The sequence below is a fragment of the Pteronotus mesoamericanus genome, unplaced genomic scaffold (assembly GCF_021234165.1).
Source record: "Pteronotus mesoamericanus isolate MK-2021 breed Mesoamerican mustached bat unplaced genomic scaffold, CSHL_Meso_final contig_27, whole genome shotgun sequence".
Classification (NCBI taxonomy): domain Eukaryota; kingdom Metazoa; phylum Chordata; class Mammalia; order Chiroptera; family Mormoopidae; genus Pteronotus; species Pteronotus mesoamericanus.
In genome coordinates this window covers 24,448,411-24,736,768 of record NW_026555115.1, presented here as the reverse complement: position 1 = coordinate 24,736,768, position 288,358 = coordinate 24,448,411, and the positions used below count along the sequence as shown (strand labels likewise).

Sequence of the window (288,358 nt, the reverse complement as noted above, 5' to 3'; positions counted from 1 at the left end):
GGGTAGGTGAGTGGCCATGGCACTGCCACCCGATGTGCCGCCCTGAGAGGAGCGGGACACCACTTCCGTGGTGTTCCTGCCAAGAGTGCATGGCTTCAACTAGTTACGAGGGAACACTGGATGGATCTAGGTTGAGGATCACTCTACAGAAATTAAGGCCTTTACTCTTTAAAACTGTCAAGGACATGAGAGACAGAGCGACGCTAAGAAGCTCTTCCAGAAGGATGGGTCTGAAGAGACCTGACAGCTGAATGTAACACATATGTGGCAGGAATACCACAGCAACCATGTTGCTCCTTTCCCCTAGTGCTCACTGTAATATCTGGAATAGGGAAGATACTTAGTAAGTATTTGCTATTCTGAAAAGAAAATAAAAAAGACTTTGTTTGGATAGTTAGAAAAATCTGAATGGGGGCCTGTTGTATCAATGCTGGCTTCCTGCCTGGAGGCGAGCGTCTGAGACATGCACGTAAGTGTCCAGGGTGACGGGACATCAAGCACAGCTTGCTCTCCAGGTTCAGAACAAGACGAATGATAATCGGTGTATAAATGCGGAAGAGTAGGCCACAGGACAAAGGCAGTAACATGCCTATAGTGAGGGAACCTGAGTGAAGGGAATATGAGAGGTTTTTGTATTGTTCTGGTGACTTTTCTGTCCATTTGAACTTATTTCAAAAAATCATTTAGGTACTACTAAGCATCCACTCTGCAGGCAAACATAGCCATCGTTTTGTTTCTAGATGTATTGTTTTTGATGTGAAATCTTCAAAACTCTTGGAAGAGCCAGGCAAAATAACCCAAAAAAGGCATAGGACATTTATAACAAAACATATAAAGAAGAACGTATTAAGAGAGGGTAACTTGAAAAGGAATAACAGATTCAATGCTGACCCTCAATTTGTATCAACATTACTATTATCTTAGACAGTAAATAGTACCCTGACAGAAGGTCCATTAAACTGCTTTGAAGAGGGATTAGCTTAGTTACAAGGCAAAATCAAATTTTTAATAAATGTTTTAGATTAAGGTAATAATTATTAAGATAATAATAAATCCCATTAGCAGGGCTAATAATTCCTTAAGTATGATAAAAGTAATTATGTGTAAATTTTCACCTGCTAACTGTAAAACTATTTTAATAAGTACAAAAAACATTCATTTCTACATGAAAAATCAATTATATCTGTTTTAAACCTGGGGACATAGAAAAGAATTCAGCATCATTGTATAGAAATTTGTCACTAAATTTTTTTTGGAAAGATTAGGTGACATCACAGCTAATATGTAGCTCCCACTGACTGAGCACTTACCAAGTGCCAGGTACTGTTCTAAGTGCTTTATACATATTAACGTGCTGAGTCCCCAAGACCCTCCCCGCCTCCCTCCATGAGGGAAAACTGGAACAATTCCTTAGGAACTGCAGCAGGCTAGTGAGGTCCCTCAACTGGGGCAGCTGAGGTGTGACGCGTGGTCCCAGCACCCTGTCCTTCCTCTGCCCTACCAGTTATCCCACTATGTAGCACTGCTGTCTGTTTTTGTTCCTGCGCGATGCTAGATGTTCTGTGAGGGCAGCACACATGAATTTCCTTTTTTAACGTGTCCTAATGCTTAGCACAATACCCAGAGCATAGATAATACCAAATAGACATATGTTGAGAGAACAAGAATGGATCAATGGATACATAGTGGCCCATCTGCAGTCTGAGCCATGGCTGGAACAGTCTTGGGTGAGATGGCCACCTCCCCAGTGAGAGTGAGGCCGGGGATCTCAGAGCTGATGCCCGTTGTGATTTCATTTGAGGGCTTGGGCTGGAGGGCAGGACAATTCTGACCACAATCCTGGCCCTTCCTATAATTTTATTAAGCTTTTTGAACAAAAATGTAACTCATCTATTTCTCTTCTTAAAAGCAATTTCATCCTTGATAAGAAAGAAGTTGAAATGTAACAAATATTGACATGTGGTGTTTTTTAAAAAAGGATGTTTGGATCAGTATTAGTCTTTCCACATGACAATTCATGATTAATATTTATTAAAAATCCATGACAGGGTAGATGGAGACCAAACCAGAAAATACTATTCCTTTTTTATGGAAAATGTGAGTTACACTTAAAAAAAAAGATTTTATTTATTTTTAGAGAGGGGAAAGGAGGGAGATAGAGAGGGAGAGACACATCAATGTGTGGTTGCCTCTCGTGTGCCCCCTACTAGGAATCTGGCCCACAACCCAGGCATGTGCTCTAGACTGGGAATTGAACCAGCGACCATTTGGTTCTCAGGCCAGCACTCAATCCAGTGAGCCACACCAGCCAGGGCAGTTACACATTTTTAAGGAGAGAAAAATGTACATCTACATAGGTTTTTAAAAAATCTACAATGACAAAGAAAACTGGCTTTAAAATTCTATTTTAACACAATAACTAAGGACAATTTTTTGACCTAGTTAAATGTTTTGGCTTACCAAAACAACTCTCGGTCCTGAAATCAACTTTTCTGAACATGCAATGAGAAAAATGTATAAGCATGCAATCTGCAAACAATACTCAATCAATTCTGCATTTATGACAAAGTCAGACATGCAGACCCAAATGCTAAAATGTTCCCATTAGTCCAACTTTAATGTATCCAGACCATGTCCTGGAAAACAAGAAGTTAGGGTGGAAGGTTCCTCAACAAGCCTAGCTAGTTAATGCAACTCACCTTTCCTACCATCAGTGCGACTTCCAGGCTACATGTTCTGAGGCAAGGTTCTTTCTCTCCCTGAGTCTCAGCTTTCTCCACAGACTCAAGGGAGGACAAGCATGGCTTTTGCAGGCTTAGGAAAATGAATGAAGTGCTTAGCAAAGTGCTAGCCATTTAATAAATGGCAGTTATTCCATGAGAAGAAAAATTCAATTCAACAAATATTTATTAAATTCCTACCATTTATGCTAGCCATTGCTTTGACACAATACAGGCTGCTGGCTGTCTCTTTGGCTTAAATAGCAAGACAATGACTTGTTTTGCTTTTTGTTATTTAAGAGTTGCCATCACTCCCTCTTCTAGAAGGTTAATATACTTCTACCAGCTTCAGGCTGTCTATGAATCTCACCAGCTGCTAGCCTTTCCCAATATTCTTCCTGAGTTCTGTTTGATGATCTCACCTCCAAAGAGCATGTTATTGACTGAAAAGTTTTCATGCAACTATTTCCTTCAATGCAACTCAAACATGGAGATCTTACCAGAATGAAATCATATTTAGTCCCAGCCTTCATCATATTATTTAATCCAGTCTAGGATCACAGTAATAGGTTACGGTGGCCCCATCGGGAGGACTGGGCACACTCGCCCCACAGTTTGTGCTCCCAAACCTCCAAATACAGTATCACAATGTGTCCACCCAACATTCTAGAGGGTAGAGGATGGCTCATAAATGTAACTAACATGTCAAAAGGACATGAAAATGGCCACATATATGTGAAACATCATGGTTCTTTCTTTTCTATTAAGACAGGTTAATAATTGCAAAAATTCTAGTAAGACAGAAAATAATAACAAAGGCTATGTATACCATCTCCTGGAAAAGAAATATTAACACAGTGGCCCAAGGTCCTGGACCACTGATGTTCTCTTTGGGCACATACAGTGCTTTAAAAATATTTGATCCCATTTTTAAAATTGGGAGAGTCCACATTTTTTAAAAAACCATCTGGATTTCTGCCTTTTCTTTAAAAACTTCAGACTGCATAGCCCTGGGTCCATTCAGCACTTGCTGGCTCTTGTGCAATGGCGCATGCACCCTCTAGTCACTGTTTTTCCTGAACTTTTAAAACCCGTCTGTGCAACAGATACCTGTTGCCAGTTGATGACCTCTGCTATAGATGGCAAAGTACTGCACAAATGTAACATCTGAAAAACTCACGTTTGAAAACCTGTAAAATATTATTTTAAAAATTTGGTTAGTTTGATTAGTCCTTACACGTGAGGCTTTGAACATACTTTTCTTTGAGGCAATGACCTCAACAAAAGATTACTTAAACTTGATCTAACAAGACAGCACCAATGCTGAAGGCAAAAGAGAAGCACAATTTTCAAGTTTTTGGTTATTCTGGTCATTTTTTTGCCAGGGAAAAATAGAGTAAAAGGGAGAAGATGCCAAAACTCATCCTGTTAAAAGCAAACGTTTATGGTAGCAATCTGAAGAAAACAAAAGTCTTTAAGGCATCAAGCTTAATAATTAGTTATTCCCCCCTCTAAAATGCAAAGCTCACTCTCAGCATGCACCCACACGGGGACATCAAGTCACATCTTACACATTCCCGAATGGCACCGGGGTTTCACTTCAGACTCGAAAAGGGTCCTCTCTCTGGAAAATGCAGACAACTTAGTAACATACTTCATTTCATCCATGATGCATCACAAGTTGTAATGAGAGCTTCCTGACTATATAGGGCTTCTTGATATGGGTAAGTAAAAAAGGTTAGTGAACCCTCTTCCTGGAAAAAACTGAAATATGCTTTATATATATTGCATAGGAGAAGGGAAAACATGATGATTTCTCCAAGATTCCCAAAGAGACCAGTTACCTGCTGTAATCACTGTACAGACCAACTGTTGGGAAGGTAGATATACTAGTACTCTTGTCCATTTATGTATTTTTAATTCAACTGTTTGATACTCCATATTCATGCTTAAAAATAAAGTCATATTTAAAAAGCTACAGTATATAAAGGACCAATTTGGCAAAGGAACAGGTAATTTAAGAGACAGTTCCTCCTGCCACATATTGCACGTTTTCAAATATTAATCAATGCTTTAAAAATGCCACTGATGGTACTGTGGGGCACACCTGTTTATAAGCAATTTATAGGTAATGATCTTTAACTTTCTTTGACTTTGCTGACATGTGTTAGCAATGCTCATGAGGCACGCCAATCATCTCACTTTTACAGTGTGAAATGAGAATCTTTGAGCTCGTCAGGATAGTAACATTGAATAGGCATCTTTTAACCGATGAGCGAGAAAAGGGCTGTGAAACAGTTTTCTGCAAGGGCAAACCTGGGGACACGTTATCACGGTGAGCCCACTGCAGAGGCCAAGCTGGAGGCCTCTGAAAGGTGGCGCCGTGCGGCCTGCGGCCTCCCCAGCTAATCGGCTGCCACCACTGCGGACGGCCCTGCCATCCACACTGTCTCCCACACTTGAAATTAGGATTTTTAAAACAATATAGGCTACTAAAAACATCCTCAGATTTAGAGAACACAGCATACCATATAAATTTGCTTTGACCTTCTGATTTCTTTCTTTCTTTTTTAAAAGATTTTATTTATTTTTAGAGAGAAGGATGAAGAAAGACAGGGAGAGAAACATCACTGCACGGGAGAAGTGAGCGAGAAACATCTCACATGTCCCCAACCAGGGACCTGGCCCCCAGCCCAGGCACATGCCCTGACGAGGAATCGAACCAGTAACCTTTTGGTTCGCAGGCCGACGCTTAATGTACTGAGCCACACCAGCCAGGGCAACCTTTTGATTTCTTAAATAATCATACAGTCGTGTATATATATGAGATAAAATATGTGAAAATACTTAATTGACTCAATCAAGAGAATGGTAAATATTACACTGAACACTAAACATCTACAGCTGCTCTGCCCAACAGGGTAACCTTCAATCACATGATGCTATTTAAAATAAAATAAATTAAATTAAAATGCAGTTCCTCAGTCACACTAACCTCATTTCAGGGGTTCAACACATGTTCACATATAGCAAGTAGGTACTCTACTGAACAGCACAGACGGAGAATATTTCTACCATTGGGGAAAGTCCTACTGGACAGTGCTGGGAGACGGAACACCAATTTAGAAAAATTTGGTAAGCAACACGTTTCATCACTACATAGTACCAAAAAGTTATTATTGTTTGTTTGGCTTGAAATAAATGGTCTAAATAAGCATGTTCATTCATTTCAACTTCAAACCATGGATAAAAACTGATTCGAATGCCAGAATTCACTACTGGTAACTCACCACTGACAACACAACCCGATAGCACCCGTTCTGTGAAACAGAGCTCTGTCCTCCACCCCCGACCCTTTGTTATTCTTGAATTCAAGCTGATGACATAGAATAAAGTGGAAACCACTTAGGCTCCCAGCCTGCCATTCTCATGTGCTCACCTGGGAATCTATTCCACATCCCAGGTAACCATTTTTTTTCTTCCTTCACTCTCATTCCTTTTCTGTGACAGTTTCTGAATGCCGAAAGTCAAGCATCTTCGTTAATCTCAGGACTGCAAGCAACAAGATCTGGCTCTCAACAGGTTTCCTACTATTTGTAAGTAGTAGCAATACATAAAGATACTACCTGATGGCACGGAAACATCTTATACTTGAAGATGATGTGTTCCAACGAGAAACTTCTTTGTCAGAAATTTCATTAAAAAAAATAGGAGTCATGTAGGGAGACCCCACTGATGCATTTAGAACATTAATTAAATGAGGGGGCAGCACAGTATTTAAAAAGACTAATTGGGCTGTAAAATGCACTGGAAAACCTAAGATCTGGAAGTTCTGGGGTAAAGGGAACAGAAGCCAATAATGCTCAAGCCTGAACATACCAGGCAGCTACCAGGACATTCTAGAATGGGGTAGGCTGGGCAGATCTGCTTTGGCCCCCCGTCCTGACAAGACTCCCCCAAATGAAGAGAACTGTGCAGTGCTCCAGGGAGTCTGTTGAGTGTAACTGCTCTCTCATAGCAGGACTGACAACAGGAATGGTGGACGTTAGATTTTGCCGTTGGGGTGAGAGAGCAAAACAAAAGGCCCTAAGAGGCTTTAGGGAGGGGTATTTGTGGGGCAGAGTCATGCCCAGGAGCAGCACCCAGAGGAGACAAAGGTTAACATTAAAGGCAAATGAAACTAATTTCCTGATTTTGTGGAGGAACCTGGTCAACTCCAGGGTGGGGAAAAGCTAGGTTTACAGTTGTTTGTATGGAAAATAACACAATAATCAATAAATAACAGTACAAGAATAAACTGTTTCACATACTCACAGCTGTAAACCTACTTTTGTCACACCCTGTATTACATGACAAAGGGCGATCTGTAGGAAGTGGTGGCAACGCTGGCTTGCGTCGTTTAAGATGTGTGTTTTTTGTTTTTTTACATAACTGACTTAATTACCAAAGAACAGGAGCATCAGAGTATAATATATTTTGAACAAATGAATTCCAGTGGAGTTTCTCAAGGGCTACAAAAGAACTAGGACAACGGGAGCTGGATGCAACATGCTATGTCGGAAGTGAACCTACAATGACGTAAAAAGATCTAAATATTTTTCAATATTTTGAAATAAACTCTTTATATACAACTCAAGAACATGTTGGAAAGGGACAGACAGAAACACAGTAAGATAAAAGTAGATAATCTGATTTTGCCAAAATCACCCATGCAAAAGATAGGCAATGACAAAATAAACGATCTAGCTATGAGGAAAATAACTATCTTTAAGTGTCCATGGAAAGTGACATTAAAGTGCTGCAGCATTTGCCTAGGAGTTGTCTCAAGTTTGATAGTGTCCAATTAACAATCAAATAATAATGTTTTCTACCTTTAGAAGAGATGCTAGTTTTAAAAGTGAAGGTGATGTAGGAGACCCCACCTACAGAAATATTTAAAATAGAAAGTAAGGGAATAAATGGAATAAAGAAGAGAATTTTAAACATTCAGCATTCAATAGGGCCAAGAGATACTGAATGTATGCCAGTGGCCTTTGCCACCTGAGCTGGAATGTCACTGTGGAAAGGGCAGTGGGAGAGAAGACCTCCGGTCCAAGCACAATACCTGCGGAGGGACGATGTGCCCCAGACACAATGCTTCAGCTCCTCATCTGGTTGATGAGGATAAGATACCCTTCCTGTTTCAATGAAATGCCCTGTTCATGGATACTCATTAGGGATGAGCATGTGCAGCCACAGGAAATACACTAACAAGGAAAGCAACCTCAGGAGGACACAAAAGCACAAGCACGCTGTGAGCCCAGTTGGAGGACCCAAAAAGCCTGTAATGCAGCCAAAACAGGAACAGGAGTGTGAGTTAGGATATGACTTTGCTTAGTATTTTAGCTTTCACAAGAGTGAAAAAGAAGAGGAGAGGAAGAAGAGAAAAGAAGTGTTCCGCTTATGAAGGAAGTAGCATTCCTCCTGACGTGAAACTGCTTTTTATGGGATTTCAGAAGCTGCTTGCCAAAAAAATTACGTGCTAGAGACCTTGGTTTCTAAATACTGCTGTTGTGTTTTCAATATATTTTCTCACTTACTCTTCACAAAATACTCTGTGACATAAGTAGGACAGATACTAGTATTAACACTTTACAGATGAGAAAAGCAAGACTCAGGAAGCTAAAGTGCTGTCCTAAAATAAGTGTCAAAATGAACACTTACAAACTCCTCACATTAAGTTACGGATACTAAACCTTCATGTTCTAGAATACTGAGTTTGAATTACGTAGAACGTAATTAAATTGTCCAAGGAAGGTAACATTCCTGGAGAAGTCCCAGGAAGAGAGATGTTTGCACAGTATTTCCTCATGTGGAAATCATCTGCTAAACAACCTACCTGTTGGCTTTGGCCAGACAACAGGAAGCACATGCTCAGGACAGAGCTCTTCTCAGCAACCAACCCCCAAAAGTGAAGCAACTAGACCCCTATGCCTCTCTCTTATAATGAAAGTTAGCTTTGCTCTTCAATGTCATGGTTTCAGATCTTCCTCTGCCTTCACGGTGGGTCCCTCAAGCTTCCTCTTACATGCACATGAGCCCCAGGTCAGCAGACACGAGATTTTGGAGAAGGCACAAGAAAATACTTAGTACCTTTACTTAGCAGTGAAGGGACCTTGAAGGCTTTTGTTCTTCAAGAATGAAACTATGGCTCTTGGACTTAGAAAGAGATGGTAAGATTTGCTTAGGATTCAAATAAATTAAGTAGAAATGTGAAGTAAAGCCGAGAAAAGAGTAAGGTCAAATAAAAGCTTCAGCACAACATAAGGTATGTTAGAGCATTCTCAAACCTTAGAATTCATAAAATTATCTGATAATAACAATGCCTAATAACAATGATGATTCTCTGGCTCCACTCCCAAGTGTGGGCGGGATCTGGAATGTGCATTTTTAATAAGTTTTCTGGGTAGTTCTGTTCCAAATAGTCCATAAACCCCAATATGAAAAACAGTCTTTGAACTTTCATGGAAAACGGCCAATTAATTGCAGGAATTCATCACAGAGCCACTTGAGCACTAAAAAAACAGAGAAGCAAATAGGCAAAATGTTGCTGACAAGCACCCAAGGGCCAAATGATGTGCATATTTCATGTATAAATGATCTGACTGGAGAATCATATCTTAATATGCATGTAGCATGAGAAAACTGTTGAAGAGGAAAGGTGCTTCTGAATCTGAAATGGGGTGCTCATCTCCATACAAATGAAGCATGTCTAGCATGTGAAAATAAGGGTGTGTTTAAGTCCCATTTATAAAAGGTGAGCAGGAAACAGCCACTTATTGGGCGTGTGACAGTCACTTTGCCTCTCTATCTCCAAACTCTAGATGGAGGAGACTACAACTGACCTCAAGGACAGTTTTTAAGAGTAAATGATAATATTATATTTTAATAAAGCTCTCTGTAAACTATAATGCATCAGATAAACAAAAACCAGTATAATAATAAACTATTGGAGGTTACTAATTTTCTTAAACACTGGTTACAAGCTTTTAGTAAGCACCTTGCTGAGAAGTGGGCAAGAATGGCAGATTAAGTGTCATGAAGTAGCATGCCAAAAAGAAGTGGGAAACAGCTGACTGGGGAAATCAGGAGCACTCACAGAACATTCCAGAGCAATATGGGAAAACACCCATTTTTCCAATAGTGGTAAAGGGAGAGAAAGGAGTGAAGGCTCAAGATTCCAAGGTATAGTTTTATTTTATGTAAATCAACCCTAGTAAAGTATAGATACACTTGGGCTAAAGCCAGAGGGAGAGTTTAGCAACTTCTTTCTCAACTACTGCCCATGGAGGTGACCAGGGACTTCTGTCTTACACTAAGAACTCAGGAGAGAATTTGGAGTAGCTTCTTCAAAGAGGGCTGGGCCAGGAAAAGGGACAATGGCCTACTTATGTGCCCATGGATCTAGGGCTCAGTTTAGCTACTTTTGGACAAGGAAAAATATGTGAACTTATCTGTTTTTGAAGTGGCGGGGGCAGGGGGTGTTGGATGGCAGTGAAAGATGGAAGGTGGTATTTCCCACTGCAGTTCACTTTGAAAAATGACAATCCTGTTTTACTTCAACATGAAGAAAAAGAACAGACTCAAAGAGGCGGTGAGAGCACGGATGCCTGGGAAGGCCAGACATAGCAGCTGGAGTGGCCAGCTTGGCTAAGTGGTGAGAAGGAACCAGTTCAGGTCGGGGAGACAGGTGGGAAAATTGGAAACAAAAGAGGTCAGCTAGAACTGCTGACGCTCTCCTGTATCTCCCCCCAGCCTAAACTTGTTTTTGTCAGGAGCTTTACTTCACGCGCGCACGCGTGTGCGTGTGTGTGTAATCTTTAAACGGGAAAAATGTTATGTTAGATCAGGAGAAAGCTTTTGAACATAGAGACCACATTTTTTCCTTTAATATGCTGCCAATCAAGGTGTCACAGTAGCTGATGGGTGGGTCCTTATATGTCATAAAGAAAATCATCTGATCACCTTTTAGTTCTACAGTGTACACGGTGACATTTATGGGGCAGAAAATTAAAATGACAAGTGAGGAGGGCCTATTTAAAGGAAATACACCTCCACTATGAAAAAAGTAGTACCCAGTCATCAAAAGTATATGAGCTATACCTTGGCACATCATGTACAATTATAGGATAACAAGGAATGAGCATGGAAAATATGAGCTGCTCAGAGGGGATTGAGCAAGAGTCCAAATCCAAATGTAATGCTGGGAACACGAAGAGTTCTTGTCCACTTTAGGAGGGACTGTGATATAAAAAGAAACTGAGAATGAGAGTAGTATGAAAAGAATTTGAACATTACTATGAGAAAATGAAATATATTTTAGAGAGAGAGAGAGAGAGAGAGAGAGAGAGAGAGAGAAACACATTGATTTTTGTTGTTCCATGTATTATGCATTCATTGGTTGATTCTTGCATGTGCCCTGACTGGGGATCAAACTTGCAACCTTGGAATATCCAGATGATGCTCTAATCAACTGAGCTACTCAGCCAGGGGAAAAGATATATTTTATTAAGCAGCTGTTTCTAAGGTCAATTTCCTTATGCATTAGTTATGTGGTTCCCACCATTAAAATAAACATAGCTGAATATAAGGAAAATAAAGATATTTTAAATACATTTCAGGGAAAAAAAGAACGGAAATAAGTAGAGAAGTCATGTGTAATATTGTATAGAACAAACTGAATTATAGTTAATATGAAACTCTAACACAGGAAAATAGCATTTCACTAAGAGAAGGGGCAAGGAACAGGTGATAGACAGCAGATGGCCCCTGAAATGCCACAGAAACAGGCTTTTCAAGTTTCCTGTCCATGACTTAGGGTAGGGTGCTATAAGCAAAATGATGAATGAGTTCTGTCCCAAGAAAAGGGAAATGAGGAGAAAAGGACCTTGATCCTGAAAAAGACTGAATCCTACTTACATATGAATGAAGTCAACTGGTCAGTAGGGTGTATGTAAAAGTGGTAGAAAGGCAATGAAATTTACTGTATCACATTCTTAAGAAAACAATTAATAATAGTATAAACTGGTTAAGTTTGGTTACAGAGAAATAACTTTGAATATGAAAATGTAACACGTATGTAACCTAAATTATTGCAAAGCTCAAATAGACACCATCTATCAGGCAGCGTGGTTACTGAGGTCAATGGCCAACTCCAAGTATCTGTAATCCAGAGATATTTAATAGTTTTTTAAGCCAAGCAGTCTTAATGATCTGCTCAGGAAATCCTGGCAAATGTTGCTAACAGTAATATGGATAGCGGAATTGCTTGACTTGAATTGTAAGCATTTATTTACTTGCTCTCTGGAGTGCCAGAGGGCCAATAAGCAAAAGTGGTCACTGAAGCAGAAGAGAGTGGAAGCAGGGGCCATGAATAATCCATCAGCCGGAACATGAGCACCTGCACAATTAACAACTGACTGTACTGGCAAAGCGATTAAACACTCCATAGTTGACAGTACTCTGTATTCACATACCTGACATTTAATTATTGAACACACACAATTACCTATTTAAGAATGTAAATGAGTTACTGTTAGAAATAGGACACTTGAGACTATTGGGAAGTTAAAACTATCAGTTAGTTTTAAAGTAAAAAGGAAATAGCATATACAAGAAAGTAAGGGAGCAAGAAATATAGGTTAAAATGATGATTTGTATAAAGAGGTTACATGGTACAAGTACAGGAACTTTTTCTTACACCATAAACAAAAGTGAGAACAAAGGGCAATATGCTACATTTGGATTTATTTGCCTGTTTTTTCTTTTAACCTTATTTTTTTAAAGAAATGTGACCACTCAAAAAAAAAAAAAGTATGTGATTGTTTTACATTCTCCCTGCACAGAAAGTTCAGACACCTTCAAGGAATGAGAGGAGGGAAAAAAAAAAAATCCCATGCAGCTGCAAATTCCATATGAATTTAACAAAAAGAACAACTTAGTTTAATCAATTCTGGTTAAAAACTCATTAGCTATGTGCACTTTTCTGTTATCTATATCATACTCCAATAAAAAGTTAGAAAAACTCGTTAGTTGAAATACAAATGAAACTGTCAAAATAAATCCCCAAAATCAAAATGTTTGACAGAGATTTCAGAAGAAGAGAGAGCAAAAACCCCCCAAACCACCAGAATAATGCTAATGGATACATTTCATAAGCCCCAAAGAATCCAGCAATGCTGGTGATAGGTTTTTGGGACTGAAAAATGAATTGGTGGTTACAGATACTTTACCTCACGGTGACATTAGCAAGAAATAAATGACTTTTAAAAAGCAAAACAAAAAAAATAGCCCAAAAAATCATATAGGAAAACAACCCCTATCCCCAATACTAGAACGGAAAGCGTAGTTGTGACTTTGCACCTACGGTAAGGATGGCTCTCCCCTCCCTGGCTCTCCCCTCCCGGCCTGCCTGGGTATCTACCGCCCAGGCCCCCAGCAGAGAGCATTCACCTCTCGGGTTCTCTAGATTCAACACTTTCGGGGAATTCCATTAGCCCTGGTGGGCTGAGTGGAAACAACTTTGTTTCTCCTGGTCCTAAAAAGATCAGACTATTATGTACATAGAACATTTTGAGGGTTGCCAGAGGGTGGGGGTGTTGGGTGAAAAAGATGCAGGCATTAGGAAGTACAAACTGGTAGTTACAGAATAATCATGGGGATATAAAGTACAGCATAGGGAATATAGTCAATGACATTGTAATAACTATGTCTGGTGCCAGATGGGTACTAGATTTATTGGGGTGATCACTTAATAAGTTATATAATGTCTAATCACTGGAGTGTACACCTGAAACTAATATTAATTGAAAACATAAAAAAAATTATTTTAAAAAAGATGACTGTTCTGGGAATGAATTAACATCCCCTACTTTCACAAGAGTCCCACTATAAGGATGCAGTTGTCCAGATGTAAGTGTGCTGGACACAAACAAGATGCCAGAGGAATATAGCTGGTGTGCAGACTACATCCACACCACCCAAATCTCCAAGGGGTCAAAGACTGCAGAACTTTATCATTTAAAGTCTTTTAATTATTAGTCTTTTCTTTAACAACACTGCATATTTGGGGTATGTCTCCCACTAGTAAACCAATTGCAACAGTGACTATGAATTTTCTCTGGGCTATATTGATGTGACATGGAATTCCATCTTTAGCTATAACACACATATGAGAAAGAAAAGCTGACTAACATTTGTTAGTGCTAATATTATTTTATTTCAGTTTATATAAACACTTACCTCTTTGACACTGTGTGTTACTGCCCATATTAGAAAAACTCTTGACATCACTTGAAAAGAAGTCAGGACAACAGAAGATGGAACAATTCCTGAAAGAAATTTTAGGGTGGGTAAATAAATGTACTATACTAAGTTTCAACATGAAACAAATTTTCTAAAACATTCAAATTTTAATGTTTGGACACAAAACTATCTTGAACAATGGAAACTTATCTTTATTGTTGTACAGACTATGTTTTTCAATGTAGTAAACATTAAAGACTTTTCCTCCCTGAAAACAATAATATGGTTAATTACAATAGCAAACCATGGAATCTAGGTACCCTTCTTAAGCCTGACCAAGTGAAATATTTTTTACACTTATCATAAGGCAGAGAAAATAAAACCATTCCTTAACCTTTAAAATTAGACATTGAAAGTTCATTTACCATATTGGTTTCAAAAATGAATAGGCATCTGTGGAAGGGAAATCAACTGTATTTGTGTCCAATGAACACCGGAAGCTCCTGAATATTAGACTTGATATACTACCTAATGGTTAAGTTGGTAACTTTTATAATTCATTTGAAGATTTTGCCAATAAGCATAGCATAATCAAAGTTTATTATCTTTATAAACCATTTTTTCACCTTTTTTATTACAGTAAGCACTGGTACAATTATCCTCCCAATATCGTCAAGCTATAACACTGGAATTATCTTTAATTATTTTATATAATCATCAATTTCTTTGGCCTCCTCCTTCAATTCCTACCAACCACAATCTCTGTCTAGAAACCAGTGACCACCACTACATAAAATTCTTGCCTCCTTTAGGCCATCTTAGACCCAGCAATAAGCAGTACCTATAAACATCATTTTCTCTTTGTAACTTTACACTGGCAACAGGCTGCTATGAAAATAAAATCTAAAAGTAGAATTATAGGTATGCAATCCAGCAGTCCCGCCCCACCATTTCACTCTGGCCTTAATGCTGCAAGAACTAGACTTCCCAGCTTCCAGGGCCTCTCAAGTTGCACATGGGCCACGTCACACCTGCCAGGAAACCTCTCACCATCGTCACAGATTCTTCTGGCACTTTAAAACTCACCTCATCTACAGTACATTCACTGGACTATCCAAGACCAATTTCCAAGCCCTCTAAAATACACTCAAGACTTCTGAACATTCATGTAGTAGGACAAACTACAAATTGCCAAAAGGCTGTGTACAAATCAGATAGGGATAACTGCCTCTATAGGTTTGGTTATAAAAGGAAATCACTTTATATCTCATTAAGAAAAAGAGACTCTATATCCTATTAGAATGAGTTTCTTAAAGAGGATTTGGTCTTCAAGAGAGATGGTTTGGTTCCCAAAAGCAAGTAACGTGGATATGTTGAGCAATGCTTAGCAGATAAAGATGCTTAACAAATCTTTGTAAAATGAATGAAAGAAAAATATAACTGTACAGACATACAGATCAATGGAATAAAGTTAGGAGTCCAGAACTAAACCTTCACATTTACAGTTACATGATTTTCAACAAGGGTGCTAAGATAATTCAATGGAAAAATAGTTGTGTTTTTTTTTTTCTTTTTCAACAAATGGTGCTAGGACAATTGCATAGCCCCATGCAAAAGAATGGCGTTAGAGCACTTCCTTACATCATGTATAAAAATTAACTCAAAACCAACCAAAGTCCTAATGGAAGTGTTAAACTATAAAACTCTTGGAAGAAAACAGATGTAAGTAAACCTTGGTGATCTTAGGTTAGGCAATGGTTTATTAGGTATAATTCTAAAAGCACAAGAAAATATAAATAAATTGTACTTCATCAAAATCAAACTCGTGCTTTTAAGGACACCATCATGAAAATGAAAAGACAACCCACAAATAGGAGAAAATATCTGTAAATTAAGGACTTACATCCAAATTATATAAAGAATTCTTTAAAATTTTTATTTATTTTTAGAGAGAGGGGAAAAGAGGGATAAAGAGAGGGAGAGAAACATCGATGCACGAGGGATACATTGATTGGCCACCTCTTGCATGCCCCCACCCGGGGACCTGGCCTGCAACCCAGGAATCGAATCATAGCCCTTTGGTTCACAGGCCAACACTAATACACTGAACCACACCAGCCAAGGCAAGAATTCTTAAAAGTTAATGATGAAAAGACAAATAACCTAATTTAAAAAACAGGCAAAGGCTTTGAATAGAGACTTCCCCAAAGAATCTATGCACATGGCCATTAGTTATCAGGGAAATGCAAATCAAAACCATAATAATACACCCTTCACACCCACTAGGATGGCTACAGTCAAAAAGAGGAGAAGTGTTGATGAGGATATTGTGATACTGGAACACTCACACACTGCTGATGGGGTTAAAATGCTGTAGCCATTCTGGAAAACAGTCTGGTAGTGTCTCAAAGTGCTAAATGAAGAATTACTATGTGACCCAGCAATTCTACTCATAGATGTGCATATACCCAAAAGAAATGAAAACATATGTCACACAAAAACTTGTATATGAATGTTCACAGCAGTATTCACACTAGCCAGAGTTGAAATAACAAAAATGTCCAACAGATGAATGAATAAATAAAATGTGATATACCCACATATTAGAAATAAAAATGAAAATAAAAATAAATATTAAATAAAAAGAAATGAAGTACTGACACATACTACTGTACTGATGAACCTTGAAAATATTATGCTGAATGAAAAAGCCAGTGACAAAAGACCTCATGTTGCATGATTCAATTTACATGAAAAATTCAGAATAGGCAACCTATAGAGATAGAAAGTTGGTTACCTGAGTCTAGAAGGTTAGGAGGAAAATGGAGTGACTGCCAATGGGTATGGCATTTCTTATAACAGAGGCAAAGCCTATGTAATAACTGCATGTTTGGGATTTTAGAGACCCTTCAGTTTTTGCACAGCAAAATAAATTGCCAGTAATACAAAAAGGCAACCAACATAATGGGAGAAGGTATTTGCAAAGAACAACTCCAACAAGGGGTTAATATCCAAAATATAAAGAATTCATACAACTCAACACCAAATAAACAAACAATCCAATAAAAAATGGGCAGAGGACCTGAACAGACATTTCTCCCAACAAGACATAGAAATGGCCCACAGACATATGAAAAGATGCTCAACTTCATTAGTTATTAGGGAGCTACAAATAAAAAACAAAATGAAATGCCACCTCACACCTGTCAGAATGGTTATAATCAACAATACAGGTAATAAGTGTTGGAGAAGTTGTGGAGAAAAAGGAACCCTCATTCACTGCTGGTGGGAATGTGAACTTGTACAACCACTATGGAAAACAATATGGAGGTTCCTTAGTAAATTAAGAATAGAGTTACCTTATGACTCAGCAACTTCTCTTCTGGGTATTTACCCCCAAAATTAGAAAACATTTATTCACAAAGACATATGCACCCCTATGTTCATTGTAACATTATTCATGGCAACCAAGGCATGGAAACAGCCAAAGTGTCTTTCAGTATAAGACTGGATAAAGAGATAAAACATATATACAATGGAATACTGCTCAGCCATAAGAAAAGGTGAAATACTGCCATTTGTGACAATCTGGATGGATCCTGAGAATATCATGCTAAGTGAAATAAGTCAGACAGAGAAACTTAAGAACCATATGATATCACTTCTATGTGGGATATGAAATTGAAAGCAACAAATGAACAAACAAGAAAAACAAACAAAACTCAGAGACACAGACAACAGTATGGTGGCTACCAGAGGGAAGGGGTGGAGGGTATTAAAGAGTAAAGGGGGGTCAAATATGGTGATGGAAGGTGGTTTGACTTTGGGTCATGGGCACACAATGCAATAGGAAGATCATGCAGTATAGTAATGTACACGTGAAACCTATATAATCTTATTAACCAATGTTACCCCAATAAATTTAATAAAAATAAAAAAATAAAAATCATTCATTTATTAAGTGTGACTTTAGACAGGGATTTGGGAGGTCCGAATATTGCAATTTGGCTGAACACAGATTTATTACTTATTTCTTCTCTACTCTAAAGCTCTCTTTTCTAGGCAATATGAAATTATTATGAAGTCTCTCTGGAAAAATCCAGCCATTGTTAATAGAATGAGAATGGTTTGTATGAGATCAATGTAACCTGGCAGCCAGGGAGAATGGACTGGAATGCGCATGTGTGAACAATGACAACTTCACTGTACTAGTCAGTGGGGGGTGGTAGACGCCAATGAGTAACTATGTGTACTGTGTGGCCCTCGCATTCAAATTGACTGACCGAGTAATGACTCTCCATCAAATTTTGTGTTAAGCCTGAACATTCCTTCATGAAAACTATCCAATTGATTCAGAAGGCTTTTAGAGATGATGCAATAAATGCAGCACAAATAAAAGTGTGGCACAAACACTGCAAAGATGGTCAGGAATCTGTTGAAAACGGCCCACATTCTGAAAGGCCTGCAACAAGCAGAACACCTGAGAATGTTGAACATGTATGGGCTACAATCAACAAAAACTGGTGGCTGAGAGTGCAAGAACTAGAAGCTGATCTGGGGATTCCAAAATCTACCATGTCTGAGATTTTGATGCAGAATTTTGGCATGAAACATATCATGGCAAAATTTGTCCCATGGCTTCTGCTATTAGAGCCGAAGGAACATTGTGCTGCAGTTGCTAATGATTTGATTCAAACTGCTACAAATTAACCAGATTTCCTCAAGAAGGTCATAGCTTTGAAGGGGACTGAGGCATTACTGTCCTATGTACAATGTTTCTTGTATTTTCTTCAATAAATGTCTCTCTTTTTCATATTACATGCCTGGATACTTTCTGGACAGACCTCACATTTATCTTCTTTTTAAAAGTGCTAAAAAATTACCAGGTTATTTTTCCTAAAAATAAGTTTTAGTAACCAAGAACAAAGACTTAGTCTTTTGGTATTTCTCACCACTCTCTTCTTCTAAGTATATTTTAATGTTATTTTATACCTATCCTCTCTCCCCACATCCCTCTGGCAACCATCAGTTTGTTTTGTTTCTATGAGTCTGTTCTTGTTTTGTTTGTTCATTTATTTCTTTAGATCCCACAGATACAAATGAAATCAAACAGTATTTGTCTTTCTGTCTGACTTATTTCATTTAGCATTAATACCCTCAAGGTCTTTTCATGTTGTCACAAATGGTAAGATTTTATTTTTTACTGATGAGTAATGTTCTATTGTATATATGTACCATATCTTCTTTATCAGTTCATCTATCGATGGACACCTACACTGCCTCCATATATTGGATATTGTAAATAATGCTGCAATAAACAGAGGGGTGCACATATAGGGTAGGGCAAAAGTACGTTTACAGTTACAAGTACATGAAACAGTTTATTCTTGTATTATTATGTATTAATTACTGTATTATTTTCCATATGAACAACTATAAACCTACTTTTGCCCCACCTGGTATTTTTTTTTAATTAGTACTTTTGGGTTTTTCTTTTTTCTTTTTTTTTTTGATAAATAGCCAGAAGTAGAATTGTTGAGCCACATGGTAGTTCTATTTCTAAATTTTTAAAGGAATCTCCATACTGTTTTCAATAGTGCCTGCACCAATTTACATTCCTACCAACAGTGCTGAAGGTTCTTTTTTCTCCACTTCAGCACTAGCCAACACTTATTTGTTGACATTTTGATAACAACCATTCTGACCAGTATGAAGTGGTACTTCATTGTGGTTTTGATACACATCTCCCTCTTGATTAGTGATGTTAAGCATCTTTGCACATGCCTGTGGCCATCTGTATGTCTTCTTTGGAGAAACATCTATTTGTATCCTCTGCTCATTTTTTAATTGGATTTTTTTCAGATGTGGAGTTATATGAATTCCTTATATATTTTAGATTATTAACCCCTTATCAAATATATCATTTGTGAATATCTGCTCATTTAGTAGGCTGTCTTTTTGTTTTGTTGATTGTTCCTTTGCTGTACAGAAGCTTTTTAGTTTGATGTAGTCTATTTGTTTATTTTTGCTTTTGTTTTCCTTGCCTGAGGAGACATATCCAAAAAGATATTAGTAAAACTGACATCATAGAAGTTTACTACCTGTATTTCCTTCTATGAGTTTTATGGTTTTAAGTGTCAAATTTAAATCTTTAACCCATTTTGAGTTTACTCTTTTGTGCATCATGTAACAGAGTGGTCCAGTTTAAATTTTTTGCATGTGTTTGTTCATTTTTTCCAACACCACTTATTGAAGAGACTGTCATTTCTCCATTGTGTATTCTTGCTTCCTTTGTTGTAGACGAATTGACCATATAAATGCGAATTTATTTCTGGGCTCTCTATTTTGTTCCATTGATCTATGTATCTGTCTTTTGTGCCAGCACCATAGTGTTTTAATCATGGCTTTGTAATATAGTTTGAAATCGGGAAGCATTCAGTCTTGTTCTTTTCTCTCATTGTTGTGGATATTCAAAGTATTTTGCAGAATTTTTAGGATTACTTGTTCTAGTTCTGAGAAGAATATCATTGGTATTTTGATAGGGATTGCACTGAATATGTAGACTGCTTAGATTAATGTAGACATTTTAATGACATTAATCCTTAAGTATATATTTAAGTACAGTTCAATTCTATTGTTTATACTCTTTGTATTTTCCTTTTCTCACTTAACATTTCAGTATATAAGCATGACTGGTTTAATACACCCTCCACAGTAAATTTAAATCTTAATAAATTAGGGAATAAGAAACGAGTACATTTAAAACTTAAGGCCCTGTTCAGTGTAGCTCAGTTGGTTGGGTGTCATCCTGCAAAGCAAAAGGTTGCTGGTTTGATTCCTGGCCAGGGCACATGGTTGGGGTGTGTACAAGAGGCAACCGATCAATGTTTCTTTCTCACATTGATTGTTTCTCTTTCTCCCTCCTTTCCCCTCTCTGGAAAAATAAATAAATAAATAAATAAATAAATAATCAATTAATCAATCAATCTTTTTAAAAAAACAATCTAAAACTTAAGTTAGGAAACAAAAAGTTGATTAATGTTTTCTAATTTGGTTGAGATACAGTAATGTTTCTGGCTTTGCCTGTAGGTGCTCTTGCATTGCCTATTCAGGGAAACTGCCTAGTTAGGCCATCAGGTTTTACCCAATTGATATCATTCATGCCAATTCTCACTCAGTTTCTAAGGCATATGAACCTACCTTACCCAGTCACATAGTCAACAGCAGTTCAGACCCTAGCTTGACAACCCAATCTCCAAATGGCTGCTCTACTGGACCTGTCAAGAGGCCAGCAGAGAAAAGGGACCCTTATGTAAGAAAAACTATCTGAAGGCCAGAAGCTCCAAGTTTATCCTGGAGTCAAGCCGGACAAACAACAGATAGCCACACAGGTGGACCATCTTATCTAGCTATAAACAGAACTGGCATCACCGAGTTGGGTTTATTGTTTTATCAGGTAGATTTCATAAGACATTGTTAAAAATTATCTTATTTACCATAGAAATGATATGCAGTGTAATATCCACCCTTTCACTCAATGTTCACTATATAAAGTCCCAAGTGGGAGATTTGTTTTAGAATTTAATGTTAAGAAATACTTGCTCCTCTCCAATGAAAGGCATTACAAAAATCAGCTGTCCTTTTCAACTTGGTAGTGACAAAATTTAAAGCCACATGTGAAGCATGCTAAATTATTTTATTTTGTATATGTGACCATAAATCCTTATAGAATGAGGTGTATAGATAGATCAGACAGGCCAGGCAGATTTTCTTTTCTAGACTCCCATAGTCAAGTCTACTATTTACATTTATTATGCCATTATCCCTTCTTTGAACACAATGACATAGAATGTTAAAAGTACCCGCACTCAAAGTTTTTTGTTAATTACTTAAATTGGTTGTTTTCAGATAACAAAAGAGATTCTGAAATCTTATCAGTGAGCTAGATCAACATTCATTCACAAAAGATTTACTAGGCATCTATTATTTATTAATTTAATTCAAAAAATATCTTTGGAGTACCTACTCCATGCCATACCAAGCACTGTTCTCAGTGCTGGGGATCTAACCATGAAGGAGACAGTGCTCCTACCCTCACAAACTTATATTCTCAGGCTATAACTGATTTGCTTTGGGATAACTCTTATTTTTAGGACTTCTTCCTCAAGATGGTGCAAGACTTCTAAACATTTGTAAACAGGGACTAGCAAGATTACCTCTTGGTTTCAGAAAGATACCTGTCAGCAGTGTAAATCTTTGGCAGCGTGAGGTTATAACTTGAGAAATAATATGGGAATTTATGTTGAAAGGGCAATGAGCTTTTGAAGCAAAACATGAGCAGATAAAAGAAATATGCATGTGTGTATGTGTGTATAACAAAAGCTGTATAAAGTGAATCTGGCAATTGGTATCTTATTTCCCCAGAACCAGGGTAGTCTGAGGACTCCCCAGATGGCTGAGTCCTGCAAGGCCAGGCAGCACTGGAAATCTTCCCTACCTGACGCAGCCCTCACACAGACCAAAAGAGTGGGCTTGGGAGATTGACTATATATGACAAAGACCAGGTTGAAAGTTAGGTACAGGAATGGCAACACAGGGAGGGAGCAGAGTAAGATAGTGTTCAGATGGACCCTACAATCAGCAAAGGGGCCAACCATCAAGGAATACATGGGTAATGGAGGCCAGACCACAGCAAGGAAGGAGATACAAAGTTGGTCTCAGAAATTAAACCAAATGGTGGCAAGTAAAATCAGAATCTCCCTTCCTTCCCAAATACAGGATCCACTGAAATGAAATTACCAAATTCAAAAACAACAGAAATCACCAGCACAACCGAAAAGAAATGGGGTACAACTTTATGCCATATATTTTTAAAAGTGCTAACCAAGAGAGGAAAGATTATCGCACACCTCTTATTCTAACTCCATCCCCCAAAAGTAAATCAATAAAATCTGGAAAATTTTCAATATTAGGACCAGGTTTAGAGAGAACTATAAATTTATGACTGGAGTGTGACAAATATGGAGAGTGATGAAGATATAGGGAGAAGTGACTACCCAGAAGCCATCTCATCAAGGTCAAGTTTTTCAGGCCCTACAGAGTTGGAGGACTGGTACAAAGTTCCCTATGGGAATGAGATATACTTTCTACAGGATTCAGGAACCCAGGATGGAGCAACTAAATCTCAGAAGAGAAAGAGCTCACATGTTTTTACATAATTCATTTACACTGTTCAAAATTTTAAAAGTATAAAAAACATATGGAGAAAAGTCTTCCCACCAATCCCATCCTGCTACCACTCAGGTGCCTTTCCCATAGGTAATCAATTATTATTTCCTTGTCTATCATTCCAGGTCTATATTTTAGATATATAACAGCAAATATGTAAGTGAATGTATAAAGATGTATTTACATACATTTTCCTCAATTTATACATAATAGCAGTATTTTATACACGGTTCTCTAGCTTGCTTTTCTTCCCTAAAAAAGATCCCAAAGATCTTTTTATACCAATACATATATACATTGTTTTAATTACTGAAGCTTTATGTTTTAGTATCTGCATTTTCCCAAGTTCTACCCCATGCCCTCAATGTGTAGAAAAATATATAAAACAGAAAAACCCCAATCCTTAAACTGTAGCTCACAGAGGAAAACATTTAAATCTTAAATATTGTGGAAATGCAGTCAGGGAGAATTCAGTAACATCTATAGCAGAGCAAATAAAATGGCTGTATACTTTAGTAAGGTGAAAAGGAAAAAGGAAAAACAACCATACATACATAATGCAAGAAAAAAATTAAAGCATCTAGGGGAAAGCCGAATATTAAAGCAACTGGAAGGAAGATAATAATTATGAAAAATAAAGACAGTCCAACACAGGGATAGCGCTTATCCCCAAAGTAGAGAATCCAATACATGGAACAGCAAATGTATTCAAGGGTATAATCCAAGAAATGAAAGAATTCAATTTGTACTGAAAGAATACACTGTGTTCCAGAAAACAAGTGATACTAAATGCGTAAAAACCAAAAAATTTCTTGGTTACAAAAACATCTCATGAGTCCAGACAAAAAACCAAGTTACCTACAAAGTGGCAAGAAAATCAGCCTGGCTTCAGACTTCTCCACAGCAACATCCAATGTCAGAACACAATGAAGCAACACTATAAAGGTTGAAGGGAGAGAAAGTATGTTCAAGAATATTATACCCAACCAAGATAGCATTCTAGTGTAATGACAAAAGGTAAACATCACTAAATACTGAAAGAGATTGTCACATAATGCCTATGCGACTGACCTTCTTGAGAAACACCTTCTCTCAGACATTCAGTCAAACAAGAGATACATCAAAATAAAGAATTCAGGAATGGAGAAATCATGGTAAAAGGGCCTATAGTAGGCAACGAATCCATTCAAATATATCACTAAGATTTAAGAATTACAGTAATTATGGTCATAGAACATATTGTAAATGTTTATAAACCACAATACTAAATTAATAATATAATTTAAAAAATGGGAGTCAGGGAAAAGGAGGTTTAAGGAGAAGTGACAATACTAATTTCCTTAATAGAATTGAGATATTGCTGAAAACTGAAATATAGCTGAATTCTAAGCTAAATTTTTCATAATCATTTTGTTAAAGGGACCTTTTAATAAATAATATTTATCTCATGGTAAAAACAATTTTTATAATTTATTTATTTTTAAAAATTCTCACCTGAGGATGTGTTTATTGATTTTAGAGAGAGCATAAGAGAGACATCAATTTGAGAGAGAAACATCAATTGGCTGCCTCCCAAATGGGCTCCGACCCAGGATTGAACCTGCAACCTCTTTGGTGTATGGGACAATGTTCCAACCAAATGACCCAGCCAGGGCCAATTCATTTTTATTGCACTCTGACAAAAAAATTTGTGTACTACACTGAGTGCAATAGCAAAATTATGGCATTTATATAAGCTCTGGATTTAAGGTTAGCATTTTTTTAAATTTTTTCAAATACATTTGTCTTCATTTACCTGCCACCATTTTCCCCTGGCCCACCCATTCCCACCTCTCCACCTCTATCCTTCCCCACCTTGTTTTCATCCATGTGTCTTCCTTCACACCTGTTTCTTGATCTGACCCTTCCTCTCCCCTCCCTGCTACTCCCCCTCCTTCTCTCACAGTCGGTTTCTTCTTTCTTTCAATGTTGCTGGTATTATTTTCCTTGCTTGCTTTCTTTGCTGATTAGGTTCCACTTACAGGTAAGATCATATGGTATTTGTCTTTCACTGCCTAGCTTATTTCACTCAGCATAATGCTCTCCAGTTCCATCCATGCTGTCGCGAAGGGTAGTAGCTCTTTCTTTCTTCCTGCTGCATAGTATTCCATTGTGTAAATGTACCATAGATTTTTGATCCACTCATTTACTGATGGGCGCTTAGGTCGCTTCTAGCACTTGGCTATTGTAAATTGTGCTGCTATGAACATTGGGGTGCATAGGTCCTTTTGAATTGGTGTTTTGGGATTCTTAGGGTATAATCCCAGCAGTGGAATTGCTGGGTCAAAAGGCAGTTTCATTTTTAGCTTTTTGAGGAAATTCCAAACTGTTTTCACAGTGGCTGCAACAGTCTGCATTCCCATCAACAGTGTACTAGGGTTCCCTTTTCTCCACAAGTTCACTAGTGCCTGTTGTTTGCTGACTTATTTATGATGGCCATTCTGACCTCACACTTCTGACCAAAGTGGTATCTCATTGTGGTTTTAATTTGCATTTCTCTGATGGCTATTGATCCTGAGCATCCTTTCATATGTTTCTGGGGCCTCTGTATCTCTTCCCTGGAGAGCTGTCTGTTCAGGTCCTTTGCCCATTTGTTAATAGGATTGTTTGTCTTCTTGAAGTAGAGTTGTGTGAGTTCTTTATATGTTTTGGAGATCAAATCCCTATCTGAGGTATCATTGGCAAATCTATTTTCCCATACGACTGGCTCCCTTTTCATTTTGCTGATATTTTCTTTAGCTGTGCAAAAGTTCCTTATTTTGATGAAGTCCCATTTGTTTATTTTTTCCTTTATGTCCCCTGTTCTAGGGGACCTAACACTAAAAATACTGCTACATGGGATATCTGAGAGTTTCCTGCCTATGCTCTCCTCTAGGACTTTTATGGTGTCGCAACTTGCATTTAAGTCTTTTATCCATCTTGTGTTCATTTTTGTGTATGGTGTAAGTGGGTGATCAAATTTCAATTTTTTGCATGTAGCTGTCTAGCTCTCCCAACAGCATTTGTTGCAGAAGCTATTTTTACTCCATTTTATGCTTCTGCACCCTTTGTCGAATTGACCACAGAGACATGGACTTATTTCTGGGCTCTCTATTCTGTTCCATTGATCTATGTGTCTCTTTTTATGCCAGTGCCAGACTGTATTGATTACAGTGGCCTGGTAATATAGTTTGATGTCAGCTACTCTGATCCGTCCAACTGTTTTTCTTCCTCAAAATTGTGGCTATTCAGGGTCATTTATGGTTCCATATACATTTTTGAAATGTTTGTTCTATGCCTGTGAAATACATCATTGTATTTTAACAGGGATTGCATTGAATCTGGAAATTGCTTTGGGTGCTATGGATATTTTGATGATGTTAATTCTTCCAATCCATGAACATGGAATGTGCTTCGATTTATTTGTGTTTTCCTTAATTTCTTTCTTCAGTGTTGTGTAGTTTTCTTCATACAGGTCTTTTATCTCCTTGGTTAAGTTTATTCCTAGGTATTTAATTTTTCTTGTTGCTATAGCAAAGGGGATTATATTTTCCTGATTTCTGATTCTGATATTTCATTTTGGGTTTACAAAAATGCCTTTGATTTCTGAATATTAACTTTGTATCTGCTGTTTTGCCAAATTCACTTATTAGGGTGAGTAGATTTTTGGTGGAGCCTATGGGGTTTTCCATGTATACTATCATGCCATCAGCAAACAATGATAGTTTTACTTCATCCTTTCCAACTTGGATGCCTTTTATTTCTTTTTCTTGTCTGATCACTGTGGCTAGGACTTCCAATACTATGTTGAATAGAAATTCAGTAAAAGCCGACATCCTTGTCTTGTTCCTGATTTTAGTGGGAAAGATTTTAGTTTCTGCCCATTGAGTATGAGGTTGGCTGTAGGTTTTTCATATACGGCCTTTATTATTTTAAGGTATGCTCCCTTTATTCCCACTTTGCTGAGTGTTTTTATCATAAATGGGTGCTGTACCTTATCGAAAGCTTTCTCTGCATCTATTGATATGATCATGTGGTTTTTGTCTTTCCTTTTGTTTATGTGATGTATCACATTTATTGATTTGCAAATACTGACCCATCCTTATGTGCCTGGGATGAATCCTACTTGGTCACGATGGATGATCTTTTTAATGTATTGCTGGATGTGGTTTACCAGTATTTCGTTGAGGATTTTAATGTCTATGTTCATCAGCCACATTGGCCTTTAGTTTCCTTTCTTGGTTGTGTCTTTATCTGGTTTTGGGATTAGGATGATGCTGGCCTCATAAAAAGAGTCTGGAAGTGTTCCCTCTTCTTGGATTTTTTGGAATAGTCTGAGGACAGGGGTTTGCTCTTCCTGAAATGTTTTGTAAAATTCTCCTGTGAAACCGTCTGGTCCAGGGCTTTTGTGTGCTGGGAGTTTTTTGATTACTGTTTCGATTGTACCAACTGTTATTGGTCTGTTCAGACTTTCTGCTGCTTCCTCATTCATTGTTGGAAGGTTATATTTTTCTAGAAATTTGTCCATTTCATCAAGGTTTTCAAACTTCTTGGCATATAATTCTTCATAGTAATTTCTTACAATCCTTTATATTTCTATGGTATCAGCTGTTATTTCTCCTCTTTCATTTTTGATATTACTTATTTCGGTCCTCTCCCTTTTCTTCTTGATGAGTTTGCTGGTAGGCTTGTCCGATTTTGCTTATCTTTGCAAAGAACCAGCTCCTGGATTCGTTGATCCTTTGAATTGTTCTTTTAGTCTCTTTGTCATTCAATTCTGCTCTGATCTTATTTCTTTTCTTCTACTCACTCTGGGCTTTGTTTGTTGTTGTTTCTCTAGTTCTTAAAGCTGGAGGGTTAGGTCATTTATTTGAAATGTTTCTATCATTTTTAGGTAAGCCTGTATTCCTATGAACTTCCCTCTCAGGACTGCCTTTGTTGCGTCCCATACGTTTTATACTCTTGTTTTTTCATTTTCATTTGTTTCCAGAAACTTTTTGATTTCTTCTCTTATCTCATTATCGACCCACTCATTGTTTAATAGTGTACTATTCAGTCTCCATGAGTTTGAATGTTTCTGAGTTTTTTCCTTGAGGATGTTTTCTAGTTTCAAGCCTTTGTGGTCCGAGAAAATGCTTGTTATGATTTCAATTTTCCTGAATTTGCTGAGGCTTGTTTTGTGTCTTATCATGTGGTCTATCTTTGAAAATGTTCCATGTGCATTTGAAAAGAATGTGCATTTTGCTTCTTGGGGATGAAAGGTTCTATATATGTCAGTTAAGTGCATTTGATCTAATGTATCATTCAGTTCCACCATATCCTTGTTTTGTTTGGAAGATCTATCCATTTTTAACAGTAGGGTGTTAAAATCCCCTACTATCAGTGTGTTACTGTCTATATCTTTCTTGAAGTCCCCCAAGATTTTCCTAATATATTTGGGTGCTCCTATGTTGGGTGCATATAGGTTTACAACATTTATGTCTTCTTGATGGATTCTTTGAGTATTATGAAGTGTCCTTCTGGGTCTCTTTTTATGGCCTTTGTTTTGAAATCTATTTTGTCTGATATAAGTATTGCTACCCCTGTTTTTTAATTCTGCCCATTTTCTTGGAATATTTTTTTCCATCCCTTTACTTTCAGTCTGTGTAGGTCCTTTGTTCTGAGGTGGGTCTCCTGTAGGCAGCATATGTGTGGGTCATGTTTTCTTATCTATTCAGCTACCCAGTGTCTTTTGATTGGGGCATTTAATCCATTTACATTTAAAGTTATTATTGATAGGAATTCATTTTTTCCTCTTGTTCTTGTGAAACACTTTCTCTCTCTTTTTCTTTATCTTCTTAAAGCAGTCCCGTTAGCATATCTTGTAGTGCTAGTTTGTTAGAGGTGTATCCTTTTAGCTTTCTTTAGTCTGGGAAACTCCTTACTTCGCCTTCCATTTTAATTGACAGGCTTGTGGGTTGAGTACTCTTAGCTGCAGGTTCTTTCTTTTATTTACTTGGAATATTTCCTGCCATTCCCCTGTGGCTTGTAGTGTTTCTGTTGAGAAGTCAGCTGCTAGGCGTATCGGGGCTCCCTTGTATGTTACTATCTGTTTCTCCCTTGGTGCCTTTAGGATTCTGTTTGTCTTTGAATTTTGCCACTTTAATTATGATATGTCTTGGAGTGGGCCTCCTTCAGTTCCTCTTGAATGGGCCCGTCTGTGCTTCCTAGACCTGTGTGACTTTTTCTCTCCTCAAATGAGGGAAGTTTTCCATCATGGCTTTTTTCAAACAGGTTCTCTATCCCTTGCTCCTCTTCTTCTCCTTCTGGAATCCCTATTATACCAATATTACTGTTTCAGGTTGTCGTAGAGTTCCCTAAACATCTCTTCATTCCTTTTTAGTCTTTTCATTTTCTTGCTCTTTCTGGGAGCTTTTTTCTACCTTATCCTCCAGCTCACTACTTCAATCCTCTGCTTCATCTAGCCTGATTTTGATTCTTTCAGAAATTGTATTCTTCATTTCCTCTTGCCTCTTATTGATATTTTCCATGCCTTTTTTTCATGCTGATATAGTTTGCAATAATTTCCTCATAGTTTCCCTGTACTTTTTTGGTAATTTTCTTTGAGCTCACTGAGCTTCCTCAGAACCATTATTTTGAACTCAGTATCTGATAGTTGACTTGTCTCCATTTCATTTAGTTCTCTTTTTGGGGATTCCTCCTTTCCCTTCTTTTGTGTGTGTGGGGGGGTTCTTTTTCTTCCCATTTATTGCGAGATTCTCTTTTTTTGCTTCTGCTTCTTAAATTGATCTGTCTTGACTTTCTGACTTTGTCGTGTGAACTTCTATGTAAGGAGACAACTTTTTTTTTCCTTTCTGGATCTGCCTGTGATGATGTCTGCTGTTGACCCCGTCTGATCTTAGGCAGTCTTTTAGAAATTTCCAGGAATCTACTGCCTGTGTCAGTCTTCTTCAGCTGTTAATCTAGTCACTCTGCCCTCAGCAGTCAGAGTGGGGCAGAGTCCCTTCTGTGGGAGGGGCTATCATGTCCCTTTGTGCTGCTGCTGATGCTTGGGGAAGTGGTCTGCCTGAGCAAGATGTCCGCTGTCCTTTGGGGGAGGAGTTAGCACCAGGATACCCCTGGCTACTCCCTCAGTTCTCTCCTCTACGCCTCCATTGCCAGACTCTCCTCATTCATCTCTAGACCACTCTGCGTCCCCTTTAACCAGGGATCTACTATCTGTGACTGCTGCTCTGTAATCAGCAGTCAGGCTTGCCCAACACCAGGCCGGGTGAGGCTAATGCGAGCGTGGCTATTGTGTCCTTTCACGCTACTGCTGTTTGTGGGAGTAGTCTCCCTAAGCAAGATGGCAGCTGCAGAATGGGGGGTGAGTTAGCACCAGGACCCCACCATCTACTTTCTCAGTTCTTTCCCCAAAGTCTCTTTGTGCAGTCTTTCCTCAGGTGGCTTCATCCCACCCTGCCCCTGCCTCTCCCGGAGCCCATGGTAAGTGGCTGCCACTACAAATTTTTGTATTGGCCCTTTAAATGGTTCTTTGTGTCTCCAGCTGCCTGTCTCTGGCAGAGAGCACCCTGGCACTTTTCATAGTTTGCTGCGATCTGTGTGCCTTTTGGGCTCCAGTGCTGTAGGCTGGAGATCCCCACTTATGGTTTAGACCCTGCTCTTCTCAGGGGGTCCAACTAGCAGTTTCAATATCCCTCTGGTGCTGCTGCCCGTGGGTTCCTAATCCACCTTCTCGAGCCTCTACTGCACTCCTCACCAGCTAGGTTGTGCCAAAGCCGATTCCTTTGTTGGTCCGAGGTTTTAAGGCTCCTCTCCCACTACTGTTCAGTTGTTTTCCAGGTGATTTCCCCACAATTTAGTTTTAATTCTAGATTAGTCCTGGGAGGAGGACAGTGTGACTTCCATTCACTCCTCTGCCATCTTCAAGTCCTCCAAGGTTGGCATTTTTAAAATATGTACTAAACTGTAAGAGGGCATTGTGTTTCCTTTGTGCTAAAAGGATAGTGTCACTAAGTGCATTTGTGCTTATTGTTTACTAAATTGAAATAGATACTTCAGGAGTTAAAACCATATATACACACACTTCATGTTCATGGATTTTCCTGGAAAAAACATTTCGGAAGGCAGGGGGATCCATTTGACACTGAAACAAAAAAAAGGGGGGCTTCAAAAGTGTTTCACATTTATGGCAGGCTACCTGGCTTTTAATCTCAAGCCCCCAGGGCTGGATCTATACTCCTCTTAGACATTAGGAAAACTTGAAAAAAAACTGGACGAACACTAAGATATTTATTAAAAATATACGGTAGAACGTTGGGCATAGGGAAAATAAAGATAGAAAAATATCTTGAAACTGTGGGAGAGATTAATACCAAAATAGATGTAGAGAAGGCCTGTATACTTATTTGGGGCAGACCACAAACTTGGCTGAGGTTCTTTACAACCAATACAGGAGAGAAAATAGTCCAGTTGTATAATTCAGTGTACATAAAAGAAATAGAACCAGGTGCTCTATATATTAAATGACTCTGACCATATCTCTACACAATAAATGGTTTTAGCCCTGACTGGTGTGGCTCAATTGGTTGGGAGTCATCCCACAAAGGAAAAGTTTGCCAGTTCGATTCCCAGACAGGGCACATGCCTAAGTTGGAGGTTCGGTCCCCGGCCATGGCACCTGAGAGAGGCAAATGACAAATGTTTCTCTCTCACATTGATGCTGCTCTTCCTTTCTCCCTCCCATCCCCTCTAAAGAAAAAAAAAAAAAAAGACTTTGACTGTAAGTAGTTTATGGTTTACTAGATGTCCTTTATACAGTTTTCTATTTTTTTTTTAAAAACCATTTCCTCTGTTTCAGATGGCCAGCTGTCAAAGTGTCTGCCACGGGCTCTTCTTCCACTCAATTAAGATTCTTACATGTAAAACATAACAATAAATTGACTTCAATTGGAGGGCTCACAGGCCTCTGAATGAAATTAGATCTTTGAGGGCTTTATCCAGAGGTTTTTAATTTGTATGTTTATTTTGGGGGTTCCACTCTTTAAGAATAAAGTTACTGAAAGTCTAATCTCTGAATGGGAGCAAAATATAGACATGAAAAACATGGTATGTTTCCCAACCTTTCTGAAAATAACACAAAGGGGTGTCACATTTTGAAAAAGATGAAGACATAAAAAAATATTAGAAACTATTCTCTAAGAGGACACAAAGAGCCAATTATAAGTCATGGAAACTCACTCAAACCTGTATATTGCAGTTAGCATTCCAATGGCAAATTCACCAACCTATTATTTTATTTTTATTATTTTTTAATCCTCACCCGAGGATATGTTTTTCTTGATTTTAGAGAGAGAGGATGGGGTAGAAGGGGGAAACAAGAGAGAGAGAACATCACTGCGAGAAAGATACATTGACTGGTTGCCTCCCATATGTGCCCAACAGGGGATCAAACTCTGCAACCTAGGTATGTGCCCTATCTGGAAACTGAACCAGCAACCCTTTGGTGTACAGGATGACACTCCAAGCAACTGAGCCATCAGCCAGGCCTGCCAACCTGTTATTTTTTATTGTTCATAGAATTCCAGGTGTTAGACCAGATGGTTTATAGCAGCCTTGAAATATAGATGGTTCAGTATCTATTTTACCAGCAAGAGTATATAAGAAGTTTTTCTTTAAAAAACTTCTAAAACTGTCAGGGCCAAATAAAATTGATAGTTCAACTCATATTTATAGCTATTTTTTGCTAACTTGTATTAACAATCCTTAAGTACTCTGGATACTGGATGACAAAAGCACATTTTATTAATATCTCTATTTTAAAATTTTATTACATTTTGTCTTAATATACTTCAGAAAATTCTTATATGTAAAGCTTTTCAAAAGGCTGAACCCTCCCTGATTGGTGTGACTCAGTGGGTTGAGGGCCGGCCTGAAAACCAAAGGGTCGCTGGTTCAATTCCCAGTCAGGGCACATACCTGGGTTGTGGGCCAGATCCCCAGTAGGGAGCGCTCAAAGGCAACCAGACATTGATGTTTCTCTTCCTCCCTCCCTTCCCCTCTCTCTAAAAATAAAATCTTTAAAAAAAGAAAGGCTAAATCCAATCCAGTGGTCACTTGAAAAAATACAAGGGGTAACAAAGTTGAGGGAATAGTCATTCCCTTGTCTTGTGACTTGAAAGAACCAACAATCACAGGATTTCACTTAAGCAAACCAAGAAATATACTTTTACAAAACATGTTCTTTCTGTGAGTTCTACCATACCATATGGGTAGTGAAGGAAAACTGAAGGAGATGAAGTTTAACTTTGCCAGAAGGTTGTAAAAGGTTTTCCAATGGCAAAGATTCTTTATTTAAAAGAGCAAAGAACTACAGTAGTTATTTAAATTGGTGATTGTTAGCTAAGAAAATCTTGGCTGTCAGAGCTAGAAAGGATCTAAGAGATCAAGTTCAACCCAATACTTGATAGATGAGGTAACGGAAGTTCAGAGAAGTGACTTGCCTCATAGATAGTTGAATACAACAAATTAATATGTTTATGTTTAAAATCTGGTAGTACCTCTTGAATAAGGTTAATTATTGGTTAATATAAAACTAAAACAATTAAAATATATAACACCATTATGACAAAGGTTAACATTCAAAATATATAAAAAACATAAGTTGTTTTTTTCTTTAAGAAAAGTCAAGACTCTAACTGGCAAATAAGCAAAGGGCACAGACAATTCATATAAAAATGAACTTTATACAATAAATAAACATGAAATTATTTTAAATTTCATAATTAACAAAATATGCAACAAGAGTACTTATGATTTTATATGACTGACTTAGTGAATATTAAAAATAATCAGAATGCATAAATGTTGGCATTATATTAAAACTGCCTTACTCATATTTTGCAAAGGGGCACAATCCTTTTACAATTCAATTTGGCAATGTTTTTCAGAGTAAAAATAATATTCATACTCTTGAATTAGTAATTATATGTGAAAATATACACAAAGGGCATAAACCAAAGACTAAAAAGTCTATATATCAACAGAGATACTGTTGAAAAATTATTAATAATATTTTAAAATGGGAACAAGCTGAACATTCTCCACTAAGGGAGACATGATGATACATCTATTTTGATGAGATATTTTACAGTAACTTAAAAATATCAGTGAATACAAGATGACCCTGAAACATCTTATATCGGAAAGCAAGGAAGATATCAAGGATGACCGGTGATCCTGTCAAAAAGAACTTGGAAGACAAGCTAAAGATGTTCCCAATGGCCAAAGATGGCCAATTTGAGAATTAAAAAGAAGAGCTGCAATGGACTGAATCATATCAAATATGTTAAAATTCATGAGTTCATGATGATAAAATAAGAAGCAAAAACCTTCACTGTCACTCTGACATGCTCTGATTTTCCTTCGTTTGGGGGTGGGGGGTGGGGGGAGAGAGAGAGAGAGAGTGTACATTCTGTGCTCGCACTAAGAGTGCACGCACAGTGTCTGTTGGTATTGGTGCCTGCCTGAGTTAGGAAAATTTTATCTTTGGTTTTGTCTGAGAAGAAGGGTACATAAGGTAACACAATATTAGCCCTCATTTTGTTTTAAAGATTTTATTTATTTATTTTTAGAGAGAGAGGAAGGGTGAGAAACATCTATGTGAGAGAGAAACATGCATTGGCTGCCTCCCGCATATGCCCAGATGGAGACCCAACTCACAACCCAGGCACGAACCCCGACAGGAAATCGAACCAGGGACCCTTTGCCTTGCGGGATGATGTCCAACAAACTGACACAGGCCAGGGCCTCATTTTGTTTTAATAGTTCTCAGAGCTGGATTTTTTCCCTCAAAATTGAAACCTATTTCTCCCTTTTGGATTTAATTAAGTATTGTTAGCTGAAGCCAGTTTGACATGTGAGAGAGATGTCAGACTGATGAGAAGTACCTGCTGCCTGATTAAAAACCAAACCCCAAACCTTTTTAAAGAACAATTAAAAAAATATTTTATGTGGGGAAAACCCCTACAAACTTCCACTGGTCTTAATTAGAGGATTCTGAGAAACCAATACATTATTCTGAAAACTGGTAGAGGGGAAGGATCAAGTTTTTAAAAAAGTCACAAAGAAAGCAGCAACTTCTGGGGAAAAGGGATGGGAACTAGATAGCTGGAGAACCAGGGTGGGACAGGGACTTTCTTCTTGCTGTATACCCTTTTATATTTTTTGAATTTTGTACCTTGGGATAAATTACCTATACGAAAAATGTGAGTATCACTACAGAAATTATGTAACAAAATAGAAAATAATTATATTAAAAGAAAAATCTTAGAAATCAAATAATAGCCACTCTTGAGTATAACAAAGTAAAAACTGCATATGCATACAGACCAAGCCTGGAAACACAGAAAAACAAAACTGGTCACTAGAATTGCAGAATTTAAAGGAATTTTTTCTTTTCCATTAAGTGAATTGCATTATAGTACATAATGTTATTTGTCCAATAAATAACATTAAAGTGGCATTTAAATGGAAAACAGTATTTTTACTTTCTGTTACCCAAACTTAAGCCTAGCTATTGGATCCTTGAGCCAACAATCAAAGCACCAAGAACCATTTGGGGGCAACTTGACTCTTATTGCAGGTAAGAGATCTAAGAAGGATAAAAGAAAGGGTCAACTGAGGACTGTTCATAGAGTAGATGTTAAAAAATGCAATGACTGCCCCGCTTTATTTTCTCATCCCTGCACTACTGCAGGGGTGGAGGTGGTGGCGGCATTCACTGAGGAGGAGGCCAGTAGATCATGGAAAGGGCCTGTTGACAGCGCAAAAAAGACACACTGAAAACACTACTTGCAGGAGGAGTGAAGCTTGTCAAAGTACTGCAGAGGCTGGGAAAGTGAAGAGAAGAGAAAGAGCAATTATAACCTGAACCTAACAATTCCTCAGCTAAATTTAACTAGAGAGGTGGAATGTATCTGCAGCTTGAAAATGATAGGCAAATGAATGCTCAGGTATAGAAAGACCCCAACCTACACAGAACTTTAAATGGTCACAGTAAAAAAACCTGTATTTTCATTTCAATCATCTGCTATTATTCTGATATTTCAATAGTGAGTCCCCGAAATAAATAAATGGCCTCAGGGAGGAATAAGGATATCCTAGGCTCAGAACAAAAGCTTTTACTTCTTGTTAGATAAATCAAAATCAGTAAGAATTAATGCCAAACTTTTCCAAAAACATGACTTTAAAAATTTTCAGTTATAAATGATGAAAATTAAATAGTAACTTTTATTTATCTTTTGAAGGCTGAAATGGAGTTATTTATCCAATGTTTTATGTCAAGAGATATCTCAGTTAACATATTTATTCACAATGAACTCTGTCTACAAATAATTTCAAAATCTATTACCTAAATCCTAAAATATATTATCCTAAAACACATACTTAAATATTTTTTTTATTTATTTTTAGAGAGATGGGAAGGGAGAGAGAAACATTGATGTGTGAGAGATACATCAACTGGTTGATCCTCACATGCCCCCAACTGGGAACCTGGCCTACAACCCAGACATGTGTCCTGAGAGGGAATCAAACCAGCGATGTTTTGGTTTGCATGCTGGCACTCAATCCACTGAGCAACACCAGCCAGGACCACATACTTTGTACACATAGAAATGTATATTAAAATGGTAACAATAATTACTTCTGGGTAATTAGATTACTTTCTTCTTTTTGTCTTTCAATATTAGATGAATTTCTTTTTTACAATGTTCACATGTAACTTTTAGATAGGAATAAGATTACTTTAGGAAATAAGGCCTTTTCACTTAAGAAAACATACAGCAAGTTGATTTAATATTGCAAATTCTGTCAAAATAAAAAATGGGCCCTGGCTGATATAGCTCAGTGGATTGAGTGCCGTCCTGTGAACCTAAGGGTCACTGGTTCGATTCCCAGTCAGAGGAGATGCCTGGGTTGCGGGCCAGGTTCCCAATACGGGGCATGTGAGAGGCAACCACACATTGATGTTTCTCTTCCTCTCTTTCTCCTTCCCTTCCCTTCTCTCTAAAAATAAATAAATAAAATTTAAAAAGGGTTCAATTTCAATTAAGTAATGTTTAATTGTTTTCACACAGAGCTGATTTACAATAGCCAATTTACAATCATTTCAGCAAACCTAAAATCACATATAATAAAAAAAATACAATATAAATAGCTTTTAAAAGAGTTTATTCAAGAACCCCCTATTCTAATGAGTTTTTTGCTAGGAGGAGGAGATCATATATAAGGTCATTACTGAGATTTACAACTATGTATATTACTTAAGGATATGCCTATAGATGATTCTGCATCTGAAATCCAACTTTAAAAACATAAAGCAGATTAACTATTCACATGAAGTACTATAATGTCACTATGTTCTTTTTCCAAGAGGATAGATTCAACAGGCTCAAGACTTCAGCAACCATCCAGATCCTTTGTGGCAGCCACTACCTAGTTGCTTATTCCTGTGTGTTCTCCCTCTGTTCCTTGTTAACAGAGCTCTTATCTTATTTGGGGTAGCAGTGTACATACGCTGCTAAAACACTCACTTCCTTGGAATCCCTTAGAATTGGAGGAAGCCATGTGGCACAGTTCTAATCAATGAAAAAAGTTAACTGAGAGTTTCTGGAAAGCCTTGCTGTGCAGCCACTTTCTACTCAAAATGTGACATGACACCATAAGACTCATCATAGCCGTCTTATAACTATGGATAACCATGGAACCACAGGCATTGAGACAGAAGTCACACACTACTGATAATAGAGCAAAAAGACAGACTTCTTATTACATGGAAAAAAGAGATCTTTATTTGGTTAAAGCACAGCAGTTAGAATCCTGGCATGTGCTGCCAATGTAATCCTACTTATATACTCTTTCTTTTACAGTTGAGAAAATGAACCCAAAATCTGAAAGGAATTTGGGTGGACTTAAGCAATGTATATTCGAGTGCAGGGCTAGGTAACACTTTTTAAAGAAGTTACTTCAATTATACTTTTCAGCCATGAAGACTATTGGCATAAATAATGAAATATGACAGAAATTTGGTGTAAAAATTCCTCTGGTTAGCAATTTTCTTTGTCATCTATGAAATAGAGTTCATATTTAAAAAAAAAAAAAAGATTGGTGTATTATGCCCAAAAACAAAAACAGAAACTTTTTTTTTTAATTTTTGCAGTTTTGACATGTGGTATTTGTGAGTATCTTTTAAAAACATCTTTTTGGAGCCAAGAATGTAGCAATAAATGCCAGGTCAAGATCCACCAATATAAGTGCAGTATTTACTGAGGTATTTAACTATCATAATAGTCACTTGCTCTTTAATAAATCAGATTCTTTGAAAGTGTTGGATTTGTAATTATCCCATTCCCTTACAGAGGTTTGGTTCTCCACTCCCTATTTTTAGAGGGGAAGGGAGAGAGAAAACAAGAGAAAAGAGAACTATTGATGTGAGGGAGAAACATTAATCAGTTGCCTCTTGCATGTGCCCCAACCTGGGACTGAACCTGCAACCCAGGCATGGGCCCTGACTAGGGAATCGAACTGGCAATCTTTAGGTTTGCAAGACGATACCCAACCAATCAAGTCACTCTGGTTAGGGCCCCAGTAAAGAGATTTTAAAAGAAAAACTCCAGCCATGAGAACCATACTCTAATTAAGCAAATCAGCCAAAATTTGAAATGAAAATGTTACAAAAAGGAGATAAACTCCAGAGAACTAGGAAATATGTAATTTTACTTGATTCTCTACAGTAAATAAAGTACTGTGAAGGGTCACTTTCCTTTGAACTCCAAAAAAATTTATGAATATTTATGGGCTGAATATGTGAATGAACCCTAAGAATAGCTAACAGAGATCACACATCCCAGAGCACGTTCCTGTTAAGTTGGGGGAAAGCCCTTTCCAGGCTAGAGTTTCAGAGTGCAGAGGGTCACATTTTCTTCCTGGTGTGAAGCTAGAGTCCTTGCAGGATACTCTACTACAGGTGGAATCTGCACTGAGAGCCACCAGCTCACTTTCCTCCTACATTGTATTCATGTATCCTAAAGAACTTGCCAAGATGACCAGAAACTCTGTAATAGGTGGTACCTGTTCCGGCCTGCAGCCCTCAGGCCACACACTGCCCAGGATGGCTAGGAATGCAGCCAACACAAAATTGTAAATTTACTTAAAACCTTTTATTGCCTCATCAGTTTTCACTAGTGTTTGTGTATTTAATGTGTGGCCCAAGACAACTCTTCTTCCAGTGTGGCCCAGAGACACCAAAAATTTGGACACACCCAATATTCTTCAGATTATACAGAAATGAAGGGAGAAACAAATTAGACTATATTGTTGCTCAAACTACAACAATGATACTGCAACCTACTATTTATTGAGAGCATTCTATGCATCAGCCACAGTTCTATATCTTGTACTTACATTAACTAGTATACTTTGCACACATTCCCATGAGGTAGGTGCTATTATTTTCCTCATTGTATAGATGAGGAATATGAGGTCCTGAGAAGGTGAGTAACTCGTGCTAAATCATGCTCTGTAAGTGGTAGAAAACCAGAATCAAACTAAGGCAGTTAGGCCTCAGAGTCCATGCTCTTAACTACTAAGCTATACTAACTCCAACCATAGGAAGTATAAAATCTGGCAAAACAAGCCTGTGGTAATTTTAAACTATGCCCACAAATTCTTTCCTACTCCTCCCTTCAAGAGGTAGAGCTTGGTTCTCCTCCCCATAAGTGCAAGCTGGACTCTGAGACTTGCTTCAAACAAATAGAAAAAAGAAGTATTGGTATGTGACATTAGAGACTAGATCATAAACACACTGTTGCTTCCTTCTTGCCCTGTCCATTGGACCGTTCATTCATTCTGGGGGAAGCCACTTGCCATGTCAGAGGGACATTCCAGCAGTCCTACACGGAGAGGACCGAATGGTGAGAAACTAAGGCCTCCTGCCAACAGCCATGTGAGCGAGTTATCTTAAAAGCAGATCCTCCAGTTCTAGCCAAGCCTTCCAGTGACTGCAGTCCTGGCTGACATCTGACTGCAAGCATGAGAGAAACCGAGCCAGAACCAATGAACTAAGCGGCTCCTGACATCCTGACTTACAGGAATGAGGCGACAAAAAATGTCTGTTGTTTTAAGCCACTCCGTTTTGGGGTAGTTTTGATGTATTAATAGATTACCACAGAATCTTTCACCAGAACCGTATTTTCAATATAAAATTACATTTAGGTAAGCTATAAATTGTGTAATTACTTAATGATTTTGACTGTCCATTCATCCCCCGAAGCAATAATCATTTTGATTATTGCAGCACAGCAAACAACACATTCATCTTATATCCCTTCAAAAACCATAATAAAGAGCTCTGGCCAGGCAGTTCAGTTGGTAAGAGAGTGATCCTGATACAACAAGGTTGCAGGTTTGATCCCTAGTCAAGGCACATGCAAGAGTCAACCAGTGAATGCATGAGTAAGTAGAACAACAAATCAAAGTTTCTCTTTCTCTCTCTAAAAAAATAAAAATCAATAAAAAAATAAAAAGAAAAACTTAAAGTAATTATAGTTTGAGAATCTACCCTACTTCTTTTATCAAAAATTAAACAACATATATATATTAGACATATATATGTACAAAAATGATTCATTTCTTAAATTGTCACATACCCTTTGGTTTTTCCCTTTTCTTATAGGTCAATAGTTTTTCTCTCTTCTTATAGGTCAATAAACAATATATTACAGTTTAAAAAATCTATCTTTAAGAACAAGCTGTCTATTTAATTCCTGACAGTCTATTCAAGGTGCTAATCTGCCATTTATAGATTCCTGCATCCTTTCTGAGCAGCTGTCATTAACAGAACTTAGAAGTTCAAAACACTCTTTATTCAACTCAACTGCCTCCTGAAATTATTAGTCACACTTATCAAGGCTAAAACTCTGAGAAAAGGTAAAGATTAACCAAATCTCAAGAAGCCTGTGAAAAAGAGCCACCATTAAACACACCAAGATTAGCTGACACTGACTGATTGACATGCTTTTAAAGCCCTTATTCCTGATTATTCAGGTTCCTTTTTATCAGGTTTGAGGCTTTCTGGAGGTGCTTCCTGCATCAAGCTTTAACTGTGGCTTTCAAGGCACCCCAAAGCTGCCCCTTGGGAACCCATGTATGCTCAGAAGACAAATACAGGTCTAACTCTTGGTGCAGAAGGGAAAGGAAGAAACAGTGAATTGGCTTCTAGTCTAGAAGTGCTTGATACTTTCTGCCCACCCCATTCTCTGCCCCACCCTTTAGAAACAGTATTCTGGCCGCAGGCTGTCCCATGTGAACATTAATTCTCTAAAGGAAGAACAGGGACACGCCCAAGACCCATACATGGGCAGTGAGGGTGCAGGAGAATCTGAGAATAGGGAATGCAGAGGGAATAAATGGGGAAGAAAGTGGGAAGGGGAATGGAAAAAAATGAGCAAAAATCAAGAAGTAGGAAAAATAAATGGGAGGAAGAAAAGGTAAGAAGGAAGAGAAAGAGAGGTAGAGAGATTTCAGAGTAGGGCATGAGAACAAAAAGAGACAATGAAAATATGGAGAGGCAGAGGAAGGATTTCCTTGAAGGGAAAGATAAGCAGAGGGAGAAACGTGAAAAGGCAAAGTGGGAGTCAAAGTTTATGTGTCCAAGTTTCTAGGTAACTAGTAGAAACTGGTAATGCCACAAATATATCCAGAGAATAGGAGAAAGAGCAGGTCTGGGGTAAAATGATGAGTTAAGTTTTGTACATGGGGAATTTGTGGTGTTTGCAGAGTAACCAAGTAGAAAGGTCTAACTGGGAGGCTGGGATGGAAACTCAGGAGATAAATGTGGCCCAGAAGGGAGTATGTGGGAGCCACTGAAGGTACAGGAAAGGTACGATGAAGCCACAGAGGGAAACTGTATGGGGGAAGAAAATGAAGGCTAAAGCGAACACCAACATGAGGGACAAAGAGGGAAAAGAGAACCCATGAAATAATCTAAGGACAGGTGCTAGTGGCCCAAGAGAAGGGAAGAGAGCTCAGAGAGAGACTGGGCAGGTAGAAGAGTGAATAGTCCCACCTTGAGGGGCAGCAAGGGATAGCTATCCTCAGGGAAAGCCAGGTTTCCATTATTCTGAGAAAACAGAGGTGAGCTTGTTTACAAAAAAAAATGTTCCAAAAAGCACTCACTTCTCCTTTTGTGCACCTATATTCTGAACTTACTCTTTGGGCAAAGTTTTTGTCACAAATGTGCTTCATGTCTATGTCCCTGACAGAGAGCACAACTGGGCCTGCTGATGCTTGTATTCTTAGTGCTTAGTCAGTGCAGTGCCTGCTACCCAGCAGAAACTTAATAAATGTTTGGAGGTTCTCTAAAGGGCAACTGGGAAGTATGCATTAGTAAACGCCTTAAAATTTGATATTACTGTTTACCTACTTTTAAGAATTTATTCATTAGAGGCAAGTTACAGTTGTACAAAGATTTAGCTATAGGCATAGTTATAATCTGCACATTTTAAAACTACCTACATAGTCAACAAACTGAACACTGTTTAAAACTCACCATATGTCTATATAACTGAATATTATACATCCTCCGAAAATCTATTCAGAGCAACAATAACAAAGCCAAACAAAATCTACACCCTAAGCACAACTAAAAGACATAGAAGACTACAGGCTTAAATCACTTGTAAGTAGAAAAACAGACACCAAATTCCAGCAGAGCTACCTCTTGAACTCCCACTAAAAACATTTGTGGAAAGTGAGAAGTTTGGAAAAAAACATATAGAAAGGAGAAGAATGGTACAGAGGGCCTAATTTAAGCTAAAATCAGTCCAGAAAGAGGCAGTTTACCCTAAGTACAAAAATAGTGAAAAACACCTTGTCAATCAGAACACTTACTACAGGGAAGGGACTTAAATCTATGGAACTTGAATGACAATCTCAAAAAGGCATTGCAAGGGGTTAATATCTAAAATTTATAAAGAACTTATAAATCTCAACACCAAAAAAGCAAACAATCCAATTAGAAAATGAGCAAAGGACCTGAATAGACACTTCTCCAAAGAGGACATACAGATGGCCAATAGACATATGAAAAGAGAAATGTCACTAATCATCAGAGAAAGGCAAAGTAAAACCACAATGAGATATCATCTCACAGCTGTCAGAATGACTGTCATTAATAAATCAACAAACAAGTGCTGGTGAGGATGTGGAGAAAGGGGAACCCTAGTGCACTGTTGGTGGGAATGCAGACTGGTGCAGCCACTGTGGAAAGCAGTATGGAGATACCTCAAAAAATTAAAAATGGATCTGCATTTTTGATACAGCAATTCCACTTCTGGGAATATATCCAAAGAAACCAAAAACACAAATTCAAAAGAACATAAGCGCCCCTACGTTCATTGTAGTGTTATTTTCAGTCACTAAGGTATGGAAGCAGCCTACGTGTCTATCAGTAGATGAGTGAATATAACAACTATGGACATTTACACAATGGAATACTACTCAGATGTAAAACAAAGAAAATCTTACCCTTTGTGACAGTATGGATGGACCTGCAGAACATTATGCTAAGTGAAATAAGCCAGTCAGAGAAAGACAAATACCTTATGCTTTCACTCATATGTGGAATCTAGTGAACAAACTGAACTAACAAGCAAAATAGAGATGATCTCATAGATAGAGAGCAGGATGACAGTTATGGGGAGGGGTGGTACATAGTGGGAGCAGAGACTAAGCAAAAAGGAAAAGGCACTCAAGGACAGGGACAACAGTGTGGTGATCGCGGGCAGGGAGTAGGAGTGCACAAGGAGGATAAATGGTAATGGAAAAAAGTGCAAAAAAAAAAAAGGGGGGGGCCTGCTTCTGGGGAAGAAATGGGTAAAAAGGGAAGGGAGAGGTACCTTTTGGTGACTAAATGTTGAAGTAAAAAGAAACAGGAGAAAATTTAGACTCCTGCAAAACACACATACAAGAGCTAAAACAGACAAACAATTCCTATCCCCACTGACCTTCTCAAACAATGAGCCATCCATTGAAGAGAGACTATCCTTCACTACATTTACAGGTAAAAGTGTTCTCAAAATAGAAATCCTATAAACCAACTCAAACTTCCAACTCTATCCACACAATAGGTAGATGAAAGCAATTGACAACTATCCAAAAGTACTATCAGAAGAAAATAAAAAAAGAGAATCAAAACATTTCAGCAAATGAAAATGCACTTCAGAAAACAGTCACAAAGAAAACTTTAACACAAGACCCCAAAGTAAATTAAATATGATTTAATGAGTATTTAGGAATATAAAAATTATTTTTAATGAGAAGTTCAAAAATGCAGAACAGAAATGGACGAAAGCAGACAGAAGTAAAAAATTGCTTGAACTCAGGGGAGAAAGGAAGACAAAGACAAAAACATACCTGAAATGAAGATTAAATTTCAGGGTGATCAAGGAAGAACAAATTTAAATGAAAATTTAATAAGAACATTGAAGAGAGCAAAACAACTAAAAGCATGAAAATAAAATATAAATAAATAAATAAAAGGGATCAGAGAGAAAGTGGTTAAAAGAAGAGATAGAGAAGATCCAACAGACGTATATTTGGAATCCCTGTAAAGCAGAAACAGATTAATGAAACAGAACTAAAATTTAAAACTATAATACCATAAAACTTCCTAGAAATAAAAGGTCTAAATCTATACATGGAAAGGGCATAGTAGGTACCCAGGAAAATTGTCCTGCAATGGTCAACTGTAAGGTAAATTCTAGTAAAACCTAAGCTTTAAATATTAAAAAAAAAAAAAAATCCTCAGTGACATCAACAAAATGGAAGAACAGTATTATTCAGCACTTGTTCCTTCACAGAAACATCAATTTAAACAAGTACTCATACCTAAAAGTACCTTCACAAGAGCTAAGGATTCCAGGTGGGAAATTATAGTACCTGGGAAATAAGAGAATACCTATTGAAGAGAGCAGGAAGAAGAATTTCACATTACTTGTGCCACCCCGACCTCAAGCCCAGGCAGCAGAGCACAGGAAGAGATACCCTCCACATGGGGAGAGGAGTTAAGTAAAAACCTAATTTTGCCATATACCCGTCACCAGGCCTGTGGCTACAGCTTCAAGATACAGGCCTGTCCTAGTGCCAGGCCAGCCCCTGCAGTCCCGGGGTTCAGGCCAGCCCCACAGTCATAGGCTGCTGTGCCCTCAGGATCCAGGCTGGCACTGGGCCAGCCCCCAATGCCCTAGCCTCTAGAACCACCCCAGGGCCAGGCAAGCCTTCATTGCTGCAAGCTTCAGGACATGATCCACAGGCGGAGGACTGAGACCCATCCCACTGCCCAAAGCCCCTGAAGATCCAACATGCCAGGTGGCCTAGGCACCAGGCCCACCCACCTACCAACCCAGGTATCAGGCTAATCTGCCCAGCCTGACTGGTGAAGGGCTTTCTCTGCTGAAGCAGTATATAAAGACTAAAAGAGGTGTCTACTTCTTCAAATGTGCAGACATCATGAATAATCATGAATAATCAGGGAAACATGACAATACTAAAGGAACAATATAAAGTAGCAGTAATACACCAAGAAGAAATGCAGATCCACAAACTGTCTGACAAAGAATTCAAAATAATTGTTTTAAAGAAGCTTAGTGAACTACAAGAAAACACAGAGGGAAAATAAAATAAAATAAGGAAAACAATACAGGAACAAGATGAGAAAGTCAACAAAGAAACAGCATAAAAAAAAAACCAAATAGAAATTCTGGAGCTGAATTAACACAGTAACTGAACTGAAAAATTCCATAGAGAATTACAACAACAGACTCAACAAACAGAAGAAAAAATCACTAAGTTTGAAAACTCAGAAATTTCATGATCAGAGATACAAAATGAGAAAAGAATGAAAATAAATGAAGAAAGACTATGGGACACCATATATTGGTTAATATATACACATTATATGAGTCCCAAAGGAGCAGAAAAAGGGGTAGAAAGCTTACTAAAAAAAAATAATGACAGACCTGGCCAGGTGGCTCAGTTGGTTGAAGCATCATTCCATGCACTAAAAGGTTGAAGATTCAATCCCCAGTCAAGGCACATACCTAGGTTATGGGTTCAATCCCCCAATGGGGTATGTACAGGAGGCACATGACTGATGTTTCTCTGTCACATCAATGTTCCTCTTTCTCTCTAAAAATCAGTAAACATATCCTCAGGGGAGGATTTAAAAAGAAATAAACTAGCAGTGAATTTCTCAGCAGAACCCTTGCAGGTCTGGGAGACAGTAGGATGATATATTCCAAATGTTGAAAGAAAAGCTGCCAAACAAGAATATTATACCAGGCAAAGCTGTCCCTCAGAAATGAAGTTGAAATAAAGATTTTCCTTGATAAATAAAAGCTGTAAGATTCATTATCACTACAGATGCCTTATAAGAAATGCTAAAGGGAATAAATACTTCAAGTTGAAATGAAGGGACACTAACAACATGAAAATTAATGTATAAAACTCACTATAGAAATAAGAATATAGTCAAATTTAGAATACTGTGGTATGTAACAGTGGTACATACATCAGTTTAAATTCTAGTTTATAAGTTAAAAGACAAAAATATTAAAAATAACTACAGCTACAATAATTTTTAAATAACACAAAATATATAAAATATGTAAATTGTGATATTAATAAAGTAAAATGTGGAGAAAGAAGTCAAGATGTAGAGTTTTTACATGCAAAGTTAGGTGATTATCAGCTTAAGAGGCTGTTATAAGATGCTTTATGTAAACCTTATAGTTATGGCACAAAGAAAACTGCATCAGATACAAAAAAACAAAAACAAAAACAAAAAACCAAAAGGAACCAAAGAGACCAATATAAAAAATCATCACATCACAAAGGAAGACAGTATGAGAGGAAGAAAGGAACTACAGAATAGCCAGAGAGCAATTAACAAAATGGCAACGGTAACAGTATCAATAATTACTTAAAATGTAAATGGATTAAATTTCACAATTAAAAGACACAGAGTAGCTGAATTTAAGAAAAAGATCCAACTACACGCTGCCTACCAAAGATTCACTAAAAATGAAAGACTGAAAAAGGATATTCCATGCAAACGGTAATCAAAAGGGAACAGAGTTGGCTAAATTATATTAGAAAAAATAGGCTTTAAATCAAAAAGTATCAGAGAAAATCATTATATAATGATAAAGGGGTCAATTCATCAAAGGATATAACAATTGTAAATATATATTCACCCAACAGCAGAGCACCTAAATACATAAAACAAATATTAAAAGAGTTGAAGGGAGAAATAGACAACAATATAATGATTGTAGGGTACTTCAATATCCCACTTTCAACAACAGATAATCAATAAGGAAACAGCTAACATCATAGACCAAAGGAAGCTAACATACACATATAGAACATTCCATTCAACATCAGGAGAATATAGGTTCTTTTCAAGTGCACATGGAACATTCTCCAGGATAAATTACGTTAGGCCACAAAACATATCTCAAAAATTTAAGAAGAGTAAAATTATTTCAAGTATCTTTTCTGACCACAATGGCATGAAACTAGAAACCAGTAACAGGAGTAAACTTGGAAAATTGGAAATTAAAGTGGAAATAAAAAATATCTTGAGACAAATGAAAATGAAAACAAACAGCTTACTAAAACTTATGGGATGCAGCATAAGCAGGTCTAAGAGGGAAGTTTATAGCAATAGCACTTATATACTGAATGAAAATCTCAAATAACTAGCTTTATACCTCATAGAACTAGAAAAAGAGAAGATCAAACTAAACCCCAAGTTAGCAGAAGGAAGGAAATAAATAAAGAACAGAGCAGAAATACTTGTAAATAAAAGAGACTAAACAAAACAATAGAGTGCTGGCTGGTGTGGCTCAGCTGATGGAGTGCTGTCCTTTGAACCAAAGGGATGCCAGTTCAATTCCCAGTCAGGGCACATGCCCAGGTTGCAGACCAGGTCTCCAGTAGGGGGCGCGTGACAGGTAACCACTCAGTGATGTTTCTCTCCCTCTCTTCTCCCTTCCTTACCCTCTCCCTAAACATAAATAAAATCTTAAAACAAAACAAAAAGAAAATCAATAAAACTATAAGTTGATTTTTTTATTAAAAAACTGACAAACCTTTAGTTAGACAAAAAAAAGTGAGAAGACTCTAATAAATAAGATTATAAATTAAAAAAAGAGACATTACACCTGATACCACAAAAATACAAAGGATCATAAGAGACTACTATAAATATTTAAGTAAAAAAGGAATGAGCTATCAAGCCATGCAAACAAGCTGGAAAACCTAGAAGTAATGGATAAATTCTTAGAAATACAACCTATCAAGACTGAATTGTGAAGAAACAAAATCTCAACAGACCAATAATGAGTCAAAGAGACTGAATCAATAATCAAAAACCTCCTGACAAAGAAAAGCCCAGGACCTGATGGCTTCACTAGTGAATTCTACCAAACATTTAAAGAAGCGTTAACACCAGTCCTTATTAAATTCTTCCAAAAAACTGGTGAGGGAATACTTGCAAACTCATTTTATGAGGCCAGCTATCTCGATACCAGAGACAAATGAAGAAACTATCAGAAAAAAGACAAATTGCAGGCTAATATTTCTGAGGAACACAGATGCAAAATCCTCAACAAAATACTAGCAAATCAAATTCAACACCACATTAATATATATATATATATACTGTGATCAAGTGAGATTTAACCCTAGGACTCAAGAATGGTTCAACATACACAAATCAATAAATGTAACAAACCATGTTAACAAAATGAAGGATAAAAATCATATGATTATCTTAACAGATGCAAAAAAAGCATCTGACAAAATTCAAAATCTTTCATAATAAAAACTTAACAAATGATTTATAGAAGGGATATATCTCAACATAATAATGGCAGAAAGGACAAGCCCACAGCCAACAAAATACTCAAATGTGGAAAGCTGAATGCTTTCATTCAATATCAGGAACAAGACAAAGATGCTCACTCTCACCACTTTCATTCAGTAGAGTACTAGAAGTTCTAGCTAGAGGAATTAGGAAAAAGAAATAAAAGGCATACAAATTGGAAATTGTTTCTGTTTGCAAATTGTTTCTGTTTGCAAATGTCATAATCCTATATGTAGGAAACTCTAAAGAATCCACCAAAAAATTGTTAAAATAAATGAATTCAGTAAAGTTGTAGGATACAAAAATCAACATACAAATATCAGTCGCATTTCTATACACTAAAAATTAACTCTGAAAAAGAAATGTAAGAACATAACCCATTTACAATAGCATCAAAAAAATAATAGGAATAAAATTAACTGCAAAGTATAAAACGCTGATGAAGAAATTGAAGACACAAATAAATACAAAGATATACTGTGTTTATGAACTTAAAGAATTAATATTATTAAAATTCCCATCTACCCAAAGTGATCTACAGATTCAATGCAATCCCTATCAAAATTCCAACAGCATTACTCACGGAACTAAAGAGAAAAAAATTCCTAAAATTCACATGGAACCACAAAAGACACCAAATAACCAAAGCGATCTTGAGTAAAAAAAAAACCCACAAAACAAAAATGGAGATATCACACTACCTAACTTCAAAATATACTTCAAAGCTATAATAATAAAAATATTATAGTATGGCTTTAAAAACAGATTTACAGACCAAAGGAAAAGAACAGAACCCAGAAATAAATCCACACACTTAGTGAACTGATCTTCAAAAAAGGTGCCAAGAACACACAACGGGGAAAGGATAATCTGTTTAATAACATTTAATAAGTGTTGAGAAAACTGAATATCCACTGGTGATACAGGGATCTGATCAGATCACTAGGGAAGAGTCGGGAGGGGCTGCCAGGAGGAGGTTGCTGGAGGCAATGGTAAACAGTCTCGGACTGATTGGCTGAAAAGCTGAATGCCCTCAGGGCTCATGGAATTATGGGCCAGAAGATTTAAAATAAAAGAAGGGCAGAGACTGGCTTTCTAGCTCTTACTGGAAGATGTCACGCTGCAGCTGCCTGTTTCCCAGAGGATGGTATTTTGAATGGATTTTGGATGGGAGAAGAAACTCCAGGTGCAGCCCATGATCAGGTACTCCGGGCAGAGGGCGGCAGAGGGCCGCAGGGTTGTTCTTTGAGCGTTCCCGAGGGGAGGGGCTCTGAGGCAAAGGCCTGCCATTCTTCCAAAATTGTGTAGCTTTTGTATCTTATGTTGTTTCAGTTTGTAAACTAATGCTAAAGAAATAAGATAATTAAAAACTAACAAGGGGAATGATAGGGAAACTCAGGAATTATGAAGTTTAGCCTTAATCGATGGGCTTAAGTGATTAATGCAAGTGTAAAACTGTATTTCCAAAACTGGCTTTTGAATAAAAACTCCTTTCCTTTATCACCAAACCTTTGCCTCTGGAATTCTGCCCAGAGGGTGGCAGCAGGCAGCAGGACCCTACTTGCTGTTCTGTAACAAACATGCAGAAGAATAAAAACGAACTCTTACCTCATACAATATAAAAAGTCAACTCATAATAAATTAAAGGCTTTAATGTAAGATCTGAAATTGTAAAACTACTAGAAGAAATTATAGGGAAAAGCTTCTTGGTATTGGTTTGGGCAATGATTTTTTGGATATAAGCAGTAACAAAATAAAAAACAGACAAAAGGGATTGCATCAAACGAAGAAGCTTCTGCACAGCAAAAAAAAAAATCAACAAAATTAAAAGTCAGCCTATGAAATGAAAGAAAATATTTGCAAACAATATAGTTGATAAGGGGTTAATGTCCAAAATACATAAGGAACTCAACAACAACAACAAAAAAACACCATATAAATGGGCAACAGATATATTTAAAAAATGCTCAATATCACTAATTATCAGGAAAATGCAAATCAAAACCACAATGAAATACCACCTCACATATATTAGAATGGCTATTAAAAAGTCAAAAGATAAGTGTGGGAGAGTATACAAGAAAAAGAGACGCCTTGTACATATGCTATTGGTAGGAATGTAAACTGAAACAGCCACTATGAAAACAGTATAGAGGTTCCTCAGAAATTTCAAACAGAACTACCATATGATCCAGCAATCCCACTTCTGGGTATATATCCAAAGGAAACAAAATCAATCTATCAAAGAGATACCTACATTCGCACATTCGCTACAGCGTCAGTCACAATAGCCAACATAGGGAATCAACCTAAGGGTTTATTGATGGATGAATGGATTAAGAAAATGTAGTGTAATATATACACAACACAATAGGATATTACTCAGCCTTTAAAAAGAAGGAAACCCTGTCATCTGTGACACGGTGAACTGGAGGTTCACTTATGGTAAGTGAAATAAGTCAGGCAAGAAAGAGAAATACAACATGATCTTACACGTGGAATCCACAAAAGTCTAACACATAGAAGTACAGAATAGAATGACAACTGCAAAAATCTGGGGGAAACGGGGTGATATTGGTCAAAGGACACAAAGTTTCAGTTAGTCAAGAGTACTCATGTATAACATGGTGACTATAGTTAAAGACACTATATTATATAGTTGAAATTTTCTAAGCAAGTAATAGGTCTTAAACGTTCTCACTATAAAAAGATGATAACTATGTAAGGTGATAGGTAAGTTAATTAGCTTAACTGTGGTAATCATTTAATTATAATTGTATACTATAAATATATATATAACTTTTATATGTCAATTATATATCAATAAAGGTGGAAAAAATAGGTTTTCAGGTAAAAAACCCAAATATCTTAAAAGGGCACAGTAATGAAGTTGCTATCAGATTTCCCGAAAGAAACATCTAAGCAAGATAATAACAAAGTAGCATTTTCAAGAAAATCACGGGAAGAAAGTATGAATGAAGGAGTTTATCAAGTCAGTATTTCCAATATTAAGGCTATAAAGAAGTTTTAAACACAGGATTCCTAGGGGAATCCTGTGCTCGCAAGCTCCTTTTTTGAACCTGCTTTTTGGGAAAAGCAATCTGCCATGGGCTAGAGCAATCCCTGCATATTCCTGCTCGGTATGCCAAATAGGCAAGGAGCTGACTGCTGTTTTATCCAGGTCATTTCTAAGGTCTGTGTTTGCATGGTATAACCTTCGGAGATAAGTGTCTACCCACAAAGCAGAGCAAGTTTGCTTCCACTTAACCATAAAGGTACTAGGTTTCCCAAACTTCATTTTCTTCCCCTATAACACAAACCACTGCTCACTGTCAACATCCATGTAGCACTAACGCACTAACTTACTAAGATTACAAGCAGGGCAAAACCTTAGACCCTCAGTAGTCCTTGACACTACTAGAGGATCAGTTTCATCCAAATAAAGGGTGATAGAAAACTTCAGCAAAAGAACTGACAATGAACATTTTATATATGTAAGTATGAAATTAAAAACAAAAGTGAGCACAGGGCAGAGGGATGTTACATGCTCTGACAAAGTATAAATAGAAAATAAGCAAGTAAAAAGATGGGAGAAGAAGTGAGTGGGAAAAACAAAAGTAGAATAAGCTAACTGCTGTATTGGCAGTAGGCAGGAGTCAAAAGATATCCTTAAAAACTGACAAACTAGAAAGTATAAGGTTAAATAAACAGAGGACAAAGTGCCACTAGAATGACAAAATCTTCTAAATACCAAAATATAAAAAATAGAAGCAAACACATCTTGTAAATAAACACTGCAAATATAACATAGTACATGTAGCAATTATAAATGTGACAAAGGCCAAACAAGTTGTGTTAATAACTATAAATGGGCTTAACTCACCTAATAAAGGAAAGAGATTTTCAAATTGCCTCATGAAACAAGATCCAACTCAATAGGAATACAAAAGTGATTCAGAAAAATCACAAATAAAAGATATTTTTAGTACTAAAATCCAAAATTCACAATGAATTCGTAACAGCAAGTAACACAACAGCAACCACCTTTGCCCAATCAGAAGCTATAGAAGGGAGAAAAATTAGAAACACATTAATAATTAGAGACTTTAGCATGACCACTCTCAATGTAAAGCAGGTCCTGCAAATAAGGCTAAAGAATATCTAAAAAGAAAAAAATCCAGGACAATCTTATAATTATTGAATTTCACACCTTGATAGTAAATATGAAGTCTGAAGTGTGCATTTCTTCAAAATGGGTTGTGAAGAAAAACTAATCTGGGAATAGCTTTATCTTATTTAGTAAAGAACATAATAAATGCCAAAATGAAAAGCCCAGCTAGTGCAGTAAGACAAGAAAAAGAAATAAATGGTATACAGATCAGAAAGGAAAGAGTAAAACTGTCTTTATTCACAGATGATATTACTATCTATATATAAAATCCCAAAGAATATACAACAATACGCCTGGACCTAATAAACAAGTAGAGCAAGGGTGCAGGATAGCACGTCTATATGTAAAAGTCAACTGCCTTCCTATATCGTAAAAATGAAGAGCTGGAATTTGAAATTTAAAAATAATTATAACAATATCAAAAAAAGAAATACTTAGGTATAAACCTAAGAAAATAGGTACAGGATTTGTATGTTGAAAACTGCAAAATAATGATGAAAAAAATCAAAGAGCTAAATATATGGAGAGCTATTCCATGTTTGTGAATTGAAAGACTCCATATTGTGAAGATGCTAACTCTTCCCAAATTGATCTACAGAGTCAACACAATCTCAGTCAAAATCCCAGAAAGCTATTTTGCAGATTTTAACAAACTAGTCCTAATGTTCATATGGAAAGACAAAGACCCGTACAATACTGAAGAAAAAGAACAAAGTTGAAGGACTTTATACTATAGGATGTCAAGATGCTATAATCAAGGTACTGGCAAAATAACAGACATACTAAACCAAGAGAATTAAACAGGGAGCTCAGAAACAGACCAACATAAATATAATCAACTGATACATGCCAAAGGCACAAAGACAATTCAATGGAGAAAGGATAGTCTTTTCAATAAATGGTGCCAGAAGAATTAAACATCCATTAAAAAACAAAACAAAACAAAACAAAACAAAAACCCAGACACAGGCTGGACATTTTTCACAAAAATTAACTCAAAACGGATCATAGACATACCTGTAAAATGCAAAACTATAAAATTCTAGGGGGGAAAAATACGACAAAATTTAGTCTATGTGATCTTGGGTTTGGTAATGAATTGTTACATACACCACCAAAACACAATTCATAAAAGACAAATTGGCCCTGGCTGGTGTAGTTCAGTGGTCTGGGTGCTGGCCTGCGATCCAAGGAGTCACTGGTTCGATTCCCAGTCAAGGCACCTGCCTGGGTTGCAGGCCAGGTCCCCAGTAGGGGGCACACAAGAGGCAACAACACACTGATGTTTCTCTCCTTTTGTCCCTCCCTTCCTCTCTCTCTAAAAATAAAAACAAAATATTTTTTTAAAAAGACAAAATTGGTTAAGTTGGACTTTATTAAAATTAAAAACTTGTGCTCTGTGAAAGATACTATTAAGAAAATGAAAGTCAAAGACTGGGAGAAAACACTTGCTAAATATAAATCTGATAGAAGGTTTGTATCCATATCTAAACAAGAAAATAATCCAATTAAAAAATGGGCAAAAGATATAAACATGCACCTCACCAACGAACACAAAAAGATGTGCAACATTATATGTCATTCAAAAAATGAAAATTAAAACAAAGGATACACTACTACTGCACATATATTAGAATGGCTAAAATCCAAGATACTCATTGGGATGAAGGAGCAAAAGGAACTCTCGTTGGTTGCTGACAAGAATGCGAAGTGGTAAAGCCACTATGGAAGAGTTTGTCAGTTTCTTACAAAGCTAAACATAATCTTACTATACAATTGTGCTACTAGGCATATACTCAACTGATTTAAAAATTCTTTTTTTTTTGTCCACATAAAACTAGCACACATACATTTACAGCATCTTTACTCATAATCACCTCAAATTGGAAGCAACCAAGAGGTCCTTCAATAGGTAAGTGTAAACTGATACATACAACAAAATATTCAGAAGTAAAAAACGAATGAGCTATCAAGCCATGCAAAGACATGGATGAATCTTAAATGCACGCTGCCAACTGAAAGAACACTGTAGGGTAGGAGCTGTTACTAAAAGAAGAAAATCAGTGGAAAGATATTCACTCTAAATGAAGAAAAAATATCCTCTCTCAGGAATCCTATAAAAGAACTATAAGCCCTGGCTGGTGTGGCTCAATGGATTGAGTGCTGGCCTGTGAACCAAATGGTCGCCAATTTGATTCCAGTCTAGGGCACATGCCTGGATCGTGGGACAGGTCCCCAGCAGGGGGCACATGAGAGGCAACCACACATTCAAGTTTTTCTCCCTTTCTCCTCCCTTACCCTCTCCCTAAAAATAAAATCTTTTTAAAAAAGAACTATAAGACATAGCAATATTATCACATATTCCTAAGCATTCTTCCTCCTTTTATTAATATATTTAACCATTCAACTGCCACAGAATCATGAATCAAATGATTCTTTTGTTAAAGATGACTCAAGCTTTCACCTTTCGGTTCAATGGAATTTACTTAACTCAGTCACTAGACGGTGTTTCCAGCTTCACTGGACTAAGGTTTTAGATTTATTAACTTTAGACTGTCGTAAACTATCTTACCAGAGAACTTCTGAAATATTTTCTTTGCCTCCAGCTTTTTAATTTAAAAAGTTAATTTAAATAGTTAATTTTAATGTTAAAGATACCTTATGCCCTATAATTAAGAAATATTTGCTTATAAGATAATATCCTTCAGGGCAATGTGGAACGTTCCAGGTTTTCACTACTTCAAATATCTAATAATTGCAGAGTAATAGAAAAACATCCATTTCTCTTTCCTCGCGTTAACTTATTCCTCAGTTTCAGGTATAGATTCATGACTATCTGTTTTTATTAGAAGTCCTCCAGAAGTCCTGTAATTTCCAAGAGGAAAGTATCTTATTAATCCAAGAGTGCCATCTAGTGATGCAGTGGGCAAATGTGTGCTGAGGAAGATGTGTGTGGGTGGGTGTGTCCTTTTCCATCTGCTTTCTGTTTTGGCTTTGAGAGGAAAAAAATGTACTGAAACTACTGTACTTGAAACAAACTTCCTAATAGTCACACATTTCATCACTGAGCATATTCTCCTTTTATATTACTAAATTGACATTCATCTCTGAAGTGACATCATAGGTAACAGTTTGAATGGCACTTCAGAACATCCAGCTGAAAGGAATGTTAGAGACCATCTATTTATTATCTAGTCCAAACTCCTGCTTTTCAGATGTGAAAACTAACACCCAGAGGGAGGATGTCTGACTTGTCACACAACTAGTGTTTCCTACAGGGTTGGTTTGCCTTAGCTTGGTTCCTGATGGACTGAACAGCAAGATACTATTATCTTATAGATAAGTGTCTCAATAACAGGTTTCCATTCAAAACAGCAAGTACAGCAGAGGGCAAAATTCCCTGGTATAGGTTCCCTTCATGGTTTTCCCTTCTGAGCTCCAAGTGGGCACAGAAACCCGCAGGGATTATGGTTTTTTGTCCGGTAATCATCAATGGAAGAGCTGCCATAGCTTACTGAGTGTTTGCTAGGTTCCAGGCGGTGCACATGAGCTGAATGCACCTTCCGCTTTTCCTTGATTAGGCACTTAGGGCTTATGAGCATGTCCTATTTTTCCCTTCCCTTCATCTCCATACATTCACATGGAGCAGGAAACAACTAACAGAGCTGGGCATTCCAGGCAAAGGAAATTGTATGTACAAAATTATGGACATGTAAAAGGGCAAGGTTTATTCCGAGAACAGGGTCTGCAGCTTTGTGTATCAGGAGCACAAGATGCAGGTGCTAGACCTACCTTTTCTTCCTCTTCTCCCTATCTACAGAGGGGGAAAGCAAAATCTGATCAAGAAGCAACACAATGAACAAAGAGCCAAGGCAGAGGAAGACTAAGTCAGGCCAATGCGTAGGGTTTGCCTGATTTGGGAGATCATGGTTTGAACATGGTCACATGGTCTTGATACAGAGGTCTGGTGTCAGGATGCTGACCTGACACCAGATGTCCTGAACCACCACCAAGGGCAGGATTGCAAGGAGGTGAAGGCTGACTTTGGAAGCCTCCTACCCGTGCCTCAGACTGCACCACTGCACCCAGGCTGCTCTCCAGGACACAGGCTGGCCTGCTGGGAAAGGTTATGACCATCTCCCACCTCCAAGGGCTCCTTCTTCCTGCTTTACCACTCTCTGGCAGAACGCAATGTCTGAATCTGAATCAGAAATGGGTTTAATTCATACTAGTAAGGGAGCCAGAAACGCAGGCTTAAGGAAGGGGTCCTCAGAGCCCAGCATGCTAAGAACACGGCGGAAGAGTGCCAGCAAGAGCCACATGAAATTGTGTCAGCTCCCAGTAACACAAAGGGAGTTAGAACTCAGGATCACAAACTCATACTTTGGGAACATGACTATTTTTATACTGTTTATATTTTTGAGACATTTCTTTTCTGTTCTTCCTCACTATTTGGTAAAATTCATTTTTAAAATGTCAACTAAGCTAAGTGGAAGCAAAGAAAGCAGTTACATTTTTGTGCTTGGGGTATACCCATGAAGGCTGGGTGAGGTGTGAAAGCAGAGTTCCAGGTGAGCAAACCGGGAGGCACTACCCTTCCCTCAAGAAAGCCTCCCTTCCAGAGGTCTCTTTGCTAAAACATGAAGGGCTCTGTGTCTGATTTTAATAAGTGATAGCACTTCCATTATAGTGATGCACTACAAATGCCTGATAATAGCTTGACCCTCTCAGAGTGGGGTGTGGGGATGGGGATGTTGTAGTTGAGAGAGGATTTAGTTCAACTGAATTGATGGGAGGAGACGGGGTCTTCTGGTGCTTGTCTCCCCAGCAGCTGCTCCCCCTTTCTTCCTGGCACCATTTGTTACCATCTGTGTGAAAAATCAACCTGAAGCCATATGCTGCCTGCTAATATTAAGGTGACGGCGAATTTCTTAAAATGTGCCAATAAAAAAATAATTTTAAACAAAGTGCCATAAATTTGAGAGAGGAGTGCAAGCTGGCACACAGCAAATGTTTGAAACCACAAATCCAAGATATCTAAGTGAAAGCCTTCTGCCCTTGTCTGTTGAACTTTAGACATAATACCCTTTGAACTATGACCAAGCTCCTATTCAGGTATCTGTTCTAGTTTTCAATCAAAAGAGAACTTCCAAAGTCATTTATGTTGACAGTATAATTTCCAACATGAAGGTTCACCAAATGTGCAATGTCTCATCTTACCAAGAGTATCTTCAGTTCCAGTCCTCCTACCTCTAATTTTCATCCCAACAAAGGGGGAACCATACTCTGGAGTTACCTGAGAACCACCCCGTATGACACATGGCTCTTTCATAATCTAATAATCTTGAACACAACATGAAAAAATAGATTACACTTCTCTCAATACAAACTGTGCCACACGAATAAAGCACAATTCTTCTATATATGCTTGTGAAAGATACGCCTCACAGTGGGTTTCTAAAAAAGTAAATAAATAAATCCCCATTCCCAAAAAGGAAACTATTGCATAAATATAAAGCCCTACAAATCTTAGGTTGAGGGCTCCAATGACATCATTTGAGAAGTCTTGTCCTTGCACCATCAATGGAGAACAGACAACATACTTTGAAGTTGGGCCATGGGAACCTATTCGCAAGGGCAGAAGGCTTGACTTCCTCACAGAAAAGATCCTCTCAAATGCAATTTTAATTTATTGTTTCTGGATATTATTTTTGCCAAGTTGCATTGTCACAACCATGAACAAGAAGCAACTGCAACCCATACCAAAAATAAGCAAAACTATAATTTAAGAGAGTATGTAAGAGTTACACTATATATAAACCTAAATATTAAACATTACATTAGGAACAGAATAAAACTTTTAACATGCTATAACTTTATATTGCTTTAGTCAGCAACAGCTGCCACTCTGCTGGGGAGCTTTCTGGCAGCGTGCTGCTTGCAGGCATTGTCCCATTTCATTTTCACCACATCCCTCCACAAAGCATTGCTTTAGGCCAGCAATTTTCAGCCCGTGTGCTCAAAATATGCAACACCTGACTATTTGGTCTGGGGCACTGTCCTCTTTTTCCTTAGGTTGTCAAGTAAAAGAAGTGACAAGAGCTAACAGAACAATAGCCGTGCGGGGTGACTGAATCAAAATTATACCTATTTTTTTTTTTGGTCAGACTGACAGAAATACACTTTTTGGTATACTGCAGAATTTTAGTAATTCATTTATGTGTGCCATGAGAAGAAAAAGGTTGAAAAATGTTGCCTGAGGCTAATGCTACAAACTAATGTATTATTACTCTCATTAATTTTTTAAGGAATTGAAAATATTTTGAAGTTTTGGAAATTTTCACATGAATTTGGTAAGAGTATGATCAAATGTTCACTGAGTCCCCACTAGGTGCCATGTACTGTTGTTAGCTATCAGGATACAGAAACCCCTAAGAAAGTTCTCGTTCTCAAAAAAACTCAGCAGTGTTGATGGATACAAGTACAGTGTTAAACCATATTACACAGTGGAAAATATAATAAACAGTGAGGTGTAGGGTATTATAGAAGAGAAGAATGACATCTAAAGCCAGTGGGTGGTAGGGGAGTTTACTGGAGGAAGCGTAGTGAACAGCTGTCAGCGGCAGGGGGTGGGCTGCTCATTCCAGGCCGACTGCAAAACCTGGGCACCGACCAGAGGCAGGAAGCAGTGCAGTAGCATGGTCAACGGAGGGCCCACACGAAGGTTAGGGTTGCTGAAACATGGAGTGGGAGGCAGGAAATGGTCACAGGTACGGATGGGGAGGTAGGCAGGATCGAAATCGTGAAGTTTAAACCAATGAAGGGTTTGAAGAAGGGAAGTGACATGCTCAGAATTATCCGCTAAGTCCCTCAAGGGTTGTGTGAAGCATGGACTTGGAGACAGAGCCATGGGTTTCACCTCCTGGCTATAGAGCTCATTAGCTGTGCGAACTTTAACAAGATAGAAAATCTTCCAAGCCTCAGTCTTGTCAACTGTAAAATGAGAAATAAATGAGGTAATGAATGTAAAGCACTGGAACACAGTAAATGTTTAATAAATGGTAGCTATTATTATTAATATTATAAGCTTAGAAGTTCAGAGATCCATGTGGGAGTCCAGATGAGACATACTGAGACCTTGAATAAGAGTAAGAAAACAGGAAAATGTGAGATTTAGGAAAAAGAATTGACAAACATTGATAAGCAGCAGATTTTAAGAATGTGGATAATTGAGACTGAGGCACCACTGATGAACTGTAGGTCTAGAAAGGGCGACTGAATGGCTGGTGACTCGTTGTGCCCTCAACAATATGACAGGCGCAAGTTTGGGAGTCTGAGTTATGTTGAGGAGAAGGTGTGTTTTCAGGAATGGGTGCCCAGAAGACCAATGGATGAGTCTGGAGTCTGGGGTGCAGGTGCAGTTTGGAGTTAGAGAAGCAGGTATCATAAGCCTCTCATACCATGAGAAGGGAAATAATCACCTATACAGGGTGTGTTCAGTCAGAAGAACAATGAGCTAGATCACACCCTGGGGACCCTCACAATTTAGGGACAAGGGGAGAAAGAAAATCCCCAAAGAAAAATAAGAACCACAGAAGACAAGAAAAGCTGGGAAGGCTCTTTCTAGTGCAAGCTAAAGGAGCAGGATCTCACAGAGGGACTCAGTGGTGGTGCCCACTGTCGTTCAGAAGTCCAGTAAGTTCCACGCATCCTGAGAATTTAGCAGAAACTGCTGATGTTAGGGGGGCAGTTTTAGTGGGACAATGAGGACAGAAGCCTGAATATTAGGTTAAGATATAAATGGGAGTGAGGACGTAGAGTCCAACATAAAATTTGTAAAAGTTTATGAAGAGTAATTGTAGAACTGTAAGAGAGGAAAGTAGGGTCAAAGGTTACGTTAAAAATCATTTTTAGGATGGAGCACTCTGAACGTTTTGTGAGCAGAGAAGGAAAAGGCAGATGACAAAGGGTGATGATGTGGGAGACAGAATCACTGACAGACAAGGTCTCTGAGGGAATAAGAAGAAATTTTTAAGCATCAACTGTGTTAGAGGCACCTGTCAACAAACCATCAGAGCGGAGTCTGACATGGATGCTGGTCTGTGGAATGCCTTCTGCAAGAGCACTTCAGAGGGGGGACTGAGTTCCCTGAACCCAAGCCTGTGCCTGCACACCCCTTTATTTCCAGTGCCCAACACTGTGTCTGGCACCCACCTGCTAGACATTCCATATGTTTTTGGTATGAATGAATAACTATTCTTGTCAGAAACTTTACTTCAAGGGGCAGAAATTTTGAGAGGCATGAGACTATACTCTAAGACAAATAAAGAGAATATGCATATTATCATACAATAAAATATTAACTAAAATAATAGTATACATGCTCAGAAAACATAGGCATCTAAGAGCTTTCTAGGTAGCTGAAAGTTCAGAGAGTTGGGGAGAATGGTGGCACAGGGTTCAATATGTGGAGGACTGAAATGGTTCCAGAACTCTCTATGGCCAAATATATCTCCTACTCTGAAAAACTTATCCTTAAAATTCATTTAATGATTTAAGAAGGGACGATTTTTTTTCATCTTCAAATTGTAGATAAAAGATTAAAAAGGAAATACGTGTGAGATTATACATCAGCAAAAAACCATTCACCATAAAATCACATCAAACAGGTTCTCCTCAGAATGGTCTGGGTCCAAGTGAGGCGCCACTATTTGCTGGCTGTGTGACCTGAGTCAGGACCCTTAACCTTCTCTGGGAAAGCAGACCATGTGATAGATGAGTCCCCAAGTTCCATTCAAATCAATTGCTCAAAGGTTCTAAGGCAGCAATTCTTAACCTTCTGGGATCACACACTCCTCTGAGAATCTAATGAAAGCTATGAATTCTACCCACCCAGCCCCCAAATAAACATAGAAAACGCATACGAAATTCTGCAAACCATTTGAGAAATCCCTGATTGTAGACAACTCTTTATGACAACGATTATGAAGGTACAACTCTTCATAATGAAGATGCTCTGTCTTCCTTAGTAATGGAGTCAGGTACCACAGTGACCCCTACACAAGACCCATGGCAAACATTCCACCTGAACTATAACTTTCCTCATCTCTGAACTCCTCAGTGGCAAATGTGGTGCCCTGAATACGTTAAGAACCCGCTTAATTTGTGAATCAGGGCCATGAGGGTTTGAGAGCATAGTTCTTGAGTTTTCAGACCTTTAGTGCTTCTGAATGAGTACCAACTTTAAACCTTGCCTTCAACAGTGGAGTCTGGATGCATGGCAACCACTACGAACTTACTATAAAAGGTCTGTCAATTTCTAAAACTGATTTGCATTTAATTAAAAGGGTTCAGCTACCCCACTCTAGAAGCTATACCTCAGTTCCAATGACCCTTACCTTTCCCCCAAGAGAAAACACACCATATCTGCTTTTAGCAGAAACCCCTTATATTTATAAAACCCTTCATACTTACAGGTTTCCAATCCCTCTCAGATATATTAAATATTCTTCTGGGATGTAGGCAATATATGCAGTACTCCCAATTTACAGGTAAGAAAAGATAATATAGTGGTTAAGTGACAACAGAAAGGGTTTTCTATAGCACCAGGACTCCAGGTCACATTTTTATAAATAAGCTAGTATTTCTCTGTTACCCTTGTTATGAAAAGGTAGGATAGGCCTCTTTAAATTGAAGAGCAAAATAGCTGTGGCATTTTATGAAATGTCCAGTAGTAACATCTAAATAGTACTTATGATTTTAGAAACAAAAACCCATACCAATTTAAGCAATTTTATACATAATAATTAAAGTTTGGCTTTTTCAATAAACAGTAACAATCAAATCAGCCTATTATTTATAACTTTAAAAAGAACCAGAATCCACAGTACACAGTAAGAGTGATAGTTCTGTACTTACCTATTGCACAATGTAAAATCTAGAGGGAAAAAAAAAAGGGGGAAAAAAGAAATTTAGAAAAGATAAAAAATATTATAGCTTTATTTGATATAAACTAGTCTTTCAGGAAGTACAGAGCAGTATCTGCCAGGAGTACTGAATATGAAAAACAAACATTCCATTTTTAAACTTGGCTGTGGGCTATTTAATAAAATGTAAATTCTTGTTCAGTTTTTTGTTTGTACATTTTTAGTTTATTTATCTACAGAAGATTTCCTCTGGAGTAAATATCACCCAGTAGTCTATTAGATGTCAAGGACCTCTAATAATATATAAGCTTATAACAGTAGTTTCATAAGTATGTATCTCCCACATCTCATATTCTACAGAACAGAATTGTCACAGATGATAGAGCACAGGCTCAGAAAAGCCTTGCTGGCTCCTCTGCCTTCAACACAGACATTCATTCTACAAAGCTCCACCCTTCATTCCTGTCTTGTCTCATTTCAGGACATCCTTACAGGGATGTTCCTGGTCTAATCTCTAACTCTGCATCTCTTTGAGCTGCAGATTTCAAACAGTCTGTGACGTCTCCGTCCAGCTGTACTAGCAGTAGTTCAAACATGACAGGCCTCAATGATAAGCAACCAACCTCCTAGTCTCTCAGGTCCACCTACTCTTTCCTTCCCCTCACCTGAAAGTCCAACTGGTTTCCAAGTCCTGCATACTTCCAGCATCTATCTTCCCTGTTCTTTTAAATTCCAGTGCCTGGGAATTTAAAATTCCACTACTATCTGTTCATCTCAATGGCCATCCCACAGGCCAATTTAGGTTCTTCTAAATCCCCTTCAAAGACTCCTATATACGGCATTGCTTTAACCCTGGTGACGGTGGTAAAGAAATAATTTGAAGCCATCTACAACACTGAATGACCAGTTTTGCTAAATGACAGGGCCTGTCAGCTACTATAGTGCATCTTAGAATTGTACTTCTCTAGCAGTCGTCATGTTGTTTGACCCTAACAATTACTCTGGCAGATGGGCAGGGGGTATCTCTACAAGCAGATGAGAAAACCAAGGTTCCAAGAGGCTGACAACTTGCTCAAGATAGTAAGTGTTGTCTAGGGTCAACAATCTGGGTTTTATTTTACTCTACCGACTTCCCATCATAGTATTTCACTGTACATTAGCTTTTTGAAAAAAATCATGTTTATTCTATTAGAATAGTTTCAGTTTTTCACCCTTTGCCCTCCTCTGCCCATCCCACCCCACCCCCTTCTCCCACAGTCAGTTCCCACTTTGCTGTCTATATACATGGGTCATTTATACATGATTTTTGTTTAGTTCCTTCTCCTTCTTTCCACCATTGTCCTCCTTCCCCCATCCCTTCTGGTCACGTTTCCATGCCTGTGGTTTATTTGGTTCATTAGTTTCCTTTGTTGAATAGATTCCACTTATAGGTGAGATCATATGGTGTTTGCCTTTCACCAACTGGCTTATTTCAGTTAGCATAACATTCTCCAGTTCCATCCATGCTGTTGCAAAAGGTAGGAGTTCCTTCTTTCTTTCTTTTTTTTTAAATGCAGATTTATTTATTTATTTATTTATTTATTTATTTCAATGTCAAGATCCATTATAAAATATTAAAAAATTTAAATCCATTATGAAGTCTCAGCAATCATGACACCTGCACAGAAATAATCAAGTAGGTCAATGGAGTATAACGAGCATTCTGGAAACAAACGTATATATCTGTCTAACGATGTAATATATGATTCAATTGATACTTCAAAATCAATGGGGGAAATATGGCTTATTCAACCAATAAGATGCATGGACCACTATTACTTGAAATAAAACAAATACAGAGCCCTATTTCACACAGTACACAAAAAATATTCAGGTGAGTGAAAAATCAATATGTAAAATCTAAGGAGTTTGAGGAGAAAATATAAAATAATATTTTTCTTACCCTGAAGTAGCATATTCAAACCCAGAAGCTATAAAGTAAAATATTGACAATATGACTATATTAAACATTTAAGACTACACAGTAATATTCATGTAAAAAAAGTTAAAGGACAAGCAATAGAATACAAAAGTATTTCTATTCTTATAGCTGCAACACAGCTATAAAAGGGGTAATAGTTTATTTGGGGGGGGGTTTTGTTTTTGTTTCTGTCTTTTTTAGGGAAAAAGAAACTATAAACATTTAATCAAAAAAGGGATAAAGAATACCAGAAAGTCATTGAAGGCTTTTTAAAAATAATAGAAATAGGCAAGAAATGCACAAAAACAGGTTTAGTGTCAACAAATAATAAAGTAACAATTAAAATAACACGTCACTGTCACAGTCAGATTAGTAAGTATTCAAGATACTGGTAATATCAAGTATCGGTGACTGTGAAAGGAACTGGGTATTCATAGACTTCTTCGTCTTCTTACAGCAGTCCCTTTAGCATACCTTGCAATGCTGGTTTGGTGGAGGTGTATTCTCTTAGCCTTCTTTGGTCTGAAAAGCTCCTTACTTTGCCTCCCATTTTAATTGAGAGCCTTGCTGGGTAGAGCAGTCTTGGTTGCAGGCCTTTGCTTTTCATGACTTGGAATATTTCTTGCCATTCCCTTCCGGCTTGCAGTGTTTCTGCGGAGGAGTCAGCTGCTGGCCGTATCGGGGCTCCCTTGTATGTCCTCTTTCTCCCTTGCTGCCTTTAGGATTCTCTGTTTGTCTTGGAAATTTGCCTTTTTCATGACGATGTGTCTTGGAGCGGGCCTCACTGGGTTCCTCTTGAACGGGACCCTCTGTGCTTCCTGGACTTGTGTGACTTTTTCTCTCCTCAAATTAGGGAAGTTTTCCATCATGACTTTTTCAAACAGGTTCTCTATCCCTTGCTTCTCTTCTTCTGGAATCCCTATTATTCCGATATTACTGCGTTTCAGGTTGTCCTGCACTTTCCTCAACGCCTCTTCGTGCTTTTTGAGTCTTTCTTCATTTTCTTGCTCTTTCTGGGAGCTTTTTTCTACCTCACCCTCCAGCTCGCTGATTCGACCCTCTGCTTCATCGAGGCTGCTTTTGATTCCTTCCATTGTGTTCTTCAATTCAGAAATTGTACTCTTCATTTCCTCTTGTCTCTTATTGATAGTTTCTATGTCCCTTTTCATGCTGATATAGTTTGCAGTAAGTTCCATGTAGTTTCCCTGTAGTTTTTGGTAATTCTCTCTGAGCTCACTGAGTTAATTGAGCTTCCTTAGAACCCTTGTTTTGAACTCAGTGCCTGATAGCTGACTTGCCTCTATTTCATTTAGTTCTCTTTCTGGGGATTCCTCCTTTCCCTTCGATGGGGGGTGGAGGGTGTTGTTTCTTTGTCTTCCCATTATTTTTGAGACTCTTCTTTTTGGCTTCTGCCTCTTACATTGATCTGCCTTGAGTTCCTGACTTTGTGGTGTGAACTTCTGTGGTAGGAGACCGCTGTTCTTTTTCTTTCAGGATCTGCCTCTGATGATGTCAGGTGTTGATCCCGTCTGACCTTAGGCAGTCTGTTCAAGACTTCCAGGAATCTACTGTCTGGTTTTCTCCTTTAGCTGTTAATCTAGTCTCTCTTTATTCAACAGGCTGGCTTAGAAACACCACAGGGCGGGGCAGAGTCCCTCCTGGGGGTGGGGTTATTGGGTCCTCTCACCCTGCTGCTGCCACTCAAGGGAGTGTGTGCTGAGCCAGATGGCTGCTGAGGTATGTGGGAGGAGTCAGCACCGGATCCCACCAGCTACTCTCCCAGTTCTCTCCCCAGAGCCTTCTTCCCCAGTCTCTCCTCAGGCATCTCCAGTCCACTCTGTCCCGACCTTTGCTGGAGGCCTGGGTCAGTGGCTGCAAAGAAAATTTTATGTGTTGGCCCTTTAAATGGCTCTTTGCGTCTCCAGCCGCTTGTCGCTGGCAGAGAGCAACCCTGCTGCTTTTCGCAGCTGGCTGTTATCTGTGTACTTTTTGGGCCCTGGTGATGTAGGCTGGAGATCCCTGCTTACAGTTTAGACCCCGCTCTTCTCATAGGGATCCAACTGGCCGTTTCAATATCCTTCTGGTGCTGTGGCCCGTGGGGGCCCCTCCTGCCTTCTCGAGCCTCTACTGCATTCCTTACCAGTGAGGTCGTGCTGAAGCTGATTCTTCTGCCTGCCTGAGGTTAAAAGGCTCCTCTCTTGCTATTGTTCAGTTGTTTGCTCCAGGTGATTTCTCCACAACTTAGTTGTAATTCCAGTTTGGTCGTGAGAGGTCAAGTGTGTCTTCCACTCACTCTTCTGCCATCTTGATTCCTTTCCTCATTGTACATTAGTTTTATATCGACAGAGGCCATAATTTGACAAGGCATAGCTATCTAAAAAGCTTGACAAGACTCCTCAAAAGATATTACAGTAGTTTCCCCTTATCCATGGTTTCAATCACCCATGGTAACCACAGTCTAAATACATATTTTAGAAATTCCAGAAGTACCATATTTTGCTGGGTTTAATGCACTCCTGTGTATCATGTGCGCCCATGGTTGTGGGCATTATAAATGGGTTTATTATGCCCATTGTTATACCCACAGTATGTAATCATTATACCCACATACATTGTACATCCTTATCTTTCCCTCAAAAATCTGGGCAAAAAAATACACATTATACACAACAAAACACGGAAATTCTTAAGTTTTAAATTGTGCACTGTTCAGAGTACTGTGATAAAATCTCTTACTGTCCCACGTGTTCTGCTGATGTGAATCATCCCTTTTTCAAGCATTTCCACGCTGTATGTGCTACCTGCCCATTAGTCACTTAATCGTCTTCTGGGCTATCAGATTTACTACTGTGATATCAAAGTGCTTGTATTCAAGTAACCCTTATTTTACAATACTTTATTTACCAATGGCCTCAAAGCCCAAGAGTAGTGGGGCTGGTTATTCAAATATGCCAGAGAGACGCCATAAAGTGCTTCCTTTACATGAAAAGGTGTATGTGTATAGGAAAAACAGTTCTGTCCAGAAGGTATCCAGCCATGTAATATGAAAAATAGAGAAATTTATTGAAGATGATACAGAAAACAAGAAACATAGTACACAGGGCAATGATACCTCAGTTCCCTTCAAAGTAGACACCTTGGGACCTCACACGGTTCTTCCAATTGCCATCATTTGCCCTATCATATTTTCCTGAACCTCATCATCAATCTCAAAATCTCTTCCCTTTCAAAGGTGATTGTAATTTTGGGAAAAGCCAGAAGTCACAGGGTGCCAAATCCGGACTGTAGGGGGACTGAGTCACCTGGGAGATTCAGTATTTCACCAAAACACTCTGCACAAGACATGGTGTATAAGTGGGTGCATTGTTGTGATGAAGCTGCCAATGACCAGTTGCCCATAGCAACAGCCTTCCAAATAATCCAAGTAATTTCCACGGAGGAATGTTCAAGCTTAACACAAAATTTGATGCAGGTTTGTTGCTCTACTCACTCAGTCATTTTGAATGCAATGGCCACACAATACACATGCTAATTCAACAGTGTCCAGTCTCCCCACTGACTAGTACAGTGATGTTTTTGTCATTGTTCATACATGGGCATTCCAGTCCACTCTCCCTGGCTGCCATGTTACATCAATGTTATGCAAACTGTCCTCATATTAACAATGGCTGGACTTTTTCCAGACAAACCTCATATATAGGGTTCAGTACTATTCGCAGTTTCAGGCATCTACTGGGGATCATCCCCTGTGGATAAGGGGGGTACTACGGTATTTCACTAAGTTGCTTTTTTGGGCATGGGGGGGTAGGACTTAGATTAAAAAAATTAGGCTGCACAAATTTGTTGGTAACAGATAAAAGAATTACTATACTGCAAATCTTATAATTTTTCCTGAAAGAAAATACTAATAATCAGAAATGTATGAATATTACAAGTGAACGTCCTGTTGCAAAGTTGAAGAAAACTAAAAGATGTATGTAGATTAAAATGAGTAATGGCAGAGATGAGTGAAAAACATGCTTTAAGGCAAGACAGAAGGCAGTGCCCAGACAGAAAACCTGCTCTATCCATGTATGTGCCTAAATATCCAGGCTGCTGATTAATGATAGGAAGTAACAGGACTTTGCAGAAAGGATATATATAGTGCTTAGGGGCTACTGTATTTTCTTCACATGATGGAACACTGGGTCTTAGTCCTACTGGACTCAATTTCCCCTGTTTAATCACATATATTTTTTAATACCTACTTCCACAAAAATTTTCAGAAAAATAGTGTCCTAACTGAATGGAAAGAAGAAATAAAAAGAGAGTAATTTATAATTTATTTTATTAAAAAATGTTTATTTCAGCCCTCTGCATATTGATCAGTTGGTTAGCGCATCAATCTGATAGGCCAAGATTGTGGGTTCTATCCGTGATCAAAGCACATACAAGAATCAACCAATAATGCATAAATTGATGGAAAAAACAAGTCAATGTTTTTCTCTCTCTCCCCTTCTCTCTCTCTCTAATATCAATAAAAAATTATGTATTTCAGTATATAAATATTTGGGGACAACATATGACATAGGAAGTGGTCAGATGTATGTACCAACTTCTGGTAAATAAATCTGAACTTAAAAATAAGAATATCAAAAACCACTTTGTAAAAGTAGAGGAAAATAAAAAAGCAACCCTACTATAAATATAGTATTAGGATAATAATGAAAATAGGGGAGTAATCTTAAATGAAGAATAATATACCAAAGTAAATACCAAAGTAGAGAAAATGAAGAAGTACAGTATTATTGCAAAATGAGCTAGGTCTTACTTGTAAGTGTGGTGTCAAAATAATCCCCTAGGTTATGTCATGGGATGGGGTAAAAAGCACCTATCCCAGAAAACTTATCCTTCTGCATGAAACCCTCTGAGACATACATACAATCAGTGTCTATAGTTTGTAAAAAGATCTTGGAGACCATTTTCTTCAATTGGTATGACAAGGGATAGAAGATGGATTAAAAAAATACAACCTGTAACACAAGAGGCAATAAAGCAGTTATGTAACTGACTGGAGATTACTTTAGGATAAAACATAAAAACTACAGCAATCCCCCACAAAAGACATTAAAATGAAATATCATTAAAATAGCCCATATTTAAAAAATCCAGTAAGATCCCTGCATTTCATGTGTCTCCACTAATTTAACAACCAAAGTCTGAACAGGAATCTCAAATCTCCTGTTCCATATTTTCAATGTTTCATTGCTTTTGGAATAACAACACTATTGCATTGAAATCCTTTTCAACTAAATATGCAAGCTGGAAATGCTGTAATACCTACAGAACAGAATGTAACAAATTACTCAGTTATTTTGAGATGGTATCTTTATTTCACTTAGGTTTCCTCCTCACAATGTAGTAGGCAGAATTCTAAAGATAATTCCCCAAGATTCCTGTTTGTTGGTTATGCAATTAAACACTAATCTAGGTAGAGGAATTTTGCAAATGTAGCTGAAGTCCCAACTCAATTGATTTTAATGTGGTGATTATATGAGTAGGTCTGACCCTACCAAGTGATCCCTTTAAAAGCGGTCTTCTCACCCTTGCTGGTGTAGCTCAGTGGACTGAGTGCCAGCCTGCAGACCAAAAGATAGCTGGTTTGATTCCCACTTAGGGCATATGCCTGGGTTGCAGGCCAGGTCCCCAGTTGGGGGTGTGTGAGAGGCAATTTTCCCTTCCCTTCTCTCTAAAAGTAGATATTCAAAGAACAGGGATTCTACTGTATGAGCCATTGTTGGCTTCAAAGATGAAGGGAACCATATGAAAGGGGGCACATGCACACTGAAGGGCAGCCTTTAGGAGCTAGGAGTGACCTCTAGCTGACAGCCAGCAAAGAAATGGAAACTTCAGACTTACAACCACAAAGAACAGGAGTCTGCAAAAGCCAACTGAGCTGAGAAGCAGATTCTTCCTTAAGCCTCGAGAGTCAGCCTGGCTGACACCTTGATTTCCATCTTATAAGACCCAGAGCAAAGAACCCAGCAAAGCCCAACTTCTCACTTAGAGAACCATGAGCTAGTAATAAATGAGTGTTGTTTTAAGCTGCTAAGTTTGTGATATTTTGTTATGGAGCAACAGAAAACTAAGACAACCATCTTCTAACGTTTTTGTTTAATTTCTTAAAAAGATGTTTTAGTATTAACATGTACTACAAAACTATCAATTTGTATTTGTAAAGGAGTTATCCTGGGTGTGGGGGGCGGGGGGGAGCATAGAAAGTCAGGGAAGATGCAGAACAAATCATCATTGAGTTGCACATAAACACTGTAGGACACCTAGTCAGCAGCATCCTATTAATTATGGCAATCAAAACATCCTCCCAATTTTCCAAAGAGTACTCTGCGGGGTAGGAGTGCTCTTGTTGAGATCTGCTGAGAATCACTGAACTAAAATAAGCATATTGGATTGGGAAAAATTTAGAAGGCTTCATATTCAAATTCTCTCTGGAAATTGTGTGGTAAACAGCTCTCTCCTCTTGAACCCTTACATTACCACCTACTGGCAATAAGCTGATTTTAGTTTTAAAATTTAACCTCAATGCTGAATGCCATTTTCCATAGCAGGGTACACAGAAACTTTTTCTTTTTTTGTTTTTTTAAAGTTTCTAAGAGTTATACTAAGGAAGTTATTTTTGTAAGCTACCAACAAATTTTTTCAGTTTCATTTTTTTTAAGACTCCATTTTTAAAGTAGTCCTAGGTTCACAGCAAAACTGAGAGGAAGGTACAGAGGTTTCTTGTATACGCCCTGTCCTCACACATGCATAGCCTCCCCCATTAACAACATCCCTTCCTCACCAGAGTGGTACTTTTATTACAACTGATGAACCTACCATAACACATCATTATGACCCAAAGTCCATTAGTTTACATTAGGGTTCACACTTGGTGTTGTACATTCTATGGGTTTGGACACATGTATAATGGTATGTGCCCATTATTACAGTATTGTACACAGTAGTTTCAATACCCTAAAAATCCTCTTGTGCTCCACCTATCATCCTTCAATTTCATTTTTAACCTAAGGTAAAACAACAACAACAAAGCCAAAAAAAGTTTAGCAAGTAGGAACCAAAGCAGCTCTAGAGACCTCAGGTGATTTGTTTGGCTAGAGTGGGTTCCAATCTCTTTTAATTCAAAAATTCCAAATTTTGTAGGTCAGGGGGAGGGGGTGGAATCTGACCAGCAAAGTTTGGACCAGGTATGCAACTTCTCGATCATCAAGCTATGGCCTGAGGCAGAGTCAGGGAGCATAGAGGTTTGGCTGCAATGGGTCCAGCTATGAGAACCAGGAAAACTTCCAGAGAAGATAAAATCTCCTGAGCTGGGCAGCTCCACAGGGCATGCCTCCTACACTCATGTTCCCATGGGGAGGTCCAGAACAAATGAGTAAGGTTTACCAGTATTTGGTTAGCTTTGAAAATTATCATACTATACATATACATGATTCCATTTTTGCTTAAAACTTGTGGTCTTGAAGGACAGACACCAAAATGTTAACAGTGGTTATTTCTAGGTGTGAATTTAAGACTGATAGGCATTTTCTTCTTTATGCTTATTTAGGTTTTTTCTACAAGGGATATAATAGAGCTTATAGTTAGAGGGAAACACCTTTATCCTGTCCTCTGGTTTCTATGAGATTTTTTTCCCTGAATATTTCTGGTCTGCCCTTTAATCACTTTACCTAGGGAAAGAAGGATGACTCATCTGAGCAGGAAATATGGGAAGAATAAAAGCAGCATATTCAACTTAGCTCCACCCTAGGGTTTCCACAAAGAACCCCAAGTTCTCTGGTTTCCTCCAGGCCACTAAGACCACTGCTGCCTTGAGGCTGAGTGGTGAGTCTAATTCTGGAGTTCAGTTAGCAAACCTTTTGGCTTAAACCCTTACACATGGCCTCCAGCTAGGCCTTTATCACTAGTAAAGGTGATTCTGGGGATTCTTGTGCAACTCCTTTGAATCATCTCTCAATGTTCAGAACATAAGCAAGAAAAAGAACATAAAGTTGTTGACTGGCCTCCATCAAAGATTCCAGTCCAAACTTGTTTCCAAAGTCCTTTTACATCCATTTTTTTTCAAAGGACGAAATAGGTGAGATTTCTTTAATAACCATGACTTTCTCTCTGTCACTTAATTTTACCTTTCTTGCTATATTCAGCTCTGTAACTTATTAATTCATTATCTGCTTAATTTTATATGCTGATAGTGAAATACTCAAGTCTTACAGAATTTAAAAGTGGGAAAGAAACTTAAAGGTCCTCTAACTCAGCATATTCATTGTAGATAATGAATGAAGGCTCACCCTGGTTAAGATCAAGTGGCAAAACCAAGTTTTAATACTTAAATTTCTTACCTCCAGTGTTCTTTTACATGTACTATGACACCTCTTAAGTATAATTCTATTTGTACTTCTACAGTATTTCTATCAGCTTCCCTGTAAGGACCATTAAGCCATTAACTAATCCCATCAACATGTGTCTCCATGTTCCTTCAGCACGATAAATTGCAAACTTAAGAGTTTTCTCTTTGGCTTCTGCTCTGAAATCAACTTTACCTTAAGCTGTGACTGCGCTGTCTTGCTTTTCTTGCACGCACAATCACGGGAGGCTGGTTTGTCCTTTAGGAAGCTTAAATCAGTCCTATAGGCAACAGACTGTTGGATTTTATTTAAACTGGTAACCACCACTATACTTTTTTTATTTTGATAAAATGAACAAGTCTATTTGCATAGCCATGATGTACTGGCGCTATCCTCATTCATTCGATAGTTTTATTATTTCTCTCATCTTTTTCTTTTTCTAATTTAACAGGATTTTTACAGCAGATGTAAAATTCTATACTTTGCTTTAAATCAAAAAGATAACCTAAGCTGCCTATTTTCTTCCTTTTTCAAAGAACTTTTAAAGTTTATTTTCCTCATTCATTTTTTGTTTTTTATATTTTATTTTATATTTATTACATATTACACCTATTATATTTATTTTAAGAATCACAGAGTGATATATAAACAAATACTAAAGTGTATAGAGTAAAAAGCAGAAATCCCCTTTTATTCCTCCCAAATACCACACCCCTCCATAGAGGTAAACACTAGTAAATGTTTGATTTTCAGTATCTGTAATCTGCTAGGTTTTTAAAAAATTTTTCTAATCTGAAAATGTCAGCATATTTAATAATTATTTTCACTATTTTTGTCATATGAGTGAAGAAGTTATAAATTCTGGAGTGACATAGAACATTCATTGTTAGGTTGATCTTACTTTATTTACTTACTACCCTCCTTCTCACTTAATTATACCCTGGTAAAAGCTGAAACATCTCATGAAATTCCACATGGACACTTTACAACATGTACCATGCTCTAAAGCTGTATTGTCCGGTGCAGTAGCCATTAGCCACATGTGCCTATTTAAATTTAAATTAAAAGTAAATAAAATTAAAAAGTTTTTCTGTACCACTAGCCACATTTCAAGGCCTCATGTGATGAGTGGGTACTGTACACAGCAGAGATTTGGAATGTTACCACTGCAGAAAGTTCCACTGGACAGTGCTCAAGATTTCTTTCTTTCTTCCTTCCTTCCTTCCTTCCTCCCTTCCTCCCTTCCTCCCTTCCTCCCTTCCTCCCTCCCTCCCTCCCTCCCTCCTTTCCTTCCCTTTCCTTCCTCCCTCCCTCCCTCCCTCCCTTGCATATGATTCTTTCAAAGTTCCATTACTTTTTGTGGATGTTTTCAAAATGTCTCCACCTGTAGGAAATTTCATGGTCTGTTGTCCAGAAACCTAATGCGTTCTCCTGACTGTGGATTTTTTTAATTCTTCAAAGTCCACGGACTCAAATTGTTTTACTATTACATTTTAACATCTCTTTTCTGCTGGAAATCACTTATGTTTAAGTTTAAAAATTTAACTAACAGGTGCCTTGAAAGGGAAGGGATTTTTTTTTTCTTCAAAAACAGCTCCCATGTGGACCTCCACATGCTCTCAATAACCATACTGAAATGGTCTTTCAGTTCAGAAAAGTTTTTTACTATTTTCCCCAATTACTTATGAGTTATGTATTCCAATCTTGTCTATTTCTGGTAGCCGTACTTTTTGACAGATGTATATCCTCAATCTGTTTTCTAGATATGTTTTATTGAATTATTATTAGTCTGTTGAGTTTTACCAGTTTTTCACATATTTTGTTTTTCTGTTGTTCAGAAAATCATTCATACATTAACTAGTCCACCAAGACATACCGTATTTTGCTATGTGTAATGCACTCCTGCGTATACTGGGTGCCCATGTTTTTGGCCCAAACTTTCAGGAAAAAAAATCTTTCATTTTTATTTTTTAATTCAATTGTTTGTTTATTTATATTTAGAAACAAAACTGATTATTGTATTCCAGGGTATTATTTTGCATACAGATATCATTATTGCTTTCTAGAGTTACACTTTTAACAATAAACATAAATAAAAGAATTAAAAACATTTATATAGATATGGAGTAAGTACTACCCATGTATAAAGCACATCCTTATTTTTCCCTCAAAAATAGGGACAAAAAAGTGTGCATTCTACACAGCAAAAATACGGTAATATATCTGATGTGCTAGGCACTACTATTTTGTAATGTTCTCTTTTATATTTCAAATGGTAAACTCCCATTCCCAACAGCTTCAGCTCTGTCATCTACTTTATCTGAGACTGTAACTGGGAACACCTGCTTTTTCTTGAGTCTTTACCTATCTCTCTGCACTGAGGCCCCCCTTCCTGCCTTGGCTGCCACTGTCAATATTTTTAGTGGGTTTTGTTTTTGTTTTTTTTTTAATTTTAGCACATTCCCTTCTACAGCCACTAACTACCTTACCTTTTTGAATACCATTAACAATTTGCTTTTATTTGCTTGAGTCGGCAAGCTGCGAGTAAGGTTTGTTTCGCACAGGCTCCCTTTTCCCTTCTCATGTTGTGACACAGTAATTACACCCAAGCTCTATTTTCCTTCTGATTTTCATGTTGTTTTTGAAGTGGTTTGTTTAGGTTTGTTGTCTCTCCTGTCTGTGTTAGATATCCCCACTATGACTTGCTGTGCTGGCTTTTCAGAAGTCTCTTTTAGAGGTCTGTTTTCTTAAAACAGATCTTCAGAATACAGATTGTTTGAAATTACTATTATTGGGAAATGAGCATGTTTCCAGAGGGAGGAAAACTATTACTGATGATAGTTATGGCCACAGATGAGTTCACAAAGCAAACTTAAGACATATTGTGCGTGAAGTGTATCACTGTACTAACACCACCACCGAACCTAACTACATAGTATCTCCGTGGGAAAAAATATCATCCAGATATTAAAACTGGCAGGGAGACAAGATGGGATCCCTCTTTTAATGACACTTCAAGTTCTTGAGATTCTACTCTATTTAAGAGAAATATCCATAAGTAGATTATTGGATATTTCACTGAAGTATTTGAAGAGAGTTTGAGGTGATGCATGAAAAGTTAGGCCAGAATATAGACAGAGGCCTTAGAAAATGGTAGTGGGGGGTGTGGGGTTAGAAAATATACCAAAAGTTCTGGAGAATTCATTTTAGATCCAGCCCTACTAGATCAACTCCAGGGAAAGATCACATATAAGATTGTTCCTCATCCCCACTTTTCTTTTTGTAGATTTAAGGTGGTCCCAATAGATCAGAAAGAGGTCGTGAAAGAAAGGGAGTTTCTGTGGTCCATCAGATGGTCCAAGATGGGCAGTGGTAGGTAAATGACATAGAGAGTGATGTACATATGTGGCAGATGGGCTGTACCAGCCTCAGTAATTAATGCCTTTGCAGAGACATCCTTAATCCACTGGAATCCTCACTGTCAATCAGAGAGGCACATCCAATCATAAGTATTTGAAAGTGTCTGTTATAATTAGTCTTATGTTAACTAAACATATTCAGAAGTCTAAATTCTCTCAAAAATTATTTTAAACTGACATAATGTAGCATCAATCTACTAATTTCTAATCTTTCACTCAACTCTAACAAAGCTGCAAAGGTAAGAATCTGTCTTTACTTGTGATTATCATGAATCCAAAAAAAAAGAATAAAATAAAAAGAAAACTTATCCACAGCTTATTATAAATATCATTTTTAAGAAGTTGAGATATAATTCACATACCATAAAATTCATCTATTCAAAGTATACAATTCAATGTTTTTTAGTACATTCACCAAGTTGTACAACTGCTACCAGTATCCAATTCCAGAATATTTTCATTACCTTAAAAAAGAAACCCTGTACCCATTAGAAACCTGTACTCCCCACAGCCCCTGGCAACCAATAATCTACTTTCCGTCTCTACAGATTTGTCTATTCTAGACATTTCATAAAAATGGAATCACACAATATGTGGCTTCTTGTGTCTGGCTTCTTTCACGTAGCATGTTTTTAAGATTCATCCATGTTATAACGTGTACCAGTAATTCATTCATTTTATCGTATGGTGACACTGCATCTTGTTTACGCATGCCAGTATCTTTAAATACAAGATATTTTTGCTACCTATGTTAATGAGCTCTCAGAATTACTCAATACTCTATTTGCAACACACACTCTATTTGTTCACACATTGATCTCTTGACCCACAGATTATCAGCATTTTACTTTCTATGAATTTAGAAATCATTTCATATACTATCACCTTCCTTGTATTGTGTCTCAGTACTTTGGTAAATATTTCTTGGGCTATCTAACTTACACCCCCTTTTCTAGAAATTGCCCCTTCTTTCCAACTTCTATATAGTTCATGTGACCTTGCTCCTATATACACATGATTGGTCCAGGAATGAACCTGACTGAACTGGATACATGAGGCCCTTTACTGGGAATGTAGGATTGGGGGTAAGATTCTGTTTCCAACTAGCTGCTCTCTTGATTGCAGGAGCTGTACTGTTGGGGAATTTTCTGTTACCACTGTCTGCTGTGTAGACTAAGAAACCAAAAAAAAAAAAAAAAAACTAGTCTGCAGGAAGGAAATAAAGAATTAGAGACAGAGAGAAAAAAGTAGGGATAAGAGACTGAGCCAGAAGCCCTGGGTTCCTTATGGTGTCCCATCCCTGACTGTAGGCCGTTCCTAAGGCCCCATGACATCCCTGCCCTTGGATTCCATGGAACATCCTATACCTTATAATAAACCTCTTGTATTATATAAGTTAGTTAAGGAGGTTTCTATAATTTCCAGCCAAGGGTCCTATTATAACCATCTATCCAATAAGATTATAAGCTTTTTATTAGCAAAGGCCCAAACTCCACATAACCCATTATAGTGGCTCAAACACATAATTATTTACAATATCACCTATGAAATAATTTGTCAAGTTATCTCTAAAAAATGCATATGACATTCTTAGATGAGTGTGAACAAAAAAATTAGGATTTGTATCCATTTTATAAAAAGCTACATCATTATAACAAAAGAAGTGCAGTTCTGGTAAGCCCCCTCTATTGCCCCAGGCCAAGGCGTCTCCTGCAGTCAATGTTAATTCCCTGCATATTACAGGGAGTCTTCAGTTCATTATGTAGAGTTCTTTTCCCAAAATCAAAACCCAGGATTTGCCACCTGTTTGATTCTCAGCTGGAATAACAGAGATGAAACCAAAAATGCAACTTATTTTCTTAAATACGTATTAAAAATTCAATAGGGATAGCCCTGGGCTAATCCTTCAAAGTCTAAGATTTGTTTTTTGTATCACGTTATTTAATGTCACTACCTTTCAAGACATACTTACATTTTTTAAATAATACCTCCAATATTATAAAATCCTACAGAGATACAATCCCCTTTAAATTATAGATGTATTCCAACTTCTTACTATATTAAGCACTGGGGCAGTTTCTGATGCTTTTGAATCCAAACTTGCTTCTTGATAGCTTGAAAGATGTATTGGCTTAGCGCTCAGAGAAAAAGAATACTACTCACTCACTACTGCCCCGTTCAAAAAAATTCCAGATTCTAAGTTCAAAATATGGATTTGCTGCTTTCCTCAGGTTCAAAGGATTAGGGTGAGAAGGGGCTCTGGAAATGTATTTTAACCTAATTATTTTACAAATGAGAAAATGAGATGAACAAGAGATAAATGACTTGCCCAAATTCAGAGTAAAGTTGGTAAAACCAGCATACTTAGAAGAACGGCACTCAGACTCCAGTCAGAAGCTCACCTCATCATACTATCTACCAAAAATGTGTAACTGTAGGTAGTACTGAAGTCTCTGTTTACTGAGAGAAAAAATAACAATTCTACAATTTTCTGCTTTCAAATGAGAGGATGAGAGGTTGAGGTATTACATCTCATTTCATTTAAGTAAACTTTTTTTTTTAAATATCCTTCCAAATGTTGAAATCAAGATGGCGGAGGAGTGAGTGTAAGACACACGGACCTCCTCTCACGACCAAACTGGAATTACAACTAAGTTGTGGAGAAATCACCTGGAGCAAACAACTGAACAATAGCAAGAGAGGAGCCTTTTAACCTCAGGCAGGCAGAAGAATCAGCTTCAGCACGACCTCACTGGTAAGGAATGCAGTAGAGGCTCGAGAAGGCAGGAGGGGCCCCCACGGGCCACAGCACCAGAAGGATATTGAAACGGCCAGTTGGATCCCTATGAGAAGAGCGGGGTCTAAACTGTAAGCAGGGATCTCCAGCTTACATCACCAGGGCCCAAAAAGTACACAGATAACAGCCAGCTGCGAAAAGCAGCAGGGTTGCTCTCTGCCAGCGACAAGCGGCTGGAGACGCAAAGAGCCATTTAAAGGGCCAACACATAAAATTTTCTTTGCAGCCACTGACCCAGGCCTCCAGCAAAGGTCGGGACAGAGTGGACTGGAGATGCCTGAGGAGAGACTGGGGAAGAAGGCTCTGGGGAGAGAACTGGGAGAGTAGCTGGTGGGATCCGGTGCTGACTCCTCCCACATACCTCAGCAGCCATCTGGCTCAGCACACACTCCCTTGAGTGGCAGCAGCAGGGTGAGAGGACCCAATAACCCCACCCCCAGGAGGGACTCTGCCCCGCCCTGTGGTGTTTCTAAGCCAGCCTGTTGAATAAAGAGAGACTAGATTAACAGCTAAAGGAGAAAACCAGACAGTAGATTCCTGGAAGTCTTGAACAGACTGCCTAAGGTCAGACGGGATCAACACCTGACATCATCAGAGGCAGATCCTGAAAGAAAAAGAACAGCGGTCTCCTACCACAGAAGTTCATACCACAAAGTCAGGAACTCAAGGCAGATCAATGTAAGAGGCAGAAGCCAAAAAGAAGAGTCTCAAAAATAATGGGAAGACAAAGAAACAACACCCTCCACCCCCCATCGAAGGGAAAGGAGGAATCCCCAGAAAGAGAACTAAATGAAATAGAGGCAAGTCAGCTATCAGGCACTGAGTTCAAAACAAGGGTTCTAAGGAAGCTCAATTAACTCAGTGAGCTCAGAGAGAATTACCAAAAACTACAGGGAAACTACATGGAACTTACTGCAAACTATATCAGCATGAAAAGGGACATAGAAACTATCAATAAGAGACAAGAGGAAATGAAGAGTACAATTTCTGAATTGAAGAACACAGTGGAAGGAATCAAAAGCAGCCTCGATGAAGCAGAGGGTCGAATCAGCGAGCTGGAGGGTGAGGTAGAAAAAAGCTCCCAGAAAGAGCAAGAAAATGAAGAAAGACTCAAAAAGCACGAAGAGGCGTTGAGGAAAGTGCAGGACAACCTGAAACGCAGTAATATCGGAATAATAGGGATTCCAGAAGAAGAGAAGCAAGGGATAGAGAACCTGTTTGAAAAAGTCATGGTGGAAAACTTCCCTAATTTGAGGAGAGAAAAAGTCACACAAGTCCAGGAAGCACAGAGGGTCCCGTTCAAGAGGAACCCAGTGAGGCCCGCTCCAAGACACATCGTCATGAAAAAGGCAAATTTCCAAGACAAACAGAGAATCCTAAAGGCAGCAAGGGAGAAAGAGGACATACAAGGGAGCCCCGATACGGCCAGCAGCTGACTCCTCCGCAGAAACACTGCAAGCCGGAAGGGAATGGCAAGAAATATTCCAAGTCATGAAAAGCAAAGGCCTGCAACCAAGACTGCTCTACCCAGCAAGGCTCTCAATTAAAATGGGAGGCAAAGTAAGGAGCTTTTCAGACCAAAGAAGGCTAAGAGAATACACCTCCACCAAACCAGCATTGCAAGGTATGCTAAAGGGACTGCTGTAAGAAGACGAAGAAGTCTATGAATACCCAGTTCCTTTCACAGTCACCGATACTTGATATTACCAGTATCTTGAATACTTACTAATCTGACTGTGACAGTGACGTGTTATTTTAATTGTTACTTTATTATTTGTTGACACTAAACCTGTTTTTGTGCATTTCTTGCCTATTTCTATTATTTTTAAAAAGCCTTCAATGACTTTCTGGTATTCTTTATCCCTTTTTTGATTAAATGTTTATAGTTTCTTTTTCCCTAAAAAAGACAGAAACAAAAACAAAACCCCCCCCCCCCAAATAAACTATTACCCCTTTTATAGCTGTGTTGCAGCTATAAGAATAGAAATACTTTTGTATTCTATTGCTTGTCCTTTAACTTTTTTTACATGAATATTACTGTGTAGTCTTAAATGTTTAATATAGTCATATTGTCAATATTTTACTTTATAGCTTCTGGGTTTGAATATGCTACTTCAGGGTAAGAAAAATATTATTTTATATTTTCTCCTCAAACTCCTTAGATTTTACATATTGATTTTTCACTCACCTGAATATTTTTTGTGTACTGTGTGAAATAGGGCTCTGTATTTGTTTTATTTCAAGTAATAGTGGTCCATGCATCTTATTGGTTGAATAAGCCATATTTCCCCCATTGATTTTGAAGTATCAATTGAATCATATATTACATCGTTAGACAGATATATACGTTTGTTTCCAGAATGCTCGTTATACTCCATTGACCTACTTGATTATTTCTGTGCAGGTGTCATGATTGCTGAGACTTCATAATGGATTTAAATTTTTTAATATTTTATAATGGATCTTGACATTGAAATAAATAAATAAATAAATAAATAAATAAATCTGCATTTAAAAAAAAAGAAAGAAAGAAGGAACTCCTACCTTTTGCAACAGCATGGATGGAACTGGAGAATGTTATGCTAACTGAAATAAGCCAGTTGGTGAAAGGCAAACACCATATGATCTCACCTATAAGTGGAATCTATTCAACAAAGGAAACTAATGAACCAAATAAACCACAGGCATGGAAACGTGACCAGAAGGGATGGGGGAAGGAGGACAATGGTGGAAAGAAGGAGAAGGAACTAAACAAAAATCATGTATAAATGACCCATGTATATAGACAGCAGAGTGGGAACTGACTGTGGGAGAAGGGGGCAGGGTGGGATGGGTGGAGGAGGGCAAAGGGGGAGAAACTGAGACTACTTTAATAGAATAAACATGATTTAAAAAAAAATCCTTCCTAATGTCATAATGACAAGATCTCTTCAACCTGAAGGTTTTGTCACCATAACAAACTATGGCAGCTATTGACTCTGTGTGCCCAATGCTATTCCTGTTTTCCCTTTCCTAGACCTGCCTAATCATTGGCAAGAATGATTGGTCTAAGTAAAGCCAACCAGAGTCCTTCCCTAGAATGTGACACAGATGCTGAGAAAAATAAACTCCCTCCTTGTTTCCTACCATGTGGAGAAGGCACTCTGCAATAGGAAAGTCTAAGACTAACGTTCAACAGAGATAAGTAGAGGTAAGATATGAGTGTGGCAATGTTAATTCCCTGTTCCTCATTCCTGAGCTGGTTCCTTTGATTTTGTAAGTTAAACCTATATCTTAATCAACCACAGAAGCCAGAAAACTCCTTTTTTGCTTAAAATAACTTGAATTGGGTTTCTGTCACTTGCAACTCACAAATCCTTATATTCATTGGCTCTAGGAGACAGGACTGGAGGTACATTACCATTAATACAAGGAAACTAATAAGCTTTTGTTTAAATTTTTTTTTAATTTGTATGCCTTTAGACAGGCTCTACCATTTCTCACAACTACCACTTCTGACACCCTACACCCTACACCCAACAATTTTCTGTTCCCATTATATGCCTGGCCCTGAAAATATCTGAGTTTGTTAACACTTCCCTAAGATGTCCCTAGAATTTTTTTAAATCCCCATATAAGCTTGGTTAGTTTGAATTCCAGTAGAAGGTGAATGCAAAATATATTCTAGGTAATACAAGTTAAATGAGATTTTATTTTTTTCTAGAACATTAAAAAGATGGTTAGGTATCAACACTATAGTACACTATAAGGTGAGTTTTCAAAATTTAAAGCAAAGACAACAGATATGGCTACTTGAATATAATTTGGTAGCATGTTTTGTTTTATGACAATAGAATCAACAACAATAAACCTCAGGACCTACCTCCAATAAGGCTCCAGTTTGGAAGAACTTCAAAGGTTTTTCAATGGAATAATAAAGGCTATGATAGCTACCCTTAGCCAAGTATGCTCTGACCAGGCCAACTGCTATAACAAGCCACCTTAAAAAAAGAGAAAAAAGATAAATCAGAGAAAGAAAAAAGAAAAAAGGTAAGTAGGGTTTAAGGTAATAGGAAGATGTGGTAATAACAGATATTGCTAAAGGTGAGCTCAAGAATCAGTGTCCTGGATTTATTAGCTATAGCTCTCAAACGCTAATGCACAGAAGTGTTGCACCATACCAAGAGTGCTCTACAAAGCACAGTGGCACCTCACCCATCTGGAGCTCGGGCTTTTTGGCAACCTTGCCGGTTGACAACAAGGCCAAAATGAAGGGAATAAGCTAAATTGTCCCTGAGCAGTTCAATTAAGTGCTAGAGTGTCTATGACACGAGAAAAAAAAAAGTGTTAAAGGAAAAATGTCAATGACCTGTGCAGTTAAGAGGTCTGTAATAATAATAGGTTGAAGGGATATTTTAAGCTCTTTTACAAGTCTCACTGGAACATAACCGTACCTTAAAATCTATCATTTTTAAATTGCAAATGAAGAATAGAAGGTTAGATTTCTTTTTAAAGAGTAAAAGTTTTTTTTTGTTGTTGAATTTCCCAAAATCAATTCAGTAAAGAAATACAGATCAATACAAAATGCAAAAAAGGAAAGCACTTAGGCATAGCACTGTAAATGTTACATTTCTGTTCTACGTTCCTTCTCAAAAATAAATTTCTCAGGCTTGCTAATTTGTTTAAGTTCCATAACAAAATGGACAGGCCTTAATTAAGGTATGTCTCCTTGAAGGCATATAGATTTACCTATATGCATAATCTCAACTGTGTAATGGGGTGTGTATGTTATTTCTGCCAAATGTCATACAAAGACATCAAATAGTTTGTAAAAACTGGCTCCTTAATAGTGTAACTGGTCTGGTATTAACAGCCTGGGCGTGGGGGGGGGGGACCTTATTTTACTCACACAGTCCCAAATTCTCTTCCTAGTTTAAAATATCACTCCTTACCCTCCACCCCCTTATCTATACTCACTGCCCAGGAATAATGATTTATTTTCTTCTTCCCCAATGTCCCTTAAAATCCCTCTCCAGGTCCAATGTTCTCATCAATGCCCTTGCTAAGGCAAGACTTTTATGTATAAATTTAAATACACTGAGCCCTGAATATTCTTTTAAAATCACTGTGAACATTTATGTGACACAGAAAACTTCCATCTGTGATATTTCTTCATTGGCTTGTGCACAAGGAGAAATATGTTCTAGATCCAGATCTAACACTAACAAGTTCAGTGACCTCAAGCAAGCCAAGCAAGTCACAACTTCTCTGAGCCCAGGTTTCAACACAGGCCATTTATAATACTAGCAATAAAACGTATGATCTTCCCAAGATGTATCTCTGTATGAAAAAAGCACATGTCCTGAAATTAACATTAGCATTTGTGTTTTACAAATGGGTGTCGGGGAGAGGGGAAAGGCATGTATTTGTTTTTACTTGTATCAGCTTCTGAAGGACACACAAAATAAACTGCCTCCAGGGAGGGGACCTAGGTGGAAGGGAAGGATGAAAGGGAAGAATTTTACCTTATGCCCTTGTCTATATTTTGAATCTTGCACCCCACCCATGTACTACCTATTGTAAAAATAAATAAAAATGGGTGTTCACTATATAGTTATTTCAAGTTTCCTGTATGTTTGAAATTTTCAAAATAAAATGTTACAGAAAACGTTTTACATACGAATCAAAGTTCGAAATACACTACAAAGAGCCTGCTCCTCCGATCCTCCTCACCAAAAATCATGGATCAAAGGCTTGGAGGAAACTTGGAAATCTAGCCCAATTCTTTAGTGCTGCAGAGGGAACACAGAGGCCAAGAGAAATAAAGTAATTCATCCAAGGTTCTACATCTAGTCATTATCACAACTAGCACCAAAAACTCGCTGTGTCAAGGAATGGGCCGAAATGAGGGAGTAACATGAGGGGGTACCCATTTGGTGGGTTTGTTCCCCTCCTCCTCAGGATCTCTGTCTGCCACCTCCACTGCCTTCCCCATCCCCATATATCCTAAAAACGGCTAAACTCATCTCAAGCACAGCTCTGCTCATGTCACTGGCCAAAAACTTTGAAAGCCTTTCCATTACCTTTCAGATCATAGCTCAGCCTGGATTTTGAAAACAGCCGCCTAAATAAATGGTCGCTCTGCAGTCAAGCTTTCTCCACTCCCCATAGGGGAAACAGCTCGCCATTCGTGACTGGCCGCCCAAGATCTCCGCGCTGCAGAATCGCCCTGCACACCGCCCCCAGACCTGGACCACTGAGCAGCCCACCCGGACTTGAACCTGGGCAGCCTCCCCTATACCCCGTGGGAGCCCCGAACTCCAGCTCGGGGCACACCCGCTGCCTGGGAACTTGCTCGGCCCTCGCATAGGCGGCAGTCCCAGATAGGTACCAGGGCCGTTCACCGCTCGCTCGGCTGCCCTCACTGCCCAGGTGCCGGGTCTCCGGGCGTCCGGGCTGCGCGGCGCGTGGTGGGCCGGACCCAGCCACCCCGCCGGCCGCAGAGCCCCCTTACCGGCCAGGCTCACTCCTCGCCTCCCCGAACCCCAGTCTCACCCAGCCGTCATCACCACATTATAGATGACCAGGTACGCCGTGGCCAAAGGCCCCGGGCCCTTCTTCTTCCGCGCCCCGCTGGCTTCGCCTGCCCCAGCCCGGCCTCCGCCGCCCCCATTCCCCTTGCTTGCTGCAGTCGCCGTTGCTGCCGCCATGTCAAGTGCCTGCAGCCTGCCCTCCTTGCGAAAGCACCACCGCCCGGCCTAGGCACTGAAAGAAGGCGGTGGGAGGGACTAGGGAGGTGGGGCTGAGTGCGTGGGGCGGAGCCAGGGACAGCACCCACTGCAGCCGCTTTCTCGGAGGAGGGCAAAGACACTCCTTGCACTCCCGCCCTTCGGTTTGCCTCAATAGCTACCGCCATCTTGGATCAGGGTAATCACTGCCTCTTCTGTGCTCTCGGTAATAACCGCAGGCGCCATTTTGGACTAGGTTAGTGTTGCCTTTGGCCATCTTCATTAGGTCTGTTGTCTCTGCCTCTTCTCTCTTCTGGAACCTCTGCCTACTTGTTGGATGAAGAAAATGATTTCGTTCTCATTTTGACTTCTCCAACAGCCCTATCTTCACCCCTGTATGGCAATGGAGTAACCTGCCATTTAGGATCAGGGCAACTGACAGCAATTTCTCTTCCCATCAAGTCAAAAGCTGGCAGAGAATAGTACCTCAGCCAGGTGCAAGGTGCACTGTGCGCTCCAATCCTGAAGCGACAGCCAGGTCTCAGAAGGTGTCTTCCCTGCTTTTTTATTTTAAGTTACTACTAGTACAGCGGAGAATGTCAATGAGAAGTGTTCTCCTTTTACCAAACGATTAAAGTCACCCGCGTGGCCTATGATCCAGTGACATCTGGGAGGGCCTGGAGAGCGTGCAAGTGCCTCTTCCAGCCTGAAACTGCATGGGCTCGTGTGTCGCTGAGGCAGGACTAATCCGAGGCTGTTATGTGGTAGGCTGAGGCAGGTGTGGAGTGCCGTGCGAAGTTTACACCCACAGTGGCCCCCAAATAGAGGGGGGTTAGCTGACATTGAACAACTAACTGTCCGCTGAGAGAAACCGGGATAGCTTGTGGAAACTGCATCAACCAGCTGACCCCACTCTCCACTCACTGCTTTGTCTCAGGGTATTTTTAATTTGTAAAAGTCCCCTACCATCGTCAATTTTCACACACCCAAACATGCGTTTAAAGGAATAACTATATATGTGGTGGTATAAAATATTATTAATTCTAGCAAATAATTATGGAGCACCTGGGAGGTTGCACTGGGGTTCATGGCACTAAATGAAAGAGACAAGTACTGGATCTCCCAGAGATTATGTAGAGGGAGCCAGATGAGAATAAATATATATTAGGTGGTAAAAAGTGATACCAGGAAGTTACTGCAATAATCCGAGCCATTAGTGATAGTGGCTTGGGCCAGAGCAGTAGCGATTGGGGTTGTGAAAACTGAATTGAATTCTGGAGATATTTTAGAAGTAGAGATAAGGTTTGTGAATATATTAGATGAGGAATGTGAAGTAAAAGAGACATTGTGAGTAACTTGGAAGAACCGAGTTATACAAGAAGAGATTTTTGAGGAAAGAAATCAGGAATTTGGGTTTTTTTGTGTTGAGTTTGAAATCTTCATCAGACATCTAAATGGAGAAGTGGAAGCAACTAGACTTAGAAACTGAGGTTCGGTGAAGAAGTGTGGACTAGAGATACAAATTCGAGAGTCATCAGGGGGATAATGGTATTTTGAGCCATAAGACATCTGGAGACTGAGACACAGGAACTAAACAATTCTTAGGGTTTCATCCTTTAAGGCCACACAGATTCTGTAGAGATCCTGTTGCCTTATTTTCTTGACTTCTTTAAAGAGCAGGTGAGTGAGCTCATGGCAGACAGTGATCAGTGGGGGAAATATTGCAAAAAGAAAGAAAGAAGTGAGTCATTTTACAGAGGAAATTAATCACTCTTCTAAAAGCTTCTTTGATTTATTTAACTGATTTTTCTTTTCCATATAACCTAGGAAAGTAGGAGACAGGAATACATAAAGCTCTGTTGGGTGGAAATCAACTTAAAACTCAGTGTATCTTCTTGTAGTCACTTAAGCTCAACTCCAATCTGTTCTCTACCGTACGTCATAGTGATCTTTCCTAAATACATATTTGTTAATTTCTACTACCTTGCCCCTCCTCACCCCCTTAAGATACCTAAATGAGTCTGTGGCCATACCACTCTGTATGTACCTGATCTTGTCTGACCTTGGAAGCTGAGCAGGGTCAGGCCTGGTTAGTACTTGGATGAGAGAGATATCTAAATGACTTTTAGTGACACCTGAGATAAAAATATATCACACTGACAACAGTGTGGTGATTGTGGGGGGAGTGGGATGTAAGAGTAACAAATAGTAAAGGAAAAAATACAATAAAAATAAAATTTAAAAAATATAAAATATTTAAAGTGGCCTATGATAATGTTCATGGTCTTGCCTTGGCTCTGTCTTTAGTCCCACATCACACCATGCTCTCCCTAGCCATACTCACCTTATCTTAGGTCTTCCAGTGAGCAATGCTTCTTTCTGTCACAGGGACTTGAACATGTTATTTTCTCTGCCTAGAACAACCTTTAGCCCTCATTTTCCATGAACTTCTGGAATATCGTATCTTGCCATGTATCATATGTTCCTACATATAATGTGCACCCACATTTTTGGCCCCAACATTCAGAAAAAGAAACTTTTAATTTTTTAATTTGGGTTTTTAATTTTTTTATATTTAGATACTTGTTCTTTGTATTATAAAGGAATTTTAGCATTTATTTTTTTAACATAATAGATATCATTATTGCTTTCTAGAGTTATACTTTTAATGCATAAACATAAATAAAAGAACTAAATACATATAGATATGGAACTGGTACTACCCATGTATAATGTACATCCTTATTTTTCCCTCAAAAATTTGGGCAAAAAATGCACATTATACATGGCAAAGGTAAATCATTCTCCCTACTGTGGTCTTTATGTACTTGTTCTTATGACATATACCACAGCAATTCTATGTTTATTCATGTGATTTCTCTCCCCATCTAGACTACAAATTTTATTAGACAAGAACAGTGGTCTTTTCTTGGTGATAGTGGTTTAAGTAGTTTGGGTTTGTATTCCCCCCTGCATTGCCTGACACATTGCCTGACAATATGATATCATCTTAATCAATCATGGTTTCTCTAGCAAAAGTAATTATTTCAAGACTTAGGACATTTAACAACAGAAGCAGAGCTCACCAGGGTCTTGTGAAATTGATAAAAGGATTGTGGGGTATAGTGTTTGTCTTTTTGCTGGATTGGCTCCATACAACCATCTTCCCTTCTATGTGGAGTCAGATTGTTGATAAAAAGAAACCAAGTAGACAGGAGTAGGAATGTATGTCTCAGAGGCATCAAGTCTTGGTTCCAGTTCCTGATGCTTTTCCTTCAGTTTTGTGGGTTATCTCATTATCCTTGAAATCAAGTAAGTCAATACACTCCTTTCGCTTAATCTAGCAGTTCCAGAACAAAAACCATGTTTATTTTCCATTTGATTTAACGAAAATCCTGGAAAGTAATCTCATTAGTTTGTGTCACAAGTATATCGGTGAGTCAATTATTGTGGCCAAAGGAGGTAAAATGTGCTGATTGGCCAGTTCTTTATTATATACCAATAGTGGGAGGAGTGGTGGCTTTACCAAAACTGTATGAATTGTGTTCATACACCCCCTGAATGTAACTCTTCCCCAAACACTGGACTGTAAGATGCTTGAGAGCAGATAATATGCATTCGGTATGTGTTGTTTTTACCTGTTGCATATTAATTTCCTGGTGAGGGTGTAGTACAGCAGAAACTCCCCAAAACTACTGGTGATGAGCTAGTGTGTTCACTTTAGAAAACAGTTTGTCATTAACTGAGAAAAATCAAAGATACACACATCCCATGGCTATTATTCTACTGCCAGGTAGGTCCCCTTAAAGATTCCCTAGGATACATGTAGCAGAATATTCAAAGCGTTGTTGTTTATCATAGCCACGTGCTGACTATGGCACAGCACCTATCCACAGAAGGATAAATAAGTATTCTTACGATGGGTATTTTACAACAATGCAAATGAGCAAATCTCAGCAGTCGGTATTTATGAATATCATAAACACTGAGTGAAAGAAGCAAGGCACAAAAGGATATACATAGTATGATTCATTCATCTTAAGTTTAAAATCAGGCTAAGTGAAATCAAGTTGTTTAGGGATACATATGCAGGCGTTAAAACTATACAGAAAAGTAAAGAAATGATTACCACAAAAGTTGAGATAGTGAGTTTTTCTGAACTAGAGCTGACCACCTGACCTAGGAGCAATTGATGGGGAGGCACCTCTCTCCTTCAGCTTTTTATCTCCATAGAAAGGGTGACTTCTGCACAAACCAGGTATGTACTAAGATTTCCAGATCCCTAAATGATGTAGACCAACTCTGGTTAGATAGAAAAGGAATGTACTGAAAGGATATTGGATAGCTCACAAAATTGATGGAAAAGATGATGAATGAGGTTTGAAACATAGGAGCCATGGGAAATTAGGCAGCCAAAAATAAATATCAAATCAATACACAGGAAGAAAGTGGTTAGTATCCAATAGCTTCTGTCATTGGCATGGCTGCCATTAGACATTGGATGAGTCCATTATGGTAGTTTCCTCTACCATCCCTGTGAGGACTCTAAACTGCCATGTGTTTCTCTCTGTTGCTCACTCCAGAGTCAAGGTCTTAGGTAGGAGCATCTGGTTGCAAGGAAGTTCACATGCTCAAATCCTAGAGACAAGGGAAGTGGGAAAGGGGCTATTTGCTCACACTTGAGCTTCAGTATTGGAATTCCCTCCAAATAGAAAATGTATTTAGATACTGAGTGGCCAAAATGAAAAGCACCTACCACAAGAAATATCAGAAATAAACATATCTGGCCTCCACATGGCGGAGGGAAAAGTAATATGATTAGTTAAGATCCATGAAATTCATTGGGGTATGTTTCTACTGTGCAACAAGAGATCAAGCACAGAGTGGCTGAAGTGAAAGGCAGACAGGCTGAACCTTTTACCTTGTAAGGCACCATTTTCTCTTTTCTGGTTGCCTGTGATTAGAAATGGGAGGAGAATGTAATTCTGATCAATTCAGTGCTATAGGCCAGGCTATCTTCAAATCAGGACAGGGAGGAGTGACCTCACTGCCATCTCCCAGCTGGCCATTAACAGAGAGCCCTACAAGTGTATATTTGAGGTATCTGACCGACCATGAAGACAGTTGACATTGGATTCCTATTTTGCTGTGATCTATGTTCATTGCGCAAAAGCCTGGAGGAAAGGAGAGGTGGGTGGTAGATTTAGTTTCTAAGTTCTACTCTGAATTTCCAGTAAGCTAGCCCATAGACTATATCAGATTCCTCTTTTGAGAATTTGAACTTGGGGGAAAATGAGACCTGAGCAGATATGGAGAGAGGAGACCCTTTGGAGAGAGGGACTGTGAGATAGGTGCCTTTGTGCTTGGTGACTTTCTATGAACAGCTTCAGGTCATAGGTCTTCCTGTTAATGATTAATAAACATACCAATGAAAATCAATCATTTTTATAAACAAATGCTGATTAAAATAATGAGATCATGCCCTTCTTTTTGATTATTCAAAATGTCAAAGACTATAATAATACAGTGGCAGAGGTATAAAGGCATGGGTATTCTTAAGCTTTCCTACTGAAAGTATAGACTGATACACTCTCTGGGAGGCAGCTTGGAAATATTGGGTTGGCCAAAAAGCTTGTTTGGTTTTTTTTCTGTGAGATGGCTCTTGTAGCACTTAGTTGTCTTTGACTTCATCAGTAACAATTTGTTAAGATTGTATGATGACAGCTGTCATATCAGTGTGCATTAAAAAAACATCGAAATTGGTGAAATTTTGTGTAGTCATTTTAATATTGAAGATAGAAGAAAATTGCAACATTTTTGGCATATTTTGCTTTAGTATTTCAAGAAAGGTAAAAATGCAACTGAAATGCAAAAAAAAGATTTGTATAATGTATGGAGAAGGTACTATGACTGGTCAAGTGTGTCAAAAGTGGTTTGCAAAGTTTCATGCTAGAGATTACTCGCTGGATGATGCTCCACAGTCAGTTAGGCCAGTTGAAGTTGATAGCAAACAAATTGAGACATTAATTGAAAATAATCAGTGTTCTACCATGAGAAAGATGGCTGACATACTCAAAATACCCAAATCAATAAAGTTATTGGTGAAAATAAAAAATGTGTCTTCATGTTTACAGAAATAACTAAACAGAGTTTTTGGCCAACCCAATACATATCAAACTCTTAAAACTATTAATGGCCTTTGACCCAACAATTATACTTCTTGGTATTTACCTTAAAGAATTTAATATAAATGGAGAATCAAGATGGTGGAGGAGTGAGTGGAAGTCACACTGACCCAGTCCCAGAATCTGCAATTGCAACTAAATTGTGGGGAAATCACCTGGAACAAACAACTGAACAATAGCGAGAGAGGAGCCTTATAAACTCGGAAACAGAAGAATCAGCTTTAGTGCTATCTAACTGGTAAGGAGTGCAGTAGAGACTCAAGAAGGTGGGTGGGGCACCCACAGGGAGTAGCACCAGAAGGATATTGAAAGGGCCAGTTGGATCTCTATGAGAAGAGTGGGGTCTAAACCAAAAGTTGGGATCTCTAGCCTAGGGCAGCAGGGCCCACAAAGCACACAGAAAACAGCCAGCTGTGAAAAACAGCAGGGTTGCTCTCTGACAGAGACAGGCAACTGGAGACACAAAGAGCTATTTAAAGGGTCAACACATAAATTTTTATTTGCAGCCACTTACCCTGGTCTCTGGCAAAGGCCGGGGCAGAGTGGGCTAGAGATGCCTGAGGAGAGACTGGGGAAGGAGGCTTTGGGTAAAGAACTGAGAGAGTTGCAGGTGGGATCTCAGTGCTGACTCATTCCCCATGCGGCAGCAGCCATATTGCTCAGGCAGAGACAACTCCCCCTGAGCAGTACCAGAATCAGAGGACCCAATAGCCCCGCCCCAGGTGGGATTCCACCCCTCCCTGTGCTTTCTAAGCCACCTGCTGAGTGCAAAGTGACTAGATTAACAGTTTAAGCAGACAGTCAAGGGCAGTAGATTCTTCGAAGACTCGAACAGACTGCCGAAAGTCAGACAGGGTAAACATTTGACATTATCAGAGGCAGATCCTGAAAGAAAAAGAACAGCGGTCTCCTACCACAGAAGTTCACACCACAAAGTCAGGAACTCAAGACAGATCAATGTAAGAGGCAGAAGCCAAAAAGAAGAGTCTCAAAAATAATGGGAAGACAAAGAAACAACACCCTCCACCCCCCATCGAAGGGAAAGGAGGAATCCCCAGAAAGAGAACTAAATGAAATAGAGGCAAGTCAGCTATCAGGCACTGAGTTCAAAACAAGGGTTCTAAGGAAGCTCAATTAACTCAGTGAGCTCAGAGAGAATTACCAAAAACTACAGGGAAACTACATGGAACTTACTGCAAACTATATCAGCATGAAAAGGGACATAGAAACTATCAATAAGAGACAAGAGGAAATGAAGAGTACAATTTCTGAATTGAAGAACACAGTGGAAGGAATCAAAAGCAGCCTCGATGAAGCAGAGGGTCGAATCAGCGAGCTGGAGGGTGAGGTAGAAAAAAGCTCCCAGAAAGAGCAAGAAAATGAAGAAAGACTCAAAAAGCACGAAGAGGCGTTGAGGAAAGTGCAGGACAACCTGAAACGCAGTAATATCGGAATAATAGGGATTCCAGAAGAAGAGAAGCAAGGGATAGAGAACCTGTTTGAAAAAGTCATGGTGGAAAACTTCCCTAATTTGAGGAGAGAAAAAGTCACACAAGTCCAGGAAGCACAGAGGGTCCCGTTCAAGAGGAACCCAGTGAGGCCCGCTCCAAGACACATCGTCATGAAAAAGGCAAATTTCCAAGACAAACAGAGAATCCTAAAGGCAGCAAGGGAGAAAGAGGACATACAAGGGAGCCCCGATACGGCCAGCAGCTGACTCCTCCGCAGAAACACTGCAAGCCGGAAGGGAATGGCAAGAAATATTCCAAGTCATGAAAAGCAAAGGCCTGCAACCAAGACTGCTCTACCCAGCAAGGCTCTCAATTAAAATGGGAGGCAAAGTAAGGAGCTTTTCAGACCAAAGAAGGCTAAGAGAATACACCTCCACCAAACCAGCATTGCAAGGTATGCTAAAGGGACTGCTGTAAGAAGACGAAGAAGTCTATGAATACCCAGTTCCTTTCACAGTCACCGATACTTGATATTACCAGTATCTTGAATACTTACTAATCTGACTGTGACAGTGACGTGTTATTTTAATTGTTACTTTATTATTTGTTGACACTAAACCTGTTTTTGTGCATTTCTTGCCTATTTCTATTATTTTTAAAAAGCCTTCAATGACTTTCTGGTATTCTTTATCCCTTTTTTGATTAAATGTTTATAGTTTCTTTTTCCCTAAAAAAGACAGAAACAAAAACAAAACCCCCCCCAAATAAACTATTACCCCTTTTATAGCTGTGTTGCAGCTATAAGAATAGAAATACTTTTGTATTCTATTGCTTGTCCTTTAACTTTTTTTACATGAATATTACTGTGTAGTCTTAAATGTTTAATATAGTCATATTGTCAATATTTTACTTTATAGCTTCTGGGTTTGAATATGCTACTTCAGGGTAAGAAAAATATTATTTTATATTTTCTCCTCAAACTCCTTAGATTTTACATATTGATTTTTCACTCACCTGAATATTTTTTGTGTACTGTGTGAAATAGGGCTCTGTATTTGTTTTATTTCAAGTAATAGTGGTCCATGCATCTTATTGGTTGAATAAGCCATATTTCCCCCATTGATTTTGAAGTATCAATTGAATCATATATTACATCGTTAGACAGATATATACGTTTGTTTCCAGAATGCTCGTTATACTCCATTGACCTACTTGATTATTTCTGTGCAGGTGTCATGATTGCTGAGACTTCATAATGGATTTAAATTTTTTAATATTTTATAATGGATCTTGACATTGAAATAAATAAATAAATAAATAAATAAATAAATTCTGCATTTAAAAAAAAGAAAGAAAGAAGGAACTCCTACCTTTTGCAACAGCATGGATGGAACTGGAGAATGTTATGCTAACTGAAATAAGCCAGTTGGTGAAAGGCAAACACCATATGATCTCACCTATAAGTGGAATCTATTCAACAAACAAACTAATGAACAAACAAACCACAGGCAAGGAAACATGGAGCAGACTGAAAGTGAGCAGAGGAGATGGGGAAGGAGGACAATGGTGGAAAGAAGGAGAAGGGGCTAAACAAAGAACATGTATGAATAACCCATGGACATGGACAACAGAATGGGATTTGACTCTGGGAGAATGGGACAGGGTGAGATGGGTGGAGGAGGTGCAGGCAAAGGGGGAAAAACTGAGACAACTTTAATAAAATAAACATGATTTAAAAATTTAAAAAAAACCTAAAATCCCTTTCTGTCTTTTAATGGTGGTAGGTGTCAGTGACTCCTCCTACCCCCTTATCGTGGATATATTTAAACGGCCCTGCAAAAAGTAGAGGCAAGAGGATGAGAGAAAGATGAAGAAAGCATAGAAGTAAAGAGGAAACCTAGGACAAGAGACATGTCTGGAGGATTTTTGAAGTGAAATACTGATCAATATAAACTCCCTTATTTCCTTACAAAACCAATAAATGATGTCTTGGTATGAATGGAATTTTTGGTGGGGAGCTCAAAGAAAAGGAAGGACACAACAGCAATGTGGGTTATATTTTGGGTGCTGCCTGGGATTCAAATTAAAGTGTTCTGCCAAGCTATATTTAAGATTTAATTATTACTTAGAATAGTGGTTCTCAAGCTCTTAAAATTATTGTATTGAGGACCATAAAAAGCTTTTATTTATGTGGGTTATAACTATTTGATATCATCCACATTTCTAATGTTTAAGAGATCTAGACATACTAGAGAACGGGTTAATCTGTGATTTCAATTTAAAGTGTATTGTGGTGTGCGCTCTCTCTCTTTGGAGAATATTTGCTCCTTTTTCCCTCTCCTTCTTCCAGGCAGGCTCTCCTGGTGTGTCATTTTCTCCTAAGCTCCAAGGGCCCTTCTTTTGCCTCTGTAACATGTTTCCTGACCCACGAAGCTCAGCTGGCTCACCTTTCCTACCTCTGTGACTTTATAAACTTTCTCTTATAATTTGAAAAAATAAAGTATAAATTGTGTAACTGACTTAGACTTGGGGTCCAAAGTTTAACTCTCACTAAATTTATAAATGGTATTGGATCATTTTAAAGATATTAAGTCCTATTGTGTTTATATATTTAATTTATTAATGAGACTTATTTTACTTGAGAAGGTATTTGCTAGGGACTGCTCTTGGAAAGTTTTATTATAAGATAATTGAAGTAATGAGAGACTTCCAGCCAAGACGGAGGTATAGGTAGATACACTTTGTCTCCTTGCACAACCAAAAGAAGGACAACAACAAATTTAAAAACAAAAAATAACCAGAACTACCAGAAAATTGAACTGTATGGAAGTTCAACAACCAAAGAACGGAAGAAGAAACATTCATCCAGACTGGTAGGAGGGGCAGAGAGGGGCAGCTGGGGTTGAGAGGATGTGCAGCAAGGTGGCAGCTGGCAGACCAGGCAGTTGCACATTTGTGTATGGATAAACTGGAGGAACAGCTGAGGAGCAAGACAGATCGTGCAATCCAGGGTTCTAGTGTGGGAAAAGAAAGCCACAAAACCTCTGGGTGTAAAAACCTGTAGGTTTTGCAGCAGTGGGGGAAACTCTCAGCCTCGTAGGAGAGTCCGTTGGAGAGACCCATGGGGTCCTAGAACATACACAAACCTACCCACCTGGGAATCATAAGCAGGCCAAATTTGCTTGTGGGTAGCAGGGGAAGTGACTGAAAGCCAGCTGAGAGCTGAGCAAGTGGCATTGTTCCCAGCTGGACCCCTCCCCCTCACACAGCATCACAACTCAGTGACGTGGGTTGCCCTGCCCTGGTGAATACCTAAGGCTCTGCCCCTCCTAACATAACGGGCGCACTGAGACAAAGAAATAATGGCCCCAATAAAAGAACAGATCAAAGCTCCAAAAATAGAACTAAGTGCTGAACAGGTAGCCAACCTATAAGATACACAGTTCAAAACACTGGTGATCAGGATGCTCACTGAATTGCTTGAGTATGGTTGCAAAATGAAGGAAAAAGTGAAGGCTACACAAAGTGAAATATACAGGGAACCAACAGTAAATGGAAGGAAACCAGGATGCAAATCAATGATTTGGAGCTGAAGGAAGAGATAAACATTCAACCAGAACAGAATGAAGAAACAAGAATTCAAAAAAAAATGAAAAGAGACAGAGGAACCTCTGCGACAACTTTAAACATTCCAACATCTGACTCATAGGGGTGCCAGAAAGAGAAGAGGAAGAGCAAGAAATTGAAAACTTATTTGAAAAAATAATGGAGAACTTTGCCAGTCTGGCCAAGGACATAGACTTCCAGGAGATCCAGGAAGCTCAGAGGGTCCCAAAGAAGTTTGACCCAATGAGGAACATACCAAGGCACATCATAATTACATTACCCAGGATTAAAGATAAGGAGAGAATCCTAAAAGCAGCAAGAGAAAAGGAGACAATTGGTTACCTACCAAGGAGTTCCCATAAGACTCTCAGTTGATTTCTCCAAAGAAAACTTGCAAGTAAGAAGGGGTTGGAAAGAAGTATTCAAAGTCATGAAAGGCAAGGACTTACATCCAAGATTATCCTATCGAGCAAAGCTATCCTTTAGAATGGAAGGGCAGATAAAGTGCTTTCCAGATAAGGTCAAGTTAACGGAGTTCATCATCACCAAGCCCTTATTACATGAAATGTTAAAAGGACTTATCTAAGAAAAAGACTGTCAGGAACTATGAACAGTAAAATGCCAACAAAATCACAACTATCAACAACTGAACCTAAACAAAACAAAACAAAACAAAAATTAAGCAAAGAACTAGAACAGGAACAGAATCACAGAAAGGGAGATCAGCAGGAAGGGGGAGGGAGAAGAATGGGGGAAAGGTACAGGGAATAAACAGCATAAATAGTAGGTACAAAATAGGCAGGGGGAGGCTAAGAATAGTAATAGGAAATGGAGAAGCCAAAGAACTTATATGTACATGACATGAACTAAGGGGCAGAGGGAGTGCTGGGGGAAGGAGTGGTGCAGGGTGGAGGGGAATTAAGGGGAGGAAAAAAATGGGACAATTGTAATAAAATAATAAAATGTATACTAAAAAATAAAAACTTTTTAATTAAAAACATAAACAAAAAAAATCAAAAAACAAAAACAAGAACCAATGCAGTATGTGTTGCCCCATTTTTTACTGATGTGAAAAAAAAGATAATTGAAGTAATGAAAATGAAAATGAAATGTGTTTATTACATTTATGAAGGCAGCTTAAAATGTTTAAGGGAATTAATTAGAGCAAAAAATCCTATCAAAAATGAATATTACATCTTGGCAAATTTATAAATTTACCAAATCAGTAAAATATTAACTAAAAACACAGAGTAGTTTTTAAATAATCTTTTGTGTGCACAAAATTGCCCCCAGATGCATAAAATAGCCTCATTGACAAGTTTATCAGAATCGGACTGTTTTATTGAGAAATTTCTGTATTTGTCAGTCATTTCTCTGAGCTAATTTTCCAAGGGAAAAAAAAAATCCTCCAGTCTCCTCCATGTGCAGAAATAATCTGCAGCAACAGGGCTGGCTTTATGGCTATATAACTGTGCAGTCACACTTAGAGGGAATTCACACTTGTTTTTGCTCTGCTGTTAATGTCTTGAAATTTTTAATACTTTTTAAAACAAGGAGCCCACATTTTTATTTGGCACTGGCCCTGCAAAATATATAGCCGGTCCTGCCTGGCAGTCAGAGTTCTGGCAGCTACACTGTGGGAGAGGGCTAGAGTTTCAAGGTTCATTACACAGCTCCCTCCGTCCCCCAGCATCTCTGTGTTTTCTGAGTTGCCTCCCTCTCACCTTCAGTTGTGCCCATTGTCCACCAGCCCACAGCTTCTCAAGCCTAACTTTAAAAGATCCCTTTTTCTGCCAGGCTAGGAGGGACTGTCAGAGGCCATATGGGCTGGAGGAGGAGATGGGAATTCGTGGGTCTAATTCCTCTACTTTTGCCTTGTTCTGTGGTAGGATTCAGCTCACCTTTTGAGACTTTCTCCCCTGTGGACACTTGCAAAGTGGACAAAATGAAAACAAAATTAATTACCAGTTATTCTATTGCCAAATTTTGTCAACAACGCCAAGTCTGTCATATCACCCCCTCATTTGTTGCTCTTGTGGGCTTATGCCTTTTGTTCCTTTAGTTTTATTGTAGTGAGGTTTTGAGAGACAGGAGATGAAATACAAGTGTTCAATCTGCTGAGTATGACCACTAGTCTTAATTGAGTTTCTATAGAAAAAAATTAGCCCTTTTTTGGCACCTAATTTTTGTTGGTTTACATAATACTTAGTTAAATTATGTAATTACAAGTAGAACTACCATAAATAAACTTAAGAACAAACCCAGTTGATGCTTGCTTGGTAAATACACAACTCAGTCAGTGGGAACAGAAATGTGTGGGCATCAGTTTATTTTACATAGGAAATGAAAATTGTGGTTAAACTGGGTGAGTGAATTAAATGAAGATTAACCGAGTTTCTGCTTTAAATATTTGAATATAGGACATTCATAAAGAGGGTACATTATTGAAAGTCCAACAATTTGGCTCCTTGAACAACAAATTTAATTTTAAAGAAGCTTATCTGTCTTTAAAAACTCAAACAAATGCTTTTGTAGGATCAGGCTCTTCTCTGCATTTTGGCCATGGATACTATTGATGTCTTCAGACTGACGTCCCAGACTCTGGACCCTTATCTGTCCTAACTTCTAATTATCCTCTCCTACCTCTGCCTTGATTTCCTAGTTGGACTTTTGACTTGCTTTGACCTTAAAGGCCTTGGTTTGCATCAGTGAATTGATACTTTACATTCCCTCCTATCTCCCTGTCATAGGTACCTGGTTCCTTCAGGCTCTAGCTTTTTGGGGTTTCTTAAGGGCAAAACTGACTTGCCTTTCTATTGGCTTCCTCCTTTGCAGGAAGTCAGATTTAAGTCTCTCTGCTCTCAGTTAGTTACTCACTCATTTATTCACTTTCCATCTTCCAGACTTCTGGTATTTTTCATCTGTCTTCTCCCATATTTGCCTTTGAAGAGTTTATACTTTTTTTTTTTTTTAATAGTATTCCCTTACTCTCCATTTAATGGAGGTTCTTAAGGCAACAGAGTTGCTGCTTGTCTTTAGTAGTTTATGTTTGACCTTCTCTCTACTATGATAGCTTCCTATTTTCTAAATTCTTGATCTCCTGGTTCTCTAGCAAATTGGACCCTCCATTTTTAAGCTTCCCAGACAAATTTAAAAAGGTATCTATCCAGCCTTTTCCTGAGATTGCATAGCAGAACCCTATTTGATCTGTGGTTAATATGCAATCAGAAACAAGTCAATGTGAATTAACTTTTGTAAATATCAATTAAAAATCAAGGAACTTTTTGTGGTAAAGGTTAAGTGTGATCAGTTTAAAATCAAGCTTACCTGAGAAATTTCCTCTTGATTGGCAAATAAGACTCATAAGGTCTGATGAGTTTTTTCCTTTGGATGTGAAAAAGAATATTTAGGAGCTGGGAGTTAAAATTTTCCTTAGAGCAAGAGGGCAGTTGTAGTCTTTCCTGAGGCTACAGCAAATATTTTTTTGTGCTATTGCATAGGCACTTTCAGATTCTAAGCTCCTTTACTGGGAGGTAGGTGGAATTATGTAATTCTTTTCATCTTTCATTATTTAAAAGCATATAACTTTTTCATATTTTTGTTTTGTTTCTGCAGGAGTACAGTCAGTTCCTTGAGGACTATCAGAGGATATTTGACATCTTAGCATCTCTCAGTGCCACAAGAATGGGGACATACTATAAGGATGAAGTTGTATGCATGAGCTCATTTACTTTTTTATAACAACCTATGAGGTAGGAACTATTGTTACTGTAACTTTATAGATGAGGACACTGAGGCACAAGTTACCCAGCTCCAGTAAGAGGTACAGCTGGAACTGACTCTACTTGGCTGATTAGCCAGGTTAGCTATATCCGACCCTATTATCCCATAGCATTTGCCTTCAATGAACAGGTAAAGAGCTTTCTGGCCCTTGGCCAGGTTGCTCAGTTGGTTGGAGCTTCATCCTATACACCAAAAGGTTGTGGGTTCAATTCCTGGTCAGGGCACATACCTAGGTTTCAGGTTCGATCCTCGGTCAGGGCATGTTCAGGAGGCAACTCATTGATGTTTCTCTCTCACACTGATGTTTCTGTCTGTCTGTCTCTCTCTATCCCCTGCTTCCTTTCTTTCTATAAATCAATGAGCATATCCTCAGGTCAGGATTTAAAAAAAAAAAAAAAAAAAGACCCATGAAAGGTGTAGCTCAGTAGATTGGGCATCATCCCACAAACTGAAAGGTTGCAGGTTCGATCCCCGGTTGGGGTACATGCTTGGGTTGTGGGTTGGCCGCTGGTTGGGGGGGCAGTGCAACTGATTGATGTTTCTCTCACACAATGTTTCCTTTACCCTCTCTCTAAAAATAAATAAATAAATAAATAAATAGTTTTAAAAGAGCTTTCTGGGAAGATAGATCTGGGGCTTCATGGAGCTTAATGAATAGGTTATATGACTGCTTGCTAATAAATGTTGGAGGAATTTGGCCTGAGGCTATCGTTCACTGTAACATACCATTTGGAGCAAGGCTATGGAGAAGCCCCATGGCTCAACCTATATATGGACTATTAGAGGCTACTAATGCATGGCCCAAAGAAGCCACTAAATGTGAATGACCAAAGTGACTTAGGTTAATTTGTAACCTCTTTTTTCCTTAGTTATTTCCAACTGGATGAAATCTAGTCTGAGAGAGTCAGATAATGTGAAGATTTATTATACATCTCTATGTGGTCACTACTGGGGCTACAGTCTCTGACATGAAGCCCTCCCGGCAATGTGTGAGCATTTGGAACACAGGCAAGGCCTATGGGCTAGAATTTCAAACAACCAGCAGTTAGAAATTTAATGTTGTCTCCAAGCACTATAGATCTCCTGGTTATTTCCAATTCCAATAGGAACAGGGTTATGGTCAAAGCCACTGAAGTTAAAATGATTGTAGCTCTAAGGATGGCCCCTCCCCTTTCTTTTTGGTTCACTGTGAAGGACATTCTGCCCCAGTAACCTTGTCTCTCTCCTTCTCTGCACCTATCTCATATGTCTTCATTGGGTGCTCCTCTATCTCCAGTAGCTCCAAGTTCCAAACACACAGAAGACTTTTAGCCTAGCTGCTTGTTTCATATCATAAGTACTCTGGTTAATTGCTTGTGAATTGCAGGCCTATTTAGATTTTGTGGTGAGAAGCACAGAATGGTACTTTAAAAATATCTTAAGTGAAAAATATATATGAATATAATTAATGAAGATCAATAACCTAAGTATAGAGTCTATATTATCCAATATAATTGATGATACTCTAGACTACACTCCCGAGGCTGATTTCACACAAACTTTTAAATTTTGACTTCACAGTAATTTGAAAAGTGATATGCACAGTAAATTTTGGAGTTTCTCTTTTCCTCTTAGTCTGTCTAAAACAATGCTGTTTAATAGAACTTCATTTATTTTTTATTTTTTAAATTTTTTTTAGGAAAAATCAGGGTGTTGCAAGTCCTGATTACACAGAGCTGTTAAGCACAAATCATGTGAACTCCATTTATCACATTCCAATCTGCCCTCCCAAAGGAGGGACAGGTAAGGATTACTTTACCTGATGGTAGAATAGTGTTGTCTGATAGAACTTTAAAGAAAGTTCTAATCTGTGCTGTCCAATAAGGTAGCCACTAGTTATATGTGATTACTGAACACTTGAAATGTGGCTAGTGCAACTGAGGAACTGAATTTTAAATTTTATTTATTTTAATTAATTTAAATTTAAATAGCTACTTGTGATTCATGCTCACCATATTGGTCAGAACAGATCTAGAATCCAGTGATGACCTTATAACAGGATATTCTAGGTTACTTTTCAGCCACAAAGAACCCTAAAATCTTGGTGATTGATAAGAACAAAAGTTTGTTTGTTGCTTCTGTTATGTAAGTATTTGGGGTTGGCTGGGGAGCCAGGTGGATAACGCAGCCACCTCTCACATGCTGGCAGTCATTACAGAAAGTGTGGCACCAGTACTTAAGTGCTCTGGCCCAGGCAGGATGCACATCACTTCTGCTCACAGCTCACTGACCAGGACACAGCCCCACCGGGCCGAGGAGCAGGAGTGCCATCCTGTGTCAGGGGCTACAAGCCCCAGCAATGGCTGCTGCAGACCTGAGCCTCCCTCTTAAGGTACAGAGAAGAAGTCCCCAAGGGGTAAGGAAAGCACTTTTACCTGCATTTCCTTGAAAAGTGAAGAATTGAGTTCCTTTAGAATTCAGTTGTCCTTCACCTCCTGGATACTCACTGCACAATTTATTAAAAGCAGGTAAAATACTGAAAGTAAAATTCACTTTTGATAAAAAGAAAAAGAGACTATATAAAGTTTAGCTAACAACAGTCAGCATGTCTTTTTAGTTATACATAGAAATATCATAATATGAAGCTCTGCAACGTAAGGAACAATCAATGGGTTGTTCTTTATGTTTGGGATGAAAATGGAACAGAAGAAAATGTATGTTATTTTTCCTGGTACAGAATAGATGTGGTACATTTTTCACTAGCAAGGAAAAAAGTCCTTTTCTTTAAAAATAATAACTCACTAGGAACAATTTTAGATTGTAGTTGCCTAAAAAAAAGAAAACCTTTAAATATTTATTAACTGGGCAAATTAATTACCAGTATTTAGGCCAACATTTGATGGCATGCCTTGATTCTTTCTAGAATACCTACAATATTGTTTGGACCTCCAGACATGGGGGAGTCACCAACTGAAATCTGATAATAGACTTCCTATAAAGCAGTAGTGACAGTTTCCTGATAACAAATGCTTCAATATTAAGACATGGAAACTTAGCACTTGGCTGAGAATAATAAATTGCACCAAAGTTACAAATGAAAACCAAGTCCTGGTAAATAACATTAGTGATGACGACAATTTTGTTACATGCTGAAAATGCCACATAGATTTTAGCATTATGAGCATACGATAGCTATCTAGAGTGTAATTGAACCAAACTGATGCTTGAGAGAAATTTCCAACTAAGTGTGCAAATTAGGCTACCAAGTATAAACAAGAACTATCTCAGTCACCTTGCTCCTCCATGAAACACAACGATATAAGCCATTTAAGCAGCACAACATTTGTTTTCAGTTCGCAAGGTCTATCTGGGTAGTCTACAACTGGGGGCATGGGAAGAAAAAGAAAGCTGCAAAGAGTGAACAAAACGCATGCACTGTGGTATCCTTTATTTAAAAATTGTGAGCTAATTACAGTTGTAGTGTTCTCATTTACCATTCTGATGGCATAGTAAACTGGGAGAACATTAACACAACTCCAAGAAGGCATCAAAAACCTGTAAACAAACGTACACACCACACATGCGTACACACAAACAACATACACACACATAGATTATAGTCTAAACACAAAAGTGATGAAGAAAAGCTCTGAATGCTCTAAATCAAATTAAAAACTCTTTGTATAATAAACTGTGGCAATACTGTGGCTATTATGAAAAATATTGTAACTGTTTAAAAAGAAAAAAAAAGCAAACAAAACCAAAATCCTGGCAATTTGAAACTAGTAGCAAAAAGCAGATAAGATAGAATGGAAGATAACATAAGACTAAGTAATATCAAAATTCTAATGTTGATACCGTGTAGGATTGCACTGAAGTAATTTAAAATTGGTTCTTGAGGAACTATTAAAAAGTCCCTTGAAATATTAAATCACTGCACTTTATAAACAGTGGAAAAGAATAAAGTATTTGGAATGTTACACACACACGCAGAGGAAATGTATTAGGCATATCAGTTTATGGTCTGTGTTTAAGACCCTCATAAAGTTTTATAAAGAAAAATTTAAGTGCCAATGTAGTGAAAGAAAGTTAAAAATTCCTAAAGATGCAATTCTGAGTGCATTTGTCAGGTCTAAGACTATATTTCAAGGCTGGGGGCAAGGGATGATTGACGCACATTCAAGGAAAAAACCATCAGGAACCCACAAGGTAGGCAGAGTTCTCTGGAGAGGGTTCAGAATGAAGGTATGTTAAACTCAGACTACCCTGAAGGAGAATCCAAAGTATGTAAAGTTCTACAGCTCTTCATTAGTTGAAATCTGTTTCATAGTGCCCAATAAATAACTAAGACTAACATTTCAGCAAACTGGTTTTTCATACAAACACAAAAATCTTTACTATACATGCAGAGCTGATATTCTATAACAGCACAAATAAGAATCCTGGTTTCAGAAGAAAAGCAAATGGCAAGGATTTTTTCCCCCTATGGTTTCTTGTAAAAATGTCTGAAGCTGCTAGACATCTGAAAGAGGGGTAAGTTTAGATTTCCTACTGGTTTGGAAAGAAAGGAGGTTTCATCTTAAAGCCAACCATCCATGAGCAGGGAACCTTCCTTCAGAATCTAAGTGTAATGTCCTTAGTGCTTAAACTCATGCCAAGTTCAGATCCAGAAAAACTGGCACGTAGAACAGGGGGAAGGAAGAGCTGAATGTCTACAGTATACTTTGGAATAAAATGTGCCTTGTAAGTTAAAACAGTTCCACGGCTTTCAGAGTGAAATGCTTCAGTCTGGAGGAGACCCAGGCCTCTGAAGTCAGGAGCTGGGAGAGGGACCTCCATCTGCAGGGGCCTCTGGGCTGAGCTGTGGCTGCAGGGCCTAATTTTTCATGAGTGCTTTCGGTTGGGGAATTTGTGACTTTGCCCAGAAAAATATTTATTTTGGTCGCTTTCTCTCTAAAATCAACTGGTTGGGCAAGTTGCTGTGATATACCAAAATGAAATTTAGCTGTAGTAGTATCTTAAGGTGCCAGGTAATTGATATTAATGCCCCTCAATAATGCTGCTAGGTATGTACTGCTGTTGCTGAAGAACCGACCCCCAAATGACCTAACTAGGTACTCTATTACACTAGGTGCTTTTACTGTCTTGGGTTTTTTGAGCTTTAGAGAAATAGTCTTTGTAATATGACTTAGAAACTGCTTCTCTCTGGCTTTGTTTCACTCTTCCTCTTCTTCCTCTTCCCCTTCCCCTTCTCCTTCCTCCATGGTTTCCACAATGAGTTCCGCAGTGCAGGTGGCTTCTCCAAGACTGTTGACAGCCTTGCAGGTGTACTTGGCATCGTCATCCCCACACACATCGCTAATGATTAAAGAACAGTTCCCATCCTCATCGTAGTCTATCTGGAAGTGGCGGGACTCCCTGATGGACTGGTCGTCTTTGAACCAGACAACCTCAGGGTCTGGGTATCCTGCATCACAGGAGGGAACACAAGTAGCAGAAACTATCATTCAGAATTTCTTATCAATGCATTTAAGGAATTCCCAAGCTACCTCTATTAATTAATGCAGTAAAGGAAAAAAACTATGATATGGCCTTTTCGAAGCTGTTTTGATATTTACGTTTGCATAGGGCATGCACTGTAAATACTAATATCTGAAACTCCACATGAGGCATTTTGCAGTCATCCCATTTCCCACCCATGCGGGGTTGCCCCACTTCCCACCCTAGAACAGACACAGAAGACTGCCTGAAACACTGCCACACAGTCAGCTACATGCCTAGAGCCAAATATATTCTGGGATGAAATGGAACTTTTTCATCTTGTATAAAAGTTGAACTTAAATAAATTTAAATAGAAAGTAAGATTCAGAACAAATAGGCACAAGGGATCTTTTAGGGGGTGATGGAAATGTGCCAAAATTGGATTGTGGTGATGATTGCACATTTCTGTAAATTTACTAAAAATAATTGAATTGCACACTTAAAATGGGTGAACTATATGGTGTGTAAATTATAATTCAAAGTTGATAACAGATCTATAAAACATAAGTTAGAGGAGCTGGTAATATTGCTAAGAAGAAGTAAACAGTATTTGTTTTAGTCTGATCCAAAGCAAAGATATAATCTGCCTATAAATAACTGGAAATTGACCACATTAATGAGCATCATTTTATGAATTAATCATGTTTCTGCAAACTTCAGTGTTAAAAAATACATATATATATATATATAATATGCCTTTGAAATATATAATAATTCTAACTAACTAGTTTTTAAATTTTGGAAAAATATTTTTAAGGAAAAAATATTGTAGCCCCAACCAGAATAAAAATTACATTTAAGAACTTAAGAATTTTAACATTCTTTTCAGGTAGAATTTTTTTTCAATCAAAACAGCATCCATATGCTTTAATTTCTCAGTGATCCAGTTGAAGTTATGCAAATACCAAATGAATAATGCCAAAGAGCAAAATACAAAGATAACAGTCATTATGTTATAATAATTTTTTTAAATAGAAAAAGGGGAAAGGATAGGACTTTAGAAAATCCAAAGACGATGAGTATGGTACGAGTTACAAGCAATGGCTGGAAGGCTTTGGGCAGAAGACCCGATCTGAGCACTTCCACACTAACAAAGGCAGTGCACCACATTTAAAAAACTGAATGAAAAGAGAGGAAGATTATAGTGCGCAAGACATTTGCAAGGCATTTTGATAATATAATGACACAGGTGAAAAAATGTTTTTTTCATTCCTAACTTTGGGTTACTTTACTCAAAAGGCATTAGCTAGACATATTACTGGACAATCTTACGAAGTGGGAGGATGATTTGTTCTGACTGTCCTGTGCTATGCAGTCTTGGGAAAGTTGTTTAATGAACATCTGTACTTTATATTGTTAGACTGAGATGGGAGATAACCGTCCACTCTGGTTGGCACATGACAGTCACAGACTCGAAGCCTGTCTTACTATGCTCTGGGCCATCATCCTTGTGAGAGCCTCTCATGGGCACAGGCTCCCTAAGAACTTAAAACTTCATTTCATTAAGGACGTTCCATAGCCAAATACTATTGTCCATGACAAATCACTTTTAATTTGGGTCTAGTGGCTGATGTAAGTAAGTGAAACATCAAATGCGCCCCTAGGCATGTCATTCAATGGCACTAACCTTCAGAAGGAGGAGTGGGGACATTGGGTCAACTCCTTCTGACACTGTTTCCCATGACCCATAGCCTGGCTGTTCCTAATTGCTCCCAGAACTGACACCTTGCTCAGGACACACAGTTGGGGCCCACCAGCCAGCCAAACCCCTTTTGTAATGAAAGAGCAGCTTCAACTTACCTTCAATCTTGCAGTCAAATCTAGCAGCACTTCCCTCCACAACTTCTAAATCACGAATGGTCTTAGAGAAGTAGGGTTTTACATGGGGCTTTTCCTCAGCAACAGCCTCCAGGAACGCTTGGGAGACATCCCCTAGAAGACAGGGGAGATGTGGTCATCTGCATTCCATGTTCTTTCCTTTTCCCTAGTTTAAAAAAGCTGCCTTAAAATATATTTTTTTTAAGTAGCTCTAATTTAGCAAATAATGCATCTTAGAAGACTAAATCATCAGCACACCTTTCTCCTGGGGATAGGCTGGTCCGCTGCCAGATGGTTTTGGCTAAAGAGAAAACTATGACCAAACTGGGGAAATGTTTGAACTCCCCACTTCCCTTACGCTGACACATTGAAAAAAGAAATAATCTTCAAAAAGGATTTTTGGCTGTATTTCATGCTGTTTCAGGATTCAGTTGAGAGTATCTAAGAAGGACAGAACCACACCAGCCTTCCTGATCTCTGCACCTCTTTGCCCTCCCCCTGTAGTGCAAGGCTCTTCCCTGCTCCTTAGCAGGGAGGAGCCAGGTCCTAGAGGCATCTTTGACTTGCCAGTCGTTGGAGTCTCCTTGCTTACACTGCTTTCACAGTGTTGGACAGCCAACCAGGATTTGGGATTCGTCCAGGGAAAAGCCGGAACTTGGAGGGGCTCCTATACCCTCCCCCTCCCTTCAGGCTATTTGTGGGTCTTCCTGGAGTGGCAGGAGTGGATCAGGAGGGACAAGACTCAGGAGCTGCAGACTCTGTCCCTGCTGCATCTGAGCGCATGGCCTCACCAATGACACTGCCTTTGTACACAAAAGGGATCCTGATGCAGCTCCTCACCTTTGGATGGCAGGCAGCAGGGGGTGCAGGGCTGGAGCAGGTGTCTCTGGCCAAACAAGTCACCTCAAAAAGATAAGGGCCAGGCCCTGCGTGCAGCTGATGCAGGAAGAGGCAGAGGCATTTACCGAGGAGAGGGACAGGGCAGCATCTCAAAGCCAGTGGGGAAGTAATTAACCCTCCTGGTCTCCAGAAGACGCGCCTCTAATCACAGTCCACCCAGTTCAAATGACATGTTTCACCATCATAAAAAATGCCAAATGAATATGGACTATATGAGTTAATTTTTATTTAAAAGGAAAACACAAAGACTAAAAAACAGGATTCTTTTAAAAAGTACACTAGTATATATGATTTAAGTTTTACGGTTGCCTATCAATACATAAGCATAACTTATGTAATGAGGAAAAAGGAAACTTTTAATAAAGCCTTTGCTAATTCTCATGTAAAATATAGGGAAAAGAATAGCGGAGGTCATCTAGTTCTATTAGACAAATAATTACTTTCCCTCTGAAAATAGTTAAACCTAAGTTAAAACGATTAAAGACTAATTACCAGACTTATCGTCAGAGCAACCTAAAAGTCATTCTGAATTTAATCCTTGTATATTGTATTATCAAAAAACAGCCCCCCCCCAAATAAAACCCCTCTTCAAAATGCCCCTCCTGCCCCAGCCCTTCCTTTCTCACCAACTGGTTGGAGAAATCTTCCTGGAGTGTCTTACCTTCAGATTCTAGTTTTTCTGCATTGAGAGGGCTGGTTGGTGACCCTGTCGAGGACTTCCTGCCACTGAGCCCTGAGATCATTGCCATAGAGGAGAGTCTTCCAATGGCTCTCACAGCATTACCTGTTTTCTGGAAAATAGACACTGGGATTGGACTCAGGTGGTGTCCCTGGTTCCCGCTGGGCAGTGGGGCGCAGGGAGAAGAGCCCAGCCCAGGAGAAGCAGCTGTCCGTGGAACGAGGCCTCCCAAGTACCGACGTTCTGCCAGAGAAGCGAGCCCAACCTTGCTCTGCTCAGCACTATCAGTGTGTCAGAAGATGTTCGGAGAATGGAATGGGGCCTGGAACCGATGTGTGCGTTAATGTGACTAAACAAGGTCAACATGAGACAAAAACCCTTTTCATACTGTGCTTCAACTTCCCATAAAAGGGATAGTTTATATAAAGCAACTGCAGGCTGAGACAGCTCCAAAGACTTATTGCCGATGGGGCCCAGTGGGGCTGTTTCTCGTAAAACAATGCTAGTGATAGGATTTTAATTGGTCAAGAAAATAGTTATTATAGATCTCACAGGCCCTCATGCAAGGGGGTAAAAAGTATAGTATTGACCCTGTGCAAGTCATTTAACCTCTCTGGGCTTCACTTTTCTTCTCTGCATTAGGAGGGGTTTGGACAAGATCTCCAAAGTCTCATTTAGTTCTGTTTATGATTCAGATACTTAAGAGATTTTGAGAAATAGTCTGGCTGGCCCCACCACAAGTCTATGAATGCACGGTAAAGTTCTGGAGGGGTGCTCTTCCTTGACATACACCCAGGCATCAAAAAGAAGCACCCGAAGAAATGCAAAGCAATGGCATTTTGTTTTTCTGAGTCGAGGCACCTTGAGAATGGACAGAATTTCTGCTGAAAAGGAAGCCAGAACTTGAGATGAAAATTTCTCAACAGTGTGAAAAATTCTACCAAGCACAGGATTTAGGTCAAATACATATTATCCCCCCAAATATACAATGTGTCCATGTTTCTTACATTTAATTAAGGTTTCTCACCCCTTTTCTAAGGTTAATGGGATAACTAAGATAAGAAACTAAAGCATAATCAATTCCTTCCACCACTGCATGCAAAGCATCTTCAGGCACCTAGACACTGTGCATCCAGAGCAGGTGTCATTGCAGACTGGCTGCTGAGCGAGTAAGGACACTGGCAAATGGCTTGCACTCACCTACTGGACTAGAACTGTGCTAAAGTTATTTCCTTCCTGAGTTAATGTCATGCATCCAAGTATTTCAGTAAAGCCTTGCAATTCTGGACTAGCTGGAAAGCCAGTATGCTTCAGTAAAAAGAGTATTTTGAAAGTAAAGAATTTCAGACCACTAAGGAACCATACAGAAGTGTGTGTGTGTGTGTGTGTGTGTGTGTGTGTGTGTGTGTGTGGTTTAAGTGGTCGCCTACTACTGTGACCATGATCACTTTGCTGTTTTGTCACATGCCGTCCTTGTTGCAGACAATTTTCATGCACTTGGAGCAGACATTCCATCCTGCTCTGTCTGTCCTCTGGCCATCCACACTTTGAACTACATCACTGTGTGGTGTGGGTAGGTTCTGGCCCTCTACTCACTATGGTGACACTGGGTCAGTCCGAACAGAACCCAGGAAGCCCCAGGTGGAGGTGATGAGTTGGGAAAGAAGGTGAGATGTTGACAGACCAACTTAACTCTGCGCAGAGGCAATGTGGCCCTGCAGAGGATGAGACCATTTGGCAATCTTGCATGCTCTTCTGGAGCAGGCTGTTACATAGATCTGTTTGTTGTGCTAGCCAGAGTGTTGAGAGACCCAGATCTTCCCACAGTAGCTTCCCTTGACCTCTGGAACACATAAGGGGTGGAAGAGACCGGCAACTGTCCATGTCAGACCAGGCTACTTTCTAATTGGCCAAACTCGAAGTCTGCCTTCTCTTTCAGTTTCCTTTATCCAGTACAGGCTGCTTTGCTCTGGCCAGGAGTATCTAAACTAAGGAGTTTGATTACTGTGTGACCTTGTGCAAGTCGGTTCCCTTCTTGGGGCCTCATGTCCTTGAATCAGATTTAATCTCCCCACAGGTCTAGTCTTCTACAGAAAGAGCAGGATTCATGCTTGTGAATATGCATCAGGGAACACTCCCCCTGAGCTCCTGGGCTCCCTAATTCCAAACACCTGATTGTGACTGGCGAGGACTGTCTTCACTCTGGTGTGAAATAATGAAGTCTTTCCTCTTCTATTAACAAAATGACTAACATGAAGTTACCAGAACAAGGCAAATAAAAGAGTTATAATGTTTTCAAGGAGGTGGCAAATTCACACTAACAAATAGACCATACATGGGGGAAATTTTCCAGCAGATGGAACAATAGAGCATATCATTTCTGAAACAGGGAGAAATGTCAGATGTGCTTAATAAGGAAAAAAAAAATCTATGCCAGAATTCAGTCTTTGGAAATTGATTTATATAAAAAAAAATTGGTAGGGAAGTTATTTATCACAACTAGGAAAGAAATATATCTGTATGTTCTAGTCTTCCAATTTCATGCCTTTGAGCTGAAAATTGGTTGCTGTTGACCTTTGGAAATTTTTGGAACATCAAGACAGTGAAGATTTGATTCTTTAAGTTCCATCTTCGTTTTGAGGAAGGCTTTTTCTTGTTTGAGGGCAATGGCCAAGGCTGGATTCCTGCATTCCAAGCCAGTAGCATCTATACTGTAGCAGATTCCCTCCTGGGAGAGCCAGCTAGTGTGGCTAACCAGCTTCTGTGCCCAAGACTGAAGGGCTTCTCAGGATAAGGGTCTTTCAGTGCTAATGCTGAGACAGTCCCTGGCAAACAGAGCCAGCAGGTTATCTTAGAGCCAGCCAACTGTCATAGACCTTATACATACCAACAGCCCCAACATTAGGATTTCCTGAGAGAAGTGCATAATATCCAAATGTGATTGTCAAGTGTACTCTCTGTTGTATTGCATCCAAAGCTTTCCTCCCCATGGCCCTTTGGTCCATACTGTGGGGGTCTTTGTGGTTCCCAGGAAATAAATATGATTGCCCATCGGTCTCTACAGTCCTAGTTTTTTGCTTCTTGTTTTGCATGCAGAAGCCCTGCTATCCTGCTCATCTTGCCCATCCTCAGTGCTGCTACTCACCACTGTATCATTTAAAAATTCTTTTGATATAAATCAAAGAACATACCCTCTTTCAGAATAACTTCATTCTAAGATCAAAATATGATTAGCTGTCTATATGGCCTCATGTACAGAGATTTGGTTCCATGTTACTTCCTTCTTCCTGTGTCTTTCATGAGACCGTACCAGAATGAGAACAAGGAACCTTCTTATGCATCTATAGAGAGTTCTGGGCTACCTGGGCCTGCCCTGCTCCTTTCCCTCCACCATAGTCCGCCCCATTCTGTTCTACTCCACCCTACCCTGCCCCACCACACAGAACCTCGCTACTCTGACAGGGAACCCCCTTAGGAGAACATTTTCCTCAGCGAGCAATGTAACACAGGATGGTCAGATGCAGCTGAACTATTACAAAAGAAATCATGCATCAGGGACATTGTACATCAAATGGGATTTTGTGGTCTACTTTTGAGAAACCTAGCCACAGTTTTTTGTGAAAAAAATCATTTCCAAGTGCTGCTACCTATATTAAAATGACTTTAAAATTCCTTCTCTGAATTCTGCCCTTTTCTTCCAGAAATTCTACTCCTCACTTCCAGAAAACCCTATGACTAATAACAGTGTAAACAAAAAAAATTTAAGTGATTAAAGCATCAGCACAAATTATGGTTCCTGACCCATTAGATGAAAAAATTCCATTTGCTCCGTCTCCCATGTCCTTATCTTTCCTCCATGCTTGCCTGAAGGAGGGGGGCAGAGAGCGGGGGGTCTCCAGCAGGGAGCTGGAAGTGATAGGGCGAGAGGTTGCCCCTTAACCTGCAGCCTCACCCAGGCAGAACCCGCTGAGACTCCCTCTGAGGACTGCCCCACCCCACCCAGCCACCCTATCTGGTCCAAAAATACTGCTATTTCTTTGAGATCTGTTGGCCATTGGGTCATTAATAAAGTTAATCTTTAATTTTTGTGAACACTGTTTTGTTTGTAAGATTATTTGCTACTTGCCCTGGCTGAGTAGCTCAGTCAGTTAGAGCGTCAACCCAATACGCCTAAGTTGCTGGTTCGATCTCTGGTCAGGGGACATATAAGAACCAAGCAATGAATGCATAAATAAGTGGAACAAAAGAAAAAAATCAATGCTTCTCTTTTTTGCTCTCTCTCTCCCTCGCTCTCTCTCTCAGAAAAAGAATATTTGCTACTCTGATATTACTGGATCCTAATGGCACCAGAGGGCAAGGTAAGCAGCACAGGTATTTCAACTCACCGGGCACTTGAGGGATGCCAGGAGATCCACCTACATCTTCACATGGGGTGGGGTTGGGGGTGGGGGTGGGAATCAAGAGCTGACACTGACTGTGGGGGTGTGCCTGAACCCAGGATGGTAGTCCCTTACACCTACCCACCCAAAGTCCCTCCTCTGTCTCCACTACTACTCTCAAACTTTGTGTGCAGTTGTACTTCGTGAGGAAACTGGTTTAGTCATCCTGGCAAATTACCAGTGTCCCAGTTGCCCCTAAAACAGCGAGTTCCTTTTTTGCTGCCACGCACACTGGATTAAATGCCTAGGTCCCCCGACTGCCCAGCTAAAAGGCTCTGCTGCCATTGGGTCAGCATAACCAGGTGAGGCTCAGTTCCCACCTCTGTGCCTTTTCCTCTGCCTCTGCTGTCATCCCTCTTCTGTGCTCTCATCTGTGTCCCATGACCAAGTTTAACCTCCAGCCCTGGCATCATTTCCGCACAACCACATCCGAGTCCGGCGTGACTGGCTCCATTCTCTTGTCCACACTCACATATAAGGCTATGGGGAGCTATACTGATAGTTTATAATTCTTGGTGGGTGTAATGTCCTTTTATGTCTATTTGCTTCAGTTCCTCCATTACACTATTCATTCCTTGAGTATAGAAACCATGTATCCTCCAGCAGCCTGGGAATTTTATAACACTAATAGTGATAGTAAAATTAATACAGTAGATGATGATAAGTTCTCTATGGTTTCTGAGGACCATTTTATCCACCTGCTAAAACTCTAAGGCAATTTTGTGTCATTGTCAAGACTGTGTGCTTTGGAGCCAGGCTCTGGATTTGACTCCCGCCTTTCTCACTTACCACTAAGTGATCCTGGGTGACTTTCCTAACCTTTTCCTGCCTTTGTTTGAAAAGTAGGGATAATATAAAACCTACCTCTAGGATTAAGACTTAATGCATAGAAAGTGCTTTGACTGTTTTCTGACACACAGCCAGCCCTTCATACATATTAGCTACGGGTGTAATTTTTGGACGTGTGCTATGTGCCAGGCAATGTGCTAAAGGCCAGATAAAGATTATCTCATATAATTCTCACAACGATGCTGTGACATTGGTATTGTCCTCACTTGACAGCTGAGGAAACAAAGGCAGAGCAAGGTTAAGTCACTTACCTAAAGATACATAGCTAGTAACATACGCTCTCTCCAGAAGGCGGGCCATGTTGAAGGTCATGTGCCCTCCCCCTTCATCACAAAGAAATGTAAGATCAGCCCTGGCTGGTGTGGCTCAGTGGATTGAGCGTCAGCCTACAAACCAGTCGCTGGTTCAATTCCCAGTCAGGGCACATGCCTGAGTTGCAGACCAGGCCCTCAGTGGGGCAGGAGGGGTGCTGTGTATGAGAGGCAACCACACATTGCTGTTTCTCTTCCTCCTTTCCCCTCTCCCTTCCCCCCTATTTAAAATTAAATTAATAAAATCTTAAAAAAAAAAAAAAAAGAAATGTAAGAGCATCACACTACCTTTAAGGAGATCACATTGTCCAGGGGTGACATTGCTCATCCCTAGCCCCAAGTCAAGAAATGCTAGCCTTGGTCCCAGACTATTTTAGAAACAGATTTAAACATTTTTGGAATGAGGCTGGGGCAAATTGGGAATGAGGATGGCTTGAAAAAAGCAAATATGAGGAGCAACATTCCAGTCCAAAGTGACCCTCTCATTACCTGCCATTTCCTTCTTGCCATGTACTTTTTCATCCGGTCCTTGGAGAGCTTCTTGGCCTCCATGTTCTTGGTGTCTTTCATTAGCCATGGATGCTGAAGGCACTGGGTGCAGTTCAGGCGGCTTCTGATAGAGGCAGAGATCAGAAGATTCTAAGCAGGAGGAGACCTCAGAGACTGCTGGTCAGATCATAAATGGGAGGATATGTGTCCCTAGTCCCACAGGGAAGAGCCCAGGGCTCTGCTCCCAGTCCATCCATCATGACCAGTGTCACTGTGCTCCTGGCTCTTTTCCTCTCTTGCTCTGGGTTACCGAATAGATGCAGAACAGGTTAGGATTAAGAAGGCCCAACTGCCAAATAAGCAACTGGAGTCTCATGACCTGTTCTTGGGGTCTAGGAAGGGTAAGTGCTGGAGGGCAGACATGTCTGGGAATGGCTGGCCCATATTCCAGGGTGGGGTCATTCTGCTGGTCACATGGGAGTTGGTAGCTAAAGAGACCTAATCCTTCTGCCTTTCTCTCTGGTGGAGGGGTGAGTGAAACATTAGGTCCAAATCTTGGAGAATCTCTAAACTCTCATGTCTTATGTTGAGGCTGAGTATCAGGTTTTTTCCTGCTCAAACTCAAAGAGCTATATCCTACATAAAATCTATGCATTATGATGACCTTAGAACCCTGCTGAAACTCATTTAATCTTTCCGAAAGCTCTGGGAATCCAGAAATATTTCAGGGACATCACCTTAATTGTAATAGGACTAATAGAGCCCAAAGAACCAAATGCTAACATACATAGTAAAATCAGTAGAAGTAAATTTTCTAAGAATAGCAAAATGTAGTGATCTTTAGATAAAGGGATTATGAATTATTTAATTTTCTCATATCCAATTTTCTATAATTTACATGCATTACTTTTATAATAGAAAAACATTTTAAAAAGGGCTGATAGATGAAGATTTCTGGATGAAGAAACTTGCTAAGTTTAAGAGTTTATGGGAATCTAGTATCTTGATCTATTTGAAATCAGTGTTTTGGTGAGTGCATTTTATGAGCATAGAGGGGCCAACACAGCTCATTGAATTAATACAAGGTCAGATGAGAAAACAGGGTATACACATAATACATCATTTACCAAATCTTCAGTGAATGAGGCCATCCTTGGACCAGAGTTATTGGGAAAGAGGCTTGCATTTCTGATGCACCTTGGGAGTGAGGATCCTTCACACTAGAAGCAATTCGAGACCTCCCACAACATCCAGATTTTCCTTAGCTCATGCCTACTTCTGATACAAAGATCATGACTGAAAAACGCTAGAAGCCCTCACAGTCAAGGGGTGTGGAATGTAGCCTCTGGAGGAGCTGGCCCTAAGGTTGGCTAGAAAGGACAAAGAGGTGGGTGGCCAACCACAGCACCAGACAGAACCATCTCAGAGACCCTCCAGCCCTGTTTGCTTAGCAACTGAGTTCTCCTGTTCCAGGCAGGTTTTTTCCTAGAGGGGAGCAAGATGACTAACAGCCTGGGCGAATCTGTGGGTCCCAAGTACATGGAAAGACCTAGGCCACTTAGTCACCTGGCAATGGCAGAGCCTCCTACCTCCCCCTGGAGTTGGGCTGCCTCTCCCTTTCTCATTGTTTGTCACACCATCTAGTTCAACGCTACCGTTCTTGGGCAAAGCTTGTAACTGCTTCTTCCTGCCAAATCAACTTCTTGGGGCCGAAGAGCCAGGCCCTGCCTCATCTGGCCACCTGCTTACAAAGTGCAGGGGGAGCCCAACAGGCCAGCTGCTCTCAGCTGATACCCCCACTACTCTCTTCCCCTGGGATGAGCCAGCTCTCCCAACACGCACACAGTCCCTCCCACCTTCCTGATTTAATTTAGCTGGTTCCCCTCACCAGGTGAGTCTTTATCAATGAATTGTGTCTTAGACACACTCAAGGCTTCCTCCAACCTCCACTCCTGTGCTCTGAGCTCCTCTGCAACTTCAACCTCCATTCTTCTTTCAGTGAAATACTTACGGAGTGGAGTGCCTTGTGTATCTGACCTTCCCTCATGGCCTTTTCTTATATGCCTGTACGCACTGGCCTACCACTTTCACACCTGTTTTATATATTCATCCACAGACCACAGACCACAGACCAGGAGGTGGTGGTGGGGAACCTCACATGTTGCACTGTTGTGGGGGAGTGGGGTGGAGATGGCGCTGGGAGAGGGTTGAGCCCAGCCGTCTGGGATAACAGTCTAACTTTGGCCAGTGGGAAAGGTACCTGGCCATATTCAGGAAGGTAGTTCTTAAATAATTTAGATATGAAAAACACCAAACCAGGATAGTCTGGAGAGATGATCAGGACCCACAAACAGGAGGGGCTAAGTTTTCAGCAGGGTTTCTATAGGCCACACTGGACACGGAAAATAAAAGGGAGCCGTCATTATTCATACACAGCAAGCAGCCACTCTCCCGCAACACGTGGCTAAGTGTGCTTTTCAAGTGAGGTTCCGGTGTTTTTAAAGCCAAGTAGTGTCTGGCACCGGGGAGCAGAGGCCTAGAAAGACCCCTTCCCTTTCCCCCACCCTCCCTCCCTCAGGTGTGGAGGGACCCATGACAGGCAAAGGAAACTCCTGCCTTCAGACACTAGTTGAGTGAGTGGGGAAGCCAAACAGATTGAAATCTCAATTCATTACTTCATATCTTTCTTCAGCAAGTTGCTGATAAAATCCTTGGCATCATTGGAGATCTCATCAAATGCCTCATCGTCGAAGTCCCAGGTGGCTGAGGTAACGTTGGCTAAAGTTTCGTTATCATTGTCACCCATGAAGGGGGAAAGTCCACTGACCCTGAGAGAAAAGAGCAGGAGAGCAGGTGAGTTTTTGGTGGTAGGTTGCAGGGTAGATGATCCCCTCAAGTGAGTGCTGAGGTCAAAGGTGAGGGCCGGCAAGCCCTGCGCCCCTAAGTGCCTGGCTCTCCTCCCACTTGGGGAAGGAAGAACTCCCCAGGCTATTGTGGTTCAGCCTCTTCTCAGTGCTCACTGCACTTCTGGGGTGTCGCCTGCATCTTGACACTACCTGTCTATGAGGCTGAGGCCGGAGGATTTTACTGCCATTAACAACTTTCACAGTACACAGCATAGCCCCTCCTCCCTGTCTTCTATTCTTCCCCAAAGCCCAGGCTAGAACTTCACCCCACAGAACCTTCTCTAAGGTCCCAGTGCTCCTGTCCCCTGACCATGGACGGTTGCGTGGTATATAGTTCCCGTCCCCGCACCTGTTGGTCCCTGCTCCAGTCAGCACCAAGCACACATAGATGCGTGGCAAGGATGGGTGGGTAGATGAATGGGGGACTTGGAGTTGCCAATGTGGGTTTAGTATCCATCTACACTTGAATTCAGTGCACTGGAGGCATTTAAGTCAAACCAGAAAGCTTCCATAAGAGGCGCCATGGTGGAGGAAAGAACACAGCCTGTTCATTCACTGGGTGACCTTGGACAACCACCCTAAATACTCCGTGTCACAGATTCCTCTTCTGTAAGAAAGGAAGTCCTACTACTTAACCACAGAGTGGTTGCCACTTCTACCTCTCCTTTTGTTCCTGCTCCTTCTCCTCCATCATCACCATCATAGTAGCAAACACTCATTAGACATTTGCTATGTGCCAGGCACTGGACAAAGAGGTTAAAATAGATGAACTCATTCAATCTTAACATCACCCTATAGTGCAGGTGACTCATCAGTTGTTTAACAGATGAGGAAACTGAGGCACAGAGTAGGGTTAAGTAACTTGCCCAAGGATTCATAGCCAGTGAGATTTGAACCCAGGTGTTACAACCACAAAACCAGCTCAAACTGGTCCTATCCTGTTTAACAAGATGCTGAGTCATTTTTCAGACACAATAGACTAAAATCCTATGTCATGCAGCCAAAGCATGCACAGAAGAGAGAACTTGGACCTCCAGCTGCACCTGGAACTAAAGTCTCCCCACCCCTGGCCCGACACACATGGAACCAAAGGACTGGGACATAACTGGAACTTGAATGCCACAACCCCTTCAGGAGTGCAGGGTTGGCTGTCGAGGAAGATGCAGTGCCGGAGCCCCTTACCATAAATGGCCAAGCTCCAAGTTCTCCAATTAAGACCTGCCCCAGCAGCACTTCTGCATACCTGTTCCCCCAGCCCCTTAAAAGCCCTTGACTTAGTCCAGCGAGCAAGATGGTTTTGAGGCATTACTAAGTCTCCCATCTTCTCGGATGCTGCCTTCTTGATCAATAAACCTGTCCTTAGTCCAAACTCTGACGTTTTGAGTTTTGGCATTTCAAAGCATTGGACACATGAAGTTGGGTTTGGTGACAGCACCTCTAGAGCTTGAATCTTAAGCCACGTTATATGAACATTCCTTTGAAGATGAAGTAAGTCGTAGCGCACAGACCTGCATGAGGCTTGGTTTACAGGAAGGAGCTCAGTTCATGACCACAGATACCATCCTTCTTCTGTATGTAGTTCATCCCCATTGCCTCACCAATGTGCGACCTCAGGAATGACTCATTTGCCCATAGCTTAAGCCAAATAAAATTCAAAAGGTAAAACGTCTCAAAGATTAATAGAACAGCTTTATGGCTTATTGGCCTCACTTCTCACTTCTGAGCACTTCATTGTCACACCAAGTACCCAAACTCCATTCACCCTGACCTAGGGCCGGCCTCACAGTTGCGCAGCGCCCCACCCTTAGGTGGGCCCCACTATTGGTTTAATGTTCCCCTGCTGTCATCTTGAACCTCTTAATAATGTTTGAACAAGTCACCCCACCATTTTATTTTGCACTGGGCCCCAAGAATTATGTAGCTGGTCCTGCCGTGACTCCACCTGAGCCCCATGAGATGAGTCTGGGGTGTTCACGCCATCAAGCTCCCAAGTTAAGGCTTCACTAATGTTCTTTCTCCCAAATCTTTATGCACCCATCATCATAAACAATGACACAACCCTTCTGGAGCTCTTTTGGCATTCAAGAGATTTCAGCTTATGAAATACACCTGTACCCAAAAACTAAGTTTTGTAAAACAAAACCCACTGAAATACAGTGAGAAAACCTTGACATGGAAGGAACTCTGGTAAAACCTTTGATGAAAAGAAGAAAGCTGTTGTAATGTGGATTATCTCACCCTAATCAATAGATTTGTGTTTTGATAACAGAGTTTTATAGATGGAATTCAAGTGTCTTAAAGCAAAACGCCGATTTGTTTGAAGAATGCATGGACACTGTCCTGATCAGTCACATTGCGTGGGGGAAGCGTGAGAGTTTCTCAGCCCCTGAGTGTGCACCATTTTATTCTGCTCCTTTCCCCACTCTGGGCTCCAGTTTCCCCTTCTTACACCAAGAGTACTGGGCTAGAATTCCCAGTGGCTCCCAGCTTTCCTATCTTTACAATCTTGTGTGACCTGTTAAAAACAAACAAACAAAACAGGCTCAAAATGGACTGATTTGCCCTTGCAACATCAAACCAAGACTTAGTCGTAACTTCAGCCACTTCCAGAAATGTAATCTTTAAACTGTCAGTCTGAAACTTCCTGATTAGTACTGCATGACAGAAGCCCTGCTGTCCCCTTCCCACCAAAAGAAGAGGACCAGGCCTGAAATAATCTTTTCTTTTCTGTTGCTGTGACTTCTTTGCCCCACCCTCCTTTTCCCTATAAAACCCTTCCATTTTGTACGGCCGGCCACCAGGGGCATTGCTCCGTGTACAAGACAGGATGCTGCCAAATTTCTGAATCGTTGAATAAAATCAATTTGATCTTCCCATTTATTCGACTAAATTTTTGTTTTGGCAGACCTAAGTTAGCCCATCAAGAAGCAGCCTGACTCTTGTTTGTCAGCCACCTGCTTCCTTCTGTTTTTACAGTTTCCATTTGAAACATAGAGGGGGAAGTCCTGTGGCACTCCAAAAGACTGCAGAAAAAGCAAACAGCCCTGCTGTGGAATGCTGAAAGGTCCCCTTCTGCAAGCCTCCTTTCCTAATTAGGAACTGTAATCCTGCAAAGATAGACCTTAATCTCTGTAATGTTCACAGCCTGGGAGAGCCTCCTCACCTCTGACCTCTGGGGCTCCTCCTTTCTGGCAATGCATCCATCTGAAATACCCCAGCTGGCGCCTGGCCTGCCCGAGCTCCCCCAGCATTGCTCTCCCCCATTAACGAGCATGTCTCTAAAAGAAAACTTGGAATATATGCAGAGCATGATGACAAAGAGAGTGTTCTAATTTTAGTAATGCTGTTTCTGGGTGGTGGGATTTTACAGATTTTTTTTTTTTTAACTTTCTTCTTTGAACTTACACTTTATTGCCAGGATTTACATAAGGATCATGCATCTTTTTATTAAAAAAGTAACCCAGTAACAAACAGAATAAACTTAGCATTAAAAATTCAACCACTCACCTCTCTTCCTACTCTTGCCTAGTTTTTAACTGAAGGGGATCAGAGTACACCACTCCAAAAATATCGCGTAAGGATTGTTTTGAACTGAAGGCAATTAGCTCTCTGTCCTCCCTCTTTCTGTCTAAAAGCAGGCCATAGCCCTGGCTGGTGTGGCTCAGTGGACTGTGAGCTGAAAGGTTACCAGTTTGATTCCCAGGCAGGGCACATGCCTGGGTGGCAGGCCAGGTCCCCAGTTGGCGGACATTTCTGATTGCTGTTTCTCTTGTATGTCAATGTTTCTCTCCTCTTCTTTCTCCCTCCCTTCCCCTCTCTCTCAAAATAAATAAATAAATATAATCTTAAAAAAAAAGTCCATACTACCCAAAGAAATTTATAGATTCAAAGTAATCCTTATTAAAATACCAATGACGTATTTCACAGAAATAGAACAGACATTTCAAAAATTTATATGGAACCATAAATGACCCCGAATAGCTGCAGCAATTTTGAGAAAGAAAAACAAAGTAGGAGGGATCACAATACCGGATATCAAACTACACTACAAAGCCACTATACTCAAAACAATCTGGTACTGGCACAAGAACAGTCCCATAGACCAGTGGAACAGAATAGAAAGCCCAGAAATAAGCCCAGGTCTATATGGGCAACTAATATTTGACAAAGGGGGCAGAAGCGTAAAATGGAGCAATAATAGCCTCTTCAACAAATGCTGTTGGGAGAGCTGGACAACTATATGCAAAAAATTGAAATTTGATCATCAGCTGACACCATATACCAAAGTAAACTCAAGATGGATAAAAGACTTAAATATAAGTCGCAACACCATAAAAGTCCTAGAGAACATTGGCAGGAAACTCTCAGATATCCCACGCAGCAATTTTTTCACCAGTAGGTCTCCTAAAGCAAGGGACATAAAAGAAAGAATAAACAAGTGGGACCTCATCAAAATAAGAAGCTTCTGCATGGCTAAAGAAAACATCAGCAAAATGAAAAGGGAGCCAACTCTATGGGAAAATATATTTGCTAATGATACATCAGATAGAGGTTTGATCTCCAAAATATGTAAAGAACTCACTCGACTCCACTCCAAGAAGATAAATGATCTAATTAAAAAATATGCAAAGGACCTGGGCATCACTAGCCATCAGAGAAATGCAGATCAAAACCACAATGAGAAACAACCTCACACCGGTCAGAATGGCCATGATAAACAGATCAACAAACAACAGGTGCTGGAGAGGCTGTGGAGAAAAGGGAACCCTAGTACACTGTTGGTGGGAATGCAGACTGGTGCAGCCACTGTGGAAAGCAGTGTGGAATATCCTCAAAAAGCTGAAAGTGGAACTGCCTTTTGATCTAGTGATTCCCCTACTGGGACTATACCCTAAGAATCCCAAAACGCCAATTCAAAAGAACCTATGCACCCCAATGTTCATAGCAGCACAACTGACAATAGCCAAGTGTTGGAAGCAGCCTAAATGCCCATCAGTAGATGATTGGATCAAAAAATTATGGTACATTTACACAATGGAATACTACACAGCAGAACGAAAAAAAAACCTGCTACACTTTGCAACAGCATGGATGGAACTAGAGAGCATTATGCTAAGTGAAATAAGCCAGGGGGCGAAAGACAAATACCGTATGATCTCACCTATAAGCGGAACCTAACCAACAAAACAAAGATGTAAGGAAAATATAACCAGCAATGCTGAAAGAAAAAAGAAACCAACAGAGACAAGAGGGAAGGAGGGAGGGGTGGGTGGGGGAAAGGGAAGGGAAGGGGCAAGTCAAGGAACACATAGCAAGGACTTATGGACAAAGCCAAAGTGGGGAAAGATTGAGGGAGGGATTGGGGGGGCAGAGGAAAGCGGTGGGGGGAAGGCAGAGACAAATGTATTCAAAAAAATAAATAAATTTAAAACATATATATATTTAATTTAAAAAAATTAAAAATTGGAACTCCCTTTGAGTCGGCGATTCCACCTCTGGGAATATACCCCATGGACCCTGAAACACCAATACAAAAAATATATATATTATATATATTTTATATATTTTATTTATTTATATATATTCACCCCTATGTTAATTGCTGCATTATTTACAACAGCCAGGAACTGGAAACAGCCTAAGTGCCCATCAGTACATGAGTGGATAAAAAAGCAGTAGTCCATTTACGCAACTGAAAATTAGGCAGCATTGAGAAAGAAGAAACTCTTACATCTTGCAACAGCATGAATGGACCTGGAGAAAATTATGCTAAGTGAATTAAGCCAATCAGTGAAAGAAAAATACCGCATGATCTCACTTACATGTGGAATCTAATGAACACGATAAACTAACAAACAAAATAGTAACTGAAGCTTAGATACACTAAACAGAATGACAACTATTGTAAAGGAGGCAGGGGTGTGGGAGGTGGAGAAGGATGAAAGATGGTGAAGGCATTAACAAAAGAACATCTTTGCACAACTCAAGGAGAGGGACAACAATATGGGGACTGGCTTGGGGAGGGTGGAGTGTTGGGGCTGGGAGGAAGTGGAGAAAGGGAGAAAAAGCAGGAACAACTGTAACAGCATAAACAAAAAAATGTAAAAAAGTATTAGATGTTAATAAATTTAAAGACATGAAAAATAAATAAATAAATAAATACAAGCACGACATAAATTTCTCTTTGTTAAGGTGACATAAATTTCCATTTGTAGAGGAGAAGACTCTTACATGCGTAACAAACTTACTAAACAACCCTTATTTACCATACATTTCCTAGGACCTTCTCATAACTTGACCCCTCCAGAAATATAAAGCCCCTTTTCTTCAGTCTAGCTATGTCTTTGCAATTTATCACTCTTTGTTAAAATGGTATATAAGCTTCAAATTCTATATGCCTCCTTGAGTCACCATTCCTTATCTCTTATGCATATATACATAATTAAATCTGTTTTTCTTTCTCTTGTTTATGTGTCTTTTGTCAGTTTTATTGGCAGTCCCCCACTACGAAACCTAAAAGGGGAGAGGAAAGTATTTTCCTCCTCAACATAATAAGTGGATTTATCTGGCCTTCACAAAATTGTAATCAGTGCAGACAAGTTCTTGGATGGTCTTTTTCTTCGCTTGACACAGTTTTTCACCAGTGTATACAGAGTCTTCATGTTCATTTTTAATGGTTAAATATTAGTCTTTGTGCTGATGAGTCACAAAGGTCATGACTACAGCGTGTTCTTATTTCTTAATTCTTAATACCTCACTGCAGCAAAACTTCGTCCAGGGAATCTGATTCGGCAGCCTGTTCTGCTCATGGGGCAAAATGGCAGGAGAGAGGAGGGTGTAGAAATGCTTCTTGGACTACACAAGCGGCAAAGAGGTGGCCTCGCTGCATCAATGGCCAGACCACACATCTGCTAGCAGAACTACTGACCGCTTAGGAAGAGTTTGCCTTTGATCCTATTTTAGCCGTCAAGTACTGAGGTGTGGTGGGAGATGTGAGAGGGTGGGCAGGTCCCACAGGAAGAGCTGGGTATCATATTGTGCATTGGCCTAGGAAGTAGAGAGCCAGGGTTTAGTCACGCTAACCACAAGCCAAGAACCTGGACAGCAAAACCTGCAGGTGGTGGCTGGGCTGGGTGTGAGCATGGGATCCTGGAAGGTCACCAGGGCTGGAATGAGAAACCGTGTCTGGCTCACTGGAGGAGAGGACGGAGCAGCCCTGAGTGGGGCTACTGGAACCCCCTGAGGAGCGCTGCATTCAAACCCAAGTCTGAGCAGGCACCTGATACTTGGGCACTGGGACTTCCCTGTTCACGGCTGCTGTTCCCAGAAGGTAGACTGGGTGGGAGATGACCCTGGCTCTCTGGACTATGGTGGGTGCCCAACAAATGAGTAGAAAAGGGAAGTGTGTTGCTGCACCCAGTCAGGAGGATGGTAGGGAGGAAGAAGCAGAGCAGTAATAGCTCTTCACCTTGGTTTGGGGGAGGAGAGAGAGCAAAGGAATTCCAGAGTAGGCTGAGGGCAGGGCACAGAGGAGGATTTTGGTGTCCCCATGGCAGTGAGGGAACACCAGGTCCTCAGGAAATAGAAGAGGGGGAGGTAGGCGAGGGAAGGAGGTCAGAAAAAAGGTGGGGCTCAGACTTTCTTCCACGTTGAAATGTGGTCTAGAGCCCTTCTGTCCTCTCTCCTCTTTCCTGCTAGAAACCAAATGGGTATTTCTCACACCAAGGGAGTCTCCAGGAGATTCACACAATCTACTGTCTATCTTCAGAATCAGGGGTGAAAGGGTAGGAGGCCCCATGGCCCTGCCTGCTGCATCTTCACTTTGCCTGGAAAACCCAGGCAGGCAGTGGGGCCAGGACCCCAGGGTCAGGACAGGCTCTGCCCTGACCTCCCCGAGGGCTTTGAGAAGGAGTTCCTCCAACACAGCCAGAGAAATCCACAAAGGCAGCACCGGCGGCCTGAGAGACGCTCAAGAAACATCCCCAACTCTCTGGCCTCTCCACCTCTCACTGGCCCCAGAAAGGAGAGGGATGGGTGGGGAGGAGGTTCTCTGATACAAATGCAGAAGGTGGACCTGAAAGGGACTGTCAGACAATCAAGTTCCAAAGAGGGGAACAGTGGGTGCACAGGGGCACCAGAGAACCCCTTCTGGAGCTACAGCAGCGCCTCCAGATTTCTGCATAGCAGAGATTGAAAGGAAGCAGTTTTCAGCACTATGTGCTCTGCTGAGAGCCCTAGCTCAGGAGGGTAGCTGCCAATCCCTGCTGTGAGAGCCAGTGGGAAAAAGACCTAGAGGGCAGAGTGGCCCACAGGGATGGCTGCTGGAGCCAGGACCCCGGGGAGGCTGCCAGAGCTGTGCGGGGCTGACCCGTGTTCCCGCCACACACACCTCTCTCCCCTCCCCCAAGCCCCTGCCCAAACAACTTCGGGCTGGTGCCCTACTCATCGAAATCATTTTCTCTCCATTTCATAAGCTCTTCCTTATTTCTTTGCCTTAGCTTTAAAAATAATCTGGTAAACAATAGAGCTTATTATCCAATTACTATGTTCCTACAGTTAAAAGAGTTTGCACTTTAAAATAAAATGCTCTGATGACTTAGTAATTCTTGTTCTAGATTATATATATCCAACAGAAATGCATAAACATATTTACTAACACACATGTTCCAGAATACTTGCAACACCCCCAACTGGAATCTATTCAAAAGCTCATCACGTGGAATGGATACATAAGTGGGATGATGTTCTCACAGTGGACAGCGCTGGGAATGACCAGACTGCAACTGCACACAATGATATGAACGGGCCTCATGATCGGTGTTGAGCAAAAGAAGCCAGGCGTGTCTTTCTGTATGATTTTGTTTATGGCAAATTCAAGAGTAGGCAAAACTAATGCGTGACGTTAGACATGAGGATTATAGTTACATCTTGGGGGACAGTAACTGAGAGGGGCACTAGGAAGACTCGGGGCCCTGATAGTGTTTGGTTTATGAACTTGGTATAGGTCCCATGATGTGTTCACTGTGAAAATTTACTGAGCAGTGTAGTCACTGCTCTCTCCCAGACCAGCAGGGAGACCAAAGGCCCTAGTTTGCCCAGGACTGTCCTCACTTTAGCACTAATTGTCCTGTATCCTGGGAAACTTGTTAATCCCGGGTAAACTGGGGTGGCTGGTCACCCTCTAGGACTGTGGAGAGTGGAAAGCCATGTGGGATTCTCTGGCCCTGGTCATAGCCATGCCAAATGAAGATCGAATCCCTGCCATGACCTGCTCCCAGGTTTGTTCTAAGGATTAAAGAAGAGCCCATGTGAAAATCCGTGGCTGCAGATGATCTCAATTCCACAGTAGTGGGAAAACCAATGGAAACAGCGAGGCAAGTATCTTCATGGCTGCAGAAGGACTCAGGGACCAAGCAGAACCCAGGACAGCTGAGTCTGAACAGAATAAGCTGACTAAAGACTGTTTCTCAAAATTCAGGGGTCTCTCCCAGGACCAAAGATCCAGTGTGAGCATCGTCCAGCCTGGGGCAGCCCTAGAAGGGGCAGACTAGGCCCCACTGCCCTGCCATTCCTTACTTACAAAGGAGCTCGGACTCCAGAATCAGATATAATTTTCTTTAATCATCAGTTTCCTTTTTTCCTGGAGTGGGACTGGAGTAGGGTGGGGCAGGGAAATGTCCTGCTGGCCAGGGGGCTGCTGCTCTGCTGCTCTGGGGGAAGCGATGGCGGTGGGGGAAACATCAGGTAGGGAAGAGATGACTCTCTGGGGTATAGAATCTGTGATACAGGTTCAACTGAGGCAGGCTGTGCTAACAGGCCACAGTGGGAGTAACACTCCCAAGCATGTGGAAAAGCCACATTGCACAAAAAAAATCACTCCACTTTGGCTAAAGCTTTTGTAACAGGGGTTCCTGAAACTGGCTGTGTAGCAGAGTCACCTAGAGCCTGTTATCACACTGAGTTTGGACACCCCAGGGGTCTAAGAAGGCGTTCTTAGAGGTCCTCCTCCTATTTTCAATGAACACGCTTAATTTTTCCTTTTGCTTTAACAACAAAAAGTATTTTTTCAAAATGAATGCATGCACGGCTACACCTTCTGGGTCACCATCCTATAACTGTGTGTTGCCACATGCTTTCAGGGGCTGCCTCTGAGGCCAGCGAATTTCTGCAGTTTGGGGCTTCAGAGATTAAACCAGCAGGATCCCGCCAAAAGGGTGTCTCTTAGGGCCTGGCACTCCGAGTGCAGTCCTTGGATCGGCACCACCAGCAACCTGGACCCTGCTAGAAATGTGCATTCTCAGGTACGCCAGACCTTCTGAACCAGACCCAGCAACCTAAAAAGAGGCCTAGGTGATTCTTGTTTATTACTGTTTGTGAAGCACTGGTCCAGATTACCGACCTCCCCTCTTTTTCTCTAGCATTGTTAACTGACATGGCTTTGAATTTCCACCTGACTTGCCAATTCTAATAATTGTGATGGCTTTCTGTTGTCTGTTGGCCTCATTGAAGTCTCTGTCATCAAAAGTGCTTGTTAAACAGTCCATATAGGAGACTCAGAGATGAGGCTGGTTGTTGGAGTCCCTTTGCAGTGAGGATGGGGTGCTGTCCTCTAAAGGCAATGATAACGCCCGCACGAGATGTGCACCTGGGCTCTCTCCCTCCTCTATATGCCTACCCAACTAGTGAAGGTAAATTACATGGTACCAGCTACATTTCCAACCCCTGATTAGAGGCCCGGGCTGGCCAACATCAGGGATGGTGAGGGGCTTGGAAGGCAGATCCTGGTGTGTGGAGCTAGATGCTCCCGGCGGAGTGTGAAGTGAGCTGCTGAACGTATGGGAGCACAAGAAGAGCAGGCCAGGGGGTTAGATGGGAGCCTGCCACCCTCCCGACTCTGGGGCAGGCTCCCCGTCAGGAGCCACTCTGGCCCCTTGAACATCAGGGCAGCCTGGGGACCCTCCTATGGGACTCTCTAACCCCACTCCCATGTACCCAGCAGGACTCACAGGATGTAGCAGATGACCCCGATGCTCCACATGTCTGTTGCATAGCCAATGGGCTCATAGTTGATCACTTCAGGTGCCACAAACTCCGGGGTTCCAAAGAGGACCTTCAGAGACCCTGCATTCTCTGTAACCAAGATAGAAGGGGATCAATCGCCAGAACACTGTGGAGCCCACCCATAGAACATGGATACCCTCATCGGTATGCCCAGGAGGGACACAGACAAGACCCGGCCCTCAGTTGGCGAATGGCACAGACATTGGCCTCGCCATTAAACAAGAGCAGTGATATACCAGTGACACCAACAAACTGAACCCTCACCTCAAATGTCTTCAGGGGGTTGGACGGGGCAGGAGAGGCTGTTAAAGCCCCTCCCCCAAATGCCCTTTCCTAGGTCTGCCTGCCCCATGAGTATCCTCAGGCAGGGGCTGTGACTTGTGCTTGATTGATAACAATCTCTAACATCCACTATGTGCTATAAATTCTGCTGCCTGGTTTACAAAGACCTTCTTTATTTAAAAAAAAATTGTATTCACTGATTTCCTTTTTTTTTTTAGAGAAAGAGAGAGGAAGGGGGAGTGAAAGAGAGAGAGGGAGAGAGGGAGGGAGAGCAAGAGAGAGAAACATCACTTTGTTGTTCTATTTATTTATGCATGTATTGGTTGCTTCTTATATGTGCTCTGGCAGGGGATCAAACCCACAACCTTGGCGTAACAAGATGACACTCTAACCAACTAAGTTACCTGGCCAGGGCTTACAAGGACTATCTTCTTTATCATAGTATTCTCGACAACTCTGAGAGGGAGCTATAACCCCTATGCTCCTGAGGAGGACAGGGAAGCCCAGAGAAGTGGCATGATTTACCCATCCAGTTAAGAGTGGTGATCAGGACTTAAACCCAGGTGTCCTGACTCCTGAGTCATGTTCTTCCTGCTCCACAACCTCTCCATGTATAGCATCTCATCTCTCTTTCCAGGAGCTGCTTGGGAAAAACCTTAACCCCAAGGTGGTGTCTCTGAGCCATAAAGGATGAGATGTCCTGAAGTATCACACAGATACCAGCTTCTGGAGGACTTGTCAGCCATGGGGGTGGCATATCTGTGGCCTGTGTGCTGCATCTTGTCTTCTTTAACTACAGAGTCTACAACAAGTGTTCTAAGACAAAGCACTAAATGGTTCTCAGGCACAGAAGCTCTGCTGCACATGAATTCTTTCCTGCAGACCCAGGAAAGAGCATTTCGGGGGAGGGGCATTTTAACCTTCCCAGTTCGCTGGTCCTTGGTGGACCGCTATTCCCACATATCTCCTCACCAAGGGAGCGTGCATGTGGTGTTCCTTGGACTCTGACACTGCTAGCTCTCCAGGCCAGTTGTGCCCTCTTTGTTTAAACTGTTAGTGGTTCCTGCCTGGAGGTGGGCCCTGCACAGCAACAGTGGCCCCCACCCATCCCCACACCATGTCTTCAGCAGGAGAGAGCAGAGAAGGTGCATTCGCCCAGCCTCGGGTCACTGATCACCAGGGAATCAGAGCCTGGCAGGATTCACTCCCTTGTTTTTTCCTTTATTACCTACATGGTCTCAGCTGGGTCTGGGCACCCTGGGAGATTTACCAGGTGGGCACTAACTCCTTGCAGGCCAGTGAAAGAAAAGCTAGCTCCTGCCAGCCCTCAGGCCCCTTGTTGACAAGGCAGTGGTCAGGGGCTGTAGAGGGGAAGCTGTTTCCTCAGTTCCTGGGATGTCAAAGAGCTATGCAGGCAGGGTGAGCTACTGTGGACCTCGTTTTCCTAGTCTATAAATTGGGGCTCATAAAATATGCCCTGCCTACAGAATCAAATGAGAGAAGGCATGTGTGAAAGTGCTCTGGAAACTCTATGGTAGGATGCAAATGTGGGGAAGCACCACCACCAAAGTGAGTTTTGCTGCTGAAGGCACCATGGTAAAAAATATAGAAGGGGGTAACAACAACAACAATACATTGCTACATAGTGCTTACTTACCATGTGCAAGGCACTACACTTATTACTGTATTACAATAACTCATTTAACAACTCTGAGGTGGGTCCCGCTATTATCTCATTTTACAGATGAGGAATTTGAGACTTAGAGTCACACAACTAGTAAGCGGTAGGGGCAGGATTTGAATCTGAGCCATCTCCACGCTCCCTGATTTTAACTCCAGTACTGTGCAATTCCTTCTAATACCCAGTGTGTGGGACATGGCCACAGCCCCAGCTACTACATGTGGGTGATAACAGGAGAGGTGGATTGGCCTTACCCAGCCTTCTGGCCAGACCAAAGTCGATGAGCTTGATCCTTGTGCCTGTCTTGTTGACACACATGATGTTCTCGGGCTTGAGGTCCAGGTGGACGATGCCCTGCTTGTGGATGTACTCTACCCCCTCCGAGATCTGCCTCATGTACTTGATGCACTCTCGCTCCGTCAGCTCAAAGTCCTCATCGATGATGCGCTCGAACAGCTCACCGCCTGATACACTGTGGGAACAGAAGGTGGCAGTCAGACCACAGGATCACAGGGCCCAGGCTGGCAGGAAGTCTGGCCAAGGGCAGCATGGGGAGACTGGCAGGAAAGGCCATGGTGTGGGGGTGCTGGGCACTTTCTGCAGCTTCCTGAGTCCCAGGCCACCACCCCGTTACACTGGTCTCAGTCTTCCATTGTGTGAGGAGAGCCCAGGGCTCCTGCTTTCTTGCTTGGGGGACCCTGCCTGTATCCACAAAGCTGTTGGGGGATTAAGGGAACACCTAGGCTGGGTAGTTTCAGGGGTGGTCATGAACTGAGAGATCCAGACATGATCTCGTTAGAAAAAGAGTAATCACTGGGCAGCTTCCATCCCCCAAATGACTGTAGATGTATAAGGAATCATTCTTGTACTCCAGTCGTTTCTTTAGTTATGGAGACTTGAAACCTAAAATAATACTACAGGAACAGGAAAGTATCTTCAATAATGAGCCTGAGCAAATTCATTGGCTGTCACCTATTATACTTAGAGTTCTGATTGATTTGCCCCCTCTGGCTAGAACTGTAGTATCAGTTTACTTCTTCCAGCCATGATAACCTTGTCTTGCATGCTCAGTTGCCCAGGCTGGAAGTATAGTACATCCTTCCTGCTTGGATAGACTTTTGGTCCTGGTCACAGTGTCTCTGGGTCTCATAGAGGGCATCTTCTGTTAAGGACTGCCCCACAGGCTACAGCCGGCTGGCATACTGCCCTTCAGTGCAAGTTCATGGCTTTGCTTCCTGAGTTGCAAGGGTCCTCTCTCTTCCCTTGTCCTACCTGCTCCGACCCACTTTCCTCGTTCATTGCTCAGAAAATTGAAAGCATCAACTTGGTGACTTTTGTAGCATCTAGACATTGAAAAGCTCCTTTCTACAATGACCCATAAGTCCACTGGCTGAACAAAGCTGGGTGGGCTACATTCTAGGCTAGTCCTCTTCCAAGGGCCTTCCCTCTTCTAAGGGACACCATCATGAAGGAGGAGAAAAGCCAAGTTTGAACTCTACCTTTCACAAGCTGTGTGACCTCGGGTGAGTTCATCTTTCTGAGCCTCAGTTTCCTTATCTATTCCTACCTCACAGAATTGCTAGGAATGAAGGAACCTTTGTACAGCATCATGCCTGACACACAGTAGGTGCTCAACACATATTATCGCCAAGTGGATCTTGTTAGTGACCACTGAGGGAGAGACAGACTGGGGCGCACCAGGCGACGCAGCCATCACAGCCTCTGTTAGTCTGGCCGCTATCACCACAGGACAACAGCCATTTGCCCTTCTGGACTGGCTGAGCAGGGATGGGAAGGCAGGAGCGGGGAAGATGGGGGAGAAATCGTCTGTGCCGGTGGCCGCTAGGGGGTGCTGCAATGGAACTTCAGAACCAACCAAGAAGGAGGTCCACGGGTGACCAGCAGGTGGCGCCAAGCCCCCCATTGTTATTGCTCTTCCCCCAAGCTCCAAGTCAAACTATGGTACTTTGCCATGTATAATGCGCACTTTGCCCAAATTTTTGAGGGAAAAATAAGGATGTGCATTATACATGGGTAGTACTAATTCCATAGCTACATTAATGTTTTAAATTCTTTTATTTATTCTTACGCATTAAAAATGTGACTCTAGAACGCAATAACAATATCCATATGCAAAATAATACCCGGGAATATGATAATCAGGTTTGTTTCTAAATATAAATAAGTAAGTAAATAAGTAAATAAATGAATAAATAATTGAATTAAAAAGTTGAAACAAAAGATTTTTTTCCTGAAAGTTTAGGCCAAAAACGTGGGTGCGTACTATACATGGGAGCTCATTATACACAGCAATGCATTATACAGAGAGAAGTATGGGAATTTCTGTTTTCAGATCATAGGTGATTCTGAACATCTCTGTGCCTCAAAGAGGCAGAAAAAACAGCACCACCTCGCAGGGCTGCTGTGAAAACTGAGTTAATTCAACTGAAGTGCTTAGAAGAGTGCCTGGCACATAATAAGTGCTCAATAACATTAATTATCATTTTTTAAAAAAATGTGCACTTGAAAAGAATGTATATTCTGCTGCTTTCGGGTGACATGCTCTGAAGATATCAATGAAATCCATGTGATCTCGTGTATCATTGAAGGCTCTGTTTCCTTGTCAATTTTCTGTTTGGAAGATCTATCCATTAAAGTCAGTGGGGTGTTAAAATCTCCAACTATGACTGTATTTCTGTCAATCTCTCCCTTCATGTCCATCAAGATTTGCTTCACATATTTAAGTGCTCCTATGTTGGGTGTATAAATGTTTACTAGGGTTATATACTCTTGTTGGATTGTTCCCTTTATCATTATGTGTCCTTCTTTGTCTCTCACGGTAGCCTTGGTTTTAAAGTCTACTTTGTCAGATATAAGTACTGCTACTCCAGCTTTTTTACCCCTTTTCATTTGCATGAAATATCTTTTTCTGTCCCTTTACTTTCAGTCTGTGTATAACTTTTGTTCTGAGGTAGGTCTCTTGCAGACAACATGTATATCGGTCTTGTTTTTTTTATCCATTCAGCCACCCTATGTCCTTTTTTTTTTTTTTTTTAGTGGATGATTCTAAATGTATGCAATATCTAGAACAGGTAAATTTATATGGACAGAAAGTAGATTAGAGGACACCAGGAGCAACTGAGAGATGGAAAGGGGGAGTTATTCAATGGGCACAGTTTCTGTTCAGGGTAATGAAAAAGATTTGAAAATACAACTTCTGCATAGAAGGGGCAAGGACAGGCTATAGCTAAAGTGGCAGCTGATACCTATGGAGCCCTTGCTGTGTACCGGACACTCTGCCTGGACTCTGCAGTCTTCATCCAAAGGCAGACTTAGGTACTGCTTCAAAACAGCTGCATCTGGTTTTCAGGAGACATTTCAGCCTCTTGATCAAAAAGTCTTAAATGAGTTTTTAAAAATGTTTTTATAGTAGTAAAACATATATGGCATGCAATTTTCCACTTTAAGCATTCTTAAGTGTACGATTCAGTGGCATTAGATTCACAACATCATTCCCTATGTCTTTTGATTGGAGCATTTAAGCCATGTACATTTAAGTGGTTATTGATAGGTATGTATTTAATTGCCATTTTATTCTTTTAATTATGTTCCTCTGCTGTCGCTTTCTTCCTCTTCTCCTTCTCCTCCTTATTTATTTATTTTTAAAAGAACCACTAGGGGCTTTCAAACTGTTAAAAATCAAGACTCCCAAGCTCTACCCCTTGGGAAGGATCTGAAGATCCATGTTTTTAATAAGGACCCCAGCTCATTCTTATGATCAGAGAAGTTTGGGAAACACTAGCTTACTCAGTTACCACCTCCGAGAGGCCAACTGAAATCCACATCCTCTTGATAAATCATACCCAATTGTCCCATATGAAATGATCTTTCCTTCCCTGATTTCTTCAGCCTTGTCTCTGCACTTTTTGTATCAAGTCTACCTTTCCTTAAAGTTGTTTGTGAACACGTCTGAAAAAGGTCTGGCTCATATCTAGAATCTTAATTATACCTGGCGATGTCTGGCACAGACAAGGTGCCTAAAAATGTTTGCTTTTAAATTTAAGATATTCAGAAAAAGCAAGCAACTGTTATTTGCAGTGCCCTTGGGAACATCTCAGGCAATGAGTAGTAGAAATCAGAGTCAGAGAGGTAATCGCTGCTGCATTTCCAGAGGTAACCTATCCAATAGATGTTCAGACAGGTTCAAGCCTATTCAAATATATGTGTATATTTTGAAAACTATTCCTGTGTTCCATTTTCTAGGATGAAGGGCTTACAAAAATAGGGTTAATGGTTCTATAGGTTTCCATTCAAAACGCTCAACTATGGGTGGAAAGTATTGTCTGGAAAGAAGCCACCACCCACGGAAGTGGGATAATGCCAAGGCCAAGACTGGGCCAGAAGAGATGGGTGCTTATAAATTAACAGTGAGTGAGTGAGCGAGTGAATGAATGCATACCTACTACCAAGGATAGTTACTCCCAAGGGATGAAATTTACCCCCCCAAACTGTAGACCTCACAGCCCTCACTGGCAGCTAGAAGGAGTGGCACTTCAGGAAACTGAGCACCAGGCCCTCTCACTCTTTGCCTCAAGGAGGTAGCTGGGTGTTCTCTGACACACTTCACCAGGGGTAGTACCGAGGTGAGATGGGCCATGGGTGACTCAGCCTAAGCTGCACATCTGCTCCAGTGCTCAAAGTCCCACCACCACTCGGAATGTCACAAGTACTCCCAAAGGACAAGCCCAGACTCCAGGCCAGAAACCTGGAAGAACCCCAGCCTCAGAGCAGCACTGCTATAGTGATGGGGGCTTGTCCTGTAATTAGAGGTCAGAAAGGCTGAAGACACCAGTTCTGATTTCTCACTGTATCTGAAGCAGCTGAACTGAGGGCTGGGATGCCAGGATACATATTTCCCTCCCATGTTACCAGGCACTGTCTTGTTAATCCCAGTTTCTCCATCAAACAAGGGGAATAGCAAATTGTACTGCTGAACTCCAAACTTTGTGTTCTTAGAGGCCAAGTCTCTTTAAGCTGGAAGGGAAGTACAGATTGAGTATGAATCTGCTTCCCTGTCTTGGGTTGAATTCCTATAAGGGGGCATGTTCTTACCCCAAGTGCAGACGAATCCTCTGGCATCTGTGCATGGAAGCCTTGCTCCCGTCCTTGGGGGGAGGTGTGGGGTGGAGGGATGAAACCCAGACTGCCGAAGCCTTCTTACATTTTCTCTCAACATTTTCCATCCAGCTTGCCAACTGCTGATTCCAAGCTAAGTATGGTATTCTGCCCACGGGTGCTGCTGCCCGGCCTTACCCAAGCTGGGCTGCCTCCTACCCTCGTCCCTGCATGCCCTCATGAACTTGCTCATGGTTTAACTTGATAAGACATTTATTCACATGTCCCCACATGTCCACACTGCCTGGACCAAGCAACCTGGTTTAGAATAAATGTGAGAAGCTGCAGCCCACAGGGCTGTGGCGAGGGCGCGGTCACAGACATGGCCGAATCTTTTCTGAAGTGGAAACACAAGTCTGAGTTTGGGGCTGAAAACAGAGTTTAAGATATGAATAAAGATTTTCTTTGAATCTTTTACAGTTCCCCAGAATTTTAGAACAAAATGAGAGTTTCATCCAAATACTTCTCCTACTAGAAGGATTTAATAATTACAAAATCACTGCTAAACAGTAATAGAACCTGAATAGTAGGATTTGTTCCACAATACCTACTTGGGTGTTATAATGGTCACAAAATAATTTTCGGTGGAAAAAAGACCAGGATACAGAAAAAGTCAATGCATCATACTATGAGGAATAACTCTCAATTATAGAGCACTGTGCCCACCGCATGTTATTCCCTTTAATCCCCACATTATTCACAGGGTGGTTTATATCCTCCTTTTACAGATAATAAAACTAAGAGTTGGCATAGTTGAATAATCTATTCAAGGCCGCACAACAGGTAGGAGGCAGAGTTGGGACTGAGGTGAGGTTTATCGGACTTGAGTCTGTGCTGTTAAACACGATGCCTTCCTAAGGAACACAAACCGAAAGGAACACAGCAAAACATTTTCAGACAGAGGGGAGGGAGTGACACCTCGAGCTCCGGGTTGCCTCCCTGGCCTCAGGGCCTCACTTTGCCTAGGAAGAAATGTGAAGATGGTGATAGCATCCCTGCCGAAGGACTGAAGGCCCTGAAGCCGGGGCGGAGCAATTCAAGGATGCTGTATGCAACTGCACAATATCTCTCAAAAATTTCCAATGCACAGTGACCCAGCACTCCCACACTTCTGGGGATTCACCCTACAGATGTACACAGGCACGAGTGAAAAACTGCTTGCTCGTAAAAGCAAAGTCTGGAAACCATCCACCCTCCTGTCAAAGGAAGAAAATAAACTGTGGTATATGCATGTGATGATGTCGAACGGAGCAGGGAGAATGAGGAAGCTCACTGGCTGCTGATACAGGACTATCTCCAAGATAAATTGTTGAATGGAAAGAAGCAAAGTATAGAATCCTGAGTATAAGCTACCTTTGGGTTAAAAGGTGATAAAATATGGATATATGTATTCTACGTGTTTGTATTTTCATAAAGAACCTGGAGAGATACAGACAAAACCAATAAAATTGGTTCCTGGTGGTGGTGGTTGGGGTGGGGGGTAGGAACAGGGTAGATGGAAGCAGGAATGGGAACGGGGTTTTTCACTGCATGTGTTCTCATAGTTTTTCATGTGATAGTGTCATAGGTTAAAAATAGTCAAATTAGAAAAAAGAAAATAAATGCTTAAAAAAATACAGTGGAGGACATCTGGCTTACTGACATCAGTATGTGCATTTGTGTGTGTGATTTTAAATATGTGCATATGTGTTTGCCCACATGTGTATGTGTGTGTGTGTGCGCGCGCATGCGCAGCTCAGAGGTGAGAGAGGTGGAGGAACGGGGCCAGAGGGCAGACTGGAACAGGAAAGCTTTGGCTGGATGTCATCTGATCCATCCCCTGCCCGTGTACCACCCAGCACAGAAGGGGCTATTGCTTGGAGAGTGAGAAGTCAAGAGAGTCCAAACAAGCATGGGCAGAGCCTGTAGAGCACAGCGAGAGGACGGAGCAAATGCTGCAGCCCTCTGTTCTGAGCTTCCAGCCTAGTCAGGAAGCTGCTCCGTCCCTCCCCTTCTACTCTAAAGCCACCTCTAGATCAGAATGCCCTTGAAGGAAACCACGGAGCCCTTTCACAGAGAGGTAAGGGTGGAAAGGGCACAGGGGCCCTCAAAGATCTGCCTGTTTGTTAGAGAAATGAGCAGGGGCTGCGGTGGGCCAGTGGTCAGTGGGTCAGGTCCAGGGCTGCGCACAGAACTGTTCTGAGTGGTCAGCACCTAGCCATAAGGGCTGGTGAGAGTCTTGCATATCACACCCCTGCTTGTAGCAGAGGGGTCGGGGTGGGACAGTGGGGGAGACTCACGAGGGGGCTCCCGGGCCCACGGCTCCTGGGCTGCCGGGCAGCAGGCTACTCACATCTCCAGGACCATGACAATGTTGGCCTTGTCTTCGAAGGCATCCACACACTGGACCAATTTGTGGTGATGGAGGCAGTTCATGATGCTGATCTCCTCACGAATATTCTCTTTCTCTTTTGCTGAATATGCTTTGAAGAATTTCCCTGCCCAGATTTTTCCAGTTTTCTTTTCTACAAGTCGAAAGACCTGTCCAAATTTCCCACTGCAAATGAAAGGGGGAGAGAAAGGCAAATTTAGCCACGCTTTCCACTAAATGGGGGTTGGCAGGCTGTGGCCTGTGGGTCAAACCTGGCCCGCCTGTTTATATAAAGTTTTATTGGAAATATGCCCATTTGTGTGCATATTGCCCATGGTTGCTTTTGTGCTTGAATGTGTGAAGGAGTAGCTGCAACATAGACTATATGGCCCATAAAACCTAAAATATCCATTATTTGGCCCTGTATAGAACAAGTTTGCCAGTCCTGCTCTGGAACAATGAAGTGCGTTTCTCATACTTCAGACCTCCTCTCTCTTTATCACTTGTCAGCCTCAGCCTGTGCCGGCCCCTCAGCCCTACCCAGGCCCTGGCCGGGCTTGCTGCCCTTTCAGGATTGTCACCACCCTGCTGGGGCCTCAGGCTCAGCTGATGGGCTTCTCTCTCCTGCTCCACAGAGGGACCCATGAAGTCGGGTTGAGAAAGTCTTCCCCAAGAGGCTACCTTCCTTCTACGCCCCTCTTCAGTACTGTCCCCTGGGGACAGCCCAGGACAGCCTGCTGCCCACTGTGGGACGGGGGCTGTGGCAGTCCTGACCCAGCTTCTGCTGATGGGCAGGCTCCTGGTGTGCACTGTTATGAGGCTGAGAATAAAAGCTGAGCCCCATTCCCTTTTCTTCCACCTCCCGTACTCCTCCAGGAATAGTGGCAGTGGGAGAGAGCCCGGGGTGCCGCTGCGGGACGGGACAGCTTGGCCGTGATGAGTGCTCAGGGTTGGGGTCCATACCCCAAGGAGGATGCAGAGTAAAGAGTGTGCACCAAGCTCATAAAGTGAGCCATGATGGGCAACTGTGCATTTCACTGGAGAACGACAGCGAGAATTGCAGAAATGAGCACTCATCAGGCTTGACTGCCTTTTGTGGATCAGATGGTGGGATCCTAAAGACAGTCCTATCCCGACCCAGTCCAGGGAGGACTTGCCCAAGCCTTTCACAGAGTTGGGCCAGTGTAGAACCACACAAGCAGCTCCTGCAAGAGCCCAGGGTGGGTGACGCTTCCAGAGAGTGCTGAGAGGGTCAATCCCTCCTGATTCTGCAGGGTTATCAGCCTGGGGGGTTAGCAAAACCCAGGAGAGAACAGGAAGACAAGGCATGGAATTCAACTGTGGGATCTATGCCAACTCACGCTGGGGGCCCAAAGGGTGCTTTCCGCGCCACTTACGATCCTAGTCTCTCTTCGATGTCGTAGAAGTCAGACACTTTTTGTTCCGTATTGACTGTCACCGTCCGGTATTCAACTTCAGGCTCCTTCTCATCTGCAGGGTGGGGTTTGGGGTGGGTGTGAGCCATCAGACCCCTTGCTCACCCCCTCCCACCCTGGAGCCCACCAGCCTGGAAGACAGGTGGCCAGCACTCACCGTCATCTGACACCTCCACTTCATCCTTCGGCTCTGGGGGGAGACAGAAGGGGCAGAGAGGACTTGGATGATTAGTGCTGAAGACCGACTGAGAGCCGGCCTGCTGGGGGCCTATCAGGCCTCAGACTTCCCAGGCGCAAGACCACCAAGCCCAGAGTTCTGGGCATTATCATGCGGTCCATAAGTTAGTGCCACAACAGGGCCATAGGCACATGGGCAGATACTGGCCTCCTCAACCCACCAGCCCCCACCCGCCAGCACCCACCTCCCTCCCTTCCCCTCTACCCTCCTGGTCCCATAGACACTCCCTTCTTCACATCTCTGCTAGTCCCTCTGACTTTCAGAACCTATACACAATAGTGACAGTCCCTTTCTGCTCTGGCTCGAAAGTCAGCTGCTTATGATTGCTACTCCTGTCAAACCCATTTATCCATTTACTGAATGTTTTTTTACAGAACTCCAGCCACGTACGAAGTATCTGGCCATTTGTTGTGGGTATACAAAACAAAACACACAGAGGTATAATATCTCCTTCTTTCTTGGAACTTACAACTTAGTTCGAGAGGGAAAAACACATTTACTTGAAATATCCATGATAAGTATTATATAGTTAAGTATGCGGCATCACAGTACACAGTGGAAGAAGGTGACACAACATGGGGCAATTATAAAGCCAGAACAATTGTTTTAAAAAGGAGTAGTCCCTGAGTTCAAGGAAATGAGAGAACACAATGAGGAGGTGGGCAAGGCCACACAATGAAACCAACAGGCATGAGGGAGGTAGGGCAAGGAGGGACGGGAGCAGCCCAGGCTGGTTGTAACGTGGACATGTCAGGAGTAAATGAGGGAATGTGAGGAGACAAGCAGGTGTCCAGCAGAACACATCAGAATTCCAGGCTTTCCTTTGCCTTGGCACAAGTGTGTGCCTATAGGGTGACTTTGGCTTCTTGATGTTGGCTAAGTGTCTTTCCCTTTCTGGATCTCCCTTCATTTCCTCATCTGTAAAAGGAAGCAGTTATATTTTTAGGTGATTTCTGGGGTTCCTGGCTAGCTGTAGACAGCATGTTTTGTAATGTGCTTTGTGTCCCTCAGCCGTAACGTGGGCCCTGTTCTGGCTGACAGATGGAGCCAAGGGAGGTTCCTGGGGAGACAGACAAAGGCTTGAGAGAAGTTAGAGAGGGAGTACAAGGAATTAAAAGGCGCAGATGTGTGTGTGCACACATGTGTGACTAAGACTTGGAGAAAGGGTGTGATTTGCTGAAGCTTCTTGCAGAGCAAGGCGAGGAAAAGAAGCATACAGCCCGTGGATGATATCCTAGGAGGAAGAAAGAGCAGACAGGGCAGAAGGTTGCCGGTCAGATACTTCCCAGCCGGGAGGGAGTGTGTGTGAATGTGCTGAGCTCTGCACACTTTGCAAGTTCTATGTTTGTGATGGAGGTGTGAGTAGGGGAGAAGGTGCAGCTCAGATATACACAATGAACCTCTCTATTACGCTGAGGACAGAACAAATTACTGAAATCTAAACAAACAATGTGAAAAAAGTAACACAGTTCCTTATACAAAATAAGTGCCCCTTGCTGTGAAACAGAAATTTAAGGGAGTTTATAACCATGTGACCTGGAGTGAGAGAGGCTATGATTTGTTCTTAAAATGCTATTGATGGAATATAGTTTTAAAAAACTAAACATGAGCAGGATTAGGAGGGATATTTTTTCCCAGAAAGGAAAATGCCATGAAAGATTTAAAAGGAAAAGATAGACAAGACTCTCAGATTAGTGGAGGGGTTTCACAGATATTGCCAGGATGAGAGCCTAACTGATCAAATCTCCTAAATCACCCATTTGAGAGTTGAGAGTCACACTGTCAAATTCAGAGATGAGCAGGATGCACCCAAAAGCAAAACACCTGGAAGACAGTAATGGAGTCATGTGTTCAGGGAGAATGCCATCATTCAACTTTTGCGGGGCGATGAACCCTACGTTAAAATCCAAGCATGAGAGTCCACTTCCTTAACCTGCTGCCATGGGCAGCAGGACACTGTCCTGGGGGACATATGCACTGGCCACAAACAGGTGTTGCTCCTCTGCCACTGGCAGAGCCTGGGATCTTCTGCTTCTGGAACTTTGGCTGCTGGCACTTAGAAAGTCAAGATGGAACGGGAGGAGGTAGGGAGGGCCATTGAATGGAAGAGCCACCATGTGAGGACAATCAGAAAAGATGAGGTCTCTCTGCTTGGGAAAGAAGTTTAAAGCAGAAGTGACTGAAAAAAAAAAATCACAATGGCCAAGGGTGAAATTGGGGTTACAGACTTTTATCAACCAGTGAATACTATAACTTGAGAGAACAATTAGTGTTATACCTCACATAAGAGAAAGGCTAGGCATATGGAACTTATATCGCAAGAGGTATCATAAGAACAATAAGTAGGTTCAACAGTGGTGATTTCAAATAGGACTTTAAGGGCAGCAAGAGATTCAAATCAATTCAGTAATCATTCTTTGAGCACCTGTGGATGCCAGTCACTGGACTGGGCCTTAGACACAAAAATAATAACAACATTTCACTGTTAGGGAGACCCATTGTCCTGACGCCTATGTGAGACAGGGGTGTGGCCCGCTGAGGCATCCCTTGTCTTTTTGTTCCTGTGCACATGTGCTGGTGTAGAATGAGCAACAAGCTGAGAGAGAAAAAGAGAGAAAACAGGCCTTTTTGGCCTGGCATCTCTCAGAGGACCCATCTGTACCTTCTTAGCAAAGGAGTAGTAGCAGTGCTGTGAGCCTCGGGGGGCTTTCTGATGACCTGGAGGCATCTCCCAGTCATCCCTGAGTGGGGCATACAGTTGTAGGATCAGCCTCTCCCAATCACACAGACACCAACTATGAACCGAAGAGTCAGCCTTCCTGCCCTCATTCACAAACAGTCCACCTGCCCCTCGTCTCCTGCACCTCTCCTGAGCAATCGAGATGCAGAATGCTTTCTGACACTTTAATTATGGGGACCTAGGTCATTCTCAGGGAACTCATGCCTCTCTTTCTGGCTCACTGTTAACACTGCAATCTTCCGTCTGTGTGACACTCAGACCAGGGCTGAGACGGTTGCCTTCCTCCTTTTCCTTTTCGTCCTGCCACCATTCTATTTGGGGGAATGGCTACAGGGGAGGAGCAGAAGAGGAGCTGGGGAAAGACAACAGTTCAATTAGCCAAGCTCTTCAAGCATGAAGGGTTGTAGTAATGAGAGGTGACCACTCTGTTTCCATCTCTCCACTGTGGAAGGAGCTAAACTGCAGTAGGCAGGACTTAATAAAAAAATTTTTAAAATCTACTCAGAAGTAGCAATGAAATCCAGGAGCTAAGTGGGAAGACTATCTGGACAATGGTCCTGCAGACAGATGAGCTACACTGCCCTGGGGAGATGTTTGAGAAAGGACAGATGAGCTCTCAAGAGGCTCACAAGGACAGTCCTGGCCTGAGATCAGTCACTTGGAGGTTGAGGGCTATTTTCTGTCCATTGGTCACTAGAGGGCACCCCATCACCAGAGAGGGCCTCTGCGGGCCAGCATAGCTGTAGCCTAGAATGGGGTGAGCAGTACAGGGTGTGCTGCTGGTCTCTGGCCCTCGGGCCTTTCAGGTTCTCCATCTCTAACTGCCCTCAGGGTTGCAAGAAGTCCCAACTCTGCAAGAAGCCTTTATCACAGCTGTTTGCTCACCACTATTATGCAACAGAACAGATTAGGATCAGGAGCAAGGACAGAGTGGATTTAAGATTTAGATCCCAGTAGGGTGGGAGTATAGATGTAGGCCTGGATGGGATGGCAGAGGGCAGTTGTGCTAAGGGAGGGCCTCTGTTTACTCAGTTTTGGGAAGACAGGAGATGTTAAGTTAGGGATCCTAGTCTGAGAAATAGCTCTGGGATAATGAGGCCCCTGAGCTTTGTCCTCCATGGTATCCCAGGATCCCCCATCAGTGCCTGGAACAACAAAGGGGGAAGGACACACTGGGTGGGTGAGTGCAGAGTGAAGCCTGGGTGACAGCAGGGGTAGAACTGAGAGGTAAGGATGAAGCAGAAACCAAAGCTGTAAAGGCAGAGGCAGGAACACCATGGGGAAGGTGACAGCCAACATGAGCGGGGCTTAGTGGGGGGAGGGTTAATTGGCACCGCCCTTTTGATGACCACCATCCCCACTGGTTCCACAGAATCACCTATCACATCCACCTGTCCTGTCCCTCCCCTTCTCATACACACACACACACACACACATACACATACACACGCACGCGCATGCACACATGTACACACGCACACTCCACTTCTCTGAGGGCCATGTCCCTTTTAAAGAAACAAGAAATGACCTACCCAGGTTATAACTAATGAGCATCTGAGCAGTCCATAGAGGAATTCGCTTGGAACCCTTACCTCCTACCCCACCCTCCCACCTGCCCTCTATCCTCTGACCCTCGGGCCTAATGCTGGCCAACTGTTCTGCCCTCCACCTCTTCCCTTCTGATAATCCACCTGGGCCTGGGGGTGGGAGCAGCTTCCAGCCTGGAAGCCCTGAGTGGCCTTGACCATTCCTCTGGGTTGCAGGCAAGTTCAATGTTTCCTTTCGTCTGCTCCCAGCCAGGAGGGGCCCCAGGAGGGATCTGAGGACCACAGAGAGGGGTTAGCTGGCCGCAGGGAAGGAGGGAGAGGCCACCTGCCCAGAGTCAAGAGGTCCCAGCCACCCTTCCCCATGGAACCTCCCTACAGCCCTGGACATTGCAGCCCTGGCCTCCTCGCCATACCTCAGGTGGCCTCTGATCCTCCATGTGGGATTCATCAGGGATTCTACAGTTTCTCCTGGTTAAAGCTTTCTTTGCCAGCTAATGAACATCTCAGTGCAATGTTATCCTTTTTCCTGTCACTTTTCTGAGACGTAGGGAGTCTTCTTCAAGAAATATGCTACAAACGTGCACAATGCAATTTGGTTGCCCCTCCTCTAACCTGCCTGCTCCCCTCTCTCCTGGACTCTCTGCTATCTAACTTCCAAGTCACTGGGAGGCAGCCTGACCTCCTCCATCAGTTTTCTCAAAGAAGTGCAGTCTTTGGGTCAGTCAGCTTTGAGTTCAAGCTTCAGCTCATCATTTACAAGCTCTAAGACCTTGAGCTAGTAACTTCACCCTCTAAACCTCTTTTCCACACCTGTGAAATGGAGGTTATGACCATATCTTCTTCATTGAGTTGGATGCATGAAACAATTCATGTAAAATAATTACCATATTGTTGGCATACAGCAAGTGCTTCATATATGTCAGCCACCATGAATCATAAGGATAAACTTCTAAATGACTCTTGAATTTGTGTTCAGTTACCCAAGCCAGAAACTGGGACTCATCTTAAACTCTTCTAATTTTTTCCCTCAAGTCTCTACCCAAATAGTCATAAAAAATGGTCAATTCTACCTCCTGAGTTCACACCCTTACCATCCCTTTCCTGGACTATACCACTGAGAACCCATTAGGATCTCACTGACTCCAACATCCACCTTCTCCTTTGAAATGCACACAAATCCGTGGAGGCGGGTAGGGGGCAGATGATGCAGGTTCAGAAGAGACTAGGGGAGAGCGGATGCTGAGAGTCTGCATTTCCAACAAAACTCCCAGGATCCCAACACTGCCAGTCTAGAGCACATTTTGAGTAGCAAAGCTCTACTCTTCCTCTAATTTTCTTTCTAAAAAACTATACTTGTGGTAGTGACCACTTTGTAATGTATACAGATGTCAAATTATAATGCTGTACAAAGTAAAAAGAATTTTTAAAAATCCAATCTCTCCAAAAAGGCAATATTTTAAAAGTCTTAGGAGCACATGACTCTGTCCATCACAGGAGTTTGTATGCTACTTGAAATAAATATTAGGTTGCATTAAAAAAATACAGATCTAATCTTACATTCCCTGGACTGAAGATCTTTGATGAACTTCACCATTTGACCTCAACCTCCCTTTCAACATTGCTTCCTCCTCACACTCTGCCCTGTCCACACACAAGCTTCCCACAATGCCCTGCAGTTCCATCCCTTTGTATCTTCTCTCGTGCTGCCTCCTCAGTGGGAAATGCCTCTTCTTATCTTCCCTGTCTCTTAGAAGTCCATTCATTTTTCTAAGACTTAGTGTGAGTATCACTTCCTCTAGGCAACCTCCATGGCAAAATTATTCATGCTTTCTGCTGTATCTCCTTTGCAATTTGTTTATCCTGCTAGACTAGAATGTGGCCCTTCTCGATGTAGTTACCTGTGTATACAGTTGTTCCCCTAGTTACATTTTAAGCCCCTTGTCTTATCTTTGTGTTCCAAGAACCTGACGTTGAGTAGACATGCAAATCTGAGTGCAAGAGAAGGAGGGGGCTCCTGCCTTCCAAACTATGCTCCTGAGGAACACACCACCAACCTCCTGTGGCAGTGTGCCAAAATTGCTGGTTCAATGGGTTTTGAAAGGTTGTAAGTACTTCTTTTAAAAGTACAGATCAGCATCACAACCTTGGAAATCAAGATCCCAAAAGACTGCCTGTCATCATCAGTGTCTTCCCAGTCCCTTTGTGCCCCTCTCAGTCCAGGTTTCTACCTATACAAAGTAGTTTATGCACATTTATTTCAAGCCAGTGAAGAAGTGAAGGCAGCTTACCCTCAGGTTTCTCTCCCACGGCTGTGAGTTCAGACTCCTGGCTTGGCTCGCTGGTTCCATACACATTGATTGCACGCACACGGAACTTATAGTCTCGGTCAGGCAGCAGGTCCTGGACGTTAAATGAGGTGCTGCGGCATGTGGCTAGTTCCTTCCATGTCTTGTCCACAGAGTCCCAGATCTCGACACTGTAGGACTGTACAGCACTGCCCCCATCGTACGAGGAGCCGTACCAGGACAGGGTCAATGAAGAGCTCCGGATATCAGAGGCGCAAGGCGTGCCGGCTGGGGGGTCTGGCTTGTCTGGGGATAGAGAAGCACAACATCATCCAACTCTTCAGAATTGCAGAAAAAGAAAGTTTTTGAATGAGGTCTGTTGGGGAGAAGCCTAGAGAGCTCAGGCTGACATCCCTGGTCCTGGCTTTGGTTCCCTGATCCACACAGTCACACCTATGCACAAACCTATTTACAAGAAAGCCCTACAAACACCTAATTTCTCAGAAGAAACTCTTTCTTTTTTTTGGCTAGTTTTCCAGTCTACAAGTCACAAGTCATGATTTCCTGTACTTTGTCCCAGTCATAAACATATTTCTCAGTGTAAACAGATCTAGGAAGCTGCCCAGAAGGCGTGGACTGCTTCCCATCAAAAATGTTTTGAGAGAGAGTTCAGTGTGTGTGTGTGTGTGTGTGTGTGTGTGTGTGTGTGTGTGTGTGTCCTTCAGGTCCTAGGCCAGTGACTTGTGACATAACTAGGGGTCAGACTCCACTTTCTTTGGGACTTGGGAGACTCCTGCCTTGCTGAGAGGCAGTACAGCACAGTCAGCTCTGAGGTGAGACAGATCTGGGTTTGAACACAGCTCTGACCCCATTCACTATTTGTTACTGTGCCTCAGTTTTCTCATCTGTAAAATGTGGATAATAATAGGGTTTGGATCACAAGGTGGTTATGAGAAGTTGTTACAAAAGTGGTGGGCCTGAATAGCCATTACTGTTATCATCATTGTAGGAGTTTATTTCTGACTTTATAATACATTGAAAGTCACTCTTATCCTACCTCTTTTATGCTTATGGGACTATATACTGAATGAGGTGACAAGGTTCAAAAGCAAACCACAGCAGCAAATCACAACCATCCCTGACTAAGGGCCAGAAAACGAGCTGAGAACACAAGAAGTGGTTGCTTTGGCTGTCTGCCTTCCCACTCAGACCAGTAATGCTAAGAACCAGTAACGTTGTTAACGTCAAGGCAAATCATGGCAGCCAATACTTTAATGAGCTTCTTGAGCTTTGTTGATTTTGCCAGTTGCTCATCTGAACAAAATTTTCCTATTTGTCAGATTTAGTTTCTGCAGGTGGTTGGTTTGACTACTGATGTCGGTATTTAGTAACCCACCATTAACCACCCCCCAGCTGGAGGCAGTCTGAGGTGCAGAGCTCCCCCAACTAACAATTAAAACTATGCCTTCATGTTATGTGAATTTATAAGCTATGTGAATGCTAGTGAATTCCTTAACTTCCAAGACTTGTTTGTCTTTTTGACTTGGAAACATGGTGCTAATATGTAGGTTCCTTTTGGAGGTTTTGCAAGCATCAAGTAAGGAAACTTAAGTAAAGTACTTGACTTGTAATCTCCCACCCCTCAGCAAGGCAGGAAAACCAGAGAGAGTTTCTAAAAATGACCCTGCACACATAGGGGAAGAAAACATTCTACATGTGTGCATGTAAACATATTCATACACATATTCATATACCTAGCCATTCTCTGCCCCGCCCCCAAGCCCTGCTGCTTCTACATTCCAGTCAAGAATGCGCTGCCTGGAAACCATCCATCCCCTGCAACCCAAGCCTGGACCTTGCCTGGTAGTGATTCTGGGATTGTGACAGAGCCACTTTCTGCAGTCACTCTGGAGGCCTCCTGTGATGGAACCACTTTCACTAGTTGTTAAATATGTCCTCTTAGAGAAACTGTTTGTTCTGAAAGATATATTGGTCTTTTAAGAAATACTTCTGGTGTTAGCTAAGATGTTTATTACTCTAAACTCTCTTAGAGGCAAGTGGATCAAGTCCTCTCAAGACCCAGCTGAAAAAGTAAAAAAGCCTAAAGAGGGATGAAAGACAGATGCATTGCTTCCCCCAAAGAAAACTTCCTGGAAAACGTCTTACTGAGCACATTGAGTCCTGTGGGTTTATATAATGAATGCAGCACTCTCCACTGATGGATTTTCTCCCCTCTTCTTTGGTGAAGAAGAGAAAACTTTGAGAAATGTATGTTGCGGAAGAGGTACTATTTGTACTCAGCCCTGTTCAGATGTCTTTTGGCTGAAAGAAAGAGAACTGACATATGGCATACAAGGTCTATCCGGAGAAAGTCCAGCCATTGTTAATATAACAAGAATGGTTTATGTGACATCTTTGTAACCTGGCAGCCAAGGAGAGTGGACTGGAATGCACATGGGTGAACAATGACGACTGCACTGTACCAGCCAGTGGGGGCGGTAGACGCCGCTGAGTGAGCGTGTGTGCTGTGAGGGCTGTCACACATTCAAATGACTGAGTGAGTAGAGTAACAGACCGGCATCAAATGCTTGCAGTAAATTTGAACATTCCTCTCTGGAAACTATTCTGATGATTCAGAGGGCCACAGCTGTGGGCAACTGATGACTGGCAGCTTCATCACAACAATGAGCCCACTCATGCATCACCTCTTGAGCAGAGTTTGTCGGCGAAATATCAAATCACCCAGGGGACTCAGCCCCCCTTCAGCCCAAATTTGGTGTCCTGTGCCTTCTGGCTTTTCCCAAAACTAAAATCACCTTAGAAAGGGAAGAGATTTTAGACTGTTGATGAGATTCAGGAAAATATGATGGGGTAGCTGATGGGGACTGGAAGAATTGTGTGAGGTCCCAAGGTGCCTACTTTGAAGGGGACCGAGGAGTCATTGTCCTATGTACAATGTTTCTTGTATCTTGTATCTTCAATAAATGTGCTTATTTTTCATAGCACATGACTGGATACTTTCTGGACAGACCTCTCGTATGTCACCACTTGCAGTAAAAAGGAAGATGCAAAATTTGGAGAGAGAGGTTTTAATTCCAAGCAAAACTTCAATGTTTTCAAGGAATTTGAATTAAGGAGTTCATAAAAGACCCATCTCTGAAGTGGTCTGAGATTGGAAGCCCCAACCCCTTCAGGACCATGAACTGTGCCTGATGTTTCCTGTTTTTTACAGTTTGCAGAGCCCCATGCAGAGGTGGACTAGTCATGGATGAAAACCCTCAGAACAGAGTGTCTGTGCGCCTGCCCTCCATGCTAAAGGCACAGCCACACTGGGTCTGGAAGGGAGACCTGGGGATGGCCTGGTAAAGGGGAGGCAGGCTCATTGTCTAGAGCCCAGAGCCCAGGGTTCCTGGGAATTTTCCCATGGCTCCCTGGAGACCTGATTGACAGGATGGGAAATGCTGAGTCCAAGGGACAGGTCTCTGATGGCAACCAGCCCCAAGATTTTCTTTTCAGCAGATGTTCGCACTCCTGAGCAAATGGAGGACCTCAAGGCTAATGCTTTCACTTGAGTGACCATTCTCACAGGCTCTACCTGCCTATGTGTTCAAAGATGCTCTGTGTCTGTGCCTCACTCCATCTAGATCTCCCTTCAGTGGCACCTCAGCAGTTGCTTGCATCTTTCATAAAATGGCAGGGGCCTGCAAGAGCTCCAGGGTCGTCCACCTGGATATCCTGGGAAGATAAGGCACTTTTCTTACCAAAAATAGCCAGCTAGCTTGTGGCAGAGCCAAAAGGAGAGTCCAAAAAATCTTCAGACCCTCAATCCAGGGGCCAGTTATTTTCTAGGCTATCACGTAGAATAAGAGCAAGAACACATCTTGCTTAAATCCAAGCCAAGCATTACAAAGGGAATCTCCGGCCCTTAAAAGTGATGCATGCTCCAGGCTCAGATAGTATTTGGGGACTGCTGGGTATCTGGGGTTTGTTCTACTTTGTTTTTCTCCTTTAAAGATATGCAAAGTGACCTATTTTCTCTTGCTGGACAAGTAACAGGAAGGGAATTCATGTGGGTCAGCCTGCTCTCTCCCGCCCCAGTGGCACCCCCATCTCGCTGAGGTTGTGGCTACAGGTTCAGGCAGAGGAGAGGCCCTCTGAGCTTCGCAAACCCCCGCGCTGCCTTCTAACATATAACGATCATAAGCCTTTAAAACAGCTAAATATGACTCCTTTAAACTAACTGAGGGAAAGGCTAATTTTTATTATCACTTACGAATTAGGAGTCATAGACTATCTGAAAAGGAAGTGCTACTTTAAAGAACATACAAGAAGAGAAGTTTACTGCTAACAAGCAGAAGTTGTGTTAAACCAGCCTTATTTAGCTTGCCTATAAATGGGTGCTTTCAAAGTGCTTGAAAACCGTCCAGGGTAAGCCAAACAATTCCTGTCTCATCTCATACATTTTACATCTAGTTAATCAACCCTGATCAGATAATACACAGAAGTCATTAGAGACACACAGGTAAATCTAGGCTTAATCTAGGTTTACTTTGGACTAATTCTAAATCCACGGGTTCTGAATGAATGTGGCTTTGCTGTTTGCATCAATGCAAGTCCTCATTTTATTGAGCAATTCTATTCTTAGCTCTATGAGGGAGAGGCAGACAGAAAGCCCGTTCCCCTCCATTCCTCTCCCCTCCCAGGACGGCATTTAACGTGCTGCTCCTGCCAGCTGGCAGGCAGCCACGCCAATGGCCTTGTCTGTACTGGCGGAGGAGAATAAGAAACTAAACCATAAAAGGCCAGATCTGTAGCTCGTGCAGTGGCGATGGGGGAGGGGAGTGTGTGGCACCGAGTGGACCTTGCTGAGTCGCAGCACAGAAAAGTAGCTCAAAGGAGTGGACCCCAAAGTTCTCCTAGCAGGGGTGGATGAGAGAGGACACCAAGAAAAACTGGAAACCGAATCTTGCTGATGGGTGAGGACGTGGGGCCAAATCAATACTGTAGGGACAGGACTTAATGTAAAGACAGGCTGATTGGATCACTAGCACCAAACCCCCAATCCCGCCCCTGCCTCTGCCACCCCACCCAATGTTCCTGACTCCATGGGAAAAACTATTGAAATAAGCATCCAAAGTCATCAAAGACAAAAAGAGTGAGAAAAGGGTCTCTCCCTCCATCTGTTATAGATGAGAAATCTGTTCTCTGACCCCTGGTAAACTAGCTTCCCAGATTTAAAACTCCTGACCTAAGGAAGCAAAAGAAAGATCAGATCAATAAACACCAGGTCAAAGGGTGAAGTCAGCCCAGGAACAGATGCAGAGATACCTGTAGGTGCTGGGCCATGAAGCTGAGCAAGGTCATGCTGATGACTCCTAATTCTCAGAGAAGCTGGAGGCCAAGGCCTGCAGGGTGACAAGCTATCTCAGAGGGTGGGAGAGGGTGCTGACCAGCACTGATGCCTTGGCCGAGCCTGGATCTTGTCAGAATCTGGACTAAGTCTAGGGGTTGATGTGATCTTCCTGTAAGGCCCCCCTAATCAGATGTAGAGGAGCAGTGAGGTTGGGAGGCAGTATTGATTCAAGGTGAAAATTTCCATGGAACTAGAGCTGTGGGGAGAGAGTTGTAGACCAGAGAGGGGAAAGCAGTTATCGGTGTCAGCAGGAGAGGACCTGGAGGAGCTCACCGTCTCCAAAGGATAGAAAGGAAGAGAAGCCTGGAAGGGATTCAGAGGAAGAGGAAACCACTGTGAGGGTGTGTGTGTAGGGTCTAGAGGTCTCAGCATGCATGAAACACAGTAACACCATGAGCTCAGGCAGAAGAAAATGAAGAGGGAGTATGGGAGGCTGTGGGCAGAGATGATGGGTGCAAAAGGAGTAGGTCCCCTGGGAGATGAGGCCTGAGGTCCAGCGTCTTGCCTGGCTGCTCTCTACCTTTCTTATCCCCCCACTTCCAGGCCAACCTGGAAGTTCCCAGACTCACCGACCACAGTCAGGTTGACCTGGGCCTGCCGGCTGCCCAGCTTGTTCTCCACCAGCAGTGTGTAGCAGCCACAGTGCTCCTGGCGTGCGGCCAGGATGGTGAGCTTGCTGCCACCCTCGCTGTTCTCCACCTTGATGTGCTCGCTCTCCTGGATCTGCAGGCAGAGAGTGGGCAGCTGCTGGAGACGTGGGCCAGGAAAGGAAGGGGGAACTGAGTCCCACCCCCACACCCAAAGGGATGCCGCTGCAGGAACTGTGTGGCATTGACCTTGTCTGGACTCTGGGCTTCCTCCTGAAACCACTTCTCTATTACATCCTGAGCCAGGCCTTTCTGAGGGGCCCAGATCTGAAGCAGGCATGGGGGTGCTGAGCAGAGTTTCGGGGAAGGAACTCTGCAGTTGCTGCTCTAGATGAGAGTTCAGGAGCATTCTAGTCTTCCTCCGCCACACTGGGATGGAATAGTGGGAGAATACCTCTGAGCAAAGGCAGCTTATAAAGCCCAGCCTTACGGGTTCTGACCCATTCTATGCTGTTGAAACCATAGTCACTAGTCACACATGGCTATTTAAATTTTAATTAAGTAGAAACAACCCAAATGACCATCAACTAATGAATGGGTAAACAAATGTGGCATATCCAAACAATGAAATATTATTTGGCCATAAAAAAGAATGAAGTACTGATCTATGCTACAATATGAGTAAGCCCTGAAAACATTATGCTAAGTGAAAAGAGCCAGGCACAAGAGAAAACATATAGGATTTCATTTATATGAAATGCCTACAATAGGCAAATCCACAGAGACAGAAAATGGGTTAATGTTGCCAGGGATTAGGGGAAGGGAAGGAATGACTGCTAATAGGTCTGGGGTTTTTCGGGGGCTGATGATAATATCCTGAAATTAGATAATAGTTACGATTGCACAACCTTGTGAGTATACTAAAAACCAATTTAGAAAAGTGGGTTTAAAAGAGTGAATTTCATGATGTGTTAATCATATCTCAACAAAGCTATTACAATAACTTTTAATTACTTAAAATTTAAAATTCAGTCCCTCAGTTACACTAGTCACAGTTCAAGTGCTTAATAGACACATATAGTTAGTTAGTGGCTACACATTGGATAACAGATACAGAACATTTCCATCACTGCAGAAAGAGACAGAGCTGACACTTGGCTAAATGTCTCTGAAAAGGGGTGAGATTCCACTTTATTTCAGACAACACGGGTCCAGACATCACCCAGCCAAAGCTAACATGCTTTGGGATGCTAAAGACCAGTGTTTCTCTTTTTCATTCTTTGAGACCAAACTTCCTTCCCTTCCTGATACTAGCCTCTTATTTCTGGGCCTCAGGACAACTTGAATGTTTGGAAACTGAGCAACAGAGGACTCAGAAGAAATCTTCACCCCTATTGTAGAGTCTCCAATCCAGTGCCAGCCCACTGTCCCAGGGCCTCTGCTGATCAGGCACATGGGCGCACACTACCAATATGGGACCTCCAAGTGCCTTTAAAAGCTGGTTGTTTGGAATTTCAAACATTTTCCCATAGGACCATGATTATAAATGGTAGCTTCACTCTGGACCAGCAAGACAAAATTCTATTTAATGTACAATTCATCTATCCAAATGCTCAGATTCACTTTTGTCCCTCCAGCATGTGGTAAGTTTAAGCTGTTGCCACAGATTGGGTTCATTGGGCTGGCATGAAATCACAGAACACTTATGGGGTCTTTTAGGTTAGTGGTTCCATTTTCCTGAGTCTGAGTAGAATTCTAGACTGAGATATCAAATCAGGCAGGAACCAAGGGTGGTTTCTATTTCTTCCTTCATACTTTTCTCGATTATATAACTAGTCTATAAAGCAGGTATTACTAGTAGATTCAAAAGAAGAGGTGATGTTAAGAATTCAGATTTGACGGGTGGGTACTGAGAGGGTGGGGACTCTCCTGTTCTGCAGCCCCTGCAATGAAGGGTGATGCTGTCTCCATTACAGCATTTCACTCCCCTTCTAGCCTAGAAGCTGTGTGGGTTGTTCTTGGCTGCTCCCCTCTTTTACTGACCTGCTTTCGGAACTTCATCCAGGTGCAGGTGATGGGCTGGGTGCCTGTCACTTTACCAAACAGCTCCACGGACTCTCCTGCACGCACCTTCTGGTCCTCAGGAAACTGAATGATCTGAGGGGGCATGGCTGGAGAGGACAAGTGGGAAAGTAAGACATTCTGGTCTCATTTGACACTGTTGACCACACTGGTCTGTTGTTCCTCTCTCACCTTCCGGAACCTCCTAAAACTGAGGGCAGTGATCACTGCTTCAGAACGTCTGAGCTGATGGACTTGCTCAGGTTGATCATCTCTTTATTCTGATTTCCTCAGCAGTCGCCCACACAATTTACATGGCATAATTCTCCATGTGTTGGTTGCTCTAGAATTTGTGTCTTACCCTAATTTTTTGAATCTACATCCTAACTCCATTATTAATTAAACAGCACCTTGCCTTTTAACCTCCAGGTCACCCTGGTTGAGAGGCTTAATGTGGTTCATGCCCCAAATGTCTTTCAGTGGAAAACAGACAAGGTTCCATACAACAAAGACGAATAGAGCAGAGCACTGAAACAGCACGAAGTGGATCACCTCCTTAGGGAGAGGTTAGGCAGAATTTGTAGAAGAGACAGGAGAGTCACTAGTGGTGTATAACACTGTCCTTACAGAGGAAGCAGGAGAAAAACCAAGTAGTGAAAGAGGCTGGAGATCAAGGTGTGCAGAGGCTCCTGTGGACAGTTCAGCCTGAATAATGCAGAGCATGTATGAGGGAAGGGGGATGTGTCTACCAGGGCAAAGGAAAAAATTCTTCATGGCAGATGACTCCCTTGTTCGCACATGTAGCTTTGACCAATTACCTGCTTTCAGAGGTGTCTTCGGGGCAGGTTTCTTTTTCACAGTTGCATCACCTGAAACAAAGAAGCTCACAGGTTATTTTGTCAGTTCTGTTTTCTCACAAAGCTCCTGAATCCTAGGAGAATACAGTCTGGCCTATTGGCCTTTTATCTGGATAGAGCCCGCACTCGCATATGTCCTTCTGGACATCTTGCAGTCCCACACAGACAACCTCTGGATTGAATGAATGTCAGTTTTTGGTGAGGCCTCTGGGGGTCATCCCTGAAACTTCCATTGAGAGAAAAACTCAAAAATGCTTAAGGCTCCATTGTCCATTTCAATGTTGATAACCCCAAACTTGCTAACTATTCTCTCACCCTACCTTTCAGGAAACTCAGAAAGGAAATTATGTCAGATAAACCAACTAAAATTAGCCTTTGGTGTGGATCCAAGGGTTTCAGGCTTCCTTTGGGTCACAGACTGGACTGGTGGCTTCCACTTTTTTCAATCTTTGTTGAATGGATGAATGAATGAATGAACTAACCAATGGTCTCCTCCATTCCTACCACCAAACAACTCACATTAAGAAAAAAAATGACCCAAACAGATCAGTTTTGTAGCACAAACCTATTTATTTGTCTAAATAACAAAATGGTAAATATGCAAAAAGATCCTCAGCTATCTTCATGGTTGTTTTCATATTTCTTCAGGTCTTTACTCAAAAGCCATCTAACCTTTCTATTCAAATGAAATGAAAATCTCCATGCAGACAAATACCTGAATATGAATGTTTGTAGTGGTTTTACTTATAATTGCCCAAAACTACAAGTTCTCCAAATATCCTCAACGGCAGAATGGATGAACTGTGGTACCTTTATACAATTAAATACTACTCACCAGTAAAAAGAAACAAACTACAGATACATCACATGGATGAATCTCATCAGTGATTCGTCTCTTCTGCTAAGAGAACCCAGACTCAAAGGCTACGTACTATATAATTCTAGGCAAAACTACAGGGACACAGAATAAATTCGTGTTTACCAGAGGTGGGTGGGGGAAGAGGTTGGCCACTAAGAGGCACAAGAACATGTTTTGAGGTGATAGAACCATATTTAATTGTGGCAGTAGTTATGTGACTTTATGTGTTTGTCAAGGTTCATGGCACTGTGCACTAGAATGGGTGAATTTCACTGTACATAAATTATACTTTAACACAAAAATGGGGACAAGTTACTAAACCAATGAGGTTTTCCCTAACTACTCTATATCAAATATCAACCCTTCACGCCCAGCACTCCATATCATGCTTACCCCACCTTATTTTCCCCCATGGCACTGAGCACCATGTAACAAACTATTTATTTACTTATTTATTTATTGTTTGCCCTTTGCCTCCCCTAAAGTATAAGCTGTATACCTAATGTGCTTGACAAAGAGTAGACACTCAGGAACTATTTATTGAGTGAATGAGTGGGATTATGTTAACAATTCTTCACCCACAGAGTTTTGCCTCTCTGCAGATTACAGAGAGGCAGTGCTATGTCCTGGCTTGGACATGGAGTTGCTCTGTGACCACAGGTAAGTCAGCTAGCCCTGTGGACTATCAGCTGGGCATTAGTAAAATGGGAAGAGTGGTGCTACCCCTCTGAGAGACCCAAGAGGACTGTCTAAGCACTTGATGCTGACAGAAGCAGCCTGAGAGCACAGAGCTGCTGACAACCAGGTATGTGGTTGAGCGCAGGGTAAGGCCTGCTTCCATCAGGTCCACCCTGGTTTGTCCCCCTCATTAACCTATGCATTCAACTCGTCAAAGGGCCTACAATGTGCCAGGAAAATGCCAATTGGTACAGACTACTAGCCTGGGCACTGAGGAGAAAACCAAACAGATGTAGCAATCAGCCTCAAGAGCTTAAATGTCAAGACACAAGGTCTTTTTCTTTTGCTAGAAAGGACATTTATAGGAAAACTGGAAAATTTTTGATGAAGTCCAATAAATTAGAAGATAGATGGCATTGTGTCAATGTTAATTGTATGTTTTGATCCCCAAATTGTGCCTTTACAAGATTGTCTGTATTTTTAGGAAATATACACTGAAGAATTTAGGGGCAGAAGATAAGGTATATGCAACTTACTTTCAAACTGCTCATAAAATGTGTGTGTGTGTGTGTGTGTGTGTGTGTGTGTGTGTGTGTGTGTGTCTGGAGAGGTAGAGGGAAAGAGAGATGGAAAAAGAAAGGGAGAGAGAAAATATAATAAAGCAAACATGGTAAAATGATATTTGAAGAATCTGAGAGAAGGGTATACAAGATTTATTTGTATTATTTTTGCCTCTTTCCTTTAAGTCTAAAATTATTTCAAAGTAAAAGTTAAATAGAGAATTTAAAAAATGAACTTATCCAGCCAACACAACATGGGTGTTCCAATGAAGGAGAAAGAACATCCCAAGTGGGATAAGAAGATGGGGAGGCAGGGCTAAGAGGCAGGACACAGGGTAGATCTGAGAACTAGAGAAGATCTGAACTAGGGAAGGGGAAGGAGCTCACCCCATAGCTCAGGAACAGGGAGGGGCTCAGAGTTGAGAACCAGGGTATTTGGTGGAGGTTGGCCACAGCACAGGGCTGGGATTAGAAAGCAGTGGTGTGAAGACAATATGACAATTCAATTTACAGAAAATTAAAAATCTGGTCCCTCAGTCACATGCGGTTAGTGGCTATCATATTGTGCAGATGCAGAACACTGCCATCATCACAGAAAGTTCTGCTGGACAGAGCTGGTCAAAGCCAAGTCTCAGAGTTAGGTCTTTGTCCTCAGTGATCAGAGTCCTCACACAAGCAGCAGTCTGACTGGCTGGAGGGCACCAGGAGACCCCTACTATTTCTGGGGGAAGAGAATACGCCTTAGGAGGCTACTGCCATACCCTTGGAAAGAACCGATCATCTAGGTCCAGCTTTGGTAAAGGCAGCAGAAAGGAAAATATAAATAAGACAAAAGAAAAAATTTAAAAAAATTAAGAGCAAAACAAGATGGAGACACAAAGATTCCTTAGAGAATTCTTGCTTGGATAAATGGGGAAAATTATATTGATGGATTATGGAATTTGGGAGTGAAAGATGAGTTTGGTTTGGTCCCAGTGAATGTGGTAAATGAAAGAATTTAATTTGTATTAGGCGAAAGCATGGATCAGAATTCAGAGATCACAGAAAGGTTGGTAGAGACTCTAAGTGAAAGATTTCAGGATCAAAAATGCAATTTATAATGGAAACTGTGAAGATGGGTCAGTTCTTTGTGGCAAAGAATACAGTGGAAGATGAGAAGGGGCTGTGGAAGGCTCCGAGAGGCAGACAGAGGACAGTCGCTGTAACCAAAGGTGGACAAGAATGGGCACTGGGAAGTGGGCTTTAGGTATGACCAGCACCAAGTGATGGGTGGTGCTGGAGAGGGCAGGTGCAGTGGGGCAGGGGTGTCAGAAGTCACTCCAGAGGAGATTCTCAAGGAAACAGGTAGGGAGTCAACTAATCCATGAAGAATTCCAGAGGTGAGAGGGACAAAGAGAAATGGGGTGACAGACTAGGAATGCCAAGCTAAGGTTTCTTCCAAGGTGAAAGAGAAGAGTGTGAAGGCTGGAAAAAGGAGAGCTCAAAGATGCTAGACAGGAAGAACACGAGAAAGCCAAATCCCTCGGGAGTGGACACTGGATGGAATATGAAATACCCATAACTGGCTGAGCCATGAAGTCCCCATAGGGCTGTTGAGTAGAGGGCACAACTGGAAGAGAAGGTCCCTCAAGGGAGGAAGAAAATCTTCTACCACAGCCAGAATCTGACCTCCTGTGGAGAGGGAAAGCAATCAAATCAGAGGAACTTTGAGGGCTATTGTTGTGGGCTTAACTGTGTTCCCCCAAATTCATTGTGTTGAAGCCCTAAAGCCCATACCTCGAACTATGACTAAGATAGGTCCTTTAAAGAGGTAATTAAGTTAAAGTGAGGCTGTTAGGGTAGGTCCTAATCTAATCTGACTGGTATCATAAGAGGAGATCTGGATACAGAGGACAGGCCACGTGAGGACACAGTGAGAGAGCAGCAATCTGCAAGCCAAGGAGAGAGGCCTTAGCAGAAACCAAACCTGCTGACACTTGAATCTTGGACTTCTAGCCTCCAGAACCATGAGACAACACATTTCTGCCGTTTAAGCTATCCAGTCTGTGGTACTTTGTTAGAACAAATAAATGCAGCTGTGGATGGCTCTTGGGGCCAGGAGGGAGGCTGATGGCCCCTGGAGCGGTGGGCCAGGAGTTGATAAGGACGGGGCAGCAGCACAGAATGAAACCAGATGATGCCAAAGCCCCACCCTATCCTATTCTTGACAGCCCCAAGAACAGGATACACCTAGGTAGGCCCGGGTAAACCTATGTGCCAAATGTAGAGTCTGAACTAATACGCATCTTTCTGTGTTATAGTCAAATGGAATTGAAGGCCCAATTTTTCTGGTTTTTGTTCTACATATTTGGAGTTTCTGCTGTTTGAATTGGTTAGCATTTGAAACTGACTTGCTTTCTATCAGTAAAAATGATTTTTTAAAAATTAAAAAAAAGACTTTATTCATTTATTTGTAGGGAGAGGGGAAGGGAAGGAGAAATAGAGGTAGAGATACATCTTGATCGGTTGCCTCTCACATGTCCCCTACTGTCCCTGGCCCAGGCATGTGCCCTGACCAGGAATTGAGCGAGTGACCCTTTGGTTCACAGGCTGGTGCCCAATCCATTGAGCCACACCAGCCATGGCAGTAAAAACAATTTTAAATGTTAACAACGTTTTGTATCCTATTCTATACATATTTTATATGACCATCTGCTGCAATCCATTAATTGTATTCTGGGCTTAGAAGAACATAATTTATGGGTTGGAAAGGGGAGACATCTGATGCTAAAACCTGGTTTCTCATAGAGACCTGGATTTAGTGAGTTGTTTCTAACACATGGTCACATCATCCTTTTTATCATTTGGTTCTTACCCCAACAAGACAATGCAGGCCACCTCACATTGTTTCTATTTCATGAAAAAGGAAATGGGTTCACGTGGAAGTCAGATGACTTTGTGGGTTCATAAAAGCATGTGTGGCCAAGTAGAAATACATGCAGAGCCAAAACCAGGATCTTCCCCCTACACTGCTGCTTGTCCCTGTTTCTCCCAAGTCCCCCTCCTCACTCATATCCAGTCATTAGTATATGTCAACTAAATACCACCTTGGTCTGCCACTTTCCACATCCTCACTGTCACCATTCTAGTCTGAACTATACCACCTCCTAGGCCCCACCCTAATAACACCCAACCCCTGTAGCCAAAGTTGTCTTTCTCAAATGAAAGCTGATGTTACTCCAGTTTAAACCTCTCCACTGACTGCCCACTGGCACTTAGGATCAGGTCCAACTCATCGTACAAGGGCCTTTGAGATCTGTCCCCAGCTTTCATCTCTAGCCTGCTTTCGTACTGGTCCCTCTTGGGGAACACCCTCCCCCATGCCCTTGATGCTCATTATCAGTGGTTCTCAAAATCTAGAGTGCGTCAGCATTACCGGGGACACTGCTAAAAGCACAGGTTCCTGGCCTTCCTGGGATGCTGATGCGGCCGGTCCCTGCGCCACCTTCCAGGGGCCACTGTTCTGTACTCTGAGTGCCTTTCAGTTGCTACACTACCAGGCTTCTGCCATCAGCTCTTTGCTGACCGCTGCACATTCTTCAGGCAGGTCTCAGCTCATGGACCACTACCACTAGTCTGGGTTCCATGCCCCTCCAAGGGGGCTCTATCTCAGCACCCATCACAGGGCATTGCAATTGCAGAAACCTGCCTCAATATGTATAATATGACAGCACGCACCCTGGGGACAGGAACAGGACCCATCTTGCTCACCTTCTGTATCACCAGTGCCTAGCACAGTATCTGGCACATGCTTGAAAAACAGCTATTCAAAGCATGAGTGGGACCCTTGAGGATCTCTGTTAACCTGGGAATTCCCAAGGACACTCCTGGGCTCTGAAGCTGAGACATATGGTGAGCCCTGGGGCTTGAACCCTTGTGCAACTTTCCATGAAAAGGAAAAGCCTCCTGGCTTACCAACCAGAGGAAGTCTGCCAGGTGCTGAGCCTTCCACTCTAGACTGGAGGTGGAGGCTGGAAGAAGTGAAGCAGCCCAATAAAAACATCATGGATCAAAGTTCTGAATTTGGATGCCTCCAGGGAAACCAGGGGCAGGGCAGGGGAGGCCAGTTTCCAGCTGTCTCCATAATCCATCTCTTGCTTCTGCTCAGCCTGCACAAGTCTGAACCTGGTCCTGGCCTCCTGAACCTTTCTTCTGTCCTGGCAGGGAGGTCAGCATGCCACAGAAGTTTCTGGACTGCTCAGTCTGAAGGCATCTGAGTACATCTCTCCAGTGAATCGAGGACTGAAAGACCAGAGCAAGCATTTGGGAGATATTTACAGAGCTTTAAGTTGGGTCTTGTAGAATCAAAAGGTTCTGGGACAACAAAAAGCAAAGGAGATTAGAGAGGTAGCTTGAACAGCCTTGGGTACAGGGAGGTCCCTGGGGACATTGCCCTTTTTAGGTAGTTAACTACCTAAAACTAGACATCAAATTCTTCACAGTTCCCAAAATCAGTATTAACTTTCTGCCAAAGGCTCCTGCAGGGGGCTTAGGCTGGATGAAGTGCAGGCGGGTGACAGTGAGGAGCTGGGAGGGGAGGCTGAATCCTGCTCCCTGAACTGGGTAGGCTCAGGGCTCTGGGTCACCTGACAGCCCCCACCCTGCACACACCAGGCCCATTCCAGGCCCTTACAGATTTGTGCAGAAATATTGGTAGTTTTCCCAGAATTAACATCTCTGGGCAAATTTCTTGCACATATCCCCCCATAGCAAAGGCTGCCACATAAGATTCCAGGTGAACACTGCTCCTCTTATTACTGCAAACAAAATGCATCCCCAGGCCCCCAGGACACAGAATGTCAGGATGGTTGTGAAAGAGGCAGCCAGCATGAATGAGACAGCTCCAGGGTTGCTTGACTGGCTCCTCCAGGCCCTCCCTGGGGAGAACCCATCCTGCCATTTAACTGGCTTGTAGGGGACAGTGGGAGAGCTGGGAAGGAGCTGAAGCAGCAGCCCGGGGCGGGGGGGGGTCACAGGGTCACATGCACGGAGGGTGGAGGATGGTAGTGGGCACTCTCACTCCTCATAGACCAGTACTTTGATTAAGAGTAACTGGAAATTGGTGCACTGTTCTTCAAAGGCATTGATGGAAACACCCTAGTTTCTCTCCCAGGGTCCCACACTTTTCACTGTCAAGTGAGCCTTGATGACAAGTCTCAACCTCTTTGCATTTCCTGTTAGCTCTTTGAATCTTATCAGGATTTAACATTCCCCATGACCCTGAGAGAATATTTAAAAGAAAATATTTGATCCCTGACTGGTGTGGCTTAAATTGGTTGGGCATTGTCCCACAAAGCAAAAGGTTGCCAGTTCAATTCCCAGTCAGGGTGCATGCCTGGGATGCAGGTTCGGTCCCAGATCTGTGTATGAGAGGCAATTGATCGACATTTTTCTCTCACGTTGATTCTCTTCTCCCTGTCTTTCTCCCTCTCTTCCTCTCTCTAAAAGTAAAAATCTTTAAAAAGAAAGAAAGAAGATTTGATTCTGGGAAAAACTCTTAGGAAAACTGGACACTGCTTTAGATATCCAAAGGTGCTTTCAAGTTGACAGGATGTTTGGTTTCAGAGAGAAACACATATGGGAGGCGAAAGCAAAGGCATCAACAAGCATCAATCTGGATTGTCCGTCATGGTTGCTGAAACCAGAGTGACCAATGTCAGAGGTGAGGCCAGAGCCAAGGCCAGGCAGGGAATACAAAGGAGCGTTCTACCTTGAGTCTTCCCACATCCCACAAACACGGTGGAGGCAGGGACTCTTAAGGCATGTAAACTCATGAATTGATCTGAAAAATCATAAACTTATTATATCCCGGCTTCAGGCCAGGCACGGAAGACTCAGAGATAGACAGGCCCTGGTGTCTGTCCCCAAGTGGTAAAAGCGCCCTATGGATGCCCATCTATCTCCTTTATAAAAGACCTGCAGCTCTACAGGCTGATAGGAAAAATCACCGAGTCTGTTACTGCACTGGCGTGGCCTCATCTGTATTTTCTAAAACCATTTCTTAAGCCCCACTGACATCTTCCTTGCACAAAATTCCATGAAGATTTCTTCCAGACAGAACACTCCAAACCTGGGCCTTCTGCTTACAGCTTCCTTTCTCTCAGGATGTTTCTGCTGCTGTGTAACACAACCCATGCTGGCTGTAGCTTTGACCCTTCACACATCAGATGCAACTGATCAAAAGCAAGTGATTGATGGAAACATCAAAAAATCAGATGCAACTGAATTTTTTTTTTATAATGCCAGCAGTACACATTTATTATTATTCGTGAACGGTCAAAAGGCTTACAAGGCCCATTATTATTAGTATAACCACACATATGAAATATCACTTAGTGACATGGAGTGAAAAGGACAATTTTATATGTAATTAAAAATTACAGACACATACACACATACTCTAAAATGTTCACCATACACTGCTACAAAAGCAGAAGGCATTGAGTGGCAGGAGTGCCAATATACATAACGTGGAAGCATAAAAACTACTTAAGTTGCAAAAATATGTGGAAACATCTCAAGCACAAAAACTATACTTAAGTTGCAGAAATAAAGTTTTTTTCTTCCAACATGTTTTTTTTCTACCAAGGGGAGTTAGTTGACCTCACCTGAACTGTGTCACTTAAAAAAAAACAAAAGAGATTCCATTAAATGGCCTGATGTCAGAGCTGGAAAAGCCTGGGTTAGTCGACAAAAGTCCCAATTTGACAGGTGAGGAAATCAAGGTCCAGTGGGACAAAGGTCTTTGACCAAGTCCACTTGTTCGATCAGTGATAGAACCAAGACTTTTGTACCCTGCTCTCTGGCCCAGTGGCTATCTGGCTACACCCCGTGCCTGAGCACGCTTCCTCCCCACACCCACTCGGCTCAAGGGAGAAGTCTTGGAGGCTTCTCTCCTGGCCTGTGCACTTCTCTCCTGTTCTTTCTCCAAAGGTAGGAGACAACCTGCTCTGGGCTGAAGGAGCCAATGAAGTTCCATGACTGCTGCCATTAAATACCTATCAAGAGAGGAAAAACCAGCCATAAAAGATATTGGTATGGATTAGATAGCAGTATTGGTTCAATGTTAACATTCCTGATTTTAATAACTGCATTGTGGTTGTGTTCCTAGGAGATATATGATGAGATATTTAGAGGTCAAGGGCATGACGTCTCTAATTCTTTCATGAATTTTATACACACACACACACACACAAGGGGGGACCACCCCAAAAATTGGAATTGTCTTCTGGAGGGTGAGCCCATTGTAGTACAGGCTTCCCCTGCTAGGTACCCATCTGTATTAGTGTACCAGCTGGCGTTGTTGTGAGAGGCTGCATTCAGCTTCAGGGAATTTTTTTTTGAAGACTCTTTCATTGCTTTTGTCCATTTCACAATGGGTGATTTACAAGCACACCTGCCCCCACCGTGCTGACTGGTGCAGCCACTGTGGAAAGTAGTATGGAGATACCTACTACTTTCTTACTAATCTCACTAATCAAAAAGTTAAATAAGACTAGCAGTTTTTAAGCAAAAACAGCATGATCCCCAGGTCCTACCCTCCCTATTCACCTGATTTTTCCTAGAGCAACTTTTTTGTTTCCCTGCATGAAAAAAGTCTTCAAAGGGAAATGTTTCACCGATGTGGAGGAGATGAAACAAAAAATGGCAGAAGCATGAAAAGGCATCAAAATGGATGAGTTCAAAAACTGTTTTGAGTGATGGAAAAAAGTCTCAATAGGTATATTGCATCAAATGGAGAGTATTCTGAAGGTGATTGAAGTTTAAACAAGTAAGAATAAATTCACAATTTTTAATAAATAAATTCTGGTTTTTTGGGTTCCCCCTTGTACCTAAATGATGAATGGTAAATATATATGTGAACATATACACAGTATATATATCTATATGATCTGAATATTTATATGAATATATACATACAGAATAAAACAATGGAAGAAAATGTAAATAATTGGTGAATCTACGTAAATATATATGAAAGTTTATTGTTCTATTCTTGCAACTTTTCTGCAAATTTGAAATTGTATCACATAAAGTTATTTAAAAATTCCCATGGAGAGGCATGCATCAAACACCCTGACAAGTCTCAAGATCCAGAGAGGCACGGCAGCTGTCCCCTCCTTTGCCCCCCAGCCCTAATGATAGCCAGACTTTGCACCCCAAGTGGGCAGACAGAAGCACTTCCCAGGCTTGTGTGGACAGCACAAAGTGTGGCTCTGAGGTGACAGCAAGGCACAGGGAGTTTGTCTTGGCAGGAACACAGAGCAGGCTTGGCCTCACAGTTCTGCGTCTTATTAGCTGTGAAACCCTGGGTAGGAAAATTTAGTTTCTGAGGCTCAGTTTTGCTCATCTGTAAAATGGGAACAGCTCCGTAGGGTGAGACTTGCCTCAAGTGACATAGATTGAGAGCTTAAGACAATGCCTGCCGTACGTGCTCAATAAATACTTGTTTTGTACGGCAAGCAGATGGTCCTCTAAGTCAGGTGTCCTCACAATATTCATTCTAGCATGTTGCAGTTTCTCCCTCCAGCAATGTTATCATCCTTCTTCAACCAAACTACATTCTTCTCCTCCTAAATGTATAACCTGGCCCAGAGTCTCCCATATCCCTAAACCTCCCCACAGGACCCCCTCTACACTCCTATACTTGTGAGTCGGGGTCTGGCAGGCTACCTTGTACTTCTGTCAGTTTTCTCTCGCCCTGCCCTGGGGTTGGGGCCGACTGGCTCAGCAGCAGCTGTGCTCTCGGGACTCTCGGGCCATGGTGTGGGCGAGCTTTTTCCACTCGCACACCTGACACCTCACTCCCAGGACTGGATGTGGCAGCTGCAGTGGGGAGGGCATACAGAAAGGGACCTGGCCACAATCTGTTGGACAAGAAAACCTCTCAGCCTTCCCACAGTCACAGGCAGGAAGGATGGATTTCCTGGTTAGAGTAGGTACTTTCCAGCCCTTGACAAAAATGAACACATATACACAGCCAGACCACTCAGGGACACGAGTCTGTGGGCTTTCTAATGATATCACAGATACCTGGGACTGGGGATGGCGATGCTGAGAGAAAGAAAGCAAGTTGCAGAGGTGTACAGGTTGTGTGATATATTTGCATATGTATATTATTTGAGGTGAGTGGAACTGGGGATAGAGAAAAAGGCCTTTCATATTGCACTTGGTATATTTTGAAATTGCTTAAAATATTTAAACAAGAATGTATGCATACTTATGTGATTAATAAATAATACAAATTATCCCCCAGTGAGAAGAAAACAGCAGTGCAGACCTAAAAGACACGGTCCTCATTTCCTATCCCTGGGAAGCTACCTTCTTAGGTGCCCCAGGGAGTACCAGGTTGGGGCAGAGTCTGCGTGGGTGGGCCAGCAGAGGAATTCCAAGTGGCTATTGCTGTTCGTGCAGACACACTTCCATTCCTTTGGGGGTAAGATGTACGTCTATAACCCTTATGGGAAGGCTCTCTACGTAGAGTGAAATTCCCCTTCAGCATACAAGCAGTGGTTTCTAGAGTCAATCCAGATGTGAATGTACTCATTTTCTATAGAGATGAACACTTTCTGCCAGCCCTGCACCTCTCACTAAGCAGCACTGCGGACTAAGACCCTTTCCTGCTCCCTCCGGAGGGGTGAGAACTGAGGCGCCCAGCCTGCCCACTACAGAGCAGAACATCTTGCTCCCAGCAGCACAGGTGGTGACTGAGATACTCTGAGGACTGGACCTTGAGGGACCCTGAGGTGTCCACACTTACTGGAGGCTGTAGAGAAGACCCCTCTGCTTCTCAAGACCAACAGCACAGGGGCCCTGGGCCTTCCTCCGGAACATCTGGTCTCCAGCCTAACCTACTGCACGCTGGAATGGCCCAAGAACTGAAACAAATACTAAAGCCTGGGTCCCAACCCAAAAGAATCTGATTTAATTAGTCTGGGGTGCAGCCTGGGGAGTGGTGCTTTTAAAAGCTCCCCAGGTGAATCTACTGTGCAGCCAGGGTGGAGAGGCCTTGCCCTAGAATTGGATGATGACAACTTGGACTTTTCCACCTCTCTCTCTTCTTCAGGGTAGAGAGCCCAGGGCTGATCTGCTCTCTGTCTCCAGCTTGTTTTTCTCTTTCCCAGCTCTCCTTTGACCCTGTCTCACCTCCCTCAGGACCTCCCTGGAATGGATGGACCAGAGCTGAGGACAGGAAGGTACTGGCCTCCCAGCTTAAACTTCATGCACCCCTGCTTGTGCCCCCAGGACTGGTGAATGACCAGTGAGACCCCTAATTCACAAGTACTTGGTGCTCTTCTAAGATCCTGAGTCTCTTCCGCTCACATTTCCTATAACTAATAGAGCACTGGCATAGGAAATCCTTCTGTAAGATAAAAATCATTAACCCATTTTTACTAGGTTTTTCTTATGCACTTCTAACAACTTATTGAAGATCCACTCTTGATATTATATATATATAATATTGATATCATATATAATATATATTATCAATATATTATATTGATATCAATATATTATATTGATATCAATATAATATATCTATATATATAGAGATAGATAGATATATCCAAGGCAGACCCAACATACTGAAGGCTGAGCATCCCCGAAAGCCTGGTTAGTATAGTGCAAGGAGCCCAAGTTCATCATTAGGAGGGGAAATAAGATGCTTTGAAAAGAAGAGTAAAACTAAGTTACAGAACACTGTGTTGTAATGGAAAGACAAACAGGCTTCGAAATAATCAAGCTCAATCACTTCCCTCTATTAGTATGGGTATTCAAGAGCTTATCTTTGTGTTTTAAACATAGAAAGTGCATGTGAGTGATGTTCAAAAATTCCACATTCTCAGTCAAAATTGGAGGGTTCAAAGCATAGTTCTAACAAAATCAGACCAATAATTAATGAGTAGGGGAAGCAAGCGCTGCTACATTATGACCTTGTGGACTGCAGGCACATTTGCCTTCCTTGACCCCTTCCTCCAATAAAGAGAAAAAATATACATATACACACATATAAATTACAAGGGGGTGTCCCTCCAAAATTGGAATTATCCTCTGGAAGACGGGCCCCTTGTAATACAGGCTACCTCTGCTAGGTGTGTGTTCTAGGAACCCATCTGTATCAGTGCACCAGCAGGCATTGTTGGGAGATACTGCATTCTACTTCAGTGAATTTTTTTTTTTGAAGACTCTTTCAGCTTGTTTGTCCATTTCATGACGGGTGATTTATGAGTGCACCTGCCCACAGTGTGCTGAGTGTTAAGAAGTTTTTGATCACAAACGGCATGAACCCCATGCCCCACCCTCCCTATTCTCCTGATCTCACCGTGAGCAACTTTTTTTTGTTTCCCCAGATGAAAAAAATCCTCAAAGGTAAACGTTGTGCCGATGTGGAAGAGGTGAAACAAAAAACGGCAGAAGCACTAAACAGGCATCACAATCAATGAGTTCAAAAACTGTTTTGAGCAGTGAAAAATGGTCTCGATAGGTGTATTGCATCAAATGGAGAGTATTTTGAAGGTGACTGAAGTTTAAACATGTAAGAATAAATATACAATTTTTATAAATAAATTCCAGTTTTCTGGGTTCCCCCTTGTATATTTCCAAGTGTATTGAAATACACTTGGTATAAAGATGAACATATTAACTTTAATTAAAACATTTTTAACCTAAAGTTTATTTTTTTTCTTCTAATTTTATAAGATGTTAGGATACATTTGTGGACCCGTAAAAGCATTGTGGACCCTCTGCTTTATGCCTACAGCTAAGTGGGCCAAGGGGGAGCTGAGATCCAAGAGAGGAGGAGGGAGCTTGTATTCAGTCACAGGAGAAGCTCCTTGCCCCTTGGCTATTTATAACACAGCTACAGTTGGATTCTCAGAGACCATGATAAAGGCTTCTATGAGCAAGGCAGCACGAGTCATCCTGAAAGGCACATGCGTGACTAGGCTTAGTTGTGGCCCTCAGGGAACTTAGAGGGGAGGAAAGAGAGTGAAACTAGACACATCACCAAGACACTGTGAAGAAGACAGTCAATGGCAGAAGGGAGGAGCTGAGTGCTACTGGAGCGCATAGGAGGGAAGTTACTTTCAGATGGAGCAGGGACAAATTTGGAGGGGAGATGGCTTTTCCATGGGAGCCTGTCTCATGAGAAGTGCCAGAACTAAGGTGTAAAGGGAGGAACACAAGGATGTCCAGTGCACACTGAGGAGTGCAGTTTGGCTTGAGTATAAACTAGGAGTAAAGGAAATGGGGGCAGCACCTGGAAAGGAGGCTAAGTCCACGTCAGACCGTGTGTGCGCGTGCTTGCGTGGCGGGTGAGCCACGGAGGGCAGCACAGTGTGAGAGGTTCACTTGTGTGAGAGACATGAGCTCCGGGGCCTGCTGGGCACTCCTGCCAGAAGCAATAAGGTCAGAGCCACAGTTTCAAAAGTCTACCCACCAGTAGGAAAGCCTCACCTGGGAGAGGTAAGGAGAAGCTCTCATGGGAGTCTTGTGAGAAGTGGAAAGAACAGGGGTGAAACTGAGGGCGGATGTGGTTGTGCCCACAAGCTGTGAGGAGGCTGAAGAGAGATGGGAGGGTCTGAGAAAGGCCCACAGGCTCCATCTCCAGGAGTTCACAGGGCAATTGGGTGCAGGCCAGGGCCTGACTTTCAGGAGTACAGGCCAGGCAGTGGTGGTCTCTGTTGGCCCTCAGTCCTGGGGTTGCCTAGAAAAACTGAACAAGTACTTACTCTCTGTTCCTAGCACAGGAGGAAGAGAGCTCTTGGGCCTCCGGGCTTTCATTTCAGGGGCCTTGGCATTCTCACTGGAAGGAGCATCTGGAACAAAAGAGGGGACCACAAACATCAGTCTGCAGCTGCCCAAGGAAATGAGCTGAGGTGGCATCTCAATGAAAATCCCACTCCAACCAAAACGATAGCTCCCTTCCCTTTCCAGTCCTGCTCTGAGGCCTTTAGTGCCTGCTGAACAGCCTGCGCCTGCGCCTGGGACCTTTTTCCACAAGAGCACCAAAGAAGGAGTGCCACGGCACTGGGCTGTATAAATCAGGTAGAGAGCACAGTCGCCTTGGCAAGATGGATGGACAGGCTACCCTGGGAGCTAGTTAACACTTTTCCTTCCGCAGCAGGCCCCTGCTGCCAGAAATCATATCATGAAGGGCAGGGGGAGAGTCAGCACCCCTCAGCTCACCTCTCCCCATTCTTTCCCTTCATGGGTCTTGACTCTCACAGGGTAAACATTATGGATCTCCGAAAGTCTGCTCTGTGTGGATAAGTCTCTTGCACAGAGGAAGGAGGGAACAGGGTCCTGCCCATGGGCTCAGGGTCTGGAGGAGGCTTGCAGCCTCTGATTTCTTAGACCTCCTTCTACAGATGGACGCTGACAGTTAAGCCTCCAAATCAGACAAAGACCACTGAGCAGGTGGCCTGCAAGCCTCACCTGCTCTGGGCCTATTGTTGGGGCTTCTGGACCCCTCCCCAAAGAGGACCCAGGGAAACCCTGCAGCAACAGCCTTCAGGCAGAGCTAAAATGCTGCGCAGATAAGTGCCCAAATCCTCAGGCCTCTCCTCCACCTCCCTCTTCCATGGAATGTGCACTTTGTGGAAAACGGCAGGTAACATCACGCTAGGTTGGGCCACGTTGAGCCAAAAAGGCCCTCACTGCCCTGAGGAGACAGGACTTTAGGAAGTTGAGGGGAAACCACCCAGGGCCTCAGATAAGCAGCAGCTGGCCCAACAGCTATCACTATGCTCCAGCATTTTCCCCACAAGGAGCTTTCTTCAGGGGCTGTGCTGGGAGGGAGCCTGCTCATCAGAGCCCCTTCCTGTCCATCCTTTTCCTGCTCCTGAAGAGAGGAAGAAAGGAGGAGGTGGGACTTTCCAGCTGAGACTTCAGCCACATTCCTGTGGTTTGGCCGGGAGGAAGAGCCATCTTGCTGTCCCCGCCTCCCGGGTGGGCAGTCCTCGCTGTTCACACATGCTCTCTTCCTGGGGTACTGGGGTGGGCATGGGGAGCAGAACACCAGGGGCTGGCACAGGGATTCTTGGTGCTCCCATCTGGATGCATTGCTTCTTCTAGAAGGCATTTGGGTCTCTTTCCTGCTCCAGAATGTGGAATTGCCCATTTGAATCCTGCCCATTTCCTATTAGCTGGGTAATCCAGGGTGGAGGCCTGGGGCAGGCATTGTCCAGGCTCACAGCAGCAACAAGGCACACAGGTCCCCAGGGAGTCAGCCCAGAGCTGTATGCGTGCAACTACAGGAATGACTAAGTAGAGTTTGGGGCTATATATGACAGGGAATGGGGCTGAGGGGGTAGAGCCGGCAGAAATCATTTTAAGCAGCACTCGAGAACCAGGCCTCTATGCTGCCTCCATCCCTTACTGCATGTTATCCTTCTACCACCTTCCATAAGAGCAAGAAGCCCCAGCTAGTGAGTCAGGGATCCCTGTCACCTGTAGCTGACACAGCCTGCATCTTGTCTCCTCAGTCGGTAGCTCCCACACCAGGGTCCATGTGGAAATGGAGAGAGGACCAAAGAGAACAATGGGAAGAGGACGACTTCATTTTCTCACACAGGCTTTTTCCTGAGGCATAGTGGTCATTCTCAGCTACAGAAATATCCTCAGTACATTATTTGTCAACCTCTGTGTCTCAACCTTGGCTACACATTAGAAGCACCTGTACCCAAGTATCACTCCCTAGATCCTGGGTTAATGGGTCTAAGTTAGGGCTGGGTGCCAATATTATCCAGAAACTCCACAGAGGATTCTAATACGCTGCTAGGTTGAAAACTCCCGATCTCTCTCCTCAGGCTCTGTGAGCGCGTGCACGCGCGCACGTGTGTGTATTCAGAGGTTGTGCTGGGGCACAGGGAGAGAGAGTATTGGGGGCTATTGCAAGAGACAGGGGAACCTGTCCACGTTTCCCTTGATACTGGAGATTAGGGCTCCAAATCCAGGGCGTGGGGCAAGTTCACATTTCCCTTGTCCAAGGCCCTCCCAACTGTCCTTCTTTCACAACCAACACTCTGCCATGCAGCAATAACAATTGAATGGTGTACCCAGCAATTTGTTTGTTTTCCTCCTTTTTAAGGAGAAGGAGGAGGGGGCAGAACACATATAGACATGTCTGTGTTCCTTAGGTCCAACATTCTCTTTGCCATTTTTCTCCTGGTGAGTTCTAGGGCATCAGAGGAGGGAGATAAAAGAGGGATCAGAGTTTTATGTTTTGTTTTGTTTTGTTTTGAACTGATAGGTAAACCAAGGCATAAGCAAGCAAAGGGTGAGACCCAGTTTTCCTGGGTTCTTGAAAGAAGAGGAATAGGGCCCGAGATTCCTTCTCTCCTGATGGGCTTGTGTTGGGCTTTTCTTCTAAACAGTGTTAGAATACGACCCAGAGAGGAGGGTTCTAGTTTTGGCTTTGTCGGCAATTTTGGGATTAAGGGCAAATAATTCCAACTGCCTCGGGTCTCTATTTCCACGTCTGTACAAAGGGAATGGCATTTACTTTCTCTACCTCACAGTGTTACAAGGCTCAAAGGGGAGAATGCATGCAACAGTGCTCTGGGCAGCAGAAAAATGATTGTTTACTATTAATTCATCCCTCCCATTCACCACATCTCCTTGCCTCCTTCCAAGTCTGCTTTAAAACTCCCTACCTTCAGAAAGCCCTCCCCGACCAGCCCCTACTGCATATTTCCAGCCTCTGCATCTGTCCTCAGCTCTTGGGTGCTGGCTTTATGCTGACACTTGAGTGCACTTCCCTGTCATGGGCTCTGAGCCTTGTTTTTAGAAGTTCTAGGCACCTTATCTTTCCATGTGCCCATGAAAAAAGGGACTCTTTTTCTTTCAAACCAGGTACACCCCTGACTAAGAGCCCCCCCTTTCCTCTGCAGTTCCCCACCCCCACCCCAAGGAGGCTGTGCGTGCACCACAAGCCAAGCCACTAGACCTCCGTGAGAACCACAGCAAGCAGTGGGCTGGAAGGATCATGTGCTTAATCAAAACCAGCTTTGTGCTCACACAGCTGCCCAAGGGATAAAAATAATAGTAATAAAAGTTTAAGAGCAGCTTGCATTTAATCAGTTGGCGATGAAATGGAACTGCATTTCTAGATCTGGACCCCAGGGCTGGAGTCCTTTGCTTGTCTGGCTGTGCCCTGAAGAAGCACGGGGAGGAAGATGGCAGTGGGGGATGTGGGGGGCCTCCATAAAGAGAGGCAAACATGTCCTTAAATGGACAATGCCTTATCCCTTCCACTCCTGGGCTAGCTCTGGACTTAGTCCTCCGGGGGTGCATTTTTTCTTCTGTCTCCCCTAAGGTGTTGATTCCCTGAGCTCTTACCCTAGGCAGGGGGCAAGGGGTATAGGGAGGATTTTGGGGAGGGGTCCGAGTTTCCAGGAGCCCCATGAGGGGTCAGAACAGAGGGGTGGGTCTCCCTTTCTTCCCAAGAGCGAGCAGCATGCTGGCATAACCAAGAGCATCTACTTAGGAAACAGTGCCTTTCTGGCTGTGCTGCTTGGTGACTGAGTCCCTGGGCAAGCTCCTGAACTTTCCTGAGCCTGACCTTTTCTGCCAGGAAAACAGGAACAACAATACCCCAAGAGAACAGCGAATGGGACGTAAAGTCATAGCTGGCATTTATTGGGTGCTTAGTTGTGACTGGCATAACGCTAAGTCCTTTGTATGCTTGTTTCACATTAAACCATACCATCCACCAATAATCAACCTACCAAGACCAATTTTATTTAGTTCAAATGAATACATGTGAGTTGCCTATGATGTTATTAAGAATAAATGTGAAAACAGAAGCAGACTTATGAATGTGGCAGGACTGAGGCCCAGGAAAGAAGGGCAGGTTGAAATCAGTTCAGTCACCGTCAGAGGTGAGCATGGTGGCAGATGGGTTGCAGTGTTTAGGAGCCAAGGCTTGGATTTAAATTCCTACTCAGTTAGTTATTAGCTGCGTGGCCTTCAGCAAAGACTCAGTCTCTGTGTGCCTCAAACCAGGCTTTTTCACTATCACTCCCCTGGACCCCCTCGTCACAGTTACCAATGAGCTCCAGCTTGCCAAATCCAGTGGCCAGCGCTCAGGCTCATTTTACTCTACTTGGCAACAGCATTTGATGCACTGACCTCCATCGTTCCTTTCTTATCTAAAAGACCACCTTTTGGCTTCTGGGACACACCTCTCCCTCGGATTTCTTCCTGTCTCATTGGGATCATTCCATCTCAGCCTTCTTCACAGACTTTTGTCCGGCTCCGCTTCTCAATGGTGGACTCTGCTTCCTTCCCTGTCCCACTCATAGCCACTCTTTAGGGACTTCGCTCAATTCCAGGGCCTTAAATGAGCTCCTATGCGTATGGCTCTCCAAATCCCATCACCAACCTTGGCCTCTGTCCTCTGTCCTCAATGCAGATTTATCGAAATGCCCGTCTGTGTGACACGCCCACCTAGATGTCTAGTGGGAATCTTTAACTTCACATGCATGAAACTCTTGCTTGTTCCCCTAACTCTTGCATTCTGATCTCAGTAGGTGGTATCATCATTGATCTGCACACACTCCCCACAGACTAAGAGTTGCCTTTGACTTCCCTTTCATCAGTAAATCCTATCAGCCCTACCATCAAAATAGATTATGAATCCGATTATCTGACACCTCTTCCACAGAGCCTAAGCTCCCATTGTCTCCTGCATGGACTATGGCAGCAGCCTTCCAGGGTCCTCCTGATCTCTCTCCCTCTTACCCACTCTGGGTCTGGCCACTACACAGCCACATGGGTGATCCTTTCGATGTTCAGTGTTGTCCCATCACAATTAGAATAGAATCCAGTTCTCCTGTTGCAGCCTACATGGCCTGGTGGATCTGGTTACTGTTCCCCCTCACACTCGTTTCCCATCACTCTGCCCCCTTTTCAGGCTCAGCCACCATGCCTCCCTCCCTCACTTCCTTCAGGTCTCTGTTCAAATGTCACTTCCTGAGAGGCCTCACAACCACCCTCTCCAAAACAGCCTTCCCTCCCCATTATCCCACTTTGCTTTTTTCAAGCATGTGATATTGCCTGAGAATTTATGACAGATCAATGCATCTGTATTATTGCCTCCCCCTCATTAGAATCAGAAATCCCTGAGAGAAGAAACTTGTTTTGTTCCCTGCTTTTAACCTTGGCTCCTAGAGCAGCGCCTGGCAGAGTGGGCACTCACATATTTGTGGAATGAATGATGGTGTGGGTGGCCACTGGAACGTGCACAGCACTCCATGGTCACAAAGCCCTTGATTGCACCAGCAGTCGAGGCCGAGGCCGGAGGCCCTTAACCAGGCTGTCGGGGGAAGGGCAGCCTGAGCAGGGAAGGGCTGGATGAGCCGGTGTGGGTGCTGAGGTATCTTCGGGCTCCTGCCTTGGGATTTTGACCTAAAAACGTCTTTGTTTCCTCACCTCTCGCCTGAATCAGAATAAGTGGGAATGGGTCACTCAGGCCAGGTACGCTAAGGACTTCCCAGCAGGAAGGGCTGTTACTGAGGGGAGGCCTGGAATTCTTGGATAGCAGACACTGCCATGTTATTCATTAGGCAGGAGGCCATACTATGTCGTGGAAAGGTGCAGCTTCAGAACCAGACACACCCAGGTGTGAGGATGGCCAGGGTAACTCATTTGAAACTCCCTGTGCAGGGTGGCTCGAAGGGTGTGTGTTGAGAGACACCCCAGGACACTGCGTCTCTTGCATACTGTCTGCGTGGCCTGGGAAGGCTGCGGACCCTCCCTGAGCCTCGGTTTTCTCAGTGACAAAGACACTCTGCCGAAATAATGCATGAACTAAAAATGCACAAGGCAAGCCTTGAAGGTCAGCCTTTTTCCTTCCTGGGTGGGCTTTCTGGCAAGTCCTTACCTGCTCTAGGCTTCGGTTTCCTTCTACGATACAAGTTGACACTTGCCTCTACCACACTTGGAAGGAAGGGCAGTGTGGCCATACTCAAGAAAGTGCAGAAGAGCATCCTTTTTCTTAGGGAAGAGACTCAGACAGCATGATTGAAACAACCAGTCTGCTGCATCATGAAGGCTACCTTCCTTTGCCTTTACTGTGAGAGGGAAACGGTAGTATGGTTAATACAGAACAGCCAATGAGCCAAAGTCATTTTATGAGGTCTTAAAATGTATCATTACATCGGCCACAGATGTATAGTCTTAATGGTGTTTGGCACAGGCTGCGTGAGTGACAGCGCTATTGGGAGCAGGGCCCCACGGAGTGGCAGGGCCCACCGTGGCGGCCCGTGATTTCCAAGGGTGCATGGACCCACTGGGATCTCTAAGTTAGGTGCTGTTGCCTTGGGAAGGGGGGAGAGCTCAGAAGATCAGGAGACAGACCAAGGACAGGAAGCCTATTCAGCTGAGTGGAGCACAGCAGGGGAAAAGGTGCTGAAAAGGGCAGGGGAACAGTTACAGAGACTACAGTCCTTTAGTATTTGCCCAGAGGTGGCTGTTGCTGGGAAAATAAAGCCAAAAGTGGCAAGAAGCCCACCTGCATGTAGCACACTAATATATCTCCAAGTATAGCAACAGGAAAAATGGCAGGTGTCGAGGGGGTGCCCTTTGTCTCTTTGAAAAAACAAAACAAAACAAAACAAAACAAAACAAAACCCAACAGAGAGTCAGACCTATTATCTCAGCTGGTCTACCTCAGATCCCTTTCCTTGCTCTTCTCCAAAGACCCCCCCCACCGCCCCCCCTCCCAATCTGCAGCCTGAGGCCAAGCCCTTCAGGGGCCTCTTGCAGGAACTAGAGATAAATAATGAAGACCATCAAGATTAATGGAGAGAGCCAGAAAATAAACTAGAAGGAGGCCAATTTATGGGTAAAAAAAGCTCCATAAGATGCAGGATGCATTCCCCAAAACTTTTTTTAAAAAAAGAATCCCCAAATTATTCTGTAGGGGAAAAAGAAATTTTATTTTGAAAACAAAGTTTGGTTTTAAAAATAAACCATTTGCTGTTCCTCAAAAAGGTGCTGACATTTTGCAGATAAGGAGAATGAATTGCTGTCCTGCTTTCAGTGTGAATAGGACTCAAGGAGGCTGGGGATTCAAAACGCAGATAATCTCATTAGCAGGAGGAGTTTCCTTATTGATTGGCTGGAACCAGCATGGGTCCCACGTGAGTACTGGGGCTGTTAGCAGTAAGCTTCTGGGGTCAAGTTCGCAGAAACACTACTTTTTTTTTTTTTTTTTTTTTTTTTAACTGCAGCACCTGCATAGGGAGAAGCAGGGTCTCCCTGAGTGGGTAACAGTCCAGGTCACACACAGGAGTAACCAATCAGCAGCAGCAGACCCTACTCAGAGCCTCAAAATATGTGTTTCAAGCCGCCTTCTGAACTGACCATACACCTTAATCCATCAAATCTGTTTCCTGAGACTCGGAGCCCCTGTGGCAGGTGCACTCACAGAACTCTAGGTAGATGCATGATGTTTGACACTTTTAGCTTTACTGTTGGCTATTGACAATTTAATTTGTGTTGCCATTGTGTGTATTTTTTTTAAAACATTTTTCTTCTTAAAACTCTCTTTTCTTCTCTCCCATTCATTATATAATCTCCACTTTTGTGACCAGGAAATCAGATGATAAAATCCGGAGTGGGGACAAAGATTCTGTATTTTATGCAATGCCAGTAACAAAGGTAGAATTTTAGAATCCAAGTGATCAGATTCAGCAGTGAGCACAACAAAGCTGGTCTTCAAGGTATGTTCTCTGTTCCCTAGTTCTTAAATAGTGTCTCTAAAGGTTACTAACAAGCATTTCAAGGGCAAGAAATTGTTTTCCCCAAACTCCCTTTTAAAATAGTTGCAAACAGGTGGGAGGGGGCAAGGGAAAGAGGTGGGGGGAAGGCAGAGACAAATGTATTTAAAAAGTAAATAAATTAATTAAAAATAAAAAATAAAATAAAATAAAATAAAATAGTTGCAAACAAATAACAAAACTAAAGAGGAAGGGTACTAGACTGAGTCCGGAGATGAATTCTGGCTGGGGCTTGGCGCTAATGGCCCTTCACGCAAGATGCTGTCCCTCTCTGAATGGCCTCAGTTTTCTCTTTTGTGAAATGAGGGTGGTAGCCTAAATCAGCACAAGACTGTTCTGCTTCCAAGTCTCTAATTCTAAACTGCACACAGAGGGGAGAAAGAAGAGACACAAATACCCTGCCTGCATGTCTTTAGGACAAATCCCAACTCCTCACAGCTTGGGCCTGCCCCTTCATCACAGGGCAGCTCCACTCAGACCTGGCAGGCCTCACTGCCCCCGCAGGTCTCTTCCCTTCCTCTGCTCTAAGACTCTTGCCTTCTACTTCTCCCAGAGGCAGCCCTGTCCCCTCTACAGAAATACACAGCCCCAACTCACCTCCTCCATGAAGTCTCCCCTCTTGGACCCCTCTCTGCTCCCTCCTCCTCACGGTCTGTCCTGCCAGCACTGACGCTTGTTTGCTGCGGCTTGTAAAATACTATGCTGTCATTTTCCTGTGGGTGTGTCTTTTCTCCTCCTGCCCTGTGCCCGGCTTCCCTATTCAGCAAGGTTCTCCAGGGTGGGGCCAAGACTGGGGAGGGGCAGCAACAAGGTGAGCAGCTCCTCCTCCCAGCCAGGAGTGGGGCTGAGGCCACCACAAAGAGCCATCACGTAGGGCTCTCACATTCCTTCTTGCTGTGTTTTTGCAAAAGACAGCTTGATACCCACAAGGTGCCTTGGGTAGGGATGGGAGCCTTGGGCGCAGTTCTGTTCAGGCGTGGTAGAAGCGGGGGTGTCTGAGAAGCGGGACTCTGTGTGATGGTGATGGGTGGGCACAACCTACCGTCCACGGTGACTTGGCAGGAGCACTCAGCCTGGCCGGCATCATTCTTGGCTACACACTTGTATAAGCCTCTGTCCTCTGGCAGCGCCTTCTCGATGGAGATGGAGCACAGGGAGCCTGGAGAGGAGGAGGAAGAACTGTTGAGTGGATCAGGTATGGGTCCAACACCTGCCCTGGAACCTGGAGCACAGTTGGCAAGGGTTATTCACATGGGCAGCCTCTGGGAGCCCAGAAGTCAGAGACCCTGTGGGAACCAACCCCTCTACTCACTAAAGCCAGGGCACTTTCTGCTCATAACCCAGGTCCAAGATAACCGATCCTTAAATATACTTCCTCTTGGTATTCCCAACCCCCTTCCAGAGAGTTCTCTTATGAAGACATTAAAAAAAAGGCACAGAAGAAGAAAAATACATAGTCCCTGTCAACTAATACAAGGAAGGAGCAGAGGGACACAGGCCTTGCACATTGGGACATCACCAAGAGAGATAAGCAGTAGTTAGGCACAGGTTTATAGACCTGTGGCAGGAACAGTGGTAGGTGAGGGAGCTCTGCTCAGTTTATAGCAGTGATTCTGGGATGCATCTTAGAAAAGAAAGTTTTCAACAGAGGGGTGGGTGAGGGAAGGCAGGAGTCTTGTCCAGCAGGGACACTGGCCTGTGGGAAGATCCGCTAGAGGAAGGTGGCTGCAGCCTGGGACCCTGGGGCTGGTTTTTCAGGAATGGTACCTGAGCTGAGAATCATGGCCAATGAAGGGCACTGGGTTGGGAGAGGGCCCTTTGGTGCTGCCTCCCGTCGGTGCTGGGGCTTTTGGTCACTTCAGAGAGGGGTGGAAGTAGCATTCTTTTTCCACAGACTCTCACCGGGTCTACATTTGCCCTCACACATCTCTTTTGGTCTGGAGGGGTTGGGGGTGAGGAGGAGGAATCAGGCTGGCTATACACAGAGATCTGGGGTCTGGTCCTTACCCATCCTGGGTCTCTCATCCTATGGTTAGATCCTTCTCTGGGGGGATCCCCTTGCAGAGTTTCCCTTGGGGTGTGGGAGAGGTCAGCTGAGGACTGGGCCTGCTGGGCCAGGTAGGACCCTAGCTCCTGCCTTGAGGCATTCAACAAGCCAACAGCATGGTGTCCTGCCCAAAGCTGCCCCTGCTGTCAGAGAAGCAGTCATCACTTAAGGAGGGGGACAGAGGAGCCAGAGCGACGTGCATTCTGCTGCCTGGAGCCACTGACTTTGGCCACCTCCCTTCTCCCACCACTGCCTGGCACAAGCCATTGGCCCTGTGGGGGCAGAGCTGTGTGTATCCCACCTAGGCATATGTGTGGGTGCATGGTCAGAAGGAGGCCAACAGGTGCGACTCTCAAAAGGCATTTGATCTAAAAAGTACCCTCACCTTGATTAGATGGATGCACAGACTTGACCAACAAATACAAGGACATTCAGAGAGAGGAAGGATGATATCAATTCTGCCCAGAGAATCCCACTAGGGCTTCAAGAGAAAGCTGAGTTGTAATAGTTCCCTTTATTTCTTGGCACCTGGGTATGCCTTAAACAGAGAAACCTTGGTTCTTGTTTATATTCTCTCTCTCTGGGGCATGCCTGTACCTTTTCCCCTCTTCTTCTCTCCAGGCCATACCTTTGCTCTCTCTCCTAAGCTCCAAGAACCCTTCCTTTGCCTCTGTAACTTGTTTTCTGAGCCCGTATAACCCCACTGGTTCACTTTTTCTACCTCCATGACGTTCTAAATAAACTTTCACTTGTATTTGGGAAAAACCAAAACCAAAACCAAGGGAACCCCAGTTCTACTGACTACCTGGGCAAGACGGCTGATCTGGACCCTCTACCCCCTTATACAGGATCTTGCCTCTTGGGAAAGACCTCACTAAGTTCTCCCACAGGGAAGCCCAATGGGTTGCTATCTCTCTCACTGCAGAAGACAGAATTTGCTGAAACTCCAACAGAAAGGATTTAGGTTGGATTTTCAGGAAGTCCATCACAAGGATACGAACAGTGAGTCCCAGAAATGGAAGAATGAGTTTAACCGTCTTCTAGAGAGAGAAATTTCCATTTATCTGGGAGGGCAATAGAAGGCTGAGGTGACCTCTGGCCCCAGCTCGAGGCCTAGAGGAAATAGACCCCATCTTGCACTCTCCCCTCAGTCTGAGGCTAAGGCTCTAGGAGCAGATACCCCATTCCCAGGGCACATCCTGCTCAAATACTTGATTGCCCTTTGGTTTTAGTCCCCCAGCTGCCTCCAGCCTTAAACGAAAATGGCACAAACTGCAAAGGTTGTAGTGAGACCACCCAGATAAGTGGAGCATTTAGACCACAGCCTGCACCCCCTCACCAGAAAAAGCATCAGAGCAGGCAGCTTTTTCAAGCCATTCAAAGGCTGGACCCCTGGCCACAGGCGTGGGCTGGAGGAGGCCCCGGGCAGGCTTGGAGCCTCAGCTAGCTCAGAGGGAAGAATCTGGTATTTCCTGTGGGACAGCTTATTCTTGACCTCTGGAAGAAAAACGTTTCCCAGCATTTTTTTTTTAAGAAGCCTCAGCCTGGTGGGGAATTTTGAGAGGGAGGTGAGGGGGATGGGAGCAGTGGCCACAGAACCAGGAATCCAATGAATGGCTGAATGGCTCAGCGAGAACTGTCCCTGCGAGAGCCTCTCATGGTCATGGAATCTGGGGATCCCCGGCCTTGTTCATTTTCCAAATGTGTGGGGTACAGAGAAGACAGGGGTGTGCATGGTGGGAGAGGGAGTGATGCGAGCCCTGGAGACTCTGTTCCAAGGTGACCCCGAGTCAGCAGGGCCTGGTTCCCCTGGCACGTCTGGACGTGCGACTCTGCTCCAGGTCACCTCCTCAGGGATGCTGCCCTCTATGTCACTCCTAAGCATTCCCAGCCATAGATGGACCTCTTCTGTGCCCCAAGCTCATCTTATCAAAACATGTCTCTCAAGGCCATTGCCGAAACCTATGTCTGTCTCCCACACTAGCTCTCAGAGGGCAGTGACCATGCATCTGTTATAAATGTTTTTCCTGGGCCTGGAATGCAGTCACAGTAAAAAAAAAAAAAAAAAAAAGGCCATTCTGAGAATGACAAAGGTGCATTTCTGCAGCAGGTGGCCTGGTAAGATTTACACAAAAGAAAGTCATGAACGTTTAATCAAATATAACCTATGATGAAAAAGATAATACACAGGCATAGCTCGTTTTATTGCGCTTCATTTTTGTGGTGCTTCACAGATTTTGCTTTTTTACAAATTGAAAGCAAGACTCTTCACCAGCAAAAGACTACAACTCATTTTATTGCCATACCACTTATTTTATCACAGTGGTTTGGAACCAAACCTGCAATATCTCTGAGGTATGTATACCTGTAGTTTCTTAAAGGTAAAAAAAACAAAAGCCCTCCTAACTCAGAGTTCTTTAAGTTGATTGTACCTACAATGAAAAGGGCTAGAATTGTCCTTCACACATAGTAGATCTACATAAATCCTTGTATTTTGTAGGATGAAGTTATACAGGTTATAAAAAAGCTATTCCAAGATTCCACACGGAAGGCAATTAAAAATGAATCATCGGTTGACAGCAGCAACAAAAATGAATCCTTGTTATTAGATTGGGAGAAATGTTTGCCAGAAAAGAAGTCTGGCCTGGGGACAGGAAACAAGGCATAAAGATGAAAGCCCCTCTCAGGGGCAGCAGAGTCCCCTCGGCTTGCTGGCCTCCCACCCCTGGACTGAGGCCCAGGGAGCGCTGCTGCAGGTCCAGGAAGGGCCTGGTGTGGCTCCCCTACAGCCCCAGAGGGCAGGCCAGCATCGGAAGTGAACACCAGGCACCCTGCAGCTCTGGGGGATTCAGGGAGAGGAAGGACACCTCCACATGTCCTTCCGAGAATTAACGGACACTCCAACTGACCGGGCTGCCGCCACACCCCCTCTGCGCTCCTTGGCACTAAATGGGGTGGACATAATCCTGTTTCGGGGGGCCTGCGGGCTACAAGCCCTATCCAAGTTACAATTTCAAAGAAGCCCCCCTGAAACCTGTAAACGGAGCATCCACTAGCAGGTGGTGCCCAGACATATGTGTTGATGTCGGGGTGGGAGAGCACAGGAGTCTCCTGTGGCTGCAGGCCTGTATCACCAGAGTTGGAAGGCATCCTTGAGGAAGTGAGTCTTGAACTTAGAAGAGAAGACAGCACAGGGTTCAGTGCAATGGAGCAAGAAGAGTTTCAAGTCAGGGAGGTGGGTGTGGAGAAGATGCTGTGGGGTACCAAGGGCATAGCCACCCCTTGTCTTATGCTACAAACCACCTCAAACCACAGCTTCCTTATTTCCACTGATGATTTCACTGTGGCCCCAGCCACCCAGGCACTGACACTCAGTGGCCATCTACTCCTTCTTCTTCTTCACCTCTCTACCCCCACCCTTCCAAGTCAGGCTACAGATTCTGTTCATTCTGTCTTTGCTTCTTGAACTGGGTATTTCCTGTCTGTGCCCATGCCTACCTATCTTGTTAGCTCAGATCTCACCGTCTTTCTCCCAGACCTCTTCAGTAGGCTCCTGACTTGTCTTTGGGCTTGAAGCCAATCAAGTCCCCTGAACCCCAGCTTTGTGTGCATTGCTCTTCATTCCAAACTCTTTAATGGCTCCCTACTGCCTTTGGAATAGAGTTCCTCAGCATGTTACAGGGCAGAATGAGGCCATGCCTCCCTCTACAGCCCTGACCATGCTGTGAGCAGGTCCGTGCTGCTTGCTTCTGTCCCTGCGCGGGAAGCCCATACCTTCCCTGCTCTGGGCTGGCAGCTCTGGCCTACCTTCAAGATTCCAATTGAGGCCCAACTCTCTTACCACCAGCAGCCCCAGCACTCAGCTCCCTCTCCTCTTGCTCCCAAAAGCTCATCATAGGCTCTTGACTGGGAGAATTCAATCACTGTGAGTGTGTCTCTTCTCTTTCTATTGACAACAGCAGATCTACTCACACCTCTTGGAGGGCCCAACTCCCTGCAGTGGGGCCTGCGGAAGTGGTCACCGATAACGCTTTAAAATAGGCTTTCTCCTGGGTCCCTGTTTAGCCCAGGATATGAAGGCTTAGAGAGTGAAGCTCTGAAGGAGGACTGGTGGACAGAAAGAAAGTGGGGCTGATGTTTTGAGACACGGCACTCTCTCTACTGTGGCAAGACAGACAGGCCCATTTCAGGGTCTGCTTCCTCCGCTGCAGTGAAAGTACTAGAAATTTGGCAAGCCCCAAGCACACCACCAGTCCTCTAGCCTCTCGACTATTGCTGATAATGCTGAGGTGTAGCCATTAACATTTTTCCTTGATAGACAATGCTTTTGGTGAGCTAATCCATCATGAAAGGTTTCTTAGCTGTAGCAGTATGCTGACATGCTAACAAGAATTAATTCAGAGATAACATATCAGTGGTCGAGGCATTGGAACTCCTGCACTCAAATCCCAGCTCTGTTGCTCACTAGCTGTGCAGCCTTGAACAAGGTACTCAATGAACTTCTCTGTTAGATGGGCTAAATAGTAGTTGGAGGATTAAATGAGTGAATAGTGTAAGATGTCTAGGACAGTGTTGGACACACAGTGTTCAATAAATGCCAGCTGTTCTTATTTTTCAATGGAGACTTGCAAACATTTAGAATATTTTTTAAAGTTGGATTTGCGGCTGTCTCCATGATCCTGTCCCATTCCCTCCCCGGTTTCTCTCTATCCTCTCTTTGTGCTGGCCTTCTTTTAATCACTTCTTCCTCTGCTTTCGACTGAAACTGTCCCTTTGGGATGGTTTCTGGGGGAGGTGATGCTGAAGTAGCCAGCTCTCTATGCCCTTTAACACTCAGTGACCAGCAGATATAACAGAGTCCAGGCACTCTGGGCAAGAGTAGCCAATGTCTAATGGCTCAGCTGTGTTTTTGAGACCAGGGCTGAGATCTGCTTACATTGTTTAGTTGAGTGGACTGTTTACAAGTGGCTGCTGGTGGCTCTGCAGGTTCAACACAGGCCTCAGAGCAGCTACACAGCTTTGGGCATTGCCTTCAGCTGTCTGGATATCAGTCTTCCTGGGGTTGGTGCTACTGTGGACATCACATTGTGCAAGTCTAGGTAACTACATGTGTCCCAAAGACGTCAGCTGCCCACCCTCCGTCCAGCCCGGAGATACCACCACAGGGTAATCTGGGAAATACTCCTGGTTAAAGTTTTGGGTCAGTTTTACCAAAGAATTTCCAGTTGGGAAAGGCCCATGGGGGTGACAGGGAAGGTTGTGGCACCCCGTCCCCTGGACATCATGCCCCACCATGGTGATCCTCTTGCCTGCCTGTGTGTGGCAGGCTGAACCAGCAGAGGAAGGGGGAGGGATGAAAGGACTTCTGGAGGACCCTGTCCATGTGAAACAGTTGCCTTATCAACATGTTAGCAGAAAATAAAACATTTTTCTCTCTCCTGACCAATTTCCCCTTTACTACTTCAGCACTGAGATTCAAGTGCTCTGCAGTTCCAGATTTGCTATCTGAGATGCAGAATGAAGAGAGATGCTTCATTGTGAGCTGAGGGGGCTACTGCTCCCTTCAAGTGCTTCATTCCAGTTTTTAGGAGGAAGGAAGGAAGGAAAGAAGGAAGGAAGGAAGGAAGCAAAACAAGGGGTCAGGGAAGGAGTGGAGACGGGTGCAGTTGGAGGACAGGGAGGAGAGCAGCCCAGTGTATGGGGAGAGGTTTTTCTGATATCTCAGCTGACCTGGATTTGACCAGACCTGTCCTTGGGCCTCTGCTGTGGCTGCTCTCTTCCTCACAAGACGCAATGTCCCTTCTGGGGGAGCTTTGTACCCTGCCCTACCCAGAGCCACCAGCATCAGCCTCAGGCTCAGGCCGACTCCGTTCTAGCACTGGCCACTCCAGGGGGGTGTGGGAAGTCTGCTGGCCTTGGAGCTTACACCCAGGCTTGGGACTTGCAAAAATATTTCAAACCAAATTGAAGATCCAGGGAAAATACCCCTCTCACACCCTATCACTTCTCTAGGTATAAATTGGCCCTTCCGAGAACTCCAGACCCCGAAAGGCCTCATATGGCAGGATTTAGAGCCCCCCCTTCTCCCCACCACCCAAGAATGTGAAATCGCAGCAAACAAAAGTCTCATCCAAATTAGGAAGCGAGCTGCTCTGTCCACCGGTGAGTGTGTGCCATAGGGTATGTTTGGGGTTTTGAGCTCCCCCACAGCTCCCTTCAAACCCACAATGTTATCAAGACTTCAGCTGTTGTTGATCCTAATTCACAGCCCTGTGCCATCCTGTCACTGCACACCCTTCTCCAAACCCAAAATGCTGCTGCAAAAGCAACTGTTAACTTTCAGCTCCTCGTTGGCTCCAGCCCCTGCACCTCCATTTCCAAGCCTGTGAACAGAGCCCTGTCCAAGCAAGAGCTGAGTGGCATTAGCGCAGGCCCCCTGTGCTCTGAGGAGGCCGCTGCTGGGGGTGTTGTGAGACGGCTCTGCCGGACAGGTGCCAAGACCCGGGCACATGCCACAGAACTAGACTCCCCACCAGGAATGGAGTGGGTACCCAGAGTCCCTGAGCAGGGCACCTATCCTATGAGTGAGGGAGACGCAGAGGCCCTAGGCTATGAGTGGCGATCAACAAGACCAAGGCCCCATGAGCTGACAGCGACTCTCATGCAAAAGCCCCTTCCTCCCCAGCTCCTGCCCTCATTACCTTCTTGGGAGAGGATGATGAACTTGGTAGTCTTGAGCGTCTTTCCATTCAGCGTCCAGGTGATGGTGGCTGGGGGGTCAGAGGACACCTGGCACTGGAGTAGCAGCTTCTCACCCTCTGCCACATGAACATCTCGTAGTTTCTCCTTGAAGGTTGGGGCTGTCCCTTGGCTCTCTGATCTTTTTTCATTCTCTGTGGCTCCCGAATACCCCCTATTGCAGTTCACATCATTCTTAACCTCCTTCTTGAGTTCTTCTTTCCTGGCTGGTTTCAGGGTCTCAGCTGGCTTGGCGTTGCCCATGGGTTTCAGGGTCTCAGCCAGCTTGGCATTGCCTAAGGGTTTTGTGGTCTCAGTAGGCTTGGCATTGCCCACAGGTTTTGGGGGCTCAGCCGGCTTGGCATTGCCCACAGGTTTCAGGGACCCTGAAGGCTGGGCATTGCTCGCAGCCTTGGGACTTTCTGCCACCTTGGCATTCAAGGCCTCAGCACTATTGCTACCATTCTCTGCTGGTAATTTTTTCTTGCCGCCCAGCACCGAGCGAAAATCCGGGGTGGCAGGTTTTGCAGGTGGTGCCTTCTCAGGCACTGGGGTCTTGGGGGTCCCCTTCTTGGCCAAGACAGAGCGGAAGTCTACCTGCTGGGGGCTATGCACCTTCCTCTCTTCCTCAGACACCATCTTTGGCTTCACTTGCCGCTGTAGGTTGGCGCGGAAATCCATCTGCTCAGCTGGAATCTCCTTCAGCTCTTCTTCCGACAGGGTCTTGGTACTCACCTTCTTTCCCAGGAGGTCACGAAAGTCCAGCTGCTCCACCTCCTGCTGGCGGATAGCCTCCTCCGTGTGCTGCCGGGTCTCCACACGCCTCTTCAGCACGCCCCTCACGCCTTCGCAGTCCTCCTCCTCTGGCCAACCCTGCCCCCTTGCTGGCCAGCTAGGCCTCAGGGTCCCATAGCAGTCACCATCGCCACCATCAGCACCAGCTCCTCGGCCGCAGCGGCCCTCACAGCTGGCAGGCTCCCTCCCCCTGCAACCAGTGAGGGGAAAAAGGAAAATAGCAGGAGGAAAAGGGGCAGGGTAAAAAAGAGACGTCAGGGGAGAGCAAATCTCTGAGGGAGGGAGGGTAGAGGGGAGGGGGAAGGAATGGTGGGGGCTGGCCAGGCTGTGTTTATAGAAGGGAACATTGGTGAGAGGCGCTTGCTTGCTTAGTTGGTTTGCTACATTGGTAATGACTTCAGTAGCCTTATAAGGGTGTGTGCAAAAAAAAAAAAAAAGAAAGAAAGAAAGAAATTCACCCCCCCCCCGCCCCCCCCCCCCCCGCTCTCCCTCCCTCATTCCCCTTCCAATCGCTCCCTCTTGGCTTGGGCAGCCTCAGCTGGAGGATACAAACAATCTGGGACTGCTGGGCTGGGCCTGCAGGGACCAGGAGGGAGGCGCGTGGGTAGTGGCATGGGGCCTGGCCAGTCAATTCCTGTGGGTACTCACCGCAGTGGGGCTCGGGTAGGGCTGCTCTGTAGCATCAGTGACACCTGGCAACTGCATTCGCCAACCTGGTTCCTAAAAAATTCAAGGGATCAGTACAGATCAAGAGGCTCTCTAGGCTCAGGGCATTCTTAGCCCAAGGGCTGTGACGAGGGAACGACAGGTAGGAACTTGACCACAGGCTGGCTGCTGGCTCAAGGAGAGAAGGCTTAGCTGTGACCCCAACACGCCCACCCCAGACCTAAATTTAGGGCAGGGCCATCCCCCCTGCCTCCTGCTTGGCTTATCCTTTATTTTCCCAGCTCTTGTTTAAAAAGGAAAGAGGCGGGGGAGAGAGAGAGAGAGAGAGAGATCATCTTCTGGACAACAGCTAAGATAGCATTCAGAAGTAGGAACACTTTTCTGTAAGTGTATTACAAAAATAATGTAACCAATCAATCACTCTATGAATAAAAGAAGAGTAAAGACTAACCCTGATGGAGGCTGTCTGTGATGGAGCTGCTTGGTCTAGACTGTGTGGCTTTGGTCATGACGCCTGCCCAGTGACCTTCAGTTTGACACTGTTCCCTTAGTGCAGAGCTGGTTACTTCCCTTTCCTCACAGTGTCCTCTCATCCATTACTTCCCCTTTGCCTGCTCATGAAATGAAAACACCCTCCAAAACGTATCCATTGGCTAATGCTCTCAGATCAGAACTTTTTGTATTGAAACCCAGCAGGTGTCTCCCTAATGGGTGGCCCTTTCTCTTCTTCCTTCAGATGGCAAGGGCTCTGGATTCTTCAACCCATTGTTAAAACTGCTCAACCTCTCTGAGCTGGTGGGTGACCAGCGGAGGCCTCTCTGCTCAGTGGACGGGCTGTTCCACGCTTGGGTGCTGTGGAGGATTTACAGCAGCAGTTCAGCCCTCTGGCCCCACAAGGCTGCCATCTGCTGGCATTTCAGAGCTCTGACCAGCCAAGGGGTCCTGCTCTGACTGGGGAAGGGGTGAGGGGAGGGGCAGGTCTGACCGCCAAAGGCAACTCTTCATGATAATAACCACCCATTTTATACATAGTACCCTACAACTTTCACAGTTTTCACATCTGTTGTCCTTTTTGTCCCCAAATGTCCCAGTGAGGTATAGAGCACAATTATGCTCATTTTATAGGTAAGGAAAGGTTCAGGTAAGGAAAGGTAAAGATAAAGGTAAGGTTCAGAAGTTTATGCAAAGCAGTGCTGGGATTCTGGGGTTTCCCTCTCATTCTCCTGCACGCAGCCATCTTACTAGCCCTTCCTGGGCTGATGCATGCCTTGCCTCCCACCGCAGATGTGCAATGTCAATTTCCTTACATAATCCATCTCACTTAATCTTATGACAGCTCTGTGAGGTTGGGGTCAGCATCATTTTTATAGGCAGGAAAAATGAAGCTTATAAAAGTAATTTGCCTACACCCATAGACAAGGGTCTACCCAAATTCAAGCTCGATGACCTTCCCACCCCGCCCTACAATGATCATCAATATAAGTCTATTCTGGGATATGAGTTTGGGATATGTGTGTGTTCATGTGTGTCTATGTGTGTATGTTTAGTTCAACCACACTCATGGATTCACGTGTATGTGGAGTTGAGCTGGTGGATACCTGCACCTGCAATCCATGTTTGGGAACATGTGCCCATGCACCAGTCACCCCACATGGACAGACATCTGAGCAAGTGTTCCTGGGTCTCTGCTTATGTATGTGGGTACCTGCCTCATTCTGCCTGGCTTCCTTCCCAATGCAGGGCTGGTGCTGGGCAGGCACTGGCAGCCCAGGGCATGGCAGATGATTCTCATGGCTCCTGGTGGTTACTGCTCACTCCCTGGTACTAGGACCCACTTGAAGTGAGGAAAGGTAGACCTTTGCTACCTTCACCCCATCTCTTATCTGTTGGGTCCCCTTTGGACCACTTCCCGCAATGCTCAGGTTCTCAGGGGGCACAGGTTGAAGGTTCAGGGAGTCTCATGTCCAGAAAGTCCAACAGCCCGGGGTGCTCCTTTGCCCAACAAACAGCAATTAGGTGCCTCCACAGTGCCAGGTCCTGGGAAGGCTAAGAGGCCCTCACAGTAGCCTGAACACTCTAGACAGAAGGCTATGGAACTTGGGTCAACCTGTAGAATAACCATAGGACATCGTCTGGGGGGAGGCCCCGCTGCTGGGCACCACACTTCCGCTAGGCTGCTGGCCAGAATCAGGCTATTCTTTTCCCACTTTTCTTTCAGGCACAGGGTATGGTGCTTGGGGTTGGTGTGAAGCAGGAGGACAGGATGCCCAAGGGCCATGTTTTTCTGGGAGTTCTTTTCAACATCTTCTTAACTGAGTTTCCTCCTGTCACAAGTAGAACGCAGCCCAGATGCAAAAATCAGGCGCAGACACTGACCAGATGGCCTTGCTTTTCCCCAGCCAAACTCCTCAGAAGCTTTAAATGGTGGGGCGCCCTGCCTCCTCAGCTGGAATAAGCTCTGTCTCCTCACGGGTGGACACAGGTAAGGGCTTCTGTTGTTTTCCATTACCTGCCCTCAAGGAGGTGAGCAAAGGTGGCCTGTGCTCACCCTACTCTCAGGCCTTCCCCTGAGCCACCTGGGCAGTCTGAGCAGCAGATGAAAGGTAGAGAACTTGGGATTCCGCAGCTGGCCCATTAAGTGAGTCATCTCTAGGGGTGGTCTAGCAGGGGTCACTACTTCTGCAATCATATACTTAAATCTCTGCAAGGCCTTTAAGGCAAATCATATTTCATTCAAATCCTGAAAAGGTCAGAGAGGCCTGTTGCCTGGGACCCACACACCAGATAATCTAACCAGTTGGAACAGCTTTTGGGGCCATCTTGGTATCTGCATATACTCAGTTATAAGTAGGCACAGGGGCTGAGGATGAGGCCCCCACACCCCCATGTCCAGCCCCGATGCTGTCACAGAGGATAGGAGCTATCACCATGTAAGCTGCACCTTCTATGAACAGGGTCCATTTTGCCCCTGCCTCCCACCCCTGAATAAGAAACCTGTTCCTTGGGTACAAAGCCTTGGAGCCTGTCCCATTCTAAATCACCCACCTCTAGAATGGATTTTATATGCAAAATTAGTAAAGATTTAATTTTCTGGGAAGCAAAAATCTTTCAGATATTTCAGCTGGAATTTGGAGATAACTTTTTGACATTCCTCCTTTTAGTTCAGGAGACAAGAGCTAGGGAAGGGAAGGGGAGGTAGAAACCACCCACTTCATGTACCCCAACCCAGCCCTCCCACCCCCACTTCCCCTCAGCCACCCAGTCTTCCTCCTTGAAAGACATTCTGTCCTGGGTCTAGGTCTGAGTTCTGTCAGGATGAGAAAAGCAAGAGGAGAGCAGGGCCCCTGGCAGGCCTGGCACACATTCCCCAGGAGAACTTTCCACTGACTTGTTCCTTCTCTACTGGGGACAAAGCCAAGGTCAGGCCACCAGCCTCCCAAAGGAATGAAAAGTCTGGACTTTGGGGAGGGAAAGGGGGCAAGGGGGCTGTGAGGGTGGGGACTCTAGTGCCATTTCCCAGGTTCCCTGAGTTCCCAGTGCACTTGGGAGAAACAAGGAATGAAAGAGCCCCTGATATGAAGACAGAGATTAGGATTCTAATCTGGGCTCTGCTGATGGCTTTTGTGTGGCCACGAGCAAGTTCATGACCCTGAGACCTCAGTTTCCCCCATTATTAAATGAGGAGGCGGCTGGGTGACTTCTGAAGTCCCTTCCAACTGGGATGGTCTAAGTTTTATGACTGTCCCCAGCTGGGCCCAGACAGTCTGCCTGCCGACCTCCCAGCGCAACCCTTCAGGCTGGCCTGGCCGACTTCCCACAGTTCGTGCTTCACTCTTCCCTACCCTTTCTTGCTCAGCCTGCTCAATGGTCCCGCTCCACAGTCAGGCCTTTACTTGGTTTCTAAGCTTCAGCTTGTTTTTCTCCAAATGACCCTCAAAGCCCATCTCTTTTAGGATGTCTGGTTTGATTAACATGAGTATTGCCTCAAAGCACTACTCTTCCATGCAAACAAGCTCTATTCCCACCTACAATGTTTCCATGATTTGTACTAGCCTAGGCAAGAAGAGGAGTGTATCTTCTTTTTATTTTGGATGCAGATTTGCCTTTCTGAGAATAACTGTTCAGACACAACACAAAGGCCATTGGTGTGTTCCGCACATACTACTGATGATAGGATGATTGGCCAGCCTACAACCATCTTATCAGCTGACCACAGATGTGACATTAGCTCAGCTGAAATTTGTTGAGACCTGCCTAGCTCAGCAGAACTTCCTAGCAGATCCACAGACTCCTAAGAAATAATAATGGCTACTTTTTAAAGACAGTAAGTATTGGGGTGGTTGTTATGCAGCGAAAGCCAACTGATACAAGTATAAAGCACATGCCCAGAAAGAACCCAAGTGGATGGGGCACATACTAGGTTTTGTGATTATTGCAGGAACAGTGCCCTCTCATGGTGGTGTCCTTAGCATATGCCTGCAGAGCCTGTCTGTAGCTCAGAGCCTTAAACACGATGAGCTCAGTACAGGGGGATGATTTATCCAGAAGAGCAAGCCCCCTCACGAAGTGGCAAGCACCTCAGCCAGGGATGTGGCACAATCTCCTATTTGCGGAGTCAAGGTGCAGACAGGTGCTCTTCTTTAATGTTTACACCAACCCTGGGGGCTGACTTTCTGTGTCCATCAACCAGGGGTGGCATGGAATTTTAAGAATTAGAGCATTTTAATATTTTATTTATTGATTTTTAGAGAGAGAGTAAAATACAGAGAGAAACATTGATGCCGGAGAGATACATCAATCAGTTGCCTCTTGGAGACCCCCCCAACTGGGGACCCATCCCATAAGCCGGGCATGTGCCTTGACTGGGAATTGAACCAGCAACCCTTTGGTCCACAGACCAGCTCTCAGTCCACTAAGCCACACCAGCAAGGGTTAATTAGAACATTTTAAACATAGAAGAACATTTCTGGATCATTTTCAGACTACGGGCCAGACATGTTCTAGGCACTGAGGACATGGCAGTGTACCTTCATGGAGTTTACCTTCTTGGGTAACCTGGAAAGACCTTAAAAGGGAGGGAAAGGGAATGGGGATAGTCAACCTCCCTGCAGTGGTTTAAAGATGTCTATGAATTTTTTGATACTCCTCTTTCCAAAGGCGGAACTTCGTTCTCCTCCCCTTGAGTATGAACTGTACTTAGTGTCTCACTTCTAACCAACATAAAATGTGGCAGAAGCAATGGTGTGTGTGACTTCTGAGTGTAGGTCATAAAAGACATTGCAGATTCCAGCTTCTTCTCCCTCTTGGGTCACTAGCACTGGGGAAGCCAGCTGCCATGTCATGAAGACACTCAGGCAGCCATGTGGAGAGGTCCACATGGCAAGAAGCTGGGGCCTCCTGCCAACAGCCCTGTGAGTGAGCCATCTTGGAAGTGAATTCTCCAGCCTCAGTCAAGCCATCAGAGACTGCAGCTCCTCCTGCATCTTCAATGCAACCTCATGTGATACCCTGAGCCAAAAATCACCTAGCTAAGCTGTCTCAAATTCCTAAACCATAGGAACTGGGGTAATTATTGTTCTAAGATACTGTTTTGGGATAATTTGCTAAGCAGCAAGAGATAACTAATACATTCCCTCTAGCTCCTGCTTTTCCAAATTTAATCAATCCTTCCCTCCTTCACATTCGCCATACACCAAATAATGGGGGAACAAAAGTCAGGATGTAACAAGACAGGACTCTGCGGAACTGAGCCCAGAAGGCAAGGTTCTCCATGAACATCTGTTGTACTGAGGTGGAAGAAACAAAAACTCGTCAGCAGCACCAAGTCTGCAATTTCTTCACCTTGAAGCCCAGCCCCACGTTATTTTGTGCTTCCTCTGGCTTCCCAGTCCCAGGTGGGAACTTTGATCGGAGGGAGGAATTTGGGGGCAGGACACGCAGACTCACTTGAGCAGGATTTCATATTGGCCGGCGTGCCAGGGCTGCACGTTCTTTAGAACCAGGGTGAACACGTCCTCATTCTGCAGCACCTCAAAGTACCCAGTGTCTTTGGAGAGGGCTTTGCCATCTCGGAGCCAGTGAACGGTGGGGAAGGGGTCACCAGCTATGGCACAGGAGATGAGGACACTCTGGCCCAGGGTGGCTGTCACCGAGCGAGGCTTACTGATGAACCAGGGCTGGGTACCATCCTGAGGCTCTGAAAGTCGGCAAAGCATTGAGTTAGAGAGGGAGGCCTTTCGGCAGAGAGTGTCCATTCAACTGTCCATGGTGTTGAAGGTTGGAAGACAGCATGTTACCCAAATAACAGCTTGTCTAGAAATTGCTTTTATTGGATATACAGATATAACATTCTTCTTATGGCAAATCTGTCTTGGTTACATTCTCAGAGGATAATAGTAACATGAATTGTGAATCCAATGCAAGGGGAAGTAGCCTGGAATGTACAGGGGCATCAATGATTACATTAGATGTGATGATTAAGAGCTGTCACCTGCTTTGTGTGTGCTTATCTCTCCTTCTAAATGGAGACTCTCTAAAGGCAAGGACCCTAATAAGCCCATAGCTCATGTTAAAAGTGTTCACTGCCAAACTGTTACACGTATGATGAGACTTCTCTCCTAGCACTCTATGCAGCTGTCACCAGTGACCACAGAGGGCAAGGACTTCAGAGCCAGGGAAGAGCAGCGCTACTCAGCCAGAGCCTGAGTCTCTGGTGAAGTCCCTGGGGCTGGGGTGGGACCAAGACAGCAAGGGGCCCACGGTGGGAACAAAGCAGGCTAAAGTGGTTTCCTCGCCTCCAGATCCCATTTGGAGAGACCAGGGCAGCACCTCCTCCCACCCCTGCCCCCAGGGCGGATCAGCCTCACCTTGCACGGTGAGCACAGCCTGGGTTCGAACCTCCCCAGTGCTGTTCCAGGCCTCGCAGGTATAAGTGCCCGTGTCCTCAGGGAACACCTCCTGGATACAGAGGCTGTGTCGAGTGCCTCTGTGTTCAAAGTGGAAGTCCTCTGACTCCTGGATCTCGTTCCCATTGTGAAGCCAGATGACCTCAGGCGGCGGGTTCCCTGAATGGGGAGGAAGGTCCGGACACCGGTCAGGCAGGTGCTTCCCTGGGGCATGTGGCAGCGCTGCACAGAGTGCTGTGAAACTGCACTAAACCCTTTATGCTTCAGTTTCCCTATCCAGAAAATATTCGATTTTCTCTGCCTCATGAGTTTCTTGGGAGGATGAAGTAAACTCATAGAGCCCCCTCAGCAGGCCGCTAGAACAGCAGACTAGAAAAGCATCTGGCACAAAGAAAGTCCTTGATGCATGCTCATTATAATTATTTAACAACAGATTTGGGGAAATGAGGGAGAATCCAGAAGTGAAAAAAAAATGGTTTCATAGATGAAAAAGAAAACCCAGGAAGAATGGTTTTTAAAAGTAGAATTTAAACTGCCTGATGATACCAAGTGGCTACTGGGTCGCTGGGTTTGAAGGGAACGTGTTTCCTCTCTGTGCTGACTCACACTGTGCATGAGCACCAGGCAGTTGGGTGTGACTTTATGGTAACTCCCTTGTCATTCTTCACCAGAAGGGTCACTCCATGGCATTTCATGTTGGTACCCTACAAATGTTGTCTGAGGGGGAAGATGGGCACTAGCTCGTACAGAATTTTGAACACAGCTCATGAAGAATAGCATTTTCAGGTGTTACTATTCTACTTTCCTGGGTAGTTTCTAGCAATTTGTTGAAGTGTAAAACAACGGTCATCTGTGAGGGTTGGCTCTACAGGAAGAGTGGAGCCGCTATGCTCTCGTTCAAGAGTGCCCAGGCCCCGGGACGGCTGCGGAGGTAGGCTGGGTGGCGTCAGGCTCTGGAGAGGCCCAAGGAAAGAGGGCACTACATCTGTCTCCAGTGGATTAGCTAGCTCATGGCTGGGGCCAGGTGCAAAGCGCCTCTGATTTCTGTTAACTCGAGGAGTGCAGAAAGGGGCAGGGACTCAGCCATCCACCTGGACTGTCTGGGGGTTGCCTCCAGCCTGCAGGGGAAGGGGGATGGGCCCCCTCACAGTCCATCTTTATTGCTTGTGCCGCTCAAAAGAAATTAAAAACTGAGGAGGGCAAAGTGAAATAAGTCAGACAGCAGAAGACAAATATCATATGATTTCACTTAGAACAATATAAACAAACAAACAAACAAACAAAATAGAAACAGACTCATAGGCACAGAGAACAAACTGACGGTTGCCAGATGGAAGAGAGGTTGGGGGGCGGTGTGAGGATGGTGAAGGGACTGAGAAGTACAGATTGGTAGCTACAAAACAGTCGTGGGGATGTAAAGTGCAGCATAGAGAATGTGGTCAATAATACTGTAATAACTATGCATGGTGCCAGGTGGGTGCTGAAAATATTGGGGGATCGCTTTGCAAAGTGTATGATTGACCACCACATCATACACCTGAAACTAAGACGAAATAACATTGAATGTAAACTGTAATTTAAAACAAAAGATAACACACATGCAAATAAAATCCTTTTATAAAAAATACTTCCCATTTTTCTGGCAGTCATGTGTGTTATAATAAAAAAACAAACAACAACCCAGAAGGGCAACCTCTAGGGGCTCAGAGAGATGGGTCAGTGGCCAGCAACGATTTTTATAATGAAGGGGGAACCTGACCCCTTAGGCTTCTCTTGCTGGCCTGTAGCAAGGACTGTGACCTCTCACACTGGGCAGCTAATCACCTAGTCCCTCTTTTAGAAGAACCTCTGCTCCTTTTTCTCACCTTAAAATTTGATTAGAGCAACTGAGAACATCTTCCAAGAATTGGCAAATTATCAGGTCAGCTGGTTTAATACCAGTGTTCAAAATCATCCAGCTACGTAGGCTACGCTCTGTTTTCACATTAATCCCTCAACCCTTCAGCCATGGCCATCTTCTTCCCCTGGACCACTTAAGCTTAAGTCCAGAAAACCCTGCCCAGAGAGAGCAGAAAAGAGGGACCACAAGGCTCGACTTCTTCGGGCCCACTGACTGACAGTCCCACGCCGGCTTCTGTGGATCGGTGATCTGAGTGGGACATCAGGGAGCAATGCCCATGTTGCAATGGTGCCCATTTTCACATACACTCTGAAGAAACAGAGGCAGAGACAGACCTGACACCTGGACTGTCATGGTGACCTGGCTCCCATCCATGACTTTGAGGTCAGAGAGGCCCTGCAGGAAATGGGGTGCGACGGGCTTGCCAGCAGCCGTGGGAAGGAGGTACTCACTCTTCCTGTCGCTCTTCTTTTCTGGGTGGCAGACAACAGAATGTGAATGAACATCCATTCACTTGTTCATTTGGTTGACAAACACAGGCTAAATGACCCTTGGCACAGGGCTGTCAGGTTCAGGCTCCCACCAGAAACTGATCACCAACAGATGAGGCCCTGGAGGTCACTGGGAACTGGCGAGCTTGTCTCTCTGCCTGGCGTGACAGTGCTCCTGACTGACAGAGGGGAGAGCATGAGGCCTCTGCAGGGCCGGGCCCAGCATAGGTTCTGGTTCCTCAGAACCTCAAGGGGCAGGGCGGGGAGCCAATACGTGGCATCTTATGAGATTTTTTTTTTCTTAAACGTATATACTTTAAAAAAAGTACGGCACAAAATTCAAAAGGTACCAACAAGTATGTGTGATGTCTACCTTCCTCCCATCCTCCAGCCATCAAGACCTATCTCTCCCCAGAGGCCACCAATTTTCAGTTTCTTGTTCATCTTGCCAGAGGTGATCTATGTATAGAACACACACGTGCAAATAGGCACACTCTTTTGTTTTCTTCTTTAAAAAATGATAGCACAGTATGTACGATTGCCATCTTGCTTTTTCACTTAGCAATGTATCGTAATGTCTCTTGTAAAACAGACCTAAAGAGCTTCCTTACTGTTTTCTAGACTTCATAATGTTCCATTGCCATGTTGTGAGATTTGAAGCACTCCAAGAAAGCCTAAGACACGGCATGCATTAGAATGACTAACATTGAAAAGACCGACCATCCTAAACACTGGTGTTGGTGAGGATATGGAGCAGCCGGAACTCTCATACACTGCTGGTGGGAGTATAAAATGATACAATACCTGCTGAAAGTAGTTTGGCAGTTTCTTAAAAAGTTAAACATACAGTTACCATGTGATCCAGTGATTCTACTCTTGGGTATTTATACAAGAGAAATGAGAGCATATATCTGTACAAGACTTGTCCACAAACATTACTAGCAGCTTGAATCTTAATCGCCCTAAACTGACAACAACCTATCAACAAGTGAATGAACAGACAAGCTGTGATATAGCCATATAACAGAATACTACCAGCAAAAAGAATGGATTAATGATAGACACTAACACTACAAGAGGGACAAATCTCATAAAAGTTACATTGAATAAAGGGAGCCAGACAAGGAAAGAGCATATACTGGATGATTCCACTTATATACAACTCTAGGAAATGTGAAATACAGTGACAGAAAGCCTGGGGCGGTGGTTGGTGGGTTTGGATTGTAAAGGGGCACAAGGAAGCATTAAGGGTGATGGAGATGTTCATTTCTTGAAATTATGGTGAAGGTTTCAAATTACATACCATAAACATACGCAGTGTATTGTAGATTAATATTACCTCAGGAAAAACTGTGGGTGGGGAGACTCTCTCTCTGAGAGAGGGAGGGGGCACACCAGCTAGTCAGACATAAGCTAGGACAACTCTTTGGGTTCAGGGCTGGCCCACTCACCCCCACTCAGTTTTCCAGGGAGATGGATTAACAAATGGGTTTTCCATTATTCTTGGAACCTCCCCAAGTTGGGCTTGGACTGGCCTCACGTAAGGAGCAGGGAAAAGGGTAGTGAAGGGCTGAGCCAGAGTCTATGACCCACACAGGACAGCCCTGGTTCAGGACGAGCTCACAGTTGCCTAGTCTCTGATCTTGCCCTTTGTCCTGTGAGCCAGGCGGCTTTGACCTTCATGATCCTTTTGTAATTTTTGTTGTTGTTGTAGTTTTTGCTTTTTGTCAGGGGCAGGGGCAGGGGCGGGGACACAGAGGGCTGTGATATCTCTCACGTAAGCTTATCTAAGCTTAGGGGGAAACGGACTCTGGTATTTTGGGATCTTATTAGCACAGGGCCACAAATCCAGGTCTTCTCCAGGAAGCTTGTAGGCATGGGGATACTTTTCCAGGGTGCTTTACACACTTGAGAAAGGCCTAACTCCATATTTGCCACTGAATTTTTATCTGTTGGCACTGAAAACAAAATACAGCTCACTGCTGGGCTCTCCCTGCGCAGACTCTGGGAATGAGGATGGGAGAGCCTGGAGGACAATCTCCCTCAAGTCAGGTGTGCTGTGAAGGGTGCAGAACTGAAGTGCAGGGCAGTTGAGACATGGTAACCCCACGGTCCATGACCAGAGGATGGGCTCTCAGCCTGCTCTCCTCCCGGTCCCCTGCCCCAGCCCCCGGCATTGCTGCCTTACACAGAGGGGCAACCAGGCGGCCTTGGCAAATGCCCCGGCAGTGGGCTGGGGGGCCTAGCATTGGAAATGCAGAGACCGTGTTTCTCTGACTGGGCTGCAGTGGCCAGGAAAGCGGGCTGTCTCGGGAGAGTTGAGGAATTTCCTGTCATGCACAGACTGAGAGGGCTTGAGGACAAAATGTTTTTGCCTGTCCAGAGTCCTCCTTGTTCCTGCTTCTCTGCTATCTCTGCCAGGGTCCCCAGCTTCATAGAGCTCTGTGCAGATATGCTCTTATTCCCAGGTGCTGCGGGAACATCTAAAACTCCAGCTTCTGCCCTGGCTTGGTGGCTCAGTTGGTGGGAGTGTCATTCCCGTACACCAAAAGTCTGTGGGTTCATCCCCGGTCAGGGCACATGCTTAGGCTGAGGGTTCTATCCCCAGTGGGGGTGCATATAGGACGCAACCAATCAATGTTTCTCCTTCACATCGATGTTTCTCTCTCCCCCTCCTTTCCTCCCTTCCTTCCCTTCTCTCTAAAATCAATAAGTACACCATAGGATGAGGATTAAAAAAAAAAAATTCCAACTTCCTCTCCTTGAAACTGGTTGTGGCTCTGCTTTGGCCCCCACCCTCTTTGGGGTCTTCTCACTGCCCAGTGTCCTGACCTGGGGCTTTGACACCCTGTGGTGCTAGTAGGAACTAGAAGCATATGTGCCCCTCTCTCCTGAGAGGGGGCCTGGGCACTGCCCCCTTGCTCCCTTGCCCTCCCCCCATCCCTGTGCCATCTCCCCGGTACTGGAAAGCTAGGATCTGAGCAGGGGGCGGGGGGGGGGCTGGCCTCGGGAAAATCACTGCCTCTTTCTGAAGCTCAACTTCCTCATCTCTATGTAACAGTAATAATGGTATCATTACAAGACTTCAGGGTTTCAGAGATAACACGTGAAAATGCTCTGTATGACTGCTCCCCGTCAATGACGACACTTGTGCGAGCCTGGCTGGGCGATGACTCACACCTGTCCACTTAGGTTCAATTTCGTGGTGGGTTTATTATCAGCAGCAGAACACACAAAGGCTGGGCCCTCTGCGTGTAATCTATCCAAGGACTACAGTCTCATTTTTATGTGACCTGAGGCCAATATTGCTTAGGAAGTAAATTGACAACAAACTTTCATTGCACTCCCTCCAGGAGAGAGGTGAGAAGGATGGAATTTGTGGGAATTGACCCAGGAGCAGGCATTTGGTACCAGTGTCACCCATGACTTCTGACCCTGTTCTTTCTTCCCCACAGCCCCATAGCAAGAACAGAGGAAAGAGCGACATAACTGGGGGTAAGTGTGTGGAATGAACCTGTTCCCAGACCTGCAGTTTGGGGCCACATGGGACTAGAGTGACTGCGCATCTAGGCTAGTGAATGGCTGACTCATCCCCAGCATTCAACGGCTTCAGCTTCTTCGTGGGGTGAGAAGACCACCCCACCCTCCCTACAGGCCTGTGCACTCTGCGCTGGGGTTAAGGAGTCAGTGAGGACCTCGGTCATGGGGCAAGCGGCTTTCTTTAGGTGGCCTGAGGAAAGCAGCTCTAATGAAACCCTGAAACCCCAGCAGAACCCCACCACCCCGTTTTACTGACTGGGAGGCCAGGAAGCGCTCAGGTGACTTGACCTGCCCAAGGTCACCGATCCTATTACAAGCAGTCCTAGAGCTCATACCTGGGCCGTCTGACAGCGAGACCCAGATGTCCCGGAGACTGTCTTTTCCCAGGGAACAGCCTTCTCCAGTGATGTCCAAGGTGAACTCCCCACGAAGACAAATGTATTACCCACTGATCCATATCCTAGGCCCCTGACAAGGGTCAAATGCTAAAGCACAGCAGGGACAAGCCAGGTAAAAAGGGCAACATGTGTGCATTTCATTTAGTTACAAGGCCAAACAGATGATTCTGGCTCCTCTGAGGCCACACTCCTGTGTGGACATAGATAAAATAAGACAGACGGACACCGTTGCCCTGAACTCATATTTCTAGCTGTGTGAGCTGAAGTGAGTTCCCCGGGCAAAGCCTCAGTGTTTTCTCCTCTAAATTGTTGATAATTGTTATCATAAATTATTAGTATATTGATAAATATACTGTATATGTCATCAGTATCATGCATAATAAATATTGCTGGGTTTTTTGATGATTATAAGAAATAACATATGTAAAACATCTAGAACACTATCTGGCAGGTAATAAGTATAAAATTAAATATTTTGTGCCTTTTGTAGTCCAACTGACCTTTGTGGTTGGGCAAACTCAAACTGATAATAACTACAATGATAAAAGTCCCCAAACCAGAGCACTCACATTTATTCAGGCAGAGATCTGAGAAGGTGCTGATAGCTGTCACTGAGAAAACATTATAACAATTCCTTACCAAGTTCAGCACTTCATGATTCTAAAGGATGTTCATGACTCTGAGTGTTGTCCTTAACTTTCTCTGAAGTCGGGGAGCTGGTGTTTTCATTTCACAGTGGTTTGAAGCCAGGGTAGGAGGGCCGGGGTCTGAGGTCCCCACTGGCAATCAAGCCTCAGGGAACCTGAGCTTATTTTTTTGTGTGTGTGGGGGCAGGGGTGGCCGGCATTGGCTGTAGCACTCAAAATAGCAAGGGAGGGGGGTCCTGGGACCCAGTGACAGACTTGCTGCCCAGCTCCAAGGATGGCCAGACTAAATATACCCCAGGTTTTTCCCACAGCTGTGTTTCTTGCTGCTCTGCTGAGACCAAGGCCAGAGATGGCCTCTCTGGATTCCAGGAAAGGCTAAGCCTCCCTTATTTTACTGGCCTAGGATTAAAGATTTAATGTGAACGGATCTATTGGTACTTGACCAATTGGCCAATGTTGTCCTTAGTTTGGCTAAGGACAACTGGCTCTCCATTCCCTCACTGACTCGCTCCATTGTTAACTGGTGGCTAGCTTTGGTGCACTGTTCTATTTTGAGAGAAAGGAAAAGGACCTGGCCTGTCCCTCCAGTGGGGAGAATAAGAACTAAGATTAAGAATACTTATATGTAGCTTATTGACAAGTAAAAATGATGCCACATAGACCAAAGCTGTCAAGAAGACTTGAGAAAGGGAAATAGTAGAAGGGAAGAATAGAGAGAGGAGAGACAAGAATGGGGAGAAGAGAGAAGGATTGTGGGAGAGAGATGGGGGGGTGGGGAGGAGAGGGACACATTGCTTTCCATTCCATTGACTTGGCCATCTGACTTTTTTCTTGGCCATTTATGCTGTTTTGACTCATCAGAAACTGTTTTTGAGGACAGTTCCTAGCCATGAACTGAAACATTAAATTCTTGCTCTGGTGAAGAAAAGTTATCAGACAAATGGCTTACCAGGGTCCCAGAGCGGCACAGCAGGAAGCACAAGGGGCCTAGTGCTGCTGCATTTCAGCTGGGTTGGTGGGCAGCTGACTCCACCTCCAGCATCAGTTTTCTTCATGGGTAAAGGGGAGTTAATTCAACAGTGGAAAGTAGAATTGTCATGGGAATTAAATAAAACAAACCGGCTTTTTAATTGATTAGATTTTTCTGTGTATAACAATGTTCTTCATTAAAAACACTAATTAATAGTAGTGTCAGTCAAAAACACTTCACATGCATTGGTATTAAATCAATATTTTTTTTCCAAAAAGCTCTTGTTTAAAGAAAGAGTTAAATACCCACACAGCAGGTACAATTTACCTTCCTCATTAATTCTTACACAGTAACCTGCTTAACTTGTTACTCAAATCTGGAGACATGAACAAGGCCTTTAACTTCTCTTGGGCTTCAAATTAAGAACCCCCTGCAGCCTGTGTCCCTGTGTCTGGCTGTGATCTCAGCATCTCCCTCGGTACCGTAATAATTCTCCTGTCCTTCCCTCCGGAGTCTTTCCTTTCCTTTCTGTGGCTTTAGCAGGAAAAACAATTCTGGATTTCTCCTTAGAACTGTTTTCTTCACCTGCCAACTAGCCAACGTGCTGCTCTCTGAAGCCCCACGCTTATGGGTCTGAATTTGTTTTAAAAGCAGATGTTCACATGTGAATAGTTGAGTCTTCCTTGAAAATGGCTCACTGCAGTCTCTTAGCTCATTCAAAACTTGTTCAGGATTAAAACAAAAAAATCATGGAATGTTGCATTTAAAGTGTTTGAACCAATGACACAGAAATATAAAAAAGACAGCATGTTGGTACAAAGCACTCTACCATCTAGGGAGCTCCCCAGGTACCTCCCATACAGAGGACTCCACCTATTGCTGTCATACTAATTTACTAAGTCCCAGCCCCTGTCTGCCAGCAACTTAAGAGCATCCTAGATTCATAGGTGGTCACCAAATGCAAATGGACATGGACTGGCCCTCCCCTACTTCCTAATATTCCCTTTCCCAATACTTCTTAGACAGGAAGACACACAGGCCTCTTGGAAAGTCAGTGAAAGGAACATGATGGCCTTTTTCTTCCATCTCCTAAGGATTTTCCTTAAGTGTTGAGCCAGAGCTAGTTTCATTTTGCTTAGTCATGAGAACGCAAAATGCCATTTCAACAGCAAATCTGATTTACTTCAAACACTACTATACTATGGAAATCCAGTAAACCACCAACTGAAAGAAGTTCTGGAAGCACAGCCCTACCTTCTTCCGTTATGCGGTGCTCAAAATCCAGCATGGGCTGAGGATTGAAGACTAGCCTCCTCCTTTCCCTAAATTCCAGGACTGCTGGCTCCAGAGGACTCATCATGGGAAGGTTAGCATCAAGGAGCTGAAGCGGAGCCTGGCCCCTTCTCATCCAGAGGGCATCTATCTATGCAAGGTGCAAATCCCCAGGGAGGTATCTACCATCTCTTCCAACAAAAGTCTTAACCAAATAAACCTACTGGGAGAATCAGCAGAACAGCTACATCTGTGGCACACAAAGAGTTTCTTTCCCCATAGCCTTGCTCTTTTTTGGGTTTCCTTTGCCCACTGACTTCTCCAGAACCTAAGAAGCAAATGGGAAGAGAAGTGCGCAAGGAATAGAATGAAAGGAAACAAGGATGTGTGACATCCTAAAAAAGACTCTGACCAGTAATGATAGAGTTCCAAGATGGGAACCTGGGATCATTGCAACCAAGGCCTTCTTTTGCCTCAGAAGTATCATCAACCTCCAAACATCGAGGTACGGCATCCAAACCACCCGATGGTCCCTCCCCATGAGTGCCTGGAAACCACACTGTCGCAGCAAGTTTGTGTTTTAGGAACACAAAGCTGTAATTCTGGATGGCATCCTTGACCAAAGACTCCAGGCAAGTAAATGGCAGATATACCTACAGTGTGCTGTATAAGTAGACAGTTATAAATCTCTAATTAGTAAAATGAGGCTCAAGTTCTCTGGGATGGACACAAATGTGCAAACATATACTCAGAAATCTTTGTGACAGAAAGGACCTACATGTCCAAAACCTGTAGTATTCAACCTATATAAACTAAAATATTGGTTTGAAATGATTTAACATTTAATTTCTTGCCTTCTTATAATTGTAAATACTTTTGGACTCATGTTTTTTTAAGGTTCTTAAAAAAAGACAAAATCAATATCCTTCTTCTTCAATAAATTTCTCTTTAGCTACCATAAGTATTTTTAATGTTTTCAGTGTTTTTAAACCCGTGGTGGGCAAGGTGCCTACCTGACACCCACTGGACAGATCACACAGTGTACCAAGTCTCTGAGCATAATTTAGGGGAGACGAGGTGGCAGCCAGTGTCTCCCAGTTATGGAGGCTCTCAGTGCTCAAAGCTGCCACACAGTGTGGCCGTCAATGGCCTCAAAAGCTGGGCCCCCGCTGCCGCCTACACTGGGAGCGGCTGACTTCACGGGTGCCCTTTGTTTTCCTTAGGGGCTCTTCATCAAACCAAATGCTCTAATAAATATGGTTATTAAGTTTCATTTTTTTCTAGAGATCATTTTTTTTTCTTACCCATATTTTATATCCTTATGCACCTTTAAAAAGCCCAGCAGACCTTCGGTTAAATAAACAAATCATTAGGCTAAAAAATTATGTCAAAATGGGTGCAATTAATAGGTTAATAAATCTAGTCACTTAAGAACTGTAGCTTTGATGAAGATAACCCAGGGGGAGATAAAATGTTCTAGCCTAAGGAAGCTCGCCCCCCTACCGATGACACAGTCCAAATACATGGAAAAATTTATTCTCATTCAAATCTTCCTGGACATCACAGGAAAGTTAATCCTTTGGGCTCCATCCTGGGTCAGGAGGGAAGGCTTTCATTGCTTGGTTAACTACTGGGGATTTTTTTTCCTTGAGTAGGGAAAGAAGGAAAGAAGGAATATTTGATGCCTGACTTAAGGGCTAGTTTGTGGATTTCCTGCACACTCCAGTGAGCGCTGGCTGAGCCACCAGGCAAGGGAGGAGGTGGACAGAACACCCCCCAAACTCACTGACTTCAGTTTGCTCTTTCATTCATTCACTGAACGCATGCTCCCATGGCAGGCCCTGTTTTACATGTGATAGTGCATAAGACATGGTCCCTGCCTGCAGGCAGCTTACAGTCCGGTGGAGAAGACAAATAGCAATTAGAGTAAAATCTGACAGAATAAAATGCTTTTTCCTTACCCCTAAATGCCCTGAATGATGTACCCCTGCCTCCATCTCTGAGCTCATTTTCTACCACTTGGCCCCGACTCACTCCCTCCCCTTTGGCCACACCAGGCTTCTTGCTGTTCTTTGAATAGGCGCACCTTGTTCCTGACTCAGGGCTTCGTCCTTGCTGTAGTGCCTGCCTGGAGCACTCCTCCAGTTCACTGAAGTCTCTGCTCAAAAGTCACACCCCTATAGAGACTTCCTTTATCACCCAAGTGAAACAGCACTCCTTCCGCCCCTCTCTTTTCTCATGTTCTTAACAGTGCTTGTCAGTATTTGATTAAACCAGATGTTGAGTATTGCCTGTCTCCCCATCACAATGTAAATGCCATGAAGGCAGAGTTTGTCTGTCCTGTTCACTGCAATTTCCGTAGAACAAGCCTGGCACAAAGTAGATGCTCAATAAAGACTTGTTGCTGTATAAGCACAATGATAAGGAAGGTACAGCTGGAAAGAGAACCCATTCTGGGGCAATCAGAGAAGGCCTCCCAGAAGAAGTGGCAGATGTGAGAGGGAGTTAGCTGGATATTTGGAGGGAGGGGTACAGAGGAGAGGAGACAGAGAAACAGGGAAAAGTGGCTGCAAAAAGCACATCAGAGTGCCGGGCCACTCTGGATGGTTGCAAGACATTGGCAAAATGTGAAAGAGGTGAGAAAGAGTCCCCACATCTGGTCTTCAGCAAAGTATCTGCTGACCTCTCCCACTGAGCTTGCCTCCTGCAGAGCTGCCCTCAGAACATCTCTGACACCACAGGGAGATGTCTTGCTGGATGGCACCCTCTTGTGGCCCAATCCCCTAGAATAGAAGGCCTGGGACCATGACTTTAGTGTCCAGCCTCCTTCTCTGATCCTCTTCCCCTTACCCAAAACAAACAGACAGATAGACAATTACCCAGTGGTAAAGTTGATCCTTTGGTAAGATGGTTTCTTAGACTTGGCATTTTAAACTTTTGTTTAAAGGTCAGGGCCCCATTGGACAATTGTCATAACAGCACACACTTACTGATCATTTCCTATGTCCTGGGGACATTGTGTATATTCATTCATTTACCCCTCACTGTACAGTAACACTGACTATCAGTGCCCCGATTTCACAGAAGAGGAGGGTGAGGCATGGAGGTTTGACTAGCAGTCCAGGTTGTCGGGCTGGTGAGCAGCAGCGCAGGATTCACACCCAGGCAGCAGGCTCCATATCCATGCTCCAACTGTGGCTCGGTGCCACACTGAGGGTCACAGAAAGGCTAGGCCTGGGCAGCTAAGAGGGAGGATAGAAGAGCCGCAGGCACTACAGAGAACAAATGCCTCGATTGCAGCCATCTCCCATCCCCCTGAGTGGCTCTTGGAGGACCTGGAGCCAAAGGAACTGCCCATGAAGTAAGGAAAACTCCACAGTTTGTGGAGAGAGGATGGTGCAGGATGTGGACTTGAGCTTCCCAAGTGCCTTGAGGCACAGAGCCAGGGGTGTCACTGTGCCAGGCTCAGCAGGCCCCAGTCCTTGTGCAGACAGCCCCAGTGCGGCCAGCCTAGGCGCGTGGCTGCTTCTCTCAGCCTCCTTCACCATTTATGGTATCTGAGCCTCTGGCCTTTGCAGGTCAGTAAATCCCCACACTGGGAGAGGGCTCTCACTCATGCAGGCTGCTCTCAGAGCAAGTCCAAATGGCCTGGCAGGGTTCCTGCCAGGGCCTCTGTGCTTCTGCTTTAAAATACGCTTGGATGGGCCGCCATGCACGCCCCACTCCTCCCATAGACCTGGAAACAAGAAGGATGGCTGCAAGACTTCTCGAGCTTTCACCTGGGGCCCCCACCAATAGCTGGACTATGAGCTCAGCTGAGTCTCTAATCTGATCTTAACTCTGGCAACCCAGGAAAGGCACTGGATTAGACAGGCCACTGGCTGAAGCGAGTGAGGGGCCTGCTCAAATGACATGTTTATTGAACGCCATCCTGGCTCTTTCCTGTCACTAGACTTTGGGGTAGGCCATGCAAACCTCCAGTGGGAACTCCCTGGTGGGAAAGAGCGAGCGGCTCCCCTGGTCCAAGGAGACAAGGCTCAGTTCTGCTCTTGTTTCCTCTTAAGTCTCATTGCCACAATTTCCCCAGGCCCCTCAACGAGCCAGGAAACAAGATCCGTGAGGAAACGGGTTAAATGTGTAAACCAGAATGCTGGCTGACAAACACCCAGCAGCCAGAGAGTCAGACTCTGACCAGAGTGCCAGGGGCTTCTGGAAGAAAGAGAGACCAAGTCACAGGAGATGACCCCATGCAGAGGCACCTGTGAGAAGCAGGAGAAGCCAGGCAGCCGCAGGCAGCCAGTGTTGGCCACCCTGTCAGTCAGTGCTAATTCCTTTATCCCTAAGGGGCTGACACAGCCTAGCCAGAGGGGCCAGCCTCCTACTTGGGGTCAGAGGACACACACTCTGGAAAGGACAGGCACAGAAACGGGCATAGGCCAGGAGTCCCGAGGAGCTGGGTTTGAAGGCTAGCTTGACTCACCAACTTGGTGTACTTAGGCCAGCACATTAATTTCTTGAGACCTCCAGACCCCTCTGTATAAAATAGGGATAGCCCCCCCACGCCCAGGGCTGTGGAGGTCCTGGTGAGAAAATACAGGCGAGGTGGGAGATTCTAATGCAATGACCAGCACGTGACTTTTCCCTGGCCCTTTTCAGCGAAACCTCCTGTGGTCTTCTAGAAGTTGGCTGCTCATGTTACAGGGACATTCTCCCTGGGAGGCCGAGCCCTGGGGGATAAGCAAGGAGACACGGTCCTCTTGCTGGTCCACAGGGAAAGCAGAGTACAGAGCACCCAGACTTCAGTCACACACAGGAGCGGGGGCCCAGGCCAGAGGTGAGGCGGGCAGTCCGGCTTACCTGAACACCCAGGACGCCTGAAGCACTTCCCTGGGCACTGTCACCACCACGGAAGCCATAGCCCAGGCAGCTGTCCTCAGTTCTGTGGCTGCCCTGCGACTTCCTGAGACTAAGCACTTGGCAGTGAACAAGGGATGACTGTGATAATCAGATTACTAGACACCAGGCTGGTGATGTATACAAACAAGCCTGGGTGGGGGAAGGGAGGGAGGAGCAGGGGCAGACCCCTTAGAAACTTCAGTGCTGGCACTCTGTTGCCCCATGCCCCCCAGCATGTGAGGGGTCATTCATGGGAGCCCTAAGTCTTAATGGGATAGGGATACTCCTCTGAGGTCATTGTTCAGTGTGCCGTTTTCTTCCTCCCCGATCCACAGCTTCTTGAACCAAAGGAGTCTAGGCCTCTGTCTCTGCATCTTTCCTCAGCCCTAGTGAGGTATGGGGGTGGGGACTCATCTCTGCATGTCCATCTCCCAGGGCAGACACTTGTCACCTGCCTGCTCTCAGGTGCAGTGCCCTTTTTCCAAAGCAGATGTGTTTGTAGAAGCTCTTACCATGGACAGTGACCTGGGCGCTGCAGGACACCTGCCCCAAGGGGTTCTCAGCCAGACAGGTATAGGTGCCATTGTCCTCCGGCAGGGCATCCTGGATGTGGAGCGTAGCCACGCCAGCCTCACAGGTGGAGTGAGCATACTGGATGGGCTGCCCTGTGGAGAAGCACAGGGAGGCTCACCAGGGGGCACTGGTGGTGGGGATCTGAGCCCTGTCTTCAGCAGGGCTGCTGCTGCTGGGACTCTGATGCTCACCATGGTTGCGTGGATCCGCTGAGAGCTAAAGACATGTCACACCCATCCCCAACCACCTGGGCAGAGGCTTGTGGGTGGAGAAAGAGACAGGTCCCAGGGAGATGAAGGAGAGGAGTAATTGTGTGAGATGGAGGAGCCCGACTGGAGCTGGAAGGCCTGGGGGAGGGGTTCTGGAGGCATTTAGCATGTGGGAGGGAAAGGGACATAGTTCTGTGCATTCTGTTTAAACAACCAGTCCCCCAGTCCGCATCCCGGACTTCACAGAGTTCTGAGCCTGGAGAGATTCTTACAGGGTCGGCTGGCCCATAGCCCAGTCTCAGGCATAAAAGACCTCACCCACACTGAGCGGAAGGCTCCTGGCTCCTTTCAAGTCACTAGAAATAATGATTCCCATTTCCCATTGCAGATATTTCTCAGAAATCTCAAACTAATGTTGCAAGTAGGTGCATTTTAGGGTTCACGAAAAAGATAAATATGGGGAACCTTAAACGACTCTGGCCCCTTCGTCCCAGAGACCCTTCTACCACAGGCCTTTTATAAAATCCTGCACGGAAATAGGAACACATGCTATGAACTTCAGTGGTTTCCTTAATGCTGTATGTTCCTGGGACATTATCATTCCAAGATGTGAGCTTTCATTTCCAGGGAAAAAAAAATCTCATTACTGCAGATTCCAGCCTTAGAGCAGGAATGTGTCCACTCACTATATAGGAAGCAGCTGTCAGTTTCTTCCCCTGGCAGGCTGCAGGGTCCTGGTTTGCACTTCATAAAATTGGGAGTGGGCAGTGGGGGAAGGAGAAAGTACAGAAAGAAGTGCTCTCTCAGCAACGCAATGTTTTCTTCTGCACAAAACAACACTTCATGTCTCCATGACAGTCCGGCAGAGGCTGCCAAGCATGCCATAGGACTTGGGGAAGCGATTCTGCCCGAATTACTGCACTTCATAAAAGTGGGGCTGGGAAAGGCAGGCGCCAGGATCCTGCTACCGAAAGGATTGAACACTGCTCTTGGCTTTTATTTTTTATGGAAATGACACCTTGAAAACTGTCTTCCTTGGGAATACCAGTACATCCCAGGACTGCCATCCAAGGGCCTCTGCCGCCAGTACACGCGCTGCTGAGCTGGGGGAGAGCTCTCCTTTCACTAGTGCATAACTCATTTTGTCAACACAAGATGGGATGAAATGGTGGTTCCAGAAAAGTGACATTCAGGATTGGGAGACACAGGACTCTCCCAGCTCCAAGAAGGTTAGGACCAGAGTTACGGTAGCTGCCAAGGGAACTCAACTTGAGCACGGTTGTCCTCTAGTGGTAAGAGCGTGGAAATGCCAAGATTCACCAAGGAGAAGCAGGAAGGGTTGCTTTTCAGTCCTGAGTGGTGTAGACCAGGGTCAGCAAACTAATACTGCAGGCCAAATCTGACCTGCAGTCTGTTTTTGTATAGCCTGAAAGCTAAGAATAGTTTTTATATATTTTAAATGGTTGAAAACATCAAAGGAAAATATTTCATGGCATGTGAAAATTGTATGAAATTCACATTTCAGTGCCCATAAATAAAGTTTGACTGCAATACAGCCATGCCCATTCATTTACATATTGTTTCTGGCTGCTCTTGTGCCAAGACAGCACAGTTGAGAAGCTGTGACAGAAAGGATATAGCCAGTCAAGCTGAAGATACTATCTGGCCCTTTATAGAAGAATTTTATTGCCTCTCTGGCTGTGACTCTGAGCCAGATGGGAGTGAAACTCTCTTACTCAGATCCATCACTCCTTAAGGTCAAGTTCTGCTCCAGCCACAAGGAGGCTGCCTCTTTGCAGTTAGTCAGGGGATCAACAGGAGCTCTGTTCTTAATCGGGGGTGGAGGAAAGGGAGACCTCAGTTCTCACTTCTATCTAAGTAGACAACACATAAGAAAATTCCACGGCACCTTTTCCCACTGATTAAAGATAATTTTTATCAAAACTTAACAAACTATTTCAACGAGGAAGGTTCACAGCCAACAAACATGTCAATGGTGCCAAAACATCTGGGGGTCATCTGGTGCAGAGGTGATGGGTTCCGCTGCTCCTTTAAGGAACCTATTCTATGTGAGAGTTGGCCAAGACCTTGAACATTCTGTTCCAGCTCGTGTCCTTATGGATAAAGAAGCTGCATAAATGGTAGGTACAAAATAGACAGGGTGCAGTTAAGAACAATATAGGAAATGGAGAAGCCAAAGAACTTATATGTACAACCCATGGACATGAACTAAGGGGCAGGGCAATGCTGGTGGGAGCGGGGGTGCAGGGCGGAGGGGGATAAGGGAGAAAAAATGGGACTTTTAAAATAGAATAATCAATAAAATATACTTAAAGAAAAGAAGCTGATGCCCAGAAAGGTAAAGTGGGGTGTCCAATGTCACCAAACCACTTGATGGCATGGAAGGATGCCAGCCATTGTCTCTTAACTCTTGGCAGGCATTTCTTCATTTCCCCTGTTAATCCCTAAAGCAGACCTTGCTCAATTTCATCAATTTTATGGATTGTTCTCATTTCTAAAATTAGAGTTCTTCTATACTTTTGGGTTTTCAAGTCCTTTTTCTTCTTCTTCTCCTTTTTTTTTAAATGGTGATTATATATGATAATTTTTTCAAAGGAACTTCCTTGGCCAAAAAAGAAAATTGGCATGTTTTCATAGGTCTATAACATTAAAAAAGAATTACTGATCAATGAATCTCAAAACCACTTGCCTCTAAATATAAGACAAGGCCCTTTGAGTAACCTCTAGTATGGTTCATTAATTTTATATGTTTGTTCATTTGTTGACTCAACAATATTTATTGAGGGCCTATTATGAGTCTGGCCATACAAAAGAGAAATAAACTACTTGTGCACCTATGTGCCAGGCACTTCATTAACTGTTTTATATAAAGGATCTAATTAATCTCACAATTGCCATCGTGGGAGGTAGGTGGCATTATTCCTGTCTCACGGGTGAGGAGCTCAAGGCTCTGGAAGAGTGGTAGCTTGCCCAGTATCCCCAGCCTGGCAACAACAGCCTCTCAGGTCCCTTTTCCTCTCTGTACTCTTGGCTTCCATCTTATGCCTATGTGTTGCAGAGTGATAAATGGGGATGCCAAGTAAGAATGAAGGCAAGACCAAAGGGTCCAGGGGACTGTGGCAGGGGACTGGGGTAGGCTCTGGGACAGGAAGGCTCACCATTTATCAGCCAAGTGATTTGGGGCACTGGGGTCCCCTGCACTGAGCACTGCAGCACAAAGTCCTGGCCCTCAATGACGGTGCAGTCCTTTAGGACACTGGAGAATGAGGGGGCCACCTCCATCACGGCCATTTCTGTGAGGGCAAAGAACAGACAGGCCATTTCAGATCACAGCTGGCCCATTATGGCTGTGGACTACAGTCATCTCAAGTCTTGCAGGCAGACGCCTCACTGTCCTGGGCACCCAGGGCTTCTGTGGAGGCCTGGCTTTGACTTATCTGTCTTCACACTTAATTTCCCATTGTAGAGACCTGGAGCCTGGGTCCAAGTAACTGGCAGGGGTTTTTCACCATCACAAAACACTGGGAGTCTTCTGAAAGTGCTCAGAACCTGGGCCTTGCCTGCTGCCCCCCCCCCCCCCACCTTAGGCATCTCCGGTATTATCTTGACTTTTGCTCTCCTGGAGCATCCCTAGCGCTCCTCTTCCCACTTTTCCTGGCCCTACTCTACTTTCTAGCGTCTTTTATCTTTTTGTGTCCCATTGGTGACTGCACAGTCTTGTGAATATCTTTTTACATGGACAGACCACTTGTCCACTGGTGAGAACATTTCAATTTTAAGGCATTATAATTATTTTTTTCCAATTCCAAGACTGAATCAAATGACAAACTCGTATGTGTTCTAGTTTCCCATCTTTGGCCAATGGCTCAGAACAATGGGAGCACCTGGACTTATGTATTACTAAGCTCCCTCATGAAGCTGATGTATATTCCAGTTGAAGACCACCCAGCTGGACTTCCCAGAAGTCTTCTGCATTGGTGAACTGGGGAGCATTTTGTAGTTTGAAGACCTTAGTTAAGAGCAATAAGGGTAGATATTTTCCTCTACAACAACCATAACATACTGTAGAAATGTCAGGATGGCTGATAGCTAAGAAAAGGTAACTGCTTTTGATAATTATTATAGAAGATATCTCACCTGTACTTTTCAAGGGAAGCTATTCAATACAGTGGTGAGAAGTAAGCCATTTAATATTGCAAGGATTTATGGGAAAAAACTAATATTTGAGGGCTTACTATGTGCCAGGTACTTTTTCAGATGTGACTGTGAGAAGTACATAAGTTAGCTATCTTTAGCTCACTTTACAGATGAAATTAGTGATTTCCCACAGTCAAGCCCCCTGGTGAAGCAAAGCTTTATGCCCAGCTCTCTGACTCTATATCTACACTTCCTCTGCTAGACCAGAGCTCCCCTAAGGAAAGAGTAGGCAGTAGGAGAGCAGCTGGAAGTCCGGATGCTGCTGCACCTGATGATGGCTCTGAGGGAGGGATGCACAGGCTAACTTGAGAGGTGTGGGGAGGAGAGGTGACATCTGCTCCTGTTAGTGTCAAATTCTCTCCTTAGAAAAATGCCTTTGGGAGCCATTGAAAATAATATGGGCTTCCATGTCAGACCAATGTGGGTTAGAAATAGGATATCTTTTAAAAGCTTGTGACCTTGGACAAGTCACTTAACCTCACCACAACTCAGTATTGGGTGCAACTACAATTAGTTTGTAAGATTGTTGGGATAACTATGGGGAGCAATACAAGTAAAACATTAACACAAACACTGGCACACTGAACAGGCCTTTTTTCGCTTGGGCATTAATTGTTATAATCAAATAGAAGCTGTGCATAAAGACTATGTCTAGTGGGCTGCAAGTTTAAGGATAAAAGCAAGTGGAGAGAGATAGCAGGAGCTAAAGAGGCAGTTGAGTAGAAAAAAGATTTTTCTTTGCTTTTTCAACACAAGAAAGTCCAGAGCATGCTTGAAGGGAAAAGAAAGAGGTCCCTAGATAAAGGGAGGAGAAAAATTTTTGGTTATAATCTTTGTGGATAAGGGAAAGGATGGAAAGAGAAGTCTCTGTAAGAGAAATAGACAGCTTTTCTGTGGTGACAGAAAAAAGAGAAGGGGGGGCATTTTAAAGAAAGATAGATGGGTACAAGAATATTTATCACAGTTTTCTTACAATAGTGAAAAAATGGAAAAAATATAAACATTCAATAATAAGGCCATGCTAAATTTGGTACATTATTTTATAAAATATTATGTGGCCATTAAAAATTATGCTTTCAGGATAGAATCAAGATAGCAGAAGAGTGAGTAGAAGTCACACCAACCTCCTCCAAGGACCAATCTATAATTACAACTAAATTGTGGAGGAATCACCTTGATCAAACAACTAAACAATAGCGAGAGAGGAGCCTTTTAACCTTGGACAGACAGAAGAATCAGCTTTTGTACAAACTAACTCATAAGGAGTGTGGTAGAGACTCAAGAAGGTGGGCAGGGTGCCCACGGGCGCCAGCACCAGTAGGATATTGGTCAGTTGGTCAATTGGATCCCCCTGAGAAGAGCAGGGTCTAAACCATAAGTGGGGATCTCCAACCTACAGCACCAGAGCCCATAAAGTACACAGATAACAGCCAGCCGCAAAAAGCAGCAGGGTTGCTCTGTGCCAGAGATGGGCAGCTGGAGATGCAAAGAGCCGTTTAAAGGGCCAACACATAAATTTTTATTGCAATCACTTATGCTGGTCTCCGGCAAAGGCAGGGACAGAGAGGGCTAGAGACACTAGAGAAGAGACTGGGGAAGGAGGCTTTGGGGAGAGAACTGAGAGACTAGCCAGTGGGATGCTGGTGCCAACTCCTCTGCCATACAGCAGCAGCCATCCAGCTTAGGCAAACCACTCCCCTCAGTGGCAGCAGCGTGAGAGGACCCAATAATCCCGCCCCCAGGAGGGACTCTGCCCCACCCTGTGGTGTCTAAATTGGGCTGCTGAGTGCAGAGTGACTAGATTAACAGCTGAAGGAGACAGCCACAAAGAGTAGATTCCTGGAAGTCTTGAACAGACTGCTTAAGGTCAGATGGGGTCAACATCTGACATCATCAGAGACAGATCCAGAAAGGAAAAAAAACAGTGGTCTACTAACATATAAGTTCACACCACAAAGTCAGGAAATCAAGACAGATCAATTTAAGAAGCAGAAGCCAAAAAGAAGAGTCTCACAAATAATGGGAAGACAAAGAAACACCCCCCAGTTGAAGGGAAAGGAGGAATCCCCAGAAAGAGAACTAAATGATATAGAGACAAGTCAACTATCAGATATTGAGTTCCAAACAATGGTTCTAAGGAAGGTCAATGAGCTCAGTGAGCTTAGAGAGAATTACCAAAAACAACAGGGAAACTATGAGGAACTAACTGCAAACTATATCAGTATGAAAAAGGACATAAAAACTATCAGTAGGAGACAAAAGGAAATGAAGAACATAATTTCTGAATTGAAGAACACAGAAGGAATCAAAAGCAGGCTCAATTAAGTAGAGGGTCAAATCAGAAAGCTGGAGGATAACGTAGAAAAAAGCTCCCAGAATGAGCAAGAAAATGAAAAAAGGACTCAAAAAGAATGAAGAGGTGTTTAGAGAAATGCAGGACAACTGGCAATGTAATAATATCAGTATAATAGGGATACCAGAAGGAGAAGAAGAGGAGCAAGGGATAGAGAATCTGTTTGAAAAAGTCATGATGGAAAATTGTCCTAATTTGAGCAGAGAAAAAGTCACACCAGTCCAGGAAGCACAGAGGGTCTCATTCAAGACGAACCCAATGAGGCCCACTCCAAGACACATCATCATGAAAATGGCAAATATCAAAGACAAACAGAGAATCCTAAAGGCAGCAAGGGAGAAAGAGGTAGTAACATGTAAGGGAGCCCCAGCACAGCTAGCAGCTGACTTCTCAACAAAAACACTACAAGCCAGAAGGGAGAGGCAAGAAATATTCCAAGTCATGAAAAGCAAAGGCCTGCAACCAAGACTGCTCTACCCAGCAAGGCTCTCAATTAAAATGAAGCCAAAATAACGAGTTTCCTAGACAAAAGAAGGCTAAAAGAATACAGGTCCACCAAACCAGCATTGCAAGATATGCTAAAGGGACTGCTGAAAGAAGATGAAGAAAAAGAGTCTATGAATACCCACTTCCTTTCACAGTCACTGATACTTGATATCACCAATATTTTAATACTTATTAATCTGATTGTGACAATGATGTATTATTTTCATTGTTACTTTATTATTTGTTGAAACTAAACCTGTTTTTGTTCATTTCTTGCCCATTTCTATTATTTTTAAAAAGCTTTCAATGACTTTTTGGTATTCTTTATCCATTTTTTGATTAAATGTTTGTAGAGTTTTTTCCCTAGAAAAAAACAAAAAACTATTAACCCTTTTATAGATGTGTTGCAAATATTTTCCTAGTCTATTACTTGTCCTTTAACTGTTTTTTGCATGAATATTACTGTATAGTCTTAAATGTTTAATATAGTCATATTGTCAATATTTCATTTTATAGCTTCTGGGTTTGAATATTTTACTTCAGGGTAAGGAAAGTATTGTTTTGGATTTTCTCCTAAAACTCCTTAGATTTTACATATTAATTTTTAACTCACCTGAATATTTTTTGTATAATGTGTGAAATAGGGCTTTGTATTTGTTTTATTTCAAGTAATAGTGGTCCATGCATCTTATTGGTTGAATAAGCCTTATTTTCTTCATTGATTTGAAATATCAATTGAATCATATATTACATTGTTAGATATATACGTTTGTTTCTAGAATGCTCATTTTATTTCATTGATCTACTTGATTATTTCTGTGATGGTGTCATGTTGTTTTAATTGCTGAGACTTTATAATGGATTTAAATTTTTTAATATTTTATAATGGATCTTGACATTTAAAAAATAAATAAATAAAAACAATCTGCATTTAAATAAAATAAAAAAGAAAGAAGGAACTCCTATCTTTTGCGACAACATGGATGGAACCAGTGAATATTAAGCTAAGTGAAATAAACCAGTACGTGAATGACAAATACCATATGATCTCACCTGTAAGTGGAATCTATTCAACAAAATAAACTAACGAACAAAATAAACCACAGGCACGGAAACATGGAGCAGACTGAAAGTGACCAGAGAGGTTGGGGAAGGAGGACAATGGTGGAAAGAAGGAGAAGGGACTAAACAAAGAACATGTATGAATGACCCATGGACATGGACAATAGAGTGGGAATTGACTGTGGGAGACGGGGGCAGGGTGGGATGGGTGGAGGAGGGCAAAGGAGGGTATAGGATAAACATGATTTAAAAATAAAAAATTTAAAAAATTTATGCTTTCAAATAATATTAAATAATATAGAAAGATGCTTAAGTAAAATGAATAAATTAGAAGAGAAAGCAGTGTAAAAACAGCACAATGTTGATATTGTTTTAAAAATATTAAAATACCATTTATTTGAGTCGTATGATCATATATCATTTAAATTCCCCACAATGGGTATGAATTACTTTTATAAACAGATATTACAATAAACATAAAAGATGTGGGATCCCACATCATCTCACATTACTTTAAACGTGTATATTTAGTGAACGTTTGGTTCCCTGTGGTTACAAAAGTGAATCATGGCTTTACTAGGACAGCTGAGGAACCTAAAAAAGGTAGCTCTCAACTGGGCTGGTCGTGGGGCCTGGGCGCATTAATTCTGAGGTGATTTTGATGAACTCTGATCAGGAATCTCTGTCCTGGAGCAATGACTTTGGCCTTGACATGTGTGTGGGGACAATGTTTCTGTGGGGTTGTACACCCTGGGTGGAGAGCTGTGGGAGATGACCTTGTGCAGTATATGAAGCCTCCTCCCAACAACTCAGGCAGAGTGGCCTAGAGAAATGTACTCACTTTTCACAAGGAGCGTCCAGTCACAGGACACCTGACCTAGGACATTGGAAGCTGTGCAGCTGTAGTTCCCGCTGTCCCTTGCTTGGGCTCTCAGTAGGCAGAGATAATGGGATCCACCATCTTCATAAATCTCCATGGTGCCTTCTCGTCTTCTCACAGGGGCACCTTCTAGGAACCAGGTCACTTGGGGCTTCGGAATACCTGAAACTACAGGTCCAGGTGAAGACCATGAGGATCCCAGAGAGCGCACTGTGTTTGGAGGGTGGACGGCTGAACCTGAAGGAAGAACTTAGCCTGGTGTGTAGCCGCCTCCTACTTGAGTTCACTTTCTTACCCTTCAACCTTCCCCATCACAAAAGTAAATAACCTAAGACAGAGGCAGGGTCCTTGGGGGCAGGGATACAGGGTGACAGCTAGGTATCCATGTGAGCCAATGCCAGCAGAAGGTAGGATAGAGAAGGAGACCCTATGGCTGCTTTTCTGATGGTGATGGCAATGGTGATGATGAGTTTTCCTCTCTAGGGTGGTAAGATTTAGGGCATGAGGCTGATGCTCTACCCAACAATGAGCAGATGGATACTGCTGGGTATTTCTCCAGAACAAGAGACATTACCAGACTCAGTACTTTCTGAGAGAAGATTCCTGTAAAGTGGCTTCTGGAGTGGGCAGTGTCCCAGGGGTGGGTGGGTACAGGAGGCTTAGATTACTGTGCTGAAGGAAGGGAGTAGCCATGCAGGGCTACATTGTGGGGACCAGTGACCTTAGTTAGTTCTACTCACCCTCACATCTGAACTTGACAGTTTGATCTTCACAGACTTCCTGGCTTTGGGGCTTGCTCTCAAATTTGGGGAATGTTGAGTCCCTCTGGCTCTCCATGGGGATTTTCCTGGTAGCAACCTTGTTCACAGCTTCTTGGGTTCCCAGGCCAGACTGTCTTGTGGGGAGGGTGGCTGGATGGGGAACAGCTGGCCTCTCCCCCTCTTCTCTGGAAGAAAGGAGGGAGCCTGAGACTGGTGCTTTAGATTCCAGCTGGACTTTTGTGGCCTGCAGGGTGATGGTGCTGGAAGTCTTCTGCAGGATTGGGGTCCTCAGGGTCTTTCTGTGTGAGTCCCCAGACGGCTCCAGCTTGGATTCTCTCAGAGGCTGAATCTGGCTACTTGTGGCCCAGGTTGGGGAGCCACCTCTTTGGGTGTTGGAGCAGTTTCTACTTTCAGCTGTAGTTTCTACGCTGTCCAGTTTCAGCCCCTGCGTGATTCCATTGGTCACTTCCTTCCTGATATTTGAATTGGCTGCCTTTGTTCCCCTCAAAAATGACCTGTTTCATGGTGATAGTGAGGGGGGAGGGAGATAGTGGGGGGGAAGACAGTGGGGAGGGAGAAAGAGGAACAGAATAATCATCCAGTTACTCACAAGCATTACTCATCACAAGCACAGATTCCACAGATCACAAAAGCCCACAGATTAAAAGAAAGTGAGAGCAAAAGTCTTTCTCTGCAGTTTTCTCAGTTTCCCAAGGCATAAAACAAGCAGCCATTCTCGACACTCCCCTGCCTCTCATCCCCAATCCAGAGCCTGTTCTTTCTACTTATCAGCTGCTTTTTTTTCTCTTCTCCCTAAGTGCCACCCTAGCTCACATCACACAGCCAGCTTCCCTTGTCCACTCTGGCCCTCTCTAATCCGTGTTCCACATAGCAAGCATAGTCAATCTTTACAAAACAGAAATCACATCATATCATTTCAAGCTTAAAGATTTCCCAACAGCTTTTCCATTATATTAAGAACAAAACTGAGCTTCCTGAGATGGCCTACCAGGATGCCCCTGTGTGTGCAGGCTCCGGCTGCCTCTTGAACCTCAGAAGGCACTGTCTCCATACCTACCACGCTGCAGCCACAAGGGCATCCCTCCCAGTACCCACCTCTCATCGGACCTCTTTCACACATGCTTCCTTCTCTGTTTGGAACACTTGCTCCCTGAGTTTTTCTGCCCCTAGTTAATATTATTCTTCATAGGCCCAAGCTCCAACATCACATTTGCAGGAAGGTTTTTCTCACCCTCTACCATAGATGAGCACTTCTTTTGTTATTGCTCCTCGGACTCACCACAATTTGTGATTACATATTTGTGCAGCTCTGCTTAAAGCCCTTCTCAACACTAGATATGTGCTCAGCCCGCACCCCCAGGGCCTGGCACTGAACCTTGCATATAGGGAAGGCCACCCCTGAGGAAGAGGTGCTGAAGGAGCTGTAGGCTGTGGCCTGACATGTGGAAGGCACCTTTTCACAGCAGAGTGCCCCTCCTAATGATGCTGACTTGATCAGACACAGTGAAAGACAATGACACTGTGTCTACAAGAGTCTCAATACTGGTGGCAAGTCTGACATAGAACCTGGATGGCATATTACCACAGGACAACAAAACAAAACACCCAAAAGAAAACAACACCCCGCAAACAGTTCTCCCTCCCACTATGACTCAGAAATTCAGGGCAGCTCTAATGGAAACATAATGACCATAACACCTAGACATACCTATTGGCATTGTCCAAACCTGGAAAAAGGGAGAGGGGAGAGACACTGTTAGTGGGGTATTTTATACACCAAGAGGACAACAGTCTCTTCCATTTATTTGAGAGTTTTTACTTCCTAAGTTCTCACTTTCTCCCTCTCCCATGGTCCCACCTTCCTCACTCCTTTCAGCTTCTCTGGCCCTGAACTTCTTGGGTTGACCTGAGAGGTGCTCAGTGTCTCTGAGCTCCGGAGACACTGTCAGTGCTTCCACTGCTGCCTGGCTGCTGTACCTGCAGCAGGGCCCTGTCCTGTCCTGTAGGCCACAGTGGGGAACCAGACCCAATAGGGGGACAAACAAAAACAAACACATGTGGAAGATTTCAAACCCAAACAATTCACCCAAACTTACTCCTGGCTCTCAAAAACCAAAACCCCCAAATGATCATTTTTGACAAATACTGGCCACAAAATGTTAAGGGAAAGTGTATTTTTATTCAGTTTCTCAAATAAAGTAATATTTTTTCCAGCCACATTATTTTTTAAATTATATTATAGAAATTTTCAAAGTATACAATAGCAGACAGAAGGGTGTATCAAACCCTGAAAGCCAGCACCCAGATGAAGGAAATAACAATATTTTGCCACTCTTATCTACTCGTTTGTTTTGTCTTGTGGAGCTTTTTCTGGGAGTGTTTTAAAACAAATCCCAGATAACATAGCATTTTGTCATTAAGTACTTCAGAAAGGAACAGGCCTTTAACTCGCTCAATGCCACCACAGGTAAGGGAAGTGACTAAAACCCTACTCTCCATGCCTAACGCAGGTCCTGACCCTGTAATGTGTTGTGAAGTCAAAGTCTTCAGCCAAGACCAGGTGATGGAGAATGGAAAAATACCAACATGTACTATACATAGTACAGCTCAGGATTGTTTCAGTTAAATATATTTATATACAGATGTATGTCTTGGGTTGCAATGTAGAATACATTTCTTTGTGTGGGTTGTGAAAAATGCTTGGGCCAAAGATGGTAAAGAGAGTAAGAAGGAAGAGCATCTGAGGAAGGATGAAAATGTGGAAAAGAAAAATCACAGAAGAAAGGAGGTAAGAAAGGAGGAGGAGAAGTGAAGGCCATTTACCTCCTTGACCCACCAAATTCCTATTCCACCTTGCTCAGGTTCCTGTTCCACACACTCTGACATTCTCAGGCTGGACTTGATAGAACCAAGTGGAATATAGGAGACATATTCAAAGATACTTTAAAGGAAGAACTGACAGGGGCTGATAACTACAGCACAGAAGCGGCAGGGGTGGAATGTGAGGCTGGAATGTCCAGTCTGGGGGAGAAGGAAAGGAGGATCCTAGGGTAGAAAGAGTTAAGTTGAGGGAACACCTGATTTGAAGGATAGAATTAAGAGTGGGTGATAAGTTAAATTTTAGGCAGGTTACATTTGGGGTGACAGCAAGACATCAGCAACGTCCACTCGTCCAATTGGCATTTAAAGATATAGAAAAGGAGTCTGAGCAATAAAAGACTGAGGACACAGGTGTGGGGTGGAAGGTGTGTGCACAAGGGAAGCATCTTTCTCCGTGGCCATGTCTGTGCTGCTCTCCCACTTCCTTCCTGCTGGTTCAAGACCCTGCCTCTGGGGAACATATGGGCATATAAACAGGACACATGTAACACACAGGCACATAATGAAAAGCTAGGAGGGTACGGACACCAGGAAAAGACTGCATGCACTAGCCCCGCCGCCAGTCCCTACCTTGTATGGAAAGCTCCGCTGACATGGAGGCCTTCCCTGAACCATTCACCACCATGCATGTGTACACTCCCACATCATCTTGGCTGACCTTGTGGATTTCCAGAACTTGCATCCCATTCTTCTCAGACATAGACACACGGGCACTTGGCTTCAGGGGAACATCTCCCTATGGATGGCAATAGGGTAGCTTGGTCAGAGAAACCTGCTCACCTATTGGCCCTGTCCTCCTACCTCCAGCCAATCCTAGTGAGACAAGACACAAGGCATGGGCAGCAGAGCCCTCTGTTCTGGGCTCTGTCAACATGCTTAGAAAACAGACTAATTTAAAAAAATTAAGTTACAGTTGACATACACTATTAAATTAGTTTCAGGTATACAACATACTGATTAGACATTTATATGCCTTACAAAGTCATCACCTGTTAAGCCTGGTATCCACCTAATACCATATGCAGTTATTACTATATGACTGACTGTATTCTCCCTGCTGTACAAGAGCAGTCTTTGAACAGCCCCATTGCCCTGACTCAAGGTCTATGTATACAGTGTAGTGTCTGGTTGAGCTTAGAGCAGACCTATGCAACCTTTTTCAAAGGGGCCCTAATTTGAGGTGGGAAATCCTACACTCTTCATTTTAGCTCTCCTTTGCCTTCTTGTTCCTTTTATTCTTTTCCCAGGGTCAGTTTAAGAGGATTAGGAAATAGTAATACATGTCCCATCACTCATTTTAAGCCAGGGGTTCCATCTGCAGAAAATTTGTTTTCCCTGGCCTGACCCCAAATTTTCCCTGAAGCCCCTCCTTGCCCTGTTTAACAGCCAACATTCCTCCCTTGCCCCTGCTGCCTTTGCTTTCGCTTCCAACACCTCCTCTTCCATCTCTGCCTTCATGACACCCAGACCTGAAAAATTTATAAAGCACTTTCACATGGAGTATTTTGAGGGAGGTGGGATAGCTCTGCCTCACAGATCAGGACACCAGGGTTCTAAGAGATCAAATGACTTGCCCAGTGTCACATGCTTTGTGAACCAGGGAGCTGTGTCTTAAAACATAGTCCCATGATTTCAAATTCCAGTCTCTGGTGATGGTCAGGTCTGCGTTGCCTCAGAAGTCTGGTGCTGTTTTGTGAGTGTGTGGATTATAGGACATTGTGGACTGAGTAACAGAGGGAGAGCGTGCAAATAGGGGCAAGAACAAGCATGGCGATGAAACCTACAGAGAACTACTATGGATGAAACCGACAGGACTAATTAAAAAGACACTCCCACTAGACCAAGGGTCTAACCCTAAACTTTCAGGATCCCCAGGCCTGGCTGGAGTTGCAGCAGACAAAACCTCACCTTGAGCCAAGTGACCTGTGGTTGGGGCCGGCCAGTGATCTTGCAGGAGAATCGTCCCATCTGTCCTTCTTTGACCACTGCACGGCCCAGCTTGGTAGCAAACTTTGGTGGGCACTCTCCCCAGATGCTGGGACGGGTCTCTGCTGCAGGGGACATGAATCTGTCCCTGGAAAGAAATGAGGAGAGAATCCAGCCCCAGAAACTGCAGTCATTCAGATCTTATCTCTGACCCCCTCCAACCACTGAAGCTGGGGCCAGGAACCAGTAAAGGGCAGCCTTCCCAACTCTATACCTCAAACACACTTTTGGTACACTCTCTGGAAAAATCTGTGGTCCCAAAACCTGTTTCTTTTACCTCAGAGTCATGCAGCTAGATTCCATTTACTAGACTCCCTTGAAATGGGATATACCTGAATTCTACTGGTTCTGGCCAAAAGCCCATGTTTTGGTCAACAGACTATGGGCAGAAGAGCTGTATGCCACTTCTAGACTGGACCCATAAAACCTCCCGTGAGATTCTCCACACTCTCTCTTGCCCACTCTTCTGGCTAGATGCAGAGGGTGTGGCAGAGGCTCCAAGCACTAGGAGATGATGGAGCCACAAGAAGTCAAGAACCTGGATCCCTGAAAAATAATGGGAACGTTCTCCACATTTTCAAGAATATCTGAATTGACTTTGCTTGAGTAAGAAATAAACTTTCCCTGTGTTAGGTCATTACGGTTAGGGGGTCGGTTTGTTATAGCAACTACTGTTACTTATCATTACCAATATAGGTTCACTTTCCGTAAGGAGTTTCACATACTGATGGCCTCTTCCAAGTCTACTTATTTAAGTCTTTCAACCATTGCCTTGATTGTTAGACAGGCCTGCAGACCATGTGGCCATATAGCCCCCTTCCTTAACAGGAGGCACTTTGTGAATGACCCATCATATCCCAATAGGCTCCTGCTTTAGTTATCATAACCCAGGATGCCCAAGATTTGCTCCCTAGACCTGTTCTGTCAAGTCTGCAGGAAAAGCCAATCCAGTCCTTACCCTGGCTTGAACATCCTAGAACTTACCCCATAGTTTTGGAGACAGGCTGAACATGCTTCTTCTCAAAGCCCCCTGCAAGTAGGAAACAAGAAAGAGGCTTGAAGACTTGGGTCTGAGCCACCCAACTTGGAGCAAAGAGTGAGTCAGAGAGTCAACATGGGTGGGTGGAATAATAATGACATAACAATAGAAGAAGTGAGCCTGTATGGATTAGGCACTGCAGCGGGCACCTTACATACATCATCACATGATTTCCTGTAATAATTTAAGGTGGCTGGTATACATGATCTGTTCTATTTTTTAAATAGATATGAAAAATGAGATTCAAAGAAGCCGCCCACTTAAGCCACAGGGCCAGGAACAGTGCAGGAATGTCTCTGGGTCTGCCTGTTCTAGAACACTCAACCACTCTGCTGGGCTGTGATGTGCCACTGGAACTTCCACTTTGGGGATTGACCATGGTGACCTTCAACCTCTCCAGAAAATGACTCAGTTGAGGGGAGGGAGGGAGGGAGAGGCACTTGCACCTCTCTCATCACATCTGGTCATGTTGGATACAATCAATACTCCATGTTTCCACTTAAGACACAGCAAATATAGCAATACCCATCCTGCTGGAACAAAGCAAGTGATTGGAGATGAGCTACTGTGGAGTCTGCAGTTAAACAGCAAACGCAGTGAGGCAGCTGGGGTCAGCACCTTTTATCCAGCTGCTACTGCAGGGAGGGACAATTCATAATGTGATCACAAAGTGATCATAAAGTGGCGGAGTGTTTTTGAGGAATAGGGAGGGGGAGGGGAAGGCATTTTTGAGATGGTGATCAGCCTGGAAGTTGTTTTCTTTGTCACAAGTTGAAAATGTTTATGAAACCCTGCCTGAGGCTCACATGGAAAGGGCAGATGTCATTCCCCGATATCAGCAGGCAGCCACAAGGTGAGACTGCAGGGTGTTTAGTGGGAAAGGGTAAATTCCCTTACATTCTATCTGATTCTGTCTATAAGAATGCATAGGAATGGAAGTTGAAGATCATGGCTGAGTATTTCCTTCAGCCATATCTGGTCTATGGTTTCACAAGAACCTTAATGAAAAAGGGTTAATAACAAACACCAGCCTTACATTTAAATGTGGTTCCATATGGATTGGCAATTACTATATATGCATTCTGGTTAACATAACTATTTAGTGAGCTGTGTATAGTTTTCATTCCATTATGTGGGTTTTTGTATAATTCCATTTATATGAAATGTTCAGAAGAGGCAAATCCATAGAGACAGAGAGCAGATTAGTGGCTGTCATGAGCTGGCGGGTAGGGGTGAGGACTGACTGTGCAGTGTGTACGGGGTATCTTTGGGGGTTAAAAAGTCCTGAAACTAGATAGTAGTGGTGGTTGCACAACCTAGTGGATGTACTTAACGCTACCAAATTGTACACTTTAAAATGGTTGAAATGGTAAATTTTAAGTTATATGTATTTTACCAAAATGAAAAATATTAGATTAAGCATCTTTAAAACTCTTGGTAGCTAAACAATTTTTTTTTTAATTCCAGAGAGAAAGAGAGAGAGAGAGAGAGAGATCAGTTGCCTCCCATACATGCTTAGAACGGGGACCAAACCTGAAACCCAGGCATGTGTCCTGATCCAGAATCAAACCCATTACCCTTCAGTTTATGGAACAACACTCTGACCAACTGAGCCACACTGGCCAGGGCACTAAACATCTTAATCCAATGGCTAAAATTCCTGTATTCATTAAAAAATAAAATAAAGCAAAAATATGGCAGTTCCTTAAAAAATAGCAAAACAATGCCTTTGAGAGGTACTTCCATATCAAAGAAAGGGCAGTTTATGGTATGATCCAAAGGTAATGCATAAAGTATTCAGCTAAAAATGGATTTAAGGAATGCTTATTTTTATGTGAGTTAACACCAGAGTTTACATCAAAACAAAAAGAGACTCTGGGCAAAAACCACTGAGTCTATTTAGAGGCAAAAATTTGAAGTTGCAAATTGTCAGATAAGGCAAAATTAATTTTGTGAAAGCATGAAAATCTGGCAGAACAGTAAGGTTATGTAGAAAAATAAGTGGAAAGGGGATTAAGGTAGAGGTGCCAAAAATAGAAAAGTGCAGAGAATTGGTGAAGACAGGATCGAGTTAATGAGGAAAAATTTTTAAAAAGGCCGAGGCACCAAAAGAATTTCATCAGTTATCTTTAATTTTTTTCAAGGACAAATAAAACAGAATGCTGGAAACTTTTAGCAGTGAAAGTTGAACAGTGGAAGAACCCAGCACTTTTTGTCAAAGGTTATAAAAGGTTATAAAAGGTTTCAGTGAGAAAGCTGCAGAAAAGGGGAATAACATGATCAAGATGGTGAGGAGAAATCCTTCTATAAGTCTATCATCCAAAGAGGGAAGAAACATAATTAATAATTCTTCCAGGACAATAGGATTAAACCAAGACCATTCCAGGCAAACCAGGGAGCAGTCACCTTACTAGAAGGCAAATTCAAAGTGGATTTTAAGGATTACTTAAAATAGTGGTTCTCTACTTTATTAGACCAAATGGTCACTTTTTATAACAGATATTTAGCAATGTCCCCTGGGCCATCCTGAATTGAAGTTTGCCATTAACCACTCACATATATAACTTCAGAAAGAAAGTAAATGTAAAGCCCTACCTAAAATAAAGGATAAATAAAAGGAAAGTAAATTATAATAATATGTATTTCAATAAGTAAATGTTCAAGAATGACTATTTCAAGATGCAAATGCTCATGCACATTAGAAGACATAAGGAAATTGTCCAGGTATTTTAACTGACTGATATGCATATTTGGATTTCAAAGTGAATGATCAAAACATGTACTGTACAAGTGGTACAGGAAAATGAGAGAGCACAGCTATACAGGCAGACACCTAAAAAAATAAAAAGAATAAAAAGTAGTGTTAGCGATGTTATCCATCAATTATATCTCGATACAGAGAGAAAAAAGACAAGACAAATTGTATAATAAAAAGGAAAGTACTGTTAAGATAAATAACAGAGCAGACATTATATAAAAAAGAAAGACTGAAATAAACTTAAAAGAGGATGACTTAGCAAGACAAGTTATAAACCACTGAAGTAGAGAAAATTTTAAAAAAAAGACTGTAAGTGCAGTGTCAAAACAATTTTCTGTTTTGTGACATGGGACCTTTGAGACCCCATCTATACTAAAACACTGATTCAGTCCCTATCATAAGTAGGGCATTGACCAGAGCTTCAGTGGGTACACTGATGTGCAGAATGAAAGCTAGAATGAAATCTGATCCGTAAGAGAGAGGCAAAGTGCTTCAAAGCTGGGAGAGGGGACGCCTTGTGGCTGGGCCTGTTGAAGGTTGTGAGTTTTCAACTGCAGATCACTGGAGAACAGGAAGAGAGGGAGTAATCAAAGCCTATCTGATTTTTTTAAAAAGGTATTTTAAACAGCGATGTGGAGATTAGAGTAGGGTATGAGAAGAATTGAGGAGAACAGCTGTGAATTTGCTCAACAGGACAAAGGATGATGGCAGCCTGGACCAGGATGGTGGCAGTGGGGACAAATGAGAACTGCATAGCAGGGTTTGGCATGTGACTGGGGAAGGGCAGGGAGCACTTGAGGATGATGGGGGTGGCCTGGCTGTGCTCCTTCCTAAGGAGATATGGGTTGCCACTTGTCAAGGTTTCAGCTGTGTCTCCCTGGTGTGACCAGTCCTAGCTGTAAATGTTAATGAGTTCCTAACAGGGGCTGTCTGTCACTGTATAAACAGGGCCTCATCCTATTCAAACTATTCATTCTACAGTGTCTACTCCAGCAGGGAGCTTTGGAGTTCACTGTTGCAGTCTACTCTTGCTGGAACGTACACATGTCCATTAGTCTCATGCTGCGATGCTCAATAACAAGCATGTCCATTCATACACACCAAACGGTCATTCCAGGGTGCTAAGCAGACATTTCAGAAATTCTGTTTTGGGTTCCAGGAAATCGATGCATTAAAGAATCAATTCTTAGGGGAGAGGGGTTGGGGAACCAGGTGAAAAAGGTGAAGGAATTAAGGAATACAAATTGGTAGTTACAAAATAGTCATCAAGTATAGAGCATATTGTCAATAATATTATAATAAGTATGCATGATGCCAGGTGGGTACTGGCAATATTGGGGAGAACACTTTGTAGAGTATATAATTGCCTAACCACTATGCTGTACACTTGAAACTAATACAAAATAATATTGAATAGAAGCCATAAATGAAAAATAAAATAAAAAAAGAATCAATTCTTCCTCAGGGGGGTTGAAATTAAATATCCACCACTAAGAAGACAAACTATTTTCTGGTCATTCATGGATAAGGCAATCATATATCCCCTCCAATGAGTTCAAAGGAATAGTGATACCAAGTTCTGTCTTGGGGGACAGTTCAATAAACTGTGCCCAATAATCACTCCACTGTCTTAAATAATTACTCTAAGGAGAAATTTAGGTGGTCTGCACATAGAAAATAATTTCTTTTAGAGGCCAAGGTTCCGTGCATCCCCCCAGCTCACTTCCCTAGAGCCACTTTCCATTGTGATTCCCAAACACACCAAGCCAGGTGGCAGGTATTTTCTTTCGCACTTATGTTATAAAGACTGATTTTGCATCATCTTATCAGAAAGGAAAAAAAGAAAAAGTTACATGCAGTTTGAGCACCCCTCCCGCTGCAGGCCTGATGTGGTGGAGTCATCTGGCTGCCTTCTGCTGTACAGGTGTCTGCTCAGACCCTGTAATGGGCAAGTGCAGTGTATGGGAGGGTATTTTAAGCATGGTTCTGGAGAAATTCATTGTATTAATAAGAAACCCATTTTTGTTGGGGACCATGCAAAATGATGGTGTATCAAAAACACACACAAAAAACTGTGATCAAAATACCTGTAATACACTCCCAGGCATTTAGAAAAATAAAGGTAATGTTAAAAAAAATTTATGGGGCAAAAGGAACTACACAGCATGCCCCTGTGGCTGTGGCTAAGGGGAGCATTTCATCCAGAGAGCTACAAGCAGGATGGAAGTAGAAAAACAACCATTCATGGGCAGAATCCAGTCCATTCATACTCTGAAATGGATATGACTCTAAAAACTGCCCAGTCTCATGCTCCAGCCCTTCTATAGCCTGCTGCTCTGCCCTTCAGCTTTATTCCCCACTCCTTTCTACTTCTGTGTGTCTACTCAAACACCCTCCACCCCAGGCCCTAATTCTCTCCACTTTCCTCCTATCCCCATCATCTGAATCACAATCTGCCATTCAAACTAGACTCATTCTTTCAGGACTAGCCCAAGTCCCTTCTTTCCCATGAAGACATTACAGACCACTTCAGCCTCCAGAGGTCTCGTTCTCTTCTGAGTTTACAAGAGCTGATGTGCCAACTGTTTGTCAAATAAACCAAAGTTGCATCATGACTGGAGCTGTGTTTTTACTTAGCTTTTGTGTCTAGGTCTTATCTGACCAAACAGGTTTCTGTAGAAAGGACCTGACAGATTATTGTGTCTCCTACACAGTACCACACAAAGTAGTGCCTTGTAGGTACATCATGATGTTGAATTTTCATTGCAATATAATAATAAAATACGAGGTCAAGAAAGTCTGTCCCCTTAGGGCAATCATCAAGTCTTGTACTTTGGTCCCAGAACAAAGTTAATATATTCAATAAAATCTGATGAATGAAGAAGAGGCTAGAACTATGAGCAACTGAGAAATGGCCAGGGTGAAGATGGGAGAAAGGGGTGGAGGAATAAAAGGTGGAAAGAAAAGATGGAAATAAAATGATAGAATTCAAAGTAGGGTCAGCAAGGGGTGCTGGTGCACATTATGCAGGGAAAAAGAGATAAGGCAAAGTGGAAGGTGAAAAGAGAGGAGGAAAGGGAGTCAAGTAAAGGAAATTGGGAGTCATCTTTCAAGAATAGAATGAGACCAAGCACAATAATTTGTTGCCTAACTCTTCAGGATAACGAGTAAGTGAGGCTTCCATCAGGGCAGTCTTGACACACAAATACACCACAGCAGACACTAGTGGGGCAAAAAGAATGATTGTCATCTCTACTGCATTTATATTGTTAATTTTGATGAGACAGAAAAGGACAAAACACTCTGAGTATTTTCAAGATTCTGACTGAATTAAAAAAAAAGGGCATATACCCCTAAAAAAAGAAGGGTCATGAAGGAGTGTCATAGATTAAAAGGAGTTTATAAATAATATAAAGGAAAACAGTTTGAAGTCTTTAAGAAAGACTTCAGGAAATTTAGATAGAAGATAGTATGAAAGAAATATAAGAACAAAAAGGAGAATCACAAGAGACATTCCTGAGGAACACAATAATTTAAAACTCAGCCAATATAAATAGACATGGGCTCAAAATACATAATGTCATCAATCCAATCCAATGTGAAAATAAAAGGGATCCTAGAAATCTGTCCCAGACATAAAGGTAGTGTCAATAAAGATGGCACAGGAGCATTTCCTATGATTTCAAAATTACTCAAGAATGATGGTGCCCATGGTGCCAGTATAGCTGGGTCACCAGGGCCACTATTCTCCTTGGGATCACTCTCCTTTCTGCCACCACATTCCAGGTGGCTTGCCACCTGACTCTTTCTCTCTCACATGGTCAGGGAGCTTGGATTACAGGACAGTGGCCTTGTGGGGGTGAAAAGAGCAGAATCTGCAGTCCTGAGGGGCAGGGTGGAGGGTGGGGAGGAAGTATGCTTGAGGGGAGGAGATGGGCAGGAGGCCAGCCCCAGGAAGAGAGCGTGAGCCCAGGCCTTGTTTTGAACAGGGTCAACTAAAAGGCAAAGCCACGACTACAGCTCTTGGCAGCCCACAGAGCCAGTGGTGTGGTAGAGAGAAGAGCAAAGGAAAATTTATCTTTCTGGGACAAAGGCACAAACCCCCAAACGACAAAAGGGAGGAGAGGGGCAGAAGTGAGCTCTTTTCTATCATTTTGTAGGCTAATATGTCATGAAAAAATCCAGTATGCTAATTCCTCTGGTTTGGATTTGGGAAATGTTTTCTGCATGGAAACAACTGTTTCTCAGTCAATTTCTAGGACATCGATGCTTATAGGCAGAAGACCAATGGCAACCTCTTCCACTTGGGTGAGCTTCTTTGCCTAAATCAAATGATGTCATTTTCCTTCTTGATACCATCCAATGGCTCTCTATCACCAAGTCTAAAGGCCTAATATGGTCCCAAGTTACCTGCCTCTCCAGATGTATCCCCACCCCACGTTCACTCTGCTCTGGCCCTGACAACTCTCTTGCTGTTTCTCGTTCCTAACTATGGCTACAAAAAAAAAAAAAAAAACACCCCACAACTTTTTGTATGGGGCTTTATTTCTGGTCTTAGAAGAAGACTTGGGTCATAGTCAGGGCCAGCCAGAGGGATGGAGAGTTAATGTCTCAGGAAGAAGCAAGCCCTCGAGTAATGACAGACTGAGATATGATGGATAAACATCTCAGCTCTCTTGCCCCAACTAACCCTAAATTCCTAGGCTTACCCTTCTCCCTTAAATCCCACAACATGGGGTAGCTCTATTTTCTGGTGTCACATTCTAGGTGGACTGTCACATGGCCCTCTCTCTCATGCATGGTCAGGGAGCACTTAAGCCTACTAAAAATGTTGTATTTGTTACTTATTTATAGTGTCTCTTTCTCAGTAGAAAGTCAACTCCAAGAATGCAGGGACCCTGTCTGAACTGCTCTACCTCCCATGCCCAAGACAGAGAGGAATGGAGCAGTGAAGAGAGCCATGGAGGGAAGGAGTCACTCTCTACTCCCAGGAGACACTCTAGGAAGAGGGAACCTGTCTTTGTTTTTTGGCAGGAACAAAAGTGGGCAGCCAAAACCTGTCACCTAGGGGGGTGGAAGCTAGGGAAAGAACTCCACTGGCATAGAGACAGAGGAGGAAGAATTTGCATGAAGGATAGGGTGCCTAATAGAGAGAGAAGAAGCAGTAACGGCCAAGGCTAGATCCAGAAAAAGGGAAGGAAACAGGTTTTGCCCATCCTATTTATTTATTTCAAAGAAAATTCCCCAAGAGGAGGAAGCTCCTAGCCACATCTACTCCCCAGCAAATATATATTCATCATTGTTAAAGTTTTTCTTTTAAAATATTATTTAATCTAAAATTAAAATATTATTTATTCATATGCAGAGCAGTTAATGCCTCGGAATTTATTTTTCAGAAATGAAAATAAACTTTACTTACTTCCTCTGAAACGACAGCTCTTCCTACTCCTCTTCCCCTAGAATAATTCTTTCCTTCTCAGCACCACCTTTAAAGCTTCACTGACTGCTTGGTGCACCAGACATGTCAATCATGGCTAGGGTAACCATGTACTAATTTGTATCCAAACGGGGACTCTTTAATTTTAATTTTTTTTATTTAAAAAATATTTTATTGTTCTTCAGTTACAATTGTTCCCCTTTCTCCTCCTTTGCTCTCCTCTGCCCTGCCTACCCGCCCTCTCCCACATTCAATCCTACCCCACCCCACCATGGTCCTTATCCATGGGTCCTTTATATACATGTTCCCTGACTTGACCCTTCTGCTCTTCCCTCATTATCCTCCTCTCCCCTCCCCTCTGGCCACTATCAGTTTGTTCTTTATTTCCATGTCTCTGGTTCCATTTTGCTTGCTGTTTGTTCTGTTGATTAAGTTCCATTTATAGGTGAGATCACATGGTATTTGTCTTTCACATCCTCGCTTATTTCACTTAGCATAATACTGTCGAGTTCCACCCATGTTGTTGCAAACGATGGGACTTCTTCCTTTCTTTTTGCTGTGTAGTATTCCACTGTGTAAATGTACCATTGTTTTTTAATCCACTCATTTACTGATGGGCATTTAGGCTGTTTCAAGCACTTGACTATTGTAAATAACGCTGCTATGAGCATTGGGGTGCATAGGTTCTTTTGAATTGGTGTTTTGGGATTCTTAGAGTATAAACCCCAGCAGTGTGATCACTAGATGAAAAGGCAGTTCCATCTTTAGTTGTTTTTTTTTTTCAGGAAATTTCATATTGTTTTCCACAGTGGCTGCACGAGTCTGCATTCCCACCAAAAGTGTGCCAGGGTTCCCTTCTCACCACAATCTCGCCAACACATGTTTGTTGATTTGTTTATGATGGCCATTTTGACCGGTGTAAGCTGTTATCTTATTGAAGTTTTAATGTGCATCTCTTTGATGGATAGTGATGTTGAACATCCTTTCATATGCCTATGGGCCCTCTGTATGTCCTCCTTGGAGAAGTGTCTGTTCAGGTCCTTTACCCATTTTTTAATTGGATTGTCTGTCTTCCTGGTGTGGAGTTGTGTGAGTTCTTTGTATATTTTGCAGATCAAACCCTTGTCCGAGGTATCATTGGCAAATATATTTTCTCATATGGTTGGCTCCCTTTTAATTTTGCTGATGTTTTCTTTAGCTGTGCAGAAGCTTTTTAACTTGATGTAGTCCCATTTGTTTATTCTTTCCTTTTTATCCCTTGCTCTAGACGACATATCAGTGAAAATATTGCTGTGTGGAATATCTGAGATTTTTCTGCCTATGTTCTCCTCTGGGCCTTTTATGGTGTCATGACTTATATTTAAGTCTGGTATCCATCTTGAGTTTATTCCAGTGTATAGTATAAGTTGGTGGTCTAGTTCATTTTTTGCATGTACCTGTCCAGATCGCCCAACACCATTTGTTGGAGAGGCTATTTTTCTTCCATTTTATGCTCCTGCCCCCTTTGTAGAATATTAATTAACCAAAGAAACATAGGTTTATTTCTGGGCTTTTATTCTGTTCCATTGATCTATATGTCTGTTCTTATGCCAGCACCAGACTGTTTTGATTACAGTGGCCTTGTAACATAGTTCGATGCCAGGCAGTGTTGTCTCCTCCTTTGTTCTTCTTTCTCAAAATTGCTGAGGCTATTCATGGTCATTTATGGTTCCATATAAATTTTTGAATTATTTGTTGTACATCTGTGAAATATGTCATTGGTATTTTAATAGAGATTGCATTTAATCTATAAATTGCTTTGGGTAGTAAGGTCATTTTAATGATGTTAATTCTTCCAATCCATGAACATGGTATATGCTTCCATTTATTTCTGTCTTCTTTAATTTCTTTCTTTAGTGTTCTGTAGTTTTCTGAGAGCAGGTCTTTTACCTCCACGGTTAGGTGTATTCCTCGGTACTTTATTTTTCTTGTTGCTATACTGAATGGGACTTTCCCCCCTAACTTCTGTTTCTGATATTTCATTATTGATGTGCAAAAATGCCTTCAATTTCTGAATATTGTCTTTGTAACAGGCTCTTTTGCCAAATTCACTTATTAGGCCAAGTAGTTTTTTGGTGAAGTCTATAGGGTTTTTTATGTACACTATCATGTCATCTGCATACAATGGCAGTTTTACTTCCTCCTTTCCAACCTGGATGCCTTTCATTTCTTTTTCTTGTCTGATTATTGTGGCTAGAACTTCCAATACTATGTTAAATAGAAGTGGTGAAAGCAGACAACCTTTTCTTGTGCCTGATCTTAGGGGGAAAGCTTTCAGTTCTTGCCTTTTGAGTATGATGTTGGCTGTAGGTTTCTCACATAGGGCCTTTATTATGTTGAGATATGCTCCCTCTACTTCCACTCTGCTGAGCGTGGTTTTTTTTTTAAATCATAAGTGGGTGCTATACTTTATCAAATGCTTTCTTAGCATCTATTGATATGATTGTATAATTTCTGTCTTTCCTTTTATGTGATGTATTATGTTTATTGATTTGTGAATATCGAACCATCCTTGCATCCGTGGGATGAATCCCACTTGTTCATGGTGGATGATCTTTTTAATGTATTGCTGGATGTGATTTGCCAATATTTTGTTGAGGACTTTAACATTTATGTTTATCAGTGATATTGGTCTGCAGTTTTATTTCTTTGTTGTGTGTTAACTGGTTTGGGGATTAGGACTATGCTGGCCTCATAAAAAGAGTTTGGGAGTCTTCCTTCATCTTGGATTTTTTGGAATAGTTTGAGAAAGATAGGGGTCAGCTCTTCCTTAAATGTTTTGTAAAATTCTCCTGTGAAACCATGTGGTCCAGGGCTTTTGTGTGCTGGGAGGTTTTTGATTACTGCTTCAATTTCACTAGCTTTTATCAGTCTATTTAGGGTTTCTGCTTCTTACTGTTTCAGTTTTGTAGGTTTATGTTTCTAGAAATTTGTCCATTTCACCCAGGTTTTCAAATTTCTGGCATGTAGTTGTTCATAGAAATTTCTTACAACCCTCTCTATTTCTGTGGTGTGGGTTGTGATTTCACCTCTTTTGTTTCTGATTTTATTTGAGTATTCTCCCTTTTTTTTCTTGATGAGTCTGCTTAAAGGTTTATTAATTTTGTTTATCTTTTCAAAGACCAGCTCCTGGATTTGTTGATCCTTTGAATTGTTCTTTTAATCTCTGTCATTCAATTCTGCTCTGATCTTGATTATTTCCTTTCTTCTACTCACTCTGGGCTTTCTTTGTTGTTGTTTCTCCAGATCTTGAAGCTGGAGAGTTAGGTCATTTATTTGAAATGTTTCTATCTTTTTTAGGTAGGCCTGTATTGCTATGAACTTCCCTCTCAGGACTGCCTTCGCTGTGTCCCATAGGTTTTGGACTATTGTGTGTTCATTTTCATTTGCTTCCAGAAACTTTTTGATTTCTTCTTTGATCTCATTATTGACCTATTCACTGTTTCATAGTGTGCTATTCAGTCTCCATGAATTTGAATGTTTTTCAGTTTTCCCTTGAGATTGGTTTCTAGTTTCAAGCTATTGTAGCCTGAGAAAATTCTTGTTATGATTTCGATTTTCCTGAATTTGTTGAGGCTTGTTTTGTGGTCTATCATGTGGCCTGTCTTTGAAAATGTTCCATGTGCATTTGAAAAGAATGTGTACTTTGCTTCTTGGGGATGAAAGGTTCTATATATGTCAGTCAAGTACATTTGATCTAATGCGTCATTCAGTTCCACAATATCCTTGTTGATGTTTTGTTTGGAAGATCTATTGTTGACAATGGGTTGTTAAAATCCCCTACTATTAGTATATTACTGCCTATATCTTTCTTGAAGTCCTCCAAGATTTTCTTTATATATTTGGGTGCTCCTATGTTGGGTGCATATAGGTTTACAATGTTTATATCTTCTTGATGGATTCTCCCTTTGAGTATTATGAAGTGTCCCTTCTGTGTCTCTTTTTATGGCTTTGTTTTGAAATCTATTTTGTCTGATACAAGTAATGAAATCTTAAATTTTTTTAAAATTCATTTCCATTTGCTTGGAATATTTCTTCCAATCCTAACTTTCAGTTTGTGTAAGTCCTTTGTTCTGAGGTGGGTTTCTTGAAGGCAGCATATGTGCATGTCATGTTTTCTTATCCATTCAGCTACCTTATGTCTTTTGATTGGAGCATTTAATCCATTTACATTTAAAGTTATTATTGATGGTACATATTCATTGTCATTTTCCCCCTTTGTATCTGTGTTCCTCTCTCTCTCACTCTTTTTCTTCATCTCCTTATGGTAGTCCCTTTAGAATGTCTTGCAATGTTGGTTTGGTGGAGGCATATTCTTTTAGCTTTCTTTTCTGAGAAACTCCTTATTTTGCCTTCCATTTTTAAATGAGAGTCTTGCTGTATAGAGTAGTCTTGGTTGCAGGCCTTAGCTTTTCATTACTTGGAATATTTCATTCCATTCCCTTCTGGCTTGTAGTGTTTCTGTTGAGAAGTCAGCTATTAGCCTTATCGGAGCGCCCCTGCATGTTACTTCCTGTTTCTCCCTTGCTACCTTTAAGAATCTTTCTTTGTCTTTGAATTATGTCATTTTAATTATGATGTGTCTTGGCATGGGCTTCCCTGAGTTCTTCTTGATTGGGACCCTCAGTGCTTCCTGGACTTGTGTGACTTTCTCTCATCAAGTTAGGGAAGTTTTCTGTCATCCCTTTTTCAAACAGAATTTCTCTCCTTTGTTCCTCTTTTCCTCCTGGTATTCCTATATAAGGATATTATTACATTTCCTGTTGTCCTGCAGCTACTTTAATCCCTTTTTGAATCTTTTTTTTCCTTTTCTTGCTCGGTCTAGGAATTTTTTCCTACCTTGTCCTTCAGCTTGCTGATTTGATCATCTTCTTCATCTAGCCTGCTTTTAATTTCTTCTATTTTGTTCTTCAATTCAGAAACTGTATTCTTCATCTCTTCCTAGATCTTATTTCTATGGTATTCCTAAGATCTTCCTAGATCTTAGTTTCTATGTTTTTTTTCATGCTGATGTAGTTCGAAGTTCCTTGTAGCTTCCCTGTAGTTCTTTGTAATTCTCACTAAGGTCATTGAGCTTCCTTGTAACTATCATTTTGAACTCATTGTCTGATAGGTTACTTACCTCTATTTCATTTAGCACTCTTTCTGGGGATTCCTCTTTTCTTTTATTGGGGATTGTTTTTTTGTCTTCCCATTTTAGGGGAGACTCTTCTTGTTTGTTTCCACTTCTCAAGAAACAAGATCTACTTTTACGCTCTGTCTTTGTCTTGTGAACTTCTATAGTAGGAGATCTGTGGGATTCAGTGGTGCAGTCTCCTTGATCTCCTGGACTTGATGCTTTTGAGGTGCCCTTTATACTGTCTATGTTGGCTTTCTGGATGTAATTGGGTTTTGATTGTTTTGGGGTCATTCTTTGGTGGCTCCTGCCCTCCAGCTGGCTAACTGAAGGTCTCTCCACTAACCATGTCTTATCTGCTATTGTGTATGTGCACTGTTTTCTATTTCTGGATCTGTCTCTGGTGATGTCAGATGGTGACACCAGCTGGCTTTAGGCAGCCTGTTCCAGACTTCCAGGGATCTACTGTCTGTGGCTGACACCCTCAGTTAATCTAGTAACTCTACACCTAGCAGTCAGGCTTAAGCGCTACATGTTGTGGCGAGTCCCTCCTAGGGGCAAGGCCATTATTTCTCCTCAGGATGCTGTTGCTCAGAGGAGAGTGCTCTGCCTCAGCAATATGGCTCCTGCAGTATGGGGGATGATTCAGCACTGGGGCCCTGGTGACTGCTCTCTCAGTTTTCTCCCCAAAAACCACCATCCCCAGTATCTCCTCAAGTGTCTCTAGTCCTCTCTGCCCCCACCTTTGCCAGAGCCCAGGGTAAGTATCTGCATGTAAAAATTTATGTGTTGGCCCTTTAAATGGCCATTTGCATCTCCAGCTCTCAGTCTCTGGCAGAGGGAAACCCTGCCACTCTTGCTCAGACAGAGCACTCCCCTCATCTGATTTCCAATTTGATAACCAGGGCCAAGACATGCGATATCCTCCAAGAGGACAAGTACCTTAATGACAGAGCCATTGCTCCTCTACTCTCCATGCAAGAATTTCCCTCTGTACATAGTTCTCAGGACGTTAACAACAGATTCAAGTATTACAAGACCGCCAATTACTGGGCACATATCCTGGGCCAGTGCTGCACTGATCCTTACACAGCACCATGGGGCAACCATGAGCTCCAGCTAACAGAAAAGAAAATAAGGTTCCAAATGATTAGAAATTTGTAGAGCTAGGAGATTCAAGATGGTGGAAGAGTGAGTGGAAGTCACACTGACCTCCTCCCAGGACGAATCTGGAATTACAACCAAATTGTGGAGAAATCACCTAGAACAAACAATTGAACAATAGCGAGAGAAGAGCCTTAAAACCTCGTACAGAGAGTGGAATTAGCTTTAGCACAACCTAACTGGTAAGGAGTGCAGTAGAAGCTTGAGAAGGTGGGTGCCTGGGCAGCAGTGCCAGAGGAATATTGAAACGGCCAGTTGGACCCCCCTGAGAATAGTGGGGTCTACACCATAAGCAGGGATCTCCAGCCTATAGCACCAGAGCCCAAAAAGCACACAGACAACAAGCCAGTTGCAAAAAGCGGTGGGGTTGCTCTCTACCAGACATGGGCGGCTGGAGATGCAAAAAGCCATTTAAATGGCCAGTGCATAAATCTGTAGTGGCAGCCACTTTCCTTGGGCTCTGGCAGAGGTGAGAGTAGAGTGGGCTTGAGTTGCCTGAGAGACTAGGGAAGGAGGCTTTTGGAAGAGGGCTGAGAGTGTGGCCGGCAGGGTCCCAGTGTTGACTCACCCCCTGTTCCATGGCTGACATCTTGCTTAGGTGAACCATGCTCCTGAGCAGCAGCAGTGTGAAAGGACAGAGGGGCCCCGCCCCCAGGAGGCTTGGCCCCACCCCAGCATTGAGCAGGCCTGGGTATTGAGTACACAGCATCATGATCAGATGCGATTCATCCCAGGGATGCAAGGATGGTTCAATACTTGCAAATCAATAAATGTTATACATCACATAAACAAAAGGAAAGACAAAGATCACATGATCATATCAATAGATGCAGAAGCAGCATTTGATAAGGTACAGCACCCATTTATGATAAAAACACTCAGCAAAGTGGGAATAAAGGAGGCATACCTCCACATAATAAAGGCTATATATGAAAAACCTATAGCCAACCTCATACTCAATGGGCAAAAACTAAAAGCTTCCCCACTAAGATCGGGAACCAGACAAGGAGGTCCACTTTCACCACTTCTATTCAACAAAGTATTGGAAGTTCTGGCCACAGAGATCAGACAAGAAAAAGAAAAAAAGGCATCCAGATTGGAAAGGAGAGAGTAAAATTGCCATTGTTTGCAGATGACATGATAGTGTACATAGAAAACCCCATAGACTCCACCAAAAACTTACTTGAATAAATAAGTGAGTTTGGTAAAACAGCAGGATAAAAAGTCAATATTCAGAAATTGAGGCATTTTTGTACACCAAAAATAAAATATCAGAAGTAGAAATCAGGAAAAAAAAATCCCATTTGCTATAACAACAGGAAAAATACAGTACCTAGGAATAAACTTAACCAGGGATGTAAAAGACCTGTACAAAGAAAACTATAAAATGCTGAAGAAATAAATTAAGGAAAACATAAATAAATGGAAGCATATACTGTGTTTATGGATTGGAAGAATTAACATCCTCAAAATATCCATACTACTCAAAACAATTTATAGATTCAACTAAATCCCTATTGGAGGGAGGAGTGGGTGGGGGAAAAGGAAAGGAAGGGGTAAGTCAGGGAACATATAGCAAGGACTCATGGACAAAGCCAAAGTGGGGAAAGATTGAGGGAGGGAGATGGGGGAGGGGGGCAGGGGAAAGTGGTGGAGGGAAGGCAGAGACAAATGTTTTTGAAAAAATAAATTAATTAATTTGAAAAATACCAATGACATATTTCACAGATATAGAACAAACATTTCAAAAATGTATATGGAACCATATATGATCCCAAATAGCTGCAGCAGTTCTGAGAAAGAAAAACCAAGGAGGAGGGATCACAATACCTGACATCAAAATATATTATATGGCCACTGTAATCAAAACAGTCTGGTACTGGCATAAGAACAGACACAGATCAATGGAACAGAATAGAGAGCCCAGAAATAAAACCATGTCTCCATGGTCAATTAATATTTGACAAAGGGGAAAGAAGCATAAAATGGAGTAAAAATAGCCTCTTCAACAAATGATGTTGGGAGAGCTGGAGAGCTACATGCAAAAAATTGAAGTTCGACCACCAACTTACATCATACACACAAAAAAACTCAAGATGGATAAAAGCCTTAAATGTAAGTAATGACACCATAAAAATCCTAAAGGAGAACATAGGCAGGAAACTCTCAGATATCCCATGTAGCAATATTTTCACTGATATGTCCCCTAGAGCAAGGGACATAAAGGAAAGAATAAACAACTGGGACTTCATCAAAATAAGAAACTTCTGCATGGCTAAAGACAAATCAACAAAATGAAAAGGGAGCCAATTGTATGGGAAAATATATTTGCCAGTGAACCTCAGACAGGGGTTTGATCTCCAAAATATATAAAGAACTTACACGTCTCCACTCCAAGAAAACAAACAATCCAATTAAAAAATGGGCAAAGAACCTGAACAGACACTTCTCCAAGGAGGACATACACAGGGCCCAGAGATATATGAAAGGATGCTCAGCATCACTAGCCATCAGAGAAATGCAAATTAAAACCACAATGAGATATCACTTCACACCTGTCTGAATGGCCATCATAAACAAATCAACAAACAAGTGTTGGTTAGGCTGTGGAGAAAAGGGAACCCTAGTACACTGTTGGAGGGAATGCAGACTGCTGCAACTACTGTGGAAAACTATGTGGAATTTACTCAGAAAGCTAAAAATGGAACTGCCTTTTGACCCAGTGATTCCACTGCTGGGATTATACCTTAAGAATCCCGAAACACCAATTCAAAAGAACCTATGCACCCCAATCTTCATAGCAGCACAACTGACAATAGCCAAGTGCTGGAAGCAACCCAAGTGCCCATCAGTAAATGAGTGGATCAAAAATCTATGGTACATTTACACAATGGAATGCTACACAGCAGAAAGAAAGAAGGAGCTACTACCCTTAGGGACAGCATGGCTGGAACTGGAGAGCATTATGCTAAGCAGAATAAGCCAGGTGGTGAAAGAGAAATACTATATGACCTTACCTATCAGTGGAACCTAACCAGCAAAGCAAGCAGGCAAGGAAAATATGACTAGCAATAGTGAAAGAAAGAAGAAATTGACAGTGATTGGCAGGGGTCCACAGGTTTAAAGTCACACACCTGATTGGTAAAAACTGGTGTTATAGGCTGAATTTTTGTTTCCTCACCCAAATCCACATTAAAGCCCTAACCCCCTAACCCCACTCCCATGACTGTATTTGAAGACAGTGCTTGTGAGATGATGATAAATGTTCAGTGAAGTCATAAGGTCAGGCCCTAATCCAATGGGCTGGTGCCTTTATAGGAAGAGGAGGGGACCCAGGAGATCTCTCTCTCTCTCTCTTTGCCACATGAGGACACAGCACAGCAAAAAGGCTGCTATCCACAAACCAGAAAGAGAGTCTTCACCAGAAACTAAACCCAATTAGACCTTGATCTTGGACTTCCAGACCCCAGAACTGTGAAAAATTAATTTCTGTTATTTAAGCCATGCAGTCTGTTCTAGCAGCCCAAGTTGACTAATACAATAATTCTTATTTGTGGGCTTCAACTCAAAGTTTCGACATTGAAAAGTGAACAATGTAGGGGAAAGAACAACACCAGAATTGGCTGAGATGAGGGCAATTCAGAGACTGACTGGGGCCACTTTCCATCTGGAATGGCCTAGTCCACAGGCACTTGAAAATCATTAAAAGGAACAAGTCACTCAGTTGAAGAATTTGGGGAAACTATCCAAACTATGCATATTCTGTTCTGTGAAACAATCTGTCCATCTATGATATAGGTAAACTGGAAAAACATTGGCCCAGGTTCCCCTTGCCACCTTCTGGAATCTTCCCTGGCTACCTTGATCCTCACAAACAGTGTCCCCTGAAACCCAGGCTAGGAGGATTGTCTTCTGAGAGAGGGGAAAATGAGCCTGACCCTCTCATTTATAAGCCATTAAAAAGGCCTGGAAGGGTCAAGAGAGCCTTGTCATACTTCTAGGGGTCTGACAAACCCCCAAGTCCTTCCAGATTTCAGGTCTTTAAGCATCAGCCAACAGCCTGAGCTGGAAATGTCCTCAAAGCGAAGTCGCTTCGGCATGTGGGGGATGAACTAGCAGCAAAAGAAACAGCTTAACTTATGGTCAGGTGTTTTGTTCCTGGAAGTTTTAAAGTGAATAGAATTTTTTTAAGTGTAAAGGGGGGAAAAAGACAAAATAATCAGTGTTAACACATTGGTGTGTTCATCGCATACAGTTTTTTGAGTTTTACAAAATTTTCTGTATCAGGCATATATTACTTTATAATGATGATAATAAATACTGTTCATTCATTCTCTAAATATTTCAGCGTCTATTGAGAGCCAGAGGTTTGCTAAATGCTGGACATACAGCAGTGAACAAGATTAAGTCCCTCACCTCCCAGAGCTTCCATTCAGTGCTGGGGGATGGGGAAACAATAGAATGTGAGTACTGGAAGAAAAATTCAGGTAGAGTAAGAAGACAGAGAGTCCTGGGGATGGGGTGGTCAGAAAGGGTATGCAAGAAGTGGACACCTGAGCAGAGACCTGAGGTTAGTGAGGGGCAAGCCAAATGAAGGGCTAGAGAAAGAGCTCTTCCTTTAGAGAGGAACTGCAGGGTGAAGGCACTGAGGCCTTGCTCTGGGGAGGGCAGAGGGCCAGCATGACCACTGTGGAGAGAGCAGGCAAGGAGTGGCAGGTGATGGTCTGAAAAGCCAGGCAGGGGCCAGACTGGGCAGGGCTTTGTAAGGGTTCTGGTCTCTGTCTCAGTGTGAGGCAGAGCCACGGGAAGGCTGGAGCAGGGTAGCAAGCTCATATGTAGTTGGACAAACACTGTCTCCTGGGATGCCCCCCTTGTTCACAGGGACCATTTTCCCCATTAGATTAAAAAGGTCCCCAGATTAACAGTTGAAGGAAACAGCCGCAAGCAGTAGATTACTGGAAGTCTCAAACAAATTGCCTATGATCAGACAGGGATGACATCTGATATCATCAGAGGCAGATCCAGAAAGTAAAAACAGCAGTCTCCTACCATGGAAGTTCACACCACAAAGTCAGGAGATCAAGACAGATCAATTTAAGAATCAGAAGCAAAAGAGAAGAGTCTCACAAATAATAGGAAGACAAAGAAACAACACCCTCCACCCCTCATCGAAGGGAAAGGAGGAATCCCCAGAAAGAGGATTGCCTCTATTTCATTTAGTTCCAGAAAGAGAACTAAATGAAATAGAGGCAAGTCAACTGTCAGACACTGAGTTCAAAACAAGGGTTCTAAGGAAGCTCAATTAACTCAGTGAGCTCAGAGAGAATTACCAAAAACTACAGGGAAACTACATGGAACTTACTGCAAACTATATCAGCATGAAAAGGGACATAGAAACTATCAATAAGAGACAAGAGGAAATGAAGAGTACAATTTCTGAATTGAAGAACACAGTGGAAGGAATCAAAAGCAGGCTCGATGAAGCAGAGGATCGAATCAGCGAGCTGGAGGGTGAGGTAGAAAGAAGCTCCCAGAAAGAGCAAGAAAATGAAGAAAGACTCAAAAAGCACAAAGAGGCGTTGAGGAAAGTGCAGGACAACCTGAAACGTAGGAATATCGGTATAATAGGGATTCCAGAAGAAGCAGAGAAGCAAGGGATAGAGAACCTGTTTGAAAAAGTAGTGATGGAAAACTTCCCTCATTTGAGGAGAGAAAAAGTCACACAAGTCCAGGAAGCACAGAGTGTCCCATTCCAGAGGAGCTCAATGAGGCCCACTCCAAGACACATTATCATTAACATGACAAATATTAAAGACAAAGAGAGAATCCTAAAGCCAGCAAGTTAGAAGGAGGTAGTAACATATAAAGGAGCCCTGATACAGCTAGCAGCAGACTTCTCAACAGAAACACTGTAAGCCAGAAGGGATTGGCAATAAATATTCCAAGTCATGAAAAGCAAAGGCCTGCAACCAAGACTGCTCTACCCAGCAAGGCTCTCAATTAAAATGAAGCCAAAATAACGAGTTTTCTAGACAAAAGAAGGCTAAAAGAATACAGGTCCACCAAACCAGCATTGCAAGATATGCTAAAGGGACTGCTGAAAGAAGATGAAGAAAAAGAATCTATGAATACCCACTTCCTTTCACAGTTGCCAATACTTGATATTACCAATAGTTTTTAATATGTATTAATCTGATTGTGACAATGATGTGTTATTTTAATTGTTACTTTATTATTTGTTGAAACTAAACCTGTTTTCGTACATTTCTTGTCTATTTCTATTATTTTTAAAAAGCTTTCAATGACTTTTTGGTATTCTTTATCCATTTTTTGATTAAATGTTTGTAGAATTTTTTTCCTTAAAAAAAAAACAAACAAAAAATCAAAACAAAGCATTAACCCTTTTATAGATGTGTTGCAAATATTTTCCTAGTCTATTACTTGTCCTTTAACTTTTTTTATATGTATAATACTATACAGTCTTAAATGTTTAATATAGCCATATTGTCAATATTTTACTTTATAGCTTCTGGGTTTGAATATTTTACTTCAGGGTAAGAAAAATATTATTTTGTATTTTCTCCTAAAATTCCTTAGATTCTACATATTGATTTTTAACTCACTTGAATATTTCTTGTATAATGCATGAAATAAGGCTCTATATTTGTTTTATTTCAAGAAATAGTGGTCCATGCACCTTATTGGTTGAATAAGCCTAATTTTCCCCATTGATTTGAAATATCAACTTAAGTATATATTACATTGTTAGACAGATATATACATTTGTCTCTAGAATGCTCATTATATTTAATTGATTTACTTGATTATTTCTGTGCTGGTGTCATGTTGGTTTAATTGCTGAGACTTTATAAGGGTTTTAAATTTTTTAATATTTTATAATTAACTTTGACATTTAAAAAAATAAAATCAATCTGCATGAAAGAAAGAAAGAAAGAGAGAGAGAGAGAGAGAGATGGAACTCCTACCTTTTGCCACAGCATGGATGGAACTGGAGAATATTATGCTAAGTGAAATAAGCCAGTTGATGAAAGACAAATACCATAGGATCTCACCTATAAGTGGACTCTATTCAACAAAATACACTAATGAACAAAATAAACCACAGGCATGGAAACATGGAGGAGACTGAAAGTGACCAGAGGGGAGGGGGAAAGAGGACAATGGTGGAAAGAAGGAGAAGGGACTAGACAAAGAACATGTATGAATGGCCCATGGACATGGACAACAGAGTGGGAATTGATTGTGGGAGTGGGGTAGGATGGGTGGAGGGGGGTAAAGGGGGAAAAATTGAGACAACTGTAATAGAATAAACATGATTTATAAATTTTAAAAAATAAAAAGGTCCTGAGTTCCGGGATGGATGTGCCTTCTCCTGTGGGTTCCTTCCAGGATATGGCTGGAGCAGGAGCTGCAGGCCTTGGTGAGGCAGATGGTCCCCACCAGGGCTCTCACCTCCTGGGACTCACCTTCCACTGTCAGCTCCACTGTCACCTGGCGGGCACCACTACCATTGGTAGCTTCACAGGTATACTTTCCCATGTCCTCCTCACGGATGGCCTGAATCACAAGGCTGAAACTCCCGCGGATACCACAATCCAACAGGAAGCGACCTCCACTGGTGATGGGTTGCCCATTTCTGTGCCACGTCACACGGGGCTCTGGGTAACCCCGGACCTTTAAGAAAAAGAAGAAGGGTGAGAGATTATATTTAAGGAGTATTTCCCGTCTGCCAGGTACTGTTCTGAGTCCTTTACGTGTGTTAACTCATTTAATCATCATAACAACCCTTGAAACAGATACTATTTTCATCTTGGCCTTCGAAATGAGGAAACAGGCCCAGAGAGTTTGGGTGGATTTTCCAATGTCTTGAAGGTAGAAAGTACCAGAGTCAGGCACCCTGGCTCCAGAGCCCACTTCACAAGTGACTCTTGAGTCTGGCTGCATATTAGGATCAGCCACAGGAGCTTTGAAAACTGCAAGTGCCCAGGCCTTACATTAGACCAATTAAATCAGAATCCCAAGGGTTGGGGATGAGCACGGGGAGTCTAGACCAGTGCTTCCCACTCTAACATGCAAACGAACCACTTGATAAAATGCAGAGTCTGCTTCTATAGGTCTTGGGTGGGACCTGAGATTCTGTAGTTCAAACAAGCTCTCAGATGATGCTCATGCTGCTGGTCACCAGAACTCACCTTGAGGAGCAAGGTTCTAGGCCTGAGTTGTCCAGTATGACAGCCCCTAGCCACACAGGGTGAAGGAGCACTTGAAATGCGGCTTATCCTAACTGTGTTGCACTGTAAGCATAAATTATACACTGGGTTTTGCAGACTTTAGTATTTAAAAAAAAGTAAAAAAAATCTCAATAATTTAAAAATATTGATCATTTGTTGAAAATACAGTATTTTTAACATGTTAGGTTAAATAAAATATACAGTTAAAATTAATTTCACCTGTTTCTTTTTATTTTTTAATGTGGCTACTAGAAAAGTTATTACTACATAAGTGCCTTGCCTGGTGTTTCTATTGGGCAGTGCTGCTGTAGACAGCTGCCTTTCTTTAATAGTAGGAAACGCCTAAACCTCTGTTGAGTCTAAGAATTTTAAGTAAGTACTTTTCTAAGTACTTGATGCATCTGAGCCTCATTGTGACTTGTTCAGAGAGGATATTTCCCCAAAGAGAGGGAAATAGGGATAAATTTCAAGAAAAAAAAATCACTTTGGGTTTCATTGAAAGATATTTCCCCCAGGGCCTCAAACTCCTGAAACTGATCAGATGCTTCAGAATGGATTGATCTTCGGAGGAGCAGGGCTCAGACTGGCCAATCGATCCATACACAGCCTGGGACCCAGAACTGGGGGATTTTAGTACTGAAAATGCACAGATGTTACAGAAACCTCTTGAGAAAGACAATGTTTTCATTACAAAACATGATAGCAATAGCTTTCATCCATGTATCCACACCAAGACAAGAGAGAATACAGATGAAGCAAAACCAAAATTCACTGGATGACCCCAGATGGAATTCACAGTGAAAGTCTTCAGTGACCTATAGCAACAATCCTCCTCACATCCCCATTAAGGACAGAGGAGATGCCATACAGCATGTGGGAGAAAGGGGACGGAGAGGTGGCCTGTGCATGCATGCTTGGGCATCCTAACACAGTTAACTCCCTAAGTAGCTAAGGAAGAAATAACTGAAGTAAAAGCAGCAGTCATTATCTTAGCACTGTGCTTGCTTCCCTTCCCAGGTGTCCAGCCCCCAATGCATCCCTAGACTCATTTGTTAGTAGCCAGGATGTAGATCTCTTCCTAGGAAAGGAGTCCTAGAATCACAGGTGAAATCCCCAAAGGAAACAATCCCCTCTGCTGTTATTCTGCCATCCTTTCTGTGCCGTTTTGTGAATCTCACAAGGCCCACCTCCCATTCTCACTTATCTGTAGTCAAGCCTCAGTGGGAAAACAAAAACAAAACTCCAAATCATTATTACACATCTTATTTATAATTTCTGGAATAAAACAAACAAACAAACAAAAATCTCTTTCCTATCAAAATCTAAACTATACTTAGGACAGAGACTGACTGTCTCTGAGGGAATGCTTATTCTGAAGTCACTTCCTCCAGGAGCAGACAGCAGAGTCCAAAGCCACTGCAGCCTCACCAAGGCACTTGTGTCCCATCTCAGGTGACAGGGACCACATTTAATGTTCACATCTATTATAATACGAAACAAAGTACTAACGATGGTTGTCTCTGGACGTCTCCTCCTTTCCTTTTATTTAACTATTATTCTCTGATATTCCTGTGAACAACATACCTGAATTTTGTAAAACAGAAAAATAAGTTAAATGAAAATGTGTTCCTTCTATATTAGTGTGTCTACATAATGAATGTATGGCACAAACATTCACTAATTTGTGGAGGCCCTCAAAGTACTTAAATGTAGCAATGTAAATAAAAACACTGCACAAATAAACATTATGCATGTTTGGAGGTGACAAATGCCATGTACCTATATTAAAAATTGTGCAATCCTGTGGCACTATGTTGGCACAAACGTTCATCCAAAGAAATATCAGACAATAATTATTCTGTTAAAGCATGATTCTTCTCTGTTAAAGCATATTTTCAGAAAACAACTAAGGAAAAGAAACTCTTTCCAATAGAAGGAAGCCTTTGGAGAGATTGGTCATGTAGTGAATTTGCAAATCATCATCTTCTCCACCGCATTAGGCTGGGCAAGCCTAGCCTCCAGAAGATGATCACCCAGTCTTCTGTGAGCTTCAGAGAAAGGGAGTGTAGAGCACTGTAATTGGGCACAGATAAATCATTAACTGTACCAAAGGCGTCCTCGGCATTCCATTAGCAAGTACTCTGGCCCCCTGCAGCAGTGCCAGCTCTGGTGGCCCATCAGTCCCTGAGGCATCAATGATTAACTGGGGACATTGCAAGTGTTCCAGAACTCAGGGACACAGCTCCCTCTTTCCCTTTCAATTTTCTTCTCATTTACAACCTCCTCCCCCAAAATTTACTTCTGAAATATCCTGTTAAAAATAAATACTTAGGGGTTTTTAAATATCTTGAAACTGGCACCCCTTAGAAAGCTGCAGTTTGCAATGGGACTTTTGCACACCTTGTACCTGAAGCGAAGGCAGGAATTTATGTAACCTTGCTCTGTTCCAAGGTTCGAATGATTTGCAGCTCCACTTCTAATCCTTCCAATATGGGCAAAACTTGTTCAACCACTACTTACATTTTATAAAAATTATTCAGCTTCAAGCAAACCCATTTTTACTATCTGTCCACTCTCCTGGGCTCCTGGGTGGGGAAGGAAGAGAAGCCTGGGCCCACATCTTTGGGATGCATGAGAACAGCCCTGCCCGCCCTGGGTGCCTTACCTGCCTCCATCACAGGCCTTCAGCCAAGAAGCCGCAGCTGGTATTTTAACAGCCAGGTCCAAGACTACACTAAAACCCCATTGATACTTTAGTTTTCAGGGGGCCTCCACACAGAGAATCTTATTTGATTCTTGGAACACTGTGAGGAAGGTGTCTTGGATTGGGCTCCCCAGAAGCAGAACCTGAAGTAGGGACTTGGGGAACCCTATCTGCAAACCCTTCACCAATAATGCAGCTGGAAATGGATGTACCCGCCTGGTTAAGAGGTTTGGGTGGGATCCCAGCAGCATCTGTGACAGCACACAAAGCCAACCATAGTATTAAGCCCAGAGAGGTGAGAAAAGAGGCCTGGGGACGTGGATGATATGCCAGTGATCTCACACGAGCAGATTACTGGGCAGGTCGGAACCACAGTATTGGTCTCCAAGTTAACTGGTTGTGTCTCTGTTCCTCATTGTAAATTCATGTTTTGGGTGGGATAACTACTGTGGAATCCAAAGCATTGAGAGGTGTCTCTCTCTAATATTTCCTAAATCTCTTCTCAGTTAAAGCAATATCTGCTCCCCACTTTTATGATATGGCCATGCCATAAGCAAGTCTTGTGCTATTGTCTCAGAGTAACTGGACAGCACTATAGACTGAATATGTTCCTCCAAAATTCACATGTTGAAACCTAACGCCCAGTGTGTTGGTATTAGGAAGCATTAGGATGGAACTTTCAGGAGGTGATTAGAACTTGAGGGTGGAAACTTCATGAATGGGACTGATGCCCTTATAAATAAAAGGGACCCCGGAAATCTCCCTTACCCTCTTCTACTCTGTGCAGACACAGTGAGAAGACAGTCATCTGTGAACCAGGAAGTAGGACCATTCCAGACATTGAATCTGCTGGTGCTTTGATCTTGGACTTTTCAGCCTTCAGAACTAAAAGAAATAAATTTCTGTTGTTTAAGCCACCCAGTCTATGGTCTTTGGAGGGACACGTTCAGTCTATAGTGCTGTCCAATTACTCTGAGAAAATAGCCCAAGACTTGCTTATGGCATGGCCATATCGTAAAAATGGGGAGCAGATACTGCTTTAACTGAGAAGAGATTTACAGTCTATTAAAGATAAACACTTATCAATGCTTTGGGTTCTACAGGATTTGTCCCACCAAATGATCTAAGATAGAAAGGATTGGTGTTGTGCGTGTGCCCAAGACACCCCTAGGAGAGTCAGTGTGGTACAGAATGGGGCCAGGGCTTGAGTTCTGGAGTCTAGTGTGGCTTCCCAGCCTCTTCAGGCAAAGGTCTCTCCCATTTCTGAAGCAGTCTGATTCTAAACAGTGACCCACTTACTTCTGGGGAAGATTCTTTCCTCTCCCTCCGGTCTCCTCTGGGTCCAGCCCACAGCCTTAGTTCCCTCTAATCTTCCATATGCAAAAACCAAGTGACCACAAGCAAAAATGCTCATGAACGTGAAGAGGCAGCCCTGACTTTTCACCATAATGAATTTTTGGAAATGGCTCCAGAGAGGGTCATTCTAAGGAGAATCATGTTTGCCACAGTAACCACATTTAACTGGAGATTGTGTTCTTGAACAAAAGCCCAGGATCAAATAAATCAAGGGCATACTGACAACTTGTCATAAAAAATAAAGATATAGTAACCATAACCCCTATAATAATTTAGAATATTAAAACTGTGCTCCAGCTCTATAAAATGTCCTCAAAAACCTTTATGGCCTCAAAAGGCCTTTAAAAGGAATGGGGTCTTGTGCTGTGTGTGTTGGATGGTGAGGAGAAAGCTGGGAGGCAGACAGGCAGCTGCTCGCTGCTAAGTTACATCTACCTGTCATACTTAAGGGACAGTTAGTGAGAACCTGGCGCTTTTTTTTTAAACTTTTGACAGCTTCTTACTGAAAGACCATAACATAAAAGCAAGCTGGGGAAGGGGGGATTCAAAAAGGTGGGGACCCTCCTCCAGATCAGAACCTGGTGCTGTCTTGGGGTTTTCTTAATGACTAAAAGTGAAATATCCTGAAGGGTACTAAACCTCCTGATATTTCTCTGACATGCGTAAAGGGCTTTCAGCCAATTCCAAATTGCCCAGGACAGGCTACCAGAGCCTGAGCCTAGAACTAGTGGCAGGTTCTCTGTCTCCACAACCTCTGCAAGACTCAGAGAAACACATCTGCCTTCTCCTAAGCTTGGTGAAGGGGGTAAAGAGGGTGATTTTACTGTTTTTGATAATTTCCTACATGCCTTTTGTTTCTGGGTGAGCTTGTCCCTGCATGCACACTGCAAGCTCACACAGCTGCAGTGCATGGCTGGGCAGCAGTGGCAACTGAGACTCTGCCCATGTCAGGATGGAGGGAGACCAGAAGGAGAGAACGCAGGATTGGGCCAAGGCTGGGGTGAGAACAGGCTGCCCTCCAGGACACTGGGGAGTTGAGAAGCTACACAAAGAAAATGTCAGCAGTGAGCCGAGAAGTCCTAAGGGCCGGGAATAACAGACTCAGGGGTTGTCAATAAGTGTTTGAATCTTGTTGAATAATTGAATCCATGCTGGAAAAGGCTGAGCCTGGAGGACTGGACGCAAAGGAAGCCTGTCTCCCCCAAGCGAGACAAAACTGAGTCTGCAACATGACTGTCTTCAAGCTTATAATTGCCTGCCTGTCTGTAGCACATGACTCTCAACTTCTTCCCCTGTTTCAAGGCAGCTTCTTCTATAATATACAAATTCTATGATAAATGACTAGAACAGAGCTGGTCATTTAAAAATTGAAAAATTATAGGAAATAAACCAGTGGCACTGTGAAACTAGTTGCCAAAGAATCCTCAGCCCCATCTCTGAGTATAAACTCACCCAAATAGTAAACAACATGGAAGCACAGAGTTAAAACACTAATGACCCCAACAAATTAGATCACACACACAAAAATGCCTGTAAAACTTACATCTTGGATACAGTAGGAGAGTGAAGAGTGAGCCATGGGCATGACATGACCAAGCTTAGGGTCTGTGTCTGTGTCAGCACTTGGCACATGGCCCATTGGACAGCAGGAACTTAATTAAGGCTTTGAATAATCCTGTTGCCAACTGTCAAAAACCTTAACTGAACCCACAGAATCCATCAAGAATAGATCATACCAGCTAAAAACAGCAATTAGTGAGAGGCTTAAACTGCTGGATGCTCCCTGTCCCTAGTCCAGCTTGCGAAACAATGAGGACAAAAGTGGTTCCATGAAAAATAAAATCAGAATGTTGAGAACTATTCCCCAAACTGGCCCAGCAAATGCCACATGGGTCCTCAGGGACAGATGCTGCAAGTCTCTCTCTCTGTGATCAGCCACTCGCACTCTCCAGCGTGAGTTTTCTTTCCATACAGTCCAAGACGCAGACGCGCCCTGAGAACTTCTGGTTTCTCCCATTGAGAGCAGCAGGCAGGTTATAGCTTGGCATTACACTTTGGGCTATGCTTTAGGCTTCTTTGAATCTCTCAAAAACAAAAACAGATTTATTTCCTTTTATCTAGATCAAGCTTATCAATGCATGCAAATTTTTAAATTCCTTTTTAAAGATACAAGCACATAAAAGCTTTTGAAGCAACCCAACAAAGAAACAGTATTCTAAGTGTAATTGGGAACCTCTCAGACATTTTTTTAGTTCCTCCAAATTCATAGTTTTCATATAAAAACGAGCGCCCTTCTGTTCGAACCCCCAGTCCCTGTGGGATTCCTGCCTCACCGGAAACCTCTCTATACAAAGTCCTCGGTTCTTGCTTCACTCCCACTCATGAAGGCTTCCAAGAACACAGCCTCTACAGCTGGTAAGATGGGCCAGGGAGCTCACTCTCCTGTTTCTGCTACGAAGTTGAAATACACGTTCAAATATATTGAAATATTAATAAGAGGCATGTGGCATCATAGAGGCTTAACACATTAGTGCTGTGGGGTTATTTTTCTTTTGCTCAGGATCTTCTGCCTACCTTTCCCAGTGTAAGTTACACACCCTCCTCTGAGGAACAGCCCCATCTTCCTCTAAACACCACAGTGATTCTGGTGGGGTACGGTCATGTCAGCTGCCCCCTGGACAAGGTACTTGGGTTCCAAAAATGAGCAGATGATCCAAGGCAGTCAATCATTGATCACTCTTCCCCGAAATTTTAAATTAGAATAAAGGGAGACTAAACCCTCTTTTCCTCAGGACCCCGAGCTGGAAAGACATAAGCCTGAAGCTGTCTGTAGCCATCTTCTCCCATCTCTGCCCCCACTCCATTTTCTTATCCCCACCCAAGAAGAAGAAGCTACCTACAAAATAAGATGTCAAATACACAGTGGAGAAGAGATGGAGGCACTGCCTGATGGAGCTGTGGTGGACTTCATATCTACTCAGTTACATGAGGCAACACATCTCTATTGTTTACACCAGATAGAAGCTGGTTTCTCTCACTTTCAAATAAATGTAGCAAATTCAGGAAGGTATATGGTCTCTAGAATGAGATTTTGTGTGTAGATCCTGGCCGCAGTGATCACTGGTTGCCTGACCTTGCCAAGTTACTTAACTGGTCCTCACTTGACAACTGCAATGACTCTAAGATGGGATGATACCAATATTCACTTCCATGGAAAAGTTTATGATTGAATGGGATAGCACATGTACAATAATAGCACACTAATAAATTCTAAAGGTTACATTTGTCTCTTCTCCAAAATCAGTAACTCTGTAAAATCAGGTACCCTAGAATCCATTCAGCTCCCAGTTTTGTTAACAGCCTGAAACTGTGCCTTAAGAAATATCAGTACGTATGAGCTTCTAGGCTTCCTGAATCTCATGCAACTCATGTTCTTATAGAAACTTCAAGGCATCACACTCTGATAAAAACTGAACACTTTGAGAACAACTTCTGCCTTGGCTGAACTGGTTTATTATTTTTTATTTAAAGAATAAACCCCATTACAAAAGCGATCATTTTTATGTGACAACACAAAGCACATCCTAAAGGAAATATCCAGTCTGTTGTTTGGACTGTACCATCATTCCACTCCTATAACACCATGTGTACCTTTGATACAAAGCCCATCCCCTTGATTTCTGCCTCACTGACTAATGCAGCCATGGAATTTCAAGGGCATGAGTGAGTGTTGGGAAAGAAATAAATCTGGGGCAATAAATCTGGAGTTCCTAGCCAGTCGTGGTTGGACCTGGAGAGAGAGAGACATACCTCACTGGCAGAAGGGGGGGAGCAGAGGGCTCCTCCCCAGACAATGCACAGACCATTTGGCAATGCTTCCTTGCCTCTCAAACAGCAGATCCCAGGTGTTGCAAGCTCTGAAACCGGCCACAGATTGTACTGGGGAGGCCCTGTACTATGAGGACTCACTGGGAATATAAAATAAGTCTGTTTAAAAGCAGAGGTGGGCAAAAGTAACCCAAGGGTCCTAACAATCCAGGAACATCTCAACTTGGCCCCCTTGTCTTAAATACTGATTTTTGGTCTGAAGAAGGCTTCCCTCTGACCCAGTACCTGCTCCACATGGATATCTCCCTACAAAGCATACATTCTGCTGAGATTCTCCCAGGTGGCAGGCTGTGAGGGAGGGGGCGTGAACAGGCAGGGCTTTGGAAGTAGGACCCTTCATGCAGCCTGAGTGTCTCTCGGATGCTGTCAAAAAATACCTGGCACAAGGGGCAGAAAGCAGTTATGTGAGTTTTCTGCTTTATGGCAGAATGATCTCCCCAGACCCTACCTGCCCAAAGGCATCCTGATCTGTGTAAAGAATCACAGCAGACAAGGAGTCAAAAGCTGCAGTTTGTGCAATGTCAGTGTCTGCCTGCCCACCTGGCTGAAAAGCACAATGAAACATGATTTCTTAAATTGCTTTTATTCTCACCAAGGCAATACATATATACATGGTCAATTGGTACTGTAAATGACAACAACAACAAAAACAGGACTCTGTTCTACCCACCCCACCTCCGGCTTCTAACTCTTGAGGTGATCATCTTCAACTTTTTTAGCCATTTCATCTGGTATTTTCTTCCATATTTCTAAATCAGAATCTTTCACAACTACTGTTTTATTTACTTTAATTTTAGACATTTCTTTTTTAAAAAGATTTTATTTCTTTATTTTTAGAGGGGAAGGGAGGAAGCAGGAAGAGAGACACATCAGTTGCCTCTTCCACACCCCCAGCTGGGGGCCTGGATCGCAACCCAGGCATGTGCCCTGACTGGATCAAACCTGTGATGTTTTGGCTCGCAGGCTGGTGCTTAATCCACTGAGCCACACCAACCAGGGCTAGATATTATTTCTTAATTCTCTGCATAGAATATGAGCTTTTAGCCCCCAAATCTCCCTCCACATAAACCCTTTCCCTATTCCCAATAATTGCATCATAATTTTGATGTCAATGTGTTAGTGTTTGCTTCATTTTAACTTTGTTTACTGAGAAGCTGCAGAGTATATAACAGTTAAACTTCTTGAACTTTTCATTTTTCATGGAGTTAATGAAGATCATGCTTTGTGGCTTGCTTGGTTTTTTTAAGGACCTCAACTTCTCAAGAGAACTATAAAATTCTTCTCAGCAATGGCCAAATGCATCATATGATGAATTCATCAGTGGCTTTTTTTCCTCCTTTGGAGATATTCCTGAAGCATTTTATTATCCTTCTCCACTCTAAACTGGATGCTTTCTAGGCTCAATGCCAGAACTTTCTTTCGTCATCCTCTTGGACTTCTTGGTGTATGCCACCATTTTGGTTGAACATCTCTCCTCCTCCAGTGCTTTCTAAGAATGAATGAAGGCTAAAATTTTTAAATCTGGCATTTCTGGAAGTGTCGATATCCTACCTTTGCACCCAACTTAGTTTGTCTAAGCATAGAATTATAGATGGAAAATCCTTTATTTTCTTCAGACATTTGAAGGCAGTGTTTGTGGCATACAATTTTGCTGTTAAGAGGTATAATGACATGCTGGCCATGTGCTGCTCTGCCCTGGGTGTGTGTGTGTGTATGTGTGTGTGTGTGTGTTTCTTTCAAACTTTTAGAATCTTCTCTTCCTTCCTGACAGTCTAAAATTTAATGATGATTTGCCTTGGTGTTGGTCCTTGTTCACTCATTGTGTTAGACCCTTGGAAACAGGTCTTTTCATTATTGGCATTGCCTATCTTTCAAGCTTGAGTTTTTGTGTTCAGACGATTTTTTCTGCACTGCTTTTTTTTTCTTTTCTTTTTTATTATGTTCTCTTTGTAGAACTCCTCTGAGTTGGATATTATTCGCCCTACTAGACTCACCCTCTACATTTCTTTCCTCACTTATTTTCCACCTTCATCTTTTTCTTCTTTCCAGGAGATTTCCTAGATTATATCTTCCAACTAATCTTTTGAACTCAGTTATTATTTTGGCTATTGTTAACTTCAAAAAAATCTTTTTCAGTTTTTCAAAACTGGTTTGCATAATCTCTTCTTCTTGTTCAATGGAAGCAATATCTTTCCACTGAGGTAATTTCTTTTGAACTTTTCCATTTTCTTCAATCTTCTGGTCTCAGTTCCTTTTTTGGTTCTTTTTGTCTATTTCATAACAAAGGCCTCCCTTGGGCATATGATGATCTTTCACTGATTTTTCATATATACGAGTGAAGAAATTAAAGATTCCATGCACATCGGTGGGGACTTGTTAACTTGTGAGACCTCCAGTACAGTGAATGGGTAAAAACCCTCAACTGTCACTATCTGTGGATCTCCTTTCTTGAGATGGCCTGTTTCCGCAAAGAAACTGTACTCTCCCAATTTTCTGCTTTGGTGGTGATGGCAACGACACAGTAATTAAGTCTGTTTACCAGCATTTTTAGGACTCTGAGGAAAGAGCATGGGGGTCCTGATTTCAATATGCTGCCTGTCACTTAGCTCCTCTCCCTTTTGAGTACAACACCTAAACCTGCCTATAGCTGTGCCTTGTGTCCGGGAACCTTCAATCCTTTTGGATGTGTATGGGGGGGACAGTGGCTTAGCACGTAGAGTACAGAAGAGGACCTGGGGCCTAACTGCTCCTTATTACAAACACTGTTCTCCAGTCCTCTGTTTTTAGCTTTACTCCATAACCCAAGCTTTGAAAGTACTTGATGCCTCTAATTCCTCAGCCTTTTCAGGAATTTTCTGGCACAAGAAAAACAAGCAGGCTTATTTTTTCTTGCTGCCCACTCCCCTAACCACAGGCATAGCACAGCACAGAATGTGGAGGCCCAAGTCAGCCAATCATCTATTAGCTTTCCATCACTCATCAATTTGTTGACATCTCTTATCTGCTGTTGTCTCTCCCATTCTATCTGCCCTCATGGGTTTATAAGTTCTTATAAAAACTCATTTTAAGGATGTTTATTTATTTTTTTTAAAACCTCAGAAAATAACATGTTGGCAAGGATGTGGAGAAACTGGAATTCCTGTGCATTGCTGGTGAGAATGTGAAATGGTGCAGCTGCTATGGAAAACAGTATCATGTTTCCTCAAAAGATTAAACATAGAATTACCATACGATCCAGCAATTTTCACCTCTATTTAAATGCCTCAAAGAATTGAAAGCAGAGGCTCAAAGAGGTATTTGTACATCCATGTTCATAGCAGCATTACTCACAAGAGCCAAAAGGGGGAAGCAACCCAAGTGTCTGTCAACAAATGAACGGATAAACAAAATGTGACATATACATACAATATAATATTATTTAACCATAAAAAAGAAGGAAATTCTGATACATGTTACAACATAAATGAACCCTGAAGACATGATGAGTGATAGAAGCCAATCACAAAAGGACAAATACTATATGATTACATTAATATGAGCTACTTAGAGTAGTCAAATTCATGAGACAGAAAATAGAATGGTGGTTGCTGGGGCTGGGGGCGGGTGGGAAAGGAGGAATTACTGTTTAATAGGTACAGAGTTTCAGTTTTATAAGATGAAAAAAGCTTGGGAAATGGATGGCAGTACTAGTTGTACGACAATGTAAATGTACTTAATACCACTTAAGTGTACCTTTAAATATTATTAAAATGGTCAGTTTTATGCTATGTATATTTGACACAATAAGATCAATGAGCCATATATATGTATATATCTATTTCTGAATGCTGTTTTGTCCTAATTACCTATATGTTTATCTTTTTGCCAAATACTATATTGCCCTTAGTACAGTAGTTTTATGTTAAGTATTAAAATGAAGAAAAAAAAATCTGAAAAATTATAAGTCAAATCAAAGTCATTTCAATTTTAAAATGTTCCAATGGCTTCTTATTACACTAAGAACCAATTAGCATGGCTCATTAGGCCCTGTGAAATCTGGCACTGCCTATTTCTCTTCTAGCTCTGTTGTTGCCCACTATACCCCTGCCACACAGCCCTTCTCTCAGGGCCAGGAAATAAGATGAAGAAAGAAGGTTCTCCACCTCAGAGTGGCTCCCAGTCTGTTGGATAACAGGGACAGGCCATCAACCACAGCATGTGCAGTTAATGCTGCAGGAACACAGAGGAAGGCGATGAGAAGCTCAGGGGGTTGTTATTTAGAGCCAAGCAGGAATCCCAGGCCACTTCCCACTATAGCGCTCTACACCAAGGGAGCTAGGTTGGCCTGACTGAGGGGACTGGGTTTGTAAAAACCAGCTGTTCAAGTTTGACTAGACAAGACATGGTTGCCAACCTTATGTCACAGGCTCAGGGAGCCCACACTGGGATGGGCTGGAGGAAAGGTGAACCCGGAAGGATTCCAGGCCAAGACAGTGCAAGTCCAGCCAGGAGGAGCCCTGGGGCTCCCTCTCCTCCTGCAATCTCTCTCCACAGACAGTTCCAGGCTAACCAGAGCAGTTCTCTTCAGCCACTGCTGACTGAATTATTGCTCCTGCCAATTTAGTTGCATGCAGTGCAGTTCTTGCACATATTGTTCAGGAATTTTATGGCAGGGCCCCAGGTGACACAGGAAAAACAGAAGAAATAAGGTTCAACTGTAAGCAAGCCTTTGCATATGGTGCTTCTCTGGGTGTTTGCTGGTAGCACATTGGTGGTGTGTTGGGGGCAGGGGAATGCCAAACAGGTTAGAGTCCTAGTGCAAAATACACATTTAAAGCAGATTTAAACATTCCAGATCAAGCCATTGAAATTTAGTTTCTGAAGAAGCATCTGGAAAAATGGAGGGAAAAACTGCCCAGTTATTTGGTAAAAAACAAAACTCAAACTTTCCTTTCCCCCTCCTGCCAATGTCCCTTTCAACTATGTGATCCTCAGGGAGCCATGGCGGCTGGGGCCCAGCTGAGCTGGCAAGGAACATCTTCATCCCCACAGGAGGCTGGCCCTGTACCCAGCAGTACTGACTAGAAGGCGGGGTGCCTCCCCTCTTCCCAAAGCTGTGTCTGCAGGGCTAGTGCAGAATGCTTTAGCCTGACCAACCCTGGCTGGTTAGAGCAGGATTCAAGACCAGGCAATTGCCCAGACTGCTACAAGAGAAGCTCAAGGGTTTCTTGTGTTGGGCGCTTTGCAGCCAAGACAGCCCTTCTCCCCATCTTATAGAATATCCCTGTTGAAAGGAGGAGGGTCAACTGGCAGTCTGCAGAAAGCCTAGGCACCTGCCCCCCCTTTTCTAGACATACAGAACTGTAAGAAATCAAGTAAGTGCCACTGCTAGATGAAAGTTCTATTACTAATCTGGATTGAGGAGGCTGTAGGAAGCACTTGGCTTCAGCCAAAGACCACCCAGCTCAGAGAATCCTCAGTGCAGCCTGAGTTGCTGTTGAACATGAGTAGATGTGCCAGCAGGCACCAGGGTCCCCGAGGTAGGGCCTTTCCTAGAGTAAGCAAGTCAGCTGTAGTCACCTCCAGGCTTGAGCGGGGAGGGAGAAGCAAGAGTGGCTGGGTTGGGGTCAGTCCCGTGGGAGTATCAGAAAGTGGCAGGGAGAAGCTATTCCTAGGGAAGAATGGTGCCCATGGGGTGCCTTTGGGGCAACAGGCTCCTAGGAGAGGCCCTGGTGGCTCCTGAAAACTGGCCTGGTTTGTATTTTGCAAGTACCGGAAGGACGTGTGAACTTGTGACCCTACAGAGCCCACTTTAGCCTAGAAAGCTTAACATCTCCCACCACCTTCTGAGGAGGCCCTGAACTCCCTGCCGCTCACCACCAACTTCCCACAGTAGCCACTTCACTGACACTGGTGTCCACCACAGCCTGGGCTGGTCAGGGGCTTCTTGCCCAGAAGCCAAGCAGTGCCATATCAGTTTGCAGCCCCGGAGAACGGGCACAGCTTGGGCCCAAGAGCCTGTGTCAGCAGCAGGACAGTGTGAGAGCGGTTTTTATTTCAAAGCTGTTTTCTGTCTTAGAAGCTTCACAGGGGGTGCAGGGCCAGGGTTCTGTTTGCAAGGTTGGTGCTTTCCTCTCCCGTTTGCTGGACAGGGAGAAGAGGGAAAAACTAAAGATGCTTGGCCGTCAGTTATTTTGAATTGATTTTGTTGCTCTTGACAGTGTTTGCCACTAGAGTAGATATACAAGCCACATTGCAGGCCATGGCAGAGTCTGAATTCTCAGCTCTGACTGTCCAGTCAAGTCACCTGAGGGGAAGACCCATGGAAAAAGGGGACCGCTGACCCATGTGACTCACCCAGGCCTACTCTTTGGTAAAGTCCCTTACCATCACTCAGGGCCCAGGTCACTGCTGCTCCTGTTCCCTGGCTATAAGTGGGCCTAGTTTCTAAACTTACTTGCAGATTGGCTTCTGGGGAGAGAGTTCCATCCCCAAGTAGGTAGTATTTATTTATAAAGCTGAAAAAAATATCCTAAAGCCAGGGCTAAATGCCAATACAACCAATTCTCACTTATCTCCCTGCTGCAAAAGATCATTGTAGTTCTATTTCTATTTGTCCATAGGCTATGCCATACTTCACATTTCTTCATATTTCTCCATGTCTTTTTTAAAAATGCTCATCATACACTGTTAGGTGACTAAGATACCCTAGAAATATGCACAGCTAGCTGAACCCAGCAAGGAACAGTTCTAAGATACTACACCTTTCCCCTCTCTGCCCACTCCTCCGGGACTGCTCACTCCCTCTCCTGAGAGCATCCCCAGTTATCCAGCCCTCTCCAATCTCTCCTACATCCCAACCTTCAGCACTTAACACTATTGCCTGAAGTGACCACATTTTTAAAACCAGCAGACATTTATCTGATCACAGTGCAGACTGTTTAAAATCAGGCCTGTCCCAGAAAATCTGGGGCAACTAATCACCATTACATCACCTTTCATATTTCTTTCTGTCCTACAGCAAGCACAGTGACCATATTTTCCATTAAAAAAATCAGGACACATTATCTGACAAGGGATTTATGGGCAGACTCCAGGTGCAAGAAGGAGTTGGTGTTATAAGTCTTAACATCGAAATATTGGAACTCCGAAGATATTTGGATGACTTTACTGGAAAAAATGAGAATATTCTAAATCAGAGTGGCTCACAAAAATCTGAGATGAAAGTTTCTATACCAATAACACAAGTTACGATTTTGTTTATTTCAGACACAATTGGCACAATTCCTTACCTGACTAGGAGTTATTCAAGAAGGGGAACTCATGCCTATTTTAAACTTCTCTCCATGCCCAGCACGGCTACCAAAGCCCTACTGAGTAGGTAGTTGACTGATGTCTGTCCTCCCCAATCTTTATGTCCCAGCTCAAGTGTCATTTCTGAGACACCTTTGTTGATCTCCCAAAATAAGTCATGCTGCTGTGCTCTCATGGCACCTTGCATTCTTCTTCTCTGTGTCTCATCACATTTTATGACTCACCTGCATGCATGATTACTGCCACCTGTTTCGGAGCACTTGCCCGTAACTGCCTGTGGAAGGCACTGCAACGGTTTGGCTCACCAATGAAGCACCAATTCCTAGCACACTGCTTGGCACATTGTAGGTGATGGATAAGGATTTTTAATTTAACGATGTGGTCTCTCTGGTAGGTTCCAGGATTCTATTTTTCCTTTACATTAACATTTTTATTAAACTATGATTTGAATGAAGATTCCAGGGCTGCTCATAAGAATGAAAGCTGTCATCAATTTTAAGGGCATAATTCAATCAATGCTCTAAAAGAACAAAGGCCCAAATAAAAGGAAATTTAGGAGAGAACAATTCCTATGAAGGCTCTAAATCATCTAGACAAAATTGAAGTTGGGGGCAGCTCATGTATAAAAAGATCTGGGAAAGAGTTTCCTAAACATTGTTCAATCTTAAGCGGTTTTAACAGAGCAAGGCTTCTGAACAAGGAGAGGGTGCTCCATTCTTCCTGACTACCACTTCCAGGCACACATGTCACACGTAGCATGGCACTGATGAAGGGGCTCATGATCTGAGAGGGGATGACAATACCCACTGCCCAGCTGGCACCTTACAGGTGCTCAAAAGATGTTTATTGAAGAATAGAGAAGACTAATTGATGGAAATAAAGATATTTAGCCTAGAATAAAACACGATAAAAGAAGGACATATCAAATATATGAAGAGCTCTTGTATAAAAGAGTCTATGAGTTGTGCAGCTCCAGAAGACAGAACAGGAATGGATGGGTCCAAAATCTCAGGAGGCAGATTTAGGCTCACACAAGGAGGGATAACAATGCCTGAATAACCAAAGAGACCAAGTATAACATGGTAGATCCCCATCTTCAGAAGTGTCCATGATGAGGCCAGAGGACCATCCAGCTAGTATGTTGTCAAGGCAAGACTTCATACCCTCTAAGATACCTTCCAACCCATCCTACTTTTCCAAGAATTTATCAGAAGTGAAAGCATAAAAGTGAGAGAGAACATGAAAGAAGTATTCCATTTATATTTGTGGTATAAATCAGAGCTTGGAACGATCTGTTCCTTGAAGGGTTTAATGAAGTCAACCACAAAACTATCTGGATCCAGAATGTTTTCAGGAGGCATTTCCTCCAACTTTCCAGTTTAGTTCACTCAAGTTTTCATGTTTTTTAACTTCTTTTTAAATCAACTTTGAAAGTTCCTATTTTCTTATAAAACATCTATTTCTTTCACAATTTCCAAATGTATTATCAGAGTTGAATATAAAAATCTAATTTTTCTCAGTTCCAAGCCAATCAAATCAGTAGAGTCTCATTTCTAAATTTTAAGTATATTTCTTGTATTCTTTTATTGGTCTGGTTGGATTTTCCTATTTTAAAACTAGCCCTTAAATTTATCCATTAATATTGTTTTTTTCTATATTGTAATGAACTAATTTCTGCTTTTATATAAATATCTTGTCCCTGCTTCCCATTAGTTGGTTCTACTCTTTGATTTTGTGAGTTGAACTCTTAATTCATTAATTTTTAATATTTTTGTTTAATCATAAAAACATTAAAGGTTATGCCTATACCTCTGATATTGTTTTAGCCACTTATAAGCTAACTATTCAAAAAATAAAATTGTTTTCACATCTAGTAGCTATTACCAGTTAGAAAAGGCATACACACGCATACACTCCAACTAGGAAAAAACTAAAAGGGCATAGGTCTGCTATAATAAAAATTTTAAAACTTTCTAAATAACATAAAGTCTTGAATAAATAAAGAGAACTGTTTTGTCCCTGGATTAGTGATCAATGGAATTATACTATTCGATATGGCAATGGTAAAAGGCTACAATAATTAAAATAACTTTTGGTTCTGATACAAGAATATACATACTGATTGATAAAAGAGCTCAGAGAAATCCTAAAACAAACCTTATACATAAGACTTCAGTACATGATATCAGTGACTTCAAACAAATGGAAAAAAGTGGGTAATTCAGTAAGGACTAATAATCTGGGGAAAAATCATATTTAGAATTCCTACCTAAAACTATACATAGAAACATTCATTTTGATTAAAATGTTAAAAGTAAAAAAAAATTAGAAGAAATACAGATATAATCTTATTCCAAGATTCCAAACATGACACTAATGGCAGAAACAAGAAAAATAGTGGCTGTTTAAATTTCAAATTTTGTACAAAGTAAAATTATGAGCAAAATTAAAAGGTAAACAAACTAAAAATATTTGAATTACATATAGCAAATAAGGGCAAAAGTTCTTAATATATAAAAACTTTATATGACTAAATAAAAGAAGCAGATTTAAAAAAGACATAAAGAATATTAACAAGAAGCTCATGTAGTAGACAAACATACAAAAATGTTTAATTTAAAAGTAATTAAGCAAATGTAAAATAAACTGTGATATCTTTCAATAAAATTTGTTACTTTAATAGGTAAAGTGATCACTAGTGCTTAAAATGATTACTAGTGATTACAAATTCTTAAACACTGCTGAGGCAAGGGTAACAATATATCCTCACCTTTCTTACCTATAAAGTAGCATAGTGATGTTGATCTTAATGGCTATCTTAACAATTTAGAAATAACTATCAAAAGACTTTAAAAGATTGAGTAAGTCTAATGTATGCCTTTGGAATTAACAAAGATGTCCATAATGATGGATGTAAGTTGAAGTTATTTAAAAGATAAAATAGAAATTCAAATATCCAAAATGTCTATTTAAAATTACGGTAAACGATAAGATAAAATACTATACAACTATTATAAATTATAATCTTATGGCATATGAGAAAATATTTAACTATTAAGTAAAAAGGCAACTTACAAACCATAGTTATTTAATATGTAAAATGTGATATTTAATAACCATGTATGCGCTCCCTATTAGAAAAACATTCAAAGGAAATCTATAGAAAATAGTTGTTATCTCTGAGTGGTGGGATTGTTCCTTTTCTATACTTTTCTGTATTTCCAATCTTTTTTACAATGAATATTGTTTATTTTTTAAAAACTTTACTTAAGTTCAAATTATGTAAATTTGCTCTAAGCACATTTTTATGAAAGTAAATTAAAAAAGAGAATGGCTGTGACTAAAAGTCTCCTCAGAAAGGAAGACTGAGGGAACGAATGGCAGGCTACACTTGTCTGTAAGGAATTTCAGCTGAAACGGGCATGACTTGTGATCAGCTGGAACAAGACTAGCTGTGCTTCTGCGGTAGCAGAGTTAGCAGTACGCTCTGTGGAGGGCCTTTTGCAGCAGGGGGCATTGAGGCTTCTGAGTGGGTGCTTTGAACAGTGTCCTCATTCTCTAGCTAGTGCCCAGCAGGGCTGCTGAGAGGACTTCAAAGGACAGTGGGGTCCATCATCACTTGCCCAGCAGGGAGCCCACACCCCTGTCAGAGAACTTTGCGTTGGTTAACTCATCCTCCAAGGACTGAAGTCAGTGGTTAACTCCAAGCCCTGAAAGAAATACTGACTGGCAGTTCTGACCAAATCCTCTCTCAGGTTTAACTGGTTTCAACCTTTGAGCTGGAGTCTGGAGCTGGGTAGAATCACCACTAGTCCCCCCACTGAGGCTGCCAAGGCCTTGGCAGCGTCCTGGGGCTGGGCTCCATCCACAGAGTGAGACAGTTCTGGGGCATGGAAAAGCAAAGAGAGGCTGGGCGCCAGCCTCGTCCCCAGCTGTTTTCAATAAGACTCCACTTCTGAGGTTGCTGGCAGACCTCTGGAAAGATCTGAACCAAATTCACATAATGTTTTCCATCAAACCCACACTTAAGTAATATTCTCTTAACTCATGAACTGCACAGGAAACCTTTTTCCTGTCACTTCTCAGCTCCTCTCCTAAGCAACCTACAAGCAGGTCAGGCTGAGGTTTACAGCACTTTTGCAGGGTCAGTGGAAACCACAGCACAGACCTCCAAGGCACTTCTGCTCTTCCCCCCCCCCCGCTACACAAGGACAGAGGGGTTGGACACTTGGCCTCACTACATACACGCCACATTATGTACCTCATTTCATTGAAATCCTCCCATTTAAGTCTTAGAAGGTCAGCATTACTACACTAATTTTACAGGAAAAAAATAAAGTTCAAAGAAGTTAAGTAATTTGCACAAAGTCCCTGAATTCATGCTGTTCCCACTACAGCCTTGCAGAAGAGTCAAATTAGGATCATGGGCAAGAAAGTTCCAGATATTAAAAAGCCATTCCAAGACTGCCTAGTCTTTTGGTAAGATATTTTGCCAGTGCCCCCAGGGAGTGTTCTCAAGAATACAGTTAAGTACCACATCCTTATTTTGTAACAGAATAAATGAATGACTCCTATACTGACCTAGGATAGATCCCACCTTCTCCATGAGGTCTTCTGAACGCTTCTTGCCTATACCTTTGTCGCAAATTTTATAGCGTTTGATCTCTGGCCATGTTCATCAGTGTTGGTTCTCTCACTCCCTCCACTAAGGCTTACAGAGCACCCTCCCTGGCACTGTGCTAGATACTGTAAGGAGATACAAAGATAATTTAAGGACTAATCTCCAGTCAGGGAGCACCTACTCTTAGAGGAGTGATGGAGAAGACAGATTTAACATAGATCCAATAAAGTAAATATAAGTTAAGTCAAAGTGTGTGCATGCAGTTTATCACTTCAGTCAGGCTACATCAGTGTTTAGTGAACAAAAACCAAGCATTCAGTGTTTCATATCTCAGGGGACCCAGCCCAGTCAGTATCTGTTGCAAACCTATGTGAAAATTAGTACAGCAGGCATGGCTCTCACCTTAGGAAGCAACCTCTCCATTGGGCGAGATAGAATCCACCCATCTAAGACCCAATGCAGATAAATTGACAAATATATACTGAATAATGATATGATTCAAATGGAAAGATTAAAATGAAGGAATATGTGGGCCAAGACCTGATGTGTGAAGAAGAGAAGAGAAAAAGAAGAACAAATTGTTGTTCAAGACTTAACCCTGTGTGACTGGAGGAGTTGCCGAGATTGAAACTCCATGTTGACTCCAGGACAAGGAAGCTGGCACCAGGAAGGTAAGCTGGTGAGCAGATACAGACAGAGGTCTAGTGAAAGATTTCAGCTCAGACAGCAGACTGGCAGATACACAGAAGAGCCAGACTGTCAGCCAAGCCAAGGCGGGAAGGAGCTGGTGAAAGGGAACTCCAAGATGCAAGGTGTAAGTTTGCATCTCACAGGTCAGGGAGCAAACAGGCTGTGACAATCAGTCCCACATCTCATCCCTTACTGAGGGCAGTGTGAGGAAAGCACTTGAGCTTAGAAATACCCCAAGGCTTTGTCTTAGAAATCCCTGGGGGGCAACCTAATCAACCCCAAGGAAATAATATTAAATACGGAATTGAAATGTCACTTGTCAAAATGTTTATCAGAATTTGATTTATAAAAGGAAATATGAATGGAGACATGATTTAGTAAATGGCAGCATATCAAATTTATTGAAATATTAACCATTAAAATTATATTGACAGTGGTTTTAAAAATAATATGCTGGGTGAAAAAAAAGCAAGATATAAACCAGTATGAACAATTTCAATTATGACTAAAAGTGACCTAAGCACTTATTATATTACATATGTAGCAAGGACAATTCATTTAAACAATGCCATAATATAGGTAATCTATCCATTTTATAGACAGGAAAGTAACTTAAAGAGTTACTAGGAAAATTATTCAAGATCATAGCTAGTAAAAAATGGTTGATTCAAATCAAGTCAGACTCCAAGCCTGTCATCCTCCGGCAAGCCAGCCTGACCCTGTAAATACTACAGTTCTCCATACAGTGATGGCAACAGAAACCCCCAGCTGAACAAAGAAACACAAGACAGAACCATCACACAAAATTATAATAGTGACTATATAGCGAAGTAGACGCATGGGTAGTTTTAATCTTCTGTCTGCTTTTGCCTTTCTAAACTTTCTTAAAAAGCATATTGTATTTTTACTTTAAACCATTCTTAAAGTAAGATTTTTTAGAGTGGCGTTATTGACAGATCAGTGATCCTAACCTTATTACTAATACAATGCCTACCATTTTATTAAGCAACTACTATGTACTAGCACATTTCTGCTATTGCATCAGTGCTCCCTTTCCCCCCAACCAATAATGCTGCGAAGTAGGAATTATTATTCCCAGCTCCCGTATGCAGCTTGAGAACTAAGTAGAAGGAATTCACTCAGCTCTCCTGCCTGCAAAGCCTGCACTCTTTAGACTCTTCCCACCACCCCACTCCTCAGAGGTTCTTGGTTCCCTGCCCTGACATTTTACGACCATTTGAGCTCTGACAAGTGCATGTTTATAAGTACAGGGCTGGCACTACTCCCTGAAGAAGTCAATGTGAACCAGGCCGACCAGAGGTATTTACTCACCTGCTGCCACAGCTAGAGTCCTGTCTCCCTGCCCCACGTCCCCTAAAACTTTGGAAAGATCATGCCTCTCACTCAGCTAGGGCACTGAGAGGTGCAGGGGGCATGAATGAATGTGGGACAGAGAGCTCGAGGCCACAGGGGGATGAGATAAAGAAAAACTGGCAGAGGCCTGAATCAGTTTAGGAACAAGGAAGGCGGATGACAGGGTGATTTGTGTCGTGGGGAGGAAAGAGTCACGGAGCAGAGAATAACGCAAGAGCAGGTTCTCCACTTTTGTATCCAAATAGTGTCTATTTCTTGCTGCCTTTGACATCTACATAGCACAGGAAATGTGTATATATATCCACAGGTACACACCTTCTGGAGAGCTCCCACTAGGTACATCCTTTGCCTGCATCTCCTGAGCAAATAGGTTCACTCTTTAAGGACAAAATGGTTATTGTACTTGACCATGATTTTCAGGAAGCTTACAGTCAAATTTGTATCCCATGTTTAGCAACTGTAAAAGATTGTACAGCACTCATTTCTATGTGCTATTCTGACCCTGCGCCAAGTATTTCCTCCTATATTGCTCTTTTCTGATCCTTCATCTCCACCCCAGTAGAGAATTTTAAGCATTATAAAATTTAACCTAAATGGAGCACTGCCACCCTTAAGGGGGTAAAAATTGGTTTGGGAAGACGGAGCAAAAAACTCTTACTTGTTATGTATAAAGCACATATATAAATATCCATTTGGTACATAAACTGATAACAAGCGTATCTTTGAGAACCACTGGTCAATATGAGTCAATCATGTGCTTTGGCAGCCCATCAATGAAGAGAGCGCCTTCCCCTGACATGAGGCTGTCAGGCACTTATCATTCATACTCAGAAGTAAAATTATACAAGACACAGGGGCCCAGCCCTCTCCTCTTCCACTGCCTCAGCCATTTCCACCTGCAGAGCAGCCTGCGGCTGTGACCTTTGTTTCCATCTCTCAGAACCAACAGTCAGCCGCCCTTTTATGGCTTAAAGAATAACCTGTGTAGGAAAAGTGTGTTCAAATGCAGATTCCTTGGTATCTCAATGGGTCTGGGGGCGAAACCTACAAGTGCCCCAGTGGATTCTCATGTACCCCACTGTGAGAAACACTCCACACAGTATCTACATGAATGACTCAGGCCCTCGGCGCTAGATCTCACCCTGAACTCCAGATAGTCATGCCCTGGCTGCTAAAATAAAGGGACAAGGGTGAAGTAGTGATTGATTTTTATTTTATTAAAAAAATCTTTGCCTCAGGTAAGCCATTAATCAAGCACCAGTTTTCATTATATGTGTGTGGGACTACGTCATGATGTTTACCATCTCCAGAAACCAGGGACTCTCCACTTCTTTCTGGACTTAATCACAGCAGGTCTCCCTGTCCTCTGGTCCAACAGAGTATGACATTTAATGGGGTGGTGTCTGCGCCTGAGCGGCCTCAACTTCTCACTGCTCATGGATGATGCAAGTCCAGCATGACAGGCTGTGGAAAGTATGTTCAGGTGCCTGGCTCTCCTCAGCCTAATGCCTTTTAAATCAGGATCCAGATTTGATTTCCTTGCTCCTGGCTCCAACTCTTCCAGGCTCATTTTTCACTCCCCTGTCAAGCTTCCCAGGGTTTGGGGGCCAAGTGAGCCAAGTTCTTCACCCTTTGCAGACAACCCCCCTTCCCAGGCCCTGTGCCCACCATCTAGTCTGCAGCACTCAACAAGCCTCCACCCTGCTCCCACTGCCTTGGTCTGCCCTAAATCATGCTGGGGTTTTCTGAGAGGGATGGGCCTGCACCACTTAGAGGAGGTGCTCAGCATGTCACCCAATGAGAGACACTGAGTGGGTCTATTTCTCATCCTCTCTACCACTCAGCCAGCTCTATCAGGACACAGGTATCTATTCACCCCCACTGTGGCCTCACCTACCATATTTTGCCATATATAACGTGCACCCATGTTTTCATGCACTTTACACATGGGATTACTCATGGTATGCAATCACTATACCCATGTATAATGCATATCCTTATTTTTCCTTCAAAAATTTGGGCAAAAGTGTGCATTACACAGCAAAATACGGTACTTTCATTTCAGAGTATTCTTGGGCAGAGATGGGGGACAGAAACTGAACCTGAAGGAGCCATCAGGTCTGACATGTGGCATCAGAATTCACACCTGACCTCCCCAGGCATCATGCCAGCACTTGAGGCTGGTGTGTGTGTGTGGGGTGGGTGTGATGGGGCGGGTTCACTGTCTCAGCTGTTTGAGAATGTGAATGCCTTGAATTCAGGGACGTGCTCTGTCATCATCTTATCCCAGGTGTACCCAACATCCTGCACAGAGCTAATGTTTGCTGAACTGAACTGACTTGTAGACCACCCACTCCAGTCAGCCCTCCTGAGTGTCACAACTTCATGTAGCACTGGGGTCAGCTGGTAGGCATGCTAATAAAAACACTAGGTCTCTACTCCAAAATCTTCTTTAAATTTTGTTTTTATGAAATCATGGAATGTTAGAGCAGGAAGAGGCATCAGCCACATGGTCTGACCTCCCAATTTATAGATATGGAAACTAATCCCAGAGGTCAGAGTGCATCAGAGGCAAAGACCCAGGCGCATGATGCCCAGCCCAGCCCTCCTTCTAGTGTCACACTAATGGTTCTAAGAGCAGCCAGATCCCCATAATAACCAGCAAGCTGCCAAGCAAAGACATTTGCAAAGGACAACATTTTAGCCTCACCAGGCTGACTGCAGTGCATTTAAATCCACCCTTGTCCGCTACAATCCAACAAGTCTTACCAAAATCTAACATGGGCATGACCCCATCTTAGATGCTATGGAGAACACAAGAATGTATAAGAAATTGTGTTCAAGGAACTCTCATTCTAGTGACAATGACATAAATAACCAGCACATAAAGTCAAAGATAATACATTCTAAGAAAGGCTCAGTGATTCTGAGGGAGGAGAGTGGAACTGGCCAGGAGGTGCTGGACGGGCTCTCTGATAGAAGGGACATTTGCCAGAGCTTGGTGGCTCTGGGGTCTAGACTTCAGGTAAAAAGATGAGAAGTCAGAGAGACTAAGCCCAGGCCCTGCTCAGGAATGGTGGGGCCCAGGCTGCAAGAAGGTTGAGAAGAGCACTAGTTCAGGGGATTGGCCCAAACTGTGAAGAACACTAAGTGCCAGGCAGAGAGCCTGGACTCAAAGCTTCGGAAGGCTCCTAGGGTGAGAAGAGGTGCTTAAAAAATGTTGCAGCAGATGAAGCCTGGAAGAACCTGAGGAAGGTGCCCTTGGGAGCCCTGACAGGTTAGCTTAGCTTCATGGGTAGGATCTCACCTCTCAAATGAGTCGACACTCTTCAGCAGTGCTTCCCCCTAGTGGACGGGCAGATTTAACTCAAGGAAGGTGATTAGGAGCCTTCAATCTAGTTGTCCCTGAGAGCACTGTGTTCTGGGAGTCACTGGGTCTCCATTCATACATTTCATTCCATTTAATTCTGCCTATCTTTCCTCAAGTGCTTTGAAATGGGAGATGGTAATTAGCACCTTCTACCCTCTAACAAATGTAGAAAGCTTCATACACTATAAAATGCTACACAAATGTAGGGTACATTATTTAAAATAAGATGTGAGCAGAACAAAATACAAAGAAAACTGCAACATTAAGATGTTGGAGTGAAATAAAATAAATTGTTAAAGATGGAAACAACTGTCAAGATTATTTTGGCTAACTCCCAATTTGATTTACAGATTCCAGATACTAAAGTCCTCATAAATGGCAGCTCGTGCTCCCATAACATGTCTAGTTCTAAAAAATTAAAAGTACCTGGCTCATGGTAAAGTGCTCAATAAACATTGTTGACTGAATCACATACAAAGAGTTGAAATCTATCTTAAATAAAAGCAGACCATTACTTTTTAAGAAAATGATGCAGAAAATTAAAATTTAGAACATTCACAGATAGAACAAATAATCTCTATTTACTGGGCACCTACTAGGAGCTGGGACTCAGGGTTTTTTTAAAATTTGATATGTGAAATCAGGAACACACACTACACTATATAAACCATTGACTCTCAGATCACAAAGGACCCTTAAGGGTCATCTAGATAAAGACTTTTATAAGAAAGACTCTGAGACTCAGAGAGGTTTAGTGGTTTGTCAAAAGTTTGAAGGCAACTTCGTAGGAACTAGAATCCCAGTCCAGTGTTCTTTCCACATATTATGTTAATCATCTAATTAAATTCTAAATTGTACAGTGTAGAATAGAATCCTCCGAGTGTGGCAACGAAAAAGAACACAAAGGGCTAGAAGAACTGGAAAAGGCTTCAGAGTGGAGGAAAAGTTTAATTTTCTATTACCAAAAAATGATAATCCATTAGTTGCAAGGTCATTGATAATGCAAATTATTTGTTGTCTCAGTGTCCAGAGCACAGAGGAAACTCAACTCATGTTGGCCAACTTTTAAGAAAGGAGAGTCTAATTATTAACTTCATTTAAAGTTAGGAAGAAGTTGCATATTATAAGGAATGTGAACATCCTGGGTTCTGCAGAAATTGCGTTTATCTGAAAAAATAAGCCATAAAAAATATATGCACCCCTATGTCCATTGCAGTGTTATTTATAATAGCCAAGATCTGGAAACAGCCCAAATGCACATCAGCAGATGAGTGGATAAAATAGCTGTGGTACATTTACACAATACTATTCAGCCATATAAAAGGAAACCTTACTTTTTGTGACAGCATGGATGGACCTGGAGAGCACTACGCTAAGTGAAATAAGCCAGTCAGAGAAAGACAAGTATCATATGATCTCATTTATATATGGAATCTAATGAACAAAATAAACAGACACATAAATACACATAGACACAGACAAGAGTGTGGTGGAAGCCAGAGGGAAGCGGGGTGGAGAGGGTAGATGGAAATGGGCAAAGGGGAGGAAACGGTGACAGAAAGAGACTTTGCTTGGGGTGACAGGCACACACTGCAGTACACCGATGACTGATGTTTTATTGAGTTGTATGCTTGAAACTTGTATGGTTTTGTAAACTAATGTCACCCCTATAAATTAATTAAAAATAAATAATAATTACAGGAGCCTAAGGACTTAGTAGAGAGACAGATCTATCTAGATAATACGAGCCTTCTCTTCCCTGGTAGGTGAACTGTCAATGTGAAATTTAATAAATACAAAGAATTTACAACAAAAAAAATCCATTTATATGGTTCCAAATCTCCTTCTAATTTTAGGTAGCAAACATCAATGGTTTCATGTGGCAGAGATCATACCATATACAGTGTTCTTGTTTCTCTTTCCACTTTGTATTATTCACACACATTTCCATTTATGGATATAGGTCCCAAAATGACAAGTAGTGACTATGTCATATCTGCCATATTAATGGGTTTAATTATCTCCTTTTGAGCACAAACTAGTTCCTTTTTTGTTATTTTACATAGTGCTCTGAACATCTTTGTACCAGCTACTTGGTCCTTCTCCTTTCAGACTTAAGTTATAGTATCAAAGGCAGAATTCTTGGCAAAGCATGTCAAGGGCTCTATTGTCCCTGTATCATTCTGCCAATCTGAGCCCCATAAAGGCTGAACCAACAATCAATCCTCCCAGCAAAGAAAACCTTCACCTGTTTCCTCACAGCCCCAACTGTGGGCTCTTGACATCTTTTATTTTGCTAGTTTTTTAGGTATATTTTCAAGGTATTTTAATTTTCATATACAGTCATACCTCAGTCCTCGTTGATTCAGACCTCATCAAACCTGGTACTCATCACATTTTGACAAGGAAAAAAATGTTTCCGCACTTGGCACTTACTCGCCATTGGCCAGTTTCAGCCCTCCTCATGAGTTCCAGAATGAATTAATGAATTAGCAGTGAGTACTGTGGTACCATTGTATTTAATTGCTCGCAGTTTATATAATGTATTTAAAACAGTGCTATATATTATTCCACACCAAGACTTTGCCTACATTTCTTTCAATGTAACCTGTGTATTCATCTTTGACCATTTATCAAATAGAATCTGGACTTCGAACTTAGATATGCCAAGCCTTTTTACAGGCAATTGTATTGTGCTTTTTAAAAATCACAGAAGTAATTCCTATCTACTGTTAAAAATTCAAGCAATAAGGATGTGTACAAAGTAAAAGGGTAAAGTTGAGAGTAAAATAAAAAGGATAAAGGTGTCTTTCCCTCTTACTCTTTCCCCTTGCAACAGTATCATTTCCCATATATAACCATTGAAATCATCTTTGCATTCTTATCACTAAAATCAGTAATTCTGGATAACATACTCTGTATCTGTTTCTCGATTCAAGAATTTAGACAACACTTACTGGATTCCCACTCGGAGTGATGAGGAATTTTGCTGACTTACATAGCCTCCCTATAATCAGTCCTATTGTGATGTTTTGATCTTCTGTTGAATATTAATGGCAAGATCACACGCTCAAATGCCTACAGCATCTGGGCATGATACACAAGTATGGAAAGTGGGTAGGGACAAGAAATATCACGATGCCCTTCCTGTCCATTTTTTGCATTTCTACTATTAATATGGACATGGCTAGGGAAAAAGCAGTCACAACTGGCAATAGATGCTTGTCCACGTGTGACGTGATGACTAAGAATGCTGGGGGGACGATAGCAAACTGGCATAGGCGTGCTTGGATGCAGCGGGTAGTCCCCACTGACCAACTGTTGCCATGTGGAAACATTGCCAGATCTCACTTTTTGGGAAAAAAAAACCATTTAGAAGTAAATTGTATGTGTAAGCTTTTCATTTATAAGTCTTAACTCAAATTTCTTGAGAATACCACTGGCCAAACACAAAAGATCTGCGTGTCAAATATGGCCCATGAGCTAACCTTTTTTGATCTCTGTCATTATGGTTTTAATTTGATCCATCTATTTTAAATGGTATCTCTTTTCTTCCCACTGGGTAAGATGAAGACGTTAGTGCCCTTATAAGTTTTCTTTTTTTTTCCCCACCTCTGCCTTACCATTCACCATCCCTTTACTGTTGGCTTGCCAAAGCTTACAGAGTTTACTTTCTGTTCTGTAACTATAACTAACACTTTTGAGCTTTATCTATGGGTTGATTTAAAAAAAAATTTTTTTTCTTGGCAGCCATGTTATATTGTATAAATATTTTCTTCAAATATCTGGTGGCCATGAATTAACCATTCACAATCTAGGACTAAAGAACTAGTTTCCAAATGTAGGTAGCCAGTGTGGGTTTTCCATCCCAGGGTGCAGTCCTGTCTCCCGGAATGAGTGCCTGGCTGCAAGCTCCATGTACTGAGTGGGCTTCACGCAGACTGCTTAGGCAGAGAGCAACTGGACAGACAGCACACCCAACACATTTCACCCAGTGCCAGAGTAAAAAGACTTTTTTCTGAGACACTGATTAATTCCACACTAGGAGCTTTTGTTTTCTCCATATAGGTATTAAGTAAACATCTGGCTCTGATTCTGCCCCATAGCCCACTCCTAGTCTCCAAATCCTTTCATCTCAAATATGTGACTCTCACTTCTGATGGAGCCTCACCCCTTGCATGGTGTGGACACCAGTGCTGATGTATCTTTCAATGTGGTCCCAAGAAAATCTCTTGTCCACTAATGTCCCCTCTCCTGTTCTCAGTGCAGCTCTGAATTTGTTCTCTTTATAACCTTTTATGCTCATTTCGACAGCATATTTGTAGGGAGGAGGAGCTAATAAGTCTGTTTAGTCGAGCATTTTGAATCAGAGGTGGCCACCAACTGCTGACAATTGTAGTTTCGACAATATTTGCCCTGTCATTTCCCATTCTGCTGCTTGGCTTTGAATACTTCAGGAACTCTGTGCACACAGGCAGCCCACCAGCAGTCTCCTTGCCATGAGAATTTCTGAAACAGACAGCTATGGAAATTTTGGGAGTGCATTCAAACTTGCTGAAGGTTACCATTCTTCAACAAAATGGAAGACAAAGTTTCTTTCATCAAGAGATTACATTTTTCTTTGAATGAATCTTATGCCCCAAGTAAATTCTCAAGAATTTAGTGTCTTCTTTCTATTGTGAATGGGACAGTTTTTAATGTACCTTCTAGCTGTGACTCTCTGGTGTATGGTAACTGAATTAAATATAACAGTGGTTTTTGATCAGCCACATCTAATAGCAGTTCCTGTGATGATAGGAATGTTCAATAATCTATGCTGCCCAACACAGTAGCTATTAGCCACATGTGGCTACTGAGCACTTAAAACATGTTATGTTAGTGTGGCTGAGGAACTAAATTTTTAATTTTAATTAGTCTTAACCTAAATTTAAATAGCCTCATTTTCACTGAGGAAAGAAAAGACAATAAATGGTAATAGATAAAATTGTAAATTGACAAAGAGTGAAAATGAGTCATTTAGGTAAGTATTGTGGAAATTTAGAAGAGGGAACAATTGAAGGATAAAAAGCTCAGGATTAGATCTATGAGGTAGGTCTATGTGCTGATGTAAAAAATAAATGCCAAAAGATGTTAAGTAAAAAAAGAGCAAGTTGCAGGTGAGTATGTTTATGTGGGCCCACTTGTATATATTTTCAAACATGTATGTACATATATTTATATTTATAAATCATGTGTAGATATATACTTATTTTTGCATAGAACATTTCTAGAAGTATACCCAAATTGTTGATGGTGGCTACCTGTGGAGAGGGAAGGAACTTTTCTACATTGTTTAAATTTGTATTTTAAAAATAGTTTAAAATTTAAGTCATTTTTTTCCTTTATAACAAAGTTATAGACACAGAGATAATTAATGAATAATTTGTTTTAAAAAGGCCAAAGTAGTCAAGTCTTTCCTGTGTTATTACTCATGAATGATCTTATGTGATTATTAGGAATATTCCACATCCTATTACCATGACTCTTCTGTTCTCTAATAAAATGCTTTAAAAAGAAAACATACTTAAGGAAATAGCCTGAGGGAGTTAAAATTTAAATTGGGCCTTGAGGCTGGATAGAATGGAAGCGCATTCTACATTAAGGCACAGCGGGAGGAAAGGGGGAAGCTGAGATGCAGGTAGGTGGGCGGGAACAGTGAGGGTAGGGAGTGGGAAGGGGCTAAGGGAGAAGCTCCTATAAGAAACCTGGGACCAAATCCCTGTGAATTTGATAGGCAAGAGGTCTGCAGCCTTAGACCCTACCACCTTGGCTCTTGGGGGAACCAAGCATTTATTGAGTGCCTATCATGTGGCAGGTATTGTGATAAATAAGAAACAGCCACACGTTCAAGGAACCAGATGAGATGTGTGAAAGGGATGGTATCATATAATATGAAAAATACAAAATTTGGACCAAAAAGTACTGCCTCTATCACTTATTGATGTAACCTTGGTGTACTTGATATAATGCAAGTTTTATAATTATTCTGAGCCCCCAGGTTCTTCCCCTATAAAAATGAGGATGAAGCCACTGAACCATGAGGATAAATGACTGAGGTCGTACGCCTAGCCCCAACAGGGCACCAGTAAATGCTAGTTCCCTTTGTACTGTACTCTGTCCCCATTCCTAACCCCAAATCGATAGATAGGGGAACTAAAATATTTTTCTTGTTTACCCTTTCTCTACAAAAGCGATACTAGAACAAAGTTCCTGTGTTATGTATGAGTGTCCTGGGTGAGCAGGAAGGATATTACTATTGGCTAAAGTGGAAATTGAGGAATGACTCAGGCTTTCATGAGTCAGGTCTTTCTGTGTTCCCTTTCTCCATCCTCTACGACTTTAAACATAGACATGCCTTGATGAAGCCAGGCCGGCCCTTGATTGTGAGGCCCACGTCAGTAAACACAAAGAAACCCAAACTGGACAGAAACCTCATTTGGGCTGCACTTCTCAAGAGACAAAGTGTCAGTTCATTTGTTTCAAAGCAGAGCCAGGGCCTATCACCATGTTTGCTTTTTCTGATAACAACAAATTCCAGAGCAGAGGGGAAGAAATCCCAATAATTTCAGCATTTTTGCCACCATCTCGCTCCTCTCATACCTGACTGGTGGGAGAAGCAGCCCATCGATACTCGAGCCACCTGCATGGGCAATGGAACAGCTGGAGTTCTATTCAACCCCTGATATTTGTGGGGCCCTGGCTATCAATAGGTGGAGGCCCCCAGTGGCCCAGGGCTGAGTAGTGCTCACCAGGCCACAGGATAGAGCAGCATATAACTCCTCCCATCCTAGTTGCATCCTGAATCCTGTTTGGGGGTCCTCTTATGCATGTGGGGGGACAACAGAGTTCTGCATCTAAGTTTCATGTACTTTCTCATCCCTTCAAGCAAACGGTGCCGCAGTCAGGCCTAGAAATATCTTTGCGTGGGAAGAGGCCCACACTTGGAAGTGGGCTCAAGGCCGTTTGGTAAAGAATTATGAGATCCTGGGTGCCCAGAACATGGGGGATGGTAAGGCTTCAGTAGGCACTTCCCTTGGGTAGATAGGTCCTCTGTTCTGAGGCAATGGTAGGTATGGCCAGACAAAAGAACAGGGGTTTCTAGAACATGGGCTTAGGCTGCGTGGGTCTCAAGGTGTTTCGAGATATAGAGCCAAAGATTTATGAGTTCTGGAAAATGTAATCTCCTCAAGCTTTAGGCTGGCAGAGTCAAAAAAGGAATGTGGATTTGGCCCATTCAGTAGACGCTGATCAAATAGTAGTTGTTCTATAGTGACATTAACTTCCTAGTTGACCCTATGTGGCTGACTTCTACTCAAAAAACCTGTTGGTTCAAGCCAGATGGCCAGAGCCAAGGAGGAACAAATTCTTCTAGAATGCTTTAACTGCAGGGCCACATTCAACTCAGAATCAGGTACTCCCCTCACTGTGGGTAGATTTGGTAAGGGTGTGAAAGAGGTTCTTCTTCTGTTCTATGTCTTCTTCCCTATTTATCCCCATCATCTAAAGAGATAGTATCTCCACATGTACTTTATGTGGTGTTTATCAGTTAGGAATACTTTCTGTAAAAATTTCCTGTGTGAATAAGCACAGTCAAAGATCCTACCTGAGAAAGTCTTTAGGCCTTAGGATTTTTGTCTCTTAGCTGCTGGTCTTTATGTTCCATCTACTGCTGTATCCCCACCCACACCCAACCAACCCTTAGTATTCTGGCTTGTGGACTCATGGTTTTAACATGGCTGCCTGAGGACCAGATATTACATCTGAGTTCAAGTCAGGAAGCTGGGAGGGCTGGAATATGAAGCAGCAGTGACAATCTTTTCATTAAAAAGGAAATCAGAAAAGCAAGAACTTTCCCAGAAACTACCTAGCAGACTTCAGCCATAATATGTCACTGGGCTACCCTTAGCTGCAAAGGAAGCCTCTACAGTGGCCTCTAAAATGGGAAAGGGCAAGGGCAAAGGGGCTTGTTAATGGGTTATATGTTGGCTCTCCAAAGTGTCTGCCACAAACTGGGAAAGTCCTAGTAGATGTGAGGGGTTGAGACCCACTGAGCTGAACATCTCACAGTTTGGGGCTTCTCAGAAAAAGACTTGAACCACAAAGGGCATCTGTGGACCCACTTTAATATCACCCAAGTCTTCTTGCTAGAATAAAGGAGCTCTACTAAAGTAAAAGGTTAAGTCCTTAGCCTAAAAAGAAATGGGGCAGGGCAGGCAACAGTTTTTACCTCTTTCAGAAATAAAAACAGAATGCTCAGTTTGAACCAACTTCTCATTACCAGCTTCAGAAGGTGATAGGAAACAAACCTTTAAAGCTCTCTGGCATCTGTGGTGCTCACTGTATTTCTACAGTTTTGGGAGGGTCCATGTGCCCTCTTCAGAAGAAGCTGGGTCATCACAGAATCCTTCACACCCAAGTTTCATGGCTCAAGCTGTTGGTGGCAACTTTAAAGAGGGAAGGGGGTGGGAGGAGAGGAAAGCAGCTAGAGCTCCTGGGGACTACTGAAAGGAAGAGAAGGACTCCTGACAGCTACCATGGGCACCAGTCTGGGCCTAAGAAGTAGCCTGGAGGCTTAATTTTAAAAAGTCACTCACTTGTAAGAGATTCTGTAAAAGCCCAGTTACTGAAGAGCTGAGGTCCTGAGGCCACTGTGAAACTGACCCAGGACTGGTCTGTCCAGAATGAGCATCTAGGACAGGACCCAGTGGGAAGAGTCTGCTGCAGGCAGGGTCAAAAGGCCAGAACAATAAAGCCAGAGAGCCCCTGACCATGCTCAGTGGGTGGCCCCTTTTGGAGCTTGGTTTTCTATAAGTAGCAATTCCTGCTCAGAACCCATGTCACTTCAGGTTAACACTGCCTTACCTTTCCTTTCTCAGAAGGCTCCAGGTAAGGAACACCCTGATCACCTTCACCTCTGATATCAATACAACAAGCTTCCTCATCTTGAAATCATTTGAGGTGGGCTTTCCTTGATGCAAAATGTCCCTTTGTGTTCTTTGCTACAGAGACAGTGTGCTAGTTTACAGAGCATTTTCTATGACAGCCATCCTCTCTGCAAGTTTGAAAATGGGGCCAGACACTCAATCTGACATCTCTCTGGAATTGTCTTCCTTCTGTGTCCACTGTTCACCAGCATGCTGCCATGGTGTTGCTATGGGTTAATTCCAGGCAGGTGGTAAGTAGTAAAGCAGCTCTGCAGGCCGACTTTTTAGGAGCACATTCATTTTGACATATAGTCCACATGTAATATACAACATCAACTATTTCATCAATATAAACAAAATTTTCACATAGAAAATGCTATACTTTAAGAAGACAGCAGTCAAAATTGTGAATGTATTAAATGCCACTAAATTGTTTTCTTCAAGATGGTTACCTTTATGTTATGTGAGTTTTACCACAGTAAAAGATACTGCTACTACTCTTTTTAACTTTATAAAATGCTTTTTCACCATTTTCTTCTTCATTTTCTTTTTACATCCCTGTAGGCTAGAAATACAAAAATAACTAGCTGTTTGTTCCGATAAGGAAACCTAGGTCCTTAGAAGGTGTGACCTGCCAACCAGAGAATGACGAGCAACAAAGAACTCCAGTGTGCTCACTCCTGGGCCGGGGTTCATTCTTCAAAGGTTCCAAATCAAATAACTCAAAAGCATGGCTCCTTGGTGACCTCCGAAGTCACAGGGTAGGCAAGGGCATCATCATTCTATAAGGAAGCAAAATCATCTCTTCCTCTTCACATCCCTCTGAATTTGAGGGAGTTCATTTCTCAAAGGCAGAGGGCAGGAGGGTGGCTAAAGGGATGAGGTCAGTTTGCTAAGCCATTTGTTTAAAGTTTGTTTTTAATTTTTTATTTTTAAGTGTAAATTCAGTGTTTTACAGTATGTTCACAAAGTTGTGCAACTATCATTACCATATCATTTCAGAACATTTTCATCATTCCAAAAAGAAGCTCTGTGCCCATGAGCAGTCACCCTCCACTCCTCTTCAGCCCCTGGTAACTCCTAATCTACCTTCTCTCTCTACAGCTTTGCCTACTCTGGACATTTCATATACATGGAATCATTCATGGTGTGGCCTTTGTGTCTGGCTTCTTTCACTTAGCATGTTGTTTTCAGTGTTCATCCACGTTGAAGCCAGCATCAGCACCTCTTTCCTTTTTACGGCTATCTAAGCCGTTTCTAGCCCCCCAGGGGTTCTTCCCGTTGCTTCTTTCCTGCCAGCTGTGGGGATGTGGTGGGGTCACAGTCAGGACAACAGGAAAGAACCCTCATCCTGGTAGTGCCCAGAGAGAAGAAACAGATCCACCAGCAGCACCACCAACATTCTCCATCTTCTTCAGGTGACAGATCTGACAAGGACTCTTATGTCACATCCACCAGCAAACAGTTTTAACTAGACAGGTTTGTGCAGAGCACATAGTACAGTGCAGCCCTGTACTGTACTATGTACTCTGCACTATGTACTGGGACATTTTCAAAGCAACAACCCCTGCACACTCTCCAGAGGACCACCCAGCCAAACCTTGGCACTTGAACAAAGGCCAGGCCCAGTGTCATCTGGAAGAGTGATGTGTTCAATACCTTCCTTCTACAAACTTTCAGGAGCCTGCTCCTGAATCGTACTATTGACCCTTGAACAATACTGGGCTTCAGGACACTGACCCCCAACCTGTTGAAAATCAATGTATGATTTAATTCAGCCCTTCATTTCCATGCATTCCCAACCAGAGATCAAAAATACCACTTTTGATCTGCGGTTGGTTGAATCTGCAGATGTGAGACCCAGGGATTTGGAGGGCTGTCTGTACATTTATTGAAAAAAAAAAATCCATGTATAAGTGGACCTGCACAGTTCAAGCCTATGTTGTTCCTGAGTCAACTATAAATTCATAGTGCAACCTATGAATTTCCCATCACCTCAGTTGTCTTTTGCTAGATCAAAGTCCTCTAGCTTCTAAAGTATTTCCTGGGGTAGACATCCCCGCCCCGCACCAGGTTTAATCCCAAGACAACTATTAGCTGCACATCCCCCTGACTTCCACATGCATCTCCATGTCAAGTTGACAATTTGACTTCCTGGTGGTCTGAGCAAGCAGTTTACTGAAAGCCTCTCCAATTGGGCATAACACACATTATTCTGATAGCTAGTCTTCAATGTCCCCATCTTCTTCTCCCTTCTAATACAAGGTGAACAAGGAATTATCATTCCCATTTGCAGAAAAAGAAATGGAGAACCAGTAAGGGAAAGAGACCAATATTCATTAGCAAAAGGTAGCAGTACTGATAAGGGGTCCTATCTCCCATCTCACTGTACTGGGTATACCAAATAGATACACAAGAGGATTAATTAACTAAGTACTCCTTCCAGGGAGGAAGTGAAAACAAAATTATAGTCAGTTTTTAATTGTCCATATTCCAAGGCACTTGTTTAAAACCAAGCTGTATGCTCCATGCCACTAGCCCATGTCTTCTCCTGCAATCAGGTAGCACACACCCAGACATGACCTACATTAACAGCAAAACATTTTGGTGTCCCTCCCCATTCCCCACCCCAAGTTCTTCAACACAGACCAAAGTCAACCATAACCAAATAAATATGGCAAATTGGCATATATTCACTTTATATTCACTTTATCTATGTCCAAAACAAACCAGGTCTTCTATCAGATCACCCCAATGAGAAAAAGGCTCCAGAAGCAGTGATGACCTCCTCCCATCTCCCCCCAAGACTCCCACCCAGACACACTTCTTACCCTCCCTTCAAACTTGGCGGTGGCTCCTTCTTTGATGCAGAGGTTCCGAGGGGGTGAAATGAAAGCAGGAGCTTCGGTCAGGGGCATGGAGCCGAATCTTGAGTGATCCATACTGAGGGAGCTTTTAGAAACGTGTGTTGAGGCAGCCAGCTTCACATCCCCCATAGCCTGAAAACAGGAAGGACGGCCAGGTCAGATGAGACAAAGTACAACCCTGTTTCCTCTCAGGCAGCAGCAGGGCCCGTGTACTTGTTGGGCCCAGTGTGGTGAGCTTTACAGAGGGCAGGTGCCCCATTAGGTCAGGGTCCACCGGGAGCTCCTCTGGAAATGAGAGGCTCTGTGTCCTCCACACGCAGGGCTGCCAGGGTGAGGCCCAGCTGGTCTCAGATGCCAGCTCCCAGGGCCGTGCCCCAGCCTCTGCAAAACCCCATGAAGAACTAGGAGAGGGGCAGTTGTGGTAAGAACAGAGAAACCAAATGGTCCTCTGAGTTTTTGCAATGGGTATCTAAAATCAGTATTTATTAGTCATGACCCTTCAGAATCAACATCTACATTAAGCACTTGAGGTAGAAAGTAAAGC

General features: G+C 42.5%; 2 protein-coding genes and 1 non-coding gene across 5 annotated transcripts in view; all 3 read right to left on the bottom strand.

Annotated features, from left to right (window-relative positions):
- The window catches only part of HACD2 (3-hydroxyacyl-CoA dehydratase 2), a 109,540-nt gene extending 22,922 nt beyond the window's left edge, over nucleotides 1–86,618 (bottom strand). The window contains exons 1-4 of one of the 2 annotated variants that reach the window (XM_054575202.1): nucleotides 86,446–86,618; nucleotides 83,774–83,891; nucleotides 63,329–63,347; nucleotides 14,001–14,089 (exon numbers count right to left, since the gene is read on the bottom strand). In XM_054575202.1, coding sequence (XP_054431177.1) covers nucleotides 14,001–14,089; nucleotides 63,329–63,347; nucleotides 83,774–83,891; nucleotides 86,446–86,600 — 381 coding nt within the window. In that variant the 5' untranslated portion in view covers nucleotides 86,601–86,618. Of the gene's footprint in view, nucleotides 1–14,000; nucleotides 14,090–59,945; nucleotides 60,404–63,328; nucleotides 63,348–83,773; nucleotides 83,892–86,445 lie in introns of those variants that run through there. The other variant, XM_054575203.1, reaches the window with a different exon arrangement.
- Nucleotides 86,619–103,312: 16,694 nt separating this feature from the next.
- On the bottom strand, nucleotides 103,313–103,448 carry LOC129071888 (U8 small nucleolar RNA). The gene has a single exon (XR_008529309.1). It is a non-coding gene; the product is annotated as a U8 small nucleolar RNA (small nucleolar RNA).
- A 1,605-nt stretch (nucleotides 103,449–105,053) lies between these two features.
- Nucleotides 105,054–287,943, bottom strand: MYLK (myosin light chain kinase). 2 transcript variants are annotated; one of them, XM_054575200.1, is made up of 31 exons: nucleotides 287,779–287,943; nucleotides 249,924–250,131; nucleotides 227,868–227,913; nucleotides 226,806–226,971; nucleotides 225,468–225,633; nucleotides 223,726–223,744; nucleotides 221,976–222,511; nucleotides 221,197–221,403; nucleotides 215,416–215,550; nucleotides 211,967–212,119; nucleotides 199,576–199,713; nucleotides 197,302–197,499; nucleotides 196,382–196,631; nucleotides 190,418–190,489; nucleotides 188,938–189,959; nucleotides 181,232–181,348; nucleotides 172,135–172,221; nucleotides 157,229–157,279; nucleotides 156,393–156,520; nucleotides 154,332–154,485; nucleotides 148,353–148,655; nucleotides 141,697–141,729; nucleotides 141,501–141,594; nucleotides 140,086–140,289; nucleotides 132,833–133,050; nucleotides 130,561–130,684; nucleotides 119,324–119,476; nucleotides 116,649–116,772; nucleotides 110,543–110,672; nucleotides 108,964–109,095; nucleotides 105,054–107,089 (listed from the first exon to the last, which is right to left on the bottom strand). In XM_054575200.1, the coding sequence occupies exons 1-31, from the start codon at nucleotides 287,941–287,943 to the stop codon at nucleotides 106,839–106,841; spliced, it is 5,784 nt and encodes a 1,927-aa protein (XP_054431175.1). In that variant the 3' UTR covers nucleotides 105,054–106,838. The 2 variants fall into 2 exon arrangements, with proteins under 2 accessions (XP_054431175.1, XP_054431176.1); XM_054575201.1 differs by lacking the exon at nucleotides 215,416–215,550.
- Nucleotides 287,944–288,358: the final 415 nt, after the last annotated feature.

Excerpts from the sequence above, each read along its gene's own strand:
- MYLK (XM_054575200.1), bottom strand. The coding sequence starts at position 287,943 with ATGGGGGATGTGAAGCTGGCTGCCTCAACACACGTTTCTAAAAGCTCC. Across the intron at positions 156,521-157,228 it reads GAAGACACCTCTGAAAGCAG|CCATGCCCCCTCAGATCATT; the intron begins GTAATTGGTCAA and ends TGTCCTCTCCAG. Across the intron at positions 141,730-148,352 it reads CGTGGGAGAGAAACCTGAGG|AGCCGAAGGATGAAGTGGAG; the intron begins GTAAGCTGCCTT and ends GTCTCCCCCCAG.